The sequence below is a fragment of the Nyctibius grandis genome, chromosome 17, assembly GCF_013368605.1.
Source record: "Nyctibius grandis isolate bNycGra1 chromosome 17, bNycGra1.pri, whole genome shotgun sequence".
NCBI classification, from domain to species: Eukaryota; Metazoa; Chordata; class Aves; order Nyctibiiformes; family Nyctibiidae; genus Nyctibius; species Nyctibius grandis.
The window spans coordinates 7,024,775-7,311,634 of NC_090674.1; the positions used below are offsets into that span (position 1 = coordinate 7,024,775).

A 286,860-nucleotide genomic window follows, 5' to 3' on the forward strand; every position below is an offset into this window, starting at 1 on the left:
GACGTTTGCCGTGTCAACAGAAGCCTCAAGCGCTTCCTCCAGTGGCACAGCAGCCTGCGCTCTGCTGAGAAACTGCCACAATCTATGGCCAAGAGGTGCCCCCATTTTAAACTTTATATCCAGGCTTTTGAACTATTTTATGAATCGGGCCCTGTGTTTCATGCCAGGCATCTTGCCATGTGCCTCGTTTAGTTTATATAAACCTCTAGGGCTGGCTTTAATCTGCTTTCCCAGAGTCCCTCGGTTTGAAAATGTACATACCAGGAAGAACGAGGGGAAGGAAGACGAGAAAAGAAATCAAAGCACAAAGTGAGTTCACTTATGTAAATCTTAGTCAACACTGATATGAGGGCTCACTTGGTTTGCAGCCCTCACCCCTTCACCTCAGGTGCTGGGGCTAATGGGGGACTGTTTTTCCCCTTCTGATTGCGTAAATGAGGAAGCTGTTGACTCGCCTGGTACTGGAAAGACATATGTGCTTCATTATCTGGATTCCTTGTATTGTTTCAGCTTGTCGTTGCTGGCTGGGAACATGCAGCCTTGAGCTGTTCCCATTTTAAAAATGCACTTTTTTCTGCCCCGGATTATTGCCAAGTGGAGTTTTAAGTACACTATTACTTTTATGGAGGACTATTAAGAGTTATTAGATCCCATTAGAGCCAACTATGCTCTTTAGAAAAAGAATCCTTTCCTTTATTTTTGAACAACCATTTATATTCATTTAAATCTGACAGAATGTTTGTATCAATGCAAACACAGTTAATTATACCTTAGATCAGTGAGAACATTTCATGTTTATTTTTAAGAAATATTTTACTAGTCTTCCCTAAAGACTGTGTTTTACTTATGTGGCTTTAAAGTAAGTCTGAACCATCCTGGGTGCTAGGTGCACTGGGTGTTCTGGCACGGACAGCGTAAGAAGAGTTGGAGAAAACTGATTGGAAACTGAAGCCCAGCACAACCTGTACCTATTTTTTTATTAGGTTCAGATGAAGTCCTCAGCTCGTGGACACTAAAGTATCAAGGGGAATCTTTATATCAGTAGAAGAGGATCAGACCCTACACTGGAGTAGGAATATGACCTAATATTATTGGCAGAAGTCACTGCCAGTAAGATCTGCACACAGCACCCGTTCCTGGTGGTTGGGATTTTTTTCAAGGCAGGATGAACGCTTGGATTAATCGCTAGTCTGTTCCGTGTTTACTTCATGCCTACTCTGTTCTGTCCAGTTTACATCCAGTTCTCCAAATCTCTGTGCATTACTGCTTTGTCTCAAGTCAATTCCAAATAAAATGAAGGAAACATGTCTTGAAGGAGTAAAGAATTGCATGTGCTGACACTGTATGTTCTGAAACACATCTGAGAGTCAGCTCTGACTTTCTCCCTTCCCTCACAGCAGCATTTGTAAGCACCATTCTCAGTAGCCCAGACCTACGGGTTTGATCTGCTTAAACCGTAGTGTGTGTAACGCACTTTGGGAGGAATGATATGTTTTCCTGGAAAACACTCCATTTCCCTCCCCTTCCCTTCTTGAAGACACACTGTGAGGAGATGACTAAATGCTGCCACAGGAGGGAGAAAAACAAACAGGAAAGAATTAAAAGGGCCTCGGATAGGGCTGGAAAGCAAAAGGCATAAATTATTCAGCTCTTCCCCTCCCTGAACTCTCTTGCAGCCAGCACATGCACACCACCTCCCTCCTGGACGAGACTTTGGCATGAACGGCAGATCCCGTTAACGCTCCATCCTGTTACCACAGCAGAGCATCGCTTGGCAGGACGATGCAGGATACTCCCTCAAGAAAACTTTGAAAGAACAGTGCTGCACGGCTGAACTAGGTAGTGGAGGGAGGGAGGGAGACAGTGGGAGGGGGGAGAAACATCCTGGTTATGTGGGGAATCGTGTTTGAAATGGCTTCTCAGAGCATAAAGCAAGTCTGGGATCAGAAGTAATTGTTTAAAAAACATATATATGCTCCTGGAAAACTACCTGTAGAGAGTTTGTGCAGGAAAGAATTCAGTTCCATTTTTTCCTTTCCTTTCAAAGATCGGCTTAACAAAACAACCAGCCACATGAAAAGGCAAAGAGCAGAATTCTTACATACGTTGTTCGGCTTTTTTCATTATTATTTTAAGGCACGCTTTAAGGAAGGCAGTTGGAAGAATAGTTGTGCCTGATTCATAGCTCTCCTGCCTTAACTCGGTCCTGTCTTAACCTGGTCCTTTCGTGCTTGGTTTTTAAAGCCCTTAGGTTTTGTCTGGACTAGGACAAAGGTGTTTTTTTCAAGAATTATAGCTCAGTGGAACTTGTTTAAACAAAAACCAACATTTGAAAAGCATTAGGATCATGGTTTAGCAGCTTTAGCTCAGTTCAAGAGGTGGAATGGAACTAAATTAGGTAAACTGTACTAACTCCTTCAACTGTTTTCCTAATTACACAGGCTTTAAAAGTTTGCTACAAGTGACAGACTGAAAACCTTAGGAAGCTTCTGAACACAGACTGGGCTGAGCATTAGCAGGTTCCTTCCACCTAGTTCTGTCTGGAGGAACAGGAGAAGGGAAGCTCGACCTTAGTGGACCATTCAAGCTTAATGTACCCGCTATCTATCTAGGTATTGGGCTTTTATTATCCAGTATTTGGACATTGCCTGGCTGAAAAGCCACAGAGGAAGCAATAATATTTTCCCAGGTGATTACAAAATATACTGGTAACAGGGCTGAGACCCACTTGACTTCTGTTCTGCTGGAGTCCTACATTAGTGCATCGTTCCATTCTTCCCACAAGGAGGGACAATGCAATGGGATTAGCCTTTCCTCCACTGCTCATTTTCATCCTGAAATCTCCTCTCAGAAAATGCACAAAAAGTAGATAATAAATTATTCTTCTGACACCAGAAATTTTCCATTTTGAGTTTTATCTGTTGCTGGGTTTTGGCACCATTAAACTGTTAAGGGTAAATTTAAAAATAACTGAGAAACTGGCTTCCTGGATCGGAGTTTGGGGCTTTCCTGCAGAATAGGAAAGGTTTCTGATTCAGAAAAGCTCTTTGATTTTTGATGAACCTCGCAAGTATCTGTTGTCGCACGCAGATAACTAACTCTACCTGGATACCAATTATCCTTCCTCTGACATTCCACCTCTGCATTACATAAGTTTTCCAGTAAGACTGCTAAAATAGCTTGACTGCTTTAGTGTGTTTGGTTTTACACCTTCGTTACTTTAGATCTTTCTTTGGCAGTTGCATCTGCCTACATAGATAATTGCTCTTATTAAAAAGCTTAGTCATTGTCTGAAGTAAGTGCAACCCACTGTTACCAGTACATATACTTGTACTTTGAATTTCACCACAGAAAACTGGGGTGTATGAGAGTTTTTTGCTTGAGTGCCTTTTCATTTAGTACAAACTGGAAGACTCTTGTTTTTAGAATGGAGCAACCTCCAGTGTTGATCAAGATGGCAGTATTGGCATAATAGGAGGAGAACTCGGCTTGGATCAAAACCCATCCAACATTACCTGAATCAAAACTTCATTTTTGTTCAAGTTAATACTGTATTATGGGTTCTGTTCAACACAATGCTGTGAAGAAAACGTAGTCTCTGTCCCCTGAATTGTACAAGATATATTTTTAATGTCAGAGTCTTTACTTTCCTGACTAGTAGGTGTCAGCTAAAAGGAACACCATCTGGACAGGTCAGTTCAGCAGGAGTGGTAGCTGACAGAAACTGGAACAAATCTTGGAATTATAGTCATTCTTTTTTTCCAAGGGAAGGAGGGGAATGGAAATGGAAAAATGTCAGTGAAAAAAACCATACAGGGCCCAAAATTCAGAGCTGAGGAAGTCTGCAATGGAGAATGTAGTTGAGACAGCTGTGCTGAGGCTTACCTAACCTAGGGCTGACCAAGCAGCTTCCATGATGTCATATTTTGCTCTGATGGGACATTAAATTAGTTTGTTGCTCCAGTCCTTGCTCCTGACACCTATTAAATCTACAGCTTTTGAGTTTGGAGTTGTCAAGGCAGCACTGCATCGGACACTAACAGAATCCATGTGGAGTTTTGGGAATGAGACAGACCCTGCACAGAAGCTCTTTGCTCTTTTCTTGGCTGTCTTTTCAGGATATTTTTTCTAGGCATATTCTAAGATTGGTTTAGAGAACCAAAGGAATAATTTACTATCTGTCCTCTGTATGTACTGTTTAATGCCAGATGAAACTAGGAAAGCTGGTTTCTGGGCTTCGGCCTATACTTTTCCTCTGCAGTCTTGCAGGAGATATCCCTCTAATTTCAAAAGAATAGAGAAAAAATATTCAATTATATGATGTTTATATTATTAAAAGGCCACATAGAGGATTCATTCATATTTACAATAGCCACGAGAACTTGAATCATAGAATGGTTTGGGTTGGAAGGGACCTCAAAGCCCAACCAGTCCCAAAGCCCCTGCCATGGGCAGGGAAACCTTCCACCAGACCAGGTTGCTCCAAGCCCCATCCAACCTGGCCTTGAACACTGCCAGGGAGGGGGCAGCCACAGCTTCTCTGGGCAACCTGGGCCAGGGTCTCACCACCCTCACAGGAAAGAATTTCTTCCTAATATCTAATCTAAATAACTTGCAAGTAGTTAGTGTCTCTCGTCCCAAGGGAACCCAGAGTTACCTGCTGTACTTTTGCACTGTAGATAACAGAGATCCTATACAACATTCTGAATCCCAAGCTACTTGCAAGACGTAGCACTTGCTGGATACAGGTCCCAGCTGCTTTTCTTGCAGCAGGATTTTTTAAGGATGCCAGAATTCTCACAACAACAGGTCCAACACTGACCTGTCTACTTCAAAGAATATGTTCCCAAGGAATATTATGAGTCAAGAGAGTCAGTGATGCATCTATCTTTTTAAATGAATCCAAAATGGTTGGTTAAATGCACACTTTTGATTTTTATTATCCTCAGTAAAGTTTTCTTTGGGAGATCCTCTGAACATCTCCTTACCCATCATTGAGTTTCTCAATGTCTCTCACTTCTAGTCCTCAAGAGAACAGCTACACGCTCCCTTCTGTTTATTTCTTCCCACAAACCTAAGCTGTGTGGAGCACGTGTCCCTTCATCTACCACCAATCTTACAAGTCCCAGCATCTATTTCCAGTGGCACATCCAGATAACGCAACCTGGTACTTTATGTGGCTGGAGAAGCAGAGATGCAGTCTTGCAATACGCATTCTTCTTGACAAAGGTAAATTATTTTGAGTAAGTCTTTTAATAAAATAAAAACTGACTAGCAACTAAGAGACTGACTAATAAGTTGCTTCTCACTTCCACCAGGAGCCTTGAAATGCAGGACAGAATCCAGGAAAGATTTTCTGGAAAACGAAGAGAGGCCCAATAAAGTCTCTAAGCCTGGGCAAGTCAATAAACTGTCACAGTTGCCCAGAAGGAATTGGCTTGTCTTAGATAAACTTACAAAAGGCCCTGAAAAAACAGAACTTTTTTAAATGGCAGAGATTAATTTTCTGACTTCAAAGTAGTATTAATGCAGAGCTTGGCTAAGGTTTCCTGTGCAAGCAGTTTCCCCCCCGAGCAATGATTTCAGAATCCGCCTTGTTTTAAGGCTGGCATTTGCTGCAGCTGCAGACCTGGAGTATTTTCGATCCCCTCTGAGTGCTGGAACGCTATCCAACAATTAAACCGCAACCCAAAAACAATCAAACATCTGTTTGGAGACAGGCTGCTCAGCGACTGACGTTCTCCTGCCAGCATAAACACTAGAGCTGCTGAGTGATTCCTGTCTTTTGTGTGTGTGTGCGTACGTATGTGCCGCTCGTGTGGTTTTTTGTTCCTGCAAGCAGTAAGATTTTGTGTAAATATGCTGAAGAGCATTTTTATTGCAATATATGAACATGCCCATATAGTTTATTTGTGGAAGTATTTTTGTTGACATGAACACACATGTTTGAGTGTCAGCTTGAGATCTGGTTACTTGTGTGCTGGAGGTGGCTTTGCAGAAAGCAAATGAGGATGTGGACTGTGAGCCGGGAATCAGGTATGTGTTTATGCAGTGCTGTGCATGTTTGTGTGTGCTCATTTACAGATTTGTATTTGTTTTTATTTGGGCAAAATTAGCATTACAGCTGCACGTAGTTTTATGTAGAGACAAGTATTTTGAAGTGTGTGCATGTGTGTGTACATGGGGAACTGTATCTGTTAAAGGGTTTGTGCTTTTTGATGGACACCTGTTCTACAGCTGATCTTCAAGGTCTGCCTTTGAACTCATCAGCTACTTGGTTCAAGCCCATAGGAGTTGATGTCCCTTATTGCAGGCCCAGGGAGTTGATGTCCCTATTGTAGGAAGGGAGATAAACTGCTGGAAGCAGTTCAGAATTGGGTTCAAAAGAACAGCTAGGTCTGGCCCTGATGGAATCTCACTCTCTCTAAATCTAAAACTGATTTCAAGAACTCTCTTGGGACTATGGCAGGGAATCTGAGGATGGTTTGACTCAAGGGCTGTGGGAATAGGGATGGGGTAATGAATACTGATGTTAGATCTGTCTGCCTAGAGGACAAATTACTCTCCTTCCTAAAAGCACTTACAGACTCCATGCAGGTAGCTGCTTTTGTCCTATTTTATTTATAGACTTCAAATAACCACTGGCTGTTGATAGCCAGGGTAAAGTAGCATGCAAATAGCATTCATTCCCAACAGGAACTCCCTCCCCATAAAACTAACACCAGCTTTCAGAAAATGCAATTGTTCCCACTCCCAGCCAAATGACAGTTTGTGCTGCTCCTACCAGTTCTCCCTGAACCCCCGAGGTCTAGAGAGTGCTGCCTGCCGCCTGTGGTGTCCTTACACACCTAGCAGTGCATGAGTCATGCAGTAGGTGCTAGCCACAGCCTGCTTGCTTGAAAACATCAGTGTCGCAAGTGACAGAATCTGGGCCACCCACTGGCTGTATTTCTGGAGCATTCCTCTGTCTGGGAGAGAGCAGCTGGAGTTTTTTGCTTTAGACCATTTCTCAAATATCCTGTTGCTGAAGTACAAGAACACATCGCTACAGGAAAGAAAGATTTGATGATCTTCCCACCGTGAGCTCCGCAGCTTAACTTATTGTTAGAATCACATATTCTTTTGCACCAGCCTTTTTTTTCTTTTTACCTTTTTAATTTTTACCAGAGAAAGTTTAATAGAAAATAGAACTCATAGGAGGTTCTATTGCTTAGCAGAGGGCAGAGTACAGAGCAGAGAGTGTAGCAGTAAAGCACAGAGAATCAGCCCTCTTCGGTCATGTGTGCTGCCCAGGTGCTGTAGAACATGAAAACCATTTTATCTTTATTCAACAAAATTTCTCCATCTGTCAAATGGGGAAAGGATTTACTGTGGTAGGAGAGAGACTTGTGCAACATAATGTTTACTACTTTGAGATACTCGAACTCAAAGAAGCTACAGAAGAACACTCTTGCTATTACGCACTGTACTGACTACAGCTCACGTACGTACACCTGAATTATAAATGACAGAAAAGCAAGCTCTGTCCACAACAGAACGCAGTATCACCTCAGTTCCAGGATCTGCCTCTACCTCTGACTCCACAGTGGTTGGCCTCCACACTTTAGTTAGAGCCATTAAGTTTCTTTCAAGTACGGAGCTTGTGGTCAGTCGTAGTCTGGAACTGTCCCCCTGTTTATGGCTGGAACAAGCTGCGTGGTCACTAAATTGTGACGCTCCTGTAAGTGAAGGTGTTAGATTCTCAAGCCACATTGCATGAGATGCGTACACTTGCTTGAGGACAACAGAAAGGCTGTTCTATAACGTGCAGTGCAATTTGCACTCCTCAGTTCTAACATAAGACCCCTCAATAGGGGATAACATCATGATCATGACAAAAGGCCCTTCGTCAACATTGGCAGCTGCTCAATTTCTAACTCTTGTTTTCCCACAAACTCCAACTCCAGAAAAATACGAAGTGCAACTTAAGGAAGCTCTCAGCTGTCTACCACTTTGTTCATTTCCAAAACAGATGTGAAATAAATTCTGGTCTCTCTTCTATTCCTGTCTTGTCTGTCTCTAAATTTTGATTGTGAGACCCTGGAACTTTGAACTGTTCCCTTAAAATTTATTCCTTATTTGTTGCCGGGGTTTTGAGTGATATTTGCATAAAATACACTCCCAAATAATTAGTCCAAATCTCAGAAAGCTCCAAACTTGAACTTCTAGCTCACTGTTCAGTCAACCAATAAAGAATGTGAGAGATGTGAAAACAAACAGAAAGATGTAAACTTCATAAGTGTGTAATGTCTTAAAAAAAAAAGGAGTAGTATTGCTCAGTGGAAATATAACAGGGTAAGTTCAGGAGCAATGAAATGAAACAAAGCAATATGAAATCTCAGTAAGACTACTGGGAATGATATATTTGAAGGTAGTAGAATAGTCTCCCATTGGAAAGGTCAAAGAATGAGTCACTTGAACAACTATGGACAAACTAATAAATGCCAGAATTCGTATAGTTGTGTGCAGAAGTTACTTTCATAAAAACAGACTGAAGATGCTACGTGTGGTTCCTAGAGTCAAGAAAAACAAGTGGAAGTTACATGTGCTACCAAGCCCTTTGCTTACCAAAACTCTCCGATTTGTGCATACACTCTCAGCCACAACTGCCTGCATTATTCTGTCCATTTTATACAAAATTCCTCTTTTTAGTCAAGAACCTGGATCAAAAACCTGACATATATTCCTTTTGGGGATAACTTGTATAAAAGAGCACCTGACCATCTCTTTAAGAAAGTGAAGGTTATTCAGATCTGGAAAGGTATTTGCCATGCAAAGGCTCATCTAGGCTGACACCAGCAGCTTCCCATGCTCTGTCTGGGGGGGAAAGGGGGTGTCAAATCCTCACATCTGCCATCCTAGCGCACAGCTGTGAGTTGTTCAGGGAGAACCATCCCTGCTTGCCCAGCTGCCCTTCCATTCACTGTCACTCAACAAGTAACTATTTCACAGTCCTTACTGAAAACAATAGGGACTTTCAGGAATGAAATCAGATCTTGACTCTGATAGGAAGGCAGCTGTGAGACACATGAAAGTTTCTGCTTGCTGTCTCTTCCTTGTCTCACAAGGTTCAGATTCAAAGAATCCCAGGAAAACGTCCTCAGCCCCTTCAGAAAGGTCAGTGTTGCAAAGGAGAATCTAAACATTCGGTACCCTGCAGAAAGATACATAGAGAAATAGCTCACTAACAATTTAGATGGACAGAGGAGGGGGATGAGTATACATGGAAAGAGACAGAATATAAAAAGAAAAAATAGACCAAGAGCGAGCATTGAATTGCACTGCTTTTTTGATCCTAAAAGAATACCCCACACTTTATAAACTTCAGGTATCTTTTCTCCCATTACTGCTACTTAGTCACCTCTGGGGCAGAAGGCAGAAGCTTTTCCCAGCACTCAGTTATGCTCTACCCCAGCCTGCCACAAGCTGCCCCCAAATTCGCCAGGGCATTGACTACTTTATAACCTTGGAAGGTTATACAGGTATCACCTGTCAAAACAGCACCGTTATCAATAATCTGTGCAGTTTCCCTTGAAGGCTGTTCTCTCATCTAAGAACGGGTGAGGTCCAACACTATTTTAACTTTCTAATTATTCTAATTTCAGGACATTACTGCTGCTCATTAGGAAATACACTGCACCCAGAAAATGGATTAAATTCATTCCTAAGGGTGTGTCAGTGCTGCAAAACAGCACGCTTGGAGTTCAGTGTACAAGCACAGCACTGAGAAGCAACGAAATTTAACCCATGGGGAGCTACAGGTCTTCCAATACCTAAACTCACTTATTTACAAGCACATTGAGTGTTTACACTTCACTGCAGCCTGTAGCACAAATTATTCTGAGAAAACCAAATGTAGGGGAAGAGCTGCTGTTCACACAGAACTATAGTCCATAAAAAGGCTTTCTTTTTTATTTCAACACAAGGGGAAGGAGTTTTAAGGCCAAGAACAGAAGAATTTCTGCTGTATCACATGCAAATATCACAGCCATCCAAAGATACCATGAGCCTCTTTCCTCCCTTATAACTGGACCACTTGCTTCCCTTCATAGCAAAAACCAAAATACACATTTCTCAATTCACAATGTCTTATTTTATACTAAGAAAAATAATCACAATAAAGTAGACAAAGTCTCCAGAGACAGCCCAGTAGCACTTTGTAGGAGAGTGACCATATATGTTTCTCTTCTATAAGAGCAGACACTAAGTTATGGAAATGAACCAATTATCCCCAAGTACAGCATTCAGCTGTGACATAGAGAAACAAAAGACATACTGTGTCTACAGCCATATACAAACAGTTCTTGACTGAGATCATTCTGAGCAGTGATACACGAAAAGAACAGCAATTACCCCGCTGAACGCTGCTGGCACCTTTATAAGTAGCCTGTGTTTGACAGGGAGGTGATGAACAAATATTGTGCATTTCAGACACGTGACACGGCTGCCTCTTTCCTCGTGTGGAAGCACCTTGTATGGTACTTTCAACGATATCAGACAAAATTCAGAAGCCACTGATGTGCTTTCTCTGTTCAGAATATTACCCTGCCCATAGCTGGTAGGTCCTATTTCAAGGCTTATCCCGTGTGATGCCAATTCTGAACTCACATTTTCCTATTGTCTTCCTGTCTTTTCCCACAGGAATTGCCAGCTCCCACACTCATCCTGGAGTGCTTCTCTACTCCCCCCCTCCCCGCCCCGCTTCCTCTGTTCCCCACTTTGGACTTGACTAAGAGTAAGTCTGTTTATGTGAACATGCCTGCTCTGAGTAGTTACTTATATTACATATAATACACATTGTGTGTTCCTTTGTCTTTCCCCTCTTTAATTTCTCAATGTCATATCTCAGTTTTGATTTGCTCTTATGTTTTGAACAGATTCCTATTTTCTACTCTCAAATAACACTCCTGAAAAAGCACCTTGTTTGTGTGCTACCTGCTGTAGTACAACGTGCATCCTGTAGTTACATTACTGCTACTTTGTGATGGGGGGTAAGATTTTACTCCTGACACTGGAGGCAAGAGCTCTTTAATTTATGAGGTAAGGATTTAGGTTTTCAGCTCCGAAGCTCAAGAGCTCAATCCCATTTACGACCCAAGGGAGGAGCTGTTATACAGGATCCCAGCCCGGATTTCCATCATGCTGGCATTGCCTCCTCATCATCATGTACTTGAATTGTTACCCCATACATCATATTTCCCCATGCTAGAGAACCCACAGTTCCTCACACCAGAGAAATAAATGTCCACTTCTTAAACATTTGTTTGAAATGGGTAGGAAAAATGTATTACAGTGAGTGATTTCAATCTTTGGACTGTCTGCTGGCAGTACAGGAATCATTTTCTCCCTCAAAAACTATTGTATCTGGCATTTTTGAGAAGTGAAAAGAAATTTATTTAATAATAAAAAATTAGCTGTGTTGGAATATTGTTCGATTGTATTTGTTTTGAGAAAATAAAGGCTGGATCAATAATATGCATACTTTTGCTTTAAAATAGACAATTTCACTACAACAAAACCAATTATAATAAAAAAGCTTAAAGGAAATAAAATAAAAGTGTGAATAATATTTGCAAACTATATAAAAGCACTTACTTATTGGGAAAAAATGCAATCTCGCTAACAGTAAAGAATGTTAAGTTCGTTAAAAACAGATAAAACCATTTATAAAACACCAGGGATGCAAAAGTAATCACACAGCTAATTCTACAAAAAGCATAGATTAAATAAGAGCAACTGATAGCAACAACTATAAACCAGAGTTAGAAAGCGTAGAGGATTTAGAACAGAAACAAAAAGAAACAAGAATAATGAACAGTACTTATCACCTATACCCGAACAATATGAGTTGCCCTGTAAGGTTTATACAGAAATAAATATTTTTCATTGTATTCAAGTGCAGGCTTATATGTTGGAAACAATGAGAAACAGCAAAAGATGAGCTCTTGATGCGATACCACACTGCACTTCCAGCACCGCTACCGCATCCGAGGCAGGAATGAATAGAGAGAAATTACACATCAGATCACATTAGATGATGACAACAGTCTCTTCTGGCCTTAAAACTCATATATCTATTAATTACTGGGTAGCCAGCCCGACTATGCTGCTGCTAGCAAAAGTGCAGCTGCATCATTACTGGAAAATGGGATGAGCTACGCACACAACTGGTGCTGGTGCTCCAGCCGCCTGCCCATCGAGCGCATTCTTCAGCCTTTGGCATTGAAAAGGCTGCACTCAAATCTGCTGAGCTCCACTGTGTTCTGCTGCAGGGTTAATGCAATACCTCCGTTCTAATGGCAATTAGTATTTTTTTCATACCATGTCACGCATCTGAAATGCAGCACGCTGTAGGAAGCCCGCTCACAAGAAAACCTCTCTCCCGCATTGCTCATGGTCATACTATGGTTGGTAGGAGCATTGTAAGAGCCCTTGAAAACTGCTTGACTCTAAGACAGTAATTACTTTGCAATTTATTCCTTTGGCTAGAGTTAATTCTATAGAACTAGTCCACAACAGTAATTTCTCTTTGCTGCTTTTCACTATTAGTGAGAATGAGGTACATGAGAAGGTGGTTACCCGATTTCTAAGTGAGGAAGAACTGGAGAGCAATATGGTTCCATGAAGAGGCCGTACTGGGCTCTCAACATCCTTCTGACAAACTGATTAAACAGGATTTGCAGTCCCACTGACATAAGTTGTTCTCATTTATTCATCTCCTGACATTATTCAGGCTATGGTCACTAGATACAGGTTTGTCTTCATGACTTGCAGGGTATGAGTGTTGGGGTAGGATTTGGGCAGTGGGATATTACTGAGAGGTGAAACCAGAAAGACCTAAACATTTCTCTAGGGCTTGCAATAAAAGGGCAGAAGGCAGATGTCAAAATGAAATCCTTTCAATCCTGTCTAACATAAATCTATTTTGAGAAAATTGTTTTATACCATTTCCTTATAGCAGAGGAAAAAAATTTTCTTAGAAGATCTGATTTATTTTGGGGGGGGGGGAAACTGCAAACGTCCCAAAGTGCGATAAGTCCTAAACTTTTTTAGCCTAATTCACAGAGAAAAATTGGCCTTCCCAAGACCACGACCTCATCTTGTTTGCAGTTTGCTCCTTTGGGCTTGATTGCTGTGCTAGTTAAACAAGACATTGGTCAGGTTTCAACACACCATCTTAGGATATTTTTATTTTGCTTTCAGCTTTTTGAAAGACTTCCAAGAGTACCAGGCAAGGAAATGAAATCTTCATCCCAAGGAAAAGATCCCTTTCCAAAACTGTTAATCTTTCCTTACGACATGTTCTGGAATACAAACGTATCCAGAGGGGGTTTATTCAGCAATACGCTGTGTTCATGTAAGTGATCAAATTGGGGGTTTATTACAGTGGGACATATGTTAACAATAACTCAAACTTTTACTCACCCCGTTTCACCAGCACAGCTGCTCTTGGTTTTCCTTACGGCCCCACCCAGGGACACTTGGAACACAAGCAGACCCACGCACGTATTACAGGGAGGGATGCTTCACGTTGTTATTAGAGAACTAGGCTTCCTTTAGCGTGCAATATTATCATAGCAAACTCATGACTACACGCTTTCTAACTGTCACTATATCACATTCCATGTATGCTGGAATCAGCAGAATCAGAAAGCAGATCTGGTTTCTACATATCACTTCTGATTAATTTTTGCATTACAGAGACTGTGGCTGATCCAGATTCCAGCCAGTTGTAGGTCTGTCCCACCAGCACGTAATAGAAAATACAGAACATGTTACAAGTCTCAGAGGAAGAGAAACTCCCCCAGCTTTCAAGACTCCCTTATTGGATGAAGCAAAACCAAAGAGGGAGTCAATACTAACTATAAAACCTGTGACTGCATCAGCAGCTCGATGGACATAGTGCCTGGCAAACCACTCTGCTGTGTGTGCAATTTATTACAATAATCCCATCGGTTTTGTTGAATATGAAATTTGGCGGCGGGTACAACTGTGTCAAGCCCCTCTGGGTCTTTTCATCTTTGACACATATATGACACTGTAAATATAATACCAGAATAACGTGATACCACCTCATGAAGGGAGGGGAGGGTCCGTTGGTTTGCATGCTAGCTTGTGGTTCAGAAAACACATTTCTGTCAGAGATCCTGAGTGACTTTGTGGAAGCCACTTGCTGAGTCTTGACAGCGACATAGAGGAAAAAAGCCATCTCAGACATAATTAGAGTATATGTATAGGTAGCTGTGGTAGACAGTAGCAAGTTGGAGAAAGAGCCAAACAAGCTTGAAAGTTCTTCCACAAATACCAGGTGTTGACAGTAAAGGAAAAAGGAAAGATTGTCAGGCTAAGCCTTTTGCTTAAATACCCTCTCGTTTGTCATCCCATCAGTGCCCCTCACCAAAATTCATTCAGATAGCTGGGGCTCACTGCATAGGTGATGGCAGCATAAATTAAAAGCAAAAATGTTAATACAGATTAACATTTCCTGTTGGAGTCCACTCTGTCAAGTTTAATCTTGATTTCACTTCTGGTGAAACCTCTTCTGGTCTATTTAAATTAAAAAAAAGCTGGGGGGAATGCATTAAATAAAAGGATGAATTTAGCCACAGATCTGTTTAGCTTTGAATGGCTCCCCTCTTTGTCAGCTGGGCTGCCTTGTAACTAATTAAGATGTTGTTTGGCCTCAGTGTAATTGCTGCTGTCTGCTGACAGGGCACTTCTGCCAACCAGATGTTTTTTATTTTGAGGAACGGCTATTTGATAAAACCATTCTTAAATCATAAAGGAGGAAACTGTTGCATGGGTTCTATTTTTCCCCTTGGCAATTTAGATTATTGGTAATAAAAAAGGTCACGGATTGAATTTGACATTTATGTAAAAGAATCAACACCACCCCATGCATCAGTTAAACCTTTTCCTTACTTTGGTGAATCTTGCAGATCCCCTTAATAAGCACTTATTTCTTGTTAGGTGGCAAAATGGACATATCTCCTGGATCAAGTGCTTGGTGGAAAAAAAACGTTTGTTAGTGGCAGAAAGTGTTTTTGTAAGTATGTAGTATAATTTGTTAATGAAAACCAGAGGATGTATCATCACAGCTACGTATGGGGATAACGCGGGGATCTTTTAAACATGACACAGACTGTCTTCCTGGGACTGAAAGGTTAAAGATACCCGAGGGGCACGGAGCAAGTCAGCGTCCCGCTTGCTCCATCTCTGAACACGCACGGCACAAGGACAACGCTGTGGACAGGGCAGACACCTTCTGAGTTTGTGTAAGTGCTTAGAAAATACTTAAAGGAGCTGGGATTGCCTTGTGTGCAAATAAATAACGGCAAGAGCCAGACGTATTGTGCATGGTTTATATATCCACACACAAACAAAAATTTTGCCTCCATGCCAGCTGAAGGAGGGGATGTAATGCCTGCACTCAGGAAGAGCAAGCAGTCGTCTTCCAAGGCAGCCTGAAGGAGCCAGGAGACCTGCTGGGCACCTAGAAAGGTGCATTACTCCTGTTTTTTTCTGCAAATATTTACTCATTATTCTAAGGGAATATTACTTCACCCAAACCTCATTTTGTGATGTACAGTATCTGGTTTGTTCTTTGTATGATGTTTATGGACAAATGCAAGAAAACTGTTTCTTATTATGCAATTTTCCAGAGTCTAAGAGAAGGGGTCCTGCCCTCACTCAGGGTCCCAGGCTGTATGAGTATCAATGTAACAAAACCAATTACGCCCGTTCTGGTGCAGGCAGTTTGCTTTTCAGTTCTTTGGATCAATAACCTAAATTACTGAAAGTAAATCAGACACAAGCTTATTTGTTTACTACCCATCATAACGGCCCACAAATTCACTTACAGTCTGTCCCATGGTGACTTGCACATGCAGTCAGACCTTTGCTGCTAGAGAAGGCAGCAATGCCTGTGGAGCCATGAAGGACATCTAATTTTATTTGGTTTATTCCAGCTTTGTCATTCTCCAAATAAAAATGAATTATGCACTTGACTGGTCGACTGTGTATTTCCTTAAATCATCTTAGAGACAATAATTCCAAGAAGAAAGAAAATGAAAGCTAATTAGACTCATGAATCATAATTGCTTTGGCAAAGGCAGGCAGCTTATTGCCACAGAGAGTAAGTAGGCAAAGACCTCCGAGTAACCAACAACGCAGTATTACTACAGACATGCTCCTTAACCACTGGAGGGGAACTTCTTGATTTCTACCTTATCCATGCAGGCCAGCCTGTGCTACCACGAAGCCCAAACTCACAAATGCAAACTCATTTAAGTAGCCTTTGTTCACACAGGTCATTGCATGAGCAGGACTAGTTCCTAACGAAACACTCCTTCTAGCCCGCTTCTCCCCCAGCTCAGGGCTAGATGCCAAACCGAGTTCACAGACCTTCAGTTCAGAGCCTGTTTTCCACTCCCGTGTACACAATTTCAGTTTACACGTGTACTAGCACAGCAGCACTGACCCGTCGTGATGGTAAAAGTCAAATATGTTGTACTACAAAAATGTGACAGCAAAGATGGAGAAACATGCAATATTTTCGCAAACAGAAAATACTACTGCAGAGAATAAAGGTAAATTAATGGGCTATAGAATTAGAAAGCCTCTGAAAAGAGGATTTGGAAAGAAATGTAAAGTATCAGGTTTCAAAGTGCAATTTGCAGTGACTAAAGATACCCTGGGAGGCTCCCTGCTGTATGCTTGCTTCACAAAATCCAGGACTTTCCTAGGAGACAACCACCAGTGGCGTTCCAACTAGACATCTTACTGACAGCATAGCACAGGCTTATATTAAAATTAGATCTGGTTTTCTAAAAAATATTCTTTCACAAATTAAATAATTTAAGTTAAACCGAAGTTAAAAAATAATACACAAAAAACCTTTGCAAATGCCACTTTTTTAAAGAAAAAAAGTACTCTGGAGGTTTCACAAAACTCTGAATATTCCCCAAATGGTAATTATTCTAATGAATTTGCCTACAGAATAAACAGCTGCTCAGTAGGAACCAGCGAAGCATATCATAGTGAGAAAGGTGTTTTGCAAATACGATTGTAACTTCATGATGTGAGCTATAAAAGATTGTGTAGGTACACAGAAGGACTATATCATCGCATTGCCAAGTTGCTGTCCAGGCAAATTCCACATGCATGTGTGCTGCTGGTTGGGAGAGATGGCCACACCGCAGGAGCCGGGCCACGCTGGCAGACACAGATGCTGAGCAAACTCCCATTTGCACAAACCCATATATACAGTGCAAGAAAAATTCACCAGCAGGATCTTTTTCTGTAAGTGCAAGACCACGCATGTGAACACAGTATGAAAGCATTTCACAAAGAACTATAAAATTAAATGGGATTATCATAGCAATATTCAGGTATAGGATAAGACTGGCCAGCTCCTGACTTGGTAGTCCAATCTTTTAGCCTATAAAAGAAACATGCAGAAAGTACCACGGGCATCAGTGCTCTCACAATGCTCTATATTCTCCTAGCATGAATATGCTTTAGGGATGTCTTATCATTCAACAAAGACAACCCAAAAATCTTATCATCCCAACATCCGTATTTTCCACCTATAAATCAGTACTATTGCAAAATGACAAGTGACCAGCTTTTTGATGAAATCTGATGGAAGGATCCACCCCTCTTGCCCAGATTCCTATTCATCAAACATCTGCCTAATCGATTCTGTACCTCGGTATAATTCTCTGGCCCGTGCTTTGCAGAAAGTCGGAGCAGATGATGATAGATGGGTCCTGTAGGTACAGATCTATAAATGTGAGTTTCAGAGCCACATTTACTACAGCAAAAGGCAAGGTACTAATTAATGCACAGTGGGTAAACCATGTCTGTCTGCAACGTATGAGTACTGCAACCGTACAGTAAAAGTAGAAACCACCCCTTCCAGGGAAGAAATTCTGAATATTAGCCTGAAGTTAGAAGCAGAGTTTGCTGACTGAGAAACAAAGCAAGTTCATTTGAAGTATTTCCAGAATGCTGTACATAAAGCATGTAGCCTGTCTAACAACATCTGATGAGCTACAGAAACAGCCAATAGCTGCAACAGCTCAGAGACAGGAGTCCCACTGAGTCGGGACAAAAGCGTTACAAATGAGAGCAGCAGTGTTTGTGCTAGAGGAAAGGATGGAATTCATTAAAAGTGCAGTGACAGTTCATATTCCTGACAATGAGTAACCAGTAAAATGGGGGGTTTGTTTGTTTGTTCATTTGCTAGAAAGATCTTATAGCAAAATAAACACTGAAAATTGAGAAATCACTTATAGTGATGAACTCTGGTAAATCCAACCTCTTTTACAAGGGAATACCAAAGCAGATTTTAAACACTTGGCAGCTTATCAGAATCCAGAGGAAGATTAACTATGTGAGTGAAAAATCAGGCCAAGAAACCAAAACCAGCTCTTCACAACAAAGGAAAGCCAAGGAGGAACAGAGACTAAAAAGCACTTGGAAAGAAACGCTAAGATCATTTCACTCTTAGGAAATAGATCATTGAAGCAAAAGAAATTTGAATTCCTTTTGGAGGCGTGCAGGTATTTATTAAGTTACTTGTAAGATTTAGAGAGAGTGTCAAAGTACTAACACTATCAAGACTGTCAAATAGAATACGGCACTCAAACAATAACAAGCGTCCTAGTACTCCCACTGGTACTATGGCTAGTGTTATTCACAGACAGCACAAAGACATGAGGTGCTTTATAGAAAAGTCACCAAAATGGAATGCCTGACCGACATTTCGAGCCTCCTTGTATGATCTGGCAAATCTATGCTGAAGTTCCTAACAGCCGAAATCATCTCTGAACTCCAGCACCAGCTCTGCTGCTGACTCCCTCTGCGGCCTCGGACAGACCATGTTACATCTCCTGGGCTGCTTTCATGTTTAGAAAACCTACATAATACTCCTTTATACAGAGTCAAATAGCTTGCCTTCCCCTTCAGAGCTGGATGGTCCCTGCATAGCTCTCAGACACCTTCCTAGAGTTGTGACTCCTAAGTGGAGTTCACAACACGCCTCATGTTTTCAGATGTGAATTGCTACAGACACTGAACTATATTACTGTGTCCCTAAGACCACATAGTATAACAGCTTTTAGAGTCCCAAAGATACACAAAGGTTCCTAGTAAAACCTTGAACTTGCTGTACTCCTTTTAAGGAATTTTAAATTTTTCAGTGGGGTAAGAGTAGGCATTACACACATTTCAGACACGCTTCTTCACATATTAGAGAAGAGAGAGAAGGGAAGGGAAGCCAAAACCTCTCTGACTTTTTTCTGGCTGATCTCAAACCGTAGGAATTCCCCAATCACCAAAATGCTCTGGTCTAGTTAAGGAAATGATGTTGATTAGAAAAAAAAAGAGTTCCAGATGTTAACCAAAAGCAATTTCAAGACAAAGGGAAAGTGGAAGAGAGAGAAGGCATGTGAGGTGACCTCATGCGACGTAGGGAACACAGCGAGAGCCTTGTACCCTCTCTGTGTTGGGATGCAGCCAAACACTGGATAGCTCTCACACTCACTCACACTAGTCTGTTCTCCTTCCCCCTCCAGGCAGTAATTAGAGCATTTCCAGTTTAACCCCATCAATTCTTTATGTCCTTTCTGATTTACATTATTAGATAAACATATAAATAAATTAGAATTAAAGTTATAGTAGGAAGAGGGGTTTTTTAATTATTATTTTTTCTTCCAGAAGAAGCAGAACCACCTATTTTTCTTCACAATTCCCATGCAATTTCTTCCTTACATCCTTATTAGGGTAGTGTCCCTGATTGAGATCCAGAGGTATCTCAAAAGGCATAGACAGAGTTAAAATAGTAAGTTCTTCAAGAGAAGACACTGCAGTCATAGTGAGACAAATGTCTTAGTTCTTTGTAAAGTTAGTTAATGCGATTTAACTCTCTGTGGCTTTTGGAAAACGGCCAAAGTAAACCAGCTGCTCATTTCTCTGGGGGTGAACTACCAGTGCTCATTTAGAGTTCTTCTATTCATCACATTTGTACTTTACTACCTATCAGAATAATACTACTAAAATTAGATATTTAGGGAAAAGAAAGGAATGGGAAAAAAATAAAAGCACTCTGGCCATAAAAGTCTACATGTGTTCATAAGATTGAGACTTGTCTTATTTTCTTCCTACTGGAAAAAAAAAGTTTATTATGGGAAAAACAGGGGAGGTTGCTCAGGGCCTTGTCCAGTCATATTTTCAGTATCTCCAAGGATAGAGACTTCGTAAGAAAGCTCTCTGGGCAAACTGTTCCACTGTTCAATGACACTCACAGTAAAAATACAGGAAATTCTACTTAAACTTAAGAAAAAAGTATTTCAGTTTGTGTCCATTGCTTCTCAAAAGCATAAGCTGTATATTTTTTCCTGTCTGAAAAATTTTGACAGATGAGCCCTACATTCACAGAAGTGATGCACAAAGATCCCTAGGAAGATTAGCATTCCCTATGGAGAAGGCATTTCTGCCCTGCTCACAGAATATGTGAAAATTAACATATGGCTGCAGACTGAAACAAGGGAATTCATAGGCCTGTTTTCTCCAAGTCACAAAACCCAACTCCTCCACGTCTTACAGAAATCTGCTACACTGGAGTCTTCTCACACAGTCTGCTTGGTACTGACAATTGCTACACTGGAACCAAGCTCTCCAAAACGTTATCAGCTCTTGTTTGAGCGCAGTGCCCTAGATACCCGTATGGAGAGCTGTCAAGTATTGCAAAGTCTGATTTAACAATGATGTCCAGCTGTTCGCACCACAGTCCTTTGCTGGCCTCCTCTCACGCTCTTGCTTTCCCTTCCAGTGGGTGGGAGGGGCAGTGCAATCCTACACGCCACACAATTCAGCAAATTGCCAGTAAATGTGCAGAAATCACGAACTGTTTGTAGAAGATGCAAGAACAGGTGAAGTTCACTGCAGAAATTCTTAGCTGCCATTTACCTCCTCTGCCAGTGACCAAAACCAGAAGACGCAGGCTTGGTCCCAAAACCAAAATAATTTCGTCAACAAAAATGCAACTGCTCTTATTGTTATTACTAATATTTGCATTACAGGAGTAATACAGATAGTCTGGCCCTGTCATGAGACTAAAAACAGACAAGTGAAAGCTACTTACTGAGAATCACAGCAAAGGCTTTGCAGCCCTTGCAAAAAAACTGCCCAGAACTAAGCTAAACAGCTCACTGGAGAGCGTACTGCAGGGAGCCGGTACGAACTGGCAGAAGGGATGGACAGGATGACCTAATAGGTTTTTTCCATCTCTGATTTCTGTGATTACAAAATTCCATCTAGATATGGGACCAGAGGAGCTGACAGGTACATCTGCAGTCTCTCTTAAAAGTTATTGACTCTACCCATGGAATAGATCAAAAATTTAAGGGGAAATCATCACATGTGCATTAGGAATTGAGGGTGTGGATCAAATTTGGGTTAATAAGACTTCTTAAAAGCCATAAATGGGAATGAAGATGCAATGAAATCAAAGATTGGTCTTGGTTTAAAAGCACAATGAAGATGTGACCAGATGATATTACGCAGAAAGATGGGTTATTAAGTAAAGTTAATCACTGCTACAAAGCCACAAATAAAGGTTTTGAAATTTTGTGTTTTCGTTAGCATATAAAGCGTCGCTTTCCAAAGCAGAATTAATTTCCAAAATTTCAGAACTTTCCTGTTCCTGCAGGTGTCCTTGTGTAATATATTTTCTAAAGCATTTTTAAAATTAAAAATAATAAAAACTCTAATGGTGCTTTCTTGGCTATGGAAATCAGAACAGTTATGAAAGAGCAATAAAGCAGCCTTCCTCTTTTAGCTGCCAACAACTCCAGAAACATGTTTGCTGGAACTCTGACCCCTTACATAGAAAACATTAGAACAACTGCAACTTGATACAATTAACTGGTATTAGGTTCAAAGTTTGTGAGGCCAACTGGCTTTTATGATATATTTCTTGGTACTTACATACTAATGGAAACACTCCAAACTTTTGAAAAATATATTCCAGATAGGCTGACTGTTAACTCATTTTTTAGAGCAACTGCTTTAGCAACTGCTCGTCCCATCTGCAGAGTGAAAAACAGACATGGCATTTCCACGGCTGTACACCCAAGAAACTTTTTCTACCTGCATTCAGCTCTCCCTCAGAATATATTAACAATGGCAATATTAGAGGTGTTATGGATAAAGCTTTCATCGCACTTCTCAAAATACTGGTATCACAGCTGTAACATTTCCCAATCCTTCTCTTCATTCCCCAGCTTAATATTAAAAGTAGTACATAAGTCTCATTCTAACCCAGAAAGCCTTCAGCTATAGCCTGTTCTACATGTCACGCTCTCTCTGTATGACAGAAAAGGGGGGACATGGGTCAGAGTAATAACTGTGGCAGAAGGATGATGGTTCAAGACTATGAAGCTCCTAAAACTGTAATTCCTACACAATCCTTACACCTGCGTTACAAAGGGGACTGCTATTGATAGCCACTGAACTACAGGAGACAGAAGGTGTAACTGGATCCTACTAGCCAAAGGACTAGAAGAATTGTGTAGTGGGTATTGCTGTTAGTTAACCAAGAGATTCAGTAACAAATGAAATTGATTGGCTTCTGCTGGATATTCAGTGGCTTGTTTACAATGATTTGGAGAACTCAACCCAGCTGCTAATTAAGAGGTGTTTATGCCATACTGGCACTGGTAAGCAGGCTGGCTAGCAACCTCAACAGCAAAAGCAAAGTGAACTTTCCAAGGTGGAAATGACAAGTTTATTCTGCTTCTGCTCTTGAAATATCTCATGAAGCAGTGTCCAGAGCTGTCACTCCAGCATCACCCGAGAGCACGCATCGTATGACACTGCTGAGCACTCCTGCAATTACAAATCCATAAACAATTAAGCCAGTTTCTGTGAACAGATGTGTACATTCATATTGCAATTGTTTCCTGTCCCTTCAGCTTTTTCAGGCTAAGTCCATATCGTTGAAAAATGTTGATTCATTTTCTGTATTGCTATAAACATCAGAAGTTTCACTTGATGTTGGTTTATTTTGAAACAAATTGAAAGGAAGCCAAAGAAATTAGTAAAGCCATAATCTGAACATAGTGTGGGAAACAATACCAAACAAGAAAAAGTCACTTACCTCATTGATACACACAGCACCAAAGGGAAAAATGAGAGACTACTGCTTAGGGATCATCACCTTAGGTACAGTATTGCCACAGCGTACCATTGCAAAGCTGCTAACATCAGATCTACGTGCCTACTTCCATAAGGAATTAATCTGTCCATCCGTCTTATTTTCTCAGAGAGTAAACTCTCCACTGTTGTAACCAAGTGTGAAAACTCCTCTCACTACAGGCAAATTTTCAGCATGGCATATCAGAACGAGAAATATCACTAGAAAATTTCGCTAGGCTAGAAAGTGCTGATGAATGCTTCCGAACCTTTTTAAATGTGTGCTGCTCTGGCCTCAGCAAGGTTTTTCTGATTTAGCTGTTAATTACCTCACCCTTTTCCTTCAGCAAGGTCCCCAGGAATCACACACAGCTCCATTTTCCATTTTCCTTAACTTTGTACATATATTCTATTTTGTAATAGGAAGGCAGCCAAGACACTGGGCAGTTACTGCTCCTATAGGAATGCCAAGATCTCTTCAGCCTTAGCTTATCACTCAAGCTCTACTTCGAGCACCCAGCAGCTGACAGCTTGGGAGGAGGGCTTTTATTTTTTTAGTAATTATTATGCTGAATCACAGGGAATTGTTTTATATGCAACTTTCCTTTAGAGTAGTGGAAAAAGATTTCTTACAACTCTGGACTGTGGTCTCTGACACTCAATGACAGCCCAACAGACACTGGAGTTACTTTGGCATTAAAGGTGGTGCAATTGACAAAAGATTGCGTATTTGGGAAATTTTTTTCCCCCAGGTTTTCCAAAGCACCCCACAAATCATAACAAAGGGTTAATTTTACACTAAGTTCATTAGGACTCAAATAGGATATAATCTCTCCAAGTGTGTTTTCTAGTAAGCATGCGTTTTATAATAGAAATTCAATTCCTGAGAACAGGATATCACCCTGGTGGGGCTCTCTGTACTGCAATGGCATGCACTAAGCAGCAAGCTGTTTTCTTAGCTTTTCAAAAATTTTACAGGGATGATTAGGCAAATGTTTCCATAACAAACATTTACAGAATCTCCTACAGGTGTTGTAGCACTGACATGACAGACAGAAAATCCAGGTTTGCCATATTTACAAGTGACATAGGAAAATTTAGATAGTGAAGGCTGTAACTGGGGAACAGGGGCTTGGGGTGGGAGTGGGTTTTTAAAAAATATTTTCATTTTTTTATCGTTATCACACTTTCAATCCTGAAAAATTCCTCCCACGAGGTTGAGATGATGCCAAATTTCAAAAAAATTGACTGAATTACACAGAAAAACTCATACAATACTTTATAGTCATCAAAGGAATGTGGCTATAGCATAAGGCAATGTAGCAGTGTCGTGAAAGGCTCACTCTGCAAATCTGCCATTGCTTAGAGCAATCAGACTGCAGTGCTGTGTGCCACTTGGTAATGTGAGTGCATTTGGAATTACTCTCACAACAGTTCCTTTTTCAGTGCAGTTCAACTTGCATACAACTTTGAAAAAATCCTGTTTTAACCCGTATATCCATACTACTGTAAAACCTGACTTGTACACAATGACAAGGACAGTTCAAATGCACAATGTCAAGAAGTGCCACAGTAATGTTTTGCATTCTTCACCCAAAGATCTCCAAACGCTCAGAAACATTGAAGACTAAAGCTTTTCCATCTCAACACAGGAGATATTTTACCCTTTCCTACTGATTTTGCTTCTCTATAAATATAGAGAATTACTCAACAGCAGCACATCTGTGGCAGATCTAGGTACAAAGGTCATATATTCCAAATTTCAGTTCTGGCCTGTGTACATCTACCCAGCAGTCTATTCTCCTTCGGTCAGGGATACAGTCTGTGAGACAGAATGGTGGAAAGACAACACCAAAATCTCATTCACAGTCACTTAAAATCAGAAGTTCAGAAGTACTTATGATTTATGAGATAGAGTACATATGTGGCAGATACTTCCATCGCAGAAACACACAAACATGGTTGTCTTTATGCCCATTTAATTCACCGTGTAAATCATCTCATAAACCTTTGTGACCATGATCAAAACTCACAATAAACACGACCAGAGCAGGATCTTCACTTACGCTTTCGGCCAATGATGTGACTATTTATAGCACTCATAACAAACCATGTACCTTACCATGGCAACCACAGCACCCGTGTGCTACCACTGAGACAAAAAGCACTGCCTTGGAGAAGAGCACTAACCAGTGTCAAATCAGTTCCGGAACAATTTGTTTCCCAGTTTCCAAGCACATACTCCTCGTAATTGATCGTTACGGAACATTATTTATTGCTTTTCGCTGTTAGACATTTGTTTTTTATTTTCTTCATAGAAGCATAAAAGGATCAGAAAACAAGGGATGGTGGTTTCCATTTGGCAAGCCAAATATTCCAATCTCATATAATTTTCAAATATGAATTAACAAGGTTATCTGTACTAGGAAGCCTAATAAATAAGAAGGATTTGTATTTTGAAACTTTAATAGAAATGAGGCTATAGCACAAAAGTCAGCTGAACTGTCAATATAATCAGTTGCAGTGTTGACATTCATCTTCAGCTATTTTTCTATTTTCTTCTATTAGGTTGTTTTAACCTTAGGCTTTTTTGAATTCTGCTTTTCTAATCTGAGATGTCTCTAAATATTATATAATACAAATAAGGCATGCAAAGTGCTCAGAATCAATGAAGATCTCATGAAATTAGATGTAAAATAACAGAACTCTCATTCAGTTGCATTGCAGAGGACTACCAAAGTCAAGATTTGTGGGTTCTACTGCCAAGGCCTGCGATCCCTGGTATTACTTCAACCAAGTTTCTGTTTCTCCATCTGTAGAACTACAAAACAATCCTTACAAGGAGATTAAAGGGTTAACAGCTTCAGAGAGAGGTTATCATGGGGTTATCAAGAACTTACTGGTTATCATCCCAGCTGATTCACAGTAATGACCCATGTAAGCACTAAGCAGGTGGTAAAACACTAGGTAATTCAACTGATCTCATTTATCCTTCACTCAGCTCACTAGAGTGAGGCCTGAAAGAGCTACTGTGGGAACTGCATCATGTATAATGCAGCTGCATCAAACCGGGGACTTCACAGTGAGCTAGTGGATCTCAGTGTGAAATTTTGGCCATAACTTCAAGGAACAGGAGGTCTGAGATTCTTGAATGAAGACTGAGGAAAAGTGCCAAAATAGTGCTGTTATTTGTAACTGCAAATACTATTCAAACAAAATGATGGCAAAAGTTCATCTCCAAAGCAGGAGCAAAGATGATGATGATGAGTCAGATGCATTCTGAAGGTAAAAAAGTCAAGATATTACAAGCTGTGGAATGCCACGGGCATGCCTTGCAATGCCATAACGGCATTTCCAAAGCTGATTTCTACCCTAAGATGCTCTTGAGGAGAACTTCCTTTGAGTTGGATTTAAGGTGTTTTATCTGCTTTTACTTTGAAGTTTTCTATTCACTTCAACAACTGCCTGGTTGTTGGATTTTGTTTGTTGGATTTCAGTTCAACAACTAAGGCCTAGTTATGGATTTTGATTCAGTGATGTGAATTAACTCTAGCCCTCCCCTTCACAGATATCGTCAACCTGTGATCCCCAGGCAAAGGCACTGGACTTAAGTTAGGAGGCTTTTAGAGGATTTCTACCTTATTCTTCAAGTGAAAATTTCTTCATATAGTGAATAACATGGGCATTAATGTATATGAGCAGATAAGTACATCAGCATAATTCTCCTAATGAAAATGTTCTCTCTTGCTTGCAATCATTAGATAAATTTGCACAAAAATCAGTAGGATTTCAAGTTGATAAATAGTTCTTTTGAAATCTGGTTGTTTGAAGCTGGTAGATTCTCTGTCAGTTTGAGGAGAGTTGATTGGCTGTTGTCATGCAAAAGAAGGACTTCGTGAACGAGAATTGCATCAAATATCCCAAAATGTTATTAGAGGTGTGGTTACAATTGTCATAAAAATTAATTTACTGTATTATTTGATCAAAATTCTTAAAAACAAACCTCCAAACATATATTGAAAAACAGAACTGAAAAATTTTTAATCTGCATCTCAAATCTCTACAGAGAATATCTCTTTTTCTTCTAAAATGTTCATAGTAAGAAGATGACCATGACATGGATCTTTAAGTCAATTATTTTCTTGGCTATTAGAAGACTATAATTTTCAAAACTGAAGCCCCGTTCCTGAATGAAAAACCTTACAAGGGCGACTGGGATGCAAAGACTGAATCCAGCTTCCACTGCATTCAATGGGAAAAATTCCATTGACTTCAGTGTGCCTTGGGTAAGAGCCCTGGATGTGGGGTTTGATCCTTTTTACTTGCTGGTGCCTTTGAAAGAATCTTTGTTCTTGGTTTTGGTTTTCTCTGGAAAAATCCAAGAGTTTGAAGGCAGGTGTGAGAGTCTGGCCCAAGAATGGGGGCATGGTCACTTCATGGACCATAAGCACATACTGGCCTGAAAAAGATAAGGGAAAGTTGGGAATTAAACATTTCAAACGGGGAAAGAATAAAGCAAAACCTCCCCCAAACAGAACAGTTTCAGTACACAAACAGGGAGAAGTGACAGGAAAAAAAATGTACAATCGTAACAAATATTAAAACAAAGTATGAAAAAAAATATACAATTCCAATGCCAAATTCTGTTATATCTGCTAAATCACAAATAGAAGACAACTGTAATCATTGAGCAGACAGCATGACAATTTGTGCTACCGATTAGGACTATCATTTATTAGCATATAATCTCTCAAAACAATATACAGTTAAAGTAGCAAAGACACCTGAATGGTAATTTAAACAGTGATTTATGATAATATAGGATTTTCGTAATAGCTGGTGTATCTGCAGGATACTTTCAACAGCTCTCAGGTAATAAAATAAACAATAGGCCAAGTCCCATAAGCATGTATACGTGCACTCCCCTTTATGCGTATGAAGAGCATTAATAGCTCCTATAGGACTATTCATATATGTAAAACTGGATGAGTACCAACATATACACAACTCCCATGAAAAGCTGCCATGACTGTGCAAGACTAACACAAACAGGCCACCAACCTACTACAAGATGCGTAAAAATAAGAAAAGTAGTGAAAGCAAAAGTTCAACTGAGGACTCACAAGAATGGCCCTAGAATCTGGAGCGTCCATGTGTACCAGATGTACGAGTTCAAAATCTTCTAGAAAATAATGACTGCCTTCAAAACACTGACAAATAGACAAGACAATCGTTGTTCTGCCTCAGCAGATGGAAGGCTGAACTCAAACAATAGAAACGCATGGTGGTTGTATAAAGAGCCGTAGCTGCGAAGTCTGAAAATCAAAGTAGATACTACACAATGGAAATAATTTTAAAGGACTACTGCTTTCCCCCACAGAATGACACTGAAAAGCAAGAAATATTTTTAAGATACTACATACATTGCTTTGTCACTAGAAAAAAAGTCCTGACTTATAGATTGATCAATCTCTGACCCTGAAGTCTCTTCACGTGCAAATCTTTAATGAGATTTCAGGCTGCAGCTTTTGGTGCTAGTTCTGAATTATGAACAATCTAACATCTCCTAAAACTCAGCATCTCCTGCCTGTATTACGTGTTTCTTTGCTTTACTCTGTGCACGTAAAAAGGATCAAAATATAGAGTATTTACTATGCACCTTACAGAAAATATCTGCTCACTGCTCTATATCTCGTGTATTACATTATCCAGGTGATATTTTTTAAAATATTTGTACGCCACGTACAGTATAGATCTTGAACTACCATATATTCTGTATATTCCAGAGAGAGAAACAGAAGTGCAGACTGTTTTTTCTCCAGTATATAGCAATTTAACTTTTAAATCTGAACCATTTCTAATTACAAGGTGGTTGGTTTTTTTTGTTTGCTTCTGTGTGTTCATTTGTTTGTGTTTTTTTTTTTAAGAGTGTAAAAGCTCCTGTATGTGGTAAGCAGACAGACAAAAAGAAATTAGGGTCCCTCAGATTAGACAGAAATGTTTTAAACCCTTAAAGAAGTAAAACCGAATGGAATTCATGAATGAATTGCTATCGCTCTGAGTAATCAATTCCAATCACTATTAATAATATAACTTTTCCTTCAAAGAATTACTTTCACCTTATAAAGTCAAAGCTTGTAACTTCCTTAATCTTTAATAGAGCCTGCAACAATTACTATAAGGCATAGAGGATCTACAATTGGAAGCCCTGTGTGATTATCACTTTTTCCAACAGGCTCTTTTGACGATCATAAATAACAGTAAAATTACCATAAAAATTAATAGTACTACAGTTAAAGAAAATCATTACATAAAGGTTTATGAATTTTGCAGCCATTAATAGACAAAAGTTAACGAGCCATAGGCTTTCCAGAATATGATATCAGATATTTTTCCACCAATGAAACTTTCAGAGTTCCAAATCCTTCAGAGGTCACCGACTTCAAAAATAGAACAGAAAGTTACTGTTTAATACTAAAGTGAGTAAAAATGAAACAGAAGTATTATAGCCAGTATCATGCATGGCAATTTGAACAGTCTAATAAAACAAGATAAGGAAATCTACCTTGTCAACAACTTGGAATGAAGACAGTCAAACCAAAAATATTCAAGTCAAATACTATGCATTTTGAACCCTCTCTGCATATTTTAAATGCACATGTACACAGATTCATAGCTTCAAGCTAGACGGGAAAGTCAGGATCAGGGCTTATAGACACCAAGTGATGGAGAAATTTATCATGTCCCTTGGAAATATGTTCCAAAAAAGGTTACTGTAAAGAATGTGCATTTTGACAACAGCAAATAAAGCTGATCTTCCATTCCATTCCTCTCATGCAGTATGCATGGGATGCTTCAAGGTCACAGCAACAAAAATACCAAGGAAGTGTGACTCCTACAATAACAATGGCCTTTGCTTTTGTCAGTCATTTTTAAAGAAATGACAAATATCTGAGTTTTTTAAATGACCAATAAACTCGCTACAGCACAAGAAACAAGGATACATCATCCATTTTAAGGAAATAAAAGGGTTTTTTTTAATCTTTTCCCTCCAGTGAGGAGATAATAATATTTCCCCTTGGGCAGTAACTGCCAATTTTGTGACTTAAACAAGTAGGTACAACCTCACTAGCGTAATTCAGTGCCATTATTTGACGTGAACTGATGATCAGGACGCAGTGGATAGCAGACTGCACTGCTGCTCCTATTCCTCTGTAGCCTTAACAACAAGCATTTATTCACACTTTCTCATGCTATTGCCACATCTTTATTTTCAAAGTAATCTTCACTGACAGCTTCCTTCCGTATGTGACTTTGCTTTTTGGTGTCGTAAGAGCAGGAGGCTGAAGGCTCCCGCAATCTTGTTTATAGTCATGTACAAGATAAATATCATGGTTTTAGAGAATATCAGAAACAACAGAATCCTAATTAAAAGTAGCACCCAAAATTGTCAGATACCTGACACATTAGACACTTAATCAAGACAGCAAAGATAAATGTTTTGAAAGAAAAAGTTCTAGGAAAATTTGACTGGCTTCGTTACTAATCCTAGAAGTAATTTAAGAATTGACACAATCTTCATGATCAATATGTTCAGTCCTGAAATTATACTACAAACCAGCTTCTACAGCTTCTCAGTTGATGAATGTGATAATACAGACAATGAAAAAACCATCTTTACCTTGTAATGTCTTAGAATTCTTTATGAGGTGCTGATCCTTTTGTAGCTTGTATTCTTTGGATGTCATGTGAGATCTAAAGATTAGAATAAATATATTGTTACTACCAATAATGCTTGCTTACACGTCGATGAGAGATGTTTGTTATTAGCTCATAAGACAGCTGAAGACTCTTCCTCCTCTAAAGTGTTTTGTACTGTTCACTTTAATGTGAACTACTCGGCCACTTTCAGAACAACATAATAACAAGCTTCAGATCTTTTAGCCTGTATTTTCTAGAGCATTCAGTATCCTGAAGCCATGTTGCCTTCTTCATCATAATAAGCCAAATATTACCAACTGATGTAACAATTTAAAAGGCTGTGAGATAAAAAAATTATACTTCGAAAATTATAAGGAAGTGTCTAACAAGCAGTACACAAGTCACAGTCACAACCATGTTACACTGTAGACTACAAAGCCACTTATATCAAAATAGTGTACATATTATTCACATTTTATAGTATACATGTTAATACTTTAGTGTGTGAAACTCCTTGTACATAAGAAAGCTTAAAACTCATTGGAAAAAAGCCAGTATTTAAATAGTTATCCTTGTATTTTGTAAAAATAAACACTTCTCACTACTGATGAGCAATGAAAATGAAAAAGGTTATCTCTTCTTCTACCATTTATTCACTTCTTTCCCACTTGAAATTTATTAGGACATAACTTAGAGCACACAATAACATGATTATTAGGAAGGTATTTAATTGCGTGCTCATGTCACATCAAAACCAGACTGATATAGCGACACTAGGTTGTACTTTGCAGAAAGCTGGATTTAAAGGAGATTATGTGCATAACTTTTTATTTTACCAGCATTGCAACATCATTGTTGAAAAACTCTTGGCAATTAGAAGATTTTGATTGTATAGGAGAAAGCCTCGAGACTGTTCTATAACACATGATACGAGATAGAATAGGAATAGTATTTTAAAAAAACATAAATCAATTTGAGATCCACTATTGACTGCAGGTGATGAGTAAGAATCATATACAAGTAAACATAAAATGGCTTATATGACCTAGTTACATTGTTAGACTTAGAATTACAGTTACAAGAAGTCAGACACTGCATCTTAAACATACTTACACATTCAAACTTTACAGGTACATTTTTAATGGTAAAACACTAAAGACAAAAGATAAAAATGGCTTCACTTTAGGGGGAGGGGGGAGATATATCCCCAGAGTCAAGTTAAAGATTCAGAAGTCAGAGCTAGGAGGGAAAAGGAAGATAAATAATTTAGCACTAAGCATAACTAACGCCTGTCAGTCTGCCAACTCTAAGAGAAATAAAAGGGTTTACAAGGATCCTGAGAGTTTTTACAGAACCTCTAGGGTTTTGGAAAATAAATCCAGAACAAGAAAAGAGTTCTGAAGTATTTCGCATAAATAGATTTTAAAGACACTGATTAGACTGGGAGAATAATGGTATGAAAAGATTCCTTTAGCTCAAAATTAGACTGTTCTCTGGTGTTATGTTTGCCTTCCTGTATCATCACTAGGGCTCTCTTTTTTCACAGATGCTTCGCCTTGTAAGAAGCCAGGGAAGATGTGCTTATGGGAGACCAAAACATACCAGTATAATTTTAAATAATACAGATAAGCCTGTGTTTGGCATTAAATGTACAGGCACTGCACAACATATACACAGTTATTCTTTTAAGATGAACCACATGTTCATGCTTAAATACCAACTCTGATTGCCTTTGAGTTGAGTAATTATTTTGGAGCATCAATATTCATGGCTTAATGTAAGACAACTAACTGCTTTTTTGCAGTACGAATGTATAGTGAGGTCCTTTGAAGTGCATAAAAACAGGAGTTAAACTGCAAAACCTGAACTGGTGCAAAAAAATTTTAATTCAGTATCATTGTCACTTTTTACTTCAAACTAAGATGTAACCTTGTACTTCATTACTCAGACAATGTTAACGGTAGGAGAATCACAGAAAGAAACCAAGTTCATTTAAGACATAAAGCAATTTTGAATTGCATTGATTATAGTGATCAGTCTATCACTTTAATGTCATCTTAGCTGGCATTTATTAAAAAGACATGTGACAACTCATTGATCCTTAGCACTGTAGCTGAGATAAAAAGTCTATTTGCAAAGGAAAATTACTTCTTTAATTAGAAATGGAGTATCATTTTCTCTTTTCTTTGTTAGAACTTCAGCAGCCATGGATCAAATATATCCTGGGAGGGGTTGCAGAATCTGCCACCGAGTTTGATTTAAAATCTCCACAGTTAATCATTGAAAGGTGTACAAATGAGCACTTGAGATGGGAAAGAAAACAGGTATGTTCCACCTGTATGAAGGCACCCCAGCTCGCTATTGCTTAGAAAAGGTCTCAAAAGGGAGTGCTTCACTTCTTGGTGGATTCTGCCATAAGACTGAAGTTCAGGAAACAGGGTCACTACTGCTTCAAGTCCCTCTCTACACATGGAGTAAAGCAGCAAACAAAAGTTGTTCCACAAACTTTCTGTAAGATTCTCAATGAGTTAACCATGGCTAGGCATATACCTCTCCTAACAACAAACTATTTAATACAAGTATTTGCCAAAAAATAATCCAGCAAATATTTGCCAAAGAATATACTGTAGAAATGACTAAATCTTGCCAGTCATTTACTGTATATGGGAAAAATAAAACTCAGTCTACCAGAAGACATTCCACAAGCAGATAAAACGATAAATGTGCCTGATACACTGCGAATGACATGTTGTGCTACAAATTCCAGGAGGATTCCTTGTTGGTGAACAGAATTTTGAAGCCAAGTAATTTAATCTGTGGACCTACAAAATCCTATTTTTAACATTGTTTAATAGCTAAAACTGGGCAGGAAGATCTGAATTGGGATACCAGAATCACAACTGTTCAGGCTCCCAAGGTTAGGCTGAGATTGAAGAGGATTCCTAGTCTTGGCATGTGTTACTGTTTAAGTGGTATTTTGACACAGAGCTATGTATAAAGAGCCTAAAGTAGCAAATTCTATGTGAAGTTATCACTTTATGTCTAGAACTTCATGAAATGATTCCAAATACTTCAGAAGTATGAAAAAGTTTCTATTCAGGAGAGTGAATTTATGTATTATTAGCTTACAAAAGGTAAATTATGTATAGGAGATTAGGACCATACAATATATCAACAACAGAAACCAAGAGTCTCAGGATCTAGAGCTACTGCTCTAAATACAGGATACAGCTGCTGTACAGAAAGAATGACTTACAGGAAAAAAGTAATGGATGGAATTCATATCTGCTTCAATTCCAGAATCTAGTGTAGGATGATGCTAATATAATCTAATAATATCAGGATCAAAGATGAGTGGAATAAAACTTCCAATTTTAGATGCTCTTTATCTGCAGGTGTGAATGTATAATGAATTCTCACCACTGGCTCCCTATTATAAATCCAATGATTTTGTACTCTATGACAGCAGTTTCTTCAATTTTCTTTTGGCACAACCTGCTTGCAATATATGACAAAACAGCAGGGTGCCAAAATGTTTTTCTAAATGATCTACTTTGCAAGACAGCTTCCAAGTGTGACCCTGATGAATCTTATCATTACTCATGGAATAGAATAAACACGAAAGAAAACCCACATATCATTTATTTACATGGGAATTTCTTTGTTTCTTTTACATACCACTTCACATCCATGCCAAAGTATTCATTCCAACATACAAAGCAATTTAAACCCAGGTTAAATAAAAACCAACATTATTGGGTAGGATAGAATTGCACTATGCCTATTTTTGAATCCTGCTGTCTCAGACAAGTGTAATGAATCATTTGATGTCATCTCAATTACCATGTTAGCTCTAATCAACTGAATTGCTCTTCCTATCCATTCCTTGCATGGAGCTCTTTAAATTAGATGGCAGAGTTTTTCCAGTGGCCAAACCCATCCTCTTGCAGACTACAAAGGTCAGGATTTGATAAGATTCAAGCTACAGAATAAGGCTGGATGACTCTGTATTTTAATTGAATATCAGATCATTTTAATGGTACAGAGAGGGATTTCATTGCAATTTATAGTGATGATTCAATGTTTACTTGAATTGGGAAGAAGTGTTTATGTGCAAAAGCTACATCAAAAATGGGGAGGGGATCATTATACATCTTCAAAAACCAGCTCTGAGTTGGTAGATTCCAGTTGCAACATAAATTTCCAAAGGCTTCTCATTTTTTCATCTTAGCATGACATGCCTAGCTGCAAACATCCAGAAACAGACAATGAGGATTAGCAGAATGCATTAACAAAGGCTGCTGAGGTATACACACAAGCAAAGGAAATGTGAGCATAAAGAGAGTTAACTGTGGTTTGTTCCCTTCTCCTTTCTCAGTCTAGGAACCCTTCCATATGCTGTGTTCTATTTATTATTTCTGCATTGCATCAGGAGGGAAATATTCAACTGAGCCACAGGGATTAAAGACTGAAGCTCTAGAGAAGTCAGATCATATCCATCATATCCAGCTGTTTTCAATTCCAACACCTCACACCTGCTTTTATTTATTATTCCTGGGCTAGACAAGACAGGGCTCATTTTTCAATCTTTAAAAGCTTTCTTAAGACAGACACGAATCAATCTATTCCTTTCCCTTTTGCCTTTGCTATAGCCCACCAAGACAACATTAAAACAAACTACTGGCATGGTGAGGATCTGACCTAATGGGAAGCCACTCAAATACAGAGGCTGGACAGCTCCCTCTTATCTCCCAGCATGGCGACAACACAGCAAAATGGAACCGAAACACCACCAGCTACAAAAATCTGCTGTTAGCACAGACTCTTAACCCCATTTACTCCCAGAGACTTCAATTGCCTTGTTTTTAATTTACATTAGAAATGGACTCAAGAGGTTTGAGTGGCAGTGAATTAACAAACTAATTCACGTACTACTTTATGCAGCAGGATCTCCACTTTTACTTATTTCAAGCTACTGTTCCACAGTGCCTGTTTGTTGGCAATCCAGCTGAATTGCTTTCCTGTTCTCTAGTAGGAGACCACACTGCCTCAGCATTTCATTGTCCTTTTTTATCAAGTAATTTTTCCCAGCAGGACTCATAAGTCATTCATTTTGCAATCTTCTCTCATGTCATAGGCTAGTCTTACATTAGGATCTTTCTAATTAACTGCTCAACAGTAATTATTCAGTAACATTTAAAATGCAAACCAAAGGTACCAGACCACTTTGTACTTACTGTACAAACACTTTCCCATTTGCAGTGGTTCATCTCATATACCTAGCATACCAGGTTATAATTTGATGGAGCAGCGAGCATGAATCCTGCAAAGGAGCACTATGGAGAATCAACTGAAAGGAGGAACAAGGCAATTCCTTGCCGAGGACAAGAGCAGATCTATGAAACATACACTGCAGATGTTAACTCTTCTCTTCCTTTGACTGGCATTCCCAGATATGCAAACGTGTTCAACGCAAAGCATGATACACTTTGGTCCTTTTCAATACACTAATTTTTGTTAATTTTCTCTGTATTTAATTGCTCTAGAATAGAAATGAAAGTTGCTTTGTCTTTTTTAAACAAGTTTTGATTTTGGAGAGCTATCTTTTAAAGAGAAGATATATCAGCCAACCACAACAATAGGTGAAGACCTATTCTAAAATAGTTCCAAAAGACTAAAAAAAAAAACTAAAAGACTTCTGTTCTCCTCTTGTCCTATAAATGACCAAGCCAATGAGTAATTTGAAATATTGTTGATCTAACATGGATGGTGATCACTTAACTCCTCTTAGGATTTTTAGCAAGTCATTTCATAGCTACTTACACCTCATGTTTTGAATCTGCCTAGTAGATAGAAAGTCTTTCCATACCAAATGAAACAGGCCCTTAAGTTCATAAAACATTTGAAATTCTTGCATGAAATTTAGCACTGAAAGACAAAGGAGTATCACATGTAATAACAAAATACATTAGGAGATGTTGAATATATTTGCTTTAAAAGGCAACTCTGCCCCACTACTCTTTTAAAAATAAACGATACTCCGTAACAAGAAAAACCATCAGTCTGAATTCAAAACTGAACTGATTCATTAAAATTTGGATAGCATGTAATAAAACATACGTACAGTTGCCGTAATAGTGATGTGCTGTAAATGCTATCCAGTTTTTGGAAGAGTAATGTACACTTACTAGACAGACATCAAGGCAATTGCCCATGATACAATGTTAAAAAAAATAGATTGTATGGTTTGCAGTAGCATCAAGTCTCTATTCAAGTGTAAAAAAATTAATTGACTCCATCTGTATTGGCCTAATGACTGATTAAATGACTAATCACGGAAGTCTTAATTAAAATCATTTTTCTGTACAGAAGAGGATGAAGGGAGGAAGGCAATCATTAATGTGTTATAATGTATGTCAGATTCCATTTGTGCCATTTACTAACAGCCATCAAATGAGTAATTATGCACAAGGTCATTCTGTAAACTTTCTGCATACATCACACTGATTGGATTAGGGCTTGGTGCTTGGCTAGGTTCTGCATGGGGCTCCTTTTTTCCCAATCACAAACCAGGTAATTAATGTTGCTCAGAACAAACAGTCGACAAGTCGACAATTCCTCTTCCATCTTTGCACCAGCCAACCCAGTCAAAGATTCATATACAACTTTCATACGTTGTTGGGTAAAGTCCCATACTTCACAGATTAAATCGAGCCCATCCTCCTCAGCTATTCAATATCCTTCATGAATTGACAGAGATCTCTGTCACACAGTGAAACTCTGTAATAGGCAAGGAATTTATCCTGCATGAGTAAAATGACCGGGCAATTAAAATAATCCTTTCAAGTAAAGCAAGATGGTAGTATAAAATTAAAAGATTATTTTAAGTTTTATTTGCCGGCCACCTGACTACACTGATGCATAGTGACCTTTGCTATGGAAAAATAACAAGCTGCTGCTACCTCAACAGCTGATACCAATCTATTTAAAACAATGTATGAAAATGAGTAATGGAATAAAAAAGTGCATCTTGAGATTAGATGAACAAACTTTCCACTTACATGCAACTCGTACATAGGACCTACACTTTTTGATGAAACATTGCATATAAAATGTTGAAGTCCAAAGTATAAATTGTAACACAGAAAATATTTTGTTTGCTGACTGCTGTCCTGAAATTTCCAGAAAATCTTATTTGCAGACACAGTAAGTCTGTCATATCACTAGCTGGAATAATTTTGCATATCCCAGATGACAATACACTATCTCGTATATAAAACGACATTTTTTTATAAAATTAAAATTAAATATGTCTTAACGAGGGGGGAAAAAAAGAAGTAGGTATAGCCCTGTCACTATTATGAACAAATGTCCAATTCTGTAAACGTCACCTTCCTTCAAAATCCTGAAATCAAATGTGCAGCACTGATGTGAGCTACAGTTGCAGAAATAGGTGCCAAATAAGTTCCAGTTCTCCTAAAATAACTGAATCAACTCTTAGTATTGAATAAGTTTCTTAAATTAGTGTTGCCTTTTTCCTAAACAGAAGTACTCTGACCAGCAATCCTGATAGAAAAGATCTCTGCAGTGACACTGAAAAAGGACATCCTCCTGTGAACGTACAATGTGTTACTTTAAAGCATGCCCAACTGATTAAAAATAGTGCTCAGAATATGGATGGAGAAGCTAAAGGGACAAAAAAAGATGAAAAGAAACTGAAGTCATGACTATGTAATGTCCAATAGTAAATCTTTCAAAACCTGAAGATATTTTAATGGAATATTTCAGCACTATCTGCACTATTCTCCTAATGCAAATGAAAACTTGCACAAGTACCTAAATTACAGGGTGGTGTGCCATTCTTAATCTTCACAGAAATGTAGGAGTTCCTGTTTCAATCATTTCTATTGTTTGAAATACACCAGATGATAATGGAGTGGCTGCCACTGTAGGCAGAGACTGACTTCTAGGTGAAGCTAATTAATGACTCAACGTATGACTTACTGTGGGTTTGAAGGAATTACTAGACAGTGGCGCTGATCGATGTGCGAGACAGCTGCAAGTACGTTAAGTGACCTGTCTGAAACTTCAGCAGTCTTTTTTTCTACATACATTGATTATATAGGTTTTTCCTGATCTTTGATTGTATAAAATATTTCAAAGTCAAGCATTTCAAGTACCTGAAAAGGTAGACCCCCTTCTCAGTGCAGAAGCACATACCCTTCACATCATAGTATAAAAGTCCAACTAAGCTTCACTAAAAGACAGCCTTCTCCCTCTTCTTTATTTCTTCAAGTATTTAAAAAAAAAAAATTAAGGTATATTATGCCCAAAGACAGATCCCAGAAGAGAGATGGCGTCTTATGTGAAGGCACCTCCAGCTATTCTAGATGCAGAAATCTGGGAATTTGCAACTCTCTAGGCCACTTAATAGGATAAAGCAAAAGAGCTTCACACTAAGAGGCTGGAATGCAGCCAAGCAAAGCCATTTAAGCAAAAACACAAGAAAACAAACAAAAACCTCAACAGTCTACAGTAAATTCCCTGGTCACACTGCAAAAAAGAGGGAGACAGTTGCTGCATGTGGTAAATGAAACATTTTTGAAAGTGCTTTAAATAGTTAGGTATCTGTTTTCTTTTATGAGCCAGTGCACATTGTCTTGTCTATTTGGACATAAATGTAACTTCTCATATTGGTTAAAGATGACAATACCTTGTCTGCTACAGAGAAGCTACTGCCAATCAGTGGGACCAACACTGATTAGACACTGGAATCACTACGTCTGCTCATGTCAGCAAGTCCCATTATAATTATTTTATGCTTTGCTATTAGCTGAACTAGTGAAAAAGGTGGAGAATTAGTCATCGTGGCAGATTTGCTCAAGTCAGTACTTTAAAAAGCCTGTAACCTATTGTACAGTAAATAAAGCAAACACTGGAAAAGTTACTAATAAGCAGGCTATGGTAAAAGTAGCTTTAATCACAACCCAAATAATGGGAAAGTTAAACAATACCTCTCTCAACTGTTACAACTGTCATCCGTCTCAGAGGATATCTCCATGCTCATTTGCCAGTTAAGAAATGCAAATTAGATATCCCCTATTCTTCTATTTGTTTTGTACAGTGAGCACAATTTCTGCATGAACGTCCAACTGTATTTCCATCCTCTTTGTGTCACAGAAACCTCATTTACCAGTCATTCTTCTCCATATGAAAAGATCTATAATGAGGAGTCTTTCTGTCATTGCCCTGCTCCTCTGAGTCAGGAATTTTCATTTCCCCCTAATACTTGCTGCTGTAGCTGCAGTTTCATTTACTGTCATCTCATACCACAGCCTTAATGCGAGCACATCTGCAGCTCGATCATGGAAAAGATTCACTATGGCTTTCAGAGTTACATATCGATTAAATGGTTACGAGAAACCAGAGTCTTTATTTACTGTGTTCTCATGGGGTACTTATAAAAAGGATGGTTTATTCACTGTACTTGAGATGACAGTTTATTCTTCCAGCTGGTCACCTAGCAAAAATATCTGTATGAGAATATGACTATAAAAAGTAGGACTTTTGCAATGCCAGTGGTGGTGTTTTCAAACAGTAGAAGCACAGAAAGCATGCCAATCATGCACCGAAAATCTACAGCTGGAGTTTACTTCTGGTACGTTAACACCACAAAGGGTGATAATATATGACTTTCTTCACCTAATTCCATTTCTAGCCTTCCAGTAAACTCAAACTGGTGCTGTTTTTTCCTTTCAGAAAGCAGGGATTTTCTGTGCTTAAATAAACTATAATTTTTTATGTTGCCACAGTTGTTGCAATCACCCTTGCAAAACTTGACTAACCTAGTAAGCAGAGGAGTTTTTCTTCCCTACGTAATTCTTTGCTTTTTAACTATCTACATCATATGTAATGCAATTATGGAGGTTCATTTAAACACCCCAGTTTTAAACTAGCAAGGTTAGATGTAATTGCTCAGTGTAATCACAGCAACACAGTTGTAGCAGACTGCAAAACTAAGCTGAAAAAACAGGCAGTAGATCTGATGTCAATTTTAAAGGTATAGTGAAACCTCCCACACCTACGTCATTTGAAAGATGGGAAAAAAGCTCTAATAAAACAAGAAAAGTGCTTAAAAAGAAAACCCCAAACACTGAAAAACCCAACATCAAACACTCTCCAAACTGAAGGACTGAGAAACATTGTTCTTGCAAGCACAAGCCCAGGTTATAAAGAAGTAAAAGATCTATCAGCATAAAATGTGAAAGGTAGTATTGTATTACAGTGGTCAGCTCAGAAAAAGACAGGGCCATTCGTCCAAGAGAATAACACCTATTAGAAGTGGTGTATTGCAAAGAGAGAAAAACTGCTTTCAGCAGACAGCCTTCTCCAGCTGAGCACCAACACTGATTCACACATACCTGCTGTCTTCCATTTTCTCCTGCGAGACTGTCGTCATCTCAGCTTTCTCAGCAGATATACTGCCACTTGGCTTCTTGCCTCCTTTCTATAGCAAAAAAGAAAAAAAAAAGTATTTCTGTAGTGCTTAAGGAAAGTGCCAAATATGGTGTAATTTATGATGTGCTAGTGTTTTCCTTTGCATTCATAAGTTAACAACAAATGCAAAATCATCAGCACTTGAATATGGAGGATTTTCATTTACATACATATTCTCTCATGATTCCCCATTATTTATTTCTGTAAACGAAATTGGATCCTGGTCACTAAACCATTAGCATGCCCTACAGTAACGAGCCAAATCATAAAAGAGATAAAAGCCAGAATGTGCAACTCAGCAAACAAAAGAGTTTGAAACCAGAAGTTGTATCAAATTGTCTGATCTGAAACTCTTATCTGCTCTTCCTTTTTATAACTAAAATCTTACTGGGAGTGAAGTAAATAGTTATTTTATGTACACCTGAACTTTCGAGTGGGCACATCTCACTTTCTCAGTTCGAACAACAGTATCTAGGCTTTTCCCTAGAATTTTCCCAATACAGTTTCAAGCCTTCAGTTAGCAGACCAAGTTATTTTCTGGACTATTGCCTGGAATTTTTAAACGCCTACACCATTGTTTTCTTTATTTTAGTGTATTGTATCCATGCAAATATTGTATTTTACATTGAAGTTGGCACAGATAAAAGTTTAATAGCTTTTACTTTTCTTCCTTTTCTGAAATATTCTTCAGGATCCCACTGTAGGAAGTACTGCAAAGCCTGAGAAATTACGTTGACAGCATTACACAAAACAGGTTTGGTTTTTTTTTCTTCTTTTCATTCAGGTGTAACAGAATTGATGCCACCTTGTATGGTTTTTGTCACAACCAACATAGTGAACAACTATAAAATACTGCAATCACTCATGATAATTTACACCAACCCACCCTGCAGGAACTCAAATTTCACAACTAAATAACTTCTGTTCCCTGCAAAACCTGCAAGAAGGCTGTTTTGGTCATGTTCTTAATGAGTGGAAACTTGAAGAAGCATTTCATAATGCAAACCAGAAGACAGGAGAATGCTTTGGTAGGTAATTTCCCATCCTGGCAGGAATATTTTGTGTTGGAAAGCTGTTGTTGAATAATTCAGGACAAAACCTAAAAAAAGTAGCGTTTGTCTCAAATTCTGTGGGGTGAAGTGTGAAAAGAAAGATAACATTCGAACTGTAACACTTCATCCTAGCTAGAATACCTTAAAGTAAGAAGTTTCTAGTTCCAAATGCTGCAGTTATCTCCACAGTGCTGTAACTTTATCATTATATGGCAAGATAAAAGTTAAGTCTTTGCCTCTGCAAGGACATTAAATAATGTCTTTCTCTCCATTAGCTTTTGCTGTAGTAGCAGTATTTATTCTCTGGGCAATGAGAATTACAGAATTTATTCTGCTTACAGAATAACTCCAGGTTCTTAATGCACTAAAGGTTTCAGGAAGGTTCCTGTGTCACTAAATTTAACCTTTTAAATTATTATTATTTGATTATTATCATTAATTGATAGCTCTTGTGCCACACAGTTTCAAAGGAAATGTTTAACACTGAGAAAATACTTTTAGCAGTGCACTATAGTCACAAGGCTAGTACAACTGTCATCAGTGATGGGAAATCAAGTTCAAAAAAAAAAATAAGGGACCCCATTCAACACTTCTTTAACAGTGCAAAGAAGGAAGATCAGTGACCCTTCAGGGAAAAAAGCAGAGATGAATATTACTAGTGGAAACCCAGACAACTACCTGATAAGGTTTATAAATTCCAGTTTCACATGCTTTCAAAGTGGAGCTAAAGCACCCAAATCAGAGAATCACTCCTTAAATAGCCTCTTCAACAATTATTACTATCAGCAAGACAAAGATCATGCGCCACCTTCAAGGGATAAGTGCCAGCAGGATGACTTCTTCCATAACCACCATTCAAGATAGGGCAGCTTGACCTCTCTGGGAGTGAAATATCAATTAATTATCTTTTTACAGCCAATTCAATTACAGCACACTAATCACTTGTGTAGGACATCAAGCCAGAAGCTGGGGGGGGTAGGTAGGCAGCTGGGGAAAGCAAGGAAAAATATTAACAGTGAACAGCCCTCAGGAAGGATGACAAGGCAGTAATCCTACAGTTGCAGATGTAACGTTTATTAACATCATGCAAATAGTTATTATCTGTTTGTAGCAGACTAAATGCTGTAGTATCCTCATTTAACTGAACTTTTTTTTTAAAAAATAGTTATTGGTCCTAGGGGTAATAGACATTTCATTTAAAGGTGACCAGACACACTGCATTAGTCTTTAATGTTACAGTCAATTCACCGAAGAGCTTTGTTCATTAAGGAAAATAAAAGAGGAAAGATGATCTGTTCAGCAGAAAGCAAAATATATTTAACTGGCTGCTAAGACACGAGAGGCTGTTGTCATTTGGGTTAAAGCTTTTTTTTAGCAGAATGCTACATTATGCCAATGTTTTGAAATGACAAAATCCCAGTCACAGTTCAGCTGTAGGTTATCTTCAGGACTAGTACTGTTTGGTACTTGGTGACCAAGTTTGTTCATGTAACCTTTCAGAATGACAAGCCTATTTCTAGACAACATTTTATATCAATTTAATATGACGCCACCAGAAAAAAATGGACCCCTGGCACACCTACCAGCTAAATCAGTGTCCCTTTCTGTCATTTGAAAGGGCTCCATCAGGTGTAAACTGCACAGGTAGTACTATAACACAGTAGTTGGCGGGGATTTATGTCTTGCTTGTTAATACTGCTTAAATAGTTTTGTTCTTTTTCATCATAAATCCTGTCTGGGAAGCTACTAACATTCCAAAACAGGTATTCTATGAAATCAAACCCCCATTTTTTAAACACACACTGTAAAACAATTACTAGGTGAATTTATCTCAGTGCTGCTTTAAAAATACAGCCAACATTTAAAAATGGTATTCAAATTACCTGTAACAAAAGTAAACCACACACAGCTAGACTGCCAGAGTTTCCATAAGGAAAACACACTGCTTGTTTCCAATAGCAAAACCCAAACTTCCCAAATGTAAAACACACACAACACATTTAACAAATAGTTTGCTATCACTGCTGGTTGAAAAAGATCAAACTATGAAGGCCCTGTGACCGAAATCAACCGTTAACTGAAAAAATTCTGTTCTATTAATATCTTGCAAAGCTAACTTCAATGAACAAAAACCCCAATAGTATGTCAGAGGCAGGTTTCAGGTTAATTTGACAAAACCCAAAGCATTTAAGAGCTTTGAGGTTTTGTTCCATATTATCCTTCGTTTATGCTGTTGAGCTCGAGTTGTCTTGCCACAGGGTAAGCACCTTACTCAGCACACTCATGCATTAAAACTTTGAGAAGAAAAAAGAACTGTTACTAGTACCAGTGTAATTGTAGTACAGATAAATGAACCCCCGAAATCCTGAACCGGGGAGGCTGAGTCACCAAGAATTCCAGTGTAGCTCCAGTCAGGGTTTACTCCCCAAAATTATCTTCTTCATGGCTGCATTTACGTTCTCATACAGTGAAGACTGTAAAACCCTTCTATTTTTGACCCTAAGTTTATCTTGTTTCTCTGCATAGTAACTTCAGTTAACCAAAGATTTTCCCCATGACTCTCATCCATATTAAAGCATTCTGTGGAAACAAAGACTTCACTCAGAGGGAGGGATCATCAAACCCACTAAAATTATAATCATTTAATAAAAGTAACGACTACTCTGTGTTTAAAATATTTTCCCAGGCAGCACTTTAGCATATTGTGTATTCCAAACAAAGTGCTATTGCATAATCATTAACTGCACTACGTAGATCTTATGAGGAATATAATGAAGATTCCAGTAAAATAAAGAATATTAAATTTTCTTATGGCTAGAAAACACATACCCATATGCCCATTAACATTATAGGACAGGTTTTTGTTGGCTGTCACATAGTTCAGATTAGATGCAATGTTGTGAGATGTGTAAAGGAAAAGTAATGCCATTATTTTACACTGAGAAAAGGAAGACTAGAAGTAAGCTGTCCAAAATCACCCAGATAATCTGGACTCAGAACACAAAACCTCTCTGTTCCTGCCACTCCCATGTCATATTCACTGGATTATGATGTTACACCAAACAACCATATTTTCAGAAACTATTAGACAAAAATTCATGTAAACACACAAAACCAAAGGGACTAACAGACATTTTAAAAACTACACAATAGCTGTTGAACCTTAGAATCTGCCACAGCAAAGACTGTTTTAAAACTGCAGGTATGTAAAACTGCCTTAGAAATGAGAGGGAAAATTCACCCGATTTTTTTTCTTTATTTTAAAAATGATGTAAGGTTATCTTCAAATATGGGATTTTTTTTAAAGTGTTCTCAAATCCAATTTGAAAAGAATTGTTTGAGACATATATGCTGCAGCCAGTCAGACAATCACAGTTCTGCAATTATCAGCACCTGCATTACAATTCAATGGATTTAAATTACCAAGGGGCCATGGCAGATACCCTACTGACAACAATTAACATAAAAATGTTCTACAGTTTAAAGCTGTGGGTGGGAATTACAAAAGGTTAACAGACTAAATATAAAAATCTTTTTGAATATAAAATCAATGTGCTTTGTTACCAAAATCTGGGTACTGTAATTTAACCAAAATAGGGTTTAGAGTATCTGGCACTCTTCCATACGCGTGAGCTTGGCTTTTCTTTTGAGCAAAATGCCGAGCAGCCAATCTGAAAGTTTAAGACAAAACAAACCCAAGACCCAAAGAAAGTGTTTATATTAATTTTTTAAAATTTATTTTCTTAAGCTTAGCACAGAAGTGAACATCACTCTTATCAGGGCTGAGATTGAAGGGTATTCCTAGTATTTCTTTCTCCATGTCATATGAGAAGTCAGGCTTCTTTACTTTTGAAATATGGTAATTACTACAGTGACGGGTTCACATAAAATTCTAGATAAAATGATCAAAATTACAACAAATATCTACCAGCTAAAAGAAGCAGAAACTGCTAGCTGAAACACAGGCCAGATAATAACAAAACTAAACAGTAAAACAGAGGAGAAACCTAACTATAGCTACAGTTTCCCTTTGCCCCCACCCAGGAGCATATATGAAATGCCAGATTTAAAATAATCTAATTTCACAGAAAATCTTTATTTATCACTGCCCGCAGGAAAGAGGGGGTAAAGTCAAAACCTTTTATTCAGCAGAATATTTGTCTGTAGTGGAAATTACTAACAAGTCTTCAAAGAAGTCTTTGATGATCCTCAGGCTACCTCTATTGATGATGTCAAGAGTTTTAGCACTAAGGGCTTCAGTGGAGAAGTAGGAAACGTGGATGGGGAAGCAGGCTTTGAAGTCAGCTCAGAGAAGCTGACACAAAATATAAATCATGTTAAGGCTTAATCATGCAAACATCGATGTCAAAGGTAAAACTCCTATTGACTTCAAGCATGAGCAGAATCAGGTCCTCAACAATGAATCAAAAACATAAATAGATTGTTCTGAGTCTTCCAGATTAAAAAAAAATCAGTAAGGCTAAAAGAAAAAAAAAGGCACCTGATAGTGTTGTTATTCCATTGTTTAATACAGATTCTGTCTGGTCAGCTGTCCAGACAGAGTATTCCCTAATATGATTAGAAATAAAGTATTCAGGGTTGGGGGTTTCCGTTTTGTTTTTAAACATACTGGCTCGCTGCTGCTTCCAGTGATGGACATGACCATCTAAGAAGCATAACCTTATTTTTGATATCAAAACCTTACTTCAGTAAGAAAATAAAAAAAAAAAAAAAAAAAATCATTCTTGCCACCCATGAAAAAGTGTTTCATGTTTTTTCAGTGAAAACACTCCTAACATGCATGTGTCTGACCTATCACCTTTTCCTTAAGATACTCTCTCTCTTGGAAATACAAGTGGTGACTCAGTTGTTATGGTAACTATTTTTCCTGTTTTCTTTATTTTTTTTTTAACTAACAAATGACAGCCTGTGTGTCATCTGATGCTGTTCCTGAATTAAGTTACACATTCACTTTTGTCAAATAGTCTAAAAAGGGCTGCTTGGATGAAGAAAGAGTGGGGAGAAAGCAGGAAATTTTCCCCAGGCACCCTGCTTTAGCAGGTACAAAATTGCTCCAAATCCTTACATTATAACATGTCCAGCCACATATGAAAAGATGGAGGTTTGGCTTGGCCCTCCTGCATGCTCCAAAGGTAAATCATCATATTTACCCTCCCCTTGTTCTGGTTAAGTTTCAATGTATAAATTCCGGTAAAAGATAATACCTCTCATCACGTAAACTTTCTCACTATTGATTAATCTAAAACTTCAAGTAATCAAATTTAGTACCGCCAATTAAAGGACAATCCCAAAACATTTATGCTCAAGCTATCTCTGTTATAGATTGATATGTATTCTCCTGAATTATCAAGACCATAAAGAAAACTTTAGCACTATTACAAACAAAACATTTTAAACATGGAGTGGCACAAAATATGTTTTCCCCTCAGATTATTCATTTACATGCACCATTTTAATCCATTAAAGCATTTATTATGTGATTAAATTTATGCATAAAGTCAACTTTTTGTTGCCTTGGAGCTATGACATTATGATCTGAAGAGTACCTCTTTTTTGTTACTTTTTGTTAAACAAACTGCCTACAATTCCATGAGCTCCAATCTTGGAAATCCAGCCCTTGTTTGTCCTGTATCCTGCTTAGCCAGTAATCTCAGCGTAGGTCTACCTGAACTTTGGTCTTTCTGATTAAACGAACAACTAAAATTATCAGTTACTGCTTCACCTAAGTGTGTTTTGTTCCTCATTCAAATCCAATGTTATCAGCTGAATACAATGGTAAAATAAGAAGGGAATCCATTTATCCATAAAGAGCCTTCAAAAAAGTATCTCATTAGATATACTTTTAGTGGAACTCAGTGGAGTTAGTGGGTGAAGGAAGAAAAAGTATTAAACAGTGATAAGCTTGAATTAGATGGCAGAATACTTAAGGCTAAGCACTTGCGACCTAAAATCAGCAGGAGCCAAAACTTGAACTTTTTTATAGCTCCAATCTTCTAAACAATGGACCAGCGATACATTTGAGTTGGCTTAATACGAAAGCTTTGTACACTCCTAGCCCTGGTTTCAATTGAAAGCTTGTTACTCAGTCTTGTAAATTCCCCTAAATTTAAGACTTGTAGCACAATAACGTTCTTCAATCCAGAAATATGAAAAATATTTTAGCTGATGCAGCAGAAATGTGATGATATGAAGCAAATGTAAAGCAGAGGGATTAAAACAATCTGGACAACTAGCAACATGATGTCACTGATATCAGTGCCTAGAAATTTCTTTCTTTATTACACTGTGATGTCTTGTAATAATATCAAGAATATAAGAGGAGAACATTCTTCAACATGCACGCATTGCTTCCATTAGTGTAGCACACTGAAATAACCAAGACAACGTTGCTACTCTAAGTCCATTTACCAATGTATCTAATCCTACTTTAAGCAGTCATTATTATCTTTTCTAAAAAGAGTCTTGGAAAATAATTAATACTGAAACAAAAAATGCTCACTAGTAGTTAGAAAAAGAAAAACCCCAAAGAGCTGCATTGATACCAAGCTTACTTGCTTGGCCAACATCATGAAACTACTAGAAATTAATCTGTAAGCATAAGATATATGTTACTAAATAGTGACTAAAGAGATTTTCCAATCAAATTACATCTAATATATCTTTCATGATTGTGGATCTCATTATCTATTTGAAATATGGAAAAACATTCACACTTAAACAAGAGCTACATATGTGTTATTACTAAACAACAAAACCTCTTGGAACTCTTTCACTGACAGTTCATCAATACTGGATAGAAACTGGAGATGATTCTCCATCATTGCATGATTATATCCATACTACAAGCAGTGATGCATGAAAGCCTCAAGGATCTCATCATTTACCCACCAGCAGAAGTTACTCCCAAGGTGTTCTGAGAGCTAGCCAACATTCCTCTCCAAAAGCAGAGATGAGAAGAATCAGAAGAGAAATCAGTAGAGAAATGGCTGGAGAAGAGAATCTTTCAATAGCTCTTCAAGTGTTCTTCATTCTTCTCTTTCTTCCAGCCTCCTAGGCATGTTTTCCCACTCTTTCTACCCCCCTGCCTCACTTCATCTAACTTGCCTTCCAGTACCAATTACTGCAATGTCCCTGACCAAACACACAATTCATTCACTGAAATCAATGATGATTAGTTAACTCTGAGAAGTCTCACTACTTCACTGCCATGAACACTCAGAAAGACAACGCTACCTTATGAAGAAATCACTCCCAGATCACAGCCCAGATCTCCAGACCATGACTATTCACAGCTGATCATCAAAAGAACAACAAATAGTTAGTATGTCACAAGTATATATTAACTCTTACTGTTAACTGTGTCAAAATGTTACAAGTTCAGGTAAAGTTTTTAAGTCAGAGTATAAAACACTCTTACTGTAGTGCTTACTCAAAAAGCCAATAGAACTCTCTATTTTGGCCAGCAGCATTTCACAGAGGAAAGTCAATGGCTGATGATGACTAAAGTTAAAATTAAGAAGAATGTTAAAAAGTACTACTCAGGTGAAAGAAAATCTCAACCAAATCAGAATCAAATGGAATGATCCATTTTAGCTTTATTTGTTATATTTTTCACACGGTTTGTGGCGGGTTGACCTTGGCTGGCTGCCAGATGTCCACCCAACTGCTCTCCCACTCCCCTCTCCTCAACATGGCAGTGGGAAGAAAATAAGATGAAAAGGCTCGTGGCCAAGATAAAGACAAGGAGATCATTTACCAATTACCACCATGGCCAAAACAGACTCAGGGAAAATTACTTATTGCAAATTAAGATAGGCTTGGGTAGTGAGAAACAAAGATAAATTAAAACATCTTCCCCCGTATCTCACGCCCTTTCTTCCCAGGCTCAACTTCACTCCTTCATTCCCAACTCCTCTACCTCCCTCGATGGTGCAGGGGGACAAGGAATGGGGGGCTGCATCATCTGTACTTGGCTTCGACAATCATAACTTAAAGAATATTTGTCTTCCCAGAAGGGTGGAAAGAAGATATACATTCATTTGTTTTAATGAAGGCAGTTTCTTCACAAAAGCCAAGCTTTCTGCCTGAAACACTTATCTAGACATTTATTTTAAAATGAAATCCTGTGGATAATCTTGACTTCCAGAAAAATGCGTTTTAAGAAGATTTAAGAAACAATTAAGTTTTAGTGATAAACAGGAATACCATGCTTTCTTAATACAGTATGTAAATGATTGCACTGCTGAGAAAAGGGAAAATTAAGTCTTTTAAGCACCCAATGAACAGGAGTGGAACAAATTTTCTCTCTTCAAATATATCCTTATAGTAATCTGAAGAGAATACTTCCATGATTGTGTAGACATTTCTTCAAGACCTATTCAATTCCTTATTGTTCAGCTTACAGTGCCAGAGAAAAAGGCCTGTTAAAGTTAACATCTGCTAACTAATCATGAAACAGACCATCACAACATTTTATAGGGTTTGAACATAGCTATGAATTTTGATTACTACCAACTTTGACTGGATTAAAGCAGCACTTTACTGTGAGACTTATGAAACCTACAAAAACTTATTCCTTTATAGGAAATGCTTCTAAAAGGAAACATTTTCATCCTGGGTTCTGAAAACACAACCTAGCATTACAAGTATGTCTAATATTAAAGACAGAAATAAATCAATCAGGTGAACTATATTCTCCCAATTTTTTGATTAAATATTTCATTTTTAGAGTGCTAACATCCTACAGTAGAGATTCTGATATGCAAATATTCTTAAGATGGACTGTTGCACAGATCTGTTCTTCTGAGTGCCATTCTGAGCAGCCAATATTTTGCTGCTTGACACCAAGAGTACACGCATATATGCTGTATTTCAATTTCCTTTGAGGTGATACATTCATATCTGAGTGAGGCAATACAAAAGTTTACTTACGAGCATCTCTTGACCAGCTGCACTCAAGTTGGAACTACTATATTCTGTGTAAACACTCCCCTCATGCAGAAGTCAATTAGACTAGAAAAGCTTTCTATTAAGCCATTGAGTCCATATCTTTGCATTATGATGGGTTTAATTTCTGCTCTGTGCTTAACAAATTATAACCTGCTGAGCAATTCTTTACTATTTCTAATGATATAATTTAAAATAACTGGGATTACTCTTATACACATGCATACCTTGCATGCACACAGAGTTTGTTTCTTTTGCTATCTTTCCAACTTTTTAATTCCAAAATACTTTCACTTTAAAATTAAAAATCCACATTATTAAAACCAAAAAGCTCTCCCTCATCACAAGAATAAAAATATCCATTACAAGAACATTCGATACCTCACTGGAGTTCTGCATTTAACTTGAATTAACAGCTCCCTCCCTTCAGGAAAGGTCTCAGTCAAAGAGCTATCCCCCTTGCTCCAGAGAACTATGCGTTCTAGGAGAACTGAGTACTCAGAGGATGCTAAACACTATAGTCAGGTCATATTCATCAAAAGAGGGACAACCAAAGCATTATGTCAAAGACTGGTTAATAACTGGGGAGCATAACGAATGTACGTACCAGCAGGGTAGCCATTGATCCACAGTCCATCACAGATGTCACCAGAACAATTAACTATAGCACCTCGTTCATTGAATACATCATTTCTCCACTGCCCCTTTAAACAGAAATACACATGGATTTTAAATTTCGACAACACCACAGCTAAATTATAAAGAAGGGATTATTTCAGCCAATTTTCAATAGCAAAGTGGGTGGTCCTCAAGGCTTTTTATAAATACCCTTCCAACATTTGTGTGAAAAGTTGAATAGGAGACCACACAACAACCAAGGATTATGTGGCACTCCTCTAAAGGGGAAAGGGGGGAGAATCAAACATTTCTTGCCTAAGGTTTGTTACTGTGGGATACTATTATGTGAGGTCCTTCAATTCATATATTGCATCGCATTAAATTACATGGCATGAATGAATAACTGCTTTGTCACATACAGAATCGCACATTATTTTTCGTTTTAAAGACTGTGGAAAGTGAAATAGTGTATCAAACTCAATTCCAAAAAGCTTCGGTTATTTAAATCTGGCCTGCATTCCACCCAAGACATACCCTTCACATAAAAGTTTAAATCCTAAGGCTGCAAAGCAAAATACCACAGAAGCTTAGGTACGAGCCAATTAAAGTTTCTAGCAAAGTTAAACTTGCACACGTAATCGTGCAATTTAGTATTACGTCATGAGGAACGTTTAGTTTTTCTAGTGTACCCTTTCCTACTCAATATAGCATAATTTTGACATCATTAGTTCACAGCCACAATTTTACTAACATTAACTGATAGCAGAGTCAATTGATTCCTCTTTGTGAGGGGAGGACAGGAAAATTTGTCAGACATTTCACAGGTATTTGCTGACAGGACAGGGGAGGCCACAATCAGGAATACTGGTTTCAGTTTCATACGTGAGAAGGAAGTATAGTATTGTATATTGTAGTATGCCCTTTTATTCCAAGATATGTGTAAAAACCATCTTCAAGCATAGAGCTGGCACTGAAAATTAGTCTGAATTGTTCTCATATTATTGGGAGAGTTTAGAGTTGAAACTGACAGGGAAATAATCAGACAATGGTCAAAGTACAGTCAAAAGTCGAGGTACACGAAGTGAAACAACTCAGTAACAAACGCCACTTGTTTTACACTGTACTAAATCCTGTTCAGCTTTCAGATAAGTACTCTAACATTGAAAGAATGTTAAGGAACTAGAGAAAAAGAATATTTAAAATCTGAAGTGATCATTCTTCTATTAAGTTGAATATCTGGCTTTTCATGTGATAACAGCAGAGGTACCAAATAAATTGCTACTATAATTCTAAAATGTGTGTGAACCCAGTTGAAACTCCAGATGGATACAGTGGCTAAAATTCTAGCACTTTGTTTACACCTTCAGCAATTACAGATGTAAGCTAGAAGATAAAAGCAAAGACAAAGCAGTTCTTTGGAAATATGCTTCTGATAGTACTTGCTTTGGTCTATTCCTTCCATCACTTTAAAGCACACGATGCATCTTCAGCAGTTATCCCAATGATAGCAGTACTGTTGGTAACTCTAACGTACACAAGCTTCAAGCTCCACTGGCACTTTCACAATCTTTTCTGCCTAGTGGAAGAGACCTTTAAAACAGTAGTCAACTAGTTATATTCCTGAATGGACGTAACTGGAAGAAGGTCTAGAAAAAACTCACTGTAACTGGAATTGTATATAAATTAGGTACTGAAATCATAGGGGCTTTCATCTTGCATCACTGTATGTAAACCTGCAATAGGATTCAGCTGTGTGCTGCTTCCTTTAGAGATGGAAAAGGACGGGGTTATAAAATATGCAACCTTTCTCAGTGGTTCCTTATCACTACCTGTAAAGGCATTGTGCTCGCTTTCAATCAATTCTGATGACTGCCTACTATTAATGTCACTCATTCTCTTAAGTAATTAAGCCACCTCTTTCTTAGATTTGCCTTTGTCTCTCTCTGGCACATTTCCTTGTCTAATCCTCTTTTCCAGATGGCATAAGGACGAGAGATAAGTGTTGCTAAAAGTTGCTTAGCAATGCAACACATGCAAGGTTTGGAAATGCTGACGTCCACATAAGCACTATCTATACATCACACATTTATGCAGAGAAACAAAGGCGTGAACAACCAGAGTGACATAGAGGCCTCCAGAAAAAGAGCTACCAGTTAGTACACAAACAAAGGGGAGCAGGAAACAGAGAAAAAGAAAAAGTTACAACCTTCCAGTGATGGGTGGTATTATGCTGCAAGTTTTTTGTGTTTTGTTTTTAAACTAGAACAGGAAATTCTGCTTTAAACAAAACAAAATCCCTGAGGTTTAGTAAGGTCTTCTATTTTCTGATTCACAGACATACAATGCAGAATGCAGTAGACACAAAGACATTGCAATCTACTAATAGAGACCAAAACAGAAATAAAGAAGTTCATGAAGAACAGTAAGTGATGAAGGCAAAGTTGTTTATCATCAGCTATCAGTTTGATGGGGCTTGGGGTTTGTTTTGCCTTTTTTTCTTCCCATTACTAGTCTTTATTCTTACATGAAGACTACTAATTACATCTTCCCACTGTCTTCCTGTCACATCTTATTATCACGCATCAAAACTATATATCAACTAAAGATCACTAAAAAACACTCAAAAAGGCAATTAAATATACAGATCATGCATTCAGAAATGCTTTCAGCACACTTCCAGGCCACTACTAGGACAGAGTAACTTCTAAAAATTACTAGAGCAATGAGTGATGCAGTAGTCAGTGGTCCTATCCACAAGCAATTAAAATAATAGAGCTCAACATTTACTCGTGGAGGGACTCATGCATGGTCTTTACATCAGCAATAGCTTTATTTAAATTTTTATAACTTATATCATTATATTGTAATCATAATAAAGATTTGGGAAGATTTATTGTTATCTTCAAATTTCATCTTATCCGCTAGTATCAGTATAATTGAGCAACTGAAATTCCAGTAATTTAAATAATTTGCATCAGAACTGAAACTATGACTCTTCCAAACAGGTAACTCAGATGGATTCTAGGGGGGGGCAGGGGAACAAAAGCCTGCAGGTGAAGGAGCCCATAAGGCTTGCCACCTGTTTAGTGTGGTTAACAGGTGTACCAAACAGCAGGCCTTCCTCTGGGAAGGAAGACAAACTAAACACAGCCAAAACACACAAAGGAGCAGCAACAGGGACAGAATGGAACACAGCATCTGCTTACTGGGACTTATGCAGCAGCCAGAAATGAGAAATCACAGAAAGGAAACACTTTCATGAAAAAAAATTAGTGTTTTACTTCATTAACCTCTACAAAATTCATTTACATGTCATTGTTTTTTTTTCATTCTCAAATATATGCACATACAAATGCACTAAAACCAGACAGGCCACCACAGGTCACTGGGGTTTTTTTATATATATATATATATATTTATTTTTTTTTTTACATCAGCAGCTTTCAGGGGCTTTGTTTTGTTATATATTCCCTAGCATTGTTATAGTTTCTATCTTGCATCTCTTGACAATGTTTTTACCCAATGTGAAATCAGTTTTATGGTTAAGCAACAGATAGATCAGAGTTGTTTGTTATTATTGGACTCCTCTGTTGACATAGTTATAATTATTGCTTGTTTACAGGATATGTAATCATCCTGAATCGCTGAAGGTTCACAGACTACAATACACTATTAACTGCCAGCATCCACTTACTGAAAATCTATCACTTGCAAAAGATTGATCTAAAAATCTAGCCCTGACATTATTACAGTTAAAACTGAAGAGGAAAAACAAGACAAATTCAACATTCATGCCATTATTCAATCTATTCTACACCACATAGAAGTAATACTAGAAGAATATCCTAGAGCTCAAGATATTTGCCCATGTTCTTTTTGTTCTAGCAGATTATTTCACTATGTCCAAGGTACTATTTCAGTAAAGGAATAAAAAAAAAATCATATTTTTTCAAAATCCCTACAGTTGCACACAGTTTACAAGCATAGAACTATTTGTACAAAGTATGGGTACACTGACTGATTAGCAATGAAGTTTGACATTCACCAAGATATCTGACCATACAAAACAAACTGCAAAATCTTAGGTGCAAAAGTTTATGCGGACAAAGCAGAAAGAATTTTCAGATCCTTACCTTGAGTTTCTTAGTACCTTGCCCTTTTTTGGGCACTGAACCAAGTCTTACTATTTGTGTTATGACTGGGTTTGCATCCCCTGTGCTGCCCATACATAATTCCTCTAATTGGTTTTCCCATATTTCCTGTTTACTCCCATATTCTGTAGGCTCATGTTTTGCTGGAACTGTGCTGTGATTTTTGTTGGACTTCAGTGGATTACCATAGCTGTCAGGAATGTACTGGTATAAACTGAATAAATACTGTGCACGCAAACCCAATGGCTAACCGACCACATAGTTTTTGTCAACTTTTCATTGACAACAACAAGTCATTAAATCAGGTGGTAGATTCTGCTGGTTACTTGTACTGTGTCAAAACTGGCTGCTGAATAAACAAGCAGTATTGAAAATTTTATAACCATTAAGTTCATGATTATTATTCTCAAAGTATATTATTGTCAGCTTTCCAATCTGAAATAAAAGAAGTGACCAGGCATACTATAAATTTTGTCAGAGAATGACAGAGCCATAGAAAACAAGATCTGAGAGTGTTCAGGGCAGAAAGACAGAAAGAGAATAAGGAGATTAAAATTGCAGAAGCACACGGCTAAATTACTCACCTGTAAAGTCACAGATACATCTCAGACCCTTTCCAGAAGGCTGGTTAGTTCTTTCATAATTCTATGGTAACAGGCTAAAATTAACCTATTATTTTGCCTGAAAAAAAGTATTTATATGCTTTTATTGTTTTATGTTAAGTTATATAATTTAAAAGTAGTGTATGCTGAGTAAACACTTGCATTAAGTATTTGTCTTTTCTGCTTAATATAAACACTAAATCCATCAACAAGATACCATTGCCAGTACTGTCAGGTTTGGGTTGGTTTTTTTTTGGCCAAAGCATCCTGTCACTTTTGAGAACGTATCCAGTGTAAACTTAAATATAGTACTAAATGCTTCCAACCCTACAGAGACAGATCAGTTACTGAACAAGTGTGAGCCTGAAGAATTTTATAGTTCAGTCTCAAAACAGATGCTAGAGAGACACCCAGTGGTACAACGCTGTGTGCACACATGCGCACACAAACATCTACACATAAAATATTCCGTCTTGAATATCTCAAGAAGTGAGAAGCTATTACAAGAACACAATTTTTGTTTAACAGTGTTTAGGTTATAATGAAACAATGCACAACAGCACTTGTACATATTTTTATGTCATCTGTTTCTTTATCCAACAAGTATTCATATGTGCTTATACATATATATACACATACATTTTCTTCTACCTCCAAATCATGTTTACTCCCATTTTACAAATAAGGAATACTCCAAATAATCACAACAAAACTCTTAAGTAGATTACATATCCAAGAAAACAAACATTACTCAGCATTTTATAGCTCTTATTTTTGAAACAAAAAGTAATTCTCACAGATTAAGTCAAGATAAAGTGAGAACAAGAGCTTAGTTTCCTGGCTTTCAGCAGACCAAAGCCACCTTTGAAAAACGAAATCGTTAAATAATTGTACTTATGCAGCATAAACAGGTCTGTTCAGTCCTGACAGAGTAAATTTTAAACAAAGCTTACTCAAAGAGTCTAACTTACCTTCTCTCATTCCATAGAAAAACTTTCCTTCGTATTTCCCACCATCTTTATATTGCAATGCTTTTGTGTCCATGGAGCTTGCCAAACACTGACTGGAATTAAGTGTTCCCTTAAACCAAATCTATGAGAAAGTTAAATACAGAAAGAAACAACAAATCTGTCAAACACAGTTTAATTTTTTTTCCTATATTTAGGGTTCACCAGTAAGTGATATTTTACTTCCAGAGAACAAATAGGAGACATTCTAAAAGCCCAGAAGTTTACAATTAAAGTTACTTTTTTTACTATTAACGCTGTCTAATAAAGACTATAAAAGTGCTCAGTCTTACAAATTACGCTATTTTTTTAAAAAAAAAAACAAAACAGGAAACTAAAAGGACTGCTGGAGGCTCAATTTATTTCTGCTCCTCAGGTCAGGGCCCTGAGTACACCCAACAGGTCCCAATTCCTCTGACAAGACCCACCTGAGGCCTCGAGGCACACCCCTGCCCATGGCGTTAAGAGAAAACAACTGAAATTATTTAAACAATACAGAAAGAATAGGTTGAATATTCATTAACTAGCAATACAGAAGTGCTAATTTTACTCAGGGATACCTATTTTAAAATTTCAGTTTTAACATTTATGTGATGATAAATGTGTTGCTTCTCTTACTATTTATATTCATGGGAACCCAGGCTTTTAAACATCTGAAGGGCATTATAAGCGTTACAGACTACGCTGAAACAGCCAGAAGCTAAAGCGTTACCGACCTCGCTCCCTTTACACAAAACAAGAACGCCAACACCGAGAATAACGCAAACCCGTAAGAGGAAAAGCGTCTGTATTTACATTGGCCTAACGGCAGGAGCGCGGGCTGAGCGTCTGTCCGTCTTAACGAGACCGGACTTAGCGGTCACAGGAGACTCGTCCTCGCCGCTGCGGGCGAGAGGCCGGGCTGAGCGGCAGCGCGCGGCGGAGCCTGCCCCGGGGAAGGCCCGTTACCACACGCACGCTGAGGCGGGAAGGAAAGAGCGGGAACAGAGCCCCGCGCGCGCACCCGCCCTGCCACGGCCGGACCCTCACACTCGCCGCCAGCCCGCGCCTGCCCCGCGCGCCGGCCCTCATTGGCTGCGCGGGAGCAAGGGGCGGGGCGGGCCGCCCCTGAGGGCGGCGGAGGGGGCACGCGCCTGCGCGGCCGCTAAAGGAGGCGGGAAGCGCGACACCGGCGGCGCAGGGCACCCCCGTTCTCGGTCCCTACTGGCTGCGGCCCGCCCGCAGCGCGCGCCTGAGGGCACGGTTTGTCTGCCGGTAGCGCAGCGCCTGCCTGCAACCGAGACCGCAACCACAACCGCCCCTCCCGCTGCCCCAGCCCGCCCTCACACATCGCTCCCGCCTCACTGCTCGGCGCCGCGGCAACGCCCACTTCCGCCCCTGGGACCAATGGTAGGGCAGTATCCAGTCTTCATCCCGCCCCTCTTGCCCTGGAAGCGGAAGTGGATTTCTCCCCGCCAGGGACGCCATATTGGGCTCTGTGGAAGCGGGGGGAGGGGGAGCGGAAGGAAGGACCCGGCCTGGGCGGCTGTAAGTAGCTGGTGCCCTGTGAGGGCGCCCGGGGACCGGCCCGGGCTGGGGGCAGCGGGGGTGGGAGCTGGCGCCTCCGGGCTGGCGGGCATGGAGGTGGTTCGGCGGGCGGCGGCGGTCCCTGGGTGGGAGGGCGACTTGAGCGAGGGGCCCCTCTGGTAGCGCGGGGGCTTCTTCGGGCTCGGCGACCGTTGTCGATCCGCGGCCTGGGCGCTCCTGCGGGCCGCGCTGCCGCTGGCTGCCTCCCCGCTGCGGGGACCGTGGGGCTGCTGCTGGGCCGGCGGCTTGTTTTTCTTCTCGCCGAGGCGCTGTGTGTCCTAGCGCTGTCCCGGGCCCTCCTCACCCCAGCGGGCCCCGCTCCTGCCTCCAGCGCCGCTCCTTCTGGTCGCAGTGCCAAAGCAGTGCCGACCTTCCTGCGCTTGGGTTTTTACGAAGTGTCTTGTGTCGCTGGTGTCCAGCAGCGTTTGGTTTCAGACAGTGCTCAGGGTATGTGAAGTCCCCGTTTCCGGGTGGACGCACGGAGCAGCTGCAGCTGTTCTCAGCCCTGCGCTTCTGACAGACCAGGCTGCTGTTGTGATGGATGAAATGAAACGCTGCTTTTTTCCCGATAAAGAAACCAGTTTGCACAACCAACGGGTTCTTTTCCTGTGGTTGTCCATTCACCCTGTTATTAATAAATCTCTTTAGTGTGTTGCTCTTTAAAGACGTTTCCTCTATGACATAAGGAGACGCGTGTGAGCAGTCATGTGTTTTTGCTAGTTATGTGCTTCATTTTCAGTTGTCTGAAAATTCTGTACCTCTCTGTATGCGATGATGTGAGGCACAAGTTAAATGTCTTTACTGCCCCAGGTCCTGTCATTTTTAAGAGCTAAGTGATGTAGTGGTATTTGTAATGATATTACCATAACAATTGTGGTAAAAGGAGTAATTGTTGAAGGACATGCATTCGTCTACTTGTTATTTTTCAGCAGGGAAAAACGTTTTAATACGGTTTAGTTTTAGTGGCAGTCTGTATTCTGCTAGTAGCAAGCTATTCAGTTGTTTGTTATATTAATCTTTGTGTATCTTTCTGATTATTTGCTTTACTGAAAAGACTGATGGGTTATCGTAACTTATTATGCTGAACAGTAAAGTTTTATGTTACATTATGAAAGAGGGATTGCAACTGTTCAGATTTAATTATTCCGTTGAACCAGTGCAATCTGGCTTGTGTTCTTAACTGTAAACTACCTTTAAAGCAAGCCCAAGACTGCTTTTCTTGATAATAGTCTAATTACAGACGTTCTTTCAGTAAATGTTTTAAAGTGATGAGAAATATTAACTTAAGTGCTAACCTCTGTCATGTGATACACTTCAGTCTGTGCTACTTAAACTGAGCCCGTGAGAGGTTTCTTTTCACTAAAACAGTGTTGCCTGATTGTATTTCTTGGTCTGCTGTGGAAGAACTGTATGTATGATAAATAATCATCCATAATCACATATAATGTAATTTTTTACACCAAGCAAAATGCCTACTCCATCATAAAGCCATCACTAGCCTTACACACATGATTCTTCACTTGATCCACGTACGTTAACATTTACAACATTGCAATGTTAGGTCTACTCGTAGCCCATATTTGCTGTGGATGTATCTATAAAATTAATTTTGAGAATATAAGAGTTTTTATGTTAATGATCTTTAGAGAATTGCTATCTGATCAATAGATTGACTATCTTTTTGTTACGGCTTTATACTTCAGGACATTTCAGGAAAACCCAAAATAAAGCACAAAATTATGCTCAGCTAATAAAGCTGAGTAACTTCTTTCTTCTGCAGTGCAGTAAATGGGGAGAATAATAATTACTTCCTTTTGCGTGTAATGAAAAAGTCTATATATCGTATGAGTTTCTATTTAATTTTTTTTTCTTTTTAGCTGTAGCTTGAATTAAAGTGGCCTGCAGCTCCTGAAGCCTCATAATGACTCCCCTTATCTTTAAGTGTGACAGGACTCTTTTTTTTTTCTGCTTACTAATTATTCCATAGGATGTAGTTTTCAGATGTTTACAGAAAAAATACACAACTTTCAGGTTCTGTGCCCCCCGCCCAGATTGTCCTTGGTCTGAAATTATTTTTTTTCAGCATCTAAGATAATTTACATTTTTCTGATTTAGTAACGTTTCCTATATCTTTATTATAATCTGAGGCTCTTGAGATATTAATATAGGGCTGGAAATACTCCCACTATCCCAGTTATGTAGTCCCACCCACAGATGAGGACTCCAGGAAGTAATGTCAGGGATTGCTTGTGGTGATGTGGCAAAAGTGTTTCTGTTTAGAATCCATTTTATTTTGTTTGTTTTATATCTTGAAGGGAACTGTAAAACTTAGTTGAGCTTAACGAAAAAGAAAAATAAAGATCTTAAATTGGTAGCAGAAGCATGTACTAAAAAATAATTCCCTAGGTTAATTTTTTTTAACTGAGTTCAGAATCCTGGCCCATTTACTGTACAGTTTTGCTCATGTGTAAAGCTTCTCAGTGACTACTCTTCGTGTTGAAGAAATAGATGATAAACTCATTGAATCATTCTAGCAGTGGGCAGTGTTTTGGTTTAGGTACTTACAGTAGAGTTTTTTGTCTGTAACTACTGGTGTACAGAGTCCTGAACTTAAACTTCTTCACTCTGTAGTTACTCAGTATTTTAAAATCCTAAGCACCTTTTAAAAAATATATTTATTTTGGTTTTGTTCTTTGCCTTTAGAAACTGAGGTGACAGGAGGGTGGTGCTGCAGTTCATATCTCAATGCTTAGATGGTATAACTCAGCTCCTGTCTTATCAAGGTGAAGATGTCTAAGGCTCATTCCTGCATTTCTGTATGGACTTTTTTCCCCCTCCCTAAAATGGATTGGATCCTGTCTTGCCTTTGTAAAATACCCTGTTCTTTGCTTTCTTGACAGTTTCTTTTGGAAATTAATTTCTTTTGGAATAAATGTCCTCTCTTTTTAAAAAATACATCATTAAAAATAATTTATTTCAAACGAGGCAATCCAAAAGAGTATCATACGTAAATGCTGGTTCAGATAACGTACTGTAAAGCTTCACTGAGCTTAGATTTTTGTTTTAAATGATACCTATGTATCATATTTTGTTTCCACAGCAACCATGTCAGAAGGGGACAGCATTGGTGAGTCTGTTCATGGAAAGCCTTCTGTGATCTATAGATTTTTCTCAAGACTTGGACAGGTTGGTTTTCTGTGGGGTTTTTCTGATTCCATTAGAAGCAGGTCTCAGTGCAGCTTCTTAAACTCATTACTTTTTGGATGAGTTGTTGAAATATGAAAATCTGTACAAAAGATTTCTTTTGAAGCCTTTTAAAAATAGATAACAAATATTATAATACATAGCTTCATGGAATATTTAATGTGTGTATATGTGACATTGCACAGTGAAAATATATATTGTTAGTGTCAAAAATGACGAGTCACTTCAGATTTCATATCAGATTCATCTTAAGGAAAGTAAACTTGCAGAAAATATTGAAAATTTAAATTGCTGTATGATGCCCCAAGCATTAGGAAATTATTTTTTTTGCCTTTATAAAAATATAGAATTGTTCAAATGCTTGTAAGTATGTTTGTTCAGTTGAGTCTGTTTGTAATAAAGAATACAAATGTTTCAAAATACTCTTCACAAATGCTTACTATTGCTAATGGCACCCTGTAATAAACATCATTCATTGTGTATCATGTGTTTTACAGATGTACACTTTATATTTCTTCCTAGATCTACCAATCCTGGTTAGACAAATCTACTCCATATACTGCAGTGCGATGGGTTGTAACTTTGGGTCTGAGTTTTATCTACATGATTAGAGTTTATTTACTGCAGGTAAGAAAAATGGATTTACTGCTGAAGTAGTTTTAGATATCATTACTGTTCTATTTTTTGTGTTAAGAGTGTTTTTAAAGTATGGTATTGCTTTGGAATTACATATGGTATCATTTAGCACACAGTAGAAGGTAAATTAGCCTAAAGAAAGTGAGAATTTAAAATTTTTTTTTTGACAAGTCCAGAAAACATCTTTTATTAATGTGAGGATGTAGAAAAGCAAAAAAAACAGGTTGTTTGATCTTGTTGAAAAATCAGTATCTGAAAATGCTTTTCAGGAAGACTTTAATCTTAGCTCTTTTTTTCCTCCCTACTTCAGGGTTGGTACATTGTGACATATGCCTTGGGAATCTACCATCTAAATCTCTTCATAGCTTTCTTGTCGCCAAAGGTAGACCCCTCTTTAATGGAAGATTCAGGTATGATGAATAGATCATTTTGTGATAATTTTTAACTCAGTCAAACTTCCAGCTCTCCTTGTCTGATACAGTAGTGTAAAGATGTGCAATTTTAGCATGACATTGTATTTTTAGACTTGCAAAAAATCTGTACAACTTGACATCAGGAGTTATTATAAAATTTCTCTTTTTTTTTTCCAGGACTTGAACATATTCCATATTTTATTAGTTTTCTATGTTTTGAAAGAAGGTCTATGTGACTTAAGTTCCCCCCATAGTAACTCATGTGACCTGGCACTCATTCCTGTTATCTATTTTCTTTTGGGAAATCAATGTTAAGTTACATTAAAACAGCCACTGTAACTGGAATCTATGTGTAACAGTGAAACGTTTTCTTTTTTTTTTTTTTTAAATAAAAAATTTTAAAACCCCTGGAGTCCCAATAGTGTGGAAAATTAGTGTAAGGGGGTTTGGTTTTTTTTTCCTCTTGTTTTCAGATGATGGTCCTTCCTTACCTACAAGGCAAAATGAAGAATTTCGGCCTTTTATTAGAAGGCTCCCAGAGTTTAAATTCTGGTGAGTGGATCCATCTGCCCATGCTCTGTTTTTGAAAAATATAAATATTTGCATCAAATTAGTGGTAGCTGGGGTTGAAGGATTAATTGTTAATATTATTTTTAAGGCACTCTGCCACTAAAGGAATCCTGGTTGCTATGGCATGTACATTCTTTGAGGCTTTCAACGTTCCTGTTTTTTGGCCAATCCTTGTGATGTACTTCATTATGCTATTTTGTATCACTATGAAGAGGCAAATCAAGGTAACGTGCCAAGAATAGATAGCATTTGTGATGTCCGAATTTACGCTATTGTTCCAAACTGTCCATCCAGTTGAGCCCTTCAGAGGTATTAAATGTATTGGACACACTGCTTTTACTAGAGGAACTTGAAAAACTTAACACTATAACATTAGTTCAGGTGTTGCATATTTGCAACTTTGAGCAAATATTGACAATGGAAACAAAACTACTTGGTAAAAGAAGTCTTCATACACATTACAAAATTTTATGCTTGCTTTCAAAAAGTTTTAATCTTAGAATTCAATATCTGTTTTTTATACAGGATGAGTATTACAATTTCTCATCCACTTCTTCATTTAACTATGGCTATTTTTAATGAAGAGGTCTTGTAGGATCTCTGATGGGTGAAAAGGGAAGTTCTGACAAGTTAGCGCAAGAAAGGAGATGGAGAGAAGGGAAAGAAGAACATAGGCAAGCCCTTCAGACCATTTTTAACAAATTACTTATGGTTTGTTGGCATTTTAAAAGGAGAACCATTTTTTTTCCCAGACATTCAGAATTTTGGATAGGTACTGTTATTCAAAGCTGTAAATTAAAGATTAAAGGGTAGTAACGAATTAATACCTCTATGCTCTCTCCAGTTTCCTGTGATTCCCCCAATCAGTAATCTTCATGGTACTGCATAAGTTGTTGGGTATACCCAAATGTGAGATTTATAGGATTGGGCTCATACCCCTATTTAGATGTAAAGTGGTGTGTGATTAGCTATTTCATTACCTTGACAATACTGAAGAATTGTCTTTCTAGAGGACTTTGCAAATTACAATGCGTATTCTAAAAATTTTTGTAAATATAATGTAAGTTTCTTGCCTGAAAAATTGATCTTTTCTCTTTACAGCACATGATAAAGTACAGATATATACCCTTCACACATGGCAAGAGGAAATACAAAGGGAAAGAAGATGTGGGAAAGACCTTTGCTAGCTAGAAGATGCAATCAACCTGTTGACCAATTCTACTTCTAACTAAAGGAACGATTTTGAGCCATTGTAACAATGCCTTTTTTCTTCATAAAAAATGATTAACAGAGTGGTGACAAAGCAGTTGAATTTTCATTTTAAGAGGATCTTGCTTTTTTTATCTGAAATATCAGTGTCTTGAAGAAACTGGCATTCTAACCAAATTGCATTGAATTTATTATCTTTTGTAAGAAGTTGCAGAAACTTTGGATAATCCCATGGATTTGGGATAATGTATTTCTTTCAAGATCCATTGCACTGGAGAGATTAATGGCTTAAGAGCTCGGTATTTTTATGTAGTTCTCCTGCTCAATATCACCCTGAAGTGCTGTGCACATATGTGGAGGAAAAATGTAAGATGGCACACATGATGCTGTTTTCTGCTTCATGGCTGTGTGCTGTTTTCATAGAAAAATTTCAGTATCCCTAAGTAGATGCAGAACTGAAGCCAGTTTCCTAAATGCATGGTATTACTGAGTTACAACCAAACAAATATAGGTGTGAATAAGAAATCTACTAAATCTTGGATTTTGCAGTAGGGAAAAAACACTCTCATAGCTTCTAAAATAACTCATTTGTGTTGGGTTTTAATGCCAGTTTCACCATTACATCTCCGAGCAGATGCTAAAATTGGGCTCTTTCGTGATGACTCAAAACTTTGTTCAAACGCTATCACAATTTCCTTTGAGGACCTGGAATTATAAATATATATATTTTAATTGTTATTAGTTGGAGTTTCTTTCATACTTAAGGGTTTCTTGATTAATTTAAGCTGACTTCATGCAGCCCCTTCACAATATACCCAAACTGGCCATAGCAGACAAACGGTGTGGGTTTTAACCCAGCTTTTCATTTTCTATGGGGAAAAAAAAATCAGAGAGAAATGACCTGCATGTAAACTTTTTCATGTGATACAACTACAGTTTTATTAAGTGACTTTTTAATTCAAAAATTTATTAAAAGACAGTGCCCCCCTTTACTTGTTCTCTATCTTTATATACATATATTTATCTAACAGTATTTATGACTCCTTTTCAATAATGGTTACCCTCATTTTATCTTCATACAATGCCTTTTTCAACTCTTCAGGAGCATTCATTTGCAGAAAGTAGGAAAATATTAGCTCTTTGAAGATTCTGAATGGAGAATAGTGGCAACTTCAATAGATATCTAATTGGAAAATGTATGCAAGGAACCCTTTCATCTGATTATGTCAAATGAAGTCATTATGGACCTCTGGAATTCAGCCTTCAGTAATTCTGGGAAAATGACAGGTAGTCTTAGTTCACATTGACCTGTTGGTTTTTGTTTGTTTGCATACGTTTGATTAGCAGTGTGGAAACTAGTAATGTCCAAATATAAAATTACAGGAACACAGTATCCAGAAAGGGCCTTATAAAAGTACCAGTCATGGATGCTTGCAGTTCGTTGCCTAAAAATCAAGAAATCCCTGACTTGGAGAAGCTGTCTTCAGGTTTGCTGGAGTTTCTGAATAATATGGGCAAATCAGGGAGAAAAATATGATGATTGTTATGTGTATTAATGTTAAAATTAGCAACCGGGATGACTCGACTAAATAGAGTGTTAATGATATCCATTGCAAATTGGACATTTTTACTGCCACTTAATTTTGAACTTTAGTGGCAGTTTGAGATTAATGCCTTCTCGTTCTTAGGTAGGTGTAGATGCTCTACATTCAGTGGGATTAAGAGTTTTCAAACATGGATTGTAGGTGATGTTGGGACAACAGTATAGTTCCTTAGCTGACTCTCAGCATGCAACGGCCAGACAAATTTGATGGTGTTTTGTTAAATTTTGCTCTGTTTTTATCACTTACAAGTGCTAAAAATAAATAACCCTTACAGAATGCATGAAAAACTTGGCTTGACAGCTTCACAGATACCTCCTAGTCATCAGTTTCTTCCCATTTGGGTTTATGTGCAACTAAATGTTTTTCCTTACTATTTTCTTAGTAAACAGATGAGGCAGTGATTTCCTTAGGTAGTCATGTGGACCATTTTTTCTGCCACTGTTGCCTTGACAGTTTCGAGTAGGTGAGGGATGCCTGAAAGTTTCCTGGTGTAAGAAAGGGATGATAATGCAGTTCTGAAAATCACTTTTGTACAGTAATGAAGTGTTACCAGCAACTATTTTTCTTCCATTTATAGATATGACGAAAAGTTAAACTAATTTTATTGGAGTTTTTATGACAACACTCGGAGATTTAACTGTTAACTAGCTAACCAGGATCTCTGCAGTACAAATAATTATCTTAAAAGAAGTGCTCTTACTGTAGCACACCTCCCCCTGCCACCCCAAGTCCATATCCAGTGCCATTTGTGAAAGATTTATTGAAATTGTAACTAATGATCCACAGAGTGGATCATCTGCCTTTTTCTTCCCATCTGTATTTAAAGAATACAAATAAATTAGTCTTGTACATTTTCTATCATGCAAGAATGACAAGATATGTTAACAACTAGTGATCTTCTTTTTCCCTGCTGCTCCGAATACTTGTCGTTAAACAGAATAGATTTTTCCTTTACAGTTGATAGTGACGTAGGTAGATCAGTTTCTGAGGATGAAACTTCTCTCTGCACAGTGGACATTCTGTCTACAAAAAGAAAATAAATTAGATGGATGTACTGACTTGCTGTATTTAAAAGTTTTCCAAAAATCCAAATATAAATGTTCAGCTACTTCTAGAAAACAATCAGCATCTGTAATTAAAACCCTTTTTTTTCAGGCCAGTTTGTGATGCAGGCTTAACCATGTAAAGCATTCTAAGCTAGCATCCCATTGACCCCTTCCAGCCCCCCTTCATGCTTCTGTACTTACTCGGGTGTTACACCACTCCGTGATGCATTCCCAGCAGAACAGGTGGCCGCACGGTGTGGCTGTTGTGTGTCTCCGTTCTTCCAAACACAGAGTGCAGCGGGAGTGGCGCCCAGTAGTTTTTTCCTTGGTCATATTTCTAATCAACATAGTTATATATTACTTAATTTTATTTAGCCTGCTTGTAAGAAATATTTGATAACACAATCCTAAAGTAAACCCCCTCTTCAAGGATTAACCCTTTTTGTGAAGATCTCAAAAACATGAAAGCAAAGCACAAAATCCAAGAGATGCTTAAAACAGTCAGGAATACATCAAACGTTACATCAGGTTGTAACTTAAAGTGTCACCCCAGTGTTCTCCCTGTTAATGAAAGGTATTACATTTCCCACCATTGCTTCTGCCTCTTCCCTAGTAAGTAAAAACCATCATACTTTTGATGAGCTAGGTTGCGGTGTAGTTTCCATTCCTGCCTTGCTCTCTGCTTCTGTTTGAAGCTGTACAGCTGAACACCGATTGTTAGAAGAAGATGGAAGAGTGAAATTATTCCAAGAAACTTGTAACTTGATCGAATACTCTGATCTTCTCCTTGTAGTCCTCCAAAATGCAGCTACGTAGTTCACAGAAACAGAGAAGTTTTGTTACTGTGGTTTTATGAAACTATGGCACTCCCCTCCCCCTATCAATAAACTCTTGATTCGGGATTCCCTGGGATGCTCTGCCCATATTAATCAGCTACGGCTGAATTCTATATCCCTTTTACACACATGGCCTACCAAAAGAGGCCAAAATACTGCAGTGAACACCATCTTCAAACAAGAAATCCATCCACTTACATATGTGATTCCTGTGATCCTTTTAGACAGGTGATAAAAAGCGCCCCTTATGTAGAATACTGCCAGATGTAGTCGATGAAGCAAAGGTATGCCTTGTTTAAGAACATACACAATTTGTAAGACTGTTCTCTTCTGCTGTTCTGTAAGCTCCCCAACTTGTTTCTGTATCCAGTTTCGTATTAAGGTCCTACTGGATAAGCCAAGCGCTGGGCTGCTCTGCGAGGCTCTGGACTCATCGGCTTCTGTCTGCAGCTCATGTTCCAGATGCAGCAATCCCTTTTCTAAGCAATAGGGTACTACAGTATGAAGAGAAACGAAGATGGCCCGGCGAAGAAAAGAAGGTATCCTTTTCTTGGTTGGGTCAACTTGAACAATGTTAACATACTCTTCACCCAGAGTCTGGTAACCTAAATAATGTGTAAGAGAAAACATGCAGGGTAAGATGACGATTGCAATGGCAATACCATTCTCTGTATGGCTGAGCAGCGGTGACAGGCTGCTCGGGTCAGAACACATCAGGTTTTGGAGTTTCAGAAACAGTTGCATTTTTTTAAGCTGAATGAGGTAAGCGTTACGTTTACATCAGCATCTGCAGCATCAGTATCTGCAATGGTGTCAGGCTTAAAGCAGGGATACTTTTTCATAGTGCCATGCATCCCTTCTTTATAAAGAACTTTTGCTTTTAAAAGAACATTTATCTAGGTTAATAAACTGCTACATCTGAACTCAAACGTCTGACAATTTAGTGGTTTCATATTTAACAAAAGGCATTTATAGAAAAACAAACCAAAAAGCCCCACATTAAAGAAAATCACTGTCAAGCAGTCTCACTCATGTTGGTGGTTGTCAACAAAGAGCAGCCGCCCAGGACAGGCACCTCATTTTTTACACTGTCAGGAGAAATGCTAAATAAATAAATAGGCACGTTACCTGACAAAGTGGTAAGAACGAAGTAGGCTACATCAGAAAGCAGTTCAATCTCTCTCCTCCATTCCAGCCACTTCTTAGCACCTAAGGGATGGGGACCGGCGCAGTTACTTCAGTGAAACTCCTGCTTCTCGCAGACCTCCGGGAATCCCTCCCAGACGCTCCAACCCTGGATTAACACCCCTCGCCCCCGCGACGGATCGGCCCGACCCGAGAGCCGTGAGGTAGCGCGGGGCGGAGGGGGGGGGCCCGCGGCTGCCGGCGGGTTTTGCAGCGCTGACGGTGTCACTGCAAGCCCGCCCGCCACAACGCCGAGCCCGGCGGCCCAGCCCCGCGGCGGGGCTCGGCGTCGAGAGGAACCGCCCACGGGAGGCATTACCCGCGAGCCCGTGCAGCGCCGCGCCGGCCCCGCTCCGCAGCCCGCTCCGGTACAGCTCGTCCTTCTGCCCGCAGCGCACCAGCTGCGCGGGCCCCGCCGCCGCCGGCGCCATTCGCGCGGAGGGAGACGGAGCTCTGCGCGGCGGTGGGGCGGCTCTCCGAGGGGGCGGAGCGCCCTCCGCGCGCCGGGAGGCGCAGGGATGCTGCGTCATTACGTCCCTCCCACGTGAGGGGCGGGCGGCTGAGGGCGGGAAGCTGAGGCGGTGCCTCGCGGAGGGCGGGAAGCTGAGGAGCCGCCCCCTCAGCGCTGCCGCCCCCTCAGCGCAGCGGCTCCCGGCGCTCCGCGCTGCTCTGGCAGCCCCTGGCTGCCCTGCCGCCCCGCTTCGGGCAGGTGGCCTTCTGGCGGGGCTCCCCTCGGGTGCTGCAGGGTGGGTGCCCGGCAGCCCTGGCTGTCTCCTCCCAGCGCGCTGCTTAGCGCGGCCGCAGAGCGGGATAGCCCGGGCTCGGCGCCTCCGCACTGAGGGGTGGCCCAGAGACCAGGGCCACGTCTGGCTCGGAGGGGCAGCTCTGTGCAGGCCGAGGGGATCCAGCGTTCGGAAGGCAGCGCTGCGTGTCCCCGAGCATCCATCTGCCGCAGCGTGTCAGCTAGATGGTTTCCTTTTGCGGTTGATTCTCTGGTAAAAGGTGGGACGTGGAGAGCGAAAGATGAGTGAACATAAGCGTTAAGACCTTAGTCAACAGTGGTTTTGACAAATTGCCCTTGATGTGGTGTCTAGTTGCTAGTTTATTTAGGGACTAGAGTGTGGACTCTTGCCTAGTGGCTCTTGTTGTCATAAGGCTTATCGGCTTCTTGATGGAGACAGCCAGAATCACATTGCCTACTACTATGAGGCTGCTGCAGGTGTGGCTAGTGTTTAAAAAAAAAAAAAAAAAATCTTTGTTTTATGCTTCCTGCAAACAATGGCCTTTTTAACAAAGGTATTGTTAAAATACAGCTGTTACATAAATAGATGTATTCCACAAGAGTTTGCAGACGAATATTGCAGTAACTCACTTGAAAGTAATGTGAAGGAGTTGGAGCTTGTACTTGATTTTTTTTCTTCTCAGTGCTGAGAAACAGAAAGAAAGGCTGCCTACTGACAAACATAAACACAAGTAAACTGGATATTTGGAGTCCTTTAGTTTCTAGTGGTCTTATTAGCAACACAGCTTGTGACATCGAAGTTCTAATTTAACTGCACCAATAGTTGTAAATTATAAGTAACGCTGTGATGAATCTTACACTTAAGTAATGTGTTCCTGTCCCCTCCCTCCCTGCTCCAGGTGCAACTCAAATTTTTATTTCCTAGTGTATGGAAGGGTGAAATTGCAGGTGGTTCAATCTGTAGCTGTAAAATCAATGCTGTTAAGGGAAAACATGAGAACATTTTATTTAGTAAAACAGTAGGGGGAGCACCTGCATAAGAAAATATCCCATGAGAAATGGGATATGGAATGTGAAATTTTCACATCTCCTGTGCACTTGCCACTTAAATCTTGATGTATCATGGTGATCTGATATGTCCCAAGTTAAGAAACTTGAAGCTGCTACCCTAAATTATAGCATTTTATGAAACTAAAACCGATTGACCAATCTTTGCATCATTTTGTTCAGAATTCCAATTCACATCGTACTCCCATAGGTTTTGATTTTTGTTTAAAGTGAGAGCTATGATTTCCATGCTACCTCATGTGTCCAACAGTTCAATTGTTAAGAAAAATACCAAACATGGGAAGACTGTGGTTAAAATTAGAGGGCTTGGTAACTTTCTCACAACAAAAATACTGGTTGCTATTTCAGCATTGTACAGGGAGTGCAACAAGTGTGTCCTATCATAGCTTAATCTTCCCACTGGCTGTGATAGGTAGTATTTCCTTTGCCTTGTGTCCTATCATTTCTTTCAGCAGTCAAGAGGTTGATATCTCCTAAATCAGCTGCACATGAGAAAACTGGAACATAAGAAGTCTAGAGGGATTTAGCAGCAAGCAGTGATATTTTGTGAGAGCTACTAACTTAGTTTAAGGTTATAATCTGCTTGGTCATGAACAGCTGTTAGAGAAGTTGATTAGAATGCTAGGTATAATTTCTTGTTTGTGCTCTGTATGAGGTAGATGTTTTACTAAGTGTGCAGGGTAAATGTTTGTTGCCATTTTATTGAAGTGGGTAAATATGGTTTTCTTGTTTTATAGGTCAAGAAACCAAAGAAGAGCTCAAGAGACTTTTTTTGCAAAGTTGAAATGCTGGCTAATGAGCACGTAATTATTAGACTGGAAACCATTTATAAAGCTGAAGGATAAGTTTAGGCTTCTGAAGGTCAGATTTTCATTCCTTAAAATTTTGTTTTTTTGGGGGAATTGTGTGGTAAGTAATACTCTTTCTTTTTAGTAGAATTAGGTATTTTTAACACCACAGTCAAAAGTGTATCCAACAGCTGTAACAAGAATGAGGTAATAAACTCTTATGGTCGAGCAGAAGTTTGTGTAACTGATTATGGGGTCTGTTCCTACTTTTTGTGGTAGAAAACCCGTGCTGACCTTAATAACAGCTGAAAATCCAAACTGTAAGCAATTTTCAGTGCTGTATAACTGCTTCATTTTTGTGTGCATTGCCTGTTCCTTGCATCAATGTTTTATGGGGTCAGCTCGTTAATTATTTACTGAGGTTTTTGAATTCACACATTAACTACTCCTTATCATCACCTAAGGTTCCAGGTTGCCAAGACTCTGTTCCCACAGATGTTAAAACACGTGTTTAACTTCTCTGTATGTGACCATTCTTGATAAATTAACTTTTAGAATATAACAATGCATTTAAGTTGGTTTGTGATATTTTGAAGGGTGGGGGTTCTGTCGCGTATGGCAATAAACATATGTTCTCCCCTCAAAAGGAGAAGCGAATTGAAACAAGAAAAAAATTAAAAGCATTAGGTAGGACTGTTAGTTGAGGTGTAACAAAGTGAAATAATTTAATATTAAACATTCAATCCTGCAAACTCTTGGGGAATTTCAGGATACTTGACTAGTGAAAGAGACATCTTAACCAAAAGGACTATAAAGTGTTGGTTTGCACAGTGGTTTGTGACTGCTGATTAGAAGTGAGGCTGAAACTCACTGGTAGTGAATTTAAGTCCTGTACATACACGCAGTGAAGATGCTGCTGCTCAGTGATCGCGTGGAAGTGAGGAGCACTGGCCGGTTCTTCAAAGTCTGAGGGAGGAAACGTGAATTGGCAAATGTTTTGTGAGTGTATAGAGTATTCAATGAATTATGCCTTACTACTTCCTTCCTTCCATTTTCTCACTTCCGTATCATTCTGCGTGCTTCCTTTTTGTAGAATAATGATTTTGAAAGAGCAGAGTTGTTCTATGAAAATGGATTTGTAAGTAATCCTTTCTTGAGAGTCATACGAATGTGACATGAGATGGCTCCTGTTCCAGTGCTGTGCAGTATTTCCATGTGTTAGTGTAGCCGGGGCTCGCCTCTCACTTGAAGAAAGTTTTATCAATCTATTTGCAAATGTTGTTTTTTTCTTTTTGTTTTATCTTTTTTTTTTAATGTTTCTAGGCAATCTATTTACCAAAGTAATAACCCGGCACTTTTTCCTAACGTAATACTAAGCAGTTAAGTGTATTAAGCTGAAAAAGCACAGTAGCCATAACCTTAAGGACCTGAGGCTCTAGTACCTATCAAACACTGCCTACTAACCTTAGGAAAGTCTCTTGAATACACTGTATCATGAGAATTATACAGCTTATTGGCCCACTATGATCCTTTACCAATGTGATGGTTCAGCTGATGCTGGAAGTGACGTGGTAAAGCACCCTGGGATTGTCGTGGCTAATTGTTCCCTTCATCACATACAGCAAGAGCAGACAGGTGTTAGTTGTTACGCAGTGATCTGCAAGAAAAATCTATGTTTCTTCTACTTTGTATTCTGATTGATATTGGCAACTGCTGAAAACTGCTGTATCTCTTAAAATTTAGCTGCTGTGTTTTACTTAAGCTTTTGCAAGACAAATTTCTGTGCAGACTTTTATTTCCATTGTGTGCTTCTCTACTTTTCCTTATAACAGACCTGATAAGGGAGTGAGTTGCTTCATTGATGTTAACATAAGGAAGTCCAAAATGTAAAACAAACTCAGTGCACAGTAATGATTAACTTTTCCTCCTACATGTTGCTTGTCTGAGCCTTATTAAATATGGTTTTACCTCTGCAGACCTGTTAGTATAGAAGAGGTTTGGAGTGCAGCTTTCAAACAGGGCGGTAGGCAGATGTTGCAGTTTCCAACCTGAAGAACAGGTTCTGCAGATGTAACAGGAACGAAGTGTCTGCTCAGGTTTGTTACCACCCTCTGGTTCCTTTTGCCTCCTCCCACTTTGAACTTGTTACCCTGGAGCTGAACTGTTTGAATAAGGACTGTAAGAGCTGCTTTGTGATCAGTGAGCCGAGAGCCCTTAACATGTAAAATGCAGGGGCGGAGCCTTCGCTCTCAGGCTTTGCGGTTCCCTCCCCCCATTTTTTTTGTCACGCTCATGAAGGTTCCGATGCACCGTGCAAAGAAGCCAGGACAGCTTGTCTGCGCTGTCCGGAGAGGAGAGACAAAGGTGCGTGGGGCTTTGTGTTTGCTTTTGTCTTATTTTAATTTGCTACTTTCTCTTTCAGGAATTGTTTTGGTATACTTTTAACACTTTTGCTCACTCTTAGAAGTTAGCAAGAAATTTTATAATGAGCTAGTGCAGGAATATATATAGCTTTATGATTGCAATAGAGTTTGCTACTACTTTTGCTTTTGTCTTTTTTAAGGAAGAGAGAGAATGGGAAGAGCATGATGTCTAATGCTTGTTTTATTTTGATCATGCTTTCTCTTGTTCATGAAAGTGTTCAAGAACCTTGGTATTCTGTTAGTCCTAAGTTTTTAGATTCTCTGAGCGTGTAGGGATGAAGCAAAGTGCATTTGTGATTTAAGTTGAGATTTTTCTAACCGCACAACTGCTTTCTTCAACGCGAGAGGCTAGCGCGTTCATTCTGAAATGGTAACCTGAGCCTTGAGGTATACTAAGCCAAAACTAAAACTGACTTGGATAAGAGAAGTTGAATGTAAAATAAACTCTAAATATTGAAATAAAATACTAATTAAGTAATATAACCTAACTGATTCTGTGACTGAACACACGTAACCCTTCGAAAGGGTATGCGTTATTTGGCTTTTTTTTTTGGTCATTCTTTCTTGGCATAAAAATACCAAATGCCTCGAGCTCTAGAGTTTAGATGCAAGTCTTAAACATTTCTACAATCATGTTTTGTTTCATGGTAGAGGTAGGTTCAACTGTTAAAAAATTGAGTAGGAGTGGAGTAAGATTCACTGCTGAGTGCAGTGAAATAGGAAATTGATGCCATCTTCAGAATCTAGCTCAAAGTTAAGTTCGTTCTTTATTGTTCAAAAGAAAATACTCAAAGTTTTGTCTATTAAGAGAGCTTTTTCTGTTCTTACTGAGGGGAAAAACCTTTAGCTGGGGAGAATTCTTTTTTTGCCTAGTAAGATTAGGTTTGAAGGAACTGTTTAGTCCAAATGAAGGACAGAGGGTTGTGAGGGAAGGTCAGTGACTCCTGATGAAATGTACTAGTTATCTAATGTGGGCAAGATTGCATGGTGTCATAGTTATTGCATTTAATGACCTCAGTACCAGTGTGTGAAGAACAGATGAATAAATGCTAACTTGTCTCTGAGCTCTTCAGTAGGTGGACTGTTTGTTTTAGATTGTCTGCTTCTGGGCACCAAGGGTTGATTATATATCGACTAGAGATGGTGACCGATAGAGATACATTTGACATGGCAGACCAGTTAACAGTGGCTTTTTTTATTTAATAAGCTAAATATTTTACCAGATCTACTTCTGTCATACATACTTGTATAATATAAGCCTGTGTAACTGAATCTTGAAACTCTGAGTATTTTTTGTTAGTCTGTCTAATGCTTACATTAGTCTGGGAAAGTTAGTTTTTTCTCTGATTGTCCTTGCAGCTCACGGAGATTCTCATCTTACAGAACTGCAAGTCTTCTAGGGCCACAGATACATGGATTGTTTGTTAACTCATACCTTGTCATTGGTAAGTAAATGAGATTTTTTCAATGGAATGTCTTGCCTGAAAGCATTAGCTGAGTGAGGTTTTCAGATTGATTTGAGTCAGAAATACAGCATGCAACTTGAGAGATTGATTTTTGTATACCTGGTTCTGATCTGGCCCTGCATTTCTTTATTGTTTGTCACAACCTCACTTGTTTCCATTTAATTAAGGAATGGCTACTGGAGAATCTTCTGACATTTTAATAGTTGTCAGGGAGCTCTGGATTGCCTCAGAAATTAAGAGGGAAATCAGGTGGGAAGGTGAAGGAACTTTACATGTTAACATTCTTGGGAGAGACTGAAAGTGCTGCAAAGTCTATGTAGTTCCCATCCCCTCCAGGTGGTGTTTGACAAAGGCTGTTATGCAGAAACTTGCAATACCACTTTCTGTGTTGAATCTGATGTTAAGAGGATGTCTCTTCATAGCTCTCCTTGCAGGACTAGTTACTATAAAATAACTTAAAAGAAGCTCCTCCCTGACTCTTCTTTCCTTCAGTGTGCCCCTTCTCCCCCAGCTTGTTATTCCAGATTTCCTGGTGTCCTTAGATGCTGGAACATATTTTCTAGAAGTTTTCTCTGTCTTTAACTGAAAACATGTAATTCACGTTCTATTTGTTTAAAAAAAAGCAAGGAATGGCGCCTGAGGAGACAACGGAAGCATGCAATTGAGGTGCCTAGAAGAAGCTGCTTCTATAGCCTGCAGAGGAGAAAGTGAAAACCAGAGAACTTTGGAATGTGTTATGTGCTGGTATTGTTCAGTGGGGTTGCTGCAAGAGCTGAGTGAAATGTGTTCTACTTGATTTGGTGTGTCAAGGGTATGACCACATTGGATTGTACAGAGGTAGCTGGCTGTGAGTGGAGCTGCAGACAGGTTGTCAGATGGCTGAAATTGCCAGAAAGACTTGCATAAATTCCATTGGCTTTGGAGTGAGTCTTTGATAAAGATGGGGTTTACCAGTTTTTGTAATGCCCACTTAGAGCTGGCCTCTGGTCTGTGGATTTGGGGGGGTTGTGGTGCGGGTTTTGTTTATACTTAGAAACCGCGTAGTGGATTTGATGCTATACACCTTGGATAGTGAGATTGCAGTCTATGATTTTTGTTTTTGGATCATCCTTCATTAAATAACTTAATTTTTTTTTGGTCTCCTACAGTCTAAAGTGACCTATCCCACTTCTTTCTTCCCCTCCTGTGAGTTTAGACAGATTGTGAATGAGATGAGGTTATTGCAGTAATGTTATTTATTGCCTAACAAAGTACTAAAGTCCGCAATAAGGCAGTGAACAAAGCAGAGCTGTACTTTGACATTTGTTGGATTAGGCCCTAAAGACTTGCTACCTTGTAGCAAGAAATTCCTGTCTCTTTAGATGAGGTTGAAAAAAAAAAAGTTGGGCTTCTGGAGAGTGACCAAGACGGCTAACATGACTGAGAGTATTTACACTGTTAGTATTAAAGATCTCTTGATTACAAATGGCATTGGAGCCCATAAACTGCGTCTCCTCTTCAATATGACTCACAAATTCCCCTGTGCAGTAAAAGCTTAGTTTTTCCAGCAGTAGTCACTTCCTGCCTGTCTCCTAACACAGAGATCTTCCTCTCCCCATTCCTTCTCTGAGGCTTTTTGTTTTTCATGGTCTATAGTACGAAACTTGTAGTTTCGAAGTACTTCTCAGGCAAGCTTATTGGATGAGATTTAGAGCCTTGCTTAATTAGTTCCCTTTGCTTTTCTAATAAAAATTTCCAGTTCTCCCTTGCTAATAAGAAATGCAAATGTTCCTAAGAAGCAAGAGGCTGCTGTGTGCTATGTTTCCATTGTCATTTCAGATAGGTCTGGGAACAGACTAGCAACAAATAACGATTGTGAAACTGAGAGGGTTTTTTGGCAACTCAAGATAAAGAGGAAAGGGGATTATAAACAAGTCTATCCCCTATATATATAAATTGTTGCAAATTTCACATTTTGTTTTGTAAAGTAAATGCTAAAATCATATGACACAGTCAATATAAGGCTGAAATAAATTATTTGGATTTAATAAGAAGTCTCTTTACTTGCATAAGGAAGATTCAGCTGCATCATTCAGCAAAAATGCAGGGCTCTCCTGCATGTGCAGCTCTAGCTCAAGCTGTAAGCGATGGGTGAAGAAAAGCTGACAAATGTTAAGTGTTCATTTTAAGTGGGATGACTGTGTTCTGGGTGTAAGGTGAATGCATCAGACTGCCAGAAAGATATTCTGCTGTCCTCTCTTCTTTGTTGTCTTTTCCATGCACCCCCTTATATTTTTAACCAAATTGTTTGCCAGAGAACTCTATCACATGCCAGTTTGTTCTGTGCATGCTCTGTCCCTTGGGAAAAAGAATGTTGTAGCACACCCTAAGGTGTGGGCTTACCCCCTTGTTCCATAGTACTGAAACAGACTTCTTTCATTCTGCAGTTGCTTTGGATGTGCAGTAACATGCCTGGGCGTGCAAGTTATCTCAAATGGAATTGCCCGGTGAATGGAGCTGCATTCTTTAACATGAAAAGCATGTCATAGTGAACCACGGCAGAGTTTAAAAGCAGATCCCAAGTCTCTGGTTCAAATGCTTTAAAGCATTTTTTTTCTCCCATTTGATCTTTTATCCTATTGATCTTCTTCCTGATCAAACTATTCAGGTTTAAGTGATGACTTAGTTCTACGTTTTATCCACAGTATCAGTGTGTCTGTTCTGGAAGGATATCAGAACTCGTCTGAGTTTTGGTGGGTGCCACACGATACCTCCCTGAACACAAAAACAGGTCTTTTGGGCTTAAACTTTAAATACGACAGTGATGTGCAAATGGCTAAAGGATTGTTAATAGTGTACACGGCTTTTCTGTCTGTAAGTGATATCTATCCTGCCTCTAGGGTTCTAAGTCCTGTTTTCTAAGGGAATATGGAGCCTCACACAATAATACTTAGGCAGGGCTTTTAACCTAACCAGTCAGTTTAAATCTTGTTCACGTGGTCTGAACAGGTAGAGTTGCTCTCTTCTGGCTATTTTTAACTTTTGTCAATCAGGAGTGCTGTTCTCAGAGGCCAGAGACCAGGGGAAGAGAGGGAAGTCTGAGGACCTGTGCAGAAGCTCTGAGAGGTGGGACTGAGTGAAGAAAGAACATCTTTTGCGTGAAAACAGAAGACATTGAGAGATCTCCTGAGTCACAATAGCTTCACTTTCAGATCAGAAAAAAAGAGTAAAGAACGTGAATTTGACGTGACTCAAGACAATAAAATATTCAATGAGCAATATCCTCATACAATGTACAGTATTGCAGCTCATCTGCCTTCACTGAAATGGTGCCAGTATGTACCAGCACGAACATCTGTGCCCATTAAGTCTTCCTCACTCTCATGGATATGTTCTTTGCCGTATAATGAGTCACAGTGATTGAACTTCCTACAAAGGAAATGACCTCTCAAAAAACCCCTCAAGCAAAGAGGTGAGAGAGTCTGGCAAAGTAACTACCAACCAGTCCAACTTTCTGAAAGGGAAATGGGTAGATCATGTCTCAATGCTAAAACAGTTTCATCTGTCCTATGAGCTGTGGTTTCCTGGATTAATCTCAGGGTTAAACACTTAACACGCATGTACCAGAAATGGTGCTTTGTGGCTAGTGGCTATAAAATTGTGGTTAGGAGGAGAAGTTGCCCAGATGACCAAAGCAGACAGATAACTCACCTGCTGCAAGGCAGTGCATGTCAAATGTGGAACTACTTGCTCAGAGTATGTGATGGAGTAGCTCCAGAAATGCTGTTGAGTGCAGTTTTGGCTGCTTCAGTGGACACAGTTGATTTAATTCCTGAGATGCCTTCTAATGTCTAGTTTTGGTTCTCTCATAAAGTTCTAAAAGGACCTTCCTGAGTCTGTGAAATCTGTCCTAAGTTTATAATTTTGGTTTTGGTGACTATAGCTGTGCTTTGTAATAAACATATTCTTCACTAAATGAATTTCACCCACTGATGTGCCCAAAATTATTACAGAGCGATGGGATACTCTTTGAGATATTTCCCGTTTAAATGTGCAAACAAGTGATTTTAATGATACTGAATTTCTACAGGATTAATGTTGCTGAGCACTACTGTCCCATATATGAAGTTGCTCTGCATTTGGCTCTGTGTATGGGTATTACTTCACTGACTGACATGCTCCCTCTCAACAGAGGAGATTTTGACAAGATAGAGAATGGAGAAGGTGGGGCTTGGTGAAAAGACAGTCATAAAGAGGAAATGACTTCCCAGAGAAGCTGAATGAGGGACCCAAGACAAGAGGAGAGGTACAACTTCAAGCTGGCAGATGCCAAACAGGGACATCTCTTAAGTAATTTTTTGCTACAAATGTCCCCCCGCACCCCCCCCCCCAATTTCTACTCACTGTAAATTAATAGTGATGCCTCATTGCCCTCTCTCTTTTAAAATAGTGTCAAACTGGATCTGTGCTTTCACAACAAAACATGTTAGGGCAATGTTTCAGAGCTCAACTTGTAATTACAAACTGAAGGAGACTCCCATAGATTCAAACAGTTACCAGCACAAGGTAGGATCCAGGGTTTCTGTCTTGTGTGATTGCTGTTTTGGAGTGAGCCTTTCACCTTCTTTCTCTGAGGAGGGTATCCGTCTGAAAGTTCTGGAAAGGTGAGTCTTCTGTAGCCAGTGGGCAGGAGATAGGTGAGGAAAGGGAAGGAGAATGCCAGACAACGATGAAGAGAGACAGTATGGAGACGGTTGATGCAATGTAAGAGGAGAAAAGAGCTTTAAAGGGTAAGAGACAGAACTGAATGAACATGCCACCACCGCAGCTGATAGTTCTCAAAGCTGTCCTTTGGGAATGTAGCTGATAGATTCACTTATGATGTAGAATGATTAAGTGTATGTGTATATATTACGTGTATGTGTATCTATATATGTGTGTATATATATATAAAAAATTAAACCCAGCATGAGTCATTTGGTTTCTGGAGAAGTTGCTCCTGGCAAAAGCATAGTTTTCTATGGTTATAGAAAATACTGGGGTGAGGGAAAGAAGAGCCGGTGCCTTCTGTTACGTGAGGAGCTATCTGGGTGTAAGCTCCATTGTATGTCATCTAGCTATGTTTCTGTAGTAAATGTTGTATAATAAACAGTTAAAGCTACTTCCACTATTTAAAAAAAATGTCTTCTCCAGGTCTGCAACATGCGAGAGACTCTGGGAAGATACACTGAATACTTGTGACTGTTTTGCTCCTGGGAAAGGTCATCACATCCATTTTATCAAGACTGAGCTCAGTGGTAGTTCTTTCTCCACACTGACATTATACATTCTATTCTTCAATGCGTGGAATATGTGTCAGCAGGATTAAACCAGGACAGTCTCCTGAATGTGGAATTCCGGAGAAGGCTCTCACTGTGACTTCCAAAGTAAACCAGCAACATCCTGAAAGTCTTGATTTTTCTCGGACACTTTTATTACTCGACTGAATCTTTCTGCAGATATCTGTTCTGAAATACTGTGTTTGACTTGGAGCAAGCACAGTTGCTGGGCTGCTCTGACCGCTTGAGATGGCCCTGACTTCTCCAAAATCTGTAGCGGGGGATTTGACACAAAAAGAAGAACTTGCGCTCCATGATGGAAACTGTTTCCATTTCCTCTCTGCAAACGTCATCGCAATAGGTAAGTGAAAGGTTACTGTCCTTTCATTTAATAGTTTGGTATCGAAAATACGTTCTTTTTCTTTCAATTTACTTTTATTGTATTGAGATTTCCTGTGGGATTTCTATTTTTCCTTAATTTTTTTTCAGGGAATTGTGCTTGCATGTTCCTCAGTCCCTTTTTTTCTGTGTAGTTGGTATGATGACTAGAGTTTGGGTGAAATGTATTTACAAAGAAAGACAAGAATCAAACAAACAAAAATCCAAAAAAAATATTTTTCATGTTAAAGCAATTCGTGCTCATAAGAAAGAAACAGTGGTGGCCCTGTAACTTAGCGTTATCCTTTTTGTGGATGATTCTAGAGCAGTTGCCCATCAACTATTCTTTGGCTTTCAACCAGGCTCCTTTATTCAGTACCACCAAGTGCTCCTAAATATTTTATTCTTTAATCTTTACCAGATATATTCCAGAGGGAACACTAAATGCTGGGAAAACGGGGAGGAATCACTGCAGCAGAATGCAGCTATGAAGGCCATAAAAGCAGCAAGGAAAACCCAACCTCTTTCTCAAAGCAAAACATTTTGGGCCACATATTTAAAAAATGTAAATTAGTGTCATAGGATGAGACTATCAAAACTGATTGCAACTTTTTTCCTTTATTCTTTCAAATGCTTCTGGAAAATCTTTCTTCAAGTTCATGAGTGGGATTTATACGGCCTCAGGCTGTGGCTCTGTGCCAGGAAGTTGTCTGAATTGAGCTGAGAGATGCAGAGCTTAAATAATAACTATTGTTTGCTCTTTTTTGAGTGTTGACAGCTTGCGCAGGGGAAAATGAGCTGTTCTCTTAGGAAGTTCTGGAGATTACAGATGTGATATTGCGCATCAGGTGTTGACTGGAGATTGGGTAGGAGGAAGGGGATTGTGTAACTGATGTCTGTGGCAGATGAATTTGTGCTACAGGAGAGATCTCAAGAAGGATGAGCTGGCTTGTTGCATTTAAAATAATAAAAAAAAGAAGTTGATTTAGCCCAAGATTTTAATCAGAACTTCTTGTATTCAACACAGGACTCATTTGCTTGAAATACATTCTCAGTTACTGTCTACAGTCATGAAGTAGACAACACTAGAAGTTTTGGCTGGGCTCTCACAGGAACAAACTTCATGATTTTGGCCAAATTTCTAGCAATTATGAGATCAATTTAGCTTTCTGCTGGCTTACAATTTGGGCCCATACATATATTCTTTACTAGCATTAATGGAGCTGAATATATTTGTATTGTAGCTGTATTAAAAATAGCTTATCAGTGAAAATATAATCCATAATTAACTGTCATTACACTAGGTCTTATCTTCATCTTATCACGTATTTAGTGATACTCACTTTTTCCTAGTAGAGGTAGCTGTCATGTTTGGTCACCGTCTAAATGTGCTTCTTGGGTTTGCTGTATGCAGTAAGTACTTAAATATTCTATATTTATTCTTTAATTTATGCAGGTAAGTGGAACATCTATTCAAAAATAAATTATTCCAATGACTGCTGTTTTATTTTTTAAAAATAACCATAAAGCATGTTCTTAATTGAAAGGCAATCTAAAGGAAATGGACAAATTTTTAACTTCCTGCAAACAGGAACTACAGTTTTGCTATTACACATGTGTTAAATGCATACGCATTTTTTCAGCAGCATAGTAGGATTTTTGTTTATTCTTTCACAAGTCTTTTGAGCTTCTGTTAGTGTCCTGGTTGTGTTGTTGCAGCTTAGGCAAATGCCCAAGCAGTTGGCTAAATGAAACTTGCATTGAGTGTCATGAACACTAGCAATGAAATGAAGTATGTGCTGAAGTACTTTGCTAAACTGGGACCTTTCCAAAGAGGTATTATTCTTAGCTGACGAATCTCATGAATACTGAAGGCCTGTAGCAGGATCTTTAACATTCCACTGTCTTCTGTTGCCTTTGCACAGCTCTTCAGCTCTCCTGTCTTTAACTCTGTGAGCTGTTGGATTCATATCTCGTGGTTCCTCAGCATGAGAAGATAAGCTTGCTCATATGCTCTGGGGAAGGTTGCCCTGATACTACTATTGTAGTGTGTCAATAGAAAAAGAGAAATATTTACAAAAATTGTTTCCTGCCTCTCACCTGCAGATTGCACCAACCACGATAATTCTTTTTTTCCTAGCTCTTTCTCATAAATTGGTTTGCAAGAGGTTTGAAAAAGAAAAGTGCAGAAATTTAGAGGTGAAATGTGTAGTACCTCATTTGTGTGTTTTCTGGCACTACAGAACTAAGATGGTATGTTCCAGTTATTGTTACATCGTATAAACTGACTTTTAGGGAACTACTTCTTATTTGTAGGATGAATTGTCATTTGTTGCCTCCTGAACAAGAATTGTCCGTTATGTACTTCGTACATAAAGCTCTATCAGTGTGCATACGCAGGGCAAAGTGCAAAGAAATGGCAGAAATAGCTGCAGGGAGAGAAAGTCTTCATTGTGCCTGTGCAGCACTTCCAGCATTCCAGCGCAAGTGGGTCTGAACCTGAACAAAAGCTGGTCTGCAGCTCAGGAATCCCTCTGCAGACTTGTCCAGAACACCCACTTGAGTTTGTTCTTAACTCCCTAGTTAACTCTTTCTGTGACTCAGTTTAAATGCTGTGTAGCGCAGTGACAGCTTTTATCTTATTTTGCCTTTGTATTGCCATAAATGCTGAGCAATCTACACAGAAGCAATCATAATAGTGTTGAGCTGTTGTCTTGAGTTGCCTCTGCTTTCAGACATGACATTTCAGCTTTATCAAGCCTGTGCTGTCAAATGTCACACTTCGGCTTTCTCATTTGGGTGAATACATCTGCGAGAAATACTTAGGAAAGGATGAAGCTAGAGAGTTAAATCACTAGTTGGAATAAATCTGTGCAGTTAAATAAATGCTCCTCAATCGATCATTTGGTCCCATTGTATCGTAGCTCCCTACAATCTGCTTCTGTACCATACTTACTAATCTTTGACTGCTTAAAACTCTTAGCATTCTTCTCCAGCTTTCTGATTTGTTTCATCAGTTGAGACAGTTTTCAAAACTTGTAGCTTTTTTTTTGAATAAAAACTGGTTTTCTGTGTAGGCTGTATACGGATGAGGAATAAGATTGCTATGTAAAAAGGAAATCTAGGTGGAATGCAATTAACTTTTACATAATTTTGCTGTATAATGTGATTCAACATCATTACAGCAGCATTGGGAAAGTCCAAAATCAAGGAGGCACATGGCAAATTCAGTAATCCTCTATTTTTCAAATATGTTCTGGCATGTCTAGACTCACTTTTCCCTTGTAATCTGATGAGAGTGTGTTATGCACAGACATGCAAAATCCTGTTTGCTTAGATACATAGTACATCAGATTAGCCTGAAGAAGTACTTCAGATGGCCTTCAGCATGTGGCCCAACATGCTGCCTGTCTACATGAGCAGGGGGTTGGACTAGATGATCTTTCAAGGTCCCTTCCAACCCAAACTGATCTATGATACAGGTTTAGCTGAAGAACAGACACAGAAGTGATAATATGTGAATTGGCATCAGCTGTCTGAAAGTAACTCGAATTAAAGCTAGATTGCTGTAAAACTGCCCATCAGTTAAAAACAAAATGTGAACTGATACTGTGGTTTTACTAGTTCTGCATGTATTAGTGAGTCTGTGTAGCAGTCACCTATATGTGCTGGCTACAACTGATAGACGTTTCCTAGTCTGGGTAGAGAATTCCCCTGCAGTCCCTCTCAGACTTAACATTTGACCTATATATGAAATTTCTATAACATAAATTCTGTACCTTGGACATAAGATGATGATTTCTTTGGAAGTAAACTGTGAGTCTCTGAAGGACACATGTCCTAGAATACATAAATTTGAAAAAAAGGTGTAAATAGAGAGCTCAAAAGTATTTATGTGTGTATGGTACTGGGTGAATTTCTATTGAGGCTTTTGTGTGACTAAGAAATTAACAGTATTAGCTTCATTTTCAAAGAGGTGTGACCATTTAGACATAAGTGTTAGAGACCTGTGCCGCAAGTGGTATGCGTATCGGCAGCTCTGAGGTTTAGCACTCTGTCTGAACCTCGGTACCTGAGGACTGGTGAAACAGAATCAATTTTCTGTCAGTGAAAAAGGCTGTTTGCTGTTGTCCATCCATGCTCATGTAGCATTCTTTAACACTAAGTCTTAGAAGAAAAATTGTTCGAAATAATTCAGTCTTTGAGCTGTTTTATATCCTATTAAAAGATCACAAAATTGTAAGAAATTGTGCCATTTATGTAATGTAGTGTGCGTTGTAAAGGAGAAAGTATCTTGAATTACTTGATGACGAGCAACTTTGCTCCTCAGGTCGTTTTGCGTTACAGAAAGTAACATTTGGCTGTAACTTAACGCTAGAGGGCAACGCTGGTCTGAATTTATCCGTACATTCATCGCCCTCTGAACATGCAGGTTCCGCACACGCATTACATCTGGTGTAGGGCAGAGCTGTGCGAATCATCTATGGCAGAAGGTGTCAGGAAGACACTTGGCTCAGTATGCAGTCCCTGCTTCCCTCCCACCTCTCAACCAGAAAAGGGCAATGCTACTGTTCTGGTTTAAGTCTATTTCTGTAGGATAAATGATGATACAGCACATAGCTGAATAGTAAATCTGGACCAAGCAGTGTATGAGGATCTTGCATTTCACTTTGACTGTGCTAAACATTGGTGTCTTGTCTTTCAGCTGATGTGATTCATATATTCCTTTTTCCTGTCGTTGAGGAATGTATATTTGTTTCCTTAAAGATATCAGTTTGGATTAAATGAGCTTTCTAAGCCTTGCCATTTAGCCCAAATAGATTCAACAGGCAATGAAAAACTGTCAAGCTTTCTAGATTAATTTCTTTCTTGGTTTTGTTTGGTTTGGGTTTTTGTTTGCCTGTTTTTTAGTAAAGACAATTGTATTGTATTTCATAGAGGCTCTGTGCCAAGATGCCTGAAGGTGTTTAGTCTGCTAACTCCTATTTAGGCACAGACATTCCTACTGAAATGTGTTGAAAGTTAGGAGCCTAAATACTATTGAATTTGACACCTGCAATGGGGCAGAGGTCTCCAGTTTGTTGTCTCCACTTCACGCATCCTTTGACCTTGGGTAGTGATTTTTGTTTTAGAATCATTAAATATCAATAACTACCTGTCTTTGTCTTAGTGGAGCTTTGTTAGGATAAATGCATAGAAGGTTGTGAAACTGTCAGAAACAGCAATGAGAACCATAGAGGTACTTGAGACAGACAGAGGTCTGATTTGTTGGTCGTTCTCCATTGTCAGCAGGAATATTGCAGCTTGGCCTCACCCGCCTTTGCTGTGTGCTACTGAAGTCATGCGACTATAATAAAAAGGGGAGAGTTGCTTGGACAGTCAGTTTATATGCTAGCTCTGTTTCTTCTGTAGGAAGTGAACAAGGGAAAACAAGGTAAAAGGTACCGACTGAACTATGTTGCAGAATGTTTTTTTTTCTGTACTGAGGAAAAAAAGCAGTGTAGTACCCCTGTAGCTAGAGCCATCTGTTAGCTTTACAGTAGAAATCTGCATCTCAGATTTTTGTTTCTGTAACTTAAAATCATTAGGCCTTCACTTTGAAGTTTGAAAAGGAAAGTAACAAATGGCAGGTGTGATGGCTTAAATCTTTCTAATGAGCTGAAATTCAACAAAGACTGCCTTTTTTTGAGGTGCTAAAGACTATTATATTACTCCAAGACAATTTAAAGCTCTCTAGAGAATCCGTGAGCAAGTTATATTGCCCTTACAGAAATAACCAGTCTTGGAGAAGAGGCTGACCAAGCCCCTCTTTAGGCTTAGACTGCAACAGATGAGTTACATGCTATCAATATCATCGTATTGTCTGATCCAAGCTACTGCTGTCGTGTTAATGGATCTTTTTTTTGTGTCACTTGTGGAAGGAGTGGAGTTGTTTTGCTGAGGTAAAACCTGAGGCATATTAAATTTTTGGTGTGCTGGTATTAAGAGCTTTTATGATTGAACATGGATTAGAAACTAGATCACCTGAATGTTACCTTCTGTTTCTTCTTCCACCTCCACCAAAGTCTCCCCCCTCAAGTTTTCTTGCTCTTTCTCCTGTATATCTGTTGCTGCCTGTAAAGATTTTAGAAGTATGTAGTGGAAAATGGGACACTTAAAGCAGAATAAACAGTACTGTTTGCACACTCATTCCAGAGTGTAGACTAAGAATATCGCTAATGTGATGGTCTGTATGGCTGTTGCCATCTACTGGGTGAATGCACAAATGCTAAGCTGGCATCATGAGTGCAAAACTAACTAAAGAGAGGAGACTTTGGAAAAAGAAGTTATATTTTTTTATATATATATATATATACACACACACACACACTATGGTTATTAAACAGTTCTTGTGAACAGTACAGTGACAAAAACATGATGCATAAATATGGCTCTTGAACCATATATGACCAGTACTATGCAGGCTTCCTGTGAAAGAGGGAAATCACGGAAGACTGCACTGCATGTGTGCTCATATATACACAGCCTCCAAACGTTCACTTCATCTTTCTAGAATGCGGGTTTGAAAAGTTTCGTGCTGCTTCAGAACCAGTTCTGTCAGAGTACTGTTATTCTTAGAACTTTTGTACCTGGCATCACTTGGTGGTTATTACTTAGGGCAGCGACTACTGTGTTCCCTCAAAACTGCTGCTGGTTGCAAGGCAGAGTAAAAGTTCTTAATAGGTGTGAGTATCTGGTAGCAGGGAAGTTACATTTCTTTATAGTTTGATTCTTAGAAACTAGTGAAATAAGTAAAAATAATGCTCAGCCAAATGGTTAGAATAAGTGCAGTATGTTTAGAGGTAGTAAACTAAGTTCTGGATCAACTGAACCAGTGCTGGAACAAACAAAAATAGTGTATTTATAATGCTGCATGGGGAGAAATACATTCCTTTCTTTCATTTGTAAGGGGGCTTAGCCTGTGTTTGTCAAAGATGGGAGGAGGGAGGGGGGGAATCCAGTATTCTTTAACAAAGTTCAACTATATTGGCATTATCTGTGGGAAGTTCTTAAGCTACAGCCATTAGCATGGGCTGATGTCTGGCTTCGATTTGCATTTGGAGTTTGGCAAATGGCTTTTTAAAACCCAAGCCATCCCTGACTGTGTGATACTGTGAAACCTGCCTGGCTTTAGATGTTGCTTACCTCCCAAAACATTTAAATACCCTTCATCTACAAGCAGTTTTCTTTTTATCTTTGTTCACATCAGAATCTTATCTGTCAGTTCGATCTGAGGTTAAACACTTCATCAGAGAGAGGAATGCTTTGTTTCTTGAGAGAACAAATAACTTCAGTTGTCTTCTGAAGCAAGTCATAGTGGGTCTCTACAGTTAATTAACTATGAGGAACTGCTTTATGCGTGGCTGCTGCTATCTTCTAGGTGAATCTTCAGCTGCATCACTGGCTATATAGTAAAAAAAAATGAGAATACTTTTGAACTCATGAACTCAGAGATACCAACTATGAGTTAAATGTAGTCATAGGACATGGAACTATAATAATGGATGAAATAATTTAATCCAATACTCTACTACTTGCCAGAACCATTTATATTGCCCTGAAGTAATAATCTTTTTCCCTTCCTGAAATGCTGAAGTTCCAGACAATTGGCTCAGTAAAGAAGAGGACTACAAAAGATTCTGCACCTGTTTAGAGACCATCCTAATCCCCTTAACTCGGGTGTACCTCTTACTGAACTGGAAGGGGGTGTGTTGGTTCCTGGTAGGCTAGAAGGATTTGTGATTGGATCTAAGGAAAAAAGCTTCAGGTCTGTGTCACAGGGAATGAAATTTGCGCTTACATATGCGGATACTTAGAATGTGCAAGACCATTAGTGAAAGTCATAGGAAAATCGTTCCAAGAAAGTATGCTCCAGCACAAGACAAATCTTTGTAATAGTGGCAGACGTAGGAGCTGGGTTGCTGTCAAGATCAAGCTTAAAAGTCAAGAAATTGAGCTTAATGAAGGTTCAAAATGGTCATTTGTTAAAAGCGCTGGCATTCAGATCCATGATTGCAGAACAGGTTTTGTTCTTATCATTTACTACCAGAAATAAGGAATAGATGCACAACAAAGTACTGTTTGAAGGGGTGGGGGAAGGTTGGTTTGTGCTTAATCCAGCATGCTGTCCTCCAGAGGAAAGTGGTTGATTAGGAAAATCTAGTTCTTTTGACTTGTTTTTCTCATGCAGCTCTAGGTAGCAATTTGCATCAGAGAAGTTTTACTGTGGGAAGGGACTAAAAAGTTAAAACTGTCTATTGAGAGATGCAAATATCTACAGACCATAGAGTACTCCGAGGAAAACACTAAACTTGTGCAGTCCTGGTTGATTATACCGAACTGGCTACGAGGTGGTGTTACTAAACTGTGTTCTTTACTAGAGCAGGTGATAGAGAAAAGTGGAGCAAGATCATCCTTTCTTACATACTGTAGATTCCCAGCAAAGGAACAAACATGATTCTGTTGTGCTACCTCAAAAACTTAAGTGTTTGGGGCTGAAGGTGGTATATACAGGGGCATCCACACTTTATTTTTCTAGAGGCAGTGAATTTGTTTTCTTTGCAAATAATTTTGTTCTGTTACTTTGGATGTTCAGGGTTAGAGGTTTTAAATACTCTGCCTGAAGAAGAAGAAGCAAGCACTGGTTGGTGGAGAATAAATCTGTTAGAGATGTCTAGAAGTTTTAGAAGCCGTTAGTGACTGGAGATCACAGTAAACTTAGGAAGTCCATAGGATTTGTGATCCTTAATCACTCTGGCATAATTGAAAAGGGACACCTCATATGGTTGTAAGAAATCACGGCTGTGGCAGCGTCTGACTGTAGTTCCTTGTTAAACAGTGGAAGAGAAAAGCACAGGAAATCTTAAAAGAAACATGAGCATTAAACAGCTGTCATAAAGAATTCCCTGTTGCCTTAGAGGAACAGACATTTCAGGGTCAACTGATGCTAGAGACATCAGGAAGGAGATGTCAGTCAATGAAGAGTTAATTGTTCCAGCAAAAAGTAGTTTAGATAAAATCCTACCTCTTTTCTCTCCCCCGCTTCCTCGGATGTTGTGTACAGTAAAGGAGCTTGTACCATCAGAAAACTGACAGTGATTCCTCAGTGACTGAGCTAATAAATGGGATGAAATTTAAACTGCCTTCTCACACAAACAGAAAGAGGGACTTGCAGAAGAGGGAGCAAGACGGAGGGAAAATGATGAGTATTTTTACATTCTAACATAGACAATTGAAAAAATATTCTTATTTCTAGAAGACAATGGATTTAGGAAGCCCACCGCAGAAGCACAGTAGGTGGATTTATTCTTTTTACCGTATACACTAGAATTTTAGCTAGAGGATAAATTGTACTCGTGCTTATGGGCACAGTTGTTTTTTAGTAGTATTTTGATAACATCACATTACTCTTCCTTTTTTCTTACTTGTTCAGAGATATTTATTAGCTGTTTGACCCTGTTTGTTTAGAGGATAATATTTTTTAGACCTTATGAGCACACTGTCATTCCAAAAGCTCTTTTATTTCTAAGCAGGCATGTTTTATTAACTATGGCCATAGTATCTAGATGAATAAAAAGACTGTTAAGTAAATGAAAATTCATTCTACTTACTGTAAATGAAATATGTACTGCTTCAGGGAAATGGTAACGCTACAGATAGAGCAATTCATAGTTCTCTGACAAATTTGTTTACTTCAGATCAGTTTCATTAGCTATAGACATTTCATTTAAGTGTACCTTGCAGACTTTACTGATGGAGGAGGCGAAAGCTGGCTTTTAAATAAGAAGGGCTACACCACAATGCAGTGTGCTAAACTCTGTGCATCATTTCTTAATGTCATTAATCATTGCTATCTGGGATAGAATCATCTATGCTAACTGCCACACCGTTCTGCTGTACCTGCATTCTCTTGGTGATTATACAGTAGTTTTGCTCTTGTAGGTTATGCTGATCAGTTTGGATTGTGCAGTTGCTCTTATCTTTGGCTGTGGTACATAGTTCATTTAAGTCATTAACATGTTTAGATCTCAAATTTATTCTCTGGTGTTGTGTGGTTTTTGTGGTTTTCTATATGCGTATGTCAATTGCATGTTTTATGACAAAGCATATTTGTATAGAGGATGATGAACAATATTGTGAGGTGATGCTTTTAACTTTTACCCCAAAGTTAAGATTACAGTAGAAATTATAATTAGAGTAAGATCTGGAATCTGAAATCCTATTTTATAATTTTTATATGTCTGCTATACAGTGATTCAGGAAACCTGTAAGTTTCATGAATGCCACGCTAATTTCTCTGTGGAAGGTTTGACAACATAACTCTTGGATGTTACAGCTCCTGTGAAGTTTAACTGAATGGAATTTGCATCCTACAGCTACTCTCATGTTTAGCCTGCCAGTATGCCTGTATTTTGTGACTACTTGTTTTTAAATTAAATTGGGAATAGTGGCCATTAAACAGATTGTGTCTGCTACATCTCTAGTAAGCGATGTGATTTTCACCAACAGATGCAACCTATAGTGTCTTGGGTTTCCTTACTCTTCCATCTAGTGTCTGGGAAAAAGCAACTCCCAAATGTAGCTCAGGAAATTGCATTATGAAGTTTTGGGGTAATTAGTATGTTGCTGAGGAGCTAGGGCACCAAGAATACATGTAATTGATTTAATTGCTACAACAAAACACAAGCTAGACTTTTTTTTATCAGACTGCAGACATTTCAGAGTAACTGGTCATCTTGTCAGTGCCATTGTTCAGAAGCCACCTGCAGCTTTTGCTTCTGTCAGTTATGTGATAATAGTGTAAAGCAGTTTTTCCTTCTCTTTGAGAACTGGAGAAATAGCAAGTCTTGCTTTATTAATCTACAAATATTTGTGGCTATATAAGGTACACAGGCAGGTTTAACATGATGTATTTTTTTGCCATTGCAAGGTCATATTTTCCAAACCAGGCAGGCGCAGCAGTAGTATGGAAACTGTCACGGTTACCTTGTTTTCTTCTGGAACTGATGCTAGAGCTGCAGGGTTCATAAGCCTTTTTGTCTGCTGATAAATCTTCTTCCTGAAGGTGCAATGTAACATGATGCTTTTTGGTTTTGCTTTTGTCTGAAAAAATGCTTACAGGTGGTAGGCACTTTCCCTTCAATGCATTCCCATACCTGCCTTGGAGGGCAACTGCTTCCTTCAGTATGAATCTTTCATTTGCTGTGGACTGTAAGGCTTGGTAAGTTAACTGTTCTGAAGAGTCCTAGAGGAAGGTATTTTACAAGGACAAAACATGAACACTAACATTGAGGGAGATGTGAAGTTATTATATAATGATTTCTAATAATCTAGAGGCATGGGAGTGCTGAAAATGTGTAATAGCACGAACATGCACGTGGAAAGTGTTACAGAGGAAGGATCCTTAAATCATTATTCTGTTGCGTCATGTTTTAAGGAGAAAGACTGGTCAAAAAGTTGAAATAACTCTCAGGTGGAATAGGCAAATGTGGATTTTTGTAGCAATGGCCCTCATGGAACTTCTGTCAGTGAAGACTTCTGAGAGGAAGCTAGCTGCCATTTAAATGAGTTCTTCCTGCTCCAGGGCCATCTGCATCTGTTAGGAATTTCGAATTGTGGTGCACTGGTTTTGTTGTCACAAACTTTTAAAAGGTAACAGTTCAGCTTGGCTGGTGTAAATCAGGAGGTTGTCTGCATCTCAAGAGAAGGGCAGAATATGAAGAGAATGAGTACGGTAAATGGACTGACTTGCTGGATCTGTAAATGTAGCGAAGCTTTTATGCATCCATGGGATGAAACTGCAAGTAGTGCTGCCAAGCTCAACCAATTTATGTGGATGAAGAAAGAAAAATTGCTTATCTATATAATGTTGGTAGGGAATTCAACATGCCAGCTAATAATCAGATATCTCTAGTAATGCATCAGAGATTGGCTAAAACAAGTACTTCCAGATAATACAGGATACTTTGACTCCTTGTGTACAAAGTGTAATCAGATAAGGCATCCAAGGATGAAACTAATTCCCCTTTCCTTCTCTTTATGACACTACGACTCTTCCTTCATCCTTTGATCTGTTACGCAAATTTTGGTTCATTTCTAATTCATTCAAACTTTGGTCTAACAAGCTTTAATTGGATGTTCCAGGAATATACCTCGGTTGACTTATGTGGAGATACAGCCTAATGCAGCATGGTAATGCCTTTTTTCCCCTTTCCAGAGGTATTGTTTTGAAATACAGTTTTGCAGATGTGTTTTAATGCAGATTCTTTTTGCCTGAAGCAGCAATAAGATCACTGCATAACAGAAACTATGAATTATTTGCACATATGTTTATAAATTTGCCTCATAATGAACTACTAAGAATAACAAAGTTTATGATCTTACTACGTGTAGCTGTGTGGCTGTGGTTTGATTAGGTGAATATTGTCAAGGACTGTCACTTGTCTTTATTCTAATTTTCTATCATTCTAAGCTTGTTATAAGCTTAGAAACTTCCCTGAGCAGCCCTTTTTCACCTTTTGTTTTATTTGCAGGCTTTGTCTTTTCAAATCACATCAGTTCTCTTGAACCAGAACACTGTTGGTGGGAATTAACTGCCGATGTATTTCTGGTGAAAATTATCAATTCACTTGTGACCTTCTGTCCCAGTTCAGACTGATAGAAGATAGTGAAGACCCTTGGTACCCATGTGCTTCTAGCAGGTCTCTTCATTAGGGGTTTAATTCTTTCCATGCATTTCTGGGCAAGCTTTCATGCCACGTCCCTGCTGTTTAGCCGTTCATGTTCGTAAGAGGTTAGTTCTAACCCTTTTAAAAAATAAAACCCAGCTGGGGTCAAACCTGATAGTAAAGCTTTGATGCTTGCTGCTGTAGCACATGATTCAAAGTTTAGTCCCCCACAGTTCTCTCCTCTCAGAGGAGTCTCTTCATTTACTCATACATTATTTAGCTGGTGATTTGAGTAACAGATGCCTATGGGGGGGGGGCATTCATAATTTATTACCAAGAATGAACAAAACATGGCCTGTGGACAATGAGGACAGGCTAAATTCACTGGGTTGTTGTGGGCAGGAGTTTCCCTTGAAGAAAGAGTAGGGGTGTTTCATGCCTTGGGACCATTGGTCACCTTTAAGCTCAGCTTTTAGTAACAAAGGCTGATCCGGGGAATTTCTAGGGCTGTGCCTGAGAGGTCAGGGCAAATGTAAAGTGGATACAGGATATCACCAAGAACAGTGAAGCTGCTGCATGCAGGCTATTTTTTTGGTACTCAGACTGCCTAATGAAATAAATGGAAGTCTGTGCTTTCATTTAATTACTAGGAAATATCTAAAAGGGGTGACTGTAGTTTTAATTTAGCAGTGATATGTATTTCTGCTTCTGATATTTTTGTGCAGAGCAAATGGTATTGGTAGCATGAGTGTGATGGGAACTGAGGCACAATCACTTCTTTTTGTGCTGGGTTTTATTAATAAATAACAAAGATCAAAATACTGAACTTTTAATTGTGTTTTCATTAGAGTATGTTTGTTAAACATCACTGTTTCTACTCTGGAATTAGAATGGCAATATCTACAGTAACAGCTATATCTACACATGCATATGTGATACAGTTAACTGCAGCAGCTTCTATTACGAGTGTTTGCCTTTTAAAGACTGAAGAAGAACACAACACATTCTCTGAGCAGGGCATTACATGGTACCTGAAGACCAAAAAAAGTACATCTGGGGGGAGAAAAACACACTGAACAGGGAACTGCAGTCCCCACAGTGCTTCTCTGACAGCACAGCGGGAGTGACCTGTAAGAGTCTGTGAGTTTATAGGCAAGCTCATGTGGAAGATATCATGGAGCTGCTTGTGGATGACAGGACAAATGAATGCAATTACTTTATATAATAAAATGGACTTTTTTTTTTGTGGTGATGGTCTCTGACTGACAGCTGGGAGCAGGGGAGAAAAAGGGAAGGTGAACTAGCTTTCTGGTATGAGGCAGCTTAAGATTTAGCTGTGTAACACGGTTTAAATTCCACATATCTCTGCATCTTGCAGAGAAACCTAATTTTTTAAATCTCCACAGGCTTCTCAGAGACAGAAGATGCTAATTTTAGAAATGTGGCAGCTCGTCGTCTTCCCCACCCCCTTCCATTTGCTGCCAGAATGCTTAACAATCCAGTAAACAAGCTATAGAAAAAAGGGGAAAAAACTCAGGAGCTGAGGGTGTTGGCCTCTTGTCAGTGGCATTTTTGGGGAAGGGCTTGCCCCCCTGCCCCGTGGGTCTTGAGTTTGAAACCGGTTTAAAAATAGAAGAATAACAGTTGAACTGGCAGTAAAAAGAAATATGTAAAGGGGCTAGCAGCCTCCTTTCACTGACCTGATTAATTCTGCACCAGTACTCAGGTTAGTTTAAATTAAAGCATTGCATAAGAAGAGTGCTTGGAAGTAAAGAAACATGCCCTAAATTTTCAAGTAGGTCTTGGATATCTCGTTTGGGGTGTTCATCTATACACTGAAAATCTGACACTGGAAATTGCACCCTTTTCCCAATAGTATCTGCTTAGGGGGGTTATTATATATTACAAAATGCAAAGTACACTGGAATAAGTTCTGTTTTGGAATGCCTTTTTACTGTGCAAAAGGGTGTATTGCCTCATCTTAATAAGTATCCAGAGACCAAATTAGTGCAATTAGTGAACTATAATTTCCAAACTCTATACTGATTTCCTTGTGTAGCTGCATCTTTGTCCTTTGCTTCAATCTTGTGTGTGAAAACAAAGTTTGGAAAGTGTTTATCCCAAATGACATGTATTAGAGTTGCAACTATTGAAATATGAGGCCTTATAGTACGAATTGTTTTGCTCTCATCTTGGTATCAGGTAGAGTGATCCGAGTGTGTTAGCTAGAATTTTCATGATGAAACTTTATTTAAGAACTTCAAGTGCAAAGTACTCAAAGTTCCCTTTGGCTTACAAATGCCCAACACTTTTGGAAGCCAGTTTTATTGTAACTGCTCTTGTGGGCACTCGAAGTTGTATGTGCATAAATAAAAAAGCTATAGGATAATGTTTAAAATTGGGCATTCATTGTTACTTCAGAGTATCTATATGATTAAAGGTTTTCTCTTAAACCTACACAAGATACACGTGTTCTCTGTTTAGAAAATTTGCTATTTTTTAAGTAGGAAATGTGAGGCAGTGAAGTGTTCATTACATTCAGAACATGTGAATAACAAATCTGCTTAAATTTAACATGCATCATAATTTCAAACACCCTGGAGTGTCTGGAAAGTTTAACAAAGCATAAATGCTTCATCTACTTCGTGCTTATCCAGAGCAATGCATTTATCTTTTTCAGTGTATTTGGAACAATGGAGCTGAGTGCAACACAGCTGCTTTTTATATATGCAAACATATGTTGTCTTCTATTACTAATTAGCAATTGAGACCACCTCCCTATGCATTTTTCAGCCCTTCGTGGCTCAACTGTCTGAAAACAGTGTCTCTGTTCAGAAATCCAGGTCATAGTTGTGACTGAATTAAAAGTTTTGATGATGTGACAGTCCTGTCACATGCTAACAAAGGTAAAGTGCCTCACAACGGGTAAGGAATGCCATACTCTAGTCTTCCCTTTAAAACTGTACTTGAAAGGTGTGACTATGGAAGTAGATGATGTTTCTTCTGAAAGAGTAATATTTTTTTTATATACTACTTTTGCAGCTCATGATCATTTGATTTAAAGAACAGACTGTAAGCCAAGGAGGAGATGTTAAAACAACTTAAAGTTAGTGAATATCAGTGTTAAATGTGAAGTGGCTAATAGAGCTCTTTCAGTAAAGTTTGACTTGGTTTTGGTTAATGTGAATTTGAAATTCAGTTAATGCAGCTTTCAGAAAAGTATGCAAGTGGACTTTATTCACTTGATAACCGAATGCTTTGCAATTTCCCGAAAGGCAGAAGCTTAAAAATCTCTGCTTTAAGGTTGGATGGATTTTTAAATTATTTGCATTCCCAGATACATGTAGGCAGCTACTGCAATCTTCAAAAGTTCTAGACGTCTGAGTCCTCTTCAAGTAAATAGGAAGTAGGTGCCTCTTTGGTTCTGAAAATTAGGTACTTATATACATGCCTACTGGCATAACCATCTTTTAAAATCTGGTAGAGAGTAATTAGGTGGCTTATGATTTTCCTCAGGAAGGCTGTGACAGAACGAGGATTTGACCGCCCATCTCTCCTAAGTCTGTGGTCGAAGCTGAATGATTGGCACATGCATCTTGTCATTGAGAAATGTCCTTCTTCCCACTGGAGAAAAGGTTCTTCAAAGAGGGGCAATAAGACTTCAAATTCTGAGAGTGACCTTTACAAAAGCTTAGTAGCTTCTAATCTTAAATAGCAGAGGCATTAAAATTTCACTGGTTGATGCATTCTAATAAAATACTTCTTGCTGTCAGGAGGGCACTAGTGAGTCTTCACAAGTGTTAACAGTGGGAGTGTTCTGCCTGTGTACTTCAGCTTGACTGTGTAACTTCTGGTAGGGGCTTCCTCTTTGTGAGTGGAAAAAATATTTTTCTTCCCTTGTTTCCCCATAAAATATAGACATTGGGAATACCACAGTGCAGGGTTGTACTTCAAACACTACTCCTTCCTAATATACCTTTCAGATCTGCCTTCCCTTAGCTCTCTGATTCCTGGAGGCAGATAGATGTTTGCCTGAGAATTCTGTTTGTACAGACTTAATGCATTTTGGAAACAGCTATGGCTGGAGGCGAGGTACCTACGTAGCCATGTAGTCACTCCCAAAGGTTGATTTTACTGTTATATATGGGCTGCTTGTAGTTTTAGATAATTAATGATATTACAGTGAGAGCAATTGTACAGCAAGATATAACACAGCATTTGACTTTTCATTTATAAAACCAGAAGGGACAAAGAGGAGCAGTAAGCCAAGGGATTTTTATATTTTGCTTTTAATGATCTTAAAATAAGTAGCATGGATTCCAGCAGAAAACAGCCTAAACCTTGTAACTGTCTGTCTGCAGCTGTCACTGGAGCAGCTGTAGATTTTATCTCCTGCAGACAATATAAATGACTTACCAAAGTGGTTTTCTTTACGCAAGGTGGCCCAGATGATTGTCTTTCATTTCTAGATTCTTAGTCAGCAGTCTGAAAACATGTTGGAAACTTGTTTATAAAACACCACAGGAAATAGAAATGCAGCAAAAAGGCTTATGGTATATGTGTTGCTGAAGTTGTAGCACTATGGAGTGCTCATCAAAGTGGCTGAGAACTCAGCAGTACTAGTTCAGTGTGGTAGGTAGTTCAGCCTTAGTTCTTAAGACTTTTTAAGACTCCAAGATCTATTTGAAACTGTCTTTCCCTTCTTTCTTTACTGCCTTTACCTGTTCTTGGCTAGACACAAGCATCTTCCAACCTTGCTTAATAGAGATTTTCTTGGAAGAGCGTGTATCCCCCAAAAACCTTGAATGGCCAAGATGATTTATGGGTCTTTGAAGAAAATCTGCCAACAAAGTATTTAAGTTCTTCCAGTCTCTGAATTAGAAAAGGAGCCAAGACTGAAATAATAAAGGTAGTGCATATTGTTAATTCAGACGTGCTGTGATGAAAAAATCAGGTTAAACCAGCTCAGTTAAAACAACTTTCTCTGTGTTCTCTTGCCTTCTAGTCTTCAACAGAAATATTACTTGGTGGACTTTGAAATATAGAAATACGATACATTTTGAAGAGCAGTAAGCCCACCATGGCTACTGTAGAAAGGAGTGAGCTTTGCTGTCAGTACCAATTATGGAGAGATTGTACACTCGGTTAGTAATTCATTTTCTTGCCTGGAAACAACAGCTATTTGCTAACCCACAGAATATTGCATCAGTGAACTGTGTTCCTACCTGAACTCCAGTGTTGTGGATGGTTACAATATAATGTCAATTATTAGTATGATGCTAAGCCAGAGGGTATTTTTTTCTCTATTTTCAAAACCTCCTTTACTCATAGGGGTTCCTGTGCTGTCAGCTCCTCACATTTATCATATTTCTCCCTTCCCTGTCTCAGCACCTGACCTCTCCCTGCCGATGCTGTCTTCTAGCTGCTTTGTGTGTTTCAGATTCCTTCCCCAGTTGCCATTGCCAGCCCAGCAGTGGGGGTTCTGAGAAGCTGCTGGAGACCGAATGCTTGCTGTAATGGTATCATTTTGCTAGTGAAACTGGTCGATAATCCAGGATTTTACTAGTGACCTAAAGTTAAATTTAAAAGCTGCTTTGTGGCCTTCAGTGAACAACATGGGGTTTAGAAGGATTAGTTCTGACATCAGCTAGTATAATAGAGAAAATACACTTGCAGCAGGAATTGTTAACAAATGCTTTTTATTCAGTCTTAATTGGCAGAGGGGCAAACCATGTTCTGAGATCAGCAGAACAAGGAGCTGATAAATATTTTCTTAAAAGCCCGACTTATAATGAGTCTAGAACATCAGAACCCTTTCAGTAATGAAGATACTGGAGCTCCAGAGGAAACCCCAAACAGCTTCAAGTGGATGCTTGCACCTTAGATAAAAAAGAATGATGAGTAGCTTGCAAACTGCTGAAGGTTGATATAAAGCCACTGCAGCCATTGCGGTGGTGTGAAGTATTGCTGCTTCACCTGAAAAGCCAGTGGTACAAATCAAAGTCAGTCGATCTACTTTGCATCTAGGCAGGTGGAAGTGGAGAACAGAATTTGCCCTGTTGTGCATAGCGGAGGCTGAGTAGGCACGGTTCACTGAGGCCACTATAAATTGGAAGTTGTAAGTGCAAATGAGAAAGATGGTTTTGTTTACTGTGATGAAATGGGACTGAGGTGATCCATATTCAGTTTCCTGCTCACTCAATTCTAGATGAAACATTTAGAACTTGTAGCAGAGCCCATTCTCAGAAAATCCTCTTGGCTTCTGGGTTCTTCGGGCAAGAGGTGTAGTCTTTGTGGGCCTCTGTTATTCCATTTATGAAATCAGAATTCTGATAGGTTCCTAACGCTTTAGAGTTTTCAGTGATGTTTGATGAAACTTTCACATGTTGCCTTAGATCTGGGCGTAGCAGAGTACTACAGAGAGGGTAGTACAGGAAATGAACTGGTTAAGGTTGCAGAGGATTTCTACAGCAGATAGAAAAATTTAACTGTTCAGTTCTAGTTCCTTTCCTGCTGTCATGACAGTAAGCGAGCCTGGGGGCGTTGGGCACGTGAATGACATTAGCTTTGTTCATCTACCTTAAAAAAGCAAAAGGCAGGGCACAGCATGCAGTACCACATCTTATTTTATGATACAAAAAGTCACAAAACGGTGCATATTAATGCAAAGCATCACATTGTTATTTGCAGCACATTCAATGCCAGAAAAATGTCAGTGCATTTTACCCTCTATTTTAGTTGAAAATGGAAAAGGGTATTACCTTAAAAGCTGTGATAATTTTGGTAGGAACCCTCAAGTAAATTGTTGTTTTGGTTGAACAGACTGTTGGTGTTTTTTTTTACTTTTTTTATCCCACAAAGATAATTTTATTGTGAGAAATCTGTCTTGTACACAGTGTGCTGGGCTTATTTACATTTTCTCTGCAGAACGCAGATGTAAAGGTATCAAGGGGACCTGAGAAGTATTTCAAATTACAAAAAAAAAGAGGAAACTATTTCTGCATTAGGTTGTGCAACCCCATGACATCATCAGATGCAAGGCTGAAAATGTATCATTTTACTGGATGTTGTTGAATTTACTGTCAACTGAGTAATAAATATATGGAAGGATCCTATAGCCTACTGATCTGATTGTGGTAGTCTTGGTAACTGCCTGTAAACATTTGGCAAGAAAACCTTAATTTGAAACTTCCCAACTCTTGGTATGTTAAAGGAATGGAGATTTTGTTCTACGTCTAGCCACCTGCTGTCTTCTCCTGTGGTAAAGTACATTGGTAACTATGGGAACAAAACTTAAGAACAGACACCCACATGTGCTGAAGTTGATTTATAGAAGGTCTTGAAGTGATGCCGTGGACTGTGAGATATGGAACTCTCTGGCATGGAGTTTGATGGTTTTCAATGAGAGCTGAGTACTCTACTTGCACAAGTTATTTAGAATGTCCTTGTTACTGTCTCCACTTTGTCATAACTGCAGTATAACATTGTTGTGCTGCATTTCCCAGTTGCCTTATTTTGTCCCCAGAGTGACAACACTCCTCCCCTGGCTTGGACAATAAGATCTGTTATTTCTGTCAGGAAATAGGGTTTAGAATGTGGTAATATGTGACAGCAGTACCTCTGGAGCCTCAGGATGAAGGATGAATGTGCAGGTGAATATATAGTCAAATTATAACATAACCTTCTAGTTTGTAGCACTGTCACGAGACAAAGCCTTGGTTATAGGGAAGCTGGTTTTCAAAAACTAAAGATGAGAATCAGCCAAAATCCATTGATAAGAGCACAAACACGATGAAATCACTTCAGCTCTGGCCATCATCCTGGCCAGCTAGGAAAGAAACCAAGCTCTTGTTGAGCAACAGCATGAACTGCCTAAGCTTCAACTAATAACCAAGGCTTTGTCTTGGGACAAATTATGCTATGTCCTTCATAAATGTGTTTTACCTGTTAGATTAATTTATTTAAATTAGATATGCAAGTCTAAATACTCTAAATTAGTTCTTGACTTGCTTTTGGTGAGGACTGGAGTCTTTGAATAGCAATTAATTTACTAGCACATGAAATCTATATTGCTTTCTGCGTAAAGAATTGTGACTGATTATCCTTGACTAAGCAGTGTATCAGTAGTCAAGCAGACTATATATGAAATTATCATCCCTTTCAAAAGCTTGGCAGAGGATGACTGCCAGACCTCACCCTATTGTGCAGCTTATGGTTTCTTTACATGTAATAAAATCACCATGATGTATGCAGTATCTTTGTGCCCTTTGCCGTTGCCACTGTCATGTATATTGTGTCAGCTTGAGCTTGCACAGTGCAGTACAGTAGCGAGGGCCCTCGGTATTTGCCCTGATAGGCGTGTGTTAAAAATGTAGTGGATGCAGTAGGAGTAACTCAAATGTAATGTGGTGTAAATACATGATGCCCCAGGAGGCTGCTGGAATAAGTGCTCCTCAAGTGCTCCTGAACTGAGTTGCTCAGGAGATGGTATCTCAGGGGACATAGCTAGTGTTGAAAATGAGTAAGCAAATAGGATAATGTTTTGCTGAAAATACAAGCCAAATTATGAAATCATTCCTTAGATGGTCAGGACAATGGGGTTCATGCCTAAATGAAAATTGTAGGGGTTTTGTTTCAGAGCTTGCAAAGATCTTGATCTCTCTGGAATGCTGACTGATGCCTAAAATGCAAAGATGATATATAATGAAAACAGGACAATCTAGCTGTAACAACTGGAAACTATGAACAAGACTTAACATTTCTAGTTTGGAAAGACTGAATGGGGTGGGAGAAAGATAATTGTGAGCATTACACAGCACCTTGCATACACACTTAAGTAGGTCAAGATTGAAATGAGGTGTTATAAGGCAACAGAGCAATGTCAAACAGCACAAATGGCTCGACTTCACTTGCTGCGGTTGGGGTGGGGAGAGGATCAACCCTGACAACCCCTGCTAGATCTGTGTGGGGTGGATGCCTGCAGGGTTCTGTAACGGATATGCCACGTGTTTTGAACAGGATATTTTTATCCTTGTTACCCTGCCCCCATGTGTCAATTTTCCTTTTCTAAAGGAGAGAATAATTATTTTCCATTCGTTTATCAACCCTGTTGCTGGATTGATGCTGAAATTTTTCTCCAGAATTTAGGCAGACCTCCAAGGTCTGCATCTGCCTTCTTGTGCATTGTGTTTTGGGACACGGCACACAATAACGTGCATTGTTTGCTAGCTATTTTCCATTCATTCTGCATTAATATTTCCTTGCAAGTTAGAAAGGAGGCAAATATATGGTCTTTGCCAAAAAGAAATCAGACAGAAGTCCAAAGAGAATAGTTTACCTATTTTTATCAGTATGGGAGGATATCTTAACAATATGTAGGATGCTGTACTGATATAGGGGAGGCATTAAAATAAAAAAGAATTTTTTTCCTTCCTAAATGAAGTAGCACCACGTTGATGTGTGTTGCCTACTGAACGAAATACATCTGAGAGGAATTAAAAGTTAGTTCTCTTTTGTACTTATTTCCTAACATCCACAAGTTTTTCCTTCAGTTCTTTGTCAAAGGAGTGAAGCAAAATACATCCATATGTCCTGTCTGAGAGTAGGGAAACAAAGAGTTAATAAACAGTTATCCCAGGTGGCTGAACACTTGAGTTGCAGTGAAAGGCTGGTAACATTCATTGAGCTCCTGTGCTGGTTTCTACCTGTCAGCAGCTCGTGATATACTACTGTACAGGGAATAAAAAATGAGCTTGCTCAGACCAGAGGCAGCAAGCATCCTTAGGAACCTTCCGATGGGACACTAAAGACCAATGTGCAATGTTATTTTTCTCATTATTTAGAAGAGTCTTTTGAAATATCAGTGATGTACGTATGGTATTTGCTGCTTCCTCTGGTGTTTTGTTCACTTGATTCCCTCCCTGGAATATGGATGATGCAAGCAACATTAAATGCCTCAGCCCAGATAAAGGTAAGGGGAGATGTTATTTTAACCACCTTTTTGAGGGAAATTAGTTTCACTGTAGAGAAAAGCAGAGTTTGCAGAGCTTTCTTGGACAGTTGTTTTCTGTTATTCAAACTTAAATGCTTAAAACAACTATATAGCAGTTTCTTAAGGCAATGTTTGCTGTACTATACCTTCGACTTCTGTTACCACCAAACCTTAAATAATACATGCATCTCTAATGGCTGCTTCTTCCTGCATGAAGAGTGCAAAGGAGTGCACCAGGTATGTTCATGTCCCTTTTCTGCTCCCTTAAGTAGCTAGCTGTCACCATAAAGAAAGGCTTTCTGTTTTTAACCATGGACCTTCTGCTACCCACGTTAGAAGAGAGAAAAGAGACTCCAGTACTATTGTGAGTCAGCTGTATTGTTTTAATTTTTTTAAATATGTGATTTACTTCAAATTAGATATAGTTTCTTTATACTCATCAAACAAGAAAAGCACACAGAATCAGTTTGGGTTGAACTTGTCGCTGGTGGAGTTATACCAGGGAGGAATTCAGTCCTCTCTGTGAACTGCCTCGAGCTGTTAAAACTATGCTGCAGTTTTCTGCAGTTTGAACTTGGAGGTCACACCTTCTGTACTGTTGGCTTCTTAAGAAATCCTATTAATTCAAGACCAATTCTCAAAAGCCCAGTTTTTATTTTTTAAAACTTTATATTCTCATTGAATTATTTAGTAAAGCCCAGAGAGAGAAACCCTTACCTGCCATATGTTTTAATTGAATCAAATGGCTAGTTGCTTGTCTCTATATATTTTGTATTTTATGCCTGTTAGGCATGTGGTTTTACAATAGTTATGCAACAAGTAAAGAAATATGACTTCTGTGTGTTCAGAAAAGCTGCTCTGTGTGCACTGGATACTATTCTAACACCTTCACATCTTTGGGAAGGCAGATCAGTAGCCCTGACTCCCTGTATTTTCAACTAATAGAGTACTTAGTCACGCGTTTGTTAATATCTTGCCATATCTTTTGAAGGACACACTCATTAAAGTTTGCTTTTCTGTTGTAACATGGGCTGAAAAAATCATATCTAGATTAAAACTTTACCAAAGTGGAAAAATGCTTGGATCTAACTTGATGTTTAGGTGTTGGAACCAAACCTGGTATCCATTAACTCTGGTTTTGACTCCTCTGTGTCTTTATTATTAGCCTACCAAAAATAAGCTAAAGCAGTGCTATTCATTCAGAAAGTGAGAAAAGGTAATGCAGCCAGGTGTGGCTGTACCTGTGTAGGCACTAATCACTGCAGCAAATACTGTTCCAGTACCTGAAGAAGGATGAGAATGTGAAAATTAAAGCAAATTGACTTGGAAGAGTCTCATTATAGAGCAGAACTGTAGTTTAAAAAAAGAGGATGTCCATAGAACATCACATAGAAAAATCTTCTATTGTAAATAGAAATGGCCATTGTTTTTTTCTGTATTTTATGACCATTTTGGTAATGATATTCTTTATTAATAAAAATAATATCAAGTCCAAGAATACTTCTAGTTTGTTACAGATTTAATGATAGTGAGAACTATGCAAATAATTCAGGTAAATAAATGAAGAGTCTCAGTCTGCATCAGAAGAATAGGAAAACATTAGCCAGTATTCTCCTTTGAGATTTCTTAAGAATGAAGCAGAGATGATGAGATGTATTTAGGCATTGTCAATATTTATTTAAATAGCAAAAAAATTGAAGCATACTTTAAAACTTGGCATAAGGGTTTATTTACCTGTGCCATATTGCTGGCATAGAGTGTACAGATTTGGAAGCATGCAAGCTTTAATTTAACAAGATGCTAAATAGAGAGGATGGTGAGAAGCTATTTCCTATGTGCAAGCATTTTTCTTGTTCCAAGGAAAGAAGGTGATTTTCTTAAATCTTCGTAAGCTGTAAATCCCCAAGTTTTGGATTGAGTACGGTACAGTTTGATTGAAACCTTTTCATTTAACATACTTTTATTGATTGCATTTTCTAACAGAAGTGTTTCGGGACTGAAAACCAGAATATTTTTGTTTTGACAATGTCATGATGGGACAGCCCAAGTATTCCTCATCTAATTATTGTTCTGTGAAACCTGATGTACAGTTGTGGATTCATTTGTACTTTAAAGAGACAAAGTCCTCGAGGAAGGTATGATGGAGCAGGAATTTTGTCACTCAGAGTCCTTTTGACTTCTTTCTTCTAGGTTCAGCTTCCAACTTCTGAAAAGGTATGAGAGGTGCTCTCACTTGGGGATCTCCCTGGAGAATCATCCATGTAACAGTTATTCAGGTTCCTTGTTTGCAGCTAGAAGACGCAGAGACTGAGGTTTCAGGATGTTCACCAGCTCAGTGTTTCTGCCAGGCGGTGTCGTTCTAAGCTAGCTGGTGGAAGCACCTTGTGAACAAATGGGCTAACGTAGGAGAGCAGAGGTTCCATTTACAGTATACCCTTACAGGGCTGTCTCTTAGCTGAGAGAGAAGCTGAGGACACCGTTGAATGAAGACAGACACTGGCTTATTCCTAAAGACGATGCAGCTCCATTTTTTCCATGTTTCATGAAACTGGTATATGTTTGAAGAAATAAGGAGTCTGTCACATATTTTAAAATGTACGTGGCACAAAAGGAAGGTCTAGAAGAGTTCTGAATCTTTTACAGGCAGAATATATTAAAATTCACCCCAAATATGGAAGCCAAGTTTGTGAGTTAAAGTCAATTTGTGGTGATGCATTTCAGTAGCAGCTGTCTTCTGAATGTCTTTCAATCTGTCTTGTTTTCCTGTACCAGTTTTGCCTTGGATTCTTGAATCCTTAGAGGTGTTTTTGTAGAAGGCATTCAGTAATATTGATGCATTGCTTCCCTCCCAACCTGTCTTAATCTCCCTTCCAGTGTTTATGACCCATGTCACTGAACAGATGGTAAAGTGCTGAAAGATCTTTAAATGTAAAGAGTTTAAGATCTTACTTCAATTAAGTGTGTAGGGACGTTTTCTTATACAAGTTAGAGGCTGGAAACAAGGTGACCTTAGAGCAACATTTGTAGTCTTAAAATCTTTATTTTATGCTGACATTTTTCTACAATCAACAAAATTTCATTATTACAGCTTTGCAATAAAAAAAGTTCAGATAGCTTTTAAATCCTTTTTACTAAAGATAGTTTGGAAATTTAATTTCCTTTGCCAAAACCAGCATCAGAATCCTTAGTAGAGTACGTTAGTAGGCTATTGTTATTGTATTTTAATCATTGAAGGCAAAAACTATAGAAATCTCTCAAAGATGGTGCATGTTTTAAGTGGAAAAGGGTTAATAATATTTTTACAGTTTCATTGATAAAACATGACACAAAAATCTTAATATATTTATTAAAGAAACAGTCTTCCTTAATGCAAAACCTACTCGAAGGCTCAAACACAAAGCCTATTGTCACTTAATTAAAATAATTGCATCATTTTTTTCAGATGAGCTCAAGAGAACTAAACATCGTGGAAGGAGGCAGACTAATTGTTGTCATTACGTTAGTGCTGTTGCTAATGGGTCCCAGTTCCACAAATATTCCTTCATGTGAATAAAGTAATTTAAGGGATTTCAGGATCAGTTCATTTTAATACTGTGACTTTCTAACCAGTTTTGGAAAGCCCTGGAAATATGAATATTTGTGGTTGCTTAGCTGAAGGAGCTGTCTCAGGGCTTACCCGTTGTGAATTCCAATACTAAAAGGATGCACCAGGACACGCCATGGTACAGCCATTGCTGTTTCTCCCAGTGGAATTAGTGGCCTTGTAAATTGATGCGTACTGAAGACAGATGTATTTCAGTCAAACTGAATAACTCGAGTATATTCTGAGCCAGTGCAAAAATATTAAGCTTTGGAGCATGGTGGGTGAGAGACAGCAGCTAGTAAAATAATCTGGCTTCAACTCGCCATGGGCAGGATGTGTGGCTTTAATCTTGCGTGTGGATTACTGCGCTTAGCGTCGCTGTCCAGATGGTCTGGCAGTCTGTAGTAGGCTATAGCTCTGGCTGTGCCCATGTCAAAGGTCAGCAGAGTGGAGTTATGTTAGAATTTTCTTTTTATTCTACAGCCATTAGGAGCAAGACTTCCCTGGAGGGGAAGTGGGAAATAGTGATACCTGTATTAAAGTTAATATGTGTATACTAATTGCTGCCCGTGTGTTTCTAAGTTTTTTTTAGAATCAGCCTCTTGTGATGAGGTTAGTTTGTTAACTGGGTCTGTAGTGTGCTCATGCAAGGATAAATGGAGTGCATAGCTGTGAAGTTACAAGTCTAATCCTTGTGGATTTACAGGTCAATTACAGTATCAGGTGTGTAATACTTAATGTCTCTGGCAGTCAATGTATTGATCTTTGAAAACTGATTTATTAGGTACACCTGAATCCATCCATCCTTCGCTTTTAGCGAAGCCACAGCCCAGCCTGCAGACTCAAACACTGTTGGTTTTCAAATGTTCTTGTGGCATGAAGAGCCTTTGTTACATTCAAAGAATAATAAGTTTCTAAAGTGCCGTGGAAAGAAGTCTTTAATCTGCATGTTGTGTCAGGTGAGCAAGATTTTTCTGAGGATGTCAAGTGAGGCAAGAATAGAAACCCATTTCAATAGGCTTATATCCTAAGTACTCAGCTCAGTATGCTTAAGAGTTGGGAGAGGGATTATGTCACGTTTAACCCTTTGCTATTTCCTGTTGCCTTCCCACACTGTTACCTCGCATCCAGCATTATCAGTAAATAGAGGGACTTTTTGAAAGATTCCATTTTTCTCTGTTTATGTGATTGATAGTGCCAGCTAAAAGGATTTAAATTAACCTTCTCTGAGCTGTCTTTGGATTACAAATCTAACTTTAAATTGAATATTGAAATAGTTCTTTTCTGGTTACTCTTAAAAGATGCCTTAGGAGAGTGGAAGGCTATTGCTGATGTGTTTGAATAAATAGCAGAACGTGACAAGAGTGTTCGTAGCATTATTGCCACCGTTGACCCTTAGCACAGACCCAGTTTGTTTTTTCTTTGGAATTAGTCTGTGGTTAAACTCTGAGTCCAGCCTAATCTAAGAACTCTGCGCATAGGTGGTGAAATAAACAACTTCTAATTAAGAGTGAATCATCTCTAGAATTAACTACTCTAAAGCTTTTTCAAACTGTGAAAGGAAGAGTAGGAAGCACTTAATGAATGTGTTTTTAAACGAGCAATTTGTGTTTAGCTCATCAAGCTAGAAGCATATAAGGCTTCTTGTACACATCACAGATGGCAAGAGCAATTGTATATTGTACTTAAAACTTAATGTAGATTAAGAGGTTGTGATAACATAAATGACAGATTTCTGTATTTAGAGTTTAATGGATGCATTTCAAATGGAATGAGGTAGTGACTTAGTGCTTTTTTGAAAATTAATCCTTACCTGCTTTTATCTCTGTCAGTTTTCAAGCACACTCACTGTTCCTGGATTCTGTGTGCAGCATTTGTTCTGTACAGCGTAGCTGCCTGGCTTGTATCCTAAGCAAGCATCATCTTCTATGGGGTTGTGTCAGTTTGCAAAGACATTCCTAAATGGGTTGTGACATGGAAAGATGCTGCAGGCAAAAAGGAAGAAGAAGAGGAAGAAGAAGAAAGCACTTTTTAAAACCTCCTTTTTTTTTTTCCTGCAGCTGTAACGTGTCACCTAAATCCCTTGACTGGATAGGGCAGAACCGCAGCTTTAGGATTAGTGCGTGTGATGGATTTAGGATTTCAAGCAAACATGTGTTGCTGTGTTTGCATCGTATCTAGTTTTTACTGCCTAGAGAGAAATGTTCTTTCTTTTATCAGACATGTCCATTAAAATACTGAGGAGAACCTTCCGAGAAAAGATGAAGACTGGTGCAATGATGTTTTGAAGAGCTGTACAAGAAGAAAATGTGATTCTTCATTTTTTTTTTCAGACCTGGAAAGAGAATGAAGAGCTTAAGCACCTGGACAGACTCCCAGTGAAAGGCAAGGGTGGCTCAGGAGGGCAGAGAGGGGAATATATTGTACTATTAACTGCATTTATTTACTGCAATGGATGTTGTTGGTTGGTTTTGAAGAGCAAGCAGAGCCCTCAGCAAGAGTGGGACTTGCAAATCTGTTAGTAATCAAATATATAAAAGGGGTACCTCTATGTAGGAATTGCTGTCCGGAGGAGGAAGTGGCATGGAGAAGCTGACAACTGTGAATTAATGTCTTGGTGGATGCTTAGCAACTGGTAAAATAGCAAAGGGAAAAGACTATCATCGGGAGGCCTTTCTGTCCAGAAATGGATTAATCTACATCCCATCTTGCCTCGTGGCCTGTCCATGTCCATTGTGTGTCTTCTTTAAAAAGTTGAACTGAAACCCGCCCAATCCTCAAAAATAGACATGTAGGTACGTCGCATAGAATAAAAAGGATTTTGTTGGGCTTTTAATAGTCTAAATCTGGACCGGGGAGGAGGCCTAAATTTACTGTGAAACTGCTCTGTAACAACCTGAAAAATACCGCTGGATTTTGGAGATCACCGATTGCTTTTTGTGATAATATTTTTATGCCATTACGTTGAGAGTGTGTACTACAGAATCTTGATATCTCCTAAGGCCGCCAGTGCTTGTACTCAATTCTGAAGCTGCCCTTTGTCTGAGATATGGATGCCTCAAAAACTCCCTTGCTTCAAAATAAGTTCTCAGTGGCCCGTCTGGCTGAAGAGTTTTTCTGGCTTGGTGGCAGCATCGTAGCTTCTCCGAGATGGAAAATCGGCCACGTTGGTAAGATGCAGGCTGAATACCTGCCACTTCATTGAGCAAGATGGTATAATCTTGAAAGCTTTCATGTTTAAATCTTATTTAGTGACAACTTTGTCTAGCAGTAGTGTGGGGAGCGGAAAAGAAGGGAGAACTTCAGACACAGCCCTAGTCCTGTGTTATTTCGCATGTTGCTAGTGCAATTCCTTTGGTCTTCAAGAACCTCTCAGTTATAATTTCATTACTGATTTCTTTACGTTCTTCTGGAAAAGCAAATGCCAAGTTGTACATTTTGACACCTGCAGACCTTTTGAAATTTTCGATTGCATAGATAGAATCTATCTCCCTCTCCAAACGCACAGTAAGATAGGTTTGCTGTCTGCCAGGAATTGTACACCTCTTAATTCTTTGATTTTCATGCAATATTTGTAGTTGTCAGTCTTTGAAATGAACATTTAGAAGTATCTCTGTTGTCTTCTTTCATAGTAGGTCACTGGACTCTTGAGAGGTTGTTTTCTGAATACTGATATACAGTGGCAAGACCTTAACCTTCACTGGCTACCTGAGCAGGGTCCGTTTGCTTCATAGCAGCCTTTCTTTTAAATAGGCAATAAAACCAGCAAGCCTAGTTGATGAGCCAGTTATAGCTGCAAAACCATTTCTGGTGAGACTTTTAGAAACATGTAGCAATTATAATCTCTTCAATGGACTTGCAGTGCTGAATGTATGAGAAGTGTGGGAGTCCTCTGTCTGCATGTGGGAAAGCTGTTTTGGTTTGGCAATGTTGTAAGGGAACAGCTTGCCCGTATAGTGCACGTGTGCTGGAGGGGTTTCTCTAGGCTCTCAAAGGTGTTGCAGCTTCTGGAGGCCCTGAAGAGAAATAAGCCTCTGAAATCTGTTCCCCTCTCCTTATAGCATTTAGAAGAGCAGTTGTTTTGAAGCAGACAATCAGGATGCATCTTGTCAGACTCTGTTAATAGGGCAGAAGTCAGCAGAGTTGTGTGGTGCCGGCCTTAACGAGACTGGCGAGGGCCAGAGCTGCACGACAGAACCTGGAGCCGGATTGAACTTTGGACGTGAACCTTTTGACAAAGCTGGTCCATGTGTAAAAATACTCAATGACTCAATCCCTCTAGCTTCTTTTCATGCTCACATGCTAAAATACTCCCACTCCTTCACACATTTACATCAAACCCAGAAACTCCTAAACAACAATAATGCTATTGAACCATAAATAATTAATTCACGGATATTAGAACACCTTTCTAACAATAAGCTTGAAATTGGGCTTTTTTTTTTTCCTTGTATCAGGAGAAATTGTAGGAATTTGATTTGTGTAGTTTTGTTATTTATTGTTACTTTAAAACATTTTATAGTAACTATAAATGTTACTATGAACTATGAAAGAATCACTTTAAGTCTTTTCGCTGTGTCAGTCTAGTGCTACTTTGTAAGAACACACGAATGGAACTAAGTGTTCTACATTTCTGTTTCCTGCTCTGCCGTAGGAGCAATCTGACATTGCTTTTTGCTGCAGGACAGAGATCCATCTTCTCTCCCTGACTGTATTTTGTCCAGGTGCAAATTGAGGCAACTCCTTAGATCAAAAGAGAGCTGAACCTCCACTAAATTCTGCAAAAAGGTACTATTGAAGTGCAAAATATTATTTAACTGAGAAGAAAACTTCAGCCTTAATTGAAGATAAATAGGAGCCATTTCTTCCAAAAAATGATTCTTTGGAAGACTGAGGGATTTTTATTGTAGGGAATGAAAATGGGTGTTCTTGCTTCTGGACAGAAGTAAACGTTTGGGCTATAAAGGTTTTCCGTGGTTTGCAGAAGTCCAAGTGTTGTTCTGTCACTCTGAAAACATTGTATTTTTACAAAAGGAGCTTCAAAATAATGATGCTGGTAAATTCAGCATAGCTTTGCCTCAGACTTTCTCTTGTGAAAGATCAAACAGTTCCTTTAAAGTCTGGTTTCCTTCTTGCAGACATATTGCGATACGTTGGTGTTAACAAGTGAGTCAGGAATATTGTCTGAATTTCCTTGTGCTTATTCCAGAAACTGATACTTGACAGTTTGATTTAGAGCGTGATCAGAAGGTGAATATTATTAGTTCAGCTAAATCCCCCCCAAAAAGTGTGCTGCTAGTAGTTCTATTTTACTCTGCTTATTAGTGTGTTTTCAATGTGCTTTGTGTTTCATCAGTCGTGGGTGTTGACAAACGGTGGGCAAATGTTTATGAATTAGGACTGAATGCTAAAAAATAATTCTGTAGATCCACTAGGCATTTTAGGTCCTAATCTTGTAACTGCTTTAATAGGGAGAGTTGTTTTTCTGAGTTTGCTTATTAGGATTGTTCACATGCTGGGAGCAGCTTATCTGGATAAGTATTTGTAGAACTGAGCTTCTGAACTTAAGGTGCTTATGAGAAAAATCACAGGTCTTCCACAGCACCAGGTTATGGGCTACAAATCCAACTTCATTAGCATTCGATGTGTTTTAGAACTCAGTCATAACTGTATTTAACTGATATTTCAGATCCACTTCAATGCAAAGGTGAGGTTTTACTCATATGTTATACAACAGAAAAAAAAATACTGATAGTTTTTTATTCATACTTATCCTTGTAGTATCTGAGTGCCTTACAAAAAACATTGATCAGTGCAAATGATATCTGCTTAGTGGTGTTCTTTCGTCGTCTTCCCAAGAAGAAAATTTTGGAATCTTTTTGAGCACAGCAAAATACTATTTATATTAGAGAAGGCAAATCATAATAATGCTTCCTTCTGCTCGTTAGGATTTTTGTTTGGCTATACATTTCCCTGACTGGCATAGGATAAAATTACTGGGTTTGCCCCTAACTGTAGGCCTCTTTATAAGAATGTAGCCTTGAAGCTGGCTTCATCTTTGCAGTCACACACTGGATTCTAATCACCTTCTTGCTGTTAAACCATTTCTCTGCCTTTAAAATTAACTCTTGACTTGTTTGTACATAAAACTCTGAATTATTTTTAGGGTTCCTAGAATACTTTTGATGACCAAGTTGGGTAATTAATTTTTTTTTTCATTGGATTCTGAATAGACAGAATGTGAACTAAACTGCTTCATACGAAGCCATGGTACTTCTGAACGGTGATAGTGCCGACAGGAACTCCAGAATTTACAGAGAGGAATGTGGAAAAAACTTGTTGAAGTTGTGCCACAAGGTTACTCTATGTTTAAGAGGCAAAAACGTGAGGCGTAGTGAAAATAACTTTCCTGACATGGATGGAACTGTGCTGGTTTTTGCTGGCCAAGGATCCGAACTTCCAGGTGAAATTTCCTACTGTGTCCAGTGCAAGTTTTGCATATTGTAGGAGATGGTCTTGAGAAGGGTATGTACCCTGCACGAATTCCAACATCTGTGTGTTTCATACCTATTAATATGGGAATGAAAACTTTCACATTTACAGGTAAGTCCACAGTTGCCAAGAATCTTTCTGACCGTTTGATCATATAACCTGACCTCTTCTATTAGACAGTACAGGAAATCTCATCCTTTGACCTGAACTGTTGATTTGGCAGCTGCTTGGTATGTTTTCTTCCTGTAAGGGCAGTTCTAAAGGGAGCAAAGTCTGACTTACTGATATCGCTTCATTTCTCTATTCAGTGGAAAGATGTATGAGTTCCATGCAAGCTGGTACCCAAATGATCAAACTCCGTGGCAGCTCCAAAGGGTTGGTCCGCTTCTATTACCTGGATGAGCACAAGTCATGTATTCGCTGGAGACCCTCTCGAAAGAATGAGAAAGCCAAAAGTGAGTGTCAGCCACAGAACCTTGCTTCTGATTCCTCCTAGGATCTTGCCCTCTTATAAACAAACGAGCATGAAGGATTTGTCTCATTCACAGCTGGTCAAGAAGAATGTCGTACTTGAAGGGCAGTAAATGATTTTATGATTAATAGTTTAGAAAGATTAAGTTGCTGCTGTTAGCTGTGCAGGTTGCAGTGGTGTGGTGTGTTGTAAATGAGTTGCAGGCAAAACCTGTGTGAATTGGGGACATTACAATGTGAGGTTTGGGCCCTTTCTCTACAGGATAAATGCATCCTGCCTGGCCTAGGACATGCACACAGTCATTAATGAAATACATGCTTTTGTCATTCTAGTTTCTATTGACTCTATTCAGGAGGTTTGTGAGGGGAAGCAATCAGAGATCTTTCAGCGTTATGCCGATGGCAGTTTTGATCCCAACTGCTGCTTCAGCATCTACTATGGAGACCATATGGAATCTCTTGACCTGGTATCTTCCAGTGGAGAGGAAGCACGCACCTGGATCACGGGGCTCAAATATCTGATGGCAGGGATCAGTGATGAAGACAGCCTCTCAAAACGCCAAAGGACCAGAGACCAATATCCTTCTTGTACTGTCTGAGTGGAAAGGTGTCCCTGCCTGTGGCAGGGGGGCTGGAACTAGATGATCTTTAAGGTCCCTTCCAACCAAAACCATTCTATGATTCTATGGTTTCCCAGTGGTGGAGAGCTATCAACAGCACGGGGATTCCTTCAAGTATTTGTTTCGCTAAAAGTAAGCGCTAGGCTCAAAGCTTCAAAGCAGTTCCCATTATATTCCCTGTTTCCAGAGACAGAGGAGTGCTTGAAGAGGATTGTGCTGGGCAAGATTTGGCGATAAATGACTGGAGTGGGCTGAAAAATATACAGGTATATTCTTTCATCTGTTACTCCCTGTGTAAAGCTGTCCATTTCATTTATTATACAGGATGAAGTGTGCTGCAACATTGCAGTTCGCTCAGAAGTTAGTTCTTCTGTGCTGTAGGATGGGTAAACAGCATGTGTTGCATGTTGAGCACAGCAAGTCTAGAAACTGTTACTGAAATAACATGAGTAGAGTTATATATTGCCTTGAACTTTCTTTCATCTCCAGAGACATATACAGTATTTTCTAACAAGAAAAAATTCATATATACATAATATTCAGTAATATCCCTTAATATTCCGTGCTGTTCCTTAACTCCTGTTCAATGTGGTTGAAGCAGACATTTGATGAGGCAGATAAAAATGGTGATGGCAGTCTGAGTATTAGTGAAGTGCTCCAGCTAATGCACAAACTGAATGTGAACCTACCCCGCCAAAAAGTCAAGCAGATGTTTAAGGTGAGAAATGAAAATGTATTTTTTTCTAAAAGAACAAGGATTTTGCTGCTGGAGATTTAACATGAAACCGAGTAGGAGAGGTTGTAAATACTTCAGCAGCTGGTTTGTTTCCACTCTACTGAGAGAGACTACACAGTCCATTTGGTAAATTGGAAAGAGGTCCAGAAACACGTCATAGGTAAATCGTTATTCATAGAAAAAGGCATTACAGCAGGTACCTTCTGGTGTTACATAACATAGAGACACAGAGTACAAAGACTGTTTTTTTGCTGTACTTGTTGACCTGAAACTCAGTCACATTTCCTCCTCTGATTATGTTCTCTCTAATAAATATGATCTAGTAAAGTATCCAATATCCTCCAATAACTGGTACTAATAAACTATCCAGTATGCAAACTTCCCTATCTGTCGTGGTTTTTACACTGCTGAGAACTACTTCTTTGACATTGCATTCTACTGCATTAAATAATAGTTTGTGCAAGACAGGTGTCTTCTGCCAAGTGAAAGTTCCTTAAATTCCAAAAGTACTGGCTATTGGGATGAATGGTCGTAATCCCATCTCTGCAAGAGTATGTGCTACTCTTTTAGGTCCTGGTTGTGTCCATACACAAAGTTGTTACCTTTAGGGTGCAGGCTGTACCTTGTGAGAGTATTGGAGGAGTTATTTTTTTAATTTTGTGGCCTGAAATGTGCTTAAACATGTCTACAGTGAAGATGAGCAAATACGCTGACAACTCCTTTATTGAGAACAAAGTAGGCAGTGCTGGATAAGCTTTTCTTCATAGACCATCGAAGTGTTGTCTGTCCTGTTGGGGAAACATTGCAGCTTTCCTTTTTCGTACTTCCCCCTGGCAGAATTTCTCATTCATTTTTTCATGCTTCTAGGAACAGGCTTTTAGGAAACACAGTAATTCCATAATCTCTCCTCCAAATAGTTATATCTTTGGGTGGATCCCATTGTGATCAGACTCTCACAAGATTTCTTTGAAGAAATTCTATCTCCACTGTGTGCAAACAGTAAGTAGTTGCTAATATAACTGAGGGTGGTTTGGATCACAGGCTGGGGCACCTGACCCCAAAAAGTAAAGGACCGAGAAACATACATGTTGTAGGGGATAGATATACCAGAGAACATAGTGTCATTTACTGATGATTTTTTCTTTACTTGCAAAATTAGTATTCTTGCAGATCTTATTAGTTTATGGCCATGGATTTAACAGATATCCTCCCAAATCCTGGTTATAAAATTAATTTCAAGATTACTTGAGTTCTAATGATCTTCTCAAGAAAATATGAATGGGTAATTCTGCCAGACACATGCGTGTTCTGTTCTATATTGCAGGGTACACTGTCTTACTTCATTGCCATAGATGTAAGATATCCTTCAGGCAGGGTTCCCTGCGGAACAATAAAGACCTTAAAAGTTGTTTCTTGGCTCATGCACTAGTGCATGCGTTTAAGAGGTTCAAAGGGGAAAGCTGTGCAAAGCATTTGTATGACAAGCATCAGCCTGATAAGTCAATCCGTGCTAGCAGGCCATACAGTGAGTAGCCATGTCAGGCAGTATCAACCTGCATTTAATTTCAGTGTTGCTTTATTCTCATGCAGGAGTTTGTTTATTTAAAGTTTGTTCAGGCTATTGCTGGGCAATTGGGAATCTCATTGCCTTATTGCTGTGTAATGCAGGAGGCGGACACGGATGATAACCAGGGCACGCTGGGCTTTGATGAGTTCTGCGCCTTCTATAAAATGATGTCAACACGACGTGACTTGTACTTGCTAATGCTCACCTACAGCAACCACAAGGACTACCTAGATACAGACGACCTGAGACGCTTTCTGGAGACCGAACAGAAGGTAGGCCCAAGCCAGGAAAAGACCTCGTAGTTACCCCTGCTTTGAGCAGGATTTTGGGTGGTTGACTTCCTGAGGTCCCTGAATGATCCTTTCTCTAGATCTTTCATCTAGAGACATGTGGAAGATTCTGAGGTGAGGAAAAATAATTGGACAGCAAGATGCAGTCAATGCAGGAACAAATGCATTGACTTTTCTTTGCCTTTTTACTCTCATGATCTCTTTTGAAGCCCCATGCCTGTAAGTCATAAATCTCCATCAGTTTAAAATGTTGTCTAAGAAATGAATGAATAAAAAAGTCACCTCTCTGGCAGTTATCTTTTTAGATAGGTGGGGTATGTTTCCATTTCATTGGTCAATTGATCCTCCAGATGGTGAGAGGAAAATGAACAGGACACAAATCAGCTCAGCTAATGACTGACATGGACAGCTCATGCCTGTGGGGCTTCTCTCCCTTACCTGGTGCTGTCCTTTCCTCATACGTTATGTACGGAGAAAAAAAGTGTTCGTTCTATGCATTTGAAGCTGTACCAGAAAAACCTTCTCTCGTCCCAGAGCTTTATCTTTTGAATCCAGCATATAATATATGAGCAAATAAAGGGTTAAGTTTTTATTTTCTTCCTCTTCTTTTATTTTCGTTTATTAGGTTTTAAATTACCCCCAGAAAAGGCATTGATCTGGTAGCAGATACGCTGGTGGTTTCATTTCCCCCTAAGCAAAGATTCCATGTTGCTGAAACAGTCATCAACTTGGTCACTGTATTGGCAGTCCCCTCTGGGGACAAGGGCTGTATTTTCACGTGTCATGTACAGCATTGAATGGAAAGAATTTGCTGGACCACTCAGGACAGCAATATTGAATAATAGCAGGGATAATAATTAGAGGATAAATCAACAGTAAATAGCAGGAATATTAAATAATAGTGCTAAAATTAAATTATGAAAACATTACGAGGTAAAAAAGCTAGCGCTTATCATAAATGGCCCTTTTTTTATAAATGATACCATTTACAAAGATATATTTCCCTTTCTCCTCTTTCCTTTTTCAGTTGAGAATGCAAAGCAGCCTTGAAGCTAACAGATTTCCTCAAGGAGCTTTCTGGGAGCATTCTGTCCCGATTCTCTGTTACCGTGCTAGTAACTGATTTTTCTGTCTGCTGCATGAAGATGAGCCATTTTCTTGTTTTATTTTAAAGTAAAACCCCTTTGATAATGCAAACGAATCCTTTAATCCTACAAGAGCAGAAATCGCATTGGTTTGTGACAAAGCTTGTTCTGTTTGGGTGCTCTGTGTGCCTAGTAACACTCTAACCAGCTGTGACCTACACAGCACAACTCTGTCTATTGGCTGTGATCAGGCAGCTGCCAATAGGACAGAAACTTTTCACAAAGCAATCCAGTTCTTATCTGACCTGACACCGATTGACAGGAGGGAGAATCTCACTGGGTAACTGGAAATTCTTAGTACCACTATGGATAATCTGGCCCGTTGTTAAACTGTATACAGAGAAAAGAGCTAAGAGGAGCTGTGAGGACCAGTTAACACTTCATTTTTGCTACTTTTACAGATGATGAATGTGACTAAAGAACACTGCCTGGAAATCATCAGCAAGTTTGAACCATGCCTGGAGAACAAGAAGGAGGGAGCTCTGGGGATTGACGGTAAGCTGGTGTAGCTTTTGTAGGAAAGAGGCAACTGTTTAAATGCTTATGAGAATATTGCATTTGTTTGCATAATATATAGTCATAGACTTTTGTCATATTGTGGACTTCAGTCTCATAAAGTGACAGTAATGCAATACTGCAGATCTCTCCCATCCACATGCATGTTTGTGCATGCAGTGTCATATCAAAATTGGAGACTGTTGCTTGTACAAGCCAATGTGTGTTGACATTCTGGTATTTTCAGGAGAAATAGAGGAGGGGAGAGTATCTCCCTTGCTTCAGACTGTGTTGGGCTACTGGAAGCTCTCTAGGCAGTACAATACCATATATCTTTCAACTCATTTCACCGAGGAGCAATGCTAGGATATGACCGCAGATTTCTGGAGGCTTTTATATGCTCTGTGGCTTAATGTCCCAACAGAGTCTTTTGACAAAAAATATAAGCCTAAAATGTCAGGTTGGGTTAAATAGACATATTTTTTCAGGAAGGGCAGAGCAGGGAAATGTACAAAGCGAGTAGAAATTTCTTGAAAGCAATAATCGCAATTGGTTGTTGTGACAGTTGGGATGTAGTGGTGTTATTTATTCATTTATCACTTACATGTTCATGAATGCATTGGTGAATGTAGAGATGTATTTTTAGGCTGGTTTTAGGAAGGCTACAGCAACAAAAAGGACAAAACTGTATTATTTATAGTATTGTTTGTTTACAGGTTTCACCAATTACATGCGGAGTCCATCAGGGGACATATTCAACCCAGAACACTACCAAGTGAATCAGGACATGACTTATCCTTTGAGTCACTATTTCATTACCTCTTCACACAATACCTACCTCATGGGAGATCAACTGATGTCCCAGTCTAGGGTGGACATGTATGCATGGGTGCTACAATCTGGCTGTCGTTGCGTAGAAGGTAAAGATCAAAAAGGAATCATCAGCAGGCTCCGTAGTTTTGTTTCTCCTCTGTAAAGGAACACTCATGACTTCTGCAGAAGATATGGTAATTGGGTAGAGGAAAAAGCCTAGTAAAATGGTGTCTTACCTTCAAAAAGAACAGCAAAATAATGTTGCTATATAATGGATTAATAATCCCCTTTATAATAATCCCCTTATTAATAATCCCCTTGTTGCTATATAATGGATTAATAATCTCCCTTTGCTGGGAGAAAGGATGTTCAGCACAGTGAGGAGGGAGATACAGATGAAGGGTGGGAATGAACCTATACCCTGCTTTGTTGGGTACACGTCTGGCTGGGTTGCTGAAGGGAATTGGAGGGTCTCATAGTCTTCCACAGATGGTGGCCCCAGATGTTACTTGTCTGATGGGTGTCATTGTTCTTATTCTACAGTTGACTGCTGGGATGGGCCAGACGGTGAACCAATTGTCCACCATGGATACACTTTGACTTCCAAAATTCTCTTCAAAGATGTGATTGAAACTATCAACAAATATGCCTTTATCAAGAATGAGTATGTATACAGTCTGCCAGCTTTTGGGTCTCAGGGCTATGGACTGGCGTGTTCCCAGGCATCCTTGGAAAGGCAGTCAGTGAAAATTTAACCTGTTTCTGCATATGGCAGACAGAATTCTGAGTTGTTTTCTGTGGGGAGGAAGCCTTCAGAAAGAAATAACAAGGCAAAACTGACTCAGTAGGGGCATTCTGTACAAAATTGTGGGGCTCTTGTTATCCCATTCATAGAAGACAAGAGGATCAACATGTTTTGACAGTGACTTTTTAGTGACTAGCTGACAGTTTAACCACATATCTGTGGATGTGTACTCCAGTGATGCCAAGGTTACACTTGGTTGCTCCAGGGATAGGAAGCAAGTCAGGCAGCAAAGGGATACAAAGAGACAGTAGCCCAGTTGTGGAGAAAGCAGACTGTTCAAGAGAAATAGGTTATTTTCCCTACCTGTACATTGCTCAGGAAATCAGAGAATTATACAATGGGAAGTTTCATATACCTTGGCAGTATTGTCCTCCTCCTGAGAGTCAAAATGTGTGTGTCAACCTCTCTATTTTTTTTAATAAATTAATTATCTCTAAAAATTTTCCAGTAGCTTCTGCAAAGTAGTCCAGCTGCCTTCATTAATAGAGCTAAACTTGCACTGAAATTTCAGCCCCGATAAACTTATTGTTTAATGCCTGACATGTTTGGAGTTTGCCTGAAGACATGGTAAATAAATCAAAGGAAAGCTGCCAAGCAGAGAATATACGGCAATGTTTCTGAAATTGTTGCAGTTCTTAAGAGCTTTACAGAAAGTTTAACTGAAACCACATTGCAGCGTATTATTTGTGATGTTTTTTTTTTTCTTGATAGGTATTGATGTTCAGGTACTGAACAAAATCAGGTACTGATGTTTTGGTACTGAACAAAACATATTTTAGACTTGCAGGTGTTTTCTTTCCCAGGACAGGATGGAGGCAGAGCTGTTGGTAGGCTGCAAATTCAGCTAAGGAACTAGCTTCAGACAAAGCTAGGAATTTGACTATAGTCCTCAACTGGGAAAGTTTTGTCCTGCAGGCATTGCCTGGCTGAAAGCCTCATTTTTCCTGATGAGGAGCTAATGAGGGCCAGATGTCAGGATAGACATCATTTTATTCATAATTAGTTTTTAATTAATAAATCCCTCGTAATTCAGCTGTACAAAACTGCAGTGTATACTGCCTTTTGTGCCATCCTAAAAATGCATCATCTCTAAGCAGAAATCCATCTTCAGTCTGCTTTTATATGGCACCAACCACACTGGAATCGATGTTTCACAAATCTTATCTTGATGCCTTTCAAACAACCAGGCGTTGTTATTTCTTGGCCTCAGCCTGGAGAATCAACAATAAATGACAACAATAAAACTAAATCTAGAAATAATTCTTACTGTCTTTGTAGAAGAGGCTTTATCTGCAGGCTTGTTTGTATGACACTGCTCTGTTGCTAGCTGGAAAAGTTTTCATGGAAGAACTAACACAACAAGTTTATCACTTGGTTGTTGGAAATGGGAAGATAAAGACAAAGCCCCTTTGGGGATCTTTTCAGTTCTTGGAACCTTTATTTACTTTTACCTGTGAGAGTACAAAAGGGCTGAAGCACAAGTTGAAGGCACTGGCTATTTAGGTTTTCCTTATGAATGGCTTGCTAGAATCTCTTTGGTAGGAAGTGGAGGTCAGGACTGGGTAGTGTAGGAAGGTGAAAAGTGTCCTTTGGAAAAAATCCGTCAAATCAGATTGCAGAAGTTTATCATGTGGCTGTCAAAAATGGACCATTCAGTTGGGAGTGAGTAGTGGGGGATAAGTCCTGTGCCCACACTGATTTATCTAACCACTGTGGATTTCATTGGTGGTGATGCCTGTTACAGGAATGGCTCAGACAGTAATAGCCCTTATCCTCTTAATGCTATAAAAGCTAAATTTGCAGTTGATGATACTTGCTTATGTCTCTGCCAGGTACCCTGTTATCTTGTCAATTGAGAACCATTGCAGTGTCATTCAGCAGAAGAAGATGGCTCAGTATCTTATAGAAATTCTGGGAGACAAACTGGATCTGTCTTCTGTGCACAATGGTGATTCTACCAAGCTCCCTTCACCAGCAAGTCTTAAAGGGAAGATACTGGTTAAGGTAAAAACCTGCTTCATTTGTTCCATCCCTCTTTTTGTTTGTGATGATTATGCTTTCTGTCTGGTTATCACTTATACCCTAACTTAAATCATGTTACAAAAAGCAGTCTTTAAGAACCTGGTACTTAAGGTTCTGAACAAATGGCTTCTCAATCAAGAAGAACCTGGTTACATGCTTTGAGTAATTTTTTTTTTTTTTTTTTTCAAACTGTGTGATAGCAAGAGCTGTGTGCTAACCTGCCTGTGTAATCATATTATCTTCTAGGGAAAGAAACTTCCAGCCACCATCAGTGATGATGCAGAGGAAGGTGAAGTTTCTGATGAGGACAGTGCTGATGAGATAGATGATGACTGTAAACTCATGAATGGAGATGTAAGTTAAGTGACCGTTTGAATGTAAATGTATGTTACCTTTTCCCATCCCAGTGAGAAAAAACCTTGTAGGAGTTCTCTGGAATGTGGATGTGGGTCTAATCTTTGGGATTCATCACAAGCCTTTTAGGTTCTAAACCTTCATGGGGACAGACTGGACGAGAGTGCATATTAGGCAGCACCAGTTCTCATGATTATGTTTCAAGTTTGGAATTTTTTGTCTATTAATAGTTTAAATAGTAATATCTCACGATTCTTTATTGCATCATATTGTTCTTCCCCTCAAATGCAAAAAAGAAAAGAAAAAAATTCTACTTATGTCAAATTGTGGTCGTTGTTACAGAAGCATACCTTTGGTTTGCTGAATGCTGGGTTTAGCTGACTTTTACTGTAAGGAGGTGTTAAAAAGGGAGAATATTTAATCTCTGCTTGCTTCAGTCTGAAAGTCCTTTATTTCTTCATCCTTTTTAAAAATTAATTTTTTTTGTCACTTTAATCTTCTGGCAAGTGACATTGCATCTTACAGAAACAATATAAAATACACAGCAAAACCATTTAATGACATAACTAGATTGCCTTGGAGAGAGATTGCATTTTCAGTCCCCTCTCCCTCAGGCTCTTTCCTCATTTTGTGTTATGGATTTGATCCTTTTCATCCAAAACTAAAAGAGAAACTTCTTTATGAATAAGTCTACCAAAGGGGAAAAATAATTTGTTTGTTTTATTAAATTATTATGTTTTAGCATATCACTTTTCAGTATTTTAAAGCTGAGACCTGTGATGTTTTAATGCTTCGTGTTTTTTGACACTTTCTTGTTACATGATGCATCTTTTCAAAGTGGAAGGTATTGTACAGCCAGTGGTGATACAGTTCAGTCCAGCAGGCTTTCACCTATGTAAGATCACAGTTTACTCTGCTGTGAGGTTTACTGATGCTTCAAATCTGAGATTTGCTACATCTGGTTTGCTTTCCAAGCCAAATTTTGAAGAGCTCAGAAAATCATAGCTTGTTTCATGATAAATTTAACTGGGAATTCTTAAGGCCTGCTGAGAAAACACAATCTGTCACCTCTTAAAAGACCTGGGGTTGTGAGTTTATGCCTCATGGGTGATAAAGAAAACTCTGGATTTCTATTTTTGTTTCCCCCACTTCCTCACATGGGCTGTGATGTACACAGAAGGAGGGAACAGGAGTTCTCTTATATTTTGCCCTTGAACTGCTGAAATCAAGATTCTAAAGCTTCTCCCATTCCATCCAGTAGAATCTTGCACCTATTGTAGCTGCAGAGTCAACCCTGACCTAGCATACGAATGCTGTCCATCAACCCCAATGTGCGAGAGAAATACCATATACTCAGAGTTTCCTCACGTATCCATTACTATTAAATTTCCATGAAGAATGGCTTATTGGGCAGCACAATGGAATAAATCAGATTTGTTACTAAATACGTACTGCAAAACATAGCCTGTGTTAATCCAGTTCAGTATGGGGAGTCATCTCAGTAGTAACTATTTCTGTGTTAGCACACCCTTGGCTTGTAACAGACATTACATCGGAATAGCTCTGCTAACAGTCAGTCTTGGTTTAATTAGAACTGTTTTAATTAGTTTTACTCTCTCATCACTTCAGACAATCTGTTTACACTTTAGACCTAACGTCTACTTCAGGGCCTCGTATGCTTCCATACCTTACAGTAAGTCTGAAATCCAGCTGCAGGTAACTGCTTCACACTATGCAAATGAAGAACCTCTTTTTTTTTTCTTGCACATAACATTTTAGTTTGCACTAATCCTGGCTGGAATTACTACGACTTTCTTCATCACTGTCTAGTTTAATGATTCTGTTTTGTTTGTAGGCATCTACTAATAGGAAAAGAGTGGAGAATATAGCAAAGAAAAAGCTTGACTCACTGATAAAAGAATCCAAAATCCGTGACTGTGAAGATCCAAACAATTTTACGGTTACCACTCTGCCATCTTCAGGAAAGGCTGGTCTAAAATCAGATAGTAAGAAGGTGAACATGTTTTATTGTACTTCACTTACCCCTGGACCTGATTGTTGTTTTATCTCTGTAGCTACACAGTACTATTATTTCATAACAATAATGCTTGTTCTTTCAAGGGTGGATGTCTAAAGTTGGGCTTTTAAATCTGTTTTGAGACTCCCCAGTAAAGACAGCCCAGTTTACCTGAGTGTCTGCAGCTATTGTAGTACTGATGAAACTAAAGAATGCTCAGCACTTCCCTTAAAACATTGTGTGAGTCACACAATGGATTTTGCGGAGTCTGTTTGCCGTTAGGTCCCTGTCTCCTCTCTAGGTCAACTAGGATAATGGAACTCAAGAATAACCAGATAGCCAAACCTTCACCTGGGATGTGGGAGATGCAGGTTCATGTCCCCAGTCAGACTTAGGTGGAACTGGGATTTTGAAGCTATGTTTTCCATTCTTGCATGACTGCCCTGACTACCACATATTTGGCTATTTCAATATAGAAGAAAACATGTTCCCTTCTTTAATATTTTCTGTAATATTTTGTCGTGACATCTTATTAAAAACTCATGGTGCTTATATAAAAGCTATATTATAAAGAAGAATATTTTTCGCATTTATGTCCATTTAGTAGAAGCTTCTTTTTAATTTGTTGACAATGAGATTTTAATTTTAGCTGTCTTTATGATTCGCATTTGATTCAGAGGGATTGTCTGTTGTTGCAGATGAATAATGAAATATGGCAGTCCTTCAAAATATAAACTGAAATGCTAAACACCTCTTTCTCCAAAGTCCAATTACTTTCTCCAGTGACTGGAGAAAATGATCATTTTCATTTGTTGTGTTTTATTAGCTTACTGAATAAATTATATATTATTGACTGCAGGTTAATAGCTGAATTCATTCAGTTAATGATGTTACCAGGTGAACATCCCTGTCAGATAGGCAAAGCTTTTTTTCTCGCTCACACAGCAATTGGAGCATGAAATGTACACATGAAATGACTTTTCAACAGAAAGAATTTTATTTTCCATTATAAAAAGTGCTTGTGAAAGTTGAGCTTTTCTCCCCTCAGTTCTCTATGTTCTATGCATTTACACTGGTATTTTAATTCTATACTAACGCTTATTTATAAAAATGTACTCAGCCCACAGACTGCACTTCATGAACTTGAGGCAATATCATTTTAGAATTTGTAATAAGCCACAAAAAGCTTAGGAAGATTGTTGCATTCAAATGAAAAATCACTGGAGATCTGCCAATAATAAGCAAGTGTACTGACTAGGGATTAAAACTAGGTGAGAACTAAAAATCAGCTCCCCAAAACTTCCTATGGCATGAGTTTTGTGTGTACTTTTAAGACTAATGATTTACATCGTGTATCAGACAGTTGTTCTTGTAAGATCCACTACAAGGCCAAGACTTCAGGAATCCTTTTGCATAGGTGTTAACCAGAATAGTCTGTGCTTGGTTAGTCTAGGAAACAATGAAACTGTAACGTCATATTAAAAACCAGCGGCACCAGTGATGTAAATTATGAGAATTTTATTTCTTTCTTACCATGGAGTATCCTAGTAGAACTGTGTAATTGGCAGAAATAAGTCCTGTTAAACTATGAGTTTCAAATATTAAGCTACAAACCAGTCTGGTGTCAGTGAATGTATTTGATATGGGGCATTCAGACTTTGCCTGGGTGATAATAAAATTGGAGTTAGGTATTGGTGTGATTTCTGTCTGCTCTGAAAGTTCCCGTGGACAAAACCGATGGCAATTATTGCTGGGATACAAGGTCTTGTACTCAGCTTGTGTTTAAAATAAAAAACAATGTGCATTGGTGTGGTCCAGTTCTGTTGACAATTTAGGGAGCATTGCTTCCCAAACTATTTCTGACGATGTTCACATATGCCGTCTGTAGCACTTTGTTTGGTCTGCTACATGATTCTTTCTGTTTGGTTGCTTTAGAATAAACTTGAGGATGATGTGGAATCTGGGGAAGACTGCAGTACCAACAAAAGGCACAGCCGATCGTTGATGGGCAGTTTTTCAAAACGCAAGGTGAGCCCCTCAGATGAGGTCTACACTAAATATTGTATTCTTGGATAGGTTTTTTCTTTGCACACAGTGGTGGAGAGGAATAATTGCATTGTCTGGCAGAGGCTTGCTCTCACTGTTCGCTGAATAGATAGGCTGGATAACTGGTTATAATTGTACGTAACAGTTTCAGTTTACATCAAGGTCTAAAAGTATCCAAGATCTACTCTGAAAAACATAAAAAATCATTTGCACCTTTTATCTGAGGATTTATGATTCCTTTATAAAAAGACTCTGACCTGGGGCTGTCTTCCCTGTGTGCATGCATATTATTCTGCAATACTGAATATTACAAAAGCTGTCATTTCCCATTTTCTGTACCGTACTCATTGGCATACCAAAGCAGAATTGTATACAGCTGCTCAAACGTTGATCAGACAGTTATAAAATTATGGTTTTATTTCCTTGTGGCACAGAAAAAAGGAAGCAAACTGAAAAAGGCAACAAGTGTGGAAGAGGGTGAAGATGATTCGGATTCTCAAGGAAATTTAGCCAGGAGCTCTGTACATTACAGCAGGTTTGTTAATAAGTGACTTGGCAATTTTGTTTCTAAAAAAGATACCCACATAAATGTACCCATTAAATAGATATTTTTCATGTCTAGAAGCCAATTTGTTGAAGGCGGCAGGCATGAGACAGGAATCTGGTATAAGGGCAGATCCATTATCTGCCACAAGATCATCAGAATGATCTCTTGGTTCCATTCAGCCTAATTAGCAAAGTACAGTGGACCTTATATGTGTTTTGAGCTCTTACCATCTTATCCAGCTGACATATGGGTCATTTATTTTTAAGTATGAAAGAAAACATTTACCCCTTAATTAATGGGAAGGTAATTTGTTTTATCTTTCTAGGATGAACCGACAGAAGAAAACAATGAAGCTATCCAGGGCACTCTCTGACCTGGTGAAATACACAAAGTCTGTTGGCATCCATGATGTTGAAACTGAAAGTAGGTTCAACTCGATGTCTGCTGAAAATAATTGTTATACAAAGAAATTGAAAGGTTTATGTTCTCAAATATCTTCTTATGAAAAGCTGGTTTTCTGTTTTTCTCCCCCACCCTGAAAAGATTTTAACAGAAGAGCTGCACACAATACTATTTTGACGTAGCTGATCACTTGCTGTTCAGGATCCACAAAGTGAGTCTAGAGTTGTGTGACAGCTTCCACAAGGAGAAAAAGTTATTACACATGTAGTCTTTGCTAGCTTGTGTAAAAGCTGCTACACAACACTTACATCCTGGAAATAACAGAGGACTTAGTTATGCTCTTGGGCAGAATGGTCTGAAGAGTATTTCAAGCTTAAAGTTTAGATTTTTAAGTTTAATCTGTTGAAATATCAGCATTAAATTTCTATAATATTTCAGTCCTCTTTCTAAGTTTTCTGCATCTTATTTTGACAGCAATCAAGTTTTAGTTAAAAGTGTCAGAAAGAGAATTGCTTGCCAGAAATCATACTTCCCTTGAGCAAATTCAAAGAATCTTAGAGAATTTTTTTTTAACTTCTTAATGAAGATTCAGGTCATTCGTTATATTCAGCTTCATTTTCCCAACCATAACTCTTCCAATAAGCACAATGATTTTGCTGTAATATAAGAAAAGCCTAGTTCCCTCTGAGTGGGATGTATTCAAAGGATGCTCAATAGTTATAAGTAACTAGTGCTATGTAGTTTTGAATGCTGTATCTAGATAATAAATAAATAAAGAGATAACCTCTAATCTCCTCCTCTCCTCTTCGTAGTCTCTTCCAGCTGGCAGGTTTCATCTTTCAGTGAAACAAAAGCCCACCAGATACTGCAGCAAAAGCCAGCACAGTATCTGCGTTTCAACCAGCATCAGTTGTCCCGTATCTACCCATCTTCTTATCGTGTGGACTCTAGCAACTACAATCCCCAGCCATTCTGGAATGCTGGCTGCCAACTTGGTGAGCAGAAAGAAAACTTGTTTATTTTTGTTTTATTTTGGGAGGGGTGTTTTAATAGGAGCTCCAGAGTCACCACTTAAAATAATGAGTTCTCTGCTCATCCAACTGTACTGACAATTGAGTCCTCCTTGTTGTTATCTGTGTTGTTACCTAGATAGATAACCTCAAACGTGTCTTACTTGCAAGCAGTTGTCTGATAAATGGAAATAAATGAACTTCTCAAATGCAAGAGGACTTCAGAGTTCAGACTGTTTTGAAGAGCTTCTCTCCCTGAAGCTGTGATGTATGTTATATAAGAGAATTCTTTTTCATAAAACATTTTTTTGCATCCAAGAAGTCAAATGTGAAAATGTATTTAGGTGTCCTTCCTTTAACCTGGTTCTACAAGGAAGAATGTTCTTAATGTACTCAGTAAGTAGTATCACCTCCTCTTTTTTTTTTTTAAATAGTTGCACTAAACTACCAGTCAGAGGGGAGAATGCTGCAACTGAACCGGGCCAAATTTGGTGCCAATGGGAACTGTGGCTATGTCCTCAAACCAAACTGCATGTGTCAAGGTAAGAAAAACGAGCAAAATAAGTGGATCACTTGGTGATATAACAAGGATCCATGGGTGTGGATCCTTATTATACTTTGTTTAAAAATGCATTGCTGATGCTAGAAGCAAATAAGCCAGCAGGTATCTATAACTACAGTCATCCCCAAAATTGAACTTCTTTTACATTATGTGACTTATTCTTACAGGTGTCTTTAATCCAAATTCTGAAGACCCACTGCCTGGTCAACTGAAGAAACAGCTGGTTCTAAGAATTATCAGTGGTCAACAACTCCCAAAACCACGTGATTCCATGCTGGGAGACAGAGGAGAGGTATGGGACAAATAAGTGATTGTTCTTGTGTGTTCGAGAAGGTTTATTTCTATATTGGCAGGGCTAAGGATGAGGATTTAACTTCCTGCAGTTATCTGTCAGGAGACATAGAACATGAATAAATTAGGTCATTAGCATCCTAGATTTTTAGGTGGTTTTCTTCACTTCTAAGTATCACAGCAATGGTTTGATGTTTTTCCTGATATTTAGCCAGGGATCTCTCATCAGCATAATGATCCATTACAGAAAGGCTCAGAACCAATAATTATTAAGAAAATAATGTACAATGCCCACATTGTAAAAGCCGTGTGCTTGAATTTCACCTTTGTCACTCTCTTTTCAATATTTGTTACTTTTTGTTTTCCAGATCATAGATCCCTTTGTTGAAGTAGAAGTTATAGGCTTACCTGTTGATTGCTTCAAAGAACAAACTAGAGTAGTTGATGATAATGGTAAGATTGTGCGGGGTTTAGGCTTTTTATGGCTGAAGCATTCTCTTTGTGGCAAGTTTTGTTCATAAAGATAGGAGTAGATGAAATTTGGTGCCTATCATGACAAAGCACTGAAAAATTGATTTAAGCGTTCTTGATGTTAATCAGATTTGGGTCTTGAATTGTTCGACTGAGCTGGTATAAAGTTGTGAAGGTCTTGGTGAAAACAAGTCATTTGTCTGACTTCTCATTGTGTATGAGAGAAGGTATTTTGAGCTTGCTATGGTCAAAAGAAAGTCAGGTTTTCCAAACACCTGCTGAAAGCAGGACCAACTTTAAGTAAGATCCAGCTTTGTTTCTTGCAAATTCTTGTGCTGTTGTGTCAGCAAATTGGATTTTCCAAGAACAATGATCTATTAGGAAAACTTGAATGACATTGCAGTTTAGGCATTCCTTATGTAGGCAGTCGTCTGTCGTCTTGCATCTTGTGAACGAAATATCTAAAAGCTGATTCCTTCATTCCGAGGTTTTAACCCAATGTGGGAGGAAACGTTGGTGTTCACAGTCCACATGCCAGAGATTGCGCTGATTCGGTTCCTTGTGTGGGATCACGATCCAATTGGGCGTGATTTTATTGGACAGAGAACAATAGCTTTCAGCAGTATGATGCCAGGTAAGACAGACATGGTGAAATCCCAGATCGGTTGGCTGGGATTTTTCTCTGTGATAACTGAAGCTGCAAATGCTGGATTAATGTGTGTGCATGGGTCAGCTGCAGAAATTTCTAGTTAGAACAAGAGACTGGGAATTTGGACCGAGTTCTCTACCTTGATCCGCTACTGACTTATATATGATGATGAAGAATAAATCAATTAACTCTATGGGACTAGATTTTCAAAAAATGGGTGAGATGGTTAAGCAGGATGGCTAAATACTGTGCACTTGGGAGACTGCCATACAGAATCTTTACTCCTGTTATGTCTTACTGCTTTTTCCTCCATTTTCTTCACACCAGTTTTTGAAAGACACTAGAGTTTTGTTTGGTCTTATTACTGTCAGTAATAGTTTTAATACAGAACAGGTAGTTACCTGTTCTAATCATGGGATCCAGGTTATTAAATGCCATTTTCTGTCAGTTTCCTATTTCTGGTTTCAATTCAGTTGTCTTTCACATTAAAGCTGCTTCTGTGTATATTCTCCTTTTCTTTCAAAGTAAAGAAAAACGTTTGTGTTTAAGACTGAAAACAAACACGTGGTCTCCATAAAATGAACTTGGATGAAATGTTTGCAGGATTAATAATGGACTGTAAGTCCCCAGGAGAGAGTGTAGTCAAGCTTAAGTCACGGATTGACAGCAGCAATAATGGACGTGAAAAAACAGGACATGGCTTTTTGATAAAATAAAAGGGACAAGAAGAAATGGCAGTTCAATCTGTAAATGGTGTGACTCTTAAATAACTGAGTGTGGCTAGGTGATGGATGCACAAGCATGGATGCTTATTGCAGGGAGGAGCTGGGAAAAAAATGGTTAATTTATTTTGCTGTTTACAAAAGAAAAGTCTCTAGGTGCTCTTTCTGCCATCTGTTTCAACTCCTTGTCAGCTTTGTTCGCTCTGTTTCAGGTTACCGACACGTGTACCTGGAAGGTATAGAAGAGGCGTCCATCTTTGTTCATGTGGCTATTAATGACATCTGTGGTAAGGTGAGTGCCTTCAGTGTAACATAATCCAGCTTGCGTACGTAAATGAACTGACAGGATTTTGTATCACACTAGGGAAACCCGGTGGGTGAAGGTCCAAGCTAACGTGTTTGTTCAGCTAGAGTAAACTCCATCTCTGGGACTGTCATGGTAGCCTGAGATCTTTCTGAATATACATGGAGAAAAAGGCAAATTATAGGGAAAGCTCTAAAAAGAGGTTCTTGCAGTGCCTTTTTGAGGGAGCCATAGGGGAAGGTTATTTCATTGCAGCATGCACACATTTACATAAATAAGTATGGTTGTGTCCCAGACAGTAAGTGCACCTTGCTGAACAAAAGGTCACACACCCAGACCGTGAGTGCTTGTTGCCTGCAAAGCTTGTTCTATAAAGGCTCTGTCTGCCTGATGCTTTCACATTTTAAATTTAGTTAAGTTCTTAAGGGTTATTTGCCTTGGGATTTTTCCATAATAACGCTTAAAATGCAGAGGAAAGATGATCCTTGTAATAGCTGTTGGACTTATTTTCACAGCTTATCTGTTATTAAGAGTGTGTTTGCTTCACATTCAGGAAGAATACAACTATCTGGTGCCATATCTAAACTCACGTTAACTCCAACTTCAAACTTTTCCTAGGCCAGCTGAAAAGGAGATAGCTTCTTTCCTCGCAGTGCACCGGGTTTAGTTACTTCTATGCTTTTAATTTCAATTAAATTCAGGTAGCTCAGTATCTTACAGTGCCTTGAGAATCTCAAAAGCAGTTTATAGCCCCTTGCCATGACAGGCTGAGCTTTCCGTAGTAGCAAGCTGTAACATCAGCTCTGTGACCGCAGGAGGCGGCATTGAATAGGCTGGGAATTCGGAGTGCCTTTTCTTGTGGTGCTGTTCGTGTAAGAGGGATTAAAACAATTCTTAAAAAGGAAAACAGCTTTTTAAACTGCTAGATTTTAATCAAAACTTTTAGGGGATGAAACAGAGATAAATCCCAGGAAAGCTTGTTTTTCTATTCACAGGAAGAAGGGCTGTTTCTGGAAAGAATGTCACCAGATATTTTAGCTCAGTTCCTGCTTTTATGTGATGTCTAATGCAGAACCTTTAGGCAGGTATAGCCTCCTCCTGACAGGGCTGGGAGTCCTGCCTGAAAACCCCTGTGACAGCATTATGAATTTAGCTCTATTGAGCAAGAGACTTCAGAAGCTTTAGGTGAAAGAGAGGTGGTTGGTGTTGGTCTGAGCAGAACAGAGCAGATGAGCAGTGTTTCGGACTGTAGGGCCTGTCACAGATGAAAGGCTAGCACCCAGGGTATGGCAAAAAGGCCAGTTAGTCCCAGGCTTCAGGGAAAAGTGATGGCAGGCTGAACGTTTCAGTGCTAAGATCCTTCCTGTCTATATTTTTGGGTGCAAGGGAACTGTATAGGATGTAAGTCATGCCTGTCCTGACTGCTGGTAGGGATGCAATTGTCACAGTAACCCTACAGACCCTTGCTGGATGCATGGCACTGGTTCAAACAGCTTTACATTTTTAATGAACTTCCTTGGAGTTCCTGTGTTCACATCTATTGTACTTTCTTGAATAGTTCCATCAAACTCTTCATGCTTGTAACAAGAAAGTCAGCTAGCTCAGCCCTGGGCATATGAGGCCGGTGGGAACTGAACTGATCTGATCAGTGACTGTGTCCCTCACCTATGTCCTTTAACAAAGTGAGGCATCTATTTGCTGTATGCTTCCAGCAGAGATGACTGCCCTGGCCAGCCCTACTCATCCTTTTTGTGAAGTCTTCTCTTCTGTTCTATTCTTAGCCAAAATGATGGAGAATAGGCAGATTCTCCTCCTCTTCCCAGTGTTGTGTGCATTCATGATGCTCCGGGTGTTTGCTGCTTGCAGGTGATGTCCTCTGCACTGCTCTCTCAGTACTGTTGGAAGGATAGCAAATATGCTTTATTAATCCAGATATTCTAAGGCAAGCATTAACCTTTGGGGGCTTGTTTTCTAAATGTAGATATTCCACCCTCTCAGTAGCTTGACATTACTGAAGCAGAGTCTTAGATTTTTTTTCACTTTGATTTGTGTTTAACTGAAATCTCTTTCTAGATTGCACTATTTCCTGGAGATGCTTTTTTTTTGTCTGTCTCTTCTGTAGTCTATTCATGTATTGCAGAATTTGTTGTGGTTTTCTAGATGTGTATATCTCTGAGGTCCTCCCTCACTGTTGTTTTTTGCCTTTACTCTGTCTGTTTGTGATTTCAGTGGGCTTCTCTATGTCAAAAAAGTCTACTTTTAGAAGCAGAGCGTTTTTAGACGCCTTGAAGGTACCCCCTCCTGTCTCAGGGAGGTGTAGTGACCACACACCTGCATGCCTCTAACTAGTTGCTTCATTAACATCAATGTTTCCTTATTAGCATTTTGAAGCTCTTCAACTCATGTAATGTGAATTGTGACATTTGACTTGATCAGTCCTGTTGGGTCATTGATCAGCCAGAGAGCCTTCAACATATGAAGCAGATCCAGGATAGAAGTCCTTCTATACCCTCCCTTTCTCTCTTCTTTGAGTATCTGCCTATACTGTCTTTTCTCTGGTGTCCTACACTTCAAACCGCTTCTTTCACATGGAAAAGAACATTAGCAGTGAATTGTTTGCTAAATTGTGGGAAAGCCTCGTGCTGCTTTTGAAATCTGCTATAAAGAATGAAATAGCCCTGCAAAAGCTCAACTAGAAGCTGAAAGCACGTTCTGGATCTCCGTCAAAATGGCTCTCTTTCCCCCCCCTTTTTTTTTTTCAAACTTTTTTTTTCCTAAGTTAACCAAATTTGTCTTTGGGTTCTTGAATCACTCTATTGATTCAAGCACTAGTGGCCACCTTAACAAAGATGCACCGAATAACCTAGAATGGTACCTGGGGCCATGCACTGCATTGTCACCCATTCCATCAGTGCATTTCTTTTATTTTTGTTGGATATTATTTGTGTGCGTGGATGTATGGCAATTTTTTCTGGGTTTTGCAAATATTTATGTTGTCTGGTTTTTATAGCAATAAATTCATGTACTTGCCAACTTGTCTCAATTGCAGCAGAATACTTTTTTCCCTTCACTCCTTAACAAATGCATAGTCTCATTTTGAAGCTTTCTAGTAAAAGTGAATCCACAGTGATCCATGCAGACTGTTCAATGGTCTGGCTCTCACAGAAGGTTTATTAATATTTAAATCACATTTTCTCTGCCTTTTATGGGAAAAATAAATCCCTACCTTCTTTATCTTATCCTGTATATACTTGTAAATGCCATTTTAGGTCTCTCTTTAATCATCTCCTGCTCACACTGGATCTTGGCATGTGGTAACTAAACTTCAGTCAATTATCAAAATAATATTCTTAATGCTTTCACTGGGCTTTGTGTCAGACAAATAAACCCTGATCCCATATGCTGGATTGCGCAGGACACTTACAAATAAAAGCAGCTTTTAGCCCAGGCTTACTGCACAGCGCAGCTCATATCTGTCCATTAAGACCTAGGAAGCAAAATTTGAAATGCGTGAAAGAGAGACCATTGTCATTTAAATTAGGCATTTCTGTGCCATTGTTTGGCACTGCAGAAATGTGACCTCACACGACATCACAGGGTAAAAATTGAACTGACAGCAGCTGCCAACAAGCGTGGATCCTGATCAGATTGTATCATGGCTTTCTTACAATGCATTTCAGTCATAGGCTTATGTACTCTATTTTTATTCATTCTTTATGCTACAGCTACTAAAGAGAGTCTGATCTAACTGGGAAATAAAGGGAACAAAGGAGGAGAGTAGATTAGCAGGGAAATAACCTCTTCCTCTGCTTTGATTTATGTGTACGAGGCTCTACGATCCGAGCAAAACCAACACGCTCTATCAGGCATCAGCCTATTGCTTTGAAAGTTGGCAAGTACACCCGGAATGTTTGCAGGAATGCTGGAACTCCCCGTGTCACTGAAATGTAAATCAATTGTATGCTGGTGGAAGATTTATGATGGTGAATATGGATGTTTAATGCTTAAATAAGTACTGAAGTATCTAAAGGCATTATGAACACCTCGAGCTTTGTGGCTTTTAGCACACACTGAGAAACTCTTCAGCTTTCAGAATTAGATCCTTGCAGACTGAAGTATTTCCTTTTCTTACGTTTTCTTCTCAATATCTAATGTTTATACTGTAAGTAGCTATGTGCTAGTAAGAAAATTATGACAAATACAGAGATAATCCTGGGTGGAAAATTTTAACTAAAAACATAGTTGAGCAAAAAAGACATGAAATTTTACAAAGCTGCTGTTACCGATTTTTTTTTTTGCATTTTTAACCTCTCTTATTTCTGGTTTAGTTCTCATGCTGACAGTAGGAATATGGCAGGACACTCTGTATGTGTGTGCATATGTGGGCTGATCATTTGTACATGAGTTCCTGTGCCCAAAGGAAGAGATTTGCAGTTTCTGTTAAGGACTTTTTTTTTTTTTGATTTTCCAGGCCAAACAAGCTCTAGGTCTAAAAGGCTTGTTTCTCAGAAATCCAAAGCAGGCCTCTCTGGACAGTCATGCTGCTGGTCAGCTCCATCGCAAACATTCCTTTAGCAGCCACATCTTGAGGCGGACAGCCAGCGCACCCACCAAAAGCCAGAAGAAGAACAAGAAGGGCTTTCCTGAAATTGCTTTTGACACAAAAGACAACAGCTCTGAAGGGGCCAGTGAAGACCCTGAAGTGGAAGCTGCCTCACAACCTCGCTTTGAGCAAGAGCCAGAAAGTGCTCCTCTGTCACCAGCTCCCAGAGATGGTGCCAGGGGGGAGGTACATGGCAAGGGGTTGAAAGGTAAGGCCCGTAGTTCTGGTAAAGCCAAAAGCCAAAGTTGTGCTCACGGGGGTGCTGCTCGCAGTGAACCCGTACAGAGGGCTAGCAGGGTCCGGCTTCAGGAGCACCAGAGCGAGAAGCAAAGCGTCTTTGCACGCTGTGCCATCAACAGCTCTGGTAGGATTGGAGTGGCCACCAATTGCATGAAATGCATGATTGGTTCCAAAGAAAGCCCAGATCTAGAATGCAAGTGGAGTGAACATCCTACCAGGCCTCTTGCTAAAGATATACCTCACCATGATCAGTATAGCAGTATAGCTGGAGAAGAGAGGTTAGAGCTAAAAACCTGGGGTGTTAAAGGCCAGCCCAGGCAGCAATCAGATCTGCAGTCTTGCAGCAGCCCTGGAACTGCCGATGGTCTAACAAGGAGCACCCAGTCTTTTGTGACCCCAGGGAAGAAAAATGTTGAATCTAAATGTCACGGAATAAAGGCTCATTCCCGGCAGCGGTGGCAGTGCCAATCAGGTGGCAAGTATGGAAGCACTGTCAACTTGGTTGCAGCCAGCAATGGCTCTATATCCTCCAACTCCAGCAGTCTAGAAAGCCTTGGAAGCCCAGAATTCCCCAAGCACTGCTCTGAAACTTCTCGAAGGCAAGTGGGCACCCTACAGAGGGAAATGAACGCCTTGTTCGTTCAAAAATTGGAGGAAATTCGAAGTAAATCCCCTATATTCTTTACTGGTAAGACCAGATTTTCTTCACCCTTCTCCACCTTAGATCACATCATTGTCTCAGCTTCTGCATAGCATCTTTACTTAGAAGCTCCTGTATGTTGTTTTGCTATTGAGAGCTCTTTTTGTTTATTTTTGGCAATGACAGAAAAAAGTCTGCATAAATATTTTATTTTTTCCCTAGCTGTGTCTGGTTTAGATTAGTCCTTTCCATGCCCAGCTAACCATCTGCAGTAGTAAAACTGTCAATAGTCCATGAATGTTTGGATTGTTTGTTCAGGGTTTTTTGTTTCCTTGGTTTTTTTTTTTTTAGTGAATGTGGTATGATACTAAGTAAATTTTAAGATCCAAACCAGAGCATTAAGTAGAGGCTGAATATGGGAAAACGATGTGAACAAACAATATTTCCATTATCAGTATTTGTGTTTCACTGAGGGGTAACCACATCAGAAATGGTATCTAACGTGCACTCTGCTAACAATAAAACCAGTTCCTTCCTCAAAGAACTTGCAAAATTACTGCCATCAGTTCAGGGATTCCTGGATGGAATTCTCTGGTCTGGGTCATTCAGGAGGTCACACTTTATGAACATGGCAGACCGTTCTGGTTCTAGATGTATGACTCCCCAGTATGCAAACGTATAGATGTGCTTAATGTTCTGTATAGGATTTGACTGTGGCCTGAGGGTACAGTTGCATAATATAAAGCAGCAAGGTGCGTGATCTGATGTTACCTGACATCAGCCAAGCTAGGCGGGCTGTTAGCACTTCCCAACTGCAGAGGAAAATGTGTCCAGTTAAAGGAAGGCTGCTTCAGCTGCAGCATTTTGCAGTTGTTTCAAGCCAGGAATATGCATGTGGTCACTGGGATCGCCTGACTGCATCTTTACTCATGAACTGTACGTTTGTAAAGATGGAAAATAGGAACAGAGGCAATCAAGGTATATATTTTAATAAGGAAAGTGGCTTTTTTTTTTTCCTCCTGATTTGGCAGGGAGGGGAGGGAAGGGAAGAGATTTTTGACAAGATTTTCTCTGTTACATAGAACTGTGAAGAGGAAGTAAAGAAATACAGCTTTTGTCTATGACTACAAGAGCTTCTCTTCAAATCCCTCCCCCTCCCCATTAATTGTCCAAGGAATTTGGACATTGATGGTTACATTTTCAGGGACAGTTAAGTGACTTCGGTGTTTCTCACGATGTAATCCCTTTTTTAGTAATAGATTCTGACCACCCACCTATAGTGGGCTTCTTTGAAAGCCTCATACAGGAATTTAAAATATTCTGTTTGATCAATTTAATCTGGTTGGGTGTCTACAATTTTGCTTTATTTCTCTTTTTTTATTCTTTTTTTTTTTACATCTTTTTTCCAATATCTGCTTTGAGCTTTTAGGAAAATACCAGGACAATGAGAGGGGGGAGGAAGAGTTTGCTGGTTCCGTGACTTGAAATTAATCCAAAGCAGCAGAACTCTTTCTATGCCTAAATTATTGGCATTAGGCTTTTCATCAGCTCTGAGTAGTGTGACATATGAAACCATTTCCCATTATCAGTGCCAGCTCCCCCGCCAGCCCCCCAAGTCACTAAATAAATATTGTGATATGCTTGAAATCTGATTAAATCCATCTGACTTCTCAAGCATGGAATCAGCAAACCTTTAAAATGGGGAGATAGTCAGTTGGACTGGATGGTGCCGCTCCAGTGACAAACACTCTTTGCACAAACAGCATGCTTTCCCCGTCCGCCTCCTATTTGAGTGCCTTGGGCCAGGAAACCAAGGCAACCAATAACGTTAGCCTAACATGGCTGCATTTCTTAATTAACATTCTGTTGATGGGAAGTGCCACAAGGATGAGGCAGGAAACTATAGTCTCTAGTTGTCCCTTTTATGGCAACAGCATTACGGTTTCCAGTAGTTTGCCTTGTAAGTGTGCCTTAATCTGTGCTGATGGCCTAGGCTGGACGGGGAGAAGGAGAGCTCGTTAGTCTGATCAGCTCTGGACTCCTCCAGATACTCCTCCAGATACTGAAAAGTCCACTGTGTTGGGAAGGGTGGTTTTTGCTTATGGGCACATGTGCCTTCTTCCCCTTTAACACTCCCAGCTCATGTAAACAGGCCATTGAACAGTTGTCTCCACTGTTAAGCTGCTTGTCACTACGCTGGAAATACTGGTGCTGAAAGGAAAGGCCCGATATTTCCTTGGCATTTTTTGGTAATGTAGGTGATTATTTTCCGTAGCATTAGGAAGGGGCTTTGGAGAAGAGCAGGCTGGCTTCCATTCCTCAGTCCAGTGGAGTGCACTTTTTGAACAATAGCAAAAATTGCCTTTTAGTCTTCTATGACAAAACAATGGACTTAATACCCGTCCATTTATGGACTCCATTGAGTGCTCTGGTTGGTCAGAAATTCTTAGGATCCTACAAAAATGTGTGAATATTTTTGTCTGTTTCCCTTCCCTCCCTCAGCACTAATTTATCCTGTTATCTGCACCTGCCTTCCCTACATTAACTGGATTTTTCCTCTGTTCTGTCCTTATTCTACATGCACACACTCTCTCTCTAGTTAAGAACTGAAAGGACAAGCAAGTCAAAGGTAACTGTCCACTGAGTGTCACTGATCCAAGCACCTTGATGCCTGTAGTCCTGGTTGTTGTTTGTTTCCTGCCTTATAATTATCTGCTTCTGTATTAGTGGGGCTTTGCTAGTTCTCGAATGCATGTTTGCATTGTGGTTTGGAGATGTGGGAAATAGTCTTTTTGGCATGATTGCTTTGGCTCTTAGGGTACAGGTTGTGAGCATTGCAGATGGATGGAGTGTTTTCTTCAGGTAATTGGTGGCTGTAGTGATTCTTCAGGATTGTACTGTCAGCCTGGTGTTCAGGAACCACATGTCTGTACAGTTTTTTGAAAAAGAAATAACAAACTTTTTTAGGAAACAAAGTTAGTCTGTTTAAAGTTTTTGTTCTGTTTTTGAAAGGCACATTGACTACACTCCATTGTATACATACAGATCATTTTATTTGTAATCTGCTCCAGAAGTCCTATGCTGCTTCTCCTCTGAGTGACTGATCATTGGAATCATATCTGTTGGTGTTCTGATCATTACACATGGTCTGATTATGTTCTGATACACTGACATGTTTGAGTGCTGGAAGGAAGGAAAAGAGCAATTCAAGTGGTGCTGGATGCTGGAGGAAGAACAGTTAGTTTGAGAGGGGATACAAGGACACAAAGAAATTGATGGGTACAGTTGTTGTTTGAATAAGATAATCTGAAAAGTAATATGGTGCTACTGTGCATGGACTGAGATTTTCTGAAAGCAACAGGGCTTTTGGGCAGCTAAAACTGAATAAGCAGAAATTTTTGCTGCCTTTAGCCAGGCGTTTGAAATCGTAAGTTATTTTAAAAATTGTGATTAATATATGCAACTCTTACCTTAAAAACAAAATGATAACACACAGAGAATAAATCTTCAGCTAAACTGCAATTTGTAATAGCTAATTAACCCTGTATCTCTCTGTTTTTCTTCTTTCTTTTTCCTATCTTTTCATGTCTCCCAAGTAGATGTCTGCCATTTCTCAATACAGAGGTCAGTCACTTCTTTATGCAGCCTAGAAACTATCACTGAAGAGCCTGTTATTGCCAATGAAAACCATCATGCCAGCCTTTTCTTCCCTCTACCCATTACTCCTTACAGTGATTCTGAAGAAGGGTCTGTGTCTGGTCATTCCACTGAATCTCGATCAGAAGGAAGCAGCACATCCAACCAGCCTCAAGAATCTCTGCTCACTAGAGACCAAAGAACAAATCTGGCTGCAGAAGACCAAGTGCAGGTAGTCACAAGAGCAGCTGACACAAGTTTAGTGGTCCAAGAAGAGGAGAGGACAAGCATGGCAGAGTGTCTCAAAGAAGAAGATGGTTGGACAGAGGCATGCAGTAAAGCTGAAGATCAGTATGGATTGGCAGTGCATCCTCAAAAAGCCTGGCTGGTAGTGGCAGCCGGTAAGACTGCTGGCCAACCTGTTGAAGACTGCCAGAAGCAAGACGACCAACCAGGTCAGGTATTAACAGCCATGAAAAGCACCGTTGAATCCAAAGGCCAAAAACTTGGTGCAGCAGCTGTTCTACTGCAGCAAAACAATGTGATTAACAGCACACAGACAACTTTGCCTCCAGATACTTTCCAGAAAGCCCAGGCTGCACAAGCTCTACCTGTTCCTGTTTCTCAGATGAGCTCTTACATGTTGGTAAGAAGGTCGAAGAGTGAAGGACTGAAGGTGTCAGACTCCTCAGCCTTAATGAAAATTCCAAGTAGCCTGTCTCCAGCGGCAGAAGTATACTTTGATGCCACTGTTAATGACCGGATCTGGAGCAAGCTAGATTGCAGCAGTCATCGTGACAGCATGTCTTCCTCTTCCAGCATGTCCTCCAATGACACTGTGATAGATCTCTCTCTGCCCAATCTAGCTCGCAAAAGCCTCCCAGATCTTGGCATCCGTCATGAAAACTTTGAGCCCCTTGCCATAAGAAAGGGTATGCGCCCACGGTCTGCTACGACATCCAGTAACGAGATGCCAATGGTGAGCAAAAGCAAATCCAATCCTAACCTGAGGTCTGGCCAGCTGCCAGCAGATGACTTGTGCCCTCGTCCTCTTGCCAGGAGCCCTCAGGATGCATTCTCTTCCATTCCTAGAAGGCATACCTGGAGCAGGCTGTACATAGAAAGCCTCAGACAGTCTTCTAACAAATCCAAAGCACAGGATATGGTTGGGAATAACCAAGCAAAATCCAAGAGTCTTGGAGACCTTACCTCTGATGATATTGTGTGCACTTTTGAAAGCAAATATCGTAGCATCAGCAGGAGTTTTGTCACTCGATCGATGCGGGAGCAGCGCCGCTCTTCAGGCCTGAGATCCTCAGTCAAATCCCAGGATGAATTGACTGAGCAGCTAAAGAAGCTGACAGCCTTCCAGCAGGAAAATGATATCACTTCCCCTATCAGTCTTGATCCAACTGAATCTGAAGAGGAAGGGGAGAGCTTGGGACTCCTTCGCAGGTCTTCCTCTCGCAGTCAGAGCAGGGTGCGGTACATTGCCAACAGGGCCAAGCAAGCTCAGGAGAGACAGCGGCTGCAGAGCCTAGGCCAGCTCAGCGGGAGTCCCATCGAGGAGAGGGGAAACCCAGAGGGAGCCTGCAGCGTGGCCAAAGCCGTGTGTACGGATATAGCTTCTCCTGCCGTGTTTACATCCCAGCCTAAGAACCAAACTGATTATAACCCTGACACAGAAGTCTTCTTTATGCTGAAACTGTAATTCTGGGCAGCACTGATGAGGCAATGTTTACATTCCTGTCAAAACTAAACATAGTGACCTGAGAGGCACAAAATACCCTCATATGGCTTAGAGCTTCCTGGCCTCCCCTTGACTATAAGGGTACTTAATATCCCGACTCCAAAAAAATAGTTGAGTGTTAAATTTGTCAGCAGTTTGTGGAAACAGAACAATCAAGTGGAATTGGAGACATATTTTTACAGTCCTAATGATCTGACCTCATTTTTTTTTTTAATTATACTTTTCCCAGCCTCAAATTTGGCCCCCTTTGTGTGTGATCACTTCTTTCAGTTTGCAGTTTGCTCTGTGCAAATCTCATGTTCTTCACTAATTTCAGTAACTGTTTCTTATAGCATGTAAACATCTATGTGACCTTAACGACATCTAAGGTAAATTTCGCTCTTGCAAATTGTGGGTCCATGGAAAGAGGCTGGATTTAAAATCACGCTCCCTGTTGTATTTTATTTTTTGGAAGAGTTTGAGGCCTTTGGGGGTGTCTTCTCTGGGAAATAGTCAACATCGCAGTGTAATTGTTTCATGAATTAATAATGTAGTAGATAAAGTCCATCTCCCATCATGGACCTGTTTATTTCAGTGAAAATCCACAGTGTCTCACTCTTTGGAGAAGAGCTCTCACTATGTTCCAAAGCAATGCTTTTTTAAACCAAGCTTGTTTATATATATAAATATATATTGTACATCTGTGTGTATGCAAATATATGTCTGCACATATATGTACCCATGCACACACTTAAACTGAACTGTGACTGTTCCTTGTCTCAAAACATAATCTGTGGGAATGAGACAGGAGAGAGAAGGGAATTACTAAAAATAGACAGGAAATATTTTCTGACTTTAATTCAGAAATGGCTAAAAAGCATGCTAGTCTTTTCTTGAGAACAGCACTGGCCCTTCTTTACGGTGTTTTAACAATGCTGCTGTACATAGCACTTTTTCGATGAATTTTACTATTTCTGTATTGCACTGCCATGCAAAATTTTCAATGATATGTTTTAAAAAAAGAGATATTTAATTTTTTTAGATGGAGATATTTAGAATTAAATACCAACCTAAACAGAATAATAATTTTTCCTCCCCATTTTTTTTACTTTTTATTTTTAGGGATGTGTCGTCCCCTCCCTCCAATTGCTATGTCATTTATTATAGATGTACATTTTATCAGTGGTGGAGAAGAATGTTTACTGAGATGCATTTTAAAGAGAAACAGAGGTTTAATTTTATTTTAGGCTGCATAGAGTCCCTATTATTGAGAGGATAATTGGCTTTAGTTTGTAATTGTTCTTTTGTGTATATTGCAATCTAAAAATTTGTTTGTAAAACCACCTTACACTACTAAAATAAACATATTTAACCTTCCAGCTGTTGACTTTTTAGCTGTAACGTAACACTTTTCTATGCTATCTAGAAGTTTGTGGTATAGAAACATGGTTAATTCTGTCTGCCTTGTTTTAAAAATTCCCTAGTGGATAACATCTGTTTTTACTCTTTTTCAGAGTGGTAGCATTTCAGATCCAGCTCAGATTTTCTCAGGTCCACCAAAACACATGCAAGTATTGGCAGAGACGGGCATCCTGTTGGTGTGTGATACACAGCACACGGATGGTTTTGAAGCCATGTCTTTGGCAGCCAGCAGTGGCTGTGTAGATGAAAATTCTAGGGGAACTCATGTAATTGGTAGCCAAACAGACATAATCCAAGGACCTAATTTATTCTGTTACAGCTCTCCAAATAAGACAGATAGCCCTGTTTCATCCCTGAGCTTGTTTAAAGTCTGCCTGACAATACTGCAGCAAAAATTTGCTCTTCACCTGTCTCGTTCAAAAATTATCTTCTGATCCTGCCCCAGCAAAGTGAAGGTGCGTGTTGCTTAGTTCGTACTCTCTCCTGGAAGGGTTGTCAGCTTACTGTGGATTGCAGGGCTAGAAAGGAGTTCTTGGTGTCTAATTTTAGTATCATTTAGCCACAAGCATTTAAACTCTGAGAGAGCAATGTATAAGGCTAACTGTGGCTAATGATGTCATCGTGACATGGAGATAGGGGCTGGGAGGGGTTAAATTCACTGATTAAATCTTTTCAAATGGTCTTCAGTATGTTTTGTCTAAAAATATTCTCTCAGTTTTCCATCCTGGCTCAGATCCCCATTGCTTGTCTTCATAATTTGGATGAGAGGCCCTTGAGGTGTGTGCAGCAAAGGTCTGGAACATGCCCTGAAGTAACCCGACAATATCACTGCAGCCTCTGAAGGAAAACAAGGTAAATCAGCAGCAGAATGTGATCTGCCAAGATTAGTCTCACATTGTGTCTTAACACAAAGCAAATTTCATTAACATTCTGTAGACGGAAAGTCACTCTGTAATGCTTCAGTTTGGGGCTGAAAAGCTGCAGGGAGTTGCTTCTTTTTTGTCTTAAAGCAAGAATGTACATGCAGCTTGACAGCTTTGGAAAGTTCATGTTTAAAAGGCCTATTTGTGTCTTTTCAAAGACCAAGTTTCACAATAAGATTATTTTTATCTTTACTTGATTAAGCAGTACTTGTTAAATTAATGCACCTCACAGAAGGCAGTATCATGTAGCACTTCCAAACATTTATCTTCAAATTTTTAGAAAAAAAGTGATAAGACCATCAATAACTCTGCCTAGAGAAAACCCATTTTGTGTCTATTCCTGCTGGCTTGTACAGACACAGCAAGTACCTTCCCTTGTCCAGAGCTCTTCCTGCGAGGCCTCAGACTCTTGTGTGTGTTTTCTCAGCCCATTAAACTATAAGGTTAGAACTCCAAAGTTTCCAAATTACAAACAGCGTATTATAGATGGCTGGACTTGGGATTTGTGGTCTGCATTCCTCTAACTTAGTGTTTAAGAACACTGATGATGAACATTTGATTGTGTCTTTAGAAACTGGTTTTGTCTGTGCTGAGATGCTTTCAGCTGCTTGTAGTTGAGCTTATCAGCCCTTGTTAGCTGCCAGCTGTGAAAAATCACATACCATAATGTGCATCTTATTAAAGCCTAGAAAATATTCATGAAAAGCAGCTGGAAACCTCAGCTTATCTGATTTTTGCTAACTTCCCCCTACATGCACCCCTTTGCCAGAATCTCTGTGGTATAGCTATGGGGTGAGAATGTGAAGAACAAATGACATTCAAACTACTGAAGGTAGCACCTGTAAACAGGTCAAAGCCTCAGAGAGAAATCCAAGCTGAATAGATCTTTCTGGATGCTTTTTTGTTTTGTCGGATAGGGAGGATGTAATTACCATTTATAACATATCTTAGCATCTTGCCATAATTTATATTGCAAGAATTATTTACACCATCTGGGGTCTGAAGTGCATTAAAAGTGATCTAAGGACTCCCTGTAATTGGAGTGAGGTATGACTCAAGCCCTTGAACTCTGTTAGTGCAAGCTTCACCAAATGCAGTCTTCTAAGCATTTTTTTATTGAAATTTAAGCAGTTTTTGACTCCGCAGAAGGCAGGCTGTGTTGATGTTTAATAACTGATTTACTCAGTGGCACATATAGAAAAAGCTTAGGGAAGAAGGCCAAGATGTGCAAGCTGCTGGAGAGTTTTCCATCTTGAACAGTGCTTAAAGTCAAGTAGGGAATAAATTTTTCTTTCTTACTTAAGTGTGGACAAGTTCCAGCTCCCCTGCAGGATGAGCTGTAACAGTTTGCTGAATTCCTGTGCAGGCATTTCTTATTACAGTGCCTTGATGTGTGTATTTATAAGTGGCCTGGCCCAACAGAATCAGCCCCTTGGCATGGTGGTACTTCAGCTCTCTTTTGAAGTGAAACTAGTAAATGGAAGGATGAAGGGGACAGGAATTTCGCTTGTGTGCCTGTGTATTAAACAGAACTGTTCAATCCAGAGCAGAAATTAATGGTTTACCTTGGGGCTAAGGCCTTCCTTCAGCTGTCTAGGCACTGCGAGGAAATATGAGATGTATGTAACAGTTTGTGGGTTTGGGGTTTTTTTGGTGTTACACATGAATCCCCCAGCTGATCTCCTGAGACAGTCACAGAGTGCAGAAAGTCTTGAGCAGCTTACACTGTCAACAGACAGGAGAAATGGGCACAGCTTGACGGGACACTGTTCTGAAGAGAGAGGACTTTTACAGGACCACACAGCAGGCCAGTAATAGTGTTTTCTGAGTCTCAATGTAGTATTCAGTTGCTGGACTAAACTGCTTCCAAACATTGGCTTTTTGTTGGGTGTAGTCTCCTCCTCTCTTTCCCAAAACCCAAGGTGCCCCTGGAGTGTGCAGCAGGAGCTGGCATGTTCTGCAGAAGCCCCTTAGCCTGGCTCCTCCCTCTCTTTTATCTTTATAACAGTGTTGAACGCCTGCGAGCGTTCGGCGTTCAGCAGTTTCATTGTGCCTGGTGATCGAGTTGCTTCTGCTGGTACCCAGTGACACAGCGGAGCTGGGAGAGGCTAAAGGAATTGCTGTAAGTGAGACACTGCCTTCAATCACTGCTCTTCTTGTTCTAGATGGCAAGGATCGAAGCCTGTGTGCAACGGGCTGGTGGTTGTTCCACTGCTGCTTTAATACCGGTGCCTTCCTGCAGCGCTGCATCCAGAAGATGGTTGAGGAGTAATGTTGTCTTTTTTGTTTACATTCTGAAAGACTGAAAAGCTGCTGAGGAGTGAGAGCTGATTCTAGCAAAGTAACTTTTAAAATCCTACAGTTTTGCTGTAAAGCCAGCATGAGAAAACTTTGTAGTATCTCCCCAGGTAGGTAGTGAATGGATATTGCAGTGGTTAATGTGAGCAGTATCTAAGGAACTCTTCACACACTGGGAGGCACTGAACGCCTCTGCCCTCCCATTATTCTCTAACTGATTCTGTTTGTCCTTAAACGACTCTAGTACTAAATTACAGCTAGGGAAGTGTATTAGCCTTTGCAAAAATTCTTTTTTTGCACATATTTACACTCTCTTTGTTCTTTTAGACAGTCAGCAGCCAGTGTGTTAACAGCTCTTTCTTTTCAAGGTGATGAAAGCAATATATTACCAGCTCTGATAAGCTTTTTTTTTTTTTGAAGGAGACCACTTGAAATAAAGATCCTTTTGTAGTATGTACTGAGTTGTAAGGAAAAAGTAGCAGTAATTTATAGCTTAAATCTGCCAGGAAAAATGCAGTTCCTCACTGGCTCAACCTGAAGACTGCTGCTACTCCTGCTTTCTGTGCCCTGGTGGCAGATTTAGCTGTCCAGTTCATATGCTGCTCTGGCAACAGCCAACAGCAGCTGCCACTTTGTCTGTGTTCTACAGTTACTTTTTAGAAAACAGAGGCTGATCCATAACTCAGATGTCAGTCCTCTCCTTTGATCCTTTCACAAGGCTCAAAATCCTCCCATTTTGAAGTATTTTTTTTACAACAACAAAAAAGACAGCATTTAAATTTAACACAGAAAGAATCTTCTGTGTAAATTTTATTCACCTTCTCTTATTAGGTAAAAAATGTAGAGAAAATGAGTGAGGGAAACCACTGAGCTTTAATGTCAGGAGTTTTCACAGGAGTGCAGGTTTGGGGAAAACTTCATAGAAGTTGATGAGGTGAGATGAACTGAAGCCAGTGGTTTCTGAACATCAGTCAGAAGCAAGTAATACCGTATGTAGGATTTCTTTGCCTACATAGTCTCCTAAACGGTAAGTTTTCTTGGGCATTTTTAGTACGGTTTTTATAGTTTCTGGGGTAATGGTGTCTTGAACCTTGTTTGACACTATGATGATAAATACAATCAAAAATATTGCAGCAGCTTGAGACTTAATATCACCTGACATTGATTATTTTTCATAGTTCTGCTGCTGTTTTACAATGACAAATGTATAATTATTTCAAGCCATGCAGAAATTTTGTTCCAGAGTTTGAGCTGAAAAAAGTTAATATCCTGGTTTTCACCTTCCTCCCCTCTTAGCCCCTTTTCCTTCTTCAGTTAAGAGCAGGAGGCTGAGACAAAAGAGGGCTTCAGAAACCATTTCTCATGTCTTTTAACCCAGCAATGAGGAACTGTAAAACCAGCTTTAACTACTTGCCTTTCATCTCTAGCAGGACGTTTCCTGTAGCCAGTAGATATTTCTGCTCCAATGGACAGAGGTCTTCACTTCATGTTCTGTGTGATTACAACCATGCTGCTCCTGGGAGAATCAAGCCAGGCAGGTGAGAAAAATGATCCAAAAATGCTGGCTGCATCCAAATCTGGGTTTGTTCTTTATAGAGTGTTAATTCTTCTGTTCTTTAACTGCTGGTGCTTACAGGATGTTGTCTTAATCTAAGAATTTGCTTTCAAATTGATTATTAAGACATCCCCAGGGCCTACCTTGTTGTTACAGCTTGTGACTGACTTTATCGTGTTATGAGTGTTGTTACTAAGTGTCTTTGCTGCTATAGTTGTAAATCAGATGACAGAGACCAGGGAAGATGAAAAAGCCTAGAAAAAGGGTGGTTGGGTGTCCTTGAACACCATTGTTCTTAACACTGCTGTGAGCTTTTTTACATGAAGTTAAGCAGGGAGTCATCTCCCATGAGAAGGCTGGGCTGCTCAGAGGGGAAGGGGGGAGGACAAGGCTGATTTTTGTAGTCACAGACATTTCCTGCAGCCACTGGCCTTTGGGGAGCAGAAGTGGAGGGATGAGCCTCTTTTCTTGGTCTTATGCTTTTGTAGACTCTCACAAAGGATTCTCACAATGAGGACTTGGCTTCTGAGAAGTGTCACTGCCATGAACTTTGAGTTAGTGCTGCAACTTGATTACTTATGGTCCTTTCAGGAGTTCTTACAATGGGGCTTTGAACAGCTGCATCCAGCGCCGCTCTGGGAGAGCTGGAGCCCTCGGTACAGGCTGTTTTCGTCCAAGAAACCCTAGCAGGTCTTCAAAAAGGAGCCTCAAAACGCTTTTGCTGGCTTTAATGAGTTTCTAAAGGGAGACAAGAGAACTCCTTTGTGAAGATTTCCAGCTCCCATGGAGAACTGTAGTGGAGAGGGAAAAAACAGGTTTTGTTTTACAATAATGTGGAGTTCAGCACAAGGCCAGAAAATGCAAAACCAAAGAATGAATATGTTGTTATATTTAATGAAAAACTCACAGCTTTTGTTGAAAGAGTGAAAACACCCTAAAGTTTTTGTTTTATCTTGAGGGATTTTTGGCTTTTGCACTGTGAATTCTTTGATTCCAAGGAGCAGTGCTATGCACATTCTAGAAAAAACATCCTGGGCAATTAATGAGTCATATTGCCACAATTGTCAGTTTAATTCTGCATCTCAGTCATTGTAGTTTAGCTCTCTTGCAGCTGAGGTGGGATTGAGGTATTCTCTTGAGTGTTATGAAAAGGGAAGCTGTGGATCCAATAATTTAACGGGACTTGTTAGAAGGCACACAGCAGAGCACGGTTAACCTCAATAATAGCACTTTTACGAGTGGATCTTGGTGTTTTTACCAAGGAGGGGAGTATTGTTATCTTTGTTTTACAAATGGGAAACTGAGGCATGGGAAGGAGAAGTACAGAAAAGGTCAATAGTGGATCGACAGCCTGGTGTTGGTGTTCAGTGCAGTGCTGCCTCCAGGGTCGCACTGGCTCTCCTCACACGGGAGCTCTGTGTCAGTGGTACGTACTCCCTTACTCTCTACTCCTTGATGGGATACAGCGAACAGGCAACAAGAGACAGGCTTCCTGGTCCCCTGTTCTCTAGCGCTCTCACTGCCGGTTCCTGGGTTTGGTCGTGGCCCTTTTGGAGGTTTTAATTTTCACAGGAATGCAAAGTCATGGTATTGTAAGTTGAGGGAGGAACAGAGTAGGATGTGGTAGAGAGGGGTTTCTACCTCAGTGGTTGTGACCCCTCTGGCTGCTTTGACAGCAGGAACCTGTCATTAGTAGGGGAAGGGAGGAACGAGAAAACAGAGTGTCTTGGAAATTCGTGGTGATGGACTTTGGGTTGTTCACAGGGCTTTTCCGTGGGGGTGTAGACAAGGTTTTGCAGGAGTTAGGGGGAAGTCTTAGCTGTGTGGAGTAGCAGGAGAGCTGGCTTTTCACCTCGTCAGGGAGGGCAATGAGGAAATAAGGCAATGGGTTCTGCAGAATCCATCCCTCAAGGTGTGAGTGACAGCCGTGGTCATGGCGTTACAATGAGAACCTTCTGCAGCCTGGATCTGGCTGTGTCTATTGCTGCTGTGTGTTTCACACCAGTCCTGTGCTGGGAATGAGGGAACAAACGACAAAATGCTGCGAGTCACCTGCCCTGTGAGCCTGGGAGTCGAGGATAAGCATTCTATGTTTGAGTGCAATATGGAATGAGTGTATGGAACTTCACTTGGAAGGAGCTGTAAATATAAGCCCTGCAAGAAGTTGATTTTGTTGTTGTTGGATTTTTTCAGGCACTACAAGGAATGCTGATGCTGTGAGTAAGGTATGTTGAAGTTCATTGAAGGCATATGTGCAAAAGGTCTTACATTTAAATCCAGGAGTAGATATGGTCATAGTGTGCAATGCTTTTAATCTGTGAAGAGCTATCATTTGAAATATACTTTTCATGGTTTTTTTCCTCAATTTTTTGTCCAGAATTCAAAATTCAGTCATGCCCCAGGGAAGAATCTACCTATAGCCCTATCTTCATGGCTTATAGAATTTAAACCTCAGAATTAATGCATCACTTATCATCTTTATTGAAGAAAATTCAGACACATGTGAACATGCAGAGATACCTTTATTAGTTCTTAAGATGTGTGTTTATTTTCCAAAAGTTTGCACTTAAACATAAAAAGGACTCTTGAATTCAGCCCTCGGTGCAGAAGTGAATCCATGTTTCCTCTCCTCCTCCTCTCAGGTTTCCTACTGTTCTGTGTCTCCTGGAATCGCTCTCTAATGAGACCTTAATTGGCTGCTAACTGTTTTGTCAGCAACATGAAGGGATCTCTTTGGAAGACTGTATGCACAGTGTATCTGAAGAATTGTGACAACATTTAAAGTGATTTTTAATCGGACAAAGTATGCTGACAACATGCAATAAAGTGAAATGCTTGTGATTTATTAATTAGTGTTAGAGAACAGTGCTGGTGAGATGGCTGCAGCTTACAGGGGCAGATTTAGAGCTGGTTTAACACATGCACACGCCCCCCACACCCACCCCAAGTCATAATGTCAGCCCTAGCTGCCTGGGGCCGTGTCTGGGACTTTGAAATCCAATTATTTCTTCTTCATTTTTTGATTTGCAGGGCACTGACTCAAGGGGACCAGGAGAGGGTCTTCCAACTTTGACTGTCACAACAATCCTGGTAAGGCAGGGACATAACCCTGGCAGGGGCTGGGAGATAGCTGGAATTACACTTGGCCTTTTTTCCCCCACCCATGTATTTGCAGGTGCTTTTTTGGGCTGTGTTTGACACTGACACCCCTGTTGGTCACAGGCAGGGTTTGGAGCGCTGGCTCGGCGGTGCAGAGGCACAAGCTGTCTGTGGTTTGCAGTGGGAGGGTTCGAGGGCCGTCCAAGTCAGCCCACAAAATGGACTGGGCATACACTGCTTTAAGTGATTGCTCTGGGAAGACAGCCAGGCCTCGTCACTCTCTTTAGCTGCATCTAAGGGTTGTCATTTTACAGCACAGGTTGTTTCTGTCCTGCAGTGGAAATATGTAAAGAACACACACGTGCAGGGATTAAAAGCAGGCTATAAAAAAAAAAAATGCATTACCACAAGCACCAGACAAGCAGGACTATGCAGAAGAAGCTGCAGCAGTAAGTTTTCTGATTCTGATTCACATGCACCAGCATGTGACCCTCCTCTGATGCTCTGATGGGCCAAATGAAATGTATTTGGGCTTTTAGACTGAGGAGAGATTATCAGTTACTGCTGTGGTACGTGTGGCTTGCAGCACGCAGCTGTCCTGCTGGAGCTGTCGGCTGTGCCTGCTGGTGGCACATGACTCCAGTGAATATCTTTCAAGTTTGGAAATGTTGTCCCCCCGATAATGTGGACAGAGGTCTTCAGGAGGGTTTGCCAAAAAAATGGTTTAATTCACAATCAGTTGCACTGTAGAGTGTGGGAGCGTGTAATTGTGTGGGTTTTCCCTCAATGTGCAGGAAGATCCTTACGTGATGGTGAGGAGTGCTGAACTGGAGGGGTACTGCATCGACCTGCTGAAAGCCCTTGCTGCAATGCTTCACTTCAGCTACAAGGTGAAGGTGGTGGGAGATGGGCAGTATGGTGCCATCGCTTCCAGTGGGAACTGGACTGGGATGATTGGCGAGATTTTGAGACAGGTAACTGTCAATTTCTGTTTTTGACAAACTGCAGCTCTAGAAGGAAAGAACAGTGACAGCAGCTCTTGGACTTGGTTAGAATCTGGAGTCATTCTGCCTGTTGTGTAGAACTAATGAATAGTCAGACTTGTAGTTGGTTTTGTCCTGCAAATATGGAAACTAGGGAACAAGGAGACAACGGCCACAGCAGGAGATCATTGTTACACCGAGGCGCTCCTGGGGCAGTGCTTGTCTTGTCTCAGAGGCTACCCAGTGTTTGTGGCTGTCTGTTGCCAGAGAGGAGTCATTTGCCATGTGGGTATCTGCCCCCTCAGCCTGGGAAGCGTTCTCTTTGTGACAGAACTCTTCAGGCAGGTTGGATGTTGATTGTTTTCTGTCTCACAGGAAGCAGACATTGCAGTGGCTCCGCTGACAGTCACGTCGGCAAGGGAAGAGGTGGTCTCCTTCACCACGCCGTTCCTGCAGACTGGGATTGGCATTCTGCTTCGAAAAGACACCACCTCTCAGGAGATGGCTTTCTTCCACTTCCTGGCTCCTTTCAGTAAGGAGACCTGGACTGGCCTTTTATTTGCTTACTTGCTGACGTGCTTCTGCCTCTTTCTTGTTGCCAGGTATAAATGAATTTGTTTCACGGATTTTGTTCAAGTCAACTGCTTTCTCAGCTGTGAAGAGATCTCAGTTGTAAAGAAAGCACCAGGATGCATTTTGCTATGAGCAACCTTCTGTACAGGTCCAGAACAGGGCTGATAAAGCTTAAGTCCTGTCAGATTAAGACAGCATTAAGAGTAGGATCTCCCCACAAAAAGCACCATTATCTCTTGATCTCTCAGGTGAGCCAGGGAGACTAGATTATGCCGTGGCTCAGGAAGAAGGTGCCTGGCAAACCTGTGCCAGGACCCTCTGAGCCATCACTGTTGCAAACTACTTGAGGCATCGAGCAGGAGTACTTTCCTCTGCACTGGTTAAACTGGAACTCAGGTGAAGGAGGAGCTACCACGGAAGGAAAGGGCATTCCCAGGCTATCTGCACTGCTGCAGGCACACTGCAGCATTATTTATGTTTTTTTTTTCCCCCGAATGTCTGGTTTGATCCCGTCATTTTCCCACAGACTGAGCCCCTGTGAATGGAATGAGCCAAAGAACGAAGAGAACCACTTCACCTTCTTAAATAGCCTCTGGTTTGGAGCAGGAGCACTTGCCCTGCAAGGTGAGCTGGGAGGACTGCAGCGAAGCAGCTCTGGGCACAGTATGGCTTTTTAAGCTGATTGTATACCCAGCTCTCGTGTGTCTGTAACACAGGTGTGCTGTCCTGTTGGGGGAAAAGATGTTCCAACAGGGACTCTTGGCAGCACTGAAACTCCCAGTTTGGGGAGGTTTGATTACAGACTTGTTGGAATTGTGCAGATGGGTGGCTTCAGTTGAGGAATGTATATTTTCTGCCGTTAACGGTTGCTGTAGGGAATGCCAAGGTAACCATTGCACTGGTGCTTTGTAGGGTGGAGTTTTCTGTTGTTGCTTTTGGCCACTGGCGCTGCTTCAGCCCTGCGCTGCGTGCAGCACCGGTGCAGCTCACACCAGCCCTAGCAGGTCTGTTCAGGCTCATGCACTACGTAGCTGCAGGGCAGGGTTTGCAGTTTGGCCTTTATTTAAAATTAAGTCTTTAACTCAGGCTCATGGATCTAAAATTCTCTGTCTCTCTCTCACCATACGTCACCTCCCATATGTTTTGTTGGCTTCTCTGGTCTCGCAGGTGTCACCCCCCGGCCCAAGGCGCTCTCTGTGCGGGTCATCGCTGCGGTCTGGTGGCTGTTCACCATCGCCTTGCTGGCTGCCTACATCGCCAACTTCACCGCCCTGCTGAGCTCTGGCAGCAAGCAGCTCCCAATCCAGACCTTTGAAGATCTTGTGAAGCAAAGAAAGCTTGAATTTGGGACACTGGACGGCTCCTCTACTTTCTACTTCTTCAAGGTGCAGAGAATCTACCTGTGCAGAGACACGTGCCGTAGAACTGCTAAGCTGGGGCCGAGTTGCTGAGCTCACGCCTACATGTCCTTACACCACCCTCACCACTGTAGACTCCATCAGTTTTCCTGTAATACTGTGATTGGTGTTTTGTTCATCTCTTTTCACCTTTTCTCAGAGAAAAGCATGCAGAGGACTGTATTTTTAGTGTTCTCTTTTAAGAAAGCTGTGCTAATCTTCTGGGGTTATCCTTGTGTACCTTGAACACGAGGATTGACGTAGGGAATTTCTGGGTACATGAACTGGATGCCTGCAAGGGCTGTTTTTGGGGCGAGGGTGGTGGGAAATATTTAATACTTCTACCCCTGTAACAAATCTGTGCCAGCTATATGCTAGTTTTCAGTAGGGAGAGCTCAAAGAGCAATGCTTGAAGTACTCTTATTCTCCACATCGTTTTGCAACCCTTGCACATACACGCAGAGTTTTTCAGGTGATTGTTTTACACTTCAGTTTGACACTGAGCTTTTTGGGCTGCAGAACTCCAAGAATCCCATCCATCGGATGATCTACGAATACATGGACAAGAGACGAGACCAAGTGTTGGTCAAAACCTACCAGGAAGCAGTTCAGCGTGTGATGGAATCAAACTACGCCTTCATTGGTGAATCCATCTCTCAAGACCTTGCAGCTGCCAGGCACTGCAATTTGATCAGGGCCCCTGAAGTGATTGGAGCCAGAGGATTTGGCATCGCCACCACCCAGGGTCAGTCATTGTGCGCCACTTCTGTCTCACTTCTCTTGGGTTTCATGGGTCTGAAGTAGCAGATGGACAGAGCAAAGAGCCTGGTGTAGCCGAGTGCTGGAACTTGCACACATTTTCTGCATTAATCTAGTCTGAGCAAACTGGTAACCCTGCTCCAGTGTTTCCATTCTGTAGATGAATTACCACTAGCACTCACTGGCTCCTGCTTTTAACTGTCATATGCAAAAAATACCAACTCCCAGGGTGTCACTGGTCCCTGTGATGCAGAGCTCCTACGGTAGTTAGCAGGGTAGACAGTCTGTCATTATTCTGCAAGTCCTGTCACACCTCTCTGGACAGGACAGGGCTGGTTGTTAGCTAAGGAAAGCACTTGGCTTAGTCTGCTGCAGTGTGATGTTACAGTGGCTGTGATCTCTTCCATACTCTCCTCTCTCTTTCATTCCACTGCTGCCAGCATCCCCGTGGACTAAGCAGCTCTCCATTGCTGTCCTCAAACTGCGGGAGTCGGGGGACCTCGACTACTTGCGTAACAAGTGGTGGGAGAGCAGCTGCCTTCACAAGAGCAGGGACAGATGGGGTCCCCTGCAGCCCCAGGCTCTGGGTGGGCTCTTCCTCACTCTTGCCATTGGCCTGGCCCTGGGAGTGATCGCGGCTGTGGTGGAGCTCTCCAACAAGAGCAGACACGCTGCTGGACACGTAAAGGTACGTGATGGTTATCTCCTGTCCTTCCTTGTGTCCCTCCTGCCCAGCACGGACAGGCAGGGCAGCAGCGCTCCCCTGCACACACCCCCTCCCACAGCGACCTGGCTTTTTGTAAGGAAAGAACGCAGTGGGGCGAGGGGCTGGGGGGGAGACACGCTCTGGCTTTACTCTTTAAAGTGCTGAAATTTCATAGCTGGGGCTGTGTGATAGTTTTGTAGCCTGAACAGGGTAACAATAATGAAACAACTCCCTCCCCTCTCCCAGATATTAAAGTAGAAATATTTACTGTAATTCCCAGGCAGCCAAACTGCATTCCAATGTGCTGAGTGTGTACAGAGGACAGTAAATCATCAGTAACAAGTTTATTCTCAAGTATGGCTGTTCTTAACTCATTTGACAAGCAGGAAAACACGTGTGAATGAAACTGCACTGGCACCTCAGTGTGCACCTCGGGGCTCCTGTTCTCCATCCGCTCCCACGGATGGGTCGTGCACACTTACAAGGTGGATTCTATGACACGGAACAACTCGCCCCCTTGCTTCCTCCCCTTTTGTTTTTCAGAAATCTTGTTGCTCCATTTTCACAGAAGAAATGTGCACTCGTCTACGTATAAAAGAAAACGCAAGACAAAGCCAGGAGACTTCAGGGAGGGCCAACGCCTAAGAATTCTTTTGCTTGAGGAATGGCCATGTATTAGGTTTATACCACGTATATTTCATAGGAACTACAGCACTGTAGAAAGATGTTCTTCTGCAGGTCTAGAGTGTTAGTTTTCTAATTACAGAGAGCACTTCTGGATTGGTGGTGGAGCTGGATACAGAAGAAAATTAAGTGGCTCAGAAGAATCCAAACTGATAAGGGATAGAGTGTAACTATTAAAAATAAGGGAGGATAACAACTTGGCAAAATAAAGTTGAGATGGCTACAAGGGTGGATCCATCTTTAGCTTTGAAGTTTACTACGCAAGTACGTGAACGCCTGTAGGAGTAAGTGACTTGGGACAGGTTAATGTGAAGCCTCTGCTTACTAATTACAGTACGAGGTACAACCTTGAAAATTAAAGCTCTCATCTGACTGTTCTAATCAAGAACAACTGCTTCTCACACAGTTTAGTTATAAATAGACTGTACTCTTCCCCTCTTCTAAGCAGAAGATGCTGGTCACTGTGAAGGTCATTTCTGAATCAGAAACGACAGTGCTGTTGCAGAAACCCCCCAGTGCAGGACTTGGCTTAACCGCGTTCGCTGCAGCGGCCTAAAACCCGGGGCAGGGCGCCCCTGCCATCAGGGAACGACCAGACTTAGAAATGCCAGACATGGACTTGTCCTTTGCCAGTTGCCCATCACAGGACACGTGTCACTGTTCAGCTACAGAGGATGTCGTGGCCTAGTTAACCTGATCAAGAAGAATTTAGGAAGAAGATTGATGAAATCTAACAGTACTAGAGCATGAGCTTTGGTAATCAGTCAGTTAAAACCAAGTCCAAGTTCATCAGAAGGGCAAGGCAGTAATGGGTATTTCGCATTATTCTCTTGCTCTCAAAGAAGAATCTTTGAAATTCGTGGGGACCAGCTCCCTCAGCTGCATATTAAATAGTTTTCTAATTAAGCTGTTTTTCATTTCACAGCTGGAATGACTGATGCATGCACATGCTGGTTTGCAAATTCGTGGTTAAATCACTCCATTTATGTACTGCACATGTGATGGAGGGGGGAAAAAAGCAAATTCAGTGACTTGGAAATGGCTTTAACTGCACTGCATGAACAAAGAGACCAAGTCTTACCAGTCCCAGCATTAAATAACTGAAGGCAACAGAAACTAAGACGCCTGTGGTGGGTGTTCCTGAGCAAAGCACTGCACGGTCACTTTGGGGGTACCTTAGTGAGACTCAACTTCCCGCTGCTGCTGCGTTGTTGAGCTGCAGCATTGCCCTCCCACCACCCATTAACCAGTCACAGTGTGACAGCAGTAGGAGTTGGGGGTTCTTCCAGCTGTTGGTGCACTAGTGCTGCTCAGTTCCCTGCTACGCGCTCTCAGATCACAACAGTTCTAGTTTCAATACAGTTTAAGCGCCGGTTGTGAGGTTGTGGATCAGTCCTTCCAGCAAATTAACTGCAAAGAGCATGAAACGGTTTAGGTAAGTTTAAAAGCTGACATGGAAAATGCAAAGTCAGATTCACTCAGCACTTTAAAAACTATTTGGTACGTGCCACGTCCTTGCTGGCAGAGTAGGCAGAGATGTATAAAAAAAGGTTTCATTGACATTTAAATATATTTCTATATGAATGTCTCACAGAACAAAAAAATAAAGTCTTTTCATCACAAATACTGCAGCATTAAAATAAACACTTACCAAAATAAACAATGAGTGATATACATATATATATTTGAGTGTGTATACTATAGAGTGAATCATATTGTTGCTTTTTAAGTCACAAAAGCACAATATAAATATGGAATTTCCTGTGAACTCTTTTCCCTGTTGTAATAAAAATACATTCTTTACAATTAAAGTAAAACTAGTGCAAGTCCATTCTGCTGCTCCTGCTCCCCCCGCTGACCCGCTCCGTATCATTTACACGGCACTTCGTACTTAAAAATGACACTGAAGATCTTCCCTCCGAGACGATCCGCGAGCCAGGAGTTCTTGATAACAGCGAGCTTGAGGCTCTCGCACTTCAGAGCCGCGTAGTAGTTGGTGTGGATGGCCCGGCCCATGCCCTCAATGATGACCAAGTCTGTCTTCCGCTCCCTGACCAGCACGGCCAAACCTTTGTCCAGGCGGCTGAAAGGAGAGGGCTGGTTTAGGAGCAGTCGCCCTCCCACATGCTGCTCTGAGGGCTGCAGCAGCTGCATGGAATGGGGTGGGCTGGGGGATTTCTGGTGGAATTACTGATGCCAATAAAGAGGAACGCTTTAAATCAAAGGAAATGAGATTGAAATGTAGTTTTTAAAGTGCCATTAAATGTATGCAGAATTGGGACTTCCCAGAAAACACAGGTAAGTTCTGTCTCCACTAGAGAAACTAATAAAAATAAATAGGTTACCACCATGAAATGCTGCTTACAGGCAAGTGCCTTTCCTGGTCACATGCAGGATTTTACAACATCCATCACTAAGTTGCTCATGAAACTGACTGTGTCGTTGCTGAACACAAAAATGATAAATCAGATGTCCAACAACTAGTTAAGGCCTCAGCAACATTGCAAGTCTGTAAATCCAGACTAAGCAACTCCTAATGGTTTTGTGAAAGTGCTTTGTATCAAGAAAGGTGGCTGAGATGCTCCAGAGCAAGTCCCTGAACACCCTGCAGCTGATGGAGACAAGGAACAAACTGGTACTTTGCCAACATACCTCAGATCTAGACACGGGGAACTCGAGCCTGTCTGAACCAACAGCAGCTTCTCTTCCCTCAGTGCAGATCTTTATTTGAAAAAAAAAAAAGACAAGAAAAGTTACACAGCTGCCTCAATGGTGTGATGCAAATTTAGTCAGCTCTGCATCCTCTACTGGGGATACGCTGTATGTGAAACACAGGTACCTTCCTCTATTCTTTTTAACATAGAAAATTTATGTTTTAGTAGCTTGAGGGCTTATCAGGGAAGATACAGACAAGAAATATAATTATGGATGTTCAGGAAAGATCTGATTTCTCAATTTTTCACCTTAATGAAAGGCAATGAGCTGCCTTATCTTACTGCCAGGTTGCCGATCCCAGACACTAATAAACACAGTTAAATATGAACTAAGTGTGTAACAAGGAACTTGGGTTTTTCCTTCTGTGTATTGTATGACACGCAATGCAGACTGGTTACACACTTACTGAATCACTGGATCCATGGCTGCTATCCGCTCAGCAACTATCAGGGATTCGCTGTAGGTGACATCATTCAGGGCTGGGCCAGAGTTACAAGCCAATATAACCTGGGGCAGAGATGTGGGAAGAGTTCACTGATTAACGAAGCCCACGGGCAGTGCCAGAGCTGCTGCTCTGTTTAAAATCACCACTGCTGGACTGACTTTACAGAAGAGGACCCGCGAAGAGGAGAGCTGGAGGCCCAGTCCTCCTTTCCCCTCAGTTAACCAGCTATTCCAGGTCTTTTGACACTATAGCCCCTCACCCAGCACACTTAGGTCGGACAGAGGCTCGTTTTGCTTTGCTGCCTCTCACAGTCTACTTAAAGGTAGAGTTTGGAACTCCCGGGATGTGGATTATTCCCAATTTAGATGTTGGGAGCCAGTCTGGTCAAGTGTACTGCTGGTAACAAGCCTGTCACCAATTACCAAAGCTCCATTACACAGTGAGTTCACAATGAAAACCACTTACCTCTGTCCCTCTAGAAAGGAGCTCTCTGACAAAAGGAAAGACTCCTAAAATTATGTCTATTCCACTGTTATCTGCGAAAATTAAGGCACATTTATGAGGGGGACCCTCCTGTAAAAGAAAACCAGCGTATTCAGGATTGAGCTCACCATTCATTTCAGTGAATAGTTTGTGTTATTTAGAACTACTCACTTTCAGACCCCACATTTTATACCCTTAAATGACTGGCAGTTTTGGTTATCTCGTAGCAGCATAACTCGTCAGAACATCACCTACCCTCAACCTTAGGACAAACTGGGTTCCCTACCATTGTCTCTGCAGTTATTTAAAACAGCCTTTAGTTACTTCACTTTCTTTTAGAGAGGTTTTCCAACGTCCACCAATAAACCTACATCTGCCAATGCCAGACGTGCCTAACGCCAGCAGCTCTGCGCGGGACTGTTCCTCAGAGGCTGTGGCACGGTGGGTGCTCAGGCCCGTAGCCCTACGGTCTGGTGGCTAACGATGGCCAGCGTGTCGTCACGCCATGCAGCTGGAGAACACCCTACAACAGACCCAGCAGCGTGGGCAGCTGCCTACATGAACGCGTTGGTGATCAGGGTAAACCTACCTTGGTGGCTGTTTTAAGCTAGCATGCTGTAGGGTGAACAGGATTCCCTTCTGCCAGGAAAGGGCAGGATGGACTGCTGGGGGCAGTGACATCCTAAAATGAAAAGATATTTCCTATTCTCCATTAACCTTTTAATTTGTTCTAAAGCTGATGTTATGAAGCTTAGTTCACTCCCATTCATAGCAGCAGAAGAATTTTTACAGTGAACAATGCTTAATTCCTAATAAAAAACTGTCAGAACAGTGCTTGAAGTTCCGTAATTATCACTGTTACACAAGATTAGCTGATACTTTTGTTTTAGGATGCAATACATCGTGATTTGTAGTCATCTACTCACACTAAACCTTTTGGCTATCATTTCCAACACAGAGATTTACACAAAGAAACAAAAGCTTTTCAATTAACATTAATTAAATAGTAACAGAGATCACACAGGGCAAAAAAAAGGCTTTGCTAATTGATAATTACTTTCAGCAAGCTCCTAAATTAATGTTGTTTTTAAGTCGGCAACTCAGGTGGAGGAACAATCCCAGCATTACATTTGGACCCAGGTTTTCCAAATTAGGGGTCTAGTTGTAGAGCAATCAGTGCCCTGATAAAGAAGGGACACGGGATGGTTACTCTGAGCAGCTCTGAATGCAGCTGGGGTTCAAATGCTGCCGGTCCTGAAGGAGTTCAGCTCAGCAGCTTGGTAAGTGAAGTGTCTGACTAATTCCTTTATTCCTTTCTTTATGGTAAGGCTGCTGAATTACTGGTGCTGTGAATTTATTCTGAATTGTCTGAACAGAGTTCTGTTAAATGGGTTAAAAAGCAAGATTAATAAGGGGCTTTTATGGTTAATGTATTTAGTTACTAATGGTTAGTAACAATCCCAGAGTCGTACCTTCAGTCGCTCCAGCCACTGACTGTAGGAATCTTCTAGCCAGGGACGTTCTGTGTCACAGACAAAATCACGTTAGCATTTCCTTTGGGCAAACAGTAACTCTGTGTGTTATGAGAAGCAGGAGGTGTCTCTTTACAGGTGCTTCAGCATTAAAGCACTTGAGCTCAGGTTTTGAATGTTAAACGTGTAGATTCAAAGAGTTCCTGAGCTCTTAATTATGGGAATTGCTCAATTACAGCAGTCTTGAAATGGAATTTTCACAATAAAGCAATGGAGCCATGCAAGTTGGTTATCATAATGACTGCTCCTAGGATGGATGGTGTTGTGCCTCCCCGGACACTATCTCCTTGACAGGATTAGAACAGTTACAAAAAACAGCGTGGGCAAGATATTCCGAGTATCTGTGTGGCTAAGACTTCTGTTCAAGGAGAGAGGTTTTCAGACTTCAGTTCCTTTGGAACACTAACAGGAGCTTTTCAGACAGCCCTAGCAAGTACTAATGACTTCTTGTCCTCTGGGCAGCAGAACTGCCCCAATAAACACGTCCACACTCTCCTCCACTCTCATATTAACACAATATCCAGTTCCAACCACCACCACAGATCTCCCTATACCTTGTAGTTTTGACTTGGCTTCTTCAAATCCAAACTGTGGCTCAGATTCCAGAACACTGTATCAGAAGAGAAATAAAGGGTACACAGTTAAGCAACTTCATCTCACACAAATATAATTCAAAGATTTCTTTAGCAGGTGGTCAGCAATTTTATTGCATCGGTTATAATGGGGAGTGTGGACAGGTCCAGTGACTGAGAAACAGACACTTTGTGCTTACATTAAAAACAAAAGGCTCAGATGGACATTAAATCAGGATTCTTATGCTAAAAGAAAAAAGCTTCAGCAATAAACAAATGTTTGCAGGCACTAGGCTACAGGCAAAAAAGATCTCTTTTGGTCTGCAGACCACCATAAATGTAGTCATGATCTAACATATTTGCATGGTAAAACTGCTTTACAAAGTCTAATTTGACGACTGGTCTACAAAAGATTTTTTCAAAGTTGTACCTGTGTGGGGAAAAAAGGGAATTAAAAAAAAAAATACAGATTTTAAAAGCTACTGCTATTGGCTATATGTAAAGTAGCACTAAAAACTTAGGTGGCACTGAGGATTCACACAATGAGATGGTGAGACTCTAAGCTGCCAGTTAAAATATTACACCATGTGGGCAATGCTTGCCAGTCAAGTCTCCTGAAGTTTCTTAAATCAAGGACTAGGTGACCTTTAACTCGGTCTGTATCTCTTAGTCCCTTCCTTAAAGAGAAGGAGAGCTGCACTTAGCACGAGCAGCAAGTAGCCCAACTGCTCTGACTGGTGACACTTCAGGTTTCTGGGTGTGGGCAACACCAGAAGTGACACAAGACTTGAGCCACCTTGTTTTTAATGGACTTTTCTTGATTTAATCAGAGGGAAAACTCCTCAAAGATGCAGAAAGGGCAAGGAAGTGCTGAATGTCAGCTGTAAACCAGTGCCCCTCTCCCATGCTCTTGGATCTATACTATCAGCCCCACAAAAAGAAAGTTCTAGAATTGAAAAATCAAAAATATTTCAAGATTGTTGGCTTTAATATCCTTAAATGAATTCACCGCTGCTGACAGGATATAAGGAAAAAAGCTCTCCCCATGGTAACAGAAATGTATGTTGATCAAAAATAATTAGGATTTAAGTCATCAAAAGAGACCACCCAACCTAACTTACAGCCCACTGAATGTATCCTGTGGGATCAGGACAAACAGAGGCTGCAGAAAAATAGCCTATTTTCTGTTCTCTGAACATAGTACAACACACACAAACCCCAAAGCAGTGCTAATAACAATGCCACAAGCAAAGCAGCCAGACTGGAGTATTAAATGCTCCATCACTGAATTCAAACATTCACAGTGACACATCTGCCAGAGTTACAGGGTGGAAATGTAAACTTTCCCCACCACAACGCTTGTAAATACACAACCAACATTTGATTAAGGTGAAATATTCAAGTTAGATAAGTGCACTTTATATTTTTTTTAAAAAAAAGGACAATTGGATAGTCTGTATCTTAAAAGGTGCTTTTAAAATATTTAACACCTACTCTGAGACTGCTTTTGCTCCCCAGTCAAAGACATTCCCCGCAAGAAGTCCTTTCACCAGAGCAAACTGCCTCTCCTCCCAGCCTAATGAATCCAAAGATTCGATTACGCTCTGAAAACATTTTAAGGCTATGCCATTTTCTTTCTGCTTTACCTGTAAGAAAGACATGAAACATTGGATTTATAGACAAAAATTCCTTACCCATCATTGGTTGTCTCAGTCCCAAGACCACGTTCAAGCATTCTCCTCTACGTTCATGGCCTCTAATGGACCGACAAGTTACTGTTATCAGCATGCTTAGTATCAATGAGAAAAAAGTTCCCTGGGATTCTAATAAAAAGCTTCATTAGTGCTAGGGTATGATCTGTAGCCTAAGAATTACTTTTCTTAATAAGTTAGAGGTACAACAGGTCTTGAGCAGACTGGGGAATGGGAGAGCAGACACACAAAAAACCCTTTTAGTCATAACACGATACATCAAATCCAGGCCGTTACCATGAGCAGGCTCCCCACTAGCAGCTTTACAAAAACTGGAGATTATTTTGATTTTTGCATTCAGAGTTTCATCATCACAGATGCTTACAAGCTCTTGAATTTTTTCTCTGCTTCTATCTCCAGTGAGACCACTGTTACATAGCTAGTTATCGTAAAAAATTTAAAAGTGGTAAAGGGGACCATCTTTACATCGAGATCTTGTCTTGGCAGTATCTTGTCTGAATTACTAAAAAGTAAACATAAGTAAAAGCCACCTCACATGGTTTTTACCTCTTTCTTAGAGTCAATGTAACACCTGACAATACAGCTAGGGAGAACCTTCTCTGGATCTTGTAGAAATACATCAATAGTCAGAAAAAAGTCTCTACCCAGACACTATTATTATGTCCCCACAGACAAGTGGTGAGGATCAGACCTACAGAAAGTTATTTTTGAGAAATACTGACTTCACATGTCCTCTCCCCCAACCATATTATGTCACAGAATAAAATACAAAGAGTAAACAACTGCACAATGGCAACAAATATTTAAGAGCTAGAGGTTATGCATTTGTATATACTCCAGCCCAACTCTGCTGTGTATCTCAAAAATTACAGAAGTAATCAAGAATCCCTTTCCACACCATGAAAAGAAGTATGAGAATGAGGAGAAAAAAAGAAAAATTCCCCGAAGTGTGCCAGGCTGCAGCAGTAGCCTCAGTATAAAGGGAAATAAACTGACTGTCCTCAAACTGAAATTCTCTTGTGAGGTACTCCATGATCAGAAGGGCAGGCTTCTCCATGTGGCTTCCTCGGTGCTAAACTGAAGGAAACCCCTCCTCACTGCAGGAGCAAGTTACAGGAGTATCTGATGACACACCGTGCGCTCATCACGAACAGGACTGACACCATCAATTTGCTTCTCAGATGTATCAGACAACTGAAGCTGGCAGTATTTTTGGTTAACATTCTCCTCACCATGAGCACGTTAGAGGTCACAGGCTTTACATCCCATCACCCATTGCTGTTTCTCCTCAGTGACAACGACCAACTGGTTAAAACTGCTGCAAGGCAGCCAGTTACTAACCTCTCCACTACAAGCCATTACTTATACCAAGTTTCAGAGTATGGAAAAAGTGTCTTGAACTTACACGTGGTCCACCCTGTAAAGCAAAAACAACTTACCTTGGAATAGGGATCCGGAAAATTGAACTCATTTAAACAGTGTTCCCTTGTATCCAAAAGACTTCTAACTGTTAAGGTACCATAAGCACTTTAAAAAGAGAGAAGGGAGAAAAAAAAGAGATTAACTACTTCAAACAGAAAAAGGTTATTTTCTCCTCTGTTTCCTCCATAAGTCATAGCACATCACACAAGCACTTAGAAGTCTTCACTTGCCACATGTGCTATAAACACTGTCTCTAAGCAGTAAATCTACTATAGGCTTTGTTTAAATACAGAGGGAAAATGTTCAGAGCAAAGGCAGATACTTGAATTAACGTGCTACCAGTTCTAATAACCATGTACCAATTGTTAATAATTTTTCTGCTGAGATATAATTTTTCTGTTGAATTCCAATATATGAGATCTGGAAGTTCTGTGCAGAGGACCTCATGTTTGGCACATCCACTTCCTATAGCCTTCAGCCTACTTAGCTTTCTGTTTGCTCTGCTTCATCACCCAATTAGCTTTTATTTAGCTTTTAGTTAGTTTTCAGTTAGCTTTTCATTTGCTCTGCTCAACAGAAGCAGCAAGTGATGAAAAAGGGAAAATACAGACACTTACAAGGGCTGCTGCCTGAGCGTCTGGAGCTTATTCCAGTATTTCTGTCGGAACTTTTCAGCTCTCTCCAGTGCATCAATGGAGTCTGGCTGACTGGCTGCAGCACGCTTTGCCACCTGGTAGAGAAATGAGGCAAGACTGAGGTTACCAAATGAATTCTTCCTCCATGCAACTGCTCTGAAGTTCAGTCTGAAAAATCACCCCCTCCATCTGCTATACTGCTCAGTGCCTGTGTACCATCTAGTCCCTCCCACACAGTATCTCCCAGCTGTCCTTTACTCCAACCACCAGTTTTAAGTACCTCCTTTCTTCAAAAAAGATTGAAAGTTTATTTTCAACACTGTCCTTTCAGAAATTAAACACAAGCTCTAACTACTTAGAGGAGGGGAAAAAAATAACAAACCCCTCCCCACACACATACAAAAAAAGGAGCAACAGGCAGAAATTTAACAGTCCACATCAACACCTTATGTTCTTTTTTTCTTTACTACAGTAAGGTCAAGTCCATGTGTTGCCTCTGTATTTTTCCCAGCCCTTTTCCTCCTGACACACACTCATGAAGTTTCTGATTTGGATTTGCTTGCTAAGTACACATAGCTCTAAAGTACCAGCATGCACTGACTGAATCAGTCTCACTTACCCCATCCAGTGCCTCCTCAAAGCAGGTGAGCCAGTATTTTCTGGCCATGGCATCATCTGTGAGGTCAACAGTGTCTGGAATATAGGTTGATGGGTCTTTCAGCAGTGGCAGGTTAACAAGTGGTCTCTCCAACCTGTCCATTTCAAGCATGTCAAACTAGGTGAAAAATTAAAGCCATTTATCAGAACTTACTCAGAAATTGATTCATAACAAATTTAACTAGTACAAGGGCTACAGAAGTCCATCCACAGTTAAGACTGACAAATTTGCAGACAACTATATTAGAGCATATGCCATCATAAATAATCCACTCCCCTACATGGATTATTTATTATGCCCACCCTATAGATAGAGATTATCAAGTTTCCTTTCGAAAACTTAGTACAGGCCATCTATTTTATTATTTTCCTTCCCTTCCTCTCCAGTACCATCAAATCTGCTGGGCTATCAGGTTCAAAGACAGGAGCACAAAGAGCTGAGCAGAGGCTTAGTTATAAAGGAATTTTGCTATGCTGCTTTACAACTTCCTTTTACAATCCTGATCAAGTCTCCAGAACTTTTCCTTACACCTTGTGAAAACAATGCTTGGGACCAAATTTCTAAGGCTACAGATTAAATTCATGTGAAATATGTATAGTTACACAGCTGTGTACATAAAGTGCTGTATGTCTTGTGTCTAAAAAAACCTGTGCATGTTTATTTTATACAACTGTCTAATCACATTGCATTTGTAAACACTGCATGGCCTAGAAATGTTCAGACTAAGTAAACCTTAAAGCCCACACTGTAATAAGACTTTGTGTACATAAACCAAAGTGGTTGCTATAGAAAGTTTGTCTTCAGTGATAATTTCACTGCTGAAAAGTGGACATTTCTGAGCTATGATTGTTGCAAAGAGATTTCACTTTATGTGAACAAAGCGAGTGCCAAGCAATAGAAGAACTCAGAGACAGTGGAACATCAGATTCACAGTTCTGAAGCACAATATTTCAACTGTAGCAAAATCCAGCTACTTCAGAGAAAGGGTAAGAGATGAATGTTCCCCCCACCCCGCTCTGGTGAAGGAGAATAAGACAAAGTAGCAGCCACAACCTGTTTTTATGAGACATTACATCAAACCATCACACAAGACAACATCACACATGACACAATACACCGTATTAGTCACTTCTTTTGGTACGCAGGAGGCCCAGGGGAAGGAAGCAACTAGCTTGAGAATAAACATCTATTTTCAAACTGCCATGACTAAGAGAAGGCACTTAGTTCTAGAAAAGACAACCACATACTGTACCACTCCTTGTTCTCTGCATCGGGTAAACATCCGGTGATGTGCTCATAAGACCAGAACTGCCAGCGTAATTCTCTCCCCAGCTATACTGATTCGGATCTAGAAAAGAGAAAGACAGAGACACATAATCTGAAAATAAAACTGAAAAGACTCCCATGAGTCAGTCTAGAGTTAGCATCCCTTCAGAGAAGCTGCTTCACTACCAAAGCCATTTTCCCTTGTCTTTATAAATAAACATAATTTTTCCCTCTAACCCCCAAAAGAAATGTTTTAACCACTCCGTGAATTACCTAGCTCTAAAGAGCTTCAACCTGAATGAAACACAAGACAATTAAAGTTCTAAAATAATTCTTTTTTTAACCCCCTTTCCTCATCATTAAGGGCTATAACCAGCATGCCTTCAAAGCACTATCACTGATCATAGAGATAATTTCTTATTTCTAAATCTAGAGCCATTATTAACAAAATATAATTACAAAACTCTCAAAGCACAATTTAAGTTTCATATAAACACTAAAGTTGCTTCTAGAATTTTTTATTTGAGAAAAAAGTTTAACCAAGTTCAGATGTACAGTATGTGCTGCAGAAGGAACGTCTTTAGTTCCTCAGTAGCTGGTTCCTTGCCCATAACTATAAAATGTGTATGAAAAGAATTCCACATCCATTATTCTGAGGTATAATTGATATTTACTAAAACTAAATACCATTAATGACCTCGCTATCTGTTCCACTGTACCTAATATACTGATTGGTCAATGAGAAAAAAAAAAAGAAAACAAAAATGGCAGAATTCAACCAAAGCAGCCTACACCCAAAGACTGCTGGACAGAAGTGTCTCATCCTTTATAAATGTCTGTGAGGCTTTTCACTCTCAAACGAACAGTTTTGAGATGCTGGTCTTCTTCAGTATATTAACTGAATTCAGAACCTGGCCTCTTAAAGAGAGGGAAAGTTCTCAGAAACCACATTTCCCCAATTTGATTTAGAGTTATGACTGCTCTTTGCAGAAATGCACAAGAGAGCCAAATCCTGCTGGCTTCTCAAAGGTGAGCAGGAAAAACAGTGAGAAATTAAGATGTCCCTGCCAGAATATATAAAACCAAAGCCCAGCATCTGTGTTTATTAGTGCCAAATGTATTTATTTAGGCAACAAGTTACATGCAGCCTCTTAAGAGAAACTTGGACATTACACTGACATTTCAGAACACAGCATATACAGAACATAGCAGTGCTGTACTTACTGTCTTGTTCAGCTCCTTTTAAAAATGCCCCAATGGCTCCCAGGTAGCCTTCATGTCTCAGGAACAATGCCTGAACCTCTCCCTGCCACAATATGAAACATTGCAATTGGATGGTCCCTGATGGCTAATATGTACTTCTTTGTCACTAGTTTTACACTTAAATTTAATAGAAACAACTAGAAGATGATAATATTCATTTGTGCTACATTCTAACACATTCAGTAACTGTAATGGTGCTTCTGAAACACAGCTTCAGGAGGAACCGCTTACATACATAATTCCACAATTATTAAACAGCTGGGGAAAAAAATATATGCAGAAGTGGTGTGTATTCTAAGCCTGCACAACCACAGAAGCAGAGGGAAGCCAGTGCCTTCACTAGAAAAGACCACTGCATCATTCCATGAGTACTCAACTCCTCTTGCTTGAACAGGCTGGAAATACAAGGTCATCTGATGTCTAGGTCATCCACCTGAGTGTGTGTCACTGTGCATCCAACACATTCAAGACATTGCTCATTATCTTTACTTCACTACACTGCTATTCAACAACATGCAGACACTCTGTATATTATCCATAGGTAGGCATTTCCCCCATCAAATTAGTTAGTTTAATTGTTAATATAATACACGAATGCTAGGGAGAACAAGAACACCCTCCATCCTAGCTGCAGGGTCCCTTAGCTCTCCTAGGCAAGGCTGGGTGAGACACTGCCTTCTCTAAAGGAGAATCAGCTTTGTCTGCAGCAGCAACTATGAGAACAGTTAACCCTGAGGTAAGCTATAGCAAAGTGAGATTTGGATTTGAATAACTGATAAAGCTATTATAAAAATCTGTTGCGTTCATAAGACTAGCTTTATCAGTAGCTGTAGTTTTGAAATAGTATTCTTGAAACTCAAAGTTTTACAGAAAGGGACTGCAATGGTGAAATAAAGGGGAAAAAAAAGCAGCATACAGGAGTCTCTTGCCTGAAGCACTGAGATGAGAAAAAAAATTGCGTAATCTATTCTATAAAATTGCAAAAGTGCAGGAACTCATCTAGCTGTAACAACCATTAAGTGAGCGTTTGGACTTGACTGTTTTTTTAGTGAAAAAATCTCCAGTATTTTCCACAGCTTCAAAACCTGCAAAGAACTACAGCTCGGTTGTTTCTTTGGTTTTTTTTTTTTGAACAACAAACAAAGAACAAAAAACCCCCACTGATACTAACTGCTAACTATCTCAGCAGAACAATCCCACATTGCATAGCCTAGGGGTTGAAAAGAAATAGATGCAAGTCAGCAAGAGGAATTGAATAACAACGGTAGCTATCTAAGAAAACAGTGACAACTCAGTAGTTGGCAGCTACAAGACAGTCAATCAAAAAATAATAATAAAGAGAGGGAGGGAGGGGGAGAGAGAGAGAGGCCAGACAGAACTCCCAGGCAATTCACATTTCTTTTACCCCTCCCACAACAGATCGTTACAGCCCAGCCTTACCTACCTAAACAGCAGCCCTCTAAGCTTACTTTGAGTGCAAATTCATTTATTAAAGTCTCCCAACAACTAGAAAGATAACTAAACACGTGACTTTGCTATTAGGAAAATCTCTGTTTTCATTACCTTGGAGAAGAAGTTGATACTATAGGTTATTGTGCGCATGGTAACAGGGTGACCCCGAATAAAGAATCCTCCAAAATATATTTTATCTAAGTTATGGAGTTTGGCATGGAGGCAGGCGAGTTGACCAATGTCATTGCTGATCATATGTAGTAAACTTTTCGCCATATCTTCTTTGGAAAATTCTTAAAGGAAAGAAATAGTAAACCAAATTAAACACAGCTGAAGAACGCTCAAATGGACTGTACTTTTCTAACAGATAGCCTACAGCTGGAGAAAAAAAAACACAGAGTTTGGCCAGTCTCTTTATGTGTGTAGAACAAAGGTGATCCCCCCCGCCAAAAATCTTTTATAAAAAAAGTACTTCAATCAACAAGGAGTGTGTATTTGACTTAAGATACCAAGAAAAACCACCAAGCCTCTGTGAAATATTGATTGAAAGAAACCTGCTTGAAAGGCCAACAGCAAATGGCAAGAACTCCATTTCTTCTCTCTAGGAACCACAGATGATGGTTCAATCCATCCATCTTGACCTGAGATGCACTGCAAGCATTTTATTATAATACTGCAAATAAAATTGCAAATTATAGTAAATCACTGCCATAGGTCCTTTTCTGGACCAGGAAAGCCACAGATATTTCCCACAGGAATGAATTAACACTGGGCTAACTAGACAGCTATTTTTGTCGTTTGCCTGGACTTACGCCATCCCAAACTGAAAATCTGAATGCCTGCTTGTAAGGCAGTACTATATAATATTTTTAATCAATGAAATATTGGGCAGGCAAAACACATGTAGGCAAGATCATGAAAAGGACTGGTGGTTATTTTCCAGCTCTTCTTGTTAAATGATTATAAACATCGGATTCCCAAGGGCCAGAGGAGAAGGTCACATTTTTTCTCCTCATGAGTTTCAAACAACAACTCCAAATAACTGGAGGAACTCAAGCAGTGCTCCAAGTTCCCTCTCAGCCCAGCATGCATAACATTGGGAAATGGATAAGGCAAGATATGCTTATGCTGATGAAGCTGGCAACTTCCATCCATTTAAGGGTTCACAGGATGCTAGCATGAGCAGCAAATCCATGCTGACAGGCAATATAAAGTATTAACTGTACAGCAAATCTTGGGTAGATCTTTTGTATACCAATACCTTTATCTGCTGTAGTAGATTTCCCGAAGCTGCTAGCTATCAGATTGCCACTTAGCCCCAGGGTCTGGTAGGCGCCTCCATACACATCCTTCACCAGCATGTCTACATTTGTGTGCTGTCCCTTCGAAGCGAGTTGCAGCAATTCATCAAATTTCTGAGGATGAGAAGCAGAGTTACTCGACCTTTCCTGGGCAGCTGGAGAACCCTGACCACAAACCCAGAGTTCTGCAGCATCTTTACTGACCAAAACCAGGGCTTTTGGCTTGTCTTAGAATCAACTCTGCCAGCAAAAGATACATTATTTCTAATTAGAAGGACTTATCCAGAGTCCATCTCTTATCAGACAGACTGGTTTTAAGTGGAGCTCCTTTAATGATGAAAAGCACAACCATCCTCTGCCGTTATCTGCAAACAATTTGGTGAATTTCTTCTGAAAACTAGAGATCAGCACGTATAAAATAGTCAGAAGCCTCACGCATCTCTTCTCTTGGACTGAAGTCAGAAACACAGTAACTAGGAGCAAAGAGAATTATGTCTTCTTGAGGCATAAGAAAAAAAATGTCTAAAAACCAAAAGACTAAGTCTGCCTATACTGTTGCAGAAATGCATTAATGTCCCTGAAATTAAACTTGCATGCAATCTGCATTATCCCAATACTTATTTTATAACTCTGTTAACGCTAATTTCTTCTTCTACAAAATCAGATATAATTAAGAGCAGGCATTGTCATGTCCTAAGATTTCTCTTTTAAAAGAAGCATCAAACAAACTATTGCCAGTGTGGGTCTTCCCTTTGACATTTTCTCATTTAGTGCATACGTAACTCTAGCTTTTTTCACACCACTGACATTTAGGGACGCCTATTTAAGCCACATGGATCTTTGAGACAGGAAAAAACAGCATGATTTAGGAGCTGAGTTAGGCAGAGCAGTACTAAATCAGGCCTTATTCTGGCAAATTACCAACTGGGATTTAAGTGACGAACCCCTGAAACCGTAATGTGCAACAAAGAGAGTGAGAATTCCTCCTCTCTGCTCCTAGACATTTTGCAGTAATTGGGTGCTCTCTTGCTTTGCTGCTGCAGATAATACTGCAGGAACCAGGCAGGCATTTCATGTTGAAAAACAGTACAGAAGATTAACAGGCCACTTCGAGGAGGCTGTTCTCTGCATTATAGACATCATTTGTCCTTGTCAACAAGCTGCTTCAGTCCCAAGCAGGATTACTATTTTGCCACCAATGAGCATCTTGTCATTTCTGTCCCTATATTCTACTAGTATCTTTTTGCATTTAAAGCTTCCTTTTATGCACCAGAAGTGTCCAAAATATTAACATAAGTCAAGGACTCAGCCTTGTTATCTAACAGCGCAGGACCACAAGCACCTAGTGGAGAGGATTTATTAAAGCTGTCCTGAGCATTGCAGAACTGCCCGTTCTCTTTCTGCACAAGGGCAGCAATTCTTTGAATAAAAGGTAAACCTGCCCAAGAGGCAGGCGTAATTTTTTTCATCTTCTAGTACACAAATGTTGGACTTCTGGTTTCCCATACAAACATTACTTAAAGTATTCAAAGAGTTTGGCATTCCAACATTTCAAGCTTCCTCTTAGCATCTCATTTAAGCCCACGCCCCTTAAAACTGACAGATACCTTTGTTTTTGTGAGCAATGCTCCAAGACCCCAGAAGGTTCCACCTCCAATTGAGCTCCCTCCAATCCATTCAAATTTGTCTTCTGTTTCTACCTGTCAATAAAACAAGGCAGATTTGTCTAGAAAGTCCTATAATAACTATAAACATACTGTTAGATATGAGAGCATGTGGGGTTTTTTGCACAGTGGAATTAGTGTAAGTACAACTATTTAATTGCGTAAGTATCAGGTGAGAAGCTCTCCAGGGGTACACGTTCCACACACTTATACCATAAACAGTTTCTGAAATCTTTGTATTTAATTCTTGGCCAATTATCCTAAATATAGACATTAAATTTGGTCCCCTCAACAGTGTACCAAAACAAACAAACATTAAAAATCACTCTGATCTGACAGCCTTTGTCCTCATCAGTTAATAACAACTTCTCTAAACACCGAATTAAATGTGATTAAAAAGAAACTATGGCAGTGAATGGAAAAGCATTCATAACTCCATAAGAAGTGGAAATTAAAAAAAAAATCATTATTTTCTTTCTGAATTTTGTATTACCCAAGAAGAAACAACTACAAATCTAAAACAGTAAGATGTTTCAGATCACCTTTATCAAATTCTACAATAAACCATTTTAGCAACCACTCACCTTCACTATAGAAACCCCAGAGCCAATATTCACCAGTAAATAAGGGAAAATATTTGGGTGGTTTGTCTGAAATCGGAATTCTGTATCTGAATCCTTCTGGTATGCAAACACTTCATGGGGTATGTTCCTTAGCACGAAGTTGCATCCTTTAATTAGGCAGGTCATTACATCTTCTTTATCTACTCTGAGGGGAAGGGGGAGAAAAAAACCCCTTACATAAATGTCACGGTCCTACTGATAATTAGTATACTTTTAGAACAGCAGTTTTTAAAGACTTTACAAACAGGAGACAGTAACCCACACCCCATGGCAAGAGTCCAGGTCTCTTAAAACAGGAAACCTACATCTGCATGTGTTCTGATGTTCATCTTCCATGCCAGAACACACAGTCTGAAGTTAGACTGTAGTTACACAGTAACTTTAATCTTACATTAATCATGCTTTCATTAAAAATAATCCTGCTCCCCTGTTTGCTTGTTTACAACACCTCTTTGGTGCCCTAGTGCTAGCACAAGTATATGCACACCCTTACAATAAAGCAGGTCAAGAAACTTATCTGGAACTTAACCCAACAAAAGAATTTCCTAACACAGACTAATTTTCTATTGCTCTTCTTCCTTCCCAATGAAGGAAAAAAACGCTCCCCCTCAAAATTTCAGCACTTGTTTATGACAGATTGAAGTGACTGTGAGGAGCCTACTACTGGGATTACCAAAGATGGGAAAAAAAGACTTCTCACAAGAGAAGCCTACATATCCTGAGTATGGAGCCTGGGAACATGATACATAATTTAGATAAGATAAATGATGTAGTTATGTCAGCTAACACTTACTGACTTCTGTAAACTTCTGTATCTTAGGTATTATTACTGATTTATGGTAAATTTTTAAAATGAACTATGCTAAATTTCTTACAGAAGTATCATGAGCCTTGTTCAAAACACATAAACAAGCACAAATATACATCTCAATTAATACAAAATGCTTTATGTTTGTCAGGATGGAGAAGGTGTTGCTTTCTGGGCCTGTGGACCAATTAAGTTTGTCATGACCAAATGAAAACCAAAGAAACAAAAAACAGGTGCACCACATGACAAAAGGGGGGAATTGCCTCCTTGTCTTGATTAATTGATAATTAGGAACAGCCAATCAGGTACTGATAAAGGCTGGTTTGAAAAATAGTTAACAGAATCCTACCTATCAGAAGAGAGTTATTTGAAAAAACAGTATAAAAGAAGATGAACAGAGGCACTCAGAAACTAGAGCATTACTACAGAGAATTACAGCATGAGAGGTGCCTTGATGTTCTCCCCAGTAATATCAGGTATGTTTTATATTGGTATAAATTAATTATATTTTTATCTATACTTACAGCAGCTTTTTAGCATATGGTGTTTGATAAAGATATTTGAATGGTAAATTTATGAGGCTGGAAATTCATGAGACTGCCCTTTAGTCTCTTGCAAGCATATGCTTCTGCATGAAGTTTAGGCAGGAGCTATGCAGTAAGTTACTCTATTACATTAATTACTCACTTCTGAGTAATGCACAGAAAAATGTTAGCAGTTTTTGGAACTGTAATTGAGAGCCTAAGCAACTATAGAGATTAGGTACATCCAGGAAAAAATGTTTGCCAAAGTACTTTGGCTTTTAATAAGAAAGTCATCTTGTGGATTTCTTTCTTAGACTTTCCATAGAAAGACTGACACATTTGACCACATTTCATCACAGTAACTGACCAAAGATTCCCCATTAAAATTCTTGTTAGTAATGAATTTACTAGCTACTTTTTTATTTCAAATACTACTTCATTTTATATACCATTGTAGGTTTTGTGTATTTGGATCTCTACTCCATCAGAGTTCAACAGCATGCCCAAAGCATGCTACTGATAGCTAGGGATACCATCACTGAAACGCTGCTAGTTGTGAGGTGACAAGTAAAAGCCATTCCCATAATCATGAGAGTAATTTAACTTAAAAATGGAGTACCAGTTAGATCCTTTACAGAAAAAAAGCTATGATATTACCCTGCTTTCCTCTTTTTACTCTCTTTCTCCTGAGCCCTGTGTTCCTGTCTGTTGGCTCTATTCCTGCACCTCTACTGTGTCAGTTAATGATACAGTTTTATACAGTTATCTTTCTGCAGCTGCTGTTCACTGACAAGTCAATTCAGCCTGGTCTGACCAAGATGCACACACACAGTCTACTGCTTCACTCTTGAAGAGCAGATGGCTGTTGAGGGCAGATGGGTAAAGTGGAAAGTTAGCCTATTAAAATCTCATCCAAGAAGAAATACACTCCTATAATTAAACAGTTCCACTTACTTCAACCCCAATTTCTTCTCAATAAGATCTTTGAATTTATAGGCACCACCACCTGTAGCTTTGATGACTTTTGTCTCTGTGTTGACAAGATGGTCTTTGATGAAATCGAGGCAGGTTTCAATGTAAGTGTTTTCAAATTTAATGAAGTGAAGTCGAGCTGTAATCTCCTCCTGAACCGATATTTCATACAAAGGTTCATTTTCTATGTCCTTTAAAAGAGAAAAGAATTTCTTATAATTCATCCAAAATCCTTCCTCAAGAAACAAGGTTATATGCTAAACTACTGAACAACAATACTTGTGCTTCCTTTGCCTTGAAACTGTGTTAATGCTATTAAAAACATAACATCCAAGCTACTTTCAAAGAATGTAGTTTCAACAGATCTTAATTCTCCTTAAGCTGAGAATATAATCAAGTCTTCCACGCATTAGACATGCCTGAAATATCTGTGTATGAGAAAAGTTATGTTTACATGGGAGTATGGGTTTTTTACAAAAGTATCATACTTATCTGTCTGGAAAATAACTCTTTCAAACACTAACTGGCAATTTGAGCACTTCCAAGAAGGGAAGGAATGTAACTGAGTTTGCTTGTGCATGAGCTGCACAACTCTGAAGCCCTGCAATCAGTCTTTCAGTGAAGAGCATATGTATGATGTATCACCAGGTGAACTTAGATCTAGAGCTACATTAAGCTTGCAAAGCAGAAGTAATTGCCAAACCCATGCTAATGGCTGATTTCCCCTGGAATATAGCGATTAACAGGAGCCACAGACCCATCTGAGCTGCAGTACAAATGCTTAGGGATGGCTGTGAGTGTCAGTATGTACTAGAATGTGTGTTTAAAGTAAACATTTTAGGTGTGACAACTTACTTCAGAGTAACAGACATTACAGAAGGTCATACTTAAACTATAAGCAAGTTCTAGATAATGGTTTATATAGAACAAGTTACTAGATGGGTTTTGGATGAAATTTCTGTTCTACTATGAGAAGCCAGTCCAGTACTTCATTCTTACGAGTCAATCACATATAACCGATTAATGATACAACTCTCACCTTTCCAGAATGATCAAAAGATCTCACTCTTGCCACTTTGTGCTGCACAGTTGAATAATAAGCCAACTTGGTTAATGAACCACCTGTTAATAAAAGATGACAAGTTATGATTAATGCCTCACCTTAGAGCAAACAACATAACTTACGTTTATGTATGCTTTACCTAAGAGTTCTGAGCTTTTAAGATCTCCTCAGCTAAAGCCAGATATAATTAAGCTAAATGCATAAATGCAGAGAACCCTTGTCTGGAAGCTGATCTGGCACGGTTACCTCCAAATGCACTACTTATGGGAATAGCTCCACAAGTTGAGCTTCTGCCCAGCTGATGTGGGGATGACCTATGATGAGCAGGAACAAGCCGATGTTCTTAATTGGCTAGGCTAGCACATATCACTGTTATTTATCTTGTTTGAAAACTCCTTGTAGAAACCCCAAATCTACTGCTTGTAAGAGGATTATATAAGTAGGTTTGCCACAACTGAACAATGCATGCCATACACCCAATCAAAGTGTTTCATCAGGAACACTTTAGTTAATATTCTTAACCTGCTTCTAAGGACAAGCTACAAATTCATAGCTGGTTAGAAGATGACTCTATGTACCGAATAACTATCCTGCAAGATTATTTTTGGCTTTGGGGTAAAGAACACTTAAGTGATGTTCCTCAAGCATACCAGTCAGCAATATTATCAATATGCAAGTCTGAGCAGACCAGCCCCATCACCATCTTCTCTTCAGGCCTTGAGTCTGCTCACATCAAGACAACAAAACTTCCAACTCCCATCTTGAAACAGAACTTAACCGCTTGCCCTGTCTGTGTTCTTTTTGCATCTGCCCTGCAAAAGTGAATTTATGAAGTCAGACTGAATAAATTCACTAACTGATTTTCCTTAGGACAAAACAGTACCTGCTGGTGCTTCTGACAGCTCTGGTATCTTAATCAAGTAGATAGCTGAGCCTGAAAGTAGGCGGCTGTCAAAGCCTGCTTATTTTTGTTAAAACAAGTTTTGATTTCCAACCCTTCCTCCCCTTCAGAAAGAAAAAATGCCTCTTCACCCACTCCTGAGTATCAGGATCTGATTAAGGTATCAGTTTGCTTCATAAACCTCTAAGCTGCTTCAGCTGTTAGAGGAAAAACTCTTATTTTAACTCTTAATTTAACTCATAAAAAGTACCCTGGGCTGCAGACCATAGCCACCCTTATCTGTACAGAAAGTCAGTTCTAGCTTTGCATCCATGGTCTCAGAAGAGGAGCACAAGGCAGTCGGGCGCTCCATACCTCTGAGTGCTACAGGTCTAACATGCAGTTGAATTTAAGTCTGCGTGCTTTAGTTGTCTCTTGCCCAAGATCTGGCGTGTCACCCCTTTCAGCAAGTTTACCGTGCATCTCACGCAACATGTTGTGTACAAGACAAAAAGTAATTATGACCAGCTACGGGGTTAAAATTGAAGCCCCAACAGTGAATAAACCTGGCAATGTTAGATCATAACATAATGGCTAAATTCAGTGGCTCTACACTCTGCCACCTTATAAACAAGTTTAATTAGGAAGTGCAGCATGGGCAAGTCAAAAATAATCCACTAGTGCTTATAGCTTTGCCTTCACAACAGTACTCTTAACTCTTCCTTAGTGCTCAAACAAACAGGAAAAGTTTTGCAACCTGTAGGAAAAAAACAGGTGGCTTTCTCCAGCAAAATTCAAGTGAGGCCAACTTAAGAGTGATCACAGACAGACACTTATAGTAACAAAAGCAATAAAGCTTTCAGATCTTATTTCAGTGTACTAGCCAATGCTTTAAAGTTTCTGGTACGAAATCCAAACTCTGTTCTGCAAGCTTATTGCTTAAAGGTGAGGTTTTTTAGCTTTTGGGTTTGTTTTTTTTTTAAAAAACTAAACTCAGTAGCTCTGCACTATCAAGAAAAACTTCCTTCCAAACCTCTAAGCAGAGGAATCATGAAGCTTGTGCTGGAATGTCATACTGTTTGTACAACACTGATAAATTAATTGCTGAAGCACCTGTATCATTATCACCAGATAAATGGTATGTAAAGCTATGCTTTATACATTCTCCCCTTCCTCTCCCAGTTTTCAAAGAGCTAAATCCATTCAGAACACCAGCTGAGACATGTAACTAGGCTTTACAACTAATCCCACAACTCTAATTCCACTCTGACCCACAGAAAGGACCAATTCCAGCTGTTATTTTAACAGGCATGAAACAAGTAGCTTCTGAAGGCATTAAGTACGCTTGTGATGTGACAAGATCATATATTATGGTGCATATATTCTTCCCACTACACAATAAGTCTATACCACCCAGAACAGTGTTAACCAGAGGACTAAAGGTTGGCACCAGTACCATATGGTACTGTGGCTGAAGAACACTGCTGGCTTTCCTACTAAATAGTTCCACTGACCTAGTAACTGTAAAACAGAAGCAAAATGTGTGAACTGGCATGGCTGGTTTTGCAGACCTCCATAGAATGAATGCTAATCCCTGCACAGGTGACACTATTGTTAACAGGCTTAGCTGTGTCCTGGCATGGCCCCACACACAGCTGGGGTGCTCAGGTGTCACGTTGATGTGCATTACTTTATCTGTCCCTCGGTGCAGGCTGTTGTATGCCCAGCAATGTCATGTTCTCAGGCTTATGCATGGGACGCGGGGTGTTTTTGGGGGTGACTGAGGAAACAAGCAGCCAGCTCCAGGCCCAAACCCATCTCTGCAGCCACCCTGCTTTGCCGGGGCAGGCAGAACAGCAGCTTTCCCCTGCCCTCCTTCTGCTTCAAGGTCCGTTTCGGGAGCACGGCGGAGCGCACGCAGCGCCCTGCTCGCCGCGGCCAGGTACGAGGGTCGGTCGGGGGGATCCGCAGCGGTGCCCCCTACTCGGGCCTAGGGCAGCCGGCACCGCTCCCGGTGCATCGTCCTCTGGCCCGAGGTCGCCGCGCAGCCCCGGGGGGGGCGCGGGCGCCGCCCCCAGGCCCGTCCGCGGGGGGCGCGGGCCCCGTTCCCGTTCGGGCAGGACAGCCCGCTGCCCCCTCCAGGCTGCCTCTCCCCCCTCGGCCGCCAAGGACAGCCCCAGGCTGTCCGTACCCCGGTTCGCTCCGCGGCCCGTCGGCAGCCGCGGCCGGCACGCTGGGCCTTGTAGTGCCGCTCCCCGCCTCCGCCTCGCCAGCGCCGGGCCGCCGGACTCCCGCTCCCGTCGTGCCCCGCGCCGCCCCCCCGCCGCGGCGCCTGACGGCCGCTGTAGTGCGCCCCCGGCCCCGCGCGCCCACCCGGCCGCCTCAGGGGACTGCGCTTCCCAGCGTGCCCCGCGCGCCGCCCGGCCTCGGCGAGTCCCCTCAGCGGGCGAGAGCCGCCGCCCGTTCCTCCACCATCGCCCCCTCCCCGCCGGCCCCCTCCTCCCCGCCGCTCCCGCCCGGTTACCGATGTCTATGGCGAAGCGCTTGGCGTTCTCCAGGTTGCGAAAGATTTCGTCGGGCGGGAGGGTGATGCTCTTGTCCAAACTGCCGTGACCGCCGCTACCTCGCCCGCCCCGCTCCGCCATTTTGAACGCGACCCACTCCTCGCCTGGCCTCATCGGCATGCAAATGTATGCGCATACATCTACATGCTAACAAGGCCGGCGCATAGATTATGCGAATGGAGGCGGGAGCGGGCGGCGGCCCCTCCCACTCGCACGCGCGGCGCCTTCCCGCCGGCGGGAGGAGAGCGGCCGTCACGGCCCAAGGCGCCGCCAACGCGAGTGGGGCTTAGAGCAGGGGGGGGCCGGGGCCGCGTCCCCCGGCAGCTCAGAGGTGAGGAAAGGAGAGGTGGGGGTGACAGGACGGTGCCACGGGTGTTCGGGAAGCCACGGAGCCGGCAGAGAACCAGTTTCCAGTGGGGTGCTCTGGGGCTTGGCCTGCATCGCGCCCCACCGGGGGCTGAGGCCTGTGGCCCCTGACGGGGCTCCTCTGGTCCGTGCTCCGAGCAAGGGCAGCGCGGCCTGTGCTGTGTTGGGTCGTGCCTCACACATACACGTCCACACACACGCACCTGTGAGCAGCTGTACGTGCCTCCCCTTCAGACAAAAGCTAGATTTAAATTCCCTGTGTTGCACGCTACTTTCTGACTCAGATACATGCCACAGGAACATGAAATGTAACATGAAGTGCCTTGGCAAACTATTAATCAAAAATATTTTCTGTGTTTGGGTGTCAGGCATAAATTTCCCTGAGTTCACCCTTGCTGTGCCCTTTCTTGACAAGTCTCTTGGCTCTAAATTTCCAAAGAATTTGTTGATTAGGCTTGCCTCGATTTTTTTTGTCTCACATTGAGAGTGCTAGGGTTTGATATTTCGGAGCTATGTATTCTCTGCTGTGGAAAACAGCATTGCAGGGCTTCCAAATGGACACAAAGCTGGTGAGCTTTGTTTAATTTAATTTTTATTTAAAATTAATTTTTCCTTTTACTGAAATCTTTTTCTCATGTCCTTTAACCCCAGGGACCACAAGGAAATCAGTTATGCAAACTACTAAAGAAAGAATAACTTGCTGGATTTATTAACTAGATTTTTATTTTTGTATTGTTAAAAGTTTCTGCAACTTCTGAACTTCAAGATAATTTCTGGCACAGGTTACACAATCGGTGCAGCTCACACATAACATGTTATAGCATCCTCTAAGGACAGTAATGAATTCACATCCTCCCCTGGTGGTGGGGTACCAAAGAGTAAATATAATTTATACACATGCCTTTCATGAAAGATTTTGATAAATATTTCTCATAAAATCGACAACACAGCCGTAACTTTCTTTCCTATAAGGATATAAAAATGAGCTTTTGCCTTTATAAAAGGCATACATATCCTGAACCTCACAAGCAGTACTCTGATTTTGTGAGCAAGACATCCTGAGGAATTTCCTCTACATAGTTTGAGTTATGGTTTAACCATTTTCAGAGCGTGCTCAGGACAGTCTACAAATATCATAGAACCCGTTATGGCACCCCTAGGAAAGCTGGGTTTTCAGATGTGCCCAGTTAGACTAGCTGCTCTGCTTGAGACACCTTGGGCCCCCAGGCTACGGGCAGTACAGGCGTGGAGAGCTTGGGATGCTCAGGAGTCTCAAGCTGGGCAGGTCAGAGGAAAGGTCTCCCTCTGAACGGACACTTGGGAAGACGCCAGCCTGAACATCTCAGAAGTTACTGCTTTCTCAGCGGATGTACACGAACAACCTCACTAAGGTTAAGAACGGTCGGTGTTCCTCTCTGAACAACTCCTCTCAGTCATCCTAGCAGGAGGATTACATCTTGCATTCTTTTAGAATAACTTTCTCTCCACGTGGTGGGATCATTTCAGTCCTTCTGGAAGAAGGGAAGCGGACGTCCAAGCATAGTAATGCTCTGCAAATGGAAAACATTCTTCCCTACTCGTGGGAGGAGTGGGGGGACTTGTATAGCAAGTCACGATCTCCTCTGGAATACAAGCAAATGTCCAGGAAACACATAAACGTACTCTTGGCCTACCAAGGCCTCCAGAGGCTGCCGGAGGGTTTCAGTGCTGCTGGTTTTGCAGGGGACTGGTGCGTGGAAGCGGGTGCAGAAGAAGAACTAGAGTCCTTAGGCGCTGCTTGTGACCTCTGGAAGTGGCAGATCAGCTTCATCCGGGTTTCTGTGTTTGCTGAATGGAGAGACAGGAACTGCAGAGCTTCTTTGAGGCACCAGGCATACCCTTCACAATAGTCCTGCTGTAGGCTTTTGGCAGATGCTGCAAAAGCTGCCAGGGCAGAAGAGGAGACAAGCGTTACCCAGGGAGACTCAGGCTGGAGTTTTGCCTAAAAGCAAGGGCAGCGAGCGTGATCGGGGGATGTACTCACCTCGGCTGTATTTCAGGTAGCTGACGGTCATCTCCAGGACGTCGGCTTTCTCCAGCTTGGAGTTGGGCTGGTGTCTCTGAAACTCCTTCTCCAGGAGCAGTTTCAGCTGCTCGATGCTGCTGTTAATCCGATCGCGACGTAGTTTCTCGACAAGGGGTTTCCTGAGCTGTAACACAGAATGGGAAGAGGACAGTTAGCAGCGAGGCTTTCCCCCTCCCGTCTCTATATAACTGCTGCTAGAGGAGTTCGGCCCTTCTCGCGGTCACAGAGAGAGCAGGTAGGTACTTACTCTGTTCTTCTCTTTGGGTGTTAGGATTTCCAGGGCGAGAGCACTGGGTGCCATTATCCCAAGTGCTGGTTTCGGCTCGGAGCTTGCCGGTTAGCGGGTGGAGAAGGGAGCTGCGAGTTCCTCTATTTATACCCAGCGGCTGCATACAAATGTCTGGGTCCTGAGCGACTTGGAGTTTCCCACAGTGGATAGCCAATCCGTGCGTGCCCTGGGACAATAGAGAAAGCATCTATTACAGCATGGCAAATTGACTGTGAATTGCCTGGGGATAATACCCTGCTCCCAAAGGAGCAGGTGGGCCGGGGAGTGTGTGACACAATAGGGCTTGGCATTGCGGCGCTGGGGTAGGGACGTGGGAAAGCGTTTGCCGTCATTATAATCAAACTTCTGCCTGATGTTGGGAACGTCAACATCTCAATGTGCTGCCTTTTCCCAGGCTGTGGTGAAATTAAGCACAGAAGACTGATCCCAGGAAGAGATAATGCTCTGTGCCCACGACCAAAGGAGAGGTTGAAAGGGAAAAGATGCAGAATTAGAGGGACTAAACCCTTTCATTGACATTAAACCGTGCTTAGATGAATACAGTACCAGATAATTTTCAGGCAACTAAAGACTAAAATTGAGGGAAGAACCTTTAAAACAATTTGCACTAAGCAGTTAACTTGAAATATTTTCCTCTCCATTGTTTAAATACTTCAAGTCCCTCTACAAGTTATATTCAGAGCTCTTCCTTGCTTTTGTCTGGGTAATCTGGGCTTCCCTATGGCAGCCCGTGACATGTAATGACTATGATGCCTTTCCCAAACACGTCCTATTTAATTTCATGCCACTTTGCAAATGCCTCACTGTTCCCTTGGTCCTGAGGCTCCACGCAAAGCACCGAAATATATTTCCCTTTACGGACAACTGAGATGCAGTGAAAAGTCAATTCTTGTCTGCTGCTTTGCTTGTATTATCCCACTTGCAGAACGTAAATACAGGTGCTGGGGTATCCTGTGACTCTGTTCAGTCTTGGGCTTCCTCGTGTGCCATGTGTATTGCAGGGAACACAGGTAACGAAGTGGAAAGGGCCAGATGGAATCCAGGATTAAAGCTGCCTTTCTGATGTATTTTTTTCAGGCTATTCTAGGTTGCCTGCTCAGGTCTACTGCCCCCCAAAGCACAATGTGATACAAAACTAGTCACGTTTAGGATCTGTCAGTCAGGCATGTGAGGCCTCGTATTGACACATTCCCAGTTAGGCTTTATGGTACATCTGTTTCAGCTGTAGTATGTGGAGCTCTGTGGGTTTAAGGGGAGTCGTGCATGGGCATAATTCTTTCCTTAATGCGTGTTCCATGCTCAGAGGCTGGAACAGGGGAGTAAACCTAGATTGTCACTAATAGGCTAGCAGGTTGGGGATGTTATTTTTGGAATACCTGTTTTTTCCAGGGCAAAAACCCGTGTCTGTGGGTACATAGATAGCAACGTGTTCCAGCACACGTAGGGTTGTTGCATAAAAGGATATGATGCTGTAACTGGTTATTAACCTGAAGCTTACAAAGCCCCTTTTAACTTCCTGGCTTCTCATGGCAGTGAATTTCATAGGTCAGCCCTCGTCCTTTTCCAGCCCAAAGACATTTTACATTTAGATGGGACACTTAGGGTGTAAGAATTTTAATTGTTGATGGCTGTCACAAACCTATAACTGAACAGGGAGTGTGAGTCCTATTCAAAATCAGTTCCCTGCATTATTTTGTCAGCTTGTAATGAGCAGTATTACTAAGAGCCAGGGCAATCCCTGGCTGCATGTGCTTGTGCTGTTATTGGAGCTTGAAGTCAAGCAGAGGGCTTTGTGCATCTCTCAGGGGTCACATGAGATGGAAGGGACAGCAGGTCCTGCCATGCACCGTATGGGGAGGAATATGTTTGCAGCAGCAGCGGGCAGAGTGAGATGGGAGGGAAGCTTTGACCCAGTTTTCAGTTCTGGAAATATGAAATGAGTGGTTTTAAATAATGCCATCCTCTCCCCAGCACGATGCCCCTGGACTCCAAAGGGCTAAACCAGCTCCCACTGATTAAAGCATTATCCCTTCCTTTAAGTGCTGGGCAGATGGTGCAGCAGGCGTTAGCTTTCTTCTCGGACCCGCAGAGGCACACTTCTTTTGTTGGCAGTTTAACACTGTGAATGGGGCAATGTGGGAAATCCTCGGAGCTGCGGGCTCGCACCATCTGATGTGAATGGTGAACCAGGCACGCTGCCTCGCAGCGAGCACACAAAACAGCAGCCCCCTGCGCCCACAAACTCCCAGCTTCTCCCCCCTCCACCTCTCTGTCAGTTGAAAAGGCAGCAAATCTTCGGTTCGCCCTTGCCGGCTTCACCTACCCTCTGTGTGCTGTTGGTGGATAAAAGAGAAACAAGTATCTCCCCCTGACACACTTTGGTTTGATTATTAAGGCCTGAAAACCTAATGGCAACACTATTTCCCAACTGCTGCTTCAGGATAATAAATTGCCTAGACTCAGGCTGTCCCTAGAATATATTCATTATGGAACTGGGTGCAGTATGTGCTGTCTGCAAGGATTTCAGCAAGGAGAAAAATCCTGTGCTGTAGGCAGTCCAGTTGCTCTTTCTTAAAAGTCTGTAATTAGTTTGCTCAGTTTGGGTTCTTTTAAAATTCAGCTGTTAGTGCTGTAGTCTGTCCCACTGAAACATGTTTGTGATCCAAATCCTGTCACTGTCCTTCCTATCTGTGGGAGGAGTTTGTGCCTCTCTGACTGTCCCTGCAGAGCCAGGATGAAAGATTGATTGATGCTCAGGAGCAGGGGTGTCCTTGGTTTTAGAAGGAAGAATTAAAAGAAACAAATCCCCCAAATTGCCAAATGTGTGGAGTTGACTAAATAATGTGACACAATAATTCCCTCCTTTGGAAGATGGTGTGAAATCTGGACCTGATCTTGAGAGACAGCAGCTATGCTGTGGACAAAGCGTCTTGCTTTCTTAGTGGCCTCGTTCCTCTGTAAATCACATCACAGTCATGAGTTGCATCGTGAAGGTGCAGTCTTCAAAAATCACATGTGAAAACAGGGAGGTGTCTCCACTCTCACTTGGTATGGTACTGAAGAGTGTAAGGGGAAAGGGAAATGTGCAAACCCTTGCCAATGGCTGAGCTTACAGACCTTGCACACCAGGCAGCAGTCCTAGCTTCTCCTAAGGCAAGAACCACCAGGTTAATTGTCTCCAACTGTAGATGCTCGCCGCTTGACCCTGAGCTATGATGTGCAATCTGTGTGCCATAGATTGCTTTGAGTTGAGGAACCACCACAGAGGATCCAGGAAAGGTAACTCACCAACCCCAAGACTATCACCAGTAGGGTTGTGTTCATTGCAGTCCACAAATCGAAGCTGCTGGAGGAGCACTAGCCTAGGAAATTGGTGCTGAGCCATGGAGCTTTTGGATCCTGGTCTGGAGGTGGTGATTTCAGCCCAGGTGCAGACTTACTACACACACTGTTTTCACAAAAGCTGCTACTACTTGTAATACCAATTGGCAGGTTGCTTAGTCCATCTGATGATACTTAGTTTTCCATGGAGGAGAACCCAGTGTATTGCAAGGTAGCAACAGGTCTGGAGGACAGTGGACTATCAGAGAAGAGTACAGAAAACCAGAATTTTGTTGTCTATGTTATGCAGATCTAAAAAGCAGTGCTCCTGTACATCTGGGGCTGTACTTACAGCACACAACTTGATGGCTTAAAGCTTTCCTTTCTATATCACTTTTAGAGCATTTTTATTTTAGACCATTTCCTCCATTCATGTCAGCCTGTCTCACAAATGCTATTGATGGTGTTTTTAAAGAAATAATTACGATTTTTATTTTTTCTGTGCCTTCCTTAGATGGTTTAAAATCTTTCTGACAACCCCTCTTGAGACACCTATTTAGTGTCAAAGAGCATAACATTCCCAAGTTTTAAAAGGGCTCTCGCATAATACTGATCGATCAATGTGCTCCTTGGGAAAATAGCTCTCCAGATGGTCTATCGGGACAGGAATTGCTGGTCATCACAATGCAGAGCCAAAGAGCGTCACTAATGTGGGCTGTTGTGAGGCACGCTTCCTTTGTGGTCCCTTTGAATGTCATAAATAGGGACGAAAGTGTGGGAAACTCTGAGAAACTCAGGCCCACACTCTGAGGTTAATAGGGGCTTTGTCAGGAGAGTATTCCCGGGCTGTGGGATCAGCATAATAAACAACATCTTCCCTAAGGGTGGGAATGTGTTGGGGCAGGGGAGAGTCACCCCAGGGGACAGAGGAGCAATAAGAAGCTTTGCGTTCAATTATTATAAGTGATAATAATTAATAAATTGTAAACATAACTTTTGCTGTGCTAAGACTGGTGAAACCAGCAAGGTGAAGTGACTTTTTCAAGATCACTAAGCAACCACAAAATCTAAAAATATCTCTTCTGGATTATTTAGTCGTTCATTAGGAAGAACAAATCTACCTGCAGCATTGGTATCAGCCCCTGATGAACCGCAGAACTGTACCAAAAACCCACCTTGTATTGGGTTGGCAGACAGATGAGGAGCACTCAACCAGCTCGTGCATTCAGGGTAAAATAATAACCAAAATCATCCGTGCAACCCTAATGAGGTGGAGCAATATGTTCTTGACCTGGCTAGCTGGCTTTTCTGTACATACAACAAAGGGTTTCGCCACAGATCAAGTGAGGACTGGCCAGGTACAGCTTGGAGCGTTTGAATGCAGTTTGATCTTGTCAGCTTAGCAGATCTGAGTTTGCTTAGTGCTTAACTAAGCAGCCATTTGACAAGACCAGGTATTCCAGGTTTCCTTTTGTTTAAGGAAGAAAGCATATGCTAGGAACAAAGTTTTTCGAGGGCATCTCTCCCAGGGAATCTGAGGAGAGTTGAAATTGTTGACCAATGGCGTTTCATGCTGTTACTGTATCTCTGGAAGAATGAGAGGGTTCCCTGTCATACATCCAAATCCATGTGTTACTGTGGTTAGATAATAGTTTTGTGAACTGATTATTTGTGCAGATTTATTTTGCTTTGAAGAGAAGGGAAAATAAGAGGTGACTAGTCCCCGCTGAGCAATGAATGGGAACTCTTCTAAGGAAAAGCGAGTGAATGTTATTGGGGAAAGTGCTGTGTTTTGGAGAGGCTGTTGGTATTGAAGGTGATCAAGAGTGGCTTTATGATCCCCTAAAAAAGACAACAGAAACTAGTTCACCCTGTTGCGGGTGGTTTCAAAGAGGAGGGTAAGATCCCCAAGCAGAGTCAGGTGCCAAACTCTTTGGAAGTTATTAGGAGTTTTGCATGTTGCTACCTCCGACACGGACAGATAGTGTAAGACTGAACATAGGTTGGTGGGCAAATTAATGGGGAGTGGGGGGAAGTAAAGTGGCTGTGAAATTAGTGATTTGCTGAAGGCTGAATAGGTTGCTGTTAAGTATCTGGGTCTACACCTCTCAGTATCTCACCTCAATTTCACCTCCATTTTAATTTTCGATAACTTTTCCAGAGGTTGCTTCTTTGCAGGATCTGAAATCCTGTTGTACCAAATGAATTTCCCAAATATAAACTACACTGGAATGAAGGGCTCAGAAATATGACATTATCTGATAGCTTCCCCACTGCAGAAGGGGTCTACATGCAACACAGTCCAGGAGTATGAGCCACGTTAATAATTGCAAACCAAAGGATTAATGACTAAAACCATTTTTATTGTATTGTACAGCGAAGACACCAAAGCTGAGCATCACACAGGATGAATACATCACAACTTTATAAAAGCTTTTTAAGCTCTTTAGCATGTTCAGTGAATGATTATAAAGTACTTATTGCCTCCCTTCCTCCCCCTTTTCCTTAAGGTTTATCACAGGTATTTCCTTTACAAAAGGCACCACTTATCCCTCAACTGAGAGCAGCACATACTGACATTACCAGAACTTTCCCTAGAGCTATCTGTTATCATCATAACTTTCTGTAAGAAGGTATACTAAAAATAGCACAGGAACTTCAGAAGAATCAGCATTTCTAATAACATCTTTCACTCAAAAGGGAAAGGCTCAATATTCTCTTCACGATACAAAATACATTCTTCAAAGTCTTTAGGAAGGTCAATACATTATCTAGAGACAATGGAGCACTTGAACCAGTGACCCAGGGAGTGAGTAAAAAGATTTCCACTGACAGCCACAGGCTCAACAGCCTTGCCAAGCAGAAGTGTGATGGAAACTGAAGGGTGTTTGGCTCTCTAAATCACCACAGAACTTGGTCCTCTCTTTGGCTAGGAGCCACCAATAAAAGCAGCAAATTTGCTGCAAGATACAAACACATTCCTTCACTATGAAGGGAAACTACTCAGCGACCCTCATTTCTTGTGACAGAAAAAACAATAACTGCCCCCCTCCCACCTTTGGAAAGCAAAGTTTCCTACTTTACAGAGGAACTATTAAATCACAGGTCCCTCTAGTTTTTCCAGCAAAACATAGGAGTAAAACAAAGTTCAGCAGGTCTACCAGGGTCTCCAGAGAGTAGGAGCAGCGGCCACAGTCTTCTGGGTAGGTTGTTTTCTGGCAAACAGACAGGGTGACAGAGGTGGACTGCGCAGAGCAGGAGAGTACCTGACGTCTGCACCCATCTGAGCTTTGCAGAAATGCTTGATCAGCTGCACCTGAGTGTCCCTCTTGGGTTCATAGTAGGACAGAAAATGCATAGCTTCTTTGAGGCACTGCAGGTACCCACTGTTGAAGTCCTGCTCTAGATTCTTGTGAATGAATGCTAGAAAAGAAAGAGAGAAGCAAATGCAGTGGGTTAGGATCATGACCAAAACATGGGACAGTTCTGATTCATGCATTAAGTTTCTTCCAAAAGCCTGAGTGCACGAGCCTTGCTCATGTGACTAGACCTGGTGTGTTGTACCCCTGCGTGCTTCAGGGGCCAGGGGTGTACGGGAGGGCAGAGGCCTGGGGCAGTAGAGGTTAACTGGTGTGCAACACATGCTCTGCACTCACTTTGGTCCTGCAGCTGGCTCTGCTGCTTCAGGTAGCTGACAGCCACTTCCAGGACGTCAGCTTTCTCCAGCTTGGAGTTGGGCTGGTGTCTCTGAAACTCCTTCTCCAGGAGCAGTTTCAGCTGCTCGATGCTGCTGTTAATCCGGTCACGGCGCATTTTCTCCACCACCGGCTTCCTCAGCTGTGAGAGAGATGGAGCAGATCGTTAAGGATCTTCTGAGACCTGACCCAATTTTCCCTTCTGATGCCCTGATACACACGGGTTCAAAGATGCTTCCTTTTGGTAGGAGAGCTTTGCAGTGCTGCCTACCTGTTCCCCACTCAATTTTATTTAAAAAAAGTCTACATAGTCTCCTTTATCCCTCTTTAACCTATTTGCCTTTCCCCAGACCACTTTCTCCCTCCTTCCTCATCTTTTCCCAGGTAGTATTTATGTGATGGGGCAGCCCATTGCAGAGAGCGCAGCCCAGCCTCCCCAGTCCTGCCAAGGGCTCTACTCACTTTATTCTTTTCTTTTGGCAGCAGTTTCTCCTCCATGTGGATCATGAGAGCGTTAGTGGGAGCCATTCTTAGTGCTCTGTCCTGGGCACAGACCCCCACGTCGGGCTGCTGTGCTGAGCGTCGGACTATGCCCTGGCAGTTTCCAGCTGCCTCTATTTATACCTCGGGGAGCTTCAGCAGATACGTGAGTCTGGGGATCGCTGGTGTTTCCCACAGCCGTGCAGCCAATCCAGGCACACAGCCCAACAATAGGGGAAGCATCTATTAGTGCATGGTACATTGATTGCAAATGCCCCGGAGAGAATAACCTTCTGCCCACGCCGACTGGTGGAGTGTGCGGTGAGGCTGCCCAGGGATCTGGGAAAACCCCGACCCTCCAGCTGGTCGGCTGGGATCCATTGCATTCCCAGTCCCTGCATGTGCCAGGGAAAGAAGCAGTGGGGGAGCACTGTTAGGGTCAAAATCGACAGCAGCAAGGACATCTCTCTACTCTTTCTAGAGAGGGCACTTTACAGCCAGCCTCCCAGGTGCCCTTTGCCAGTGTGGGTGTGTTTGTGCTTGTCCATACGGTCCTTACACTTTTAATGGTGAGCCAAAGCGTTATCAGTGTGAAATGACTTCTAAATGCTGTGGAGAACCTACAGCCAGCATGGTGGGATGTGGGATGGGCAGGGTGAATAAATAGGGAAGGGGAAGCAAATGGAAATGGTCACCTCTGTTTCTCTCTTCACACGCCGATGTCTGTGCTTGTCTTCTCCCAGTGCACTGCTTGTGCACAGGAGCGTGGCTCAGAGTCTGGAGATGGAAGTGGTGGAGGGAAGTGTGCAGTGAGGGAAGACAGCCGAAGACAATTTCTTACTTGGAAATCCTCAAGCGAAGCCTGACTTTAATGGGCAGTTGACAGGAAGGAGGGAGGTGTCACTGAAGTAGCCGGCTTCGTGGTTTTCATTGTGTGGGCCTGAATGGGCTTAGCTCTTTGTGAGGGGCAGATGTTGTCCTTGGAGCCCTTTATTCCCTGCGTTGTGGGAAAGCCAGGAGACAAGACATCTCATGAACACTTTGAAGCAGTCAAAGGATTGTGATACAAAATAAGATACAGCTCAGAGACCATGCCCTAGCTTTTGCCAGCTATAATAAGGTGCTGCCCTTTTTCCTCTGTTCTTTGGCTGGCCTTCCTCCAAAAGCTGGTGTCCTGTGTCATCCCTTTCCTAGCAAGGGAGCAACAGTGGCAGGCCTTGAAGCTAGGAGCTGACAGGTAGGCATGTACCAAGCTGGTTGAAGAGGCTCTTCAGTGTCAAAACCCATCTTTTTCCCAACTCCTGAGGAGCAGCCCTGTCCTTTATTGCTGTATTATAACTCATAGCCAGATGGTCTTTTGGGAGTTGGATTCTTTCCCTTTAAATCATTCAGGCTCAAGCACCGTCACTAATGTCGTGAGTAGTTGCAAGGCACACTTCTATTGTCCCAACAAGAAATGTTATCCATAGGGGAAAAGTATGGGAAACGCAGAGAAACTCAAACCCACACAGCCTGGTGCTAATGACTCCTTTGTGGAGCCCGCACTTGTGCCAAGGCTCGATGAACTCACAGGGCTTTTCCACCGAGCAAGGCTGAGAAGCGCGTGTTTCACCGTGCAGGCAGGGGCTTCTGAGGTCTGTGTTTGCCAGGAGAAAGGGGCAACATGGGGCAAGGGGCAGAGGCAGTGGTTCACACGCAGGGGTGGCCAGCAGGACCCCGAGCTCAGGGCTTTGTCATCACCCCTGGAGAGCAGGGCCTTGCAGGATGTGTCCTGTGTGCCATCGGATCTCAAGTGGGCTTTTGTCCCTTCGTCAGGTTAGCATTGCTGGCAGGGCTTATCTGCACAGGTAACAGCGAAGGCTCTGTAGGACCAAGCTAGCTCTGACCTCACTTTCATAGGTAACGTGCTAGCGGCAGCATCACTGAGGAAGACAGTAGCAATGGGAACACCTGCCAGGGTCCCAAGCAGACCTGTGTTGACACATCTGCATGGAAATTGTTATCTGTGAATGCCTGATGAAGCTATTGGGTCTGTATGTTGTGCCACACTCATACCTTACTATCCCTGGGTGGACGTGTTCTAATGTTTAAGATTCCTGGATTTTAGCACCACAAATCCCTGCAGTATTACCACATCCCTTCATCTTCCTCATATTCTTCTGACTCACTCTGTGGAGCTGCTTTCTTGGATGAGGTTTGAAAAGACAGGGTACTGCCTATTTGAGGTGAACCCTAATGATCCTTTGACAGTTTTAAAGTTATGAGTCACTGCTTTGGTGACACTGATGAATATCCCTTCTCCCAGCGCCCCAGGTGCACCTAACCCTGCCTACCATGTTCTCCTCGGGGTGTTTCAGTGACACTACATTCTACATAGCAAATAGTTTAAAAAATGGTTTGGCATGGGAGGCAATATATAAAGAAATTATTCTGCCAAACTTGCTATTCAGGATTGGCTGCTTCTGCTCTCACAAGCCAAGCCTAATTCTGCTGTCTGAACCAACGGAGTGGAAGTGTAGAGAAATCTGCCTCTTTCAGGGGAGAAGGTTGTGTTGGTATTAGACCTGTTGTACAAAATATTCCATTAAATGTCATTAGCATGGCATTATCTTGCCTCCTTTAGACATTAGAATCCTGGCAAAAAGGGGTCTTATCACTGTGAAGGACATTCTTCACAGGTTTAACCTTTTTAAATTAGTTTTCCTTTAGATCCAGAATGCTTAATGTACTGTCATTCCCAGGTGCATAAGTGAAGGAAGGTGGAATTTGATCATTAAGAAACATATGAGACAATTTGATCTGCATTTTCAGGGTTGTTAGAGGCAAAAGCAGTTTGTATAGCTGCTTGTGTGGGTGACCCTGCAATAGTCATGCACTAAGGACATAGTCTTTCTACAGTGAGTATTCCAAATAATAAAAAATTAAGGAGAATTTATTATTTTTCTGCCCAGCTGAAATTCCCACAAGTCACCTCTCAGCATATTCAAGAGTGCACAAGAGGGATTTATTATTTCCTGGTATATTGACTCTGAAAGGTCTGGGGATTACAGCTGCTTTGCACATGAATAGCTGGAGTGTGTTGTACAAAAGGCATGGTCTGTGGGATAATGGGGTTGGATGTGGGAAAGCGCTGACCCTGGGGGAGAGCAGGCTGGTGCCTGATGGCAGGAATCAATTATGTCTCAAAGGAACACATTGCCCTGGGAGCAGGCTTTGCGGGAGCCACCTTGTTATGTGTTTACCACCCTCCTCCTCCAAAAACCCCTATAAAACAACCACAGAATATATCCTGTCCTTCTGCTTTTACCAGGGGCTCAGCTACACCTTGCTCTACAGTCACACCAGTCCGTGCTAAGTTAGTTATGATCTCACGTAACTGTTCCCCATCTCAGCAGCAGGGCTGAGACCCAGCAGTTTTCTCACACGTGCTACCAGGTGGTTTTGAGTTTTGCTCTAAGGGTTAGGAATAGGACCAGGACCCCAGAACATCCTTAGCACAGCTGGTAGCACAAACCGTGCCCTACAATCACCTGCAGCACCAGGCACAGGGAATCTGGCGCGAAGTCCCCAGGAGCTGCCACCAGGAGCCTGCGCAGACACCTTTTGCATAAGGCCAGTGATCAGCACACACCGCTGCACCTGCAGAGAGCACTGCACTTGTTCACTGAAGCACTCTGGCTCCTTGCACATTTCTAAGTCACTGGTTTTATCCAGGCCAAGTGTCTAGGGCCTGAAATTCCCGTATAAACTCAGAGAGTTGATGTAATTCAGGGCACGCTGAATTACACATCCTCTCCTCCCAGGAGCTCCAAGCCCAGAATAACTGTAACTGCTGGGAGGCAGCTGATCAAAATTAGGTGGTGCTGACAGACAGAACCACACGGGACTAAGGACAGCTGCACCTTAAGACTGAGGGTTTGGTAGGTCTTTAGGAGCACGAATAAACAAATTAAAACTTAGTTGACTTTCTAGAGAGATGAAGTTAATTTCTGTTGAATAGATCATTAAGTATTTCCTGATCAAGGATCTGAGTGCATCTTCCTTTTCAGCCATCTCATGGGCTTGAACAAATTGTACTAAATAACATTTTCAAAAACTGCTACTGAACCTGAGCACAAATGAGAACTTCTGCATGTGCTGGTCTAGGTGGTGCATGGCTGCGAGTGTGGTCCAGGCCCGTAATCCAAATTCTCCCACAAGCTCGGGAGCTGGCTTCTTTTCAGAGATGCCAAAGCTAATTAAAACAAAAGCAAGTGCTGAGCATCTTTGCAAACCAGATGTCTCAAACAGGCCACTTGGCAATGGAAGCTCTGCAACCAGGAGGCTATCTGAAATATTGCCACTTTGGTTTTTCTCCTCTCTGCCTCATTTTTCCTCCTTTGTAAAACATTGCTAATAATGCATCCTTATCTCACAGAGGAGGTTGCTGAGAATTCATTAGCTGGTATTTGTAAAGCACTTTGAAAATGCAAAGCCAGTGCATTATTCCTAGTCTTCTGGATGCTTTCCATGTTATTAAAATCAGGATTTCAGAAAGGCTTATCGGGGATCAAAACAGCATCCCCAACTTGAAAGGCAGCAAGACTGTTAAACCATCAACGGCCGCCTCCCCCTCCAGCCAGATGTTAAGCCCCAAAGAGCTGGAGTGGCACAGGGAATTGCTTTCCCAAGTTGCCCCAGCTGGGCTGACAGGCCCTGATCAATGGCTTTCTCTGCAGTGAGTGCTATGCAGATGGTCTACCCCGAGCAAGGTTTGTGGGAAGTACAAAGGGAAGTCAAACACCATTTCTAATTCAGCTTGTAGCATGGCACGCTTCCTTTATCCTCGGCCTGAATGCAGTGAATAGGAGAGCAGTGTGGGAAACTGGACGGAACTCCAAACTCACACAGTCTGCGGGCCTGTAAGACACTCCTGTCCTCAAACCACATCTGCCTGTGACAGACAGAGGGAAAAAGAGTGACAGAATGAAAAATCAGATTATAAAAACTTCATGAAGGGAAAATAAACCCCAAGTAAAAGGAAAAAAGTGAAGGAAGCAATGCAGACCAACAGAAATTGTGCCAGACTGAAGCAGGGGACTGCCAAGCAGCGGAGCGAGGAAGGGCTGGGAGGAAATGACAGGGAAAGGAGCTGCAGGAGCAGAATCTCACTCATCCACCAGTAAGGCCAAAGAAAATTGTCCCAGAGGTGGTTTCAGCCTGCACTAAGGCTTCTGAGCCACATATTCTGTTTGCCTCTAATTCCCCAGATTTGTTTAATATGTCCCAGGAAACACAGACCCTTGATATTAGTCAGGCTGCTCATTAGCTTATGCAAACTGTTGCAAACAGATACAGAAGCTCCTCCAATCCTTAATTGCTCTGGCATGTTAATCTGAATTGCTGTTTGCTGTAATTTAAATATGGGGTTTAAATACAGGACTGATTTCCTCCTGCCAGCTTGGAGATCCTCTGCTGTAGGTGAGGCATTGCCTCAGTTCAGCTTTGCCCAGAAAAATAATATGTTTTTTTGCTAGGACTGTCCATGGAGTCACTGACAGATACCAGGAGACTCTGCTACCAGGCGTCCCTTGACGAGTGCCCATACCCCAGGCTGCTCAGTACCTCTGTCTCAAATTCTGCTGATGAGGATTTTGATGAATTCCACTGTAGGTGTAGAGGTAATTTGTATTTACACCAGTTTACTGGAGATCAGGGATTAGCTCTGGAGGTACAAATGCTACAGGCCAACTCTAGCAGCGTGCTTCACCCTTTGTGGAGTCCAAAGTTTCTGTTGACTTCAGCAAGGATCCAAGTAAGGCCCTTAGGATGGGACCCATTTTATTTTTCACCTCAGGATGGTCTGTAGGCCTCAGCGCTGAGTCTCCTATATCTCGCTGTCCCTGTTCTCTATTGAGCAGCATTGCTCTGTCCCTGCTCCCAAGCGCTTTGGCTTTCTGAATGACTGACATAAGGCGATGGAAGTTTGTGTACCTCTGAGTTTCCCACACCATTTCTTAACTATATTCATTCCTGCCACAAAGGAAGTGTGCCTGACTACAAACCACATTAGCGACGGTGCTTGGCTCTGCATTGTGTTCAGTGGGAAACCCTGCTCCCAAAAGGCCATCTGGGCAGCACGCATCAGGAGAGGAGCAATGAGCATCTCTCCAGACTTGGGAAAGCAGCAGCATCTTTGAGTCTTCCTAAAGAGCTAACATCTGGCAGAGATTTGGGGGGAAGGCTCTTGCTAATGCCATATTTCAAACATGTTATCCAGATCTGGTATCTGGGGATCCTAGTGAGTTTTCTATTCAATATTGTGTCTGTTTGGAACCGTAGTAGAACCATGTAATTCAGAATTCATTATCCTGAGTGTAAAGTTCACTGACTCTGCTAGCTTTATAATAGGGAGGAATTTTTGTTATCACTTTTATTTAGAATCATTGCTGTTCTTACAGCTGCTTATTAGTGAGTTAATCTGGAAAACAGAAACTGTCTCTAGCAAAACTGCTAGTGGACCCTGCTGATCACGGGATTGGCACATTTCTTCTTCACGCACTTGATTAATGAGCTCAAGAAATGAGTTGCTGCTCAGGTTTCTGAGAATCCCCCCAAGAGGGATGCACAGAGCAAAAGATTGGTTTCAGAGGTGGCATTACACGGGCTCAAAGATAATCCACAAGCTTTGAGGAGAACATGTGAAATGGTGTCACAAAAGCTTTCCCACAACTTGACATAAAAGACTCGGAGCTCAACAGCTGCTGCTCTGTACGAAAAGAAGGGAGCCTATTCAGGGGCAGGACAATAGGGATGGAGCAGCAGATCCTGGAAGAGGTCACTTAAGCCTTACCTGGGCTTACGAATAATGAGTTGCAGAGTGAGAGAGAAATGTGTCCGTGTGTCTGTGTATTCACATTAAAAGACACGCGTGACCACACACATATTTATGAGTATATATTAATATAGACATGAACACACATACACATATATTAATGTAAACGCAAACAGTATTTACTTATGACCATTTCTTTTTCAGTAAGAGATCGCCAAACATAAGCCCTAATGTTATTTGAGAGTAATTTCTCAGATTGTTATTATTATTGGATTGAATCTTACAGAGGGAGATAGTGATGCTCACAGAGAAGCGTGCTGAGCTGATGAGGTCACGTAGCACCTTTGGAGTAAATCTGGGACCAGAGCACGTGGTTCCAGGTGCGTGGTTAATGCTGCCGCCTGCCTTCGCCCTTCTGGTGGTGTAACAGGGCTGGCAGCCTGGCCCCACACAGGCCAGGGCGCGTGTCCAGGGGATGCAGAAAACACTCTGCTGCCATTTCCTCCTTGAGCTGCTCGTGTGAGGTTAGAGCTCATAGAAGAAAGCAGCACCTGCATGGGCAGAAGGTGGGATGAATGCAGGTTCAAGCTTTCCAACCTGAATCTCTGGCTGTGTGTTTATAGGATGCAAATAGCAAGACCTGCTGCAGGCACCTCTTGAGCAAAGACTCTGCATCTCAGTATGGAAACTGCCCCGGTGGAGAAGGAGGAATCAGGAATTTGATTTCTAATAATTTTATGGGCTATATGAATTTCTTCTGCAGTTTTCCTTTGTGCATAGATTAAATGAAAATAATTAGAGTAAAACATGTTGGGGGGGCGGGGGGAAGTGAGAAAGCAGCATGTGAGACTGAACTGATCCCAAAACACTCAGATCCTTCTCCTTGCAGATTTATCTCGCAGGTATTTGAAAACAGAAACATAGAGTGCTGTGACATGGCTTGAGAGTGTACTAAGGAGGTGCATAAGATATCAAAGGAAGAGAACAAAGATCAAAACAGAAAACATCTTCAATAACTATGTGTACTTACAATTAAACATATTTATTTGCAGTAAGGCAAACCAGAAAAGCTGTTTTCTGTTTCACATGGGCAAAACTGGTGTCACAGTCACCTGAGGGAGAGCAACTGGCTCTGGCTCGCACAGATTTAAAGAAATCCTGCTCTTTATCTCAGAAAGGCAGAAAATGCTCGTGTGTGCATGTGCACTTGTGCATGCTTAAGCGTGTGCCTCCGTGCGTCTCCAGAGAGGAGCGCAGCCCCACGGAGCTGACCTCCTCCTCCTCCCTCCACGCACGGAGCCCAAGGCTGCCTCTGCGACGCCACCGACCCGCGCCGTTACTCAGCAGCCTTTCCCCGTCGAAGGCCAGCTCCTTCCCAGCTTCGCACACGTAATTCTGATCCCAGCCCTTCACGTGCCGCGCACTCCCCACCTGCTCATGGGGAGAAGGTCATTATCCCCAGGCTATTCACTGGCAACGGAGCGTGCAGGAATCGGTGCTTCTCCTATTGTGCCGCCTGGGTCCCTGATTGGCTGCGCAGTGTGGGAAACTCCGCCGAGCCCCAGACCCACAGGCTCTCAGTGAGGCTGCACACCATAAATACCGGGCAGAGGCAGCTTCCAGCATCACGTTTCTACTGGACTGACACTCGGAGACCTTCCTTCCCTCCTCAGGACGGATGGCTCCCAGCGCTGCTTTCATGGAGCCCGACAACCTGCTGACACCAAAGGAGAAAAACAAAGTAAGTCCAGGCACAGCGAGGCAGCTTCCAGCCACGTGCTCAGCTGTTCTCGTAGCAGTTTACACTGGCTGAGAAACAGGTCCACATTGTTCAGGAACAGTGATGGGCAACAAACGGTCCTGTGAAATGGCAGAGAGGAGATCCTTCTAACAGTAGGTCTCTTTTCCTTTGCTTTTTACAGCTGAGGAAGCCGGTGGTGGAGAAAATGCGCCGTGACCGGATTAACAGCAGCATCGAGCAGCTGAAACTGCTCCTGGAGAAGGAGTTTCAGAGACACCAGCCCAACTCCAAGCTGGAGAAAGCCGACGTCCTGGAGATGACCGTCAGCTACCTGAAGCAACAGAGCCAGCTGCAGATGAAGAGTGAGTACTGGATTTTGTTTCAGTCTCTAGCTGACTGCAAATCTGTGACAGCTTTATGACTCTCTAGCCATGAACAATTGCTCTAAACTATTCTTTCTCCCCCCCCCCCTTCTCTTCCCTTCTCTAGCTGCAGGATCCTTCCATAAAAGCTCTCAGTTTGACTTCAGAGAGGGCTATTCGAGGTGTTTGCAAGAAGCTTTCCGTTTCCTCTCTCTTCATAAGGTCCGAACTGAAACACAGACCAAACTTTTAAGCCACTTCCAGAAGAGCCAGTCAGCTGCTGCGGAGGTCGCCTTTCCCCCTGGGAACCCCAGCACCCTGAAGCAAGCATCTCCGAAAGGTGCCAGTACTCTCTGGAGGCCCTGGTAGTCAGGGGAGTCCTTCCTGCACGGACCTTTGCCTTTTCCACTCCAGAGGAAGGTTCTGACTGCATCTGATAGTCCAGCTCTGATCCTCTCTTCTGTAGGGAGTTTTATTTCCCCGTGTATTTTATTTATGTGTGAAAAGAATGGCGTACTTTTGACTTTGATGGGATCCTCTGGCAGAAGTTCAGGCATTCTGTTGAGTGGTATTGGAGCTGTGTAGGTGCTGTGGTTACAGTACAGAGCACACCGCTCAGTCAGGGGCGAAGGTCTTCGAGGTGGAGCAGGGTATTTTTGTAAATGTTACAGTTGTGACGGACAGGAATTGCTGTAGGAGAGATTTCTCTACTATTGCTTGTAAGAGCCATCAGCTCTGCTCTGGCTTGACGAGTGACCCTTGTTTGCTCAGTCACTCCAGAGGATAAACTGACCACCCTTTGGTTCATGCACACTTGATTAAAACCAGTTTCCCCCTGTTTGCTTATAACTTGTACAGCATCAAAGATGGGTTTTGTTTTGGTCTGGATTTTTCCCCAGCGACCCTTTCATAGTCCTAGGGTATAAAGTGTGACGGATGAGCAGAAGCTAGGAAACTATGTGGAATATTTCTACTATTTTGCTGCTTTTTTCGGTTTAGAAAAAGAGTATGTTACTGCTTTATGTTAAAGACGAGGTAGTAGGTAAAAGGCTTAATTGGTCAATGTTATACATTTTGGGTGTAAGCTATGCTTTTTCTAGCATTTTCATTATAATAATGATTTTTGTCTGTATTAAGTGGTTTAATTCATGGTGGATAGTGTTTCTCCCGCTGTTGGGACAGCCCTGTGGGTTACCTGCATACTGTGTATGCGTCTGTGTTTGGAGAGAGCAATAAAATGCATTTGTGTGCAACTTCTGTCTGGGTCCTCTCCCTCTGAGGGATACGCAGCCACTTGTGCCCCTGAAGAAGACTAACATGTCAGTCTTCCAAAGAAGTGGGGTTGTTTGTAAAGCGAAAGGAGCTCATATTCTCCTCTTCTCTACATGTTCTCATGACTTCCATCACGCTGGTACCTTACACCCTTAACCCCAAGCAATAACCAAGTGCTACTGCCACGCATTCTCTCAGCTGAATCACATGCAGCGTTTCCTTGAGCACTGCCCCTCCTATCCACACAAAACCTTCTCACCTGAGGAATAAAGCCTTAAACCTGCCCATTGGGTCTCCTGACAGGCAGCAGCTGGAATCTGAGTCCTCCTCTCACACGACTTTTTCACCTGATACTGAGAGGAAACAGACTCAGTCCTGCAGTGCTGTGTATCCTCTAATGCTGTCCCACAATTTCTTCTCTGAGAGGTCAGAGGAGCAAATAATCTGTCACCCAGAGCCTCAGGAAAGAGCCGTGCTGCGGCTCTCCTTGCTGCTGTACGGGGTGGTGGTGGCAGAGCCGTGGAGGTCCTGCGGACACAGATGGGTGAGTGCTGCCCTGGTAGGGACACACAGACCTGGGTGAGGCCATTTGTTGCTGTTGCGCCTGCCAGAATTAGGGTAAACCTCAGTGGACAGGTGCTAGACACGTGTAAACCTTTTATAGGTGCTGCAAGTGTGCTGACAAGCTGCTGCTGGGCTACAGGCTGTCTGGTTGCCTCACAGTCTGCATGATTTTTAAATTATTATATTGGCATACTCTGGATCTTAAGTTATTCAGTATTACTTTATTACTGAGTTGAACTTTTAATTAAACAGCTGTGAAAGCAGATGAAGATTTTAAGAAGGGAGCAGAGTTAAATATTACTGTCATTCAGTGTTGTCGTTTGGAGGAGGGATTTATTGTAGTCTTTAGGCAGCAATTGCTCCAAAGATGTTTTTGCAAAGAAATGTCTGTCCTCCAACCCTATAATTATTAGATGATGCTAGAGATGCGTATCTAAAACAGCACAGAAACGTTGCTGTTTCATTACTCCTGAGACTGGAGAGGCAAGACATGTAGGAAGAGGTAACCTAGGATTAGAATTCTGGGGCCAACACCACAAAGAACATTTCGGCTTGTATTTCCTGTTGACTTGAGAAACCGAGCTTGTCCTGCTAACCGTTGGAAAGACCCTGGAAAAGATACTGTCAGGAATTGGGCCTGGGTAGGAGCTCTTGCTTTCTATGATGTGAGGTGCAGCTGGAAGAAGACGCTGTAGATGGGCTGGGAGCTTTCCACAGTCAGGTAAAGGGGCGGGATGCAGCATCAGACCCGGATCAGCAACCTGCCAACTAAAAAAAGATCTATTTTTTGGGTGCCTGCCATAGCAGCAGTGTGTTTGATGTCTACAGCAAGTGTGTGTTTGATGGAGTCTGGAAAACCTTGCTAATGTTTAGATGTTTCTTTCGGGCTGTTGTAGGAGCTGGAGTGTGATTTGTCACCAGGTGGCAGCATGGGAGAAGGAAAGGCTGGAGCTCCCTGGGAAGGAGATAATCTGCTCTGAACTTGGCATGGGCAGTTGTGATAAACTTAGCCGGAGGGGAAGCTTACAGATGGCACAGGTGTCAGACGGAACCCGAATGCCTTGGGGTGAACTCAGTGCACAGTAACAGACCTGCTCAACAAGCCACGATCTTAATTTGGAAGCCCTCTGCATTTATCCCTTTGTAGGTGTTCACTCGCTGATAGGTCAAGGTCAGTGAAACTCTGCTGCTGCCCCTGTCCTCAACTTGAATTGTTTCTCCCTTGCAGTAGCACATGTTCTTCTCTTCTGCGACCCTTGTGCACGTGTTTATAGAACAGTAACGTAGTGCTCAGCAGGGAGTGCCATTTCCTAGTTGTTTTGAGCCTCTCTCTTAGATCTGTTCTTGTTTCATCAAGGTCATTGGTAGCCAGTGTGGTGTAGGGGGCTGTAACTGGGGAGGGGAGGTGCGAGTGCAGGAGGGGTAAAACAGAAGGACGTGGGGGACTGTAAAGGGAGGTTGTAACTTACGCACTTGGGTTGTGCTGGCACAGACACAAAGCGACAGATGGAGAGAGTCTTCTGCAGGTGGGAGGCATAATGAACTTACATGAGAAAATAAAGTAACTTCCATGTGCTGTAATAATAACTCGGAGTGAAACCTCCCAGGCACATTTTAATTATCCCTGTAGCAGTCGCATGTGCCAGAACTTCTAATGGCACATCTCCAGAGCTTCAGGATTTTGCAGAGTAATTAAATTGTCAGCCACGTGAGCCTCCTCCACCTGACCCCTGCACGGCTGCGTGCTGTTTCCCTTGCTTGGCATGTACAGACTGTTGTCTCTTCCCTAAGCTCCCTCGCGGTTGGCAGCGACGAGCAATCGAGTATCAGACAGTTTCACAGTCCCTCTGATAAGACTGAAGGGAACAAATATAAAAGAATGCAACTCTCAAGGCCAGAACTGTGCTATGAATATGGTAACAAAGAACAAATCCTTTAGAGAAGGATTATATGCCAACGTGACTAGCCCGAGGGCCATCTCTGCTATCTGTAGAGTACATGTTAAGTTAATATTACTGTACTGTTTGTAGTATACGTGTAGCTGTTAGAGTCCAGTTAAAGCAGTTAAGAGCACTGTATTACTGGTCACAACTTCGTTTGACTCTTCTTCCATAATCTCACGCTTTTGTTCTTGTGCATAACTCTGTGCCCTGTCTTGCGAGCAGGAGACCCTTCCAGCATGTTGGGAACACACTGGGCTGTACACCCCGCTCCCCAGGTAAAAGCAGCAGTTTGTCTGTTGACTGATTTCACTTCAGCAGGTAAAATTCATGCAAAAATCAGGAGGGTTTCATGCAGTGATTTAGCCAGCTCTCTTTGTCACACGGCCAGAATAATTCTGTGGGTCATCTCTTATGGCAAAGCTGCTTCTGTTAAGTGGTTTTCATTTCCTTCCCTGTTGTTTAGATAATCAAACCTTTTGCTAGTGGTGTGCTAATGAAATCTGGGAAGCAAATGAACAGTGTGATTTGGCACTCGTAAGCTAAGCACTAGTAGCTACTAACTTGCTTTCCAGTGATTTCTGTGCTAGAAAGAAAAGCGTTTTCTGGAAGAGTATTTAGAATTCACTATTAAGTGTTGGCAATTTAAAATATGATCGTTATATTAGAATGCTTACTGAGGAAAGCCAGCCAAAACTATAGTAAAATGCTTGCTGAATTGGCTACCGTGATTTTTTTTTTAATTAAAAATTAATACTTGTTACATTTTCAAGTGTAAATACTGTAAAATAACCTATGGGGAAATGAAAAGGCACAGGATTAAAACCAGCTTAATTGTTTCTGTGGATACATGTTTGCTATTTGGCAAAAAGTATTTTATACACTTTCTACAAGAATAAGCATCATTTTAAATATATCTCTGAAGGGAGGGACCCTGTAATTTTAACCATAACAACAGAATTTGTACTCCTAAAAATGTGGTCTTTTATCTCGTAATCCCTCACTTTAAGGTCATGTTACAGTTGTTCTTTGGAGCAGAGGAATCAGGTGCGGTAGGAGAGCGCAGCCGTGCGTTGTTAGCAGCTGGCAGCATCTTAACATACAGCTCACATAGCAAGACAAACAGCAACCTCTTACCACCAAGCAGTAATCAAAGTGCAAGTACACAGACGGCACGAGAGTTTAAACTAGCTCTAACCCGAATTCGGGAAGAATGCACCAGAAACTGGACCAGAATACTGGAAAAGAGTTCAGTGAAACACCTCAGACAGGTCTGCTGAGTCCCAGAAGGCGCAGTTGTAAGACGTTATTAAAATTATTGTTCCCTTCTGAAAAATAGATCCATAGTTGTTTGTTGGTTTTGTTTTTTATTTGAGTCTTTGTAACCCTGATGCAGTGTCTGAATAACAGTCGGGATGTCATTTGAAGCAGTCATTTCTGTTCCGGAGCACACCGTGGCTTTGGGCACAGCCCACCCGTCACTGACACCTGCACACTGCCCACGGAGCTGTAGGAGCTTCTGTGCTGTAGGTTCCTTGGTTCTCTCTGCAGTAGCTGCACCATCAGCCTTGGCTGTGACTGAGCGGGAGAACATCAGGCACGTCGTGGGCAAGAACTGCTGGCTGTGTCAGCAGAGCATGTGTGATGCTCCCCAGTGTTCTTTTTGGTTACCACACTCTGCATTTCTCTGCAGGATGCATGGCTGTGCCTTTTTTACAGTGGAACACCTCTGAGAATGCTTCAAAGTTCTGCAGAGATCCCATCACCCTAAACAAAGAGAAGGAACTTATTTACATGGATACAGTGCGTGGAGATTGTTGCTCTGGAAAACACAAAGCCAGGTCCATAAAGTGATTTAGAGTCACATAACTCAATTACAGTCTCGGAATATGGGATACTTTATGCAAGAAAAATACAGCTAATATGACTAATGAAATGCCAGAACAGAGCACACAGTAGGTGGGTTCTGGTCCATTCTCTATAGATTGGCAAATTTACCAGGCCAAGTAAAGTGTCCTACAAGCTATGGGAGAAGTTCTGGAAGTTAGTCTAGATTTATCTCGTCTGTTAGAATATCGCTGCTAGCGATGAGCCTCTCCCTCCTTTTGTGCTGTGTTGGTGCAACGGGTTGAACCAAGTAAGTACCAATTAGTAACTCAGTCAGTAAAACCCACCTGTATTTCAGAGGGCTGTGAACATCTGTCTTTATTGACTGGCTAGCGTATTCTGGTCTGTAGGAACCACACCAAACCTGGACAAGGAGGATTAATAATTAGTGGGTCAGTATTGAAGGGAATTCAGTTTGGGGACCTTCTCACTGTTTTTCAGTTTTTCCTAAGAGCTCTCCCAATTTGTTACAAACAGCTGGAGTACGTTTTATAGAGGAGGCAGAGCAGATACAATTATTTACTGATCAGTTTTTGTTTCATCAACTTCTTGGATCAAGATCTGATGCTTTGGGAGATATGTCAGCTCTCGATTTGACCCATGTGTTTCCTCAAACAGATAAACTTAAGTCTGAGAGTCTGAGTGTTTGAGAACTCTTTCCTCTAATCACTAAACCATCTCCTTAACGTCTGTCTTGAGGACCTTTTGATGATCAATGGTCAATCACTGTCCAAGTGGAGCTTGGGACTGATTTTCTCTCTAACTTTCAGGATAACCTAACTGATACTTCCATGCAGCATATAGTGTCTGCATCCTAGTGTTCTTACCTGGGCAAAGTTGAGGAAGAAAAGCTGTTTGTGGGACAGATTCAGTCCAGGCAACTTTGGCTCCTTCCCCTCCTGTTCCACCCATTTTAAGTAGGCCTAGAAATGATCACAGATTCAATCAGAGCAGCAGCAGGATGGCCTGGTCAGGCATGGTGGGTATTCTGAATGTTGTTTTGGGGTGAGAGACTTTAGTCACAAGGTCTATGAACGCAACATGTCTTCCCTTCTGTATTTGTGTAGTTTTTGTCTTTCTAATACAAACAGTACAGCTCATTTTATGAAAAAGCTGTCATCAGAAGTACTCTGTTGGCGTTTCTAGTAAAAAAATGAAACACAATTTGCATTCAGCTTCTTCAGTACATAATCTCTGAAGTGAAAACTGTGATAAAACAGGAAAAAATACCAAACTCTTACATAGGAGTGGAGTTCTAGATAACAGTTATTGTTGGCCAGTTGACCTTCACTGCAAGAAGCTACGCGTGTTCTTTATGGAGCCACCTCGAGATCTGGTCTGGATTTCTGCAGCAAGGTGGCACGTGCCGTTTTAGCTAAAGGTGTGCTGCTACCACGATGGACCAGTAGTTTGCTGTTGTGTCTCAGCAAGCAAGTGTGACAACGTCTGACTGCTAATATCACGTCTAAGTAGAGCTGGTGAGATATATTAAATCAATAATGCTACGAAGGCTGAATGCCCATGACTGCATTTTGAAGTAAAATCATCAGCTCTCACTGACTTTTTCTACAGGAATTTGTATCTGGAAATAAAAGCGTTAAGTCCGCAGTTCCATGGTGATGATTTTTCTCTCTTCAGGTAACTGCTCATACAATAGCAGATAATAACTTTGCTCAATGTTAAATCCATTACCTGCTATTGTTACACATTAATTGGCCAATTTTCTTTTTTTAGGTATATTGACATCACGGAGACAAGTTAATGTGTCCTCATGCTGGTTAATTGGAAACGTTCTGTTGCCTTATCCTCTTAGTTGCTGAGATAGTCCCAAAGCACACAAAACATAAAAGGTAGAGCTGAGGGTAAAAATACATTCAGCACCAAAGAACATCCGAGGATTCTGTATGCAGGCACTGTATGTCATACCACGCTACTCTTCCACACTTGTAATAGCTTTTAGAACCAAGTACATATTCACTTTAACGAAGTAATTAATTTTAATGGTGTTCCTCAGAGTCAGAATTATCAGTTTAGATTTCTGAAAATTCAGGATGTTCTTCTATAAACACCCTTCACTGTTGCCATATTCAAAACCCCAGAGATAAAAAGTTTTACCATGACATCTGCTAGGATTATTCATGGAAAAGAACACTCCATGCTCACACCTGAGCTCCACATGGAAAGAGCCTTTGTGCTGAAAAAGACCGTTCCTATTCATGACGATGGTTTGGAAAACTGGAGGATTAAAGGTACTGGACATTGTAGTACATTGGAGTACAGCAAGGAGAATTAGGTGGGCTTCTCCTGGGTGCCAGAATGCCAGTAATCCTACCCTGTGGTTGAATCTATGGGGATGTAAGCTTCTAGACACAGAATTGAGGCTTTAAGTTTTTGAATATGGTAACAACATGTTAATTGTCCATTTTTTAATGACAGAATAGGTAACCCCATTGCTGAATCCCAGGGGTAAAGTTAATTCACAGGATACTTGAAAGTTACCTTATAAGCCTGTCGGACTCCTCCATTATCTGCAATATTTTCTCCTAATGTGCTTATTCCACTGACCTGTAAAAGAATAATCATCCATGTATCTATAGTCAGAAACATTAGCAACCCTGAGAACCACAAGCTGAAGCACAGTCATGCATCACAGATAGACAGTCATGTCTGGAACAGAAGGAAGCAGTGACTTTGTGCTGGGGCAAAGAAAGGAGTGAATGAAAATAAAAAATTAATAAGGTGAAAGCTGTATCCCTAATTTACAAGAAACAACCCTTATATCTCATTTCCAGAACAATCACCCTGTAGTATGTGGGGTTTTATGCTTGTCATCTGTAGAGATTCTCCATTTACATTCATTATTTTTCCTTATAAAAAGCCAGCGGTGATGGTTTTTACTCACATTTTGCCTTCCAGCCAGCTCCCACGTGTAGTTCCCATACTGATAAACCATGCAACCAGACTGCTCCTTGAAATGCATAGCTGAGAAATTGCTCCACCAGTCAAACATATTTCCATCTTTATCAAAATTCCTACCTGTATGAAAATCCCAGAAAAAAGGGAAGTTTTGAGTGAGAGTATGTTAGAGCAACTGTTCCTCCAGTGTAGCCCCTGTTTCTTTTTAATGTTAAAGCTGCACCTCCTCCTCTCCTTCCTCCGTTGATTTAGATGGTCTGTGCTACAGAGATTTATCAGAAATGTTTTTAGCACAGTTGATTCTCCTTTGGCACAAGGGAATGAACACGAATGCGGTCCTTTCATCCCTATTCTCTATTTTTCCATGATTCCCTGTTCAGTCAGCAGCCCTGACTTCAGTTATAGCACTAAGGCCTAGTTTTATTTCAAAGTAGATTATGCAGAGATCATGTAACACAACCTACACCCACCTCTGAGGTGTCTCAGGTGCTTATTCTGTGTGTCCATGGGACAGAACTGAGGTTCATAGAGAACTACTTACTTTGCCACAGCAGGAGAAGGCTGTAACTGCAGTCATGGTGGTTGTGTTCTCAGCTCTCTGGCTGGAGCATGGTTTTTATTTGCTATGGATCTAGATTTCTGAGGCTATATCGTGTGCTTACGTGTAATCTGCACAGGCCTAATTATTATAAAGAAAACACATGTATAAGAAATTACCGGCTTATGGTATCAGAAGTGAGGTTTTGCCCAAAGCTATTTTACATAGCATTCTAGAAAGATAATAAAGTCAATTTCTTTCAAACATTTGTTTTGGAAAAAAAAATCTCCTGTGATTTCAAGACACTACTGACAGCTCTTCCATCCAAGAATGTAGTTCACGGATTTCATTTTACATCAGGAGCCAGCCTATCTGCTTGCATTGTATTTCCAATCTGACGGCGCTTTTCCTGGGAATTGTCATTGACTCAGTTTATTTTTAACATCTGCTTGCTCCTTGTGTGACCTGTACTGCTCCCAGGTAGTGACTTAGCGGGTCCGTGATCACATGCACGCAGACACCTCGGTCACAGCACTGTGTAACTTTGATTTCCTACAGTGCAATGGCTGCAACTGAAAGAATAATAATTTCTCAGTTATCGTCTCACCGTTGTCGTCAAACCCGTGAGTAATTTCATGCCCAATAACCATCCCAATGCCTCCGAAGTTCAGGGCTTGTGGTTGGTGTTTGCTGAAGAAGGGGGGCTGGAGGATCCCGGCAGGAAAAACTGCAAAGAGGGGAAGCGAGAGGGAGATGCTGTGAGGTAGCTTTATTTTTGCACACTTTGCAGACAAATTGTTTGCTCGGTTTAAGGACCAGGAAGGAACATAAAATATAAAATGATTAGGAACAACATCATGCCTCCTCATGTGAAATTGTTTCTCTTGATAAATAGAAAATGACAAGTTAATAAAGGTTTAATTTAGCACATCTGCAACTGCAATATCTCCTTGTTTGAGAACCAAGCATCATTTACATTTCAGCTTCAGCCTAATTTGGTCTAGAACGTGTGCTGCAGTAAGTCAAGAACACAAGGTTTAGTGACTGTCTTTTGGAGATAAGTACAGGTTGTGTTTCAGAGCCATTTTATAGGGGAACTAATGGATGTTTTATTGCTTTATTTTGTTAAAGGTTAGCAATCATATGCTGATTACCAGCAATACTCGGTGTGTAGAACATGCAGAGTAGTAATTCCTACAGGCCACCAAGTCCACCTGGACGCCAGTCTGGGGCGGGGGGGGGCAGTAGGAGGTCTACCCTTCATTCTGCTGGCAAAAGCCTTATACAGAATCAATGGGATTCAGCCTTCATCCCCTGTACATAAGATGAAAAGCATATACACTTCTAGAGGAATTAAGACTGCAAGCAGTTCATTCTAATAAGATACTTTCTAAGAAGTGAGATATTGAAATTATATAGCAAATATTTCATTTAGACATAAAAACCTTTTTGACTATATAGAAGGTTTTATCTGTACAATTTTGGGGAGAAATATATAAGACAGACTGCAGTAAGAGAGAAGCAGGAAACTGAAAGTAGTGTGAAAAATGATTTTCCTCAAACTGGAGACAGGAAAAAACAGGGTTTAACTGTGGGTTACACTATTGTGGGTAGCTATGCTTGGATTTTTGGCTTGCATATTCATCTTCAAGTTGCTTAAATCAGTTACTTCCATATTACTTATAAGGGCAAAGCTGTAGAGGAACCAGGCTTCTTTAAGACCCAAGTTCCCTGCCTGGAAAGCTGGCTCCCAGCTGATTGCGATCAGCATAAAACCACAGTGGATAAATAGGGAGCCTGAGCTTGCCTAGGAGCACAGCTCCAAGCTAAGATGAACTAGCAGGCTGAAGGAATACCCTGCTATGGCTGAAGGACTGGTCACAGCTTTTACTGTACCTACAACATGGAGGTAAGTGCAGCTGGGAAACAGCTCTTTCAGATGAGGCTAGAGGGCTGAATCATGAGCATTTTGGATGTTTCTGCTTTTAGTAATTATCCAAGTTTTCCCTCGTGACTGTTGGTTGGTTGGGTTGTTTTCCATTTCTGGCCTTTGCCCTGTGAGCAGGATACAGTTGCTGTCTGGCCTAAAAAAGGCACGGATTTTTCCTCCTATGGTATTTGGCAGTACTTGGATAGTAGATCTTGGCAGTCTGGGAGTTTGAATAAGCACTACTTAGTAGAAATTATTTGGCTCCTCTCCTGTTTGAGGAGAATTCAGCAGAGACCCTACAGCACCTGCAGGCTTAATCTGAACTTCTGGCCACCTGCACCAGCTCGGAGAGCACGGGGGGCCAGAAAAGTTCCCTGTGTCTTAAGTTTGAAGATCCTCTCTGCTAAGATACAAGAAAGGACAGCCTAGCACCTCTGCAAAAACTCGGATCTGACGTTCAGTAAGGAGGGGCAGGTTCTTTTAGTCTGGTATGCGTCTTGACGATATAATTTCAGTCCCATCTGTGCAGATAGCAAACTGGAGAGCTGCCCATATGTTTATCAGGAATGTGGCAATATGAGTACAAACAGCTCAGAATACACTGTGAGCATTCTCTGCTCTCTGAAGCTGGCGCTCGTATAGTAGCAGTTACTGTCTCAGGCTTTCAAACATGAGGCTGTTCCAGTTACAGTATAGAAACTCTGCCTGCCAAGGGTGGGGTGGGGGGAAGCTGAATATCCATCAACAAAGTGACTGCTTGAAAAGAACAGCCCAGAATTGCTGTAAGGGCACAGGCAGGTTTGCCTCTGGATAGCAGACCTGCACCCTTGTGGTGCAAAAAAAGATTAATTAGTTCCATGCAGCTGTTTAAAATTGTTGGAAACCTACCTATCTGGTTCCGATTTGGGGAATAGAATGCATTGACCACTGCAGCTCCAATTATCCATCTAAAAATAAATGTTGTACACAAAGTTAGTCATGATTTTTTTAGGCATTCTTTTTATTGAATTATTCTTGTTTAAAAAATGCAGGCTGCATGTAAGGAAAGGACTGAGGTAGGGAAGAAGGGTGCCATTGAACACAGCTGTAAAGAAATGCTAATAGCAGGAAATAACTGGCATATCATTTATGGGTACCTTTCATCCAAAACAAAGCTAATTTTCTTAATTGCAATGATTATCTAATAATATCAGCAATACTAGTTATATGCTTTCCTTCAGTTTAATTAAACAGTGATCTGGAGTGATACATGGTTTTATGTCTCCTTGGGGAAACCCTCAAGCTGGAGAGACATCCCTAGAAACATGTAGTTCATTACATGGAAAAAGTGCAAATTATTGGTATTTCATATATCATAAAACTACCAGGCAAAGAAGGCCTAATTCATGAATCCGTGCAAAGGTTCCCACAAATGTGCTTTAAACACCACCTAGAATGAGCAGAGGCACTGGGACCTTTGGTAAAGGGCTGCCCTGTGTCCCTGCAGACAGCCTGTAAAAGGCAGCAGTGAGCTGTAACACAGTCTGGGGAGTAAGAACACCAGTGCTATCAATTTTTGCTATGAAGAGCACCATGATTGATCCCTCAAGAAATGAGGGAGCAGAAAAAATGCTGTTATTTAGCTGACGGATCAGAAAACTCTCTTGGTGAATTATTAATCAGTAATTCACTGGAGGTTTCGAAGTGTCTGCATTGTGGGCTCGCATTCTGAGTTAGCACCACCTCAAGGAAGAAGGATAGAAAAAATGAATAGGCTTTGCAACAATTAACTAATGCTTCCCTTTGGAGAGTTTTTGTTTGCTTGCTGATTAATAACTCTGTGATATTTTATGTTTTGTGAAGAGGTGTTTGAAGTTCTTATTGGAATCTAGTTTCCTTTGTCTCAAGACATTCTCTTCCAGCATCACACAGGCTGGAAGCCTACTAGTGAGCAACGCATCAAGTTGGCATTAGCTTCCTTCCTTCTGCCTTCCATCACACCGTACCTGTCACCAATGTATCCAGGGGTAGCTTTGCCAGATAGCTGTGTTGGAGGTGCCCAGCTCAGGAAGCTAACTGGACTATTAAAAGTTCAGATTGGCTAGCTCATAGCTCTGGAAATCAGGTCCTATTTCAAAGCATTTGTTGCTGCACATGCAAGCCAGGGCTTCTGGGATGTAGCCATGTCATGGACTTGGCAGGAACCCAACTGCATTTGAAGGACTGGTGATGTGGAGTAATGCTTCTTACTGGTTAGTGATACCAGCTGCTTACTTTGGAGCTTTTAGTAACAATTTCTGAACATGCTACTTTTCTTTGGCTGTTTTAAGACTAGCACTAGCTGATGATTTGCCAAAGAGTGGAGAACTCTGAAGTAACAGCTGGGGCAATACAGGCGAAGACTTGAGACTTACTCAGGATGCCTTCATGGAGTCAAAGAAGGGATCGTGAAGCAGCCAAACCTGCACCTATGGCAGGAAGTTCCTGAAAAATACATTTATACTTTACTAGGGGCAGTGTGAAGTAATCGGCTGGAAATGGACATATTTAGATCTGGTGCTCAGCTTCCCCCAGATTGGGCACATTCCCAACAGAATCCTGGCCAGAATATTTTAAGCTTTTTTCCTCTGATTATGAATTTTTATAAGTTCCATGATATTGCTTATCTCATCTTCAATGTAATATCTGAGTGTGAAGCAGCTCGATGAAGGATTAGAGAGATTCCAAGAGAACTGGATGAATTCCTACTACAAGGGGTGATGAACTACTTGTTTAATTCAAGGAAATAACTTCTAAGATCTCGGACATAAGCATTCTCAGCTATCCACAACATATGACTTAAGCACGATAACCCTTATTTCAGAATTTAGATCATGTCTTTGGCATGCAGTCAGGAAACTTACACGTCTTGGTCAACTCTCTCTCGAAGTTTTTTCAAGCTCTTTTGGGCTCCAGCTCTCAGGTTTTCCAGAATATTTTCAAAATAATTGTGTTCACTGAAGTTTAACTAAAGAAACAGATATCCAAGTGTATTAGTAAGCTGTGTGGAAAGAGGAATTCCTCATGCCACTGAATGTACCTTCTAAAAAATGTTTTGATTACAAGGTATCACTTAATAGTTAGCTCTTTGCACGCATTTATTTATAAAGTGTTCAACACTATAACAAAGTATTCCAAGTGGCAAGAAAATAGGTGTAGGCTTTTCTATTGAGGCACTTACTGAGGCATGCACAGCATACTTACATTGGCATATTCCTGATCGAGTTTTTCATTCTGATCTTCCAAAATATAATCTGGATAGCCAATTTGTTCTTTAATTGCCATTGCCTAGAAGGAAAGAGTTTAATGTTTCCTCTTAATTGTGGGGTTTTTATTGGTGGTGTTTAAGTTTCAATACATTTAACAGCTCAAATTCTTTATTGCAATTTTTCCACCAGTTTGTGAGAAACTGGATGCAAATATTTAAAGACCTTGTTCAAATGCACCCTATTGCCTAGTGAGACTTTTTAATATGGAACATACAGTCTTGACCTCAACTCCTGGTGTCCAGCCACTATGGTAGACTTCCAGACCCTACAGCACCATCCAGCAGGGATTGGGCTTAACCCTCATTTAGTGCCTTTTTCATTTTTCCTGCTATTGGAACAGTGCTGATGTCCCTAAAGTCAATGAAAAGCTTCCCTTGGGGGAGTACATTGTATTCAGTTTCCATTCTAGTTGATGCATTGGGTGCCATCTTCTTTCCTCATTTATAACATGGGTCACAAGACTCATTAAAGGAAATAAAAAATGTACTTGAGCTAAGGGTTAAAAAGAAAAGGACAGTGTAATAGGATAATAGATAACAGGATAGTGAACATCATTCTAAAAATGAGAGGAAAAAAGCTTTGAATAGTGATGCTACAAAATTCCAAAGATTTCATATTCATGACAGAATACTGAAGCTCCTTGTTATCTCTGACCTTCTCACGAGCTTTCTCTTTAGATGCCTCATCCATCCACTGTAGCTCATCTAAAGTCTCGATGAATGCTTCACGGATCTTATCTATTAAATCTTGGACCTAAAAGACAGGCAGTATGAAATCAGTCATTTACATGCTATTTTTCCCAGGCACAGCTAAGGAGGAGTGAAAAGCTTCCTACTGAAAGATGATGTCCCCAGGTTCTATGCTCTAAAACATGGTACTTGGCATTTAAAAGAGCATCACAATGAGTTCTTAGGCCTTCTGACTCTTGGCTGATTGATATCTTTAACAGACAGACTAGGTTGGGTGATCAGACGGAGGGGAACGGGCACTGTAGACACTGTGGATGTACAATAGTGTGAAGGGTAAACTACATACCATCCTCTTGCTCTCACCAGCAAATGTCTCCCTGACATACATTGCTCCCACTGCGTTCTCCATGTTGTTGTTGACGTAACTCACACACTCCCTCCAGCGGGCTTCCTCCAGTGTTGTCCCATAAAGGGCCTGCAATGCAAAACACCATAGGGTTAATTCTGCCTACACATCTCTCCTAAATCATTGCCTAAAAAAGGAGGTTAACCTCAGACAAAGGTTTCCCTTGTTGTGGTTGCCGTTCTCTTAGATTTGTTTGGGGATTACATGACATAATAATGTCATTGTATCGACAAGGACTTAATTTGGTGGCTGTGGGACTCTCTTCCAGTACTATGCTCTACAGTCTCTTTAGGAAGAGAGCAAATACCTTCCTGTAGCTGGCCCGAGCATCCCTGAAACGCCGGCTCAAGCTGCTGACTCGATCTATCACCAACCGCCAAATGAGGTAGTTCTGGATGGTGCTGTGTGGGGAAAGCAAAGCTGAGTTAAATCCCCTGTAAAAAGCAGCACTAGTGCAGCCGGTGGAGGGGGATCTTAATTTTGAATAGAGATAAGAAAGCAAATGATTGCTGCCAGTCATCAGTTTCACAGCATCTACAGGTGACTGCTCTTATTGAACAGGCTGGCTAACTGTAGAGGCATCCAGACTGAGGACTGTACAACCGTCTCTGTTCAGGGATTAATTTCTTGGATATTTTCCAGTTTCTTTACCTTGCTGAGTACTTTGAGATAATTGCTTTCAGCTCTTGCAGATAGGGCATGCCATACACAACAACCTCTTCTTCTGGGTCAACCTGAACATTTACTGAAGACATGACACCTTGGATGAAGAGGGTCCAGTTAAATTCCTAGGCAGACAGGAAGACATATAGCAATGCCAGGTGTTTAAGTGCCTTAGTAACTGTCTGGACTTCCTACAGTCTACAGGATTGAAGGTAGTTGTAGTGTTCTTCAGTAGAAAAATGCTTTTTAAGATACTCCGAAGACAAGATTACAAATGGGAATGATTTTATACCTCTCTTTGTTGCATCACTGATAAATTCACAAACCCATTACCAATTGGCATGGTAATAAGAGGAGGCTGAAAGTATGAGACTGCTCATTAAACACTTACGTTCAATGCAAACTTCTCCTGTAGTTCTTTTAAGGTCATTTTGTTGTACAACAGGGTTACGTCATGCCTTTCTTCCGCTGGTGTAGTTGCCTGAAGACATTAACAAGGTTATTACTAGAATCAACTGATACAAGTGTCAATGCCCAAAATTGCATGCATGTGCATATATACACATTCAAATAATATGTGAATAAAAGTTTATTTTGGAAAAGAAAACTCATTTGTTGGTCTACAATGCTGCTTTCTGAAGTTCAGTACAGGAACTCAGGTCCCCCTCCCTGATTCAATAATGTTTCAGTACTATATTGAGCCAAGACGTTCCCTCTGTCCTCCTTAGAATGGAAGACTAAGCTCTTACAGATTTTTTTTAGGGTGCTGTAGATGTAGGATACAAGGGAGCTAGACCTGGTGTTATCACAGTGTATGTTTAGCAGAGGATAGATTACCCTGCTTTAGGAGACTTCAAAAAATAAACATGGCTAGCACTAGAGCAGACACGGCAGCAGTGTATACAGTAGACATAATTATACACACAGAGGCTCTGATTCCTGGGCTGCTCACAGCACAAGTCTTCTTCTCCCTGCTTTCTTCTAGGCCATGAGTTTTCTACTGTGTTGAAAACTCCTGCCCAAAAGAGCAAGAGACTCTCCCCCTCACCCCTTGGCCCCCCCAACATCCTGAGAAGCTCTTGATTTCTGTACTCACATTTGCAATCTCTGTTTCAAGCTCCATAACCTTTGCCATTTCTTCTCGGACAAAGGAATCCTCTTTAGACATATTCTTGTCTTCCCGGATCATTTTGGCGATGGTGATCATGAACTGCAGGTAAGCTTCTCTCACCTGCACACCAGAAACAGAACAGGCGTGCAGCATTGTGAAGAAAAGGTTTGCTGTCTAGCACTTCTCATTCAGCAAACCATTCTTTTTGTTATTTTAGCTTTACAGTGTGCAGTGATAAAGTTTGGCCCAGGGGGTCACAGCCTCTGCCCTTGTCTCCAGTGCAGTGTTTGTGGTTTTGGTTTGGTTTTTTTAAAACTATAACAGATACTACTGCAATACCTAGGACCTCCGTTCATCCTGGAACACCTTACAGTGCAGTTTCCAGCCTCAAAATACACAGTAAAAGCAACACTTTCTGCTTCCCTGTGCAATCCAACTCTCTGGCATTCTGAGTTAGAATTACTACTCTGTGCCTTGAGTTACACTAGGGGCAGAGGGATCCTTACTAGCCAAAATACCAGGGTGAACATGGAAGGTTTAAGTTCTCTGAAAGTAATACCATAAATCTTCTAAACTCTGTTTTTACTGTCTGAAAGAAAAGCTCTGTCTCGGATGGTTCCCAGTGATACCTTTGCTTTATTCCTTAATAGGAGGGTAGGGCTATGATTTATGCCTCAGAATGGACCTTGAAAAGATATTTGGCTGCTGAGGGAGTACTGATCTCTGATACAGGAAAGCTTAATGCTGCCTATTCTTCTTGCATGCTTTTCTTCCTCCATAGACCTTGGAAACCAGATAAATACAGTAACTGTTGTGAAATTGAGTCTGGGCACTTACATGATGATGATTTGTGTTTTTAGGCTGAATGCTGGGGCCTTAATCAGGCCACACTCCCCCAGGCCTCAGTAGGAGTTTTGCCAAAAGATGCTGGACTAAGCACAGGGGGAGTTTGAGTCATCAGAGTTTGGTTCATTGTCTGGGGGAAGTGAGCTGTTAAATAGCAAATAAAAAGGGGTTGTGTCTCCTCCTTTTTCATTCAGATTAAAAACACAGCCTTAACCCTTCTTTATAGCTTTGAATTAAAACTGTATTAAGCAGTACTGGTTTTCTTTTGCTAATTTAGGATTGTCTGGGTACCGTACCTGATTTTCTACCTCCTACAAGTCAATTTAAGTCTGACTTTCATGCACCAATGCATAACTATCCCTCTTTTCTACTGTAACTGCCACCATATGGGTGAAACTTGCAGAATAGCATCCTAGTTACAGCAGGTATCCGCAGTTCCCAACACAACTACATGGAGATTGTTTTGTATCATGAGATGGATTAAACAAGATGGCCATTTATAAAGGTGTCCCGAAGGTGTGGGAACAAGCTCATAAAAACTTCACAGGACTTTATTTTAGACTATATTATATACGAGAATACAGTCAAATACATTGAAGTGAGAAGAAAGCTGGTCTCACTGATGCTTTCATCTGCCTTTACAACCACTAGATGAAAGTCTAAAATGCTAATTGTCTCTCTATTCCCTTCCACTTGTGTTAGGAAAATTAGTTTGATGTTAGGCTGCAAATCCTCTTTGTTGGTATGATATAACTAAGGAAAATAAAATGTTCTAAAGCAGTATTTTCATATTGGAAACTGATAAATTATCTGGTTATGTTTGCAACAGCTTTCTGTGTATTTACAGAAACCCTCACACTTTTGCTCTGAGCACTGGCAGGGAAAAGCAGCTAGAAAATAATCTCTCACTATTTTAATTTAATTTTGGGGAAAGGGGAGGAGTAAGTGGCAGCAGATTCTTACCAGCTGAGTATCTGTTCCATTAATATAGCTTTTGCTGCTCCATGTAAAATGCTTTATTTTTTTAAATTTTTTTTCCCCTGAATGAACACATGAAAAATTCTGAATATTTTGGTGTTCAACAAAATGTATTGTATGTTCAAATATGATCCAGTATGACAATTCTTCTCCCATATCTATATGCCATCTTTCCAGTACCTTGTAAAATAGCAGCCAGAACCAGTGGTTTTAGAAGATGACATAAACAAATCCAAGATAATCTGCACTGAAAATGTGAACCTATCCTTCAAAATTAGGGACTGTTTCAAGCTATAAAACATGATTTTATTTTCCCATAATCTTCTCATCTGTGTGAATGGGCCAGTTCTGGGGAGGCTTGATATTTACACAGTTGTTCAGTCCTTTTGTAAACTTTACAAAATTTTGGCATAATTAGGAAAAAATGTAGCAATGAATGTCATGGTCTAATTCTGATTGTTACATAACATGAAGATTCATATATTTGAGTTTTCCAAAACACAGGGATTAGTAATAGTTGTTTTAGTAGCACAGAGTAAATAAATTACGTGGAATACTTACTCTTTGATAGTTGCCCCCATTAAAGTAGTAATCCCTGGATGGCATTCCTAAACTTGGCTGGTCAATCTGAAGGAAATCAACACATTTCTTTAGTTAGGGATGAACAGGAACTGGGGTTGGCCAAAGGTATCCTTGAAAGGCAACACAAAATGCCGCACGTGCCATCCTTTCAGTGTTGGAATGACAACAGTACCTCTTACCAAAGAACTCTTAGCTTTCTAGGAACTGTCGTGAGATGGAAGGCACAACTTTTGTCTCTGGATTTCTAGCTAAGGACAGGATGGACACTTAGCATGGGTTGTTATGCAAAATCTTTCAATAACCCTTGAGATCTAAGAATAAATTTAAGTGACTTAAAAAAGAAGTTGCTTGACTTGAAGGCTAGACTTCATGCATAGCATACATGAACAAACTCTGAAATACTATTTACATGTTTTAAAAACATGGTTCCCTGCTGTATATTAAACCTCACCATCATTTTGCAAGTCACAAGAAATTACAATCCTTAAAAGCTGTAAATCAGCAAAGGTCCATTGATTTTTATTTCTTTAACTGAAACAAAAACTATGCTGCCATAAAATGTTTCCCAATGTGACTGAGCCAGGTGTGCCACTTGGGGTGCAGAACTGTTGCATACATTTTGCCAGTATTGTGCATACCCACTGACTTATGGAAAGCTAATCTGTGTGCAGTGTAAATAACTATCCATTATGATTCTGGCATATAAATAATTCCCTGCAATTTTTATCTTACATAAATGATGTGTCTGCTGGAATCCCGGTCATCATTCCATACAAACATGTCAATGAGGACACGTTTGTTAAATCTGGAGTTCATTATGGAGAGTTTTTCTTCCATGTTCCAATTTGGCTCTGGGAGATAAAAGGGAAAATATACATCATTTATCAATATGTATCAGGATTGATTAATTTGTTTCAGCAATAAGCTTGCAAATGATTCTGTTCAGAATCAGACTGGATGTGATGTGAGTATCTGTACAGGACATTCCTATAGTGGCTAGAAATGGCTAGACTGTTCTTACTGGCCTTATCTGTCTTGGTGATACGTCATGAGTAAATCATTTTTATATATATGCAATTGCCCATGTATAGTATAAATTGCCATGACCTTGCCTAGTTAGGCAGTTACACTCCAAACCCTGGTTAATACAAAGCATTAGAACACAGCCATATTGGCTATATTGCTTTTGTTTTCATTATTTGTGTGGGTCCTTCAGGTTTCCTGTCTTAAAATATACACTGTTCATGAATTATATCTTATAATATGGGTATTACATTTATACTATTTCATTTGTACAGATTGCTGCATGCTAAATATATATGATACCCTGTCTTTTTTTTTTAAAAAAGAAAAAGTTAAAGTGAAGGATCTAATACACTGACAGTAGTCCCCTAAGTGCAGTAAATAATTCTGACTTAACACTACTGAACTCTTTCAGGCAGAGCATTACCTTTGGTCTTATTCCAGTCTGCTGAAGCCACTGGCCAATCTCCAACCACTGTTAAGGCCTCTAGCAGAGGCAAGGAATCTCGTTGCTCTATAAGACCTGAGAGAGAAAAAACAAATATACTATATTGTTTTCGTAGGAAAAAAAAAATAAGAAAAATAGGTAATGGGCCTAACAGATTAAATCTGAAAGTGAATTTGCCACAGCAGAAAATAAGAGATACCATGAAATCATCTGTCTCCTACATTAGTCTTCAGAAAAGTAATGAAAATACTTCAGTACTCGTTTTGACTGAATGTGTTAGGAAAGGATGACATGGGACACCTTTTGCTTTCAGAAGGGAAGGCTTTGCACTGATACCAGAGGCAGGTAACCAAGATCCATCCTTTCTACATCCCAGAACGTGTATATTGAGCCTTAATGATGTACCAAGGCATCTTCATTCATCTGAAGATCAGCTTTCCAGGCAGGGCCACGCAGATCAGATAGATATTGATGGGACTTTTGCTTAAAAGTACATTGGTACTTTTGTATATTTGGTATTGAACAAGAGAATCAATGGAACAAAAAAAGACTCACTCTCATTCATGCATGACTTGTAAAGTATTTTAGCCTTCTGAAATGCTTCTCTGTCCCCTTGATCTGAAGTCTCCAGCACACCTGGGGAAGGAACAGTTGCAGTGAGATTTTTGCCCTGGCGAGCTTTGATCTTTTCATAGAAATCACTGAGAAGTCAGGGCTATAATAGATACTTGTTACTGTAGGCTTCAATTACCGTGAAACTGGAGTGCTTTTTAAAGGAGCTATTAATGGAAAAAGTGTCAGGAAGAAGGACATGCATGCAGCTTGTCCTGCTCCTTTTGAAGTTAGTACCAAATCACCTATGGCTATTTTTTAGTGGGAACAGGATGTTCCCACAAAATGGATGTAGTAAGAGATATAGAGATTAAAGGACTAGAGGAAAAAATCACAATCAACACTTCTCTGGAAGTTTATTGCTCTGTATGATGTGTAGTAAATAACATCTGAAACCAAACACAAGTGCATAACCAAGGATAGAGTAGCCCCATTCCTACCTTTCAGGATGATCTCCAGCTCGTCTCTCAGGATGTCAAAAATGCTGTATCTGGAGCTAGTTTCTGGAATAACATGACGGTTCAGCCAGCCCCCACAGGCATACTGGTAGAAATCCTTGCAAGGATCAGCTGTTGGGTCCATATTCTGAATTATTCTAGCAGCTAGGTATCAAAATCAGAGAGTTGAATTCCACAGGCTGCCCAGTAATCTCTGGCACTACCAAAGACTGTCAAGAAGGTGCTTGGCAAGAAGGCACATTGCTTATGCTGCTCATAGTGGATAGGATTCCTTCTCATGTATTACAACTCAAAGGGTCCTATTTTCTGCTTAAAAATGCAAGGAAGCATCTGACAGCAGACATTTGCACTGCAATTGTACTGCTTTACAGGGGAGCCTCTGAATGGCAGAATAATGCTCCCACAGCACAGACCACGCTGCCCAGTGCTCTCTCTGGGGCCCCTGCTTAGGTACCTACCTATGAAGTGAGTGTTTCCAGGGGACAACTGAGAACATCTGTGCTGGAGTCTTACCTCGCTCGATTGCATGTAATGGAGGTGTACAAGTAGATGCCAAAAATAAGGTGAATAGCCCCGTGTGTAGAATGCATTCTGAGAGAGAATTGGGTCTAAGGGGACTCTTAGTGTGCTCCATAGATATAGACTGCGTCGGTCAATCCACATCTTTGTGGCTCAGGCCACAGCCAGAGAACTGTTGACCACACTGGCAATTTTCCTGTACTACTTCCTTACAAATGACACTCCTGGTGACAAAGAAAGCATGCAATGGAGAAGTAAGAATAGGGATTTTTGCTCAGTCTTTACACACAGAACTGTATTTGAAGACAGCTGTACTTGCTGCTTTTCACAGTAGCAGCAATGTGTAGGTAGCCCAAGGGAAATTTCATTCCTTTTCAACTTCAATCTTAAAGCCTGAACTACTGCTTTTTCAGGTTTGACAGAACAAACACGTAAAACATCACCTCTGCAATAGTCATTCATAGCAACAATCATTACCTGCTGTAACACATCCAGGTGTGGTACAGATGTTGCCTGAATTGGTGCCATAGTGAGTGCCTGTGGGGAGAGGAATGAAAGCAGATAATTGTTTTGGAAAGAACTTGCTACCAGTGTCCCTCGCCAGCAGCCCAACCTCAGTGGCTGCAGAGGGCCTGGATGTGAATTCACAGCCACAAGTTCTGCTACAGACTCGCACTGAAGCTTTTGTACAGGAACACATAATTTTTTTATGCTGAGTACCAAAGTGGATGTGTTTGTGATGCTGGTTGTGTCACTCTTGTGTGCTGTTCACTACAGAACTGGAAGGGGAGGTATTTAAGCACCCCAGCCTGATGAGTGGCCTTGGCCCTGGGTGCAAGAAAACTAATTTTGGTGTTTTAATTTCCCATTTGTGAAACTGGACTGGCTTAGTATCTGCTTCTATTAAATAGACAACTACTTGGTTCCACACTGGAAAACACAAACTTGATGTCCTTACTTTCCAACAGGATTAGCCATGTTTTTAAACTTTTTTTTGATCCTTACACTAGGATGTTTGCAGAAAAGAGTTACTAAAAAAATTCCTTCCAATGAAAACAGTGTTTTACATGAGAGCAAACAACATCACAGTAATTCAGACAGAAATAAAACAGTGGGGAAGAAAAGAGGGCTTTGAAGTTCATCAGTGGAAGCAACATAAAAAGCCCCCACTGTGATTGGGAATGTAACATTCAGAGTTCAGCCTAGTGCTGTCGTGCTGCGTGGGAGCAGATCTGCATTACAATAACTGCAGGCTTTATTATAGTTTAGTGTCCAGCAATCTGAACACGGGATGAGCAAAATAAGTGTAACAATGTGAAGCTTCACATACAGGGGTTTAGCTTTTTTTTTTTTTTGTACTGGATGAAGCTAAACCAAATTTTTGGAGTTTCCTAAACTAATAATTTAAAAAAGAAAAAAAAAAAAATAAAAGCCCAGAGTATTTCCAAGCAAAAAAAAATAATTTTGGGGAAAAGAAACTAGTAGTTCAAAGGCACATGGAAATTCTCCACAAAGGAGAAATAGCAATGGGCAAGGTGAGAAAGAGATAGCTGTACTACAAGGCTGCTGTATTTTTTCTCATCATTTCTCAGGGACCAGGCAAGACTCAAATGAAGCCTCTGTTCTTTTCTTTTCTTTGTTTTGTTTTTTTTTTTTAATCAAAGCTTCTCTCTTTAATACAACCTGACAACGTCTAAGTTCAGTTTCCGGAACCCAACTGCTTTCAACAAGATTCTAACTCCCCACATTCAAAAAGCCCTTGTGATAGTGAAAATGTAATTGAGCTGTATAAGCAGGGAAGCCAAATCAGGTTTGAAACCTGGGTCGCACACTCAGGGCTCTGAAACTCTGCCACAAAAACCAGACAATTAGAAATGGCTGGTGAGGGGCTCTCGGTTTACGTCTAAAAGTGGCTCCTTTGTTTTTCTATCAATTATCTCTTTTATGCCTCAGTACCATTCCTGACAAAGAACCAAGCCAACCTGACTCTGTAGGAGATATGACCAACACTGCCCTGTTTTACTTCACAATATATTTGTTGGGTATTTGCTCACTTGACTGAGGCTCTGTGTACTGACCCTCTTTAACTTCAAATAATTAGAAGCAAATATAAAATGCCCCTTCTAAAGTCTCAGCTAGACAGCTCCATGCACTTCATTTTCTCAAATGACTTTGCTAGAAACAACTGCCTAAGTTTTCAGTATAAATATAGGTATTTTTCTATATATTTCTTTTTCCTCCCTGGTTAAATATTGCTGAGAGGTTGAGCTATAATGACAAAGACTCCTGCTTTGACATCCATGGACAAAGACTGCTTGCAAGCACAAACGTGGGAGTGACAACTCGGGTTAATGTTCTACAAAGCCTAAAAGCTGAAACAAAACAAATGTCTAGCAGGATTTAGATGGCTGTGATGGGAAATTTCTGAATGTAAAATCATAAGTAGGACATGGGCTCATGTTGGACAATAACGACAACAATACTTCTCTCTTCTCCTATCAAACCTTACCTCCTACTTGTCTTCTCCCACAGCCAAGTTCAACTAGGATCTAGCATCTTACAACATTGTTTCTCTTTTAAAAGTAATCACTCCATTTTCCCACCTCCTCCTTCTGAGCTGGGAAAATAAACCCTTCCTTGGGTAGACCTTTTAAAACTATCAAAGAGGGATGTCAAAAGAACAGAAATGGGCCAGAGATTTCATCACTGGAACTACTTAGTGCAGTACTAAGATCCTTCATGGCGCTCAAAATTCAGGACCTCTACGGTGTCACCCTTGCCTTTACCTAATTAAGAAAGTCATACTCTTGCTGTTGATAGTCTTGTAAGTAGGAAAGAACCAATGAACCCCCTGCAGACTGAAGCTTTCCTCACTTTCTGTATGATAGAGCACTGTCAGAGAATTGGTAAGGGAAGCTTTAGTGGGGCTAAATAAAATTACCTTAGCTGTGGGACTACTCCAGATGGAAGAGAATGATGGAAAATAAGTACTCCAGGTGCTACTTCAGAGGTCAAATGCTCACCTGAAAAATAGCAGATCTGGGACGTGCTTCAGACCCCACTGGATTGACTGTAGAGAATTCTATTGTCTTGATTTGACTTTACAAGAAGCCACTGAACAGTATTGCATTTACTGGTCAGCAGCAGGATATAAGAGCTGAGAATTGTAGAGCACTGTAGTCTTCTTCAGCAGTTCGTCTTTTGAATGACAGGTGGGTTTTTTTTAAAATACAAGTTGCTTTTCACAGCCTTATTGTTGTGTAAAAAAATAACTTCAAAAGTGAAGCAAATCATTCTGTACAGTCTCTGAAGCACACAGTTTGTGTTTGGTGTTTTCCCACTGTGTGTTTTGAGGACCACAGATGGCTGGGGATGGCACACGTGGAAACAATCAGATCCACAGTTGTCATCAGGCAGCCAAGTGTGAGCTTTACCTTTCAGCACCTTATCTCCTTCTCACACAGATCTCTGCAAAGTGCTGTCAGCACTGCAGGCTGCCTTTGTTGCTATTGTAACAGTGAATTGTTTGCAACAAGTAATGAAATTGCCAAATTTAGCTTTTCTTCCCCTGAGAGGGCTGTCTATACCAGATGTCAGCATCTTCAAATGGACCCCATAACACAAGTGTTTGGTTTTTATTCCACCTTTCTTAGGATTTCTTACCTATAGTCTTATCTGTAAGCATGGCTGAAACAGAATTTAGCTCCATCTGAGTAGACTTGAGAAGAGTCTTGCCACCCAAATGGCATTTCAACATGACTTTTGTGTTAGCTGCCGCTTCTTTAAATTCTCAGTCTCCTTTGAATAGATGCCTCGTTAATGAACATTCACCAAGTCAAAGAATGAGTAGGCATCGGTCTAGGAGACAGGCCAGATCTCGGGCACAACCTTTTCTTAGTGTGCCAGTGACCAGTTTAGATATTGTCCCTAGTCAGCAGGTTCTTGTGAATCTGCTATTCAAGTGCATGTTAATTGCATTCACAGCATAGGAAATGCAGGAGCATAACACGGCTGTTTGAAATCCCCTCACAGCACAAGGTGCTGCTTAGCCCAAGTGTTGTATTTCTCTTTGTTTGTTTGTTTGCAGCCTGCCTACAAGGGCAGAGCGTGGGGGCACAAGCATGCCCTGCAGCTTTGTGACAGCCCGGATAAGAGATGGGAATAGTGACAACCTGTGGGGATGCGGACACAAAAGAAAAAAAAATCTGCAAATCTTGTGAGAAACCCTACAAACCTGGAAGCCAGAAAGTCAATAAAATATCAATTAAACTAATAACATTACTTTTGAGCAGTCAGGAACAGCGGTTAGGTGAGAATGGAAGTTGTTTGTAATAAGCTGTCTGGAGAAGTCGCTGACTGTGACTTGATGTGTCAGCTACCGTCAATTTTGAAATGTTCTTCAGGCTGTAACCTTTGCAATAAGTAATGAGATCTGGCGTTTAGTAAATATTTGTAGAACAGAGCTGAGAAAGAGCTGTGAAAAGGCTGCAGAGGTCTATGTGTGGGTGTGAGGGAAAGACTGAGAGCATGGTGTAGTCAGTGTCAAAAACGAATGACTTCAGTTCTGTCTGCTTCCCTTTCTAGGATTACCCCAATATTACTCTGCTATTCTTACTATATTTTCTTTTAGCTTATTTAGACGAGGTTTTATGGGTATGAAACCTTCTTTGGATGTCAAAAATCCCCAGACTGCTGCTAGAACTGTATAACTGCTTTGCTGTGAGAGCTTCAGTGTTGTTGTCTGGGTACAGAGCTGCACGCTGTACAGGACAAGCAGTACATCAGCTCTGCAACCACTCTGCACTCAGTTTGCTCAGGAATGTCTGAAGCTGGGAAACATTTCCAGTGAAAGTTTAATTGCTGATATGAGCCTGCAAAATATTTAGATTTTGGAGCTGTTTTCTCACAGATAAGCCTTTCATGCAAAAAAGGGTAATAGTTAGCTCTTGCTTTACATGCACAGACTCTTCCCATGGATTTAGATGAGATCCCAACGTTTGGGCAAATATTAATACCTGAATTCCGATTTGCCTGAACCCAAGCAGCAAGATGTAGAGCAGATTTCTCAAATCTCTTATGCATGCAAGCAACAAAATTCTGCATAGCTCAATATTTTGATACAGAAACTTCTACCCTAGGACCTAGCTCTGGGGAATTTCTTTTCTTCCTGTCTCCTGAGCTAATAGAATAAATACAAGCAACTTTCTGATGAGTATTATGAATACCAAATACTCAGATTTCATCTAACACCGGAACAAATGCTGGTAACATTCAATTGCTGGTAGCAAAGAGAGTAGACAATAAAAAGGCTTTTCTCATGAATTAATACTCAGAATTGTGCGGTGTTGTATTTTCAAGTGCTGAAGAAAGCTGTTCACTTCAGGCAGGGGATGCAGAGACAATGTAAGGAGAAAACAATGCCTTGCTTTAGTTTTGCTATCTATACTTCTTCTATTCTCTAGTGTTTTAGCAAAGCTCTGAATCTGAGAGGCATTCATGGAAATGACAAACGTGAGGCAGGTGCTGCTACCAACCACATTGATTGATTGCTTCACAGAATTTTTAAATAGGACTTTGCACTTGGTGTGCTAGTGGGAAAACTCAGTTTTGAGAGTAAGCATGCTCTGCAGTTAACCTGTTTGGGCAAAGCACCTCCAAGTAATATGCCACATTGTCAGGTTCCTGGCAAGACATTTGCATGAAAGCCACTGAACCAAGGCTCACCTAGAGATCAAACTGCCTGATGTAACATTAAAAAGTCTCCCTTTCCTCATCAGCACACTGGCATTTTTTTAAAAAGCTTTCACATTGTAATAAGTGATCTCCCCTTTAGATCTGCTAAGCAGCTGTTGCTTTATAACTCCTGGCAATAACGGATCTTGACTCAGGCTTCTGTAAAATAAGGAAACATCAAGCCTTGTACACAGATGCACAGACACACACACCTTCCTCTCTAAAATAGTGCAACACTTTTTTACCTTTGCCAAAACAATGTGGAATTCAATAAAATGCATAGAATTAATTAAAAACAGAATCTTACATTGCATAATTTAGAAATCCAATGCAATTCTCTCTGTGCATGAACTCGAGACAAGGCAGAGATAGCCAAGTCCCTCACGGAGGTGACCTCACTGTCTCCCTGTATTTTTGTTTTCATTTAGCTCTGCAAAAAGACTTGTATGTTGTTTGCAGAGGGAAGAGGAGAATTAGTCACAGGTTCCTTACCTCTGCTGCTGGCATACAGGATCACCAGGGCGACCACTGCACAAGTCATGAGGAGCAGCAAGACAGCCAAACCAATTGCCACAAAGCTCCAGGATTTCTTCCCAGATTTTGTTGATTTCTCCACAATATCCATTTGACTTTCTGATTTCCCCATTATTGTAACTCTAAATTGAGGAGAGGAGGGTAAGAAAGAATTAACAGCACAGCTAAATCAATGTAGGGATAAATGTATGACAAATCAGGGAGAAAAAGGAAGTAGAAAAAAAGCAAAGATAGATAAAGAAAACTTCCAAATGATTACATGTATTTGTCCATTTGATTGTCCGCAGATTTGCCAAGCTCATTCTCCATCTCCTGTGCCCACCAGATTTCACTCAGGGTGTGCTGCTGGGGGGCTGTTCTGGACTATGCCACCCTAGGCTCGCAGTGGTGCGGTGTCCTAACTTCAGGAGCTGCTTTGGGGAAGTATGGAAAAGTCTCATGACCAGGTTGGGCAACTCCTTTCTCCCAAGCAGGGAAGGAGGGGAAAAACTGCCTCCTTCCACTCCCCACTTGGAAAAGTATCTTGCTGTTTCGAAGAATTTTCCTCTGTGGATGTGAGTAGGTCTGCAGAGCTCTTAGCAGTAGAATCCCAAAAGAGATCCTCCCAGGTGCAAGTGCCTTTGAGCTGTGTCCGCTCCGTCCTTAGCAGAGATGAAGGGTTTGGAAAGCAGAAGGCTCCTAGAACACGTGTCAGCTCCCAGGGCTGCAGGAGTCTGTGACCTCCAGCTTCTCCGTCTTCTCAGAGCCATGCTCAAACTTCCGAGCTCAGCCGTGTGCGGTTCCCAGCTCCAGGCTCCCGAGCAGCAGGGGGAGGAGAGGCTGCAGCCCAGCAGCAGGCAGGGCTGGGCGCTCGCAGCCTGCGAGCAGCACAGGCTCCGCTCTGCCGCAGCTTCTCCTAAGTTTCCTCGAGCTTTCCCGAAATCTGCCAGCGGGTTATTCGGCAGCTGCGCTCACAGGAGCGTGAAGGCAGAGAGGTGCAAACCTACTGAAACCCTCCGGCTCTGAGAACGCTGGCAGCTTTTGGGAGCGATGTATGGGAACAACTTCTTTGAAAACACACTGATTTATAGATTGTTGCAGGTTATGCACAGAATTCTTTTACACTGCTGCTTGGAAATCCATCTGGTAACAACTGGGAAAGGCAGTAAAAGCAAGGGCAGGATAGGCATGTGATTTCCCTTGGATTTTGTTTTATTCTTTTCCAGAACTGACTTTGGAATGAGGGAGAAGCAGGCTTTTGTTGTTTTTTCCCCTGCAGGCTGGTTTATTGAGCCAGTGTAACTTGCTGCCAGAGTTCACACTATATAAATTTGAAGGTGGGTCCCTCTCTCCACCTGAGTGCTTCCCCAGCACTCCCGAGTTTTGTGTGTGTTCAGGAGGAAGTACTGGGGGCAGAGCAGGGATTTTTTTATGGCAGTCCTGTTTACTGGGAACGTACACGCAGAATGTTCCAAGAATGCCAACACAGACCTGTTTCCGTGAGTGGGGTAGGAAACAATGAATGCCAGTTTCTTCTGCCAGGAGTCTAAGCCTCCTCGGCTGGTCAGCACTCTGCCTCAAAACCTCCATGAGAATTTGCCTTTTTTTTTTTTCTTTTTTTTTTTTCAGTCATGTTATCTTAGGCTTCTGTCAAGTGTGAAGGCAGCTATTATCATCCCTCCATCTGAAGAGGAGTATAACAACACAAAGATCTGAAAGAAACTGATGCACTTGCAGATCCTGGGTGTCCATATGTGAAGACTAGCTACAGAAGGGAAGGTTGCTTATAAGGACAAAGCTATACATTTAATGATGAGTTAAGTCATCTCTTATTTCTGTCTGCAGGAAGTTCTATATCTAACAAAAGATCAGTTTCCTATGTAGTGAATCTTCCTTATTGCTTAACAGTTTTATTGCTACCCTACAATATAGCTGGCTCTGAGGAAGGCCCACCTAGTTAAGGTCCGTAATATTGCAACAGACAAGCGCCTCACAGGATTTAATGCAGTTATTCATTAGACTGGAAAGTCAGTGGTGACAAATATTTTGTATTTCTTTTACAGTTTAGCTCTGAAGTAAACTACTTAGTATTTGTAGTGAAAATACTTTCATTGTCAGTTCTCAGGCAGGTATCAGTGACAAATGGTTTAGGTAGTGCTGAGCCTGTTTTGGGTTAGAGGATGTCCAAAAAGGCAGAAAATGGATTAGTAAGTTTCTCATCTTCCTTCAGGTCCTATCTTAAATTATTTCTTTACCTGTTTTTCTACACTAAGTCAGCATCTGGGTGAGCAATAGCAGTGCACAACCCAAAGCAGTCATCCAGAAGTTTGCAGTTGTTGCAGAGAAGTTTTTATCCTCTTAAGATTCAAATTTGGACTGACTGGCAAACACAGCATATAATTTAAGTGTCTTAGGTATATATATATACATTGGCTTTTCCAGGCAAGTACAACCAAGCCAATTGGAAGCCAACAGGATGTGCCTGACAATGAGGTAGAGCCAATACAGGCTCTGAATACAATCAGAGCAGCCCATAGGCTTAGCAGCAATTGCTGCGACTAATGAACATCCCATTAGTGCGTGCTTTCAGACAATTAAATTATACAGAGCATACAGAAAGCAGATAATGAAATCCCATGTGCTGGATGTAAAGAAGCTGAAATTGGTCAAAATTGGATGTGGACGTTCCTGAGGAGAATCCTTTTGTACCTTTTAACTCAGAAGGAATTATTTTTTCTTCTACTTGATGTATCTATTGGCAAATTGCCCCCTAAGGAGGGGCAAGCAGAGCTAACATTAAAGGCAGTCAAGGGAGCTGTAGTTATGTATGTGAGAGCAGAATTATGCCCTTGGTGTAGACATGCTGAGAGTGGGAAAACTTGAATATTTTGTAAAGGACGAGTGTGAAACGATCTCCTGACATGATATGTTTCTGGTTTGTGCTGAAGTTTGTGAGGGGAGACAGGAGCTATAAAATACACATTGATAGACGCAGAGATAGCAATACTAGACAGTATGATTTTGATTTAAGAATGATGTATCTTGTTTTTATTAGATGTTTCTCTTCATGATGGGAAATCTGGTAAGAAGAATTTAAGTTGCTGTGTTGGAAGGAAGTAAAAAACAACACAAAACCAACAAAGTGCTTCTCTTCTGTATGAGAAGCACCAGCAACTGTAAAGGAGATATTTGCAGAGCCATTAATTTTGATTGTCTTGAGCATCTTTGTGTGGTCCCTGAAATAGAGTAATCTGTCATTTTGACAGTTCTCCACTAGTGCAGTGAGGTCCCTGTTCTGTTCATTGCTGCTAAGGAGAAAGACCTATTTTGGTTTCTGACAGTCTCAGTATCACCTTGTAGCCTTTATGGCAAAGGAGATCTGATGATGCAAAGTGGAAGTGGTTTTTTTAGTTATTTTTTTCCTTTCTGAAGAGTGAGAGGAGTATTTAAGAAACTGTGATAGAGATGAGTCTAGTATATGCCTTTACCTTAAATACAGAAGACAATCTGAAGCTACAGGGTGACATTACAAAACCCACCAAACAGCCTGGCCCCCAGTAAATCAGCACAAGGAATGACGCCAGGACAATGGCTGGATGCTACCCTGTGATTTATTGTAGCAGGGATGCAGACTACAGAGGAGAACTCATTGTGCTCAAAAATAATGGGTTTGTCTTTGAAAGCCAGTGTAACCCTGTCCTCTGTCAACTAGCATTAAAAAAATAATAAAAATCAGTACTCAGATATCTTCTTATAGCTAGTTTGCTACCAGATGTGTGCAGCGTAAATAACTCCTAGTAGAGGCACATCTGAAACAGATTAGAATTGGGAAAACCCTGAAGTTTAGATGATGTTTCAGAACTCTCCACTCACCCTCCCTTTAGAGATAATGATCTTTTGAACATCATCATCAGAAAAAAAAAATATCAGACACTAGTTGGTAATAGGTATAAAAGACATGAAATGATTTCTGCAATGAATTTCTAAATGCATGCACTTTGCACAGAGAAGCAGGTAAAAATGTGAAGTTGTCTTACCTCTGTCTTGTGGAGAATGTTTTCCAGCTGCAGAGGTCAGGTGGCTTGTGTAGTTTCTGGGATGTAACTGGAATGTTTATGTTTTCTGGCAGTCAGAAACAAATGCACGTTCTTATTATCAGCATTGATCTCTTTAGCAGGCTCTCCCCAATAATGGTCTTGCAAAGTGCTGTGCCTCCATCTCCCTCTCTCTTTGCCTTATACATTCTCTCACACACAGGTGCCTTAGAATGCCCAGTGAATTAACTGCTCTGCTCCGAGACTCATCAGGGAGAATTAACCCTTTCCACCAGATTTGAAATCAGTTGATTTTCTATCTAGACTGGAAAACAGATTGTGCAGCAGGCACAAGCAATGCTGTCCTTAAGTGGACAAGATGATTTCCTACCTTGTTAGCATTTACGTCTCTCCTATTACAGTAATTCACTCTTGGGAAATTCTCATTTTACATGACGTGCTTTACATCTTTCCCAAAAGATTTTTCAAGTAGCTATGGCAGGAAAACTTCTGGAAGGCAGCGTCTCATTTTCCATACACTTAATTTCAGTACAGTGATGAATATTGCAATTACATTTTTAACGACACAACATTTTAAAATTATATGCACGTGACTTAAAAGGTATACTTTTGCATTATTTTGCTGTATGGGAAGATGGATTACAAACAAAATGAATTTAAGATACTTTACTTGAACTCATTTTTGGCTACAGAGCACATACAAATTTCAGCTGTAATATCCATTAAATGTACTGCTTAGATCTTACAAATGATAGTTCCATTTTCCAAGGAAAGATATTCAGACCAGTTGAAAAATTTAGAGTATATAACCATAGTCATATGCATTTAAACACCATGTACATATCATTCAATTGAACATAGAAGCCCAAACCATAAGATCCTCTTCAATAAATTGTTACACTTGGTTTTGTCAAGACTATCCATGGTGTAAAGTCCTGAATTATCAAAATGCTTGTAATTATGTTTAACTTTTAGCAGACTTCCCCTTTTCACCCTTACCTCACCTCTTTCTTGCGTGCCCACTGATGATCAGGACACTGTTGTGGAAGCTAGGAGGTTTGCATCATTCAGCCTGAAGATGTGTTGAACTTGCATCCTGAATGGACAGTTGGTGGTTGTGGCAGTATCAGGAGCTGCAGGGTAACAGAAGGTAGAGAGGGCTGGTCAGTTCTTCCATGTAGTAACTGCTGGAGGTGCCTCACACCAGGAATGGACCCCGGCTCTGGAGATGCAGAGGAACCCTCTGTGGTTAGTTTCCCATTAGGTACTAGCTGGCTGGCACACAGCTCGCTGTCCCAAGCGGCCAACTCTGCGTGCAGTACAGGGAGTACCTAAGTGGCAAGTGGACTCCAACGTACAGCAAGGGCTCTGGGGCTGAAACTTAGGCAGTGTCATGCTTATAGGAAGGTATCTAAATGTTTTTATTGTTTCTTAACTCTTGCCATTGTCAAAAAAGTAAACACACAATCCGTGCCAGCAGGCTGCATACTGTCGGATGCCAAGGATGCTTTCTTGTTCCCACTGAGGGCTGAGGCTCTGCCTTTACTTGTGCCAGAGACAGTTGTACAAATACACAAGTGGGTACCAGGCACAGAACAGAGGGGTGACCTTTACCAGCATCGCTGATCGGGGAAAGGGTTTGATGAGAACCCGTAGTGCACTTACAATAATGTAAAATGTAAAAATAATGTATCTTCAAAGCACTTTGTACCCAGAACTAAGAGATACCGACAAGCATCTGAAATAGTCTTATCCCCGTTTTACAGATGAAACAAAGTCACACAGGGAATCAAAGTCAAGATTAGATTAATAGACACTGATGCTAGAGCTGCTATTATATCTTGTCTGGCAGAACAGAGCAGAGAACTTCACAGAGTTTACTGCATTAAACCTATAACCTCTGGGCTTACAAAAGACCTCCAGAGCTGACATAAAGACACTATGCCATCTTTATGTAAGTTGCTTGCAGGGCACTATTGGATGTTTGCATCATATTTCCAGTATGAGAACCTGCCCTATGAGGAAAGTCTGAAGGAGTTAGGTCTTTTCTCCCCATAGAAGGGAATTCCAGTACTTAAAGGGCAGCTACAAAGAGGACAGAGGCTCTCTCTTCACAAGGAGCTGCATGGAGAGGACAAGGGGCAACGGGTGCAAGTTGCACTGGGAAAGGTTTCTTTTACAATGTGAACAATTAATCATTGGAACAGCCGCCTCAGGGACATGGTAGAGTCCCCATTACTGGAGGTTTTCAAGATGTGACTGGACGGGGTGCTAGCTAATCTCATCTAGGATCCGTTTCCCATGAGAGGTTGGCTCAGATTATCTTTCGAGGTCCCTTCCAACCTGGGCTGTTCTCTGATTCTATGAAAAAAGTTTGGTGGATAGGAATTGGCTTAAGCGTGTGCTTAAAAGGTGTGTTGAATCAGGTCTTGGATACCAAATCCACCACCAGTTATAGTCAATTAGAAGTTTCCCTGTTGAGAAGTGATTTGGGTCTTTCAAAATGACACGGTCTATTCTAAACTGTCAGTTCTGTGACATTTCCCCCTACATCTCTACTTGATGTGTGATTATATTGCAGTTCATCAGTCAGGTTTATTAGGAGGCTTAATTGGATTGCATTAGCTGGCATTTAAGCCATCCAAAACAGTTGAGAATGCAATCAATTAAAACATCCAAACACATTAATGATGTAGTCACAGGGCAATTTATGTAGATGGCTAATTACCTGTTTTCTCCAGTAAGTAGATTTTATTGCCCAAGAATGGACAAATGATGCATGAGAAGAAAAGAAACAGCATTGCAAAAGTACTGTTGGCAAGGCTGCAAAAAAAAAAAGAAAATGGCAAGGTATAAATGTTTCTGTTGTTAAGACTCTGTACTGAAAGAACAAACCCTACCCTGTTACCAGGACTCAGAGGTGCTCCTAATACTGTAAGATTTGAATGTGACTTTTAGAGAACATACTGAGTATATTACCAGTGTTTGAATGTCTTATAATAGGACATCTGAGGTTTCTAAGCCATCAAGATGCTCCATGAGATGGCCATTTTAAGTGGGAAAATACTAATCACTGTCAGTTTTTCATTTCATCCACTACTGATCTGGATCTAAAAATGTGGCTCCCTTGTGACTCCAGACCCCTGTCCATCGTGCTGTGTGACGCCCAGGAAGCGTATTTGCTAGGTTGTGTTACGCACACACAGCACTGGCCTGGAGATGAAAGTACAACTGAGGGGCATAACAAAATGCAAAACTGGAATGGAATGGAATCATTAACATCCTCCTGTGTTTCCTGCTCCCTCCTACATCCCCCCTCTGGCTTTACAACTAAACTTTCTCATTTACTGTGATGCAGTTCAGCAATGAGACATGCAAAATTATCAGATACTGTTCTTAATTTCCTTTAGAGTCTGTGGGGAAATCCTGATGCTAGTTTATTCTCTGTAACTCTTGACTTTTTGGAATTGTGTAGAGAATGTACAGGAACCAAACTGATCAGGTTGGATGGTAAGGCACCTAAAGCCACAGCTAACCTGCCAGGTTAAACTCAGTCTTGCACTGCATGCAGAACAAGTGCTCAGTGGTTCTCAGGAACACAGAGCAGACTTGTCAAGGTCTCAAGTAGGTTTTGGCCATGCATCATATGCCCAATCTTTGGGACTGGCTCATGTTGTCTAACCTTGCTGTTTGGGGTGGCAATTTATTCCCCACCTGTCCTCATACATTCTCAACTGCTGAATGCTACAAACAGCAGTATCATCCTGTATTTGTCCTCTACCCTCCAGGCACTTCTGTGACTAAATAAACCACTGGTCCTGTGCTTGGGGTGTCAGTTGTACGCATCGGTGAGGCAGGTGCAGGTCTGCAATATTCTCTGGCATACTACAGAACAAATGAACATGAAAAAGTCACTCCTGGAACCCACAGCAGGAGTAGGAGGAGAAAGAGCCTTCGGAGTGCTGTGCCTTCTAAGTAATGAGTCACTTTCCTTAAGGTGGTGGTGCGTAATGGCTGACCAACAGGTTCCAACATAGACCAGTTTAGCTGAAATATGATTGAAATAGCCAAGGCTCCAAAGACAGACTACAATGCCAGTGATAATTTCATGTAACACATTAAATTAATGGTGACAGCGACTCCTCAGAGCCCTGGCAAATTGGAAATTGCTTGATGCAGAAGCAGTACAAAGATAACACAGTTAATCTTCTGCAGGGAAATGACAGTAAAAGGAATGGCTTTTAGATTAGCTGCCATTAAGGTGAAACATCTGCCTCTGCAAGTCAAGTGCACACGAAAGCTCATTACAGTTCCTGGGTTTGCATGGCTGTAAGCCAGAGCCAAATTTCCACCATGATCTAAATCTGGGAAGCACAATGAATTAGACAAAGTCAGGAAGATGACTTCCCAGGCAATATGTCAGCTTCAAAAATGCATGGGATTATTTGCTGAAGTTGGCTGATGGGTTTAGATTCTCTTAGTACTTGGGAGCACATAACTAACTGAAATAGGAAAAATAAATCAGAGTGATATGATTTTTAAAGGAAATAAAACCTTTTGAGATCACAAAAGTTCAAAGTTTAGCTCTGTCTGAACTCTGAGGAAAAGCTTCCAGTTGAATATTTAATTCCAAGCAATTTGCCATCATTTCTAAGCTGTTCTTTGCCTGCTGGACTGCAGACCATAAGGTCAGGAAACTTTACTTGTGAAACTGTATTTGTGATGCAAATATTCTTGCATGTGCTTTTCCTTTTATATTCTCGTAAGGAATGTTGAACACTTCACAGAGCCAAGGCTGGCAGGCAACCATTTGTGTAGAAACACTCTCAATCAAAACTTCAGAGTTTTCTTTCATTATCCCTTACCTGGTGACAATGTGCAACGAGGTAGTCTTTCTGCAATTAATACAGCCTGACTGGTGCATTACTGAGGTTGCAGAATACTTTAAAGGAACAAAATTCATAGGAAGCAAAGAAATATTTGGTAGTGTCTGTATACAGCTCAGAGTTGAATAAACTGCAGATATTTAATCTTCCCTTGGATGAATGTAGCTTCGAGCTGGTTTACAAATAAACGGGTATCCAGTTTCACTATTTACATAGGTTATCAGGCCATATTCTCTTCTTGATTACATTAGTGTTGATTCATATAAACATACTTGAATTCTTCATGGTTATTTAACATTTACAGCACCATTCCATAAGAATATGTCCTAAAGCACATTGCACAAGAGACTTTCATGGAGCAAGTGTTACAATAGAATTATTTCTCTAAATAACTTCAACCATTGGATGCATGCACAGAATGAGGGATGTATCTCAAAGCAGTTGGAAAGAGCTCCACAATCTTGATGATTGAATCGCTGCAGAGCAACCACATTACCATCTTGGCTGTTGCCTCCAGCCCCGACCTCCTACTCGTACGTTGATCACTTCTTGATTAGGTCATGCTCCAGTGCTGTCTTCTGTGCACAAATATCCAGGAGGGTGAGAGATGATATTTAGCAGGCTGTTGTAGACACCCCTACCGAGAGATTATCTCCATTATCTGCACTGGCAAATTGAGACACAGGGATCTGGAAGTCCAAGGTGAAGTCTGGAATATAGCTGCCTGTGTATCCCAGATAACAGGGTATTAATCCCTAGGTTGGATGTTTCATCTCTGTTGAGTCTCATCCTTCATATTATCTATGTTCCCTGGGACAGAGAAAGAGTTCACTTGTATTTGTACTGCTCCTGCTCCCCTATATTGGTGCTGATCATGGCAAATCCACTAGGCTGTGACAAGGGCAGTTCCTTCCATTCAGGAGTGGGTCATCTGAGCAGTGTAACACATACGGTCCTTCACAAATATAAAATACACTACAAATGTTACTTTTGACTGATCTTTTTGACTGGCCCATAAAAATAAGGCTACTTAGTTGTACAGTATATGTTAAAGCTAATAAAATAAATAGCAAGGAAATACCTGATTATTACTTATAAACTGCAAGCTGAGTGTTTTCCTTCACTATGATTGGAACTGATGTGTTAGAATTAGTTCAGTTTAGCCAGATGAAACACTTTCTTCACAAGGAGGAGTTTACATACATCCACAATAATTTTAAAGAATACTGAATACTGCAATTTGCCTTTTTCTCATACCTGTTTTGGTCAGTTTTGTTTCACTACCTGAAACTTTCTTCTCCTAATCTTGCTTTACCATGTTCGGTGCCATGTCCATTGCGTATTTATCATGAGCTTCTCATCTTTCCCTTATTCTTGCAGCCTCACAAACAAACTAGAAAGCAATCAGACACTGAAAAATCCCAAAACAGATAAATTAATGTATGCTACAGCTTGATGCCTCTCGCTTAAGTCTTGTTTTCAGCTTCTTAAGTTCAGTATTTTTATCAATTTTAAGACCATAGTCTGTGATTTTCCAGGCCTCTTCATGATGCTGCATTTCAAAATGATATTGTGCAATCTTATGAAATGTTTTGGTTAAAGTTTCACTGCCAGGGCCATCGATGATGCTGCACAATGCTATAGATTCATCTAACTGCAGTGCCTCAATATACTGCTGAACTGCTGCCTCCTCCTCAGCCACGGACAATAGCAGGTGCCCTTTTGAGCAGTGGTCCTCAGTGCGTGTTTTAAGGCTGTTACGGCCGTGCATCTGGATCACTTTCTCCGTATCTTTTAAAGCTTCGTCATATTTTTTCAGGTGCGTAAGGCAAGCAGCTCTCTGTCGGAGATACCTTGGATTATCTTTGCTTGTCAAGATAGCCAGGGTGTAATAACCAAGAGCCTTCTCATAGCAGTGTTCTTTAATCAGCACATTTCCTTCTTGGGCTGCTACCTGTGGACAGAAAGTTACTTAATATTAGTTATTAAAAGTTAAAAAAGGAGTAAAATATCTAGTCTGGACTGGCCACAGGTAGACATTAAGAAATTTCGGATACTTTTTCAGAAGTTGACATTGCATCTAGTTGGAGAACATATAATTGGCGTATTTTTTTGCCTGCAGATATAAAAATCTTGGATCATTGGGCACTTGCTGTTATCTCAAGGGTTTCTGAACCATTTCTCTTTGTTTCTGCATGTTTTGCTAAAACTTTCTCAGAACATTTCTTCTGAAGCTGTTTCCATTCCTTAGGAATGATATGTGAACTGAAAACTGAATGGATCAAACTCTAGAAGTAGACAGTGTTCCTTTCAGGAAACCAAATCTCTGCCATGGTCTGCTCTGACAGGTGACTATATGGAAACTGCATCTTCTGGTCGATAGATAGTTAGTCCCATGTACTGCCTCACAAATATTTGCATGTACTAATTATGAAGATTGGTCTCTGAAGTTTACCTAAGCTGTAGGAAAGAATGGCCAACTGATGGCTTTGCTAATCATTAATCTCAAATGCTAGTGAACTATCTGCCCTTATCTGAAGGGAAAAACAACAACAAGAAAACAGAGAAGGCAGAAAGAGCTGCATAATTTTTAGGTTCATAAAGGTTAATAAAGAAACTCCATTAGAACTATTTGCCTCAAATGGATTTCTCGTTATGCCCCTTTATTGGTAATAAACAAAGCTTTTAACGTGCTGCAGCAGAGTGAATACTTAAGTTATAAACAAGGCTGCCACCAGCAGCTTAGGTCTTGCAGAAGGCTGAGCCAAACAAGCTGAGACTTCAAGCACAGAATAAATGTTTTCATCAGTCTCATTTCACGGGATATCACACTTTGGGTGCTTGTGGCTCCCCAAAATTCAGTTAGCCCAGCCACTGTCTCCGTAACCCCCCTCGACAGCCAGCTCAGGTCTTCCAGTCTCTTTGTGTGCCTCATCTTTTTATTTTGGTTGACTTAGATCAGAATTGATTTCTCTTTAACAGAACTAAGGAAAACAAGTTCTGGATGAAACAGATCAATATTGCAGGTCAAATCTGAGCACCTCATCTGACACTAGTGGCGTGAAATAATTTAGGCATTTCTAACAGTTTATGAAGAATTCTACCCCAGTTATTTTGCTATAAAGGAATGTAAAATCCTTTATGTAATCATATTTATTAGAGAGTCTCTCAGCTTCCACACATAGAAATAGAGATGGGACTTCTCCCCGAGTAGTGTCAATCACTGGCTTTAATAGTTCTGGTCATAAACTGTAAGGCAGCCTGTCCAAAACCATCTCAGATGGCAACTTCTACCTTGGGCTGAGGGCCTAGTTCTGACACAGACCATACAGCTTTTGAGACCATTTCTGTAGGAGTGCAGCTCTGGATGTCCTATAGCATGTCAACAGCCAACAGAAAGTGCAGCTCTGAAGATCTGGGCAAGGAGATAGAGATCAGTCATGCATTTAACCTTTGACATAGGAAACTGAAGGGTTGAAGCTGCACTAGCAGCAAGAAACCTCCCTTCCGCTGACCTTTTGGAGCTTAATAAATCTTTCAGATTCCTATTCCCATGTGGCTCTCCCAGTTGTTTACAAATTTCTTACCATGGGACCCCTTAGACTATAAATAATGGAAGAATTTTATTGCTTTGTTTTTCATGAAAAAAATCAGTACATCAAGGAGCTCTCCTTCCTCCACCCTTTCCTATTCAGCTTATGGAGAATTATTTTTAGCTTTTCAGACCAGACTCCAGGATAATGATGACACATTTCTATAATGCCTGTAATCTCCAAACACTCTCAAACAAAGTGGCAGTAAGACTTTTGTGCGTGGAGTGCTGAGAGTGAGGGCTGAGCGTAAACCACTGAACTCTTCTTTGCTTCAGTCTCCTTATTTGTGAAATGGAGGTAACAGAAAGAACACCCTCCCCTAGAGTGTAGTTAGGAGCCATGGCAAAGTCAAGCCATCAGTGGGGTTTTTTGGCACTAATTCTGTCTGTAAGCTTCTTTGCTTTTACTAAGATCTTCCTTTCACACACAAACTGGAATAACCTTGCAGGCAAACGGAAGTGCTACTGGAAAATCCTTTCAGACACTGGGCAGGTGAATTAACCAATTCCTTCCCCACCTCAGCAAAGTACATACTTATCCCCTTGACACAAAATACATATGGAAAAAAATTGTAATTCTGGGCTAATCAGTAATAAAAGTAATCACACTCAGTAAATCTTGGAAGATTAGAGAATATGGAAAGACTCCCAGATGCTTGAGTCCAAATGTTTACTCAGTTGAACAAAAGCACAAGATTAAAGATAAAAAAAAAAATCACTCTATTTTATTTGCTACACTGGTACTGAGTTCCAGTCCTGAAATCAGTCCAGCCACCCCTATTCTCGCAAGTGGCAGAGAAATCTTTCATGATAAATAAGCCACCAGTAAGGGGTTTTATTCCAGACCCTGTTCCACAGCTGCCAAAAAAAAAGACAGAAATAAAGTGCCTCTCCCATTTTAAAGGTTTCACTACTCTGTGGCACCAGTGAGTTCCTAATACATCAGTGCAGTTTAAGCTGTACAAAAATGAGTTTGTTGGGGTGGTTTTTTTTCCTTCTCTTTTTTTTTTTCTTATTGGCAGCATAAGAAAATCCCTCCTGTGTTTTTTTCAGAGCGCAGCATGGATGGATGTGTCTGTGAGACTTCCATCCAGAACGAGTGATGTGGTGGCAAGGGAAATTCAGCTGTAAAACATATCTTCATTTATAGACACCTCCTCAGGGCCTCCATAGACACATTCTTGATTGTACCTTTATCAACTTTATATAGTGAAAGATTGCAAATTGGCTCTAAAATCTTCAAACTCTTCCCTCCAAGACTGAACTTTTTACATTATTCAGAAGAGAGGGGCTCTTTTCTCTGTAATGGGGTGTATCTAGAGACCAGTAAATGAATACTTGTTTACTTATGTCCTCCTGCTGTTTCGCTAAAATACATACAAAGTACTCCTCTCAAGATGCATTAAGTATATCAGCATGTTTTTGTTTTATAACCTGGGAGAAAGCATAACAATATAGCTTCTCACCAGGGCGCACACAATCTACAAATTGAATAAAAGGAAGCAAACTGATTCTCAGAGCACGGAGCTTCTGGGTAATCAGAATTGCAGATGCTTGAGTGAATGTTAAAACTCCTTACCATCAATCTGACCTTGTCCTGTCTTATTATTGGAGATGCTTTCTCAGAGCTGGATGTATTTTGGGGGAGAAACTTGAAAAAAATCCTGAAAAATATATACATGGGTGGACTAGAGCAATGTGCCATTTTTATGTCAAACAGTTTTAGCTAAGAAAACCAATACCAACCTCAAAGGCTAGTCATTTTATAAAAATGTGAACATATTTAAATTTCTAAGTGTTACACAAAAGAGCAAAAGGGATTGAAGCATTTCAGATAGAAAATGTGACTGAATCAGAACCTTCAGTTTCATTTCATCACAAAAATGAACAAAACATGAATTCCCCTTCCCTGGAAGCCAGCTATGAGCACTATGTAACTCATACAGAGCACAATACTAGCAATGATCTTGTCAAATCTCAGGCTGCTGCTCCTCACATCCCCTGCATTGTAGTGTCAGGATTAAACAGGTCTCATGCTAGGGAGACCAACAAGAAATTCCCTCAAGTGGTAAGAAGTGGTAATGATGAATTATTAGAGACAAGCAAGGTCACTGCAATTAAAGAAGTTTGGATTCAACTTCCTAATCTGGCTGAAGTGAAGGCTGGAGGAAGAAGCCAATTTGTTTCTCATTCATCTGATAAATTGTCTTCCTACATACTTCTGTTCAAAGCAGAGAAAATCTCTGCAGCCTAATCTTGCTTCCCATTTTTTTCCTCACTGAATCCACAGATGTTCCATCAAAAAATGATTGTACCTGGGAGAGATGCTGCTGTTGCTTAGCGTCTAGGAAGTTCAGGAGAAACACCAACTCCCTTTCATCTCTCTTGGCTAGGATGCTGAATGAGTGAGCTGCCACTGGCACGTTCCTCTTCTTCAGCTGTAGCACAGCTAGTCTTGCCCTAGCAAAGTCGTCAGGAAGAGAGTGGCTAAATGCCTCCCGAAGGTGATCAAGGGCCTCTTCATACCTTCCTGTTGGTTAACACCAGCACAAGCTATATAACCCATTCCATGTGGAGAAAGAGACATCAAGAAAGCTTACTAAAGCAGGATTCAGGTAGCCTGTCCACAGTCCATATCTAAGGGTATTAACTACTTCATACCCTTTCTCAAAACATTTGCAAACTTCTCTTGAAAAATACTATACAACAGGAGCCTTGCCATTTAACATTGGCTTTCTTTTCATTTACTGCTATTCACTTAGTCTGATCAGCTATGTAAAAGAACGGGAACTTACCATTTGCAATCAAAACATCTGTGTAGAAGATGTGATATTGCGAATCCTTGCAAATTTTAATTAGTGCTTTTGCAATCATGAGAAGATCCCTGAGGGTTTCTTCTTTTGAGAGGTCTTTAGTAGCAACAAGCTCAGTTAATGCAGTCCTCCCATGCTGAAGGAGCCATTGAGTGATCAACCCTTGGGCTTCATGCTTTAAAGACAGGATTGCCTGGATCACTTCTCCTGCCTCCACCTTCAGCGCTGAGATCAAATCTTGCACTGCCTCCTATGTAAAAACACGACCAGAAAAATGAAATGGTAGCAAGAACTATGATAATTTGTTCTTTTAGGTGCTTTCAGTTCTCTGCTATCCCACAGGTCAGCTGCATACCTTTGGAAGCTCTTTCCTTTTCCCTGTCCTTGTGCTGAAACTGTTGAAACTGTTCTTTCTTTTTCCTCTTGTTGCTACATTTCATCTAACACAACGTCATGGCATGAAAATGTGAGATCAAATGTAGGGGAGAGTGTGCAGCATTGCAAATCAATGCACGGTAATGATAGTGAATAAAATCTATAATTAAGGTTTAGTCTTCCTCTCTCTAGACTTGGGAAAGAAAATCAGTAAGGTCAAGTGGACTACTTTTACATCCAGTCAAAACAAGAGCCTTCACAGACTAAATTCTGTGAGAAACTCTTTTGATTTCAGTGAGTCTATGGCAAAGCCTGTGGTACCTTACGCTAATATTGCTTAATACTGTCAGAAAATCACCAGCAAATCAACATAGTGCTAATACCTTCTGCTGCTTCAGAGCAAGGTAAATGAATCCTCGTCCACTCAGAGCTTGCACGTTCCTAGGGTCCTCCTTTAGGATGGTGTTAAAATCAAAAATAGCAGTTTTCTTCTGACCAAGGTGCCCATAACATTGAGCCCTGATGAGAAGGCAATCTTCAGCATAACCACCTGGAGGAGAGAAATGCAGCCATGCTCTGGAAAGCAGCAAATGGGAGGTGAAGCTATTGTAAAAGGGAATGTCTTCATATCTCCACATCTGCCCCTCTGCCACACCTTTAATGTGCAACAAATGGAGGCAACCTACCAAGGACATGACCATCATCAGTGCACTTAATATGCACTGGGATTTCTGATACTAACATTCTTTTTTCTCTGCTTTCAAATAAGTGCTGCCCAAATAAACACATAAATTTGACAATTAAAATCATGGCCCATTCATTCACCGGTTGCAGCGCATATACCTTTCTGCCATCCACATGCCCCTTCCTTTCAAGGCAATTTTGATAAGGATCTTTTCCAAGTTATGAAGGAATTGTGGGTTCTCTGTGTTGATATGACCTGGTGGTTTATGCCTGAACTTAACTTTTAGCATGTGAACAACTGCAATATAAAATAATCGTTAGCTGTGCTCCAGGGGGATTTCATGTGCTAAACAACAGAACAAAATCACATGCTGGGTCTTCTAGACAGGCAAAGAAAAGGGGCTGATGTTCCTGTAGAACTGAACTGAACCCTTGCAACCCATTTCAAGGAGTTCACAAGCTACTTACGGGACAGTAAGAACTGCAGTCACTGTTTAATTGCACTATTTCATGGTCCAGATGAGATGCTGCTTTAAACAAATTTTATCCTGCTCTTCACCTGCCTTTGTAAGTCTACTGTTTCAGTCTTCTCATTGGGGAAATGACAGATGAGAATTGGTTGGATGTGCTTGCCTACCCTCTGATCTGATTTCCCATAGAAGTAAATCTCCTGTCAGTATCTTGATAACCCTACCTGAAGCAATGATGGCAAAGGAAAGGTAGGCAATGGCCTCTTTGATGTCAGCATCCTTCTGTTTCTCTTTCAAGATGGTCAGAGCTCTGAAATGGCAGTGAGTTTTCATCATCTTCCTGTCTTCATCTTTGAAAATGTCCATGATGGGCAGGAGGCAGGAGGTATCTCCAATTCTGATCACTTTCTTTAGCAGCTTAACAATGTGAGAGAAAAGGGCAGAACTGAAAGATTGGTATGAAAAGATACATGAAGTCATGCTAAATGCTGGAAATATTGCTGTCTGGTGAGACAAGTACGCTCTTACCCAGTGCTTCCCCACGTGTCACTGAGGCTCAGCCAGCCACGGTCCAGCCAAGGACCATGAATCTCTTTTACTTAACTCTTCAGCTGGCCCTAGTGTAAATGCACTTTGGAGAAAACATTACTACTTATCTTTTCTCACTACCACTGCAGCTGGGGAAATATATAATGCTGCTTTGCTTACTTTGGGCAGCATCTGTTCCAGACTGGCAGTTAACTGTTTTAGTAAGTACAGCTGAACCACAGGCTGATTGCTCCAAAGAGAGAAAGTTTCTGTGGAACAGGATTTCAGCGACACCTTTTGATTGTAAAATTGAAACCAGTGAATGAATGGAAAATCAGTGAAATGCTGTCCCTTTCTTTTAGTATTGCTAGTGGGAATCTGGGAAAAGTATGGATTCAAATCCACAAACTACTGTCTTCCTGGAAAATAATCTTGCCTGATGTATGGCATCTTTGCCTCCATTCACTAGAGTGAAAATCACCACAGGCTTTTTTACTACATTTCCTAAGGAAAAGAATCAAAAGCTGTTTCCTCCAGTAAAGCAGATGTGCTTAGCAGGTACTCAACATTTAAATCTGAGCCAGAGAAGCCAGGACAAGAACAAAGTTATCTCGATGCACCAGACACATCCGTTGAACTTACTACTTTCCCTATTTTTATTAATAGGTACAAGTGTCTGGGTGCTGACAGGCAGGTGGGGCAAAAACATTTTGAAGAGAAATTTTTGGTGACACCTATGTTCCATCTAGGACTTGTAGTGGAAGCTGCAGATAGGAATCCAACTTCCAAGGGCAACATATGAACTCTAATAAAGTCATGTCACTTATTAATAGCCTTCCCAAAGGCACAAAATAATGGAAAACTTATTTTTCATAGGGAGTAGTGAAGTGGTGACCATAAAACCGTTCTCTTTAGAGCTAGTGGAATTTATATGGGATTTTAAAAATGCAATAGTTCCCTCTGATGGCAGAACCTGGTAATTCAGCTTTGTAATCCTTGGTAGGAGAACCGACATGTCAGAAGCTCTTTGAGGGTTTCAAGCACAAGTCATTAGCCACTAAAGAAAAAAAACCGCAGACTGATATTTGAGCTTCTGGTTTTGTTTCTTTCCTTGCCCCCCCTACAATGCTTCGTTAGGATAATCAGTTAGGTAGTAGTTCTGCCTTCTTTTCTCTAGGGGAAAATTACCAATCCCATCAATATTGTCACCAGGGGCAGGATGCTCACTCAGGCTCTGCCTAGTTAAAGTGCTGGGAAACTGAAAGCCCTTGGAACAGCCTCTGGCAAGCCTGTGTGTCTAAAGCGGTCCCTCTTAAGTTCTACCATGCATCTTCTGTATCAGCCAAAAGGATTGATAACCCTCTTTACCATACCATCACTGATCACTCTCGCATTCTCTCCGCTAGCCAGGTGCTCCTTACCTGGTTGCCATCATACATGAAACCTTTCTTCAGTTGCAGAAGTGCGAGTCTAGCCAGGATGGGAGACCTCTGTGGACTTCTGGAGAGTGCTAGTAAGAGGAGCTTGTGGGCTTCTTCTACACAGCCCAGCTGGTACAGGGCATCAGCACGAAGGATCTGTGATGCTTCATCAGAAGCGTCCAGCTCCATCAAGAGAGAAGCCAGCTGGTAAACCCCGGGGGCATCTCTGGAGGAAAAAAAAAAAGAAAGAAAAAGGGAAAGACCCCCTTCAAGGAAAAAATGCTAATGAGAGTAACAGAGCCTCTTTGTCTCACCTGGAAACTAAGCAGCAGGTTATCAGTCCAGTATCAAAATGAATGATACATTTTACCACATCCAGCACTACAGATATCTTTGCCACTTAATTCCATAACCATAAGAAAAGGGCTTGGTACTTCATGGCCCACCAAATCCTTCAGTTCGGAGCTGAGGGTGAAGGGAGCCAGCTAGCACCAATGAATCTGTTTTATTATGGGTGTATCGACTCCTTTAGAGGAGAAATCTCTGTCATATTCCCTCTAGCCTTTTCTTTTCTCACTCCTAGCTTAGGCCAAATGGTATATCATGGATTCACTTCCACAGAAAGATTGAGCTGATTTGGCTACGGGGATCCTATCGCATTCTGACATACCAGCAAGACAATATTTTGCTGGAATAGCCACACCCATGCAGCTTTATTTCAACCTGTTATGTTAATTAGGAACTTTAAAAGGGTCTATTCTCAGTTATCTGAAGCAAGTACCCTCTCTACTACACCAGCCACTCTCTTCCTGTTAGGAATCTGCACAGCCCTTTCTTTTTCTGCCCACAGGCTGAACGGACCCCCAGGTACCTCTTCTTCTGGAGCATCTTCTGTCCTTCTTCTTGGAGAACCTTTAGCAGCAGTCCTCTTTGGTTCCATGGCACATAGGACTTGATTGTGAAGATGGTTTCTTCCAGCTTTAACTGGCAAGCTGTGATATAATCCAGGGCTGTCAAGTAATGGCTGCCACCAGAAATCCGGAGAAGTCCACGCCCACACAAGGCTTTAATACAGCTGTTAGGATGTGGGGAATCATGCTCAATGACCTTCTGAAAGTCCTGCAGGGCTTGCTGATCGTCATGAGCATGGAGGGAGCAGAATCCTCGCAACGCTAAGAGAGTATTGTAGTAAGTTTTCTGCTCTGCTGCCAAGAGGTGGTCACAGATATCCAGGGCAGTTCTGATGTGTCCATGCAGGAGATGGCAGTCTGCTAGCCGAACGCTGAGCTCCCGTTTGGACCCTGGGCAGATCTGAAGGAGGAACTGGACTGTCTGGATGACAGAAGGGAGCAGTTCAGTACCATGATTGCCTCTGAGTTCAGTCCGAGTACGCACAGCCTCCCTGTATGCTGCAAACTTCACCTCCAGGACAGTTCTAGCCTGTTCTTCTATCCTCTCAGCGTCACGTGGTGAGAAAAGCTCTTCAAAGTGTTTCATTGCCTGGGTAGGCATTGCTGCAAAGGCTTCTGCTAAATCCTGCATCATTTCCTGTGTCCGTCCACCCAAGAAGAAATATGCAGCAGCCCGTTCCAAGAGCAGACCCACAGCTTTCTCATCTCTGAGACTATTATCAGCTGAGAAGCCCTTGAGGGCCTTGCTACAAACTGCCACACACTCCTCAAATTTGCTTTTCTTGAGGAGGTAAGCTGCCTGCACCCTGCAAACCCAGACATCATCCGGTGCCACTGCAGACAGGAAGCCATAGCAGTTGCCCAGCCACTGGTCCAAGGAACTGCAGTCTGGGCTTTCTTTCTGGGCTGTTGAAAGATAATTAGAGAAGGCCTGGATGACCTGTGGCAGGTGTTCCCTTTGCTTAGTACACACATAGGCCACTGCCTCAGCCCGATGCATCACAAAGGCTTGGACATAGTCCACAACTCCCTTCCTGACTTGTGTCCCTGACAGCACCCATGCCAACGCCCTCAGCAGCCGCAGTTCCGTTGAATGCTTTGGGTTAGCCTTGAGCAAGGTATTGCATTTACTCACCACCTCCTCTGAGCATCCTCGCCTGAGCAGGGTCTCCAGTTTATATAGTGAGGATACCACGTTTTTGGGACTTAGGGTGGAGAGAAAGACGGCAGCTATTCCCACACTGAGGGAGACAAGGGCCAAGTTCTTGCTCTGGATCTTGGGAATCTGATCCTTGCCTTTGCACCACATCTCCAGGGTGGCTATCACCTTCTCCCAGAGCCCTTTGTCTAAGGAGTTCACTCTCTGTACTGCTGTGGGGGCACTGCAGCTGAAGGCAGCCGTGTAGAAAGCAGTGGCTACTGGTAACTCCTGCTGGGTGAGATGGTGGTCCCCTTCTTTGCAGAGCAGTGCAGCAAGCTCCTGAGGTGACATTTTCTGCACTTGTATCTTCACCAAGTGGCATCACAAATGCAATGTGGATAGTGCCTGTAAAACAGAAAATCAGCAACATGAGGAGCTGTGCAGAACTGTTTTTTTTTTTTGCTTGGGGCAGCTTTCCAATTGACAGACACAAGCAAGCCTGGGTCCTGTGAAAAGCCACCATTTTGTCACTGACAGGCTTACCGGGGAGCAAAGCCACGAGAAGAAACACTACAGAGGTTCTTAGTCCACAGCCATGTAACATTGTCCAGAAAGCTGCCACACAACCTCGTCAGTGTTCCCTGCCCCATGGACTAGGGAGGACGTGGGGCTGGGGGCCCACCAGGCCTTCCCCTCCCTGGCTGAGATGTCAGTTTGATAAATTTTTAATCATCAGTCAGTATGTCAGTCCTGGTGGTGGACATGGAGGAGACAGAACACCACCTCGATCCTTTGCCCACCACTTTCCTCCTTCGCCTTGGAAAGACAGGAAAAGGAGAAGAAAATTTGCACCTTTTCCCTGTTTCCACCTCAGGAATCGGTGAGAAAGATGCGGTTCAGCGCCGGGACCCGCGCTCAGGGCCTGTCCCGCTGCCCCACGCACCTGGGGTCCCGCCCTCCCGCTGAGGGGCCCTCACCGGCGCCGCAGGCCCCCGGCGGGGCGCGGCTGCGCGCGGGAGCCGCCACCGCAGGGCGGGAGCACGAGTACCTGAGAGCGGGCGTCGGCGGAGCGGCCGGGCGGGCCTGGGGCCTCCGCGGGCCTGCGGGGGGACCCAGCGCGGCCCGCTCCCGCCGGGGAGCTCCTGAGGCGACGCGAGGCAAGGCAAGGCGGGCTGAGGTGAGCTGAGGCGACGCGACGTGAGGCGAGGCGAGGCAGCCGCGGACGGGACGGGACGGAGAGCAGGGCCCCGTTGCCTGGAGACCGCAAACACTCCCCGGCCCCGCTGCCGGCGGGCGGGCAGGCGGCGCAGGCCTGTGCGGCGGTAGGGAGCCGTGCCTCCTGCCTGGCGGCCCCGGGGGCTGCCTCCCCCTGCGGCCCCGCAGCCGGGGGGGCCCGTGAGGAAGCCGGGCCCGCGGCGGCTCGTACCGCGCGTGTCTGCGCCGGGGTGGGCGCTGCGGCGGCGGAGACCCCGGCCCCGCTGCAGCCCCGGCGGGGAGGCTTCGCGGTGTGGACGGGGCCCGGCGCTGGGGGGGGCGGCCGGGGAGGGACCCCTTACCTCGGGTAAAGTGCACCGGCTCCCTTGGCCCTCGGCGGGGCTGGGTGAAGAGAACTAGTTACGAAAAGCAGCAAACTCTGTCTGTGGTGCACCCTGCGTTTTTAACCTTATTTTTTAATAATAAAGAATGTTTTTTCGCGGTGAATGGTTTTAGGAGTGTTTAGACCGATGATGTTCCATTAAGGTCCGTTTCTGAAGTCCAGCCTTTTCCTTATCCATGTTCTTTGACATTCAAAAGAGAAAAAAACCTCTACGATTAATAGAGATTTTTTTGCCATTTTATTAAGAGTTTGCCCATTACTTTGATTACTTTCACTTTAATTACCCTAATTAGCCATCAAGGTATAATTTAGCATTGCTGTCACATTAGGCCACAGGTGATATTACCAAGAAAGACTTGAGGGCATAAAAAGAAACAGTTCTGAAATAGAAATCACATTAAAAGGAGCTGGGTTGATCAAACGCGTGTGCCCCTTTGCGCCTCCACTGAGGTTCAAGCACAGCTTGTGGGAATAAAAACGAGAGTGGTGCCTTCAATGGATTGTGGCCCAGGCTGCAAAAATCATTACCCATAATTTGACTTTGCTGCATGACTGAGTGGTGTGGAAGTTGCTTCCAGCCACGTTTTGCCTTGTAGATACAAAGAACATGGAGGATGCCAGTATCCTCCATTCATCATTTCTAGCATAAAGAGTCCCGGTTTAGTTCAGAGTCCAGGGTGCTCACTGCTATACGTGGATGGTTTAAGGGACGTTGTTACAACCTGTATGAGCAAGGTTGGCCAGAGAGGTAGCAGCAACGTGAAGAAATTATTTTGTTGACTTAGGGTTGTACAGCAGGTGGTACGAATACAGCCTGTTTTAAGTTGTGCATCAAACTTGAGCTTAGATTAATTTAGGTTCCTAACTTTGGTCGTTAAAGGAATAAGAGGAACAGCATCTACAAGAGCTCAATGCTGATGGAAAAAGAGAAGGTGGAAAGGACTGTGGCCTGGTGTGATACCTGAGGTGTATGAATAGAGCCCAGTGTGAAAACCTGTTGTTACAAGTGGCAGAACCAGCAATGTAACCTGGAGGCCCCGGCTCCTAGCATTTGTCTTAAGCCATCAGACAACTTGCTGTTTGTCCTGTGGGGTAGATATGGCAAGCCCTGTTTCCAGGATCATAAAAATGCAGGGGGGAAAAAAAAGTGTGGAGATGTTTATCTAAACATTAAATATTAAGTGTGCTGCACACATTAAATATTAAGTGTACTACAGTAGCTCCTCATGATGTCTCTGACTACTGATAAATTTTTAAAGGGAGGTGGGTGGGGAGGGAATAAACAGCACAACAAGTGGAGGGCTTTGCAAAGCAGGAGAGGCACTAACACGTCTGCAATAATCCTTTTCAAACAGACGTGGCTGAGAAATCTTGCACTTATTTCTTTTAAAGGCTCCCAGTGCCTGCAGTGCATGTAACAAGTCCCGTCCCTCGGGGCTTTTAAATGCTGGGTGTAGCTAGGACTGAGGGTGAGAAACCAGGAATATGTGCATTTGGTACAGAAAATTTGGTTTAAAAAAGAAGAGAATGAACTTTCTTTGGTAGAAAGGAGTGTAATGGGGTTGGGCATTAGTAACTTTAAAAAAATTCTTTGATTTATTTGACTAACATTCTTTACTCTGAGTTGTGTCTGGGTTGCAGAGCAGACACCAAATTCTGCTCTCCTTTAGGCTGGTGCAAGCGTGCAGGCTAGGGAACGGAGACGGCTTGTACTAAATTATACAGGCTGGGTGACTGACCGCTCACAACGCTGAAGTCAAGAAGCTCTGGTGATGTACTGAGCTGCTAAGCCACACGATGAAATTTCATCCCTAGGCATATTTCGTTCCTCACCCGCAGTCTGCGAGGAGAGTGAGACTGCTGGTAACTCTGTTGTCAAACTGAGTTAGGATATTCTTCTCTCGTGAAGGAAATCTGCACCCCTGGCACCGTATCCCCATGACCACAGCTGCTGCCATTCTTTTGGGTTAGAACAGGAGCTTTCAAATGGAGACCTCTAAGCTTTGTTATTGACAAATCTACTTCCTAACGTTGTCTGGTGGGAAAGCATACATGGAACGTTCCTTTTCAGGATATTCAAGTTCTCAGACAGCCTTTTATACGCTGTTCTTTATACAATATGATAGACTGCTGTTTGGTCAAACCTTTCTGCACCCCAGATAATCACAGAAGTATAACACATCCTAGGACAGCTAGAAGGTGATTAAATCAGTGTTTGTAAAGAGCTCTGAAATGTGTGGGTGGAAGGTGGCATAGGTCAGAGAAGATGTTTTAGCCTTGTCATTTTATAGTCTGACCCAATTGCTCAGTGTCTGGTTGAGCATTACAAAATTCGGCGCTTTGCTCAAGCTTCTCAGTAGGCCTTGAGGAAATGACGGTCTTAACTTTTCACTTGGCTTTGCTGGGCTTAAATATAAATGTGTTAATACATTAAACATCCCGGCGTGCTCTGAGTGCATAAAGGTGTACAGTCACAGAAAGCCAAAATGATCTCTTCATGCACTGGACTACTTTCATCTATGTTCACCCCAACAAGAATGATAATGTGAAGGATTGCAGGGCTCCTTCCTGAAGAGCAGGATTAAGATGCACTTGAGCAAGATTACAAGAAAAAGCTTGCCACTCCATTAGAGAAAGAAATAATCCCTTTGTTTATATTCTAGAGATTAAAGCAGTAACAGCAGAAAACCCCCAAAGGTCACCACACACATACTTTGCTGTCTCAGTTATTGTCTATGATTTAACTGTGGGATTCAGCAGTGCAATCACATAATTTAATCAGTTCTCCTTGTGCTGGGAGTCCTGAAGCAGCTCTCTGTATGAGGTAGTAAAGTGGATCTGCTTACTCTGGGGACAGATAGGTGGGCTTGATTTTGAACAAAAGGTTCATGAAATGACTCGAGTGTTTCCAAGGAGTAATAGTAACTTTAAAGTGATGGTCTTTTCTAGTTGCTGAAACTGCACGTGGTTCTTGACTACCTGTGAGGGGTTCAGTCTTCTGCAAGGTTTCAGTTTTGCCTACTCCCATAGGTATGATGTGTATGACCCTCAGCAGGGTAGCGCCTGGTGTGAGGAGTGCGATGGGCTGAATCTCAGAAGGGATCTCCCAGCACTGCTGTAACACAAAGAATAACAAACCATGAGGTATAAAAAAGGAAGCTGTTACAACATCTCTAGTAGATGCGCTGCCAACTCAAATTAAACAGTGTTAACCACTCCACTTTATTCCTCCTCTGTTAATATTGAAACTTACTGCTTTTATTTCCTCTCATTCCTTCCCTACTTTACAAACAAACAGGGATAAGAAAACCTTGTTAACGGATAACTTATTTGGTTACACTAAGTTTCCAACTCGTATTGGTTTGAACTAAGTTTATCAACCAGCCATGGAAACATTAATCACCCAGAAAAATAGCACACGGTGAAATGACTTTTCAAAATGTCGTTGGTATAATTATCATCTTGGCCATTACATTAAATGCCACCATTTATAACTGTTATGTTTAAGTATGCAAACAGTAATTAACTTGGTAATGAACTGAGGACCCCTGTGCCTCTCTTCCCTCGGCTAATTTGCATGTTAATTATCATTAGCAACCAGGGAAACAAGTTATAAACAGCTTAATTAGCAGCTTAATCATTTTTACAAGAAAACGTGCTGCACTTTGATACATGAGCAAGAGTTAGATTAATGAAGTCAGATGAGCGTGTGTTTTCAGGGCCATTCCCTGCTGCAGCACTTGGGCACCGTGGGTAGCGCAGGCGTGTGCACACGCACACGTGTGTGCACACATGCTTCAGGTGTCTGTGCTTCATTTTACAAGCAGCGTTGTTTCTGCAGAAGGCTCTGTCAGCGTTCTGAGAGGAACTGCCCTGCTCTTCCATGTCTGGTAGCAAACAGTTACGTTAAATAGACACTAGGAAAGCCGAAATTCCAGCGTGATCAACCCAAACGCCATCATGGTTTTGGTAACAATCCTCACTTAATCCTGTTGTTTCTAGGCCCTCTTTGCTGTGATTTGATTTGATTCCACTTGTAGTCCCAGCAGCGTCAGTCGGTCCCCACCTCAAGTGATGCTGCGTTGGCACTACTTCGACCACCAGCGGTACCCAGGTGCGGTGTCCCTCTAGCCGAGGCCAGCCTGGGCTCCCCGGGTGCCACCGCTGTGGGCTCAGCGGTCGGGGCTGCCTCTGCTGCTCCAACCACTCGTGCCTGTGTTCGAGAGCAGGCGTTCAGGCTCGCTGATGGTGCTGTTACTCCAGGTAGGGCTTTTGCATTAGGCTGGGCTCACAGGCGAGGGCTGAGCTTGGCATTAATTATTAATGTCTGAAGTGGTTCTGAAGTTTATAAGAAAAAAGAATTTGCTTTCTCTCTTTTTTTCTTTTTTTTTTTTTGTTTCCTTTTTGGCAGAAACTTTCTGATGATTTAATGGAAAATTTAGGTACAATTTGAGATTATTTTTTTTGTTTTGTAGGTTATCCTACTTCCATTCCCCGATATACATCACAATAAATAATAGCTACCTTGCCCACATGCATTTTTGAAGATTTCTTTTTTTTCTTTCTAAGACTTTTTTTTTTTATTGCATTCAGAAGTTAAATGGAGACCTGGAATCTGGTCTTATTACTGCGAAGGACATAATGGTTAAAGGAAGGAAAATCATAATAGGAAGGAGAAATGCAAACTGTGATTTATAGCTGGCGTTGCCCAGTATGTCTGACAGCAGGCGTGGGATGTAAATGGGTGCTGATCTGTGTGGAGTTTGGGTTTCTGTGCATGTACTGGGATCCTTGATGGGTAAGCTATCCAGATGAGGCTCGCCCTGTTGCTTATACAATGGATAAAATGTCAGTCTGGGAATTATTCCACATTAGTTTGCCAAGAGCACTTCTCATTTGATCAAGAATCAATCATTTGATGAAAAGCAATAGGAATTTTGTCATAACATGAGAACGCATTGTCCAAGGAGGCTGTGGAATGCCTGTCACCAGAGATTTTAGGAACGGGTTAGATAAACATCTGTGAGGGATGGTTTGGGTATTGCTGATCGTGCTCCAGGATAGCAGGGCAGACCTAAGGTCTGAAACCAGACAGTTTTCTGTGATGTGGCTGCGCAACATCCACGATGCTTGATTGGGAGATTTGGAATCTGACAAAACTCATTTCACTGCAGGTTTGATCCAAAATCAGGCTGGCTTCCTTATTCCACAGGAATCCAGGGATTCTCTCCATCATGGTAAAGATACTCATTGGTATGATGTGTAAAGAAATACACGCTTGCACAAAATTAAAAGGTGTTACAACCTTGATGCAACTCTCATTACTGGTAGCGCAGTGCCCATCCCTCTGCCGTGAGAAGCCGGTACCAGGAGAGGGCACCAGCGCACTGCTCGGAGGGTGGAAATGGACATCCTGGGAAACCTTTCCTTAAATTATGGTTTATTTTTATTTTGTGTGATTAACTGGCTCTAACACAAAAGCAGGAAGCTGCTCCCTTGTAAGGCTTGTGAGTTGCGTGCACAGAATTTGCCCCAAGTGACTGCAAATTCCTGACTGTTCCCCACAGAGCGAAGGAGTTAATGGTGGGGAGCTCAAATGTCTTGTCTTTTTTTTTGGTCCCAGACAGAATGATTGTGATTTTGGACTTTTGAATTTATCTGCTGGCACATCACTGGCCCTTATTCACTCAAGATAGTTTGTAAGGATGGGTGGAAATCTGAAAGTTCCCAGCTCGGGTAGTCTTTGAGCTGCTGTACTGGAGAGTGAAGAAGTGCAGTGAACTCTCTGGAGCTAAGGAGAGTTGTGTTTCTGGCTCTGGGTAATAGTTGAGTGAGCTCTTACACTGCAGGAGCAGCAGGGCTAGGAATTTAGCCAAACGTTTTTCTTCTTAAGAGCCTGTGTAATTTATAATAATGCAGAACGTCTCTGGGGAATGCCCTCCAGAATGCTCTGGGGTTTGTGTTTGCAACTGTCCTACCTCCCAAAAACAAAAGGCAGCCCAGTAGAACTAGTCATATAGTTCAGGGTTACCTGAAAAGGCAGGGAGCTTGCATAAACCATTTGTTGATTTACCTGATCTCTTAATAGACAGAGGAGATCAGCTGCTGGCAATTCATCCCTTTTCCTCAGATACCTGGAGAAGAATTGTCACACTTACAAATGCACACACAGAAGCTGTGCTCAAGTAGTTTACCACCTGAGATGATGACGGCAGAAGAAGGGTGCAGCTGAGAAACTACAGTACTTGTAGGTTAGTGTGTAATTTTACCAAAGAAAAGACAGTAAATGCTGAAAGGGGAATGAATTCTTGCATGAGCCAAGAGTGGCAAGCAAGTCTAGAGAGCTCCAGCCAGCTCCACAGCCCAGCCTGGCTCAAGCCATGGCCCAGTCAGTGAAGCATGGCTGATTTACACCAGCTGAGGATCCTGCCTCGTGCATTTTACCTCCTCTGCCGCTGGCCCCCATAATTTCCTCGCGAGGGGCACTGCCCTGCGGAATGGCAGCCAGTAAAGAGAGCTTCCTGTGCTATGTTTCATAAATTCTTTATCAGCTCATGTAATCAGATAGCGTGGCTGGATGTTGATTTTGTTACGGTACCTGGAGCGAATCTCTATATGTTAATTTAAAGCCATAAAACTACAGCTTAGGGTTTCAGCATCCTAACTGAAACTTCCTCTTCGTGGAGGCATTCGTGCTACAGCAGAATAATTATCATCATAAAAAAGCAAGATGCAGATAAAATGAAAGTGCATTGTTTCAAGTAACCCATAAATGGCAGGAAAACTCTGACACCTTGTGCCAGGCGTGCAGCCCTGCTGAAGGATCGCCATTGGACTTTCTGCTTGCTTTTACCAGCAGTGCAGTAGAAGCTCCATAAGGAGATCTGTCGTCAGAAATGGGATATTTAGTCTTCCTTGCCAGAGAGTGTCCTCGTTTGAACTGTCATTGCTTGAAGAGTACACAGTGCTTGGCACAGTGGGGCTATAATTTCTGGTCAATGCTATTAATTGCCCCTTTGACATTCTGCTCCTCTGCTGTGGAGACGCTGCTGAGGTCAACAAAAGAACTGAAGAGCAGAATGTTTGTTCTCAAACTGTTAAATCTGGATCCTGAAAACACTCACTGTCAGGGCAGTCACAGCTGCAGATCACGTCCTTAAAGTCTCCTGTCCGTTAGCCAGGAGTGGGGTGGGGGAGCATCGTGTGGAGCTGAGGGAAGGAGACAGTGGGTGGGACACTTAGGGCCAGAGGTAAAATGATTAGGAATTGGTAGAAGACTCACTGATCTCCCTGAGAAGAACTGGCCCTTTGGTGGGACCTGGAGCCACGTCCTGAATGGCCTTTGCTTCTGTGGCCAGGCCAGGCCTCGAGCTCAGCACCGACAGGCTTGAGCTGGGATCCAGCCTGGGCAGTTGGCTCCCGTCTGTTGTTTCCTTCAGCTCAAGGCGTAAGCTCTGCTCTGCTCCACCCACCAACCTCGGGGTCTCGTCTCCAAAAAGACCATTAATGCTGAGGCAGGGGTATGGGACCTTGTGCTTAGAAGCGAAGCAGAAAGGATAAGACAGCACCAGCCTGCTGACTGGGCTGTGAACGAAATGCTGTAACAGATCAAAGGGAAAACTAAATTATAGATTGATAGATGCCTTTAGTTTATAAGTTATTAAGCACCAGGTAACAGGTTAGATTAATATTGTGCCTGGAGGTTTCTTTTTTTGCTTCTTTTTTTCTCTCTCCTTTTTTTAAGAATTGGAGAAAACAAAATATTTTTCTAATTAAGTAAATCTACAGTGCTTGCTAATGGGGCCCGTCTGTGTGCTTGTCACAGGGCACAGGGAGAACTGGAATAATGATTTTATTTTTTCATTAAATAGAATTATAGGCAGTTACTCAAAGCAACTGTGAGTCTAATTGAAAGAAAACCATTTCTTCTTAATTTACTTTCACGGTTCTGGATGATAAAAGAGTGTGCTCGCTGGAAAATTAAATAAAAAACACAACATGAGGAAGCTTGAAATAATGTTGCCCAGGCACAGGTGGGCAGAGAGAGCACAGTAGTTTTCCTGCTAGTTATTAGTGAGTTCAGATACTAGTGCTTCCTCTTACCCCACAAAAGGTGCATTTCTTCTCTCTCAGGGCCCTTCCCAAGCTTTTATTTCAGCTTTCACTTCAAGGGCATCCATTTGTTTTTCACTTCAGTCATCTACCACATTAACCGTGTAAGCTTGCCTCTTCCTGCAGGATTATGCTATTACTTCCCTTCTCCCTATGTGAACGACAGCAGTCAGATATCAGTGCTCCTCTGTATCCCAAATAATTCCTGACTCCTTCAGGCATTGGGATTACCAGGATCAGCAGGCACAGGTGGGGAGCGAGCAGGTTGCCTGGAGAGCTGGCTGGAGCACTAGCCCTGCCTCGGACAATGCTAGCCTGTGTTGCCAAAGTCCCCAAATCACTATACGTGAGTTTGAGAGAAACCAGATACAAAATTCAACTGGGAGGGGTCCATGCAGAGCTACTCCAGGATTATTGTTGTTGCAGCGTGGGAGATAAAGTATGTCTAAGGGCACGTACCCCGAGAGAGGGTGTGAAGCCGCAGTCAGAGCGGGGACCAGGGACTCTGAGCTCCAGTCGGTGCTTTGCAAATATACGGCTCTGGTGAAAAGCGCAGGCCAGGGCAGTGGGCTTTCCTTTCACTAGCACTTCGGTTCCAAGCACCAGCCTTAAGCTCATGGGTGCACCTTTCTGGGGCCAGGCTCCAAGGGTGTCTTACAGAGTTGCCAACATCTCATGGGTTGGTTGGATTTCTGTTCTCTTAATAGGGCTGCAGTGAGCAAGTAGGGTTTGACCGCATCTTTCTCAGCTCTGGAAATGCCAGAAATCTTTAGGCACTGCACAGTTCCCCCTGCAAAGGCACATGAGGGGTTAAGAAAATGGGAACTGATTAATTCCATGGCGAGGGTCCTTATCTGGCCCTGGTGCTGCCTCTGAAACGGACACATCTGGAAGGGTCACAGCATCAAGGAATGGCTGCAGCACTGAGGCAAGGGTCTGTTTCCACTAACCATTTCTGCTACTTCTTACACTAAGTACTTCCTAAAAAAGGCACAGGATAATGTTTCACTGTGGCTGCCGTTAGATTTATGGGGATACCATTTGCTCCAACTCTTGGATTCACTCAGTCCGGGACAAGATTAAAACCAACCCTTCAATTTCCTTTTTTCTTTAGGAAATTAACTGTGGCTTTTCTGCTAATGAAAGTCCAGAGACACCAGCTTATTCAGGCTCTCTGCTGGTGCTGTGTTTGATATGCCTTCAAGGTGCACCTGAGGGAAACAAGAAGTTAAGGCAGCAAGGCAGCTATTGGCAATTAACACAAAGCATTATTTTCTACCTTTTATAAATGCCTGTGTATATAAGGAAGCCAGAGCAGAGCTTGGCCTTGTCACTTTGGGAAATGCTCAGTGTTTTCTGTTTGAAAATCGGGTAAAGAAAAAGGCAGTGAAAACTTTCCATGAACCAAAAACTATTCTGGCTCCATCTGTAGATGTCTGTGCTTCTGTGATCCTGTTACACTAAAAATCTGTTTCATTCCGGTTTCATCTTTATTTCTTCATGTTGCACAATACAAAACTAAAGAAGTAATTTCAAAAGAAAACTGGAATCTTCTCTTCTGCTTTTACTGAAATTTTTCTAAGAGATGTTTTTGTAACTAGCTTTACTTGAAAAGATCTGCTTACCAACCATTCCGCTGCTGATGCCATGAGGCATTCAAGGGAAAGGACTTCCCTGTCATACTCCTTGATCAGCTGTGTCTTGGGTCTGGACAGGGCAGTCAGTCAGGATGATTCAGAGCAATGGGACAAGGTATCTGTATCTTTCCCATCAGTAGACTTAGTTGGGAATTTTTTGACAAAAAGGGTTTTCACTGGAAAGTGTTGGTTCAGCCAAAATTATTTTTCTTCCACCTCATTCCCAGAGAACACTAGCTGCTTTGTTTCCTTCTGCTGCTGGAAAACTTGGGCCTCTGGGATCAATGGTTCCAATGCTGTCCCAGTGCAACCATATCAGCTCCATGAAGCTTCCCAGGTAGTCTGGAGGAGAACTGGACACCATAAAAGTCCCCATGGAGGCATGCGAGTTGCAACCCTGGGATCCAGTTGAACCCTGGCCTGTGCTGGGTTTGCAAAGGATTTGCCAGAAGCAGGTTGTTTGTTTATTTTTCATCAGTATCTGAATTGATGGGTTTAGTTAAAGAGAATCCCTAGTCAATAGACTCACTGTTTGTTACTGACAGCTAATACACTGGGAGGAATGGATGAGCAGGCCCTCTGAGTTAGGTGCCTTTTTAGGTTTGGAACCATACTTCCAGTCCAGTTGGTTGAGATGAACACAAGGGAAGAGAAGACGTTGCTGAATCGCCCATTCTTATTAATGGGGAGGCTTACCCCATCCTGCCGAAGTGCTACGAAGAATAAACAATGTCCTATGAACTACCTGATAAATGCTGCTTTCAAAATAAAGATTTTTTTTTTTCCAAGCACTTTAATACCTTCCTAATCTGAAGTACAATTTTTCTCCTCTGTAATCACTATATTAAAATTTAATACCAAATATTAATATAACGTACTTAATGGCAACCTGTGTGTTATTCTGAACGTAGCTGCCCTGCAAAAGAGCTCTGTGAGCTTGAACAGGAGAGCATTTAACTCTTCCCAGGCACTCTGTGGGTAGCAAAGGCACTTGGTGTTAGTTGCTACCACACAGAGCAAACTTCAGTGCTGGGAATGGTGTTGGCAGGTTGCAGGTGAGGAATGTATCCTCTTCATTTGTCTGCTGGGGTCACTTCTGGTTTATGAAATGTTTCTTCTGAGCGCGTTCTAGTAGGGAAATTTAGACCATCAAGATGAACGAGAGGGTGGAACCATAATGAAGGGAAGGCTGTTACTTAGGTGTATGTGTTTGAATCTGACTGCTACCGGGTTGTGTTGCCCCAAAGTGATGAGGCTGGCTTAAAAACGCAGGATTGTTATTGAAAGTTATTGTTTTAAATTTGGCTTTTGAAGCTTTATGTCTAGCATTCAAGCTGTGGTCCATAACATGAGAGGTAGAAACTTGCTATAAAGGAAAATGCAATTGACTTGTAAACACAGACATGCAAAAGCTCCAGCTTAAGGCAAAATGCTGAAACTCAGGACAAAATCTGTGTGGCTGACAAAGCCATAAAACCTCAGATCCACTTAGAGGAACAGGAAACAAATATTTCCACACAGGTTTGATTCTGCTGGTGCCCCAGCCCTTTTGTTTGACTGGTTTATGCGAGTGTGTTCTGAGGAGCTAAAAGCAGCAAGAGTTAGTTCTTTTACAATGTATTTTTTTTTATAGAATCGCTGAGTAAAATATTCTCACCTGGAAAGACGTCTGTGCCGAGATGGAAGGAGGGGAAAGAAATTAGAAAAAGAAAATAAAGAAACAGGCAGTGGGTGGCAAAAGGGAGAGAGGTACACAGTGGTGAGTGTGAAGGATGACTTGGAAAGTAGAGGGATGCTATTGAGGAACAGCAGTAGGAAGGAAAAGGGGGGCTGAGGGGAAAAGCAGGAGACATGGTAAGTTAAGTAAATTCACATTTATTTCTGCAAGAATTTGCTTCAAACGCTCTTCCTGCCCTCACTGAACATTTGCTGTTTGGACGCCCTCCACTACAGGGAGGAACAAAACGGCTCTGTTAAAGCAGCGGTGGTGGAGGTGAACACCAGGTCACTGGCAGGCTGCTCGCTCGGTGTCTGCGCGCTCCACCTGAGGCACGCGGGCGTGTGGAGGGGCGAGCCAGCAGCACGGGAACCTCTTGCAAAGGCTCCCTTGGGTCCTGCCTCTGCCCGTGGTCTCCTACAGGAAACCAAACTCCACTGCTAATTATTGGTCATCTCCAAAAGCTCCTTGGCTTTCAGGGTAGCCAGTTCTGATCCCTCGGGTGCAGTGGTCATGGGAAGGTTTATTAGCATCGTCTTGACAGTGTTTAAATGCATAATGGCCAAGCTAGACCATACAGCTGAAATTCTATCCTGCGCTGCCAGTCAGATGTGTTCAGAAAGAGATGGTCCCTGTTTAAATTAGGGCCTTGAATATCAGTACAAATGAAAGGGTTTTCAGCACCAAGGAGGACAGAATTATATTTACCCTTAGCTAACCTCCCTGTTGCCTGCACACCAGATAGCAGATATGTTCCAGCTTATTGGGACTACAACCAACCTATTGTTTTGGTCCAGCGTGAGCTAAAGAGAACAATGGGAGACATTGTTGGGGATCTGTTGCTGGAGGTTTTTAAATGCACGTTCTGCTGTGAAGGCCCAGGGCATCTGCAGCGTGACTGTCTGGAGACATTGCTGTACAGTCCCGAGGAGTCTCCTTTACACGAGAATCGCTCTGTTTCTAACAAGGACTTCCATTTCCTATGGAATCCTACATTATTTCAGCTTTCATTACTGCAAGTTTAGGTGCTTCTCTGGGCAAAAGCTGTAACACTTTAATGATCATTAACGTGTTATACTTTGCCCACTGTGTACTCCAGTCACAGATGTGTTGCACGGCAGTTGCTGTTCACATATCCCATAGGCAAGCCATGTTAGCACAATAGGACAGCTATGATTTTATAAAGCATACTTCATGTTAAAACTGGCATAGTTGTTCTGGGCCAGTCTAGTTAATCTCTTATTTGTAAGTGTAAGATGTTTCCTTCCAAAATATGTTGCATAATGGTATTTAAGAAAAGAGCTGATCCACTTTCTCTGTCCATTACAAGGTACTGTTTCACTGCTATACACCATTTAGTCCCTTATGCATGAAATCTGTAATTTTAAAGAAATTTTAGAGATTTAATTTGAAAACCTCTACAAAATTTATTTGGCTTTATCACCCGCAGTGAAAGGCTCTTGCAGATGAATACTGAATTGCTTTCTGAGGTGGGGAATACTTTCCCTGCCACATGAGCTGGAAAAGAATGTTTTATATGGACCAGCATGACTGGCCAATGGTCTGAGAATTGAGCAAACCTAATATTTCATCCAGTGCAAGTCTTGGTTCCTGTAATAGGCAGCTGACACACTGCAACAGGTAACTTCTCTCTTTTCAATGTAGGATCTGCTGGCTTTTCAAACCAGATGCCATCACCCTGTATCTCTGGCATTTGCAGTAATGCCAGTGCCAGGAGTAGGACAGTTTCTAGCAGAGCTCAGTCCCTCCATGAGAGCACTAGAAACAGGGACAAGATTTTAGAATATGATGGGGGGGGATTAGGTTTTTTTGGGTGTGTGCCCTTTTTTTTTTTTTTCCTTTTTTTAAGAGCAGCTGATCTATCCTAGTTCCCCACTGACAAACAGGCTTCTCTAGCCAGGGTGCTTTAAATGACTACTAGGAAACTAGAACTTGATACCGAAGTTTCATTCATCAATTATCAGTTACTAAAGGTGGAGGAGGTTGAAACAAGGGATACTTCTTATACCATTGATCTATAAAGTTGCTGGTGAGCCCTGAAGCCCTGATAAGGAATACAGAGCCAATGGGGGCAGAATGCAACTTACAGCTGGATGACATTTTACACACGTTTAGAGTGTCTCACAAGATGTTCTCCAATTAGTCATCATCACTCACAATATGTTTTACATATTACCACACAGTTTACAGTCACTCAGGCTAATACAATTGCAGTGCAGCTGCTCACAGCAAGACACAAAGGTTATGGCACTGTGTACATAAGCAAGCTGTGAAAGTTACAGCCATCCAGCTCCTTTACCCTCTTGTGCTTTTAAAAGCCAACAGAAGCAGAAACAAATAGTGAGTGCGCCTCTCATTTCAGCCCTGGAAAAACATTTGAAAGCATGGAGTGAAAGGAGGGATTTTGTTTTTATAATTTGATTCCCATTGCTGCAGCTGCAGCCAAAACCTTTGGATTCTGGAAAAAGTTCAGAAAGTGCTGCTTTTTGGAAGAGGTCGTGTTTATTGGAAAATTACATCTTGCCCAGTAAAAGCTGACAGTATAAGTACTCTAGTCTATTAAAAGCTACAGAAGACACTGTTAAGAGTTTATTTAATGATTGCTACAGATGGGGTTTGGGAACTTGGAGCTTGGCATTGGTACCTTGGGTTTGAGATTGTGTTCTGGGAGCACAGAAACCATCGTTGTTTTATTAGTGACTCCTCTCATCCACCTACATGGTTAAACTAGAACTAGCTGCCACAACTAGGCTCTGCCTGGTAACTGGACCTATTTTCCTGAAGAAAAAGAAAAAGGTATCGGAGGTCAATACAGCAACTTAGTGAGAGCAGCTGAGAGACTGTGACCAAGGAAGCCCAAAGCTGGCAGGTTTGGGATCCTAGCCTGAAAGTAGACTCTGGCTCAGACTGGGGCTTGACCCTGTGAAGTTTCCTGGAACTCTTTGGATTGTGGAACAAAAATACATCGTGGAAAGAGAGGAACCAGTGCTTCAGCTGTTAGACCTGATCTAAACTCCATCAGAATGTAATGAGCTGTCAACAGTCTTTGAACTGTTTCTGTCACTGGTGTGGTAGTACAGCCAGCTTAGACATCAGTCGGTAGAATTAGGAGTAGGTAGGGCACTGCTCTGCTCTCTTCTGTTCTGTGGGCTTCTGTGCTCATCTCCCTGGAATTTGGGGGCTTTTCTGTAGTCCATTTAGGGAGCAGCAATAACATCATTCAGGTGTTTGTAATTTTTTTTTTTTCTAGGAAAGAAAATGTATGAAATAGCGTTATGATTTTGGAACTGTTTTAATAGGTGTATACATGCATTGCCCTGTACTTTCATTGAAGAAAACAGGATAAAACAGTGACACTGATATTTATAGCAGAAAGTGATGAGCACTATGAGGTCTTTACTTTCTGGAGAACAGGCATAGCCATGCACTCATCTTCTCCTCTTCTGTGGCTGTTTTGTTACTCCTCAATTGTCCATGAGGTCTTTCGTGTTGTTAGAAACACCCAAGCATCCGTACAAGAGATGGGCCAGAAGGAAGCTCCCTGCCAGTAAGTAAATCCAGAGTTGTCTGTAACGAGTCCCTGGTGCACTGTGGTAGCAGTGCGGAAGGGTACGATGCAAACGCTTTAGCATTGTCTTGCAAACATATCTTGCATCTGCCTCTTGCAATTCTGCTCAGTCACACTTCATTGGAAAAGTGTATGAGCCTTCAGCAAGTGGATGCTGCTCCAGTGGTATCAGATGTTTGAGTCTAGTCCAACCCTGCTGATTTCCTCTTTAAATTCCAACTACTGTGTTTGCTTCAGTGGTACCCACTGTCTTTGGGCTTTGCACCCTCACACAGGCTTATTGCCTGGAGTTTGTATGGCGCTCTGAGCGTGTGGGCTGTGAGTACTAAGTTCTTGTGTCAGGAGGATGGAAGTGTTATGAAACTCAATGTTATGTTTTGGTTCTGGGGCCTGTTGGCTGGAGACTGAATGAGATCCCAGGGACCCGTGTAAGTTCTGCTCCCCGTCTCTGTGATTGACCTGGTATTGGGTCATCTATGGCTATCTAGAAGCCAGACTTTCTTATGTATTCTCTCTTCTGACTTTCTTCACTGGCTCCTGAGGCCTGGATAGAGTGCGTAGAGACTTCCTTGCTTTTGAGAGGAGCTGCCTTTCCCCTGAGCATCAATTGCAGTTTTACTATAGCCAGCAGAGTGTATGTGTGTGTGTATGTAAAGATCCTAACGTCACAGCTATTTAGAACAAATTCAATGTAATTCAGTTTTACAAGCAGTGTTAGGCTAAATCCAAATCAACATTGCTTTCAGCAAAATACAGTTATAATTCTTTTGGCCTGCTAACAAAGTGTGTGTTGCCGTATTTGTCTTTTGGAAGCAAAATAAAATATGGCATTTAGTGACAGCCTGCTTCAAAAGTGGAACGGCCTGACCTCACTTACAGGCTGAGACTCTGGAGGCAATCTATTATTGCTCCTGATTCCACAGGTGGAGCTGCCATCAGAATGTAACTCACTGCAAAGAGGAAACCTCATCTAGCAGGAGGGGCTGTAGTCTCTTGTAAGGAGATGACTTGCTCTGCTGGACTAGGTTTCTTTCAGGAGCGATATTTTACCAGTTAGCTCATATGATGGAGTGAATTTTGAAACTCTACGAGACTTTCTGGCAGCTGGTGCTGAGGTCAGCTGGGGTGTTAGTGCTTAGTTCAAAGCAAGCAAAGGGGCAGAAATGCTGTGGATGTTTATCTCATGTACATTACCAACCTGAAAAGTCTCAAAGGCAGCTGTAATTCTGATAGTTTTACAACTGAAAACTGGGGAATTCAAGGTGAGTGGTATGAAGAATGTTGTATGGCTCCTAGGACATCCTCAGAGAGCATCCCTCAGATCCAGAGTACTCACCATTCGCTCAGCGTCACTGTTTCTGTTTTCTAAAAGTTCTCTCTGCTGTGGGCAACGTCTCTAGGGTCTCATTTACTCAGCTGTTAGAGGGGCTCGTTCTCCATCGGAAATAGCCTTGTTAGCCTACATACTGAGATACCATCTTGTGGATCTGTTTCCATCCCCTTCATTAAGCCTGGGAAAAAGAGGGGAAAAACAGATGTGTGTGTGAACACAATTATATTCTCTGTCCCTCCTTCTCTTGGAGATACTCCCCTCATATGTATACCTCTCTGGACTTTCTCCTACCCAGCCGCACACTCTCCCCTCTGAGCATGTGCTCAGGAGCAGACACCCTCCTTTGCTAGCCCCACTTAGGCTGTATGGTAGTTGGGCAAGTTAACAGCTAAGACAATGTTGGCTGCTCTCCTAGCATTATTGTGTACCTCTTCAAATCTTGTTATGTTACTTTGGTGATAAATAGTCATAATAAACTCCTTAATAGTGTGAAGATAGGTCATTACTCATCACAGCCAGGCTGTGAGAAGATCATAAATCTGGAATAAAAGCCATTCGTTTGGTTGGAGAATCCAAAGCTTCACTGTTTGGAAGGATTCATTTCCACCATCCCTCTCAGTTAATCATTCTCTAAGTCCTCATAAATATCACAGGCAAAGGAAAAGAATGACCCATTCTTGCTGTGCCATAAAGTGTATGGTGGTGTGCTATGAGTTTTTACTTCTCAGCTCACATGTGAAAAATTTAGCAGCAAACCAGTGGTTGCAATGTGAAGTTTCTTGCTGACTATGCTTTCTAGGCCAAAAAGGAGGTGGGCATAAATGTCTTCAAAGACAATAGAATCTCCCAGGAGAAAGAAAAGAGACAGCAAGGATCCCATGCATACATGCATATGTAAGTGTGTACTGATATTTTCTCTTTATAAAATCTGTATTAGTAGTACAAACTTCAAAAATACTGCACCGGACTACCTCAGCGCCTCTAGCAGCTAGACTTGAAACAAGCTCGATTATTTCATTATTTTATCAACTTATCATTCCAAACTTAGGAAGGGGAGGGATTTTCAAGCTTAACTCTCAACTGTAGAAGGCAGAAACATTTCTGTTAATGATGGGTGAAATTTTTTAGGCTTTTATTAAAAGTGTCTTATGAAAGATACTGAAATAATAACAAATGAGTCATGAAGATTTCCATACTGAAAAAAACCACTGGAGAAAAGCACATATTGTATTTCCATTATAAAGAAAGATTAGGAGCACTTGAAGCCAAAGTGTGAGCAGGCTTCACGCAAGAGTAGCTGAAATAGCTGTAGTGTCTACTCTGTGGCTGACTCCTTGAGGATCTAACTATGAGTCTGCTACAGTTCTACAGGTGGAACTGCTGCTAACCAGACTACAGTTCATGAGTGAGTGTTGGCCAAGAATTCATTATCCAGATGTGCAAGTTATTATTTCTTCCTAAAAATGCCAGTTTTCCTTGTGGGAAAGGTTTCTGACAAATTCTTGACTTGGATTGTGTTTTGGAAAAATGCTTTGAGTTTGTCAAGAAATGTTATTTTGACATTTTAAAAAATGCAGTTGTCATCTTTCTGGTTTAAATGACTTTTTGCTTTCAAACTTTAGTGAACTGAAGTAAAGATACTTAAAAAAACGTTAAAAATGTTCAAAAATGAAATGCTTGGAAATCTAGAAAAGATATTTTGATTGACAGAAGTGATAAGGGTTTTTTCAAGTGTAGGAGCCTCTCTTTTCTGCGAGCTGTAGAAGAATCCCAGGGGGATGTATGGGCTAACACAGCTGAGCTGAGTACCTAAAGCTGTGGTATAACCTCACCTTGAAGAGATGTCGTTTGCATCTGCCATGCGTGATTCTTCCCCTCGCTTTTCCTTCCTCTCCAAAGGGAAGGGAAACGGTATGAGGAAATACTACTTTATTTAGGCAACTGAATATCCTAGGTGGTTGTGGTGCTGCGTTCTGCTACAGAAAGGTGAGCCTTCAACTGCCATCCACCTTGAATGAGAAATGAGCAGGTTTGTGGTTCCAGAGTTGAGCTATGTTTTGGTGATGTGAATATCTGCTCCAGCTTCTGGTTACTGGCAGCAGTTGGTGGGTTTGGTTGCTTATAACCTAAATTGGAGCACCACTGTGATCATTAAGACCATACCTACTGTTTAATGTGATTGCACCTGTCTTCCCTTCATTTGCCTGTCATCAGCTAGCCCAGTACTGATGCTATCTGCACTGCCAGGGCAATGGAGGAAGACTCTCTTCTCTTGTCTGTCTGCTGTCCTGCTTAAGAAGGAGGATGAGGTTGGGAGGGTCTTTTGGGGATGTGTGTGCTAGTGCTCAAAGAAATCCGGAGTGAACTTTGGGGATAGAAAGAAGGGAGGTCGCTGTAGCAGTGCTAAGCAGCCTTTTTCAGGGCTACAACAGAGAAGTTCAAACAAATTTATTCAGGGGAGCAACCACTGTGATTGATTTATGCACCTAGCTTTGAACCAGAAACTGTATAAGCAAGCCATAAATCACGGCACTGGAGGAACACAGAAGCTATTGCCTGGGACTCCGCAAGTTATGAGGAGGAAGTATTAAAAAAAATAAAGGAGGAGAAAGAAAATTGTCTATTTTTAATAAATTGTTTGAGCTTCAGTATTAGTAGGCTAGGCTTTGACTTGGGATTAGGAGCCAGCTTGGGAACTAGTGAGTGCTATCTTTGCCTTCATATAACCTCATTAACTCTGTAATGTTAAACACATTCTTCAGCTGGGCTCCTCGGTTGTGTCTCTGTGGCCTGCTTCCCTCCCAGGGTAGCAGCCCATCTCACAAGCATCTCTGTGAAACCCTTGTAGTAAATGTTAGCGATCCCTTCTTAGCTGTTATTGTCTCTGCCTGCAGATAACTAAGCAGGTATACACTTAAGTCCAAGATAAACACTTCCTTGGCCTCTCATTTATTGCAGATATAAACTCCTATAAAGCTCGCCACTGTGCTAGCTATCATGCCCTCTATCGCCTTTTTGCAAAATGTAATCCATAAAATGCTTTCATGGTAACCTTATACATCGGCAACCAGCGATAACATCTCTAGGCCCCCGTGACAGACAGGAACTCGCAAGCATGGAGTTAATAATGCAAACTTTCAAAAAATGAAACTGGCAGAAGGAGACGAGGAGGGGAATAAAAGGGGCCGGTGTGGCTGTAATTGGGACCATGTGAGCTTCCTTAGAGAGGGATTAAGGGAAAGAGACAGGCCTCGCCCGCGAAGATTAGTTTCAATTAGACGGGCTGGAGGCGAAAGTCAGGACTTGGTGAAAGATTAAAACAAGAAGGGAGAAAGTTTCCATTGCTTTTGCTCCAGGCCTACACAAGAGGGTTCAGTGAGATCATGCTAATTGAAGGCAAAGCTTGCATGGAAGTTAGGAAGAACTCGCATTAATTGATTCGATGCTGCGATTTTTTCTTTATCCGCAGTGTTCTTTTGGGTTGTGCTTTTTTTTCAGTCTTTTTTCTTTTTTTTTTTTTTTTTCCAAAATGTAAAGGAGAAATTATCCACAACTTTTTTTTTCACACAGAACGGAGAGCAGTGGACAATGGCCTGGTGCCATCTAGTCAGTGCTATGTTCCACCTCTGTGATCCCATTTCAGTTTAATATCAACTATTAGAACCAAATTGGTGGTGTCACTGTTACTACTGTACAGCTGAGCTCCTTGTTTCACAAATTAAAAAGCCTGTTCTCTTGACAGGTTTGCTTTTCCCACAAGATGATCCAATTTAGAGCATTATTTAAAAGTGCTCTCTGAAATGTACAGTATGATGATCAGCCAGGCTTGCCTTTTCCAGTCCTGAGGTTGAGTAGAGAAAACACGTGGCTTCCTTATGGCTACCAGAAAAAGGAGCTCTTCAGGAAATGGCCAACGGTATTTTAGTCCATCTCTGCCTGGTTGAATACAGCACTAGTGTAATCATGATCCTAGTGAGGAAATTCTGTTGCTTTTCTCCTCCTGTCGCGCTCTCCCCTGCTTCCAGCTCCCGTGAAAAAGGAAATCATGGGATCATAGAAATGAGAATTGGGGAAGATGGGCTTGTGTCGTCAGCCAGCGCAGCTTCTCTGGGGTACAGTCTTCAGTGCTTTGTCTGGTTTTCAGTGCAGTGAGCGCTGAAATTGCAATTACACCATTTCCTTTAAGAGGAAACTATTCCAAATATGAATAGGTTTCCATGTTAAGAAATTTCTCCCCTACCCCCTTGATAATACTGAAAGCTACAGAAAAATGTATATCCAATCTTTCTATATTAGATCAATATTTTTATTCCATTAAACTTGTCTCTGAGGGGCAAGATACATCATCTTTTACCAGATTTCTGTATCAGATTGTCACTCTGTGGATTTTTGTTTCATAAAGCTTTGGAATTACAATGCCTAGTCAATTATAGTTAAATGCATTTTCACAGCCGGCCAGAAAAACATTAGCACTAATCAAAAACATCGCACCAACAGGGATTCCCAAAGAGATTTTTTTGTTTTGTTTTGTTTTATGAAAATGTTCTCTCAGCTAGAAACATCAAAAGACAACCATGGACGTGATCCGCTAAAATATGAGAAAAAGAATTTGTGCTCTAGCTGCACTGAGATCTGTCTTTCTTGCAGATGACAGATGATGCAAAATTTTTGCATCGAGGCTAATGTTGATACTCAGCAGGGGAGGGCACTCATGACAGCTCTAATGCTCTAATAATGGCTTGCTACCATCCTCTGTCTGCGGCTTCACATATGCTCATTGTTTCATTTCAGTTTCTTCTGCTGCATTTTTCAAATTCACGACGAAATTAGATACTGGGGGCTAATTGCTCAGTACCTTTCCATTTTTCATGTTAGAAAATGGAAACGCTCCCCGGTAGGATCTCACTGCGGGGTGACTGTGCGATGTTTCGGTCACTAGTGAGAACAAGCTGCAGAGCTGGAACGGGGCTGTGGAACGCTGTGGTTGCAGTGGTGACTGTTTTCTTTCATAAATATCCCTTGTTTAATACGCACGTCACATCAGCGTGCCATGGCATCCCTTTCTTAGACCAGTGCTGCCCAGCACAGACCCTGGGAGCGCTCCAGCTACGGCTTGGAGGTGTCTCCGAGGATCCCGCGCTTTGCCGTGCCACATCTGCTGCGGGACCTGGCCTGCGCGTCTGCCAGGTTTTTCCAGCTATCAGAATGACACTGTGGACATTTTTAAAGCGAATACAAATGCATCTGGGGTGTGGGAGGCTGCAGTTGACTGAATGTAAAATCTTAAAAGTTCTGTCTAAGACTGGACTGTTGTTCAGACGTAAAACCGCTGAGCAGAACAAATTGACATCATCTGCTACCTCGGAATGGCACCTAGACACAAACATTACTTTGTCATTACGATATGTCTTTAAATGGAAACATTGACAACATTCCAATTTTTCCCCCTATCCCTGATTTCCTCTCCTTCCCCTTCAGGCTTTTTTTTTTTTTGGCCTGGAGTTACTGCATGGAAGCCTGATAAATGGATGCTATGAATGTATGTTTTCCAAACATTGTAGGAACTATTAAGAAAGTGGTTTTCCTTCTTCCCCTTTTTCCTTCCCACACTTCTCCCCCTCCCACCCCACAACTAATAGCACACAAACAGCACTTCATGTAATTTTGGCGACTCTCCACTATTCCAGGCAGACTTCAGGAAATCTCTTGATTTATAGTCGGGGCATCCAAAGGCAGCATGCTGCCTGCTTCCTTAAGGGATGCCTATTGGTGACATTTAGTAAGTCTGAGGTGCAGTATTTCAAATGGGCAATATCCATATTTTAGTCAGATAACTCTATGCTTATACTTATAAATTGATTTAGTAATGAAATAAGCTCCTTTCATAATGCATGCTGGCTTTAGGGTCTTTGTTATGGTATACTCAGACTGTTCCCGAAGTTTAGTTTACCAAAGTAGAGCCAAAGTTTTCTATCCATATTCCCATAAGCAGTCCAGTTGAATTCAATAGGGCTATTCACATTAATCTGTAAAGCAGGATTTGGGACTCTGTTCAGAAAAACCATCAGCCCCGTGCTTAAGGCCCACTGTCCTTTTGGTTCCCCACTGCTGCTGTTGGCTACTCCAGGAGTATCAACTCTGGTTAGTGGAGTCGTGTATCTGGTCCCCTGCAGATGGGATGCTTGGAGAGGATATAGGTCAGGCCAAATTTAAGACTACAGCTGAGTGATTTGCCCTTGTATTTGGTTTTTGTCTTCCTCTATGGAATGGTGATATTTCATGTGTAACAGTCATCAAATAAAATAAATCCCCTGCTATTTGTAGGGTCTGCAGATGTTAGCACTGTGCTTGGGTTTTCCTGCTCTAGGACTAGATAGTTCTTGGGCATTGGGGGGCTGCTCTGTGGCTTGTGGCATAGGAAAAGAGTAGGGATTGCTATTTGACTTGCATGAGCTTAATGTAGATTATATAGATTCCTTTACAGTGAGGGATACAATTATCCTGGTTGGTCCCCTTGCATCCTGGTTACATTTTTTGGTGTTGAAATACAGTCTGGAAAAACCATCTGAGACGGCGTTGTGATAGATGCTCAAAGGGCTGTAGCAGAAAAACTTCTATGCCTCAAGTAAGGTGGGATGAAAGAAAGAAAAGCAACATTACTGTCTGGTAAGGGAACTCTTCATCTCTCACTTCTATTCCCATCCTTCAAGGTCCAGGATTCTGACTGGGTTTCCAAGTGGGATATTTGTATGCAAACATTTTGGCCATCCTACAGTATTAAATGGTCCTTTGAACATATCGATGTCGTGCAGGTGCGAAAATACCTTCTCTGGCTTTCTTAGATATTAGGAACTTGAGACTCTTAATACACTGCTAACAGGAATACAGTCTAACTAGGTAACACTTACAGAACATGCCTAATCCTTGACTGAATCTACCTGTGTCTCTGACATGGAAGTTATTTGGAGAGGAAAAAAATCTCCGAGTTAATTGTGTGCTCTGCAGAAAGGATTCCTTTTGCACAGGGCCCAGCGATCAGTTCAGATCAGTGTGGGTCATAGGAGGATCAGAGTAAGTTATGTTTCATTGTTGTTGTTTAGGTGTCTATCTTTAAAGGTTTGCATTCACCTTGCAATATGTCCAAGAGAAGTAAAGAGTAACTTGAATACGTTTTAAAGGAACAATAGCTCATCTCGTGCCAGAGTGGGAAATCTGTCAAACCTTGCTGTTTCCTTTAAATGAACGGGGAGAGAAACTCTTTAATATTCTCAAGTGCTTTCTACTGTTTTTGAAGAATGGTTTTTTCCTTGCATTTCAATTGTTGTTAGGAGTAAAATGAGCAGAGGTCTTCGAGGAAATCTTGAAAGCATCCTCCTTCAACTTTTCAAATTCCATTTTTTAATATCTTAGGTTTATTTGCTGTGGGAAAAATGTCCTTATGTAAAAAACAAAGTGTTCCTTAGAATTTCTGTTTTCTTCATGTTTTAATTATTCTTTTAAACAAATTGAAAACATGTTTCGAGATGCTGAATTTTGAGTTCTGTTTTTTTAGTTTGAAAAGCTAGAGCGGAGCTCAGTATTTGTAGTGTTCCCTACTGATGTGGTACATATGCTTTACTTCTGCTTATGTTTTACCTCCTTCTACTCCACTTTCCTGCTTCAGCCAAACTACACATCGTATTCTGCCCAGGCCCCTCCACTTGGATGCCTTTTCTTAGGATTGTAAAAGGTACCTTACCACCTTGAAAGCTCTGATTTTGACCCTCATCCTTGCAAGTGTTTCCGCCCTAACAGTACTCATTGCCACTAAGACTGCTGCTGAACCAGGAGTGTCCTTTAAAACTTCCAGGTACTCACAGTGGGATCAGTGCGTGGACATCCTGTAAAGTTCAGATGACTCGCTCTGCTACTCACTGTGTAACTTCTGTCCCCTAGTCCTGAATTAAATTACAGGTGGCATCTACTGCTTTGTGGACCTAAGTGCTGTGTAAGAATCACCAGGTAAAATATGAAGAAACTTGTTGACAGTTGCTACTTTATAATTTCTAACGCTGTACTGCTGCATTCATGTGTTAGAAGCATTTCAGAAAACTATATACCATGGAGGAACATGGCAGAGATTTACCAGTTTAGCACTGTACTTAATTCAAGCTCACTTTCGTTGGGGACCTGTAAAATCTTTCCATAGGAAACGCTAGAATAAGTAAGACTTCAGTTTGGACTCTCCTTCGTGTGAGACAGGACTGTCATTGTTGTGTTTGGAAGGAGTTGCTCATGACATCTGCTTTTGAGCTGGCCTCGTCCTGGCTGCATGAGGAACGTGTTTGCAGAAGGCAGACAGATTGTTTATGGCAGAGAAAGAGAGGTGTCATTAAAAGTACAAAGACATGGTTTTTAGGCTTTCCTATCCAACTTCTCACGATGAATGAAATGTCGATTGAAGGATGCAGCTGGAGCTCACCTGAGTTCCTGCAGTCCCAAGCGTAGGCAATGGCTTATGACCAGGGATCGGGGTGTTCGGGGCTCATTTGAAGCAGTGTTGTTCCAGAGTTTTAGTCCATTTTACAGATTGGACAAGTGACCTGTGACATTCACTTATTCTAGAGCTGTTCTAGTTTTCTCATCTATGAACAGAGGAAACACCCATCTCTGTGAAGTGCCTGAAGACAAGCACTACACAGCCTCGGTTCTGCTGAGTGCTTTTTAGAAGGTTTTCAACTTGGGATAAAATAAAGCTTTATCCTGTGAAAGCATTATTATGTATTAGGCCAAACGGTGGCATCCTTGGAGAATTCTGGGACATCAGCTCTCACTGAGAGCAGCAGGAATTTACCTGGTTCAAGAAGTGTTTGGAATTCTGGCCACAGTTAAGAACATTTTTCTTAGTTTAGACTTGTTTTTGAAGGGAAAAATTGTAACTGTGCTCACAAGTATCTAAAAGCTCTTTTGGGGATGTAGCTTCAGGTTTCCCACCAATTTGAAAAGTATACTTATCAATAGGGAATATTTCTCTTTCTCCTGTTGCAATGTATTTCTCCTTGTATTGTTTGTTTTCTCCTTTACCCTTCATTCTTTATCTTAAATGGAAAAAATCCGACATGAACTGTGAAACAAATGAGTTCTTCTTTTCCACAACATTCCAATATTTTGTGTATCTGCTTTACTTCGTGGATTATGACAAGAGGGAAAGCTTCTCCCAAGAATAAAATAAACCATGCTCGCAGAGTTATAGAAATTGGAAAGTTTTTAAATTAAATCTTGCAGTCTTGAAGTGGGCAAAACTCCCTGAAAACTGTGCTCCCAAAAACATAACGTGAAGATACCGTGTTAAATTTTTTTAGAGAAGTTTAAAGAGGAAATGTAGTGAAGAAATAGAATGTAGGACAAGCTCCAAAGGCTCTGCTCCTGCAGTCTCTTTGCAGAGCTGTGTGGGACTGGGGCCTTTGTCTATTGAAAAAATGGACCAAATAGCCCCTTCTCCTGTCCCACTCCTCCCACGGCTTTAGTTAAATTCTCGGATCGTGAGGGCATGTAGGGAACAGCTGCTTATGATCTCTTCACAAGTCCTGGGTCATTGGTAAACAACCATCCCTCCACCCTCTCGGAGAAAAAAAAAATCATACAAAAAATGTATTCATTTTCCTGGTGATGAAGAGTAATGAAGAGCACGTGCACGCTGCACTAAGAGAGAGAGAAAAAAATGACAAATTAAATCATGTCTCGTTTGACAACCCTTTAAGTGTAACAGATCTGCACTTGTGCTGTCTGACAGGCATGATTGATACCACGGAGCACTCGTCAATTTTTAAACACACAGACCGAACAAAGAGTCACTTCATCCTGGTTCTTGTAGTTTACAGGCAGCCCAGTGCTGCGCAGGGTAAGCACCCCTTCATGCCGGGGTGTTTTACTTGGCAATACACTGCATCGCACTGTTTGGACAACTATATTTATTTTTATGATCCTTAAAATATTGTAACCCAGTCAACTCAACAGTCATTTAAGGTAATTTCTGGTCTGAACAGCATCTATTTTCTAGACAACTTTACAATAATATATGTTTGCTGTGGGCCAAATTCTTTGTGTAGGTACCTCTGTTTCTGTACTGTATTCATAGCTGTTAGCTGGGAGAGAGTCACAGTATCCAGTAATTCCTAATAACTTGAAATCTAAACCTCCTAGATGTTTTTGACCATGTCATTTATAGATCATATTTAGCGTGGCAAAACAATATGCTTTTCTTTAAATTTTATTTGTGTACAAACAAACCAACCCACAGATGAGCTATTTTAGATTATTTTGGGGGGAAAAACTCAGTCTGAGACAGACTTTGAAAAATCCAGTCTGAACGGCTCAGGGTGGTAGATGTAAGAAAGGGTATTGCTGTAAAAAGAATCAGTGTCTTTAATTATCAGTGTTTTGCTATTGCACCACAGTATCACAGTTTCTGTGGGTCTTTTAAACGTACCAGTAGGAGTTGGAGGGTAATGCTTTGCTGATTTTACATTTCCTTCTGACTATGCAGCATCATGAGAAAGTTCTGTGCAGAAAGACTCATCCATCACTGCCGTTCATAGGCCTCCGTGGCAGGACTTGTCTGCTACACGGTATCAAAAATGGCTCAGCAGTTCAGAGCAGCCGGTGAATAATTTGTTACGGCACAGAAGTGGAAGGCAGAGCCTCTGCGAGAGCACTGTAAATAGACTGGAACATGGGTAATCCTGGGGAAGGAGACAGGAGTGTAACAGCGTTGATTTTTTAAGGACTTAAATTAACCACTCCAAAGCACAGCTTGTGGAGCGACATCCCATCTTACCCTGGGCCAGGAGCTCTGACGTGGCAGGAAGCTGTGATGGTCTCGTTCAGCTCCAGATGTCCTTGACTCAGGCTTTTATGTTTCTGTGAAATTATTTATTAGCAGGGAAAAAGAATCAGCACAGCTTTCAGTGGGTGTTGTGAACAAATTCCATGGTCTTTGTAAATCCAAGACCCTCTTTAGACTGGGGTTTAGGAGATGCTTACGTACACATCAGCCTGTCTGCGCAGGGATGAATTCTGTCATCTGGGCTTTCATTTTGTGTATCTTTACTACTTGTCCTGGGCCCTTAACTCCATTAAGGGTAGATGCACAACTCTGTTTATTTAGGCCTTTTTAATCTGACAGTTCCAATCAAGCTAATTCATCCGAGAGAGACCAACCGTCCTTTTATTTATTTTAAACTATTTTACCAAGGTAACCCGATCCAGACCATCTCCATATCTTGTTTACAAGAGCAGCCTTGGTGACAACATCTGTCCTGTGTAAAATGTCAAAATAAGGAGGAAAAAAAAAAAAAAGAAAACCTACCAAAAATCATAGAGGTATCAGAATTGTTGTTCAGACACACACGCCCAAATGAGCCTCCATCATTATCGACGCTCCTTTTGTCTTGCTCTCGTGTTTCTTTGTAGGTTTTTTGTATGTTTTCAAAAGCAATAAAAATGTCATCAACCTGTCTTCTACACAAAATGGAGCTCTCTACCAGGTAACTTCAAAATCAATCCTGTGCACAGGTAGCAGGAGCCTGCGGAAGAAATGCTTGTTTCATGGTTGTAGAAGTGATTCGTTTATGAGGCAGTAGGAGACAGTCTTTTGGAGATGTAGCTGATCAGATACATCAGCAAGAGAAGGTTAAAAGGAAGGAAAAATGCTGTAAAAATCAGTCTTTGGGCCCTCTAATATCTGAATGGTCAGAAAGGGGTTGCGCCATCCTCGTGATTATTTGCATGTTAAGCTACTCATAGATTGTGAACTGCACTAAGGGGATTTTACACCTTGCTAGTGAAAACTACTTAACTTAAATGACGATATGAAGTAGCTTTTGCTATCAGATAAAGGAGGGAAGGTCTGATGTAGTTCCAGTATAAGAGATTAACTTACACTAAAATGACAATTGCAGCAGGACACTTAAAAATGCAGGAGCAGTTTAAAGCAGAGAACTGGCTGTAAGGGTGACAATACTTTGTGGTCCACACAAGTGGAGGAAAGCTGAGCAGCTCCCATTGCTGAGATGCCTTGGCAGTGCTTGATGGCTCCTCTTGATCCTTCCTGATCCCTGAAAGCTCTTGTGTTTCAGGAAGAGGTGGAAGCCTGTGGAATTTATTTGTCACTTGAGCTAGTGATGACCATCAGGAATGAAACCTGCATAGTCCATTACTACTTGCCGTTGTGTTGCGGGTTCTTGTTTAAATTCACCGCTGCACGATGTGTGGTTTGAAGTGAACGTCACGCTGGTGGAATGCTCCTTATTGACACATTGCAGCGTCACATTTTCTGCGTGTGCACAGACCAGGTAGCACGGTGTGGATAGCAGGAGCACATGCTGCCTCTGTGCCTTCCTTGGCTCACATCTGACCTGGTAGGGCCATCGCTGCTGTACCTGAGAAGAGAACAGACCCTGTGGGTAGAGCTGGCAGAAATTTTGTGTTCCTGTAGTTTGGAGAATTCCAGCACATCCCCAAGCCAAGCAATAATGAAATAATTATTTTGCAAATCAAAACTAAAATACCTGTTTTGGTCAAAAAGCCTTTTCTTACAGCAAAAATACATTTTCACATGAACATTGAATATCTGACAAATATCCCTTTGCTACTAAAACTGCAAAAAGGATGTTAAATTAGAGGAAAAATTGCCTCACTAATCCTTCAAATTTCAACCAAACCTGCCAGAAATAAATATAATGAAAAACACTGTGTACATGTTATAGAAGCCCAACAAACACACCTGAGAAACCTCTTTAAATGTATTATGGCTGAGACTTGCTATACACATAAATGAGCCACATCTGCTCTTAGTATTGCACTCGCATCCATGTGAAAGAAAAGATTAAAACAAGATACCAACATAAAAGTAGATTGATACAGGAGAAGTGAGTGGGAACTCCTGGAAGGAGATCGTTAGATAGTGACTGCTTGGAATAAGTCCAAACCCAATTGCAGCACAGAGAAATTGGCTTTCTGTTGTACCATGTTTTCTGTAATGCAAACCAGTGTGTGCGTGGGGGAGTGATGGTATGTGATTGTCATTATGAAAAGCTTTTGCCAGCACAGTAGCTCAGACACCAGGGGATAATGCATTACACACTGATGCTTTCCAGGACGTTGATTCTAAGGCAGTTGTGGTGGGTTGTTTCTATCGGAGGATGTGAGTTTCTGAACCACAGTTTCCCACGGGGTGTTATCTTGGCAGTACGAGGTTAAGATCCAGTCTTACTTCAGAGAAATGCCTCCACCTTCCTGTAGTCTTCAGGTTTCACCTAGCACCGCTGTGCTTTGAGGGTAGAGGCAGGGGACTCCTATTTCAGACAAGGGACAGAACAATTGGGAACGCGACCCCCTGTTTCTGTTACAGCATAATCCCACCTGGGAGAAAGGCTCGCTTGTCACTTCAAAGCTGTCGCATGTTAGAACACCCTGCTGAGATTAAAGCACCTCACAGAGGAGATGTGCCACACATCAGTCTCTGCTCAGAGCCTGCTCTGCTTCCCAGGCTCCTCACAAGGGCTCTGGCCAGGGTTTGGCTGGGGAACCGCTGCTGAAGCTCAGGTACCAGGTGACTGGGGTTGATGATCCCAAGATGAGAGAGCATCCCCAGAGCTGCGGTACAAGCTGTGTCATTTTTGGGATCCAGTGTAAATATAGGGGCCTTGATAGCCATTAAGGAAATCCTGGAACGCTGGCTTCGTGCTGAGTGGTGGTAAGATCAACATTTGAGCTGAAAATAAGTAGTCATGTGTTGCTAAACCCTTACCTTCCGTGGTTTCAAATAAATGCCATAAATTGCTTCCTGTCCTCAGCCGGTTTGCTGTGTGCTGCTAGACACTGCCACGTTCCACGTCGGAGGTAGCAGGTGCTGATTGTTGGGAAACTTGATCCATGTATCAATTGTAACGCATCTTAAAGAAGTTAACTTGCAAAAATATAAAAGGGAGTCTGCAGAATGAGACTTTCTTCCTTCAGACCTGGAAAACCTGGTGGTGTCTGTGGTTTTGTAAAACCTCTCATACTTTATTTGTTTTTATTCCTCTGCTAGCCCTTGGGTACAGATTACTTTCAAACAAGCTGGTTTACTGTTTGCATAACACAGGCTTAAATTCAGTTAGAAATAGATCATTTTTCAAGTAAAATTCCCCAGAAAATAATTACAAGTATTTGGGGGTGTTGGGGAAAACATCAGAAAACTTTCTTGTTAAGGTCTGGTGACACCTGGCAATTAAAAATAAAAATCCATTTCTTGATCCAGACCTTCCTCCCTCTCCTTGGGGACAAATTAAACTGAACTGCAGAAGTTTCAAGCATACTTCTAAATCCAGCATCGTTTGCTTCTGGGTAGATTCTACATTCTACAAATTATTTCTTCCTGGGAAAGTGTCTCAGATTCATATTAATGAGGATTCCATGTTTGTGGTTAGGAGAAATTCAGTCTTGTGGCTTCGGCAGCCTCAGGACTCTCATTAAGTGCAAGAGGTTAATAATCTAAACTAGCAGTTAACTAGCTATGGTCAGCAGAGCCTTATTGCTTTTGGCTCACGTTAGCTGAGCTGGTCCCTTGTCCTTTGCAGTGCTAGAGATGCAGGTGAAGACAAGGAGACCCAACAAGGGTATCTGCAGGTGAGCCGTTGCTAATTTTGGCACTGGGGAGATGTTTCGAGTGGAAATAAGGTGCTGATGGAAAAACTAGTCTGCATGTGTGTGACTGGAAGAGGAGGGAGGTGGATTCTCTAAGAGTAGGTGAGCTCTTCATTCAGGTGTAGTTTGTGCTGTGGAGTCTGCTGGACAGACTCGCCTCTCTCAGGTTCTCTCCCCATTTTGGTGGCTTGTGGCCGGCCTTGCTCCAGTCTGTCAATGTGTTTCCTAAACTGGTGAGCCCCAAACCGGACACAGTGCTCTCGACACAATAGGAATAGAGGGAGGGGATGGTTTTCCTGGGCCTGCTGGCTGCGTTCTTACTGGTACAGCCTGGGGTATGGTTCCCCTACCTACCAGCAGGATTAAGTTGCTTTGTGGGTCAAAAGCTTGAAAGAAACAGTGCAGGTATTCCTGACATTGAGGAATTGCTGCAGAAATTGGAGGGCAGTCTCAAATCAGCTCTGTCCTTCTACAGCCAGTGGAAACTTAAGTTTTAATTGCACAGACCTCAAGCAAATTAAAAAGAAGCAACCAAATCAGTTATCAGGCCGGCTTCCTACAGTGTCCTGACAGGTCCCAGGGGCCTCTGCAGAGACGAGGTTTGGCTGGCTTCTGCCACATCCTCTCTGCCTAAGTTTAAAAAGGTAAAAAAAAATCTAATCTGTAGGTGATCTTTGTGCAGTTATGGAGCAGACTCTGTTCCTAGTGGGAAAAAATAGGACATCATCAGATATCTTAAAATGATGCCTGCCTTCCTTTCTGATGTGTTTTATTTCAAGGATACAATTTATTTTAGCATGATGTCTCCTATTGGAGCATCCGTGGGTTTGTCTTCCAGCATTTTGAAAGAGATCCATCCCAAAATATCCAGAAAAATAAATTTCATTTAGTTTCACTAAACTTTGGTCTGAGAACAAGTATCCAAGATGTTGTCTAGAAATCCAAAACATTATCCTGAAGAATCAAACAGAAGCATGGTCTGCCTGAATAGACATATCTGAAAGAACAATCTCTCTCTCATTGAGACAGCATCACGTGCTGTCCATCCCACGCTAACATAACTCACAGCACTCTGAAATGGTTTGCAGCGTGCTCTCAGTTTGCTTAGATGGGAGATGGCAGCTGTAAAAGAGGAAAGAGGTTCGGTTGGGGCGGGAGAAGTTTCAGTTGCTGCTCACAGAAAGTACAAGTGCTCTAAACGCGTGGGAGCCCCCAAGTTAATGCAGTTCGGGTTTGTTTCTGAAGCCTCTCTTCTCGTGTCAGGAAAGCCGTCTCTGCGCTAGCAGTTCCCCTTGGGAAGAAGTGCCTGGGACTCCAGCCTAGCCATACATCTCTGTCAAAATCTCTATGAATAAATTAACCTTTCTAAAGATTAGTGCACCCTAATACCTCAGGGTTTTTTTCTTGTTTTTTAACAGAACAAATGCTAAAAATGCCTTGACAGACCTTGCTCGGTTTTGTGCTGTGCATCATCTACAAAGGATTATGCTGCGAGGGGCGTTAAAGGCACAGCCGTGTGATGATGGAGAGTGCCGACTTGACTCCTCCTTTGGAGAAAGGCTTCAGTGTGTAGCAAAACGTATGATTATGAGTAGGAAATCCTCATTAGGGCAAATAATAAAAAAGCTAAGGAGAACTCCCATGCTTTTGCTTTCAAAACACCTGAATTCAGGCACCTCCCAGTGCTTCACAGCTGTTCGCTCACCACAGCAACGACATTATCCGACCCAAATAACTTCGAAGGTTTTGGCACCTACACTTAACACTGAGATAGCTAAAACACGGGGTGCCAGCTCTATCTGTGAAGCTCTGGACTGGGTGCCAGCAGCCCAGGGGGCTTTCGCCTGTTTCTCCTCTTGACTCAAGCCCTTGTTTCGGTAGGCCAGGCTGGGGGGGGTCGGGTGTCTGTCGCTCTGTTCTCTTGCCATTGACTTGCTGGAATTGATCTGATCCTTTCCAGGCGGCTGGGGGCAGGGGGGGCCATTCCAAAGATGGTAGGGAGTGTTTTGATTTTTGATCCTTTTGAGATGAATTATGGGGAGGAAGCTGTCTGCTATCAGAGGAATTAGTCAAATTCCTTGTCAGATGTGCAATCCCATTAAAAATG

The 286,860-nt window shown here is 41.2% G+C and overlaps 11 protein-coding genes across 17 annotated transcripts; 4 read left to right on the plus strand and 7 right to left on the minus strand.

Annotated features, from left to right (window-relative positions):
• Positions 1-25,232: 25,232 nt before the first annotated feature.
• Positions 25,233-58,866, minus strand: MORN1 (MORN repeat containing 1). 2 transcript variants are annotated; one of them, XM_068414992.1, is made up of 7 exons: positions 58,629-58,866; positions 57,798-57,918; positions 56,809-56,905; positions 52,063-52,159; positions 41,361-41,446; positions 30,920-30,993; positions 25,233-27,697 (listed from the first exon to the last, which is right to left on the minus strand). In XM_068414992.1, the coding sequence occupies exons 4-7, from the start codon at positions 52,090-52,092 to the stop codon at positions 27,405-27,407; spliced, it is 483 nt and encodes a 160-aa protein (XP_068271093.1). In that variant the 5' UTR covers positions 52,093-52,159; positions 56,809-56,905; positions 57,798-57,918; positions 58,629-58,866; the 3' UTR covers positions 25,233-27,404. The 2 variants fall into 2 exon arrangements, with proteins under 2 accessions (XP_068271093.1, XP_068271094.1); XM_068414993.1 differs by lacking the exon at positions 56,809-56,905.
• A 406-nt stretch (positions 58,867-59,272) lies between these two features.
• Positions 59,273-66,423, plus strand: RER1 (retention in endoplasmic reticulum sorting receptor 1). 4 transcript variants are annotated; one of them, XM_068414799.1, is made up of 8 exons: positions 59,273-59,360; positions 62,103-62,182; positions 62,500-62,585; positions 63,126-63,230; positions 63,550-63,649; positions 64,126-64,204; positions 64,311-64,446; positions 65,324-66,423. In XM_068414799.1, the coding sequence occupies exons 3-8, from the start codon at positions 62,505-62,507 to the stop codon at positions 65,411-65,413; spliced, it is 591 nt and encodes a 196-aa protein (XP_068270900.1). In that variant the 5' UTR covers positions 59,273-59,360; positions 62,103-62,182; positions 62,500-62,504; the 3' UTR covers positions 65,414-66,423. The 4 variants fall into 4 exon arrangements, with proteins under 4 accessions (XP_068270900.1, XP_068270899.1, XP_068270903.1 ...); XM_068414798.1 differs by lacking the exon at positions 62,103-62,182 and having other exon boundaries at positions 59,280-59,360; XM_068414802.1 differs by lacking the exons at positions 59,273-59,360; positions 62,103-62,182 and adding an exon at positions 59,438-59,456.
• Positions 66,424-67,620: 1,197 nt separating this feature from the next.
• On the minus strand, positions 67,621-70,592 carry PEX10 (peroxisomal biogenesis factor 10). Of its 2 annotated transcripts, none has more exons than XM_068414797.1 (6): positions 70,422-70,592; positions 70,046-70,126; positions 69,116-69,522; positions 68,714-68,889; positions 68,283-68,418; positions 67,621-68,054 (listed from the first exon to the last, which is right to left on the minus strand). In XM_068414797.1, exons 1-6 carry the CDS (start codon positions 70,531-70,533, stop codon positions 68,013-68,015), a joined length of 954 nt encoding a protein of 317 aa, XP_068270898.1. In that variant the 5' UTR covers positions 70,534-70,592; the 3' UTR covers positions 67,621-68,012. The 2 variants fall into 2 exon arrangements, with proteins under 2 accessions (XP_068270898.1, XP_068270897.1); XM_068414796.1 differs by having other exon boundaries at positions 67,621-68,058.
• An 11,543-nt stretch (positions 70,593-82,135) lies between these two features.
• On the plus strand, positions 82,136-144,206 carry PLCH2 (phospholipase C eta 2). Its single transcript, XM_068414725.1, is given in 24 exon segments — positions 82,136-82,247; positions 115,346-115,492; positions 115,842-116,085; positions 116,717-116,846; positions 118,533-118,703; positions 120,268-120,361; positions 121,078-121,281; positions 121,718-121,838; positions 123,812-123,983; positions 124,248-124,355; positions 126,211-126,369; positions 128,308-128,400; positions 128,853-128,953; positions 129,291-129,388; positions 130,180-130,362; positions 130,812-130,919; positions 131,107-131,231; positions 131,599-131,683; positions 132,189-132,335; positions 133,285-133,364; positions 135,606-135,618; positions 135,621-135,667; positions 137,848-138,187; positions 142,456-144,206. Coding segments are annotated over 24 exon segments (4,833 nt in total).
• Positions 144,207-150,326: 6,120 nt separating this feature from the next.
• On the plus strand, positions 150,327-158,584 carry LOC137671329 (probable glutamate receptor). The gene is made up of 10 exons (XM_068414816.1): positions 150,327-150,405; positions 152,616-152,647; positions 153,453-153,512; positions 154,316-154,495; positions 154,880-155,106; positions 155,604-155,701; positions 156,245-156,462; positions 156,994-157,219; positions 157,674-157,921; positions 158,483-158,584. The coding sequence occupies exons 1-10, from the start codon at positions 150,333-150,335 to the stop codon at positions 158,582-158,584; spliced, it is 1,464 nt and encodes a 487-aa protein (XP_068270917.1). The 5' UTR covers positions 150,327-150,332.
• Positions 158,563-183,291, minus strand: PANK4 (pantothenate kinase 4 (inactive)). The gene is made up of 19 exons (XM_068414815.1): positions 183,138-183,291; positions 179,710-179,792; positions 178,653-178,861; positions 176,328-176,511; positions 175,687-175,779; positions 174,040-174,193; positions 172,890-173,071; positions 171,288-171,369; positions 170,045-170,145; positions 168,759-168,914; positions 168,122-168,234; positions 167,522-167,609; positions 165,865-166,016; positions 164,353-164,408; positions 163,739-163,788; positions 162,249-162,356; positions 161,745-161,845; positions 161,276-161,344; positions 158,563-160,706 (listed from the first exon to the last, which is right to left on the minus strand). Exons 1-19 carry the CDS (start codon positions 183,289-183,291, stop codon positions 160,493-160,495), a joined length of 2,349 nt encoding a protein of 782 aa, XP_068270916.1. The 3' UTR covers positions 158,563-160,492.
• A 1,921-nt stretch (positions 183,292-185,212) lies between these two features.
• Positions 185,213-185,909, minus strand: LOC137671310 (transcription factor HES-5-like). Its single transcript, XM_068414776.1, has 3 exons — positions 185,856-185,909; positions 185,567-185,732; positions 185,213-185,466 (listed from the first exon to the last, which is right to left on the minus strand). The coding sequence occupies exons 1-3, from the start codon at positions 185,907-185,909 to the stop codon at positions 185,213-185,215; spliced, it is 474 nt and encodes a 157-aa protein (XP_068270877.1).
• Positions 185,910-192,375: 6,466 nt separating this feature from the next.
• Positions 192,376-193,441, minus strand: LOC137671309 (transcription factor HES-5-like). Its single transcript, XM_068414775.1, has 3 exons — positions 193,376-193,441; positions 192,875-193,055; positions 192,376-192,641 (listed from the first exon to the last, which is right to left on the minus strand). Exons 1-3 carry the CDS (start codon positions 193,439-193,441, stop codon positions 192,376-192,378), a joined length of 513 nt encoding a protein of 170 aa, XP_068270876.1.
• An 8,444-nt stretch (positions 193,442-201,885) lies between these two features.
• On the plus strand, positions 201,886-202,679 carry LOC137671444 (transcription factor HES-5-like). Its single transcript, XM_068415026.1, has 3 exons — positions 201,886-201,948; positions 202,130-202,310; positions 202,438-202,679. The coding sequence occupies exons 1-3, from the start codon at positions 201,886-201,888 to the stop codon at positions 202,677-202,679; spliced, it is 486 nt and encodes a 161-aa protein (XP_068271127.1).
• Positions 202,680-206,819: 4,140 nt separating this feature from the next.
• MMEL1 (membrane metalloendopeptidase like 1) lies at positions 206,820-232,245 on the minus strand. Of its 2 annotated transcripts, XM_068414505.1 has the most exons (23): positions 231,506-232,245; positions 231,205-231,368; positions 225,457-225,516; positions 224,443-224,604; positions 223,946-224,026; positions 223,370-223,465; positions 222,652-222,770; positions 221,899-221,964; positions 219,499-219,633; positions 218,794-218,883; positions 218,391-218,527; positions 218,047-218,140; positions 217,680-217,808; positions 217,299-217,397; positions 216,580-216,663; positions 216,240-216,343; positions 214,246-214,304; positions 212,035-212,154; positions 210,876-211,009; positions 210,473-210,538; positions 208,801-208,896; positions 208,261-208,337; positions 206,820-207,853 (listed from the first exon to the last, which is right to left on the minus strand). In XM_068414505.1, the coding sequence occupies exons 1-23, from the start codon at positions 231,553-231,555 to the stop codon at positions 207,754-207,756; spliced, it is 2,322 nt and encodes a 773-aa protein (XP_068270606.1). In that variant the 5' UTR covers positions 231,556-232,245; the 3' UTR covers positions 206,820-207,753. The 2 variants fall into 2 exon arrangements, with proteins under 2 accessions (XP_068270606.1, XP_068270607.1); XM_068414506.1 differs by lacking the exon at positions 208,261-208,337 and having other exon boundaries at positions 207,739-207,853.
• Positions 232,246-241,601: 9,356 nt separating this feature from the next.
• TTC34 (tetratricopeptide repeat domain 34) lies at positions 241,602-252,452 on the minus strand. The gene is made up of 8 exons (XM_068415250.1): positions 252,118-252,452; positions 250,921-251,706; positions 250,050-250,275; positions 248,325-248,517; positions 247,330-247,496; positions 246,554-246,821; positions 246,074-246,288; positions 241,602-242,120 (listed from the first exon to the last, which is right to left on the minus strand). The coding sequence occupies exons 1-8, from the start codon at positions 252,450-252,452 to the stop codon at positions 241,602-241,604; spliced, it is 2,709 nt and encodes a 902-aa protein (XP_068271351.1).
• Between the last annotated feature and the right edge of the window lie 34,408 nt (positions 252,453-286,860).

Bases quoted from the DNA above. Each gene is read 5' to 3' on its own strand.
- MORN1 (XM_068414993.1), bottom strand. From the start codon at position 52,092: ATGGACTGTGGATCAATGGCTACCCTGCTG. The intron at 41,447-52,062 runs GTACGTACATTC...TTTTTGCTATAG, and splicing joins GATCAATGGCTACCCTGCTG to AAAGGAGGCAAGAAGCCAAG. The intron at 27,698-30,919 runs GTAAAGATGGTT...TATCTTTTTCAG, and splicing joins GAATTCTAAGACATTACAAG to GCCAGTATGTGCTTATGGTC.
- RER1 (XM_068414799.1), top strand. From the start codon at position 62,505: ATGTCAGAAGGGGACAGCATTGGTGAGTCTGTTCATGGAAAGCCTTCT. The intron at 63,231-63,549 runs GTAAGAAAAATG...TCCCTACTTCAG, and splicing joins TTAGAGTTTATTTACTGCAG to GGTTGGTACATTGTGACATA. The intron at 64,205-64,310 runs GTGAGTGGATCC...ATTATTTTTAAG, and splicing joins CTCCCAGAGTTTAAATTCTG to GCACTCTGCCACTAAAGGAA.
- PEX10 (XM_068414796.1), bottom strand. From the start codon at position 70,533: ATGGCGCCGGCGGCGGCGGGGCCCGCGCAGCTGGTGCGCTGCGGGCAG. The intron at 70,127-70,421 runs GTAATGCCTCCC...CCCATCCCTTAG, and splicing joins GGCGCTGCACGGGCTCGCGG to GTGCTAAGAAGTGGCTGGAA. The intron at 69,523-70,045 runs GTAACGTGCCTA...CACATTATTTAG, and splicing joins CGTTCTTACCACTTTGTCAG to GTTACCAGACTCTGGGTGAA.
- LOC137671329 (XM_068414816.1), top strand. From the start codon at position 150,333: ATGGACAGAGGTCTTCACTTCATGTTCTGTGTGATTACAACCATGCTG. The intron at 155,702-156,244 runs GTGAGCTGGGAG...CTGGTCTCGCAG, and splicing joins AGGAGCACTTGCCCTGCAAG to GTGTCACCCCCCGGCCCAAG. The intron at 157,922-158,482 runs GTACGTGATGGT...TTTGTTTTTCAG, and splicing joins ACGCTGCTGGACACGTAAAG to AAATCTTGTTGCTCCATTTT.
- PANK4 (XM_068414815.1), bottom strand. From the start codon at position 183,291: ATGAGGCCAGGCGAGGAGTGGGTCGCGTTCAAAATGGCGGAGCGGGGC. The intron at 176,512-178,652 runs GTAAGTGGAACT...CCTTCCCCTCAG, and splicing joins GAGAAGAAATTGGGGTTGAA to AGTAGATAAAGAAGATGTAA. The intron at 167,610-168,121 runs GTAAGTGTCTGT...CTCTTTTTAAAG, and splicing joins ACGCTCAGGCAGCAGCCCTT to TGCTTATGGTACCTTAACAG.
- LOC137671310 (XM_068414776.1), bottom strand. From the start codon at position 185,909: ATGGCACCCAGTGCTCTCGCCCTGGAAATCCTAACACCCAAAGAGAAG. The intron at 185,733-185,855 runs GTAAGTACCTAC...TCTGTGTTACAG, and splicing joins CACCCAAAGAGAAGAACAGA to CTCAGGAAACCCCTTGTCGA. The intron at 185,467-185,566 runs GTGAGTACATCC...CTGCCCTGGCAG, and splicing joins CTACCTGAAATACAGCCGAG to CTTTTGCAGCATCTGCCAAA.
- LOC137671309 (XM_068414775.1), bottom strand. From the start codon at position 193,441: ATGGCTCCCACTAACGCTCTCATGATCCACATGGAGGAGAAACTGCTG. The intron at 193,056-193,375 runs GTGAGTAGAGCC...TCTCTCTCACAG, and splicing joins TGCCAAAAGAAAAGAATAAA to CTGAGGAAGCCGGTGGTGGA. The intron at 192,642-192,874 runs GTGAGTGCAGAG...TTTCTTTTCTAG, and splicing joins GAGCCAGCTGCAGGACCAAA to CATTCATTCACAAGAATCTA.
- LOC137671444 (XM_068415026.1), top strand. From the start codon at position 201,886: ATGGCTCCCAGCGCTGCTTTCATGGAGCCCGACAACCTGCTGACACCA. The intron at 201,949-202,129 runs GTAAGTCCAGGC...TGCTTTTTACAG, and splicing joins CACCAAAGGAGAAAAACAAA to CTGAGGAAGCCGGTGGTGGA. The intron at 202,311-202,437 runs GTGAGTACTGGA...TCCCTTCTCTAG, and splicing joins GAGCCAGCTGCAGATGAAGA to CTGCAGGATCCTTCCATAAA.
- MMEL1 (XM_068414505.1), bottom strand. From the start codon at position 231,555: ATGGAGAATGAGCTTGGCAAATCTGCGGACAATCAAATGGACAAATAC. The intron at 223,466-223,945 runs GTGAGTCTTTTT...TTTCTCTCTCAG, and splicing joins CAAGTCATGCATGAATGAGA to GTCTTATAGAGCAACGAGAT. The intron at 216,344-216,579 runs GTAAGTATGCTG...CTGTTTCTTTAG, and splicing joins TCGATCAGGAATATGCCAAT to TTAAACTTCAGTGAACACAA.
- TTC34 (XM_068415250.1), bottom strand. From the start codon at position 252,452: ATGTCACCTCAGGAGCTTGCTGCACTGCTCTGCAAAGAAGGGGACCAC. The intron at 246,822-247,329 runs GTATTAGCACTA...GTTTTTACATAG, and splicing joins TTGCTCTGAAGCAGCAGAAG to GAGGCAGTGCAAGATTTGAT. The intron at 242,121-246,073 runs GTACAATCATTT...TTCTGTCCACAG, and splicing joins AACAGCAGCATCTCTCCCAG to GTAGCAGCCCAAGAAGGAAA.